The following is a 288,358-nucleotide window of genomic DNA, read 5'->3' on the forward strand; positions in this document are numbered from 1 at the left end:
AATAACCACAGACCTGGCTTTGAATGCATAGACAGTAAAATAACATAACCATCAGTTCCAGTTTCTTCTCCTGAGACATATGTTTAAAAAAGATGGCAAAATAGTCACTTGGTTGCTTGTGTGAAATTCACAGTGTTTTCCCTGCAACATAGAGAATTTTTTTGCTTCATATTTGCAATGAATGTATAAAAAAATTAAATTAAAATGAGCATTAACTAAGGCTCTTTAAGGAACTATTGTTTCAGAGCTGCACTAGCTCAGCCCTGATAAGAAAATACATCTCTGTGTGCCATCAACCCTTCAGATTTAAATATAAACCACACCCCATTGATCTCTGTTCTCATAGCAACATTTGCAATTCCTTTACAGACTGTAACAACCCATGACAATCTTCTTAGTCAACCAACTTCATCGGGCAGTTTCTTTCCTTCAGCTTGTTCTGTAAAAGTCACAGTTATTCTGCAACCCATATAAGTATGATCCTAAGAGGAGAGAGAGAGAGAGAGAGAGAGAGAAACAGCAAGGAATAGCCTTATGATTTCTACTGCCTAGCAGAGAGGGAAAGCTTTCAGAAGAGCAGGCCCAGGATAGGAACCATGCGGTGCTGCTACATCTGCCATTAGCAAATGGGTGTGCCTGAAATCTATTAGATGGATTAGAGATGGAAATACGGAGGCTGCCTGTGAATGGATATTGCTTTCTGTGGCAATAGCCATGAGTCATTTTGTTGCTTGGCTTGGATGGGTTCAAGGGCAAATTGAGGAGAGGGAAACAGTCCTAAAAAGGCCCCGGCCCACCCGGCCCCCGAAGGAGGAAAGACTTCACCCAGCCAGCCATGACATAAGCAGGATGTGCCTGATATTGCTCCTTGAACTAAATAGGTTACACAAGCAGTTGGGCTGGGCCCACATCTCTCACTGTGGCCAAATCAGAGCAGGTCAGGGGTGCATCCCTTGCTGTGGTGAGGGCATGGACAGCCCTGCACAGGGCAAGGTGAGTTTGAACTAGGCATCTCCTTTTCTGTGGCTCCAGATCACAGTGGTGGGCAGGGCACTCACCTCCACCACTTTCGTGAGTCTGGGGTGGCCCCAGAGGGGGAGGGGTGGCCCCTAGGCTGTAGTGGCCCCTGTAGGGGGCCAGGCCATTGGCCCACTGAGATTTTGCCTGGTTAGCTTTATGACTAGTCCATCTAGGGTTGCCAATTCCAGGTTGGGAAATTCTTGGAGATTTGGGGGGTAGAGCCTGGGTAGGGACATGTCTGGAGAAGGGAGGGACTTCAGTGTTGTATAATTCCATAAAGTCCACCCTCCAAAGCAGCCATTATCTCCAAAGGAACTGATCTCTGTCATCTGGAGAACACACGTAATTTCAGGAGATCTTCAGGCCCCACCTGAGGGTTGGCATCGCTACATCCACTGTTGGTGGGGTTGGTATGATGAAGCAAACCAAGGAATGGTTGGGGCTGCAGATACCCATTAACACTCAGTTGAGGTGACAGGCTTTGTGTGGGTTGTAAGGCCTGACACCATTTCATATTGTCCTACAGTGATCTCTGAATGGCAGGTATTTGGGGAAGATATCTAGATATAGAATGATTTATACTTCAGAGCAAACAAGCTCCTGTAAGCAGAACACTACTTCATGCAACATATGATAATTTCACTTCACAAAGCCCACTTTCCACATCTAGCCTAAAGAGTTCTGCTGAGGATGAAGAAGAACATATAAAGAACACCAGCTCTTGTTGTACTGTTCTAACTAGAGCTGCTGACTAGGGTTGCCAACTCTCGACTTGGAAATTCCTGGAGATCTGGGGGTGGAGCCTAGGAAGGGCAAGGTTTGGGAAGTGGAAGAACCTCAGTAGAGTATGGTGCCATAAAGTCCACCCTCCAAAGCAGCCATTTTATCCAGGGGAACTGATATCTGAAGTCTGGAGAAAAGTTCTAATTCTAGAATTTCCAGGCCCCACCTGGAGCTTGGCAACTTTAGAACTGATCCAAACACTCATTTAGTTTCATTTTGGCTTTAGGTGTGTTTTTGACAGCTCCTTCAAAAGTTTGCTTATTTTTCTTCCAAGTACAGGACACTAGAAGGAAGAGTACAAAACACCCTGAAAGGCTGGTATTGAATTGTCAGAAAACTGTGTTATCTCTGACATAGCCCAAACATCACAATATCTGAGTCCATTCTTAATGGTTCGTGCAATTTTTAAAAAGTTATTCTGACATAAAACTTATGACAACCAATGTGACTGGGAACAGCCTCACTCCTTGGTCTGCTTTCAGACTTGTGAGCTTTACAGACATAGAGTTTATTAACTTTTGCTCAGTTGTGCTTGGAAGGTTGTCTCTTAGTCAGACAAACTCAAGGATTGAACAGCTTCTTGTTTCTAAGGCTTGGGAACTTCCCTGAACTGTTGCCTCACAACTTTAGCCCAGGATTATACAGTTCCCTGGCACTTCAACAGTCATTGGGGGGCGGGATGGTGGTATTGTTCTGTCTGAGTTGATTCATTTTCCAAGATTTTTTGCACAATTTGCTCAACATCTTGATGATAAATTTTCTGTAACTGAGCATTCAAATTTAGACATGAAACACACACAAAACTCAGCTCAGCTGTAGCTTAATCTGAACACTATTTTTTCCCCTGGCTCCATCTCACCCATTATATAGTACTTGAATTTTCCAGCTTATCCTTGGAATGCTCTTGTGCATTAGTGACAAGTGGGAAATCACAATATCGGGAAAAGGTGCTCATCAACATCATAACAAATGAGAATGAGGAATAGTGAATTGAATGCTTAGCCTCAAAGGAGACTGTTAATCACAATCTGTTAATTTCCCTGCAACAAATCAATAGATGAGATGAAGATGGTGAAACTATTTTATGCATTTAGAAAACAATTTGCAATCTGCTTCTTAGAATATTTCCATCTATGCAGAACTACATGCAAGTTAAATACTGACTTCGTATGTCTGGGGAAAATATAGTATTTTTAAAAAAAACTTAGGGAAAACATGGAAAATAAATTCATTTTGGTTACTCAGCATATCAGTCTATCTATTGATCTCACTGACCTCTATACATTACCAGCAAGAATATGTGTACACAAATTTATACATATACACACAATATTGTATGCATATGTATAAATCAAATATTTATAAAACACATATGCAAGTATGTATGAACTCTGGATATATACACTACTTAGGCAAAACACATATATATAACACATATTATATATATATGATTGTTTGTGGCATAGTCAAGAAAGTTTTTTACTTTATTAATAAGCCTGATTGTCGTATTTTCTCAGTGTTGAATGTTTAGCTGAAGCTGTATGACAACTATGTACACAATAAAACTTTCTCTCCCTCTTTGAATCTATTTCTTTTTTTTAATCTTCTTGCCATTTTTCTATATGTACACTCAACGTGAATGAATAAATGCAAATGTTGCTTTGATAGTAGTTAACACCTTTCCTACAATGATGGCAGCTTTTATTCACTAAAGTCCACATTTGCAGTACAGGCCAAGCTTTATCCACACTGTACAGAACACTGGCTGTATAGAACATTTGGTCCTTTAACACAGACATATGGTTATGCTATAGCACACTATATCGTAACACAGTATTTTTAATGACTCGACTATGCTTTTCCAGTAAGGAAACATACCAAAAAACCCCATCTGGTCAAATTATACATTTCTTTTGGTATACAGTCCTGCCACACTCATACAATATACATGGCTACTTTCAAAATAAGACCATCTCAAGACAATCTCAAAAAAGTGTATCGTTAGATAAAATGGTGTTTTTAAATTAAGATTTTGAGAAATGACTATGAATTGAAACATAGGAATCTGAACAGATGTGCCTCTTAATGATCTCTGACATTTAACATTTTTATTTTATACTTTTATCACATATTGGAAATGAACTTGAATGATGCTTTTAAGTAAACATGCAGACAAATAAAATAAATAAATAAATAAATAAATAAATAAATAAATAACGTTAGGCCTTGAAAATAATGGACAATGTGCAACATTTTTTTGCTCTCTTTTCCCCAGCCATCACTGATATAATCTTCAAACTTCATTTCATATTACTCATAATTGGTCATTAAAAAAATTACTGGTCAAAGCTTATTTAGCAACTAATATATATGGCTTTAGAGTTACATTGTTATATTTATTGTTCACCAACTTTTTGTCAATGACATCAGACAGTCCAACTCCATCACTTTTTAACATTAACTATTTTAGTTTGTTTTTGAAAAAGGTCAATACCTATGCAAACTACTGAGGGAAAAAGAAAGTGCCTTACTCAATAGGAAATGCAAGCAACAGGTACATTAACTAATAAGGATAAACTTAGCCAAATAATAATAATAATAACAACATTCAATTTATATACCGCCCTTCAGGATGACTTAACACCCACTCAGAGTGGTTTACAAAGTATGCCATTATTATCCCCACAACAAAACACCTTGTGAGGTGGGTGGGGCTGAGAGAGATCTGAGAAGCTGTGACTGACCCAAGGTCACCCAGCGGGCTTCAAGTGGAGGAGTGAGGAATCAAACCTGGCTCTCCAGATTAGAGTCCTGCGCTCTTAACCACTACACCAAACTGGGGCCATTTTCACACTGTCTATAAATAGCGAGAGAATCACAAAAGGCTGCCAGCTTCCTCTCGCGATTTTTAACACCATCCAATTACAAAACACCATAAATCACTGTTTTGTGGAGTTTTGTAAACAGATGGTGTCAGAAATCGCGCGAGAAAGCCGGCAGCCTTCCGTGAGTCTCACACTATTTATAGACAGTGTGAAAATGGCCTGGCTCTCAAACTGTTCTTCCTTCTTCCATTTTCTCACAGGGTTAACCCACATCAACCCTGTTTTATAAATAAATGCTTATGTTCATAAATAAAATGACAATAACAAAACACTGGTGTCCTTTTAAAATTTTGTGTTATTAAAAATCTCAATTTTTTGCAGCACCCTTAACCTCAGAGGGAGAAAAGGGTTTGATCTGATCTCATCATTAGGTATTTATAATAAAAAATAACTAGACATGTAAATGTAAAACCATCCACATCTACTTGAAAAATAGTATCTATTCTATGAGCTTGTCTTCTTCGGTTTATCAGCCATGCTGTATACACATAATGTCAGCCTTAAATTAAAAACATTTGATGGCTAGGAATATACCCATTTGATCAACCAGAAACTGGTGCTGAACTCAGGATCTTAATGATTTGTCAAATCATCAATACACAGTGAAATTTTCTATTCTCTAGTATCTTCTTGGGTATCTTCATATTATTGGACTAGCCCATTGCATCTGTAACAATGTAAACATGTAAGAATGCAGCTAAAACCCTCCCCTACAACTAAATATAGGTTTTCCTTCATGGGTTTGGGTACAATGAGATGAACAGCTGTTTTCAGCACAAAGGGTTTTAATAGACAGATGATGCTGAGTTTGGTTGGCACAGCGGGATGAAAAGGGGATTAATAAAGAGAAAAAAAGAAGGGGGTGCTGTTAAAACAGCATCATATAAGATAAGCTTCCCTCCATATCTATGGTTCTTCTCTCTCATCAAAGCCCTCATTTTTAGGAAATGGCCCTTAAAATTACAGCACGGTTAAGTTCACCCCAGCTCTTGCTAGCATTGCCAAAGGCTTACTAGAGAAGATATGCAGCAGTAGCATCACAAATCCCTCTGGTGAAACAAGTGTGTGTGGGGTGGGGGGGCGTTCCTGGTTGAACATATTGTTATGATATTCTGTGCAATGTTGGCAACACATGTTGCTCTTCAAAACAGACCACATTAACATATCTATCAATGCAAAAATGCCAACACTTACTTAGAAGTCCCTTTTCTCTTCTGAACATTTCCCAGTAGAAATCACTTCCCCCTTCCCTAAATAATTTCATTACATTTTAAAGTGGTATGTTGGATGCCATCTGATCCTATAATTTCTCCATACAGTGCATTATACAATATGCTTATTTGTTTCCCTCTGGCTTGATCTCAGCTAGAAAAAAAGAAGTTTCCCATAGAGAATGCCAGTCTTCTGCTTTCCACCCAGATGCCAAAGCAAATGAAGTAGAGGTGAATCCATAGAAGCTCCGGATATCCGTACATAAGTCACAAAGTCAATTTTTCCCTTTTTTATCCAGATCAAAGGCATGAATACAAGGCATTGTTATTTGTGATGGGCAAAACTGAGTGTCTTGATATAATAGATCAGGTTTTTAAGGCCTTTGTCTATGCAGAGTTGTAATAATGCAGAAGCCAGATTGAATATAAATTGAGGAAAAAATAGAGAAACAGAAAGTATGAGGGACATTAGAGATACATTTCAGTAATGTTAATACTGTGTCTACACAGGGAGAAATGCACACAGCTTGCCCTTTGAAAGTGTCTCCATTTCCTTGTCTTTAATACTGTCAGAGGTAAGAACACATTTTAATGGAGTTTAGTGGCGATTGAACACATTCGTTCATACACTCCATAAGAGGAAGTGCTGGGAGTTGCTAGCCTAGAATATCCAGATAGACTGGAGAGGCCTTGGCCAAGTTCTGAAGGAGGGAGTGGATTTCTTTGATGTTAAGCCTCATATGAGGCTCCCGCTGCCAGCAACCTAGCATCAGATCATACACTTCCTTTGGGCATGTACGAGGTCGCTGCAGGACCCGGCCTTGAGTGATGCACTCGATTACCTGGAGAAAGAAAGAAGACAGCCAATGGATTTATTCTCCTATTGAGGGTTCAGTCAGAGTTAGTCAATAAATTCTGAGACAGCCACCTACTTCTGAGTTTATATTTGACTAACACTTCAGCTTCCTTTCCCCTACAAAACAGAAGTAAATGTCTAGACACAAATGGGTGGGAGTTTCTCTGAATTATAATCTATGCTTGAGAAGGTTAACCATCACAGCCAGTCTCTGGGCCTTAATAGATATTTTACACACCTCATTGTTTGAGAGCTGATACCATGGCTGTTTGCCGTATGTAAAGATTTCCCATAAAACGACTCCAAGGCTCCAGACATCACTTTCAGTGGTGAATTTTCTGTACATGATACTTTCAGGAGGCATCCAACGAATGGGTAACATGGTATGTCCACCAACCTATATGAAAGAATTGTAAAGAATTTAGATATCTTCTTGGAGAAGAATTGTGCATGAAAGGGGATATTATATTTTCTGTCTTGTTTTTTGGAATGCTACAGTATAAGAACTTAATTTGCACATCTTTTCTCATTATCTCACCTGCAACCCTCATTATATTCATCAGCAGCGTGAAATTATCTGAGTTCATGTATGAGTAGTTTGCTATCTTCCTTTGCTGTGATTAGTATCAAGGGAGCCTAGCAGTTCAACCTAAGGTTCATGGAGGATTTTCTTCCAGTTGTGTGTCAGAGTTTAATTATGGTGTAGACCACACATCAAATTCAGAGCATGCAATTACATTGACTCGTGGTGCTAATGATTTACTCGTGTAAAGCATTCCTGTATTCACTTACAGATGTCCAGAAAAGTTTGTTGTCAACTATGACTCACTGCTGATTTTACTAAAGTGCTAAGGTAGATGGTCAACAGTGGAGTTCAAAACAAAGTTACACCTTTCTAAATCCATTGGAGTAAATGGGCTTAGAAATGTGTGACATTTTTAGGCTTACACTGCAAATTACCTTTAGTCCTGTTTACAGAGGATGGACCAAATAATATGTTTAAGTAATTTGCTGACTTAGAAACTACCGATTACTTCCTGAATAGAATACATGAATATGGCAACAAACCGCAGAAAGTGGGGCACCACAGCACAAGTGTCCATGTCCAATAAGGAGCCATAATCTTACACACCAATGTGTTGTTTTTCCCTTTATTTTTATTTATACTTGCTTTATTTAAATTGGTTCTGGCATATTATAGCAACTACTAGAAGCCTGCAGCCAAAGAACTGACCAATTAGTTCAAATCATTAGGTGAAATATCCATTCCAGACATACACAGAGAGCTTCTTGGCGTCAATGCCTTTTCAGGGTTGCCAAGTCATAATGTTGCAGTGGCAGCAGAAGCCATAACTAGCAGAATTCTTTTTTCTGGCAGACCTACAGGATCTAGACTCAAGGCATGAGTGACCCAATCTCCTCATTCATTACTTTCACACATCTGGGATCCAACACATCAAACTGACCCCTACTGTTCTGTTACATTCTTAAGAGTTTAGGAATCGTGAAGAGCTTCCAGAACACTTGAAGAATTAGTATGCATCTGTGCCAGAGATAGGATGCATTTTTTAAAAAATCCCTGAATTATTATGAACAGTCTATGGCTGAGGTAAGTTTGGAAAATACAGTGTTAATAATATATTAGTAAAATGCATAACACACAAACAAAGATTCGGTTTCTGACCTTTGCTCTAAGATGAGCTGATAAGGCAAACAGCTCCCCTCTACTGCATTTACTCAGTGGGAGAATAATCATTCATTAGAAAGTAAAACACATTAGACCCTTATAAATACGTGGCTACACACCAGACCAAAGGGCAAGTGCCATTAAAATGTTATTAGTTGTTAGAGGCTTTTGGTTCATTAAATATTAAGTGGCCCTTAAATCTATTCATCATATGGTATCTACCACTGCTTTGATTCAGCAGGGGTTTTTATGATACAGTCTTTTAAAAATTAATGAAAGCTGTGGTTGTAAAATATGTTCCCATCTTTTATTATAGTTTTACTATGATTTAAGTTTTCTACTGTTATTACAAGAAATGTAAAAGTTTATAAGGAAAAAATGCCTTTCCTTCCCTTACTAGCTTCCCTATAGTTAGATATTGTAGAACAATAACATAAATATAGTAGTTTCAGGTAGGTAGCCATGTCAGTCTGCAGTAGACAAGCAGGATTTGAGTCTGGTAGCAGCTTAGAGACCAGCAACATTTTCAGGGTATAAACTTTTGAAAGTCAAAGCTTCTTCAGATAAATATAGTAGCAACATTTGATATTACATATAAATACTTACATACACACACTGTCTGTATCTCAAAAGATACTTGGACCTGTGATTGCCTCACTCACAGGGATATCAAAGTAACCATGTATACATTTGTTCTAAGTTCAGTTTTTATGATAGGTTTGCTAAGAAACAATGCCCCAAAAGTCTAAGAAGTGCCCAGACTTGCTAACACTTAGTATATTTATATATCTCATGCAAAAATATGTACCAGGCAGCTGTTGTTGTTTGCAGCTCCCCATTGAGAGGACACACAATGGCAAATACAGACAATGTATGAAACTGCCCTTTGAGAGATTAAGCTCAAAAACAGTCACTTCCCTGAGCAATCTACATGAAGGCTGCACATCTAGTTCACTCTTAATCTTATTGATTTAAGACATTAAGCATGATAAACTTTTTGTGCAGGCCTTTTGGAAATGGAATGTCCACATTTCAATTACTATTAATCAATTATTGCTGTTTGGGTGCATCTGCAATATGGGCATTAAAAAGACAAGTCCATTATATGATGTAGAGGTAGGAAATGAGAAGAGATAAGCAGGTTGCTATGATTTCTGCAATACCCACCTTCTCGGTCCAGTGACAGCGGTTGACATTGACACTGGATGATAAGGTGGTAAAGGAACAGAAAACCTCCATTCCTGCTGCTATCCTGTTGATTGGGTGACACAGTTTCAATAATATTTGAAGAATCAGCTGCTATCAATCACTAATTTCTTTGAAGCACATCATTTAAGTTTAGCCTTCTACCCCACTAAATTTACACAGATGATACAGTTTTGTGGTGGCTTGGAGGCCTTTTTTCACTTTTGGCATCTGAAGGAGTACTTCCATCAAGTCTCGGAACAGAATATGGATGGACAAGCAGCATCTTCACAGCACAAAAATTCACAATCTCTTGCTGAACAACTGCCATCTCTTCAGCTTTCCAATAGACAACATGCTTACCACCAATTGCCACCAACCCGATGCTACAGGAAGAAAGACCCCGATGGTCGCAATGCCACAGTAGATCTACACAGAATGCTTTTGCTGCTGAGCCCAAATTGACGTGATCAAGAAACATCATCTCCTACAACACAACCTCACCCATCCTGAAAGCAACGCTATAAACAGCCTCAGAAATAATCCAGCCATGATGATTAAAGAAGCTGACAAAGGAGGAGCAGTTGTCATCACGGACAAATCTGACTGCATCCAAGAGGCTTAAAGTCAACTACCCAATACAGCATTCTACAAACGACTAACCTCAGACCCCACTCAGGAATAACAAAGAGAACTGAACAGGATTTTGAAGGAATTATCCCCCTAAAACACAGGAACAAATCTATATGGACAGACCACTGGAACCTTGACCAGGTGCTTTCTTTCTACTGCCCAAAATACACAAGCCTGGCAGCCCAGGATATCCTAGTCTCAGGCATAGGGACCATCACCAGGCCCTACACCATCAATGCCTCCTTTTAAGTGCAAGACACTACACACTTCCTAAGAAAAGTACAATTATCTGTCGATCTTCCAGGTAGTGCTATTTTGGCCACTATGGGTATTGAGTCTCAACATACCAACATCTCCCACAAAGATGGACAACAAGCCGTTAGGAACACCATAAATGGCAACACCACAGCTGACCTCGCTAAAAAGCCCTCCCAGTTTGTTCTCACTCACAAATACTTCAGATTTGGTAAAGATTTATTCCTTCAAATCAACGGCACAGCCATGAGCATTCACATTGCACAACAATACACCAACTTTTCATGGCTGACTTGCAACAACGCTTTCTCAGCTTCCAATCGCTAATACCTGTTCTGTACTTTTTACTGATGACATTTTCATCATCTGGACACATGGGAAAGACACACCAGAGGAATTTCATCAGGCCTACAACAACTTCCACCCTACCATCAACCTGACCATGAATCAATCCACATAGGAAGTTCATTTTCTAGACACTACTATACAAATACATGACAGATGCTTAAGAACCACCTTATCCCAGAAACCTACCAATTGACAAACATATCTACATGCCCCCAGTCACCATCCTAAACACACTAAACAATCCAGTCACCATCCTAAACACACTAAACAATCCAGTCACCATCCTAAACACACCAAACAATCCACAGAGCCAAGCTCTATGTTACAACTAGACATGGGCCCAATCCAAAAAAAAATTCCGATTCAGCCGTTCGTGGATCTGGGCTGCTGCCGAACGCAGGCCACCGATTCTAAACGATCAACTCTCGTTTCCGGTCCGCAATTGGGAATCGAGGAGGCTAGCACCCAGGGCAACCGTAGTCAGGCTCTTGCGCGCGTGCACTCCTGAGTCGCCCCCGCCCATGCAGCAAGCTGGCTGTCCCGGTGTGCTGCGGAGTTGGCGGCAGCGCGAGTGGCTCAGAGGCTGCCCGCGCTGTTCACCTGCCCCGCAAGACAAGGGGCGGCCGGCTTGTCCGCGCGCCCCTTGTCCTGGGGAAAGGCGAACGGCGCGGGCGGCCTCCCAGACACCCGCACTGCCTTTTGCCTTTCCCCAGGACAAGGGGTGGCCGGCTTGTCCACGCGCCCCTTGTCCTGGGGAAAGGTGAACGGCGCAGGCGGCCTCCCAGCCACCCGCACTGCCTTTTGCCTTTCCCCAGGACAAGGGGCGGCCGGCTTGCCCACGCGCCCCTTGTCCTGGGGAAAGGCGAATGGCGCAGGCGGCCTCCCAGCTACCCGCACTGCCTTTTGCCTTTCCCCAGGACAAGGGGTGGCCGGCTTGCCCACGCGCCCCTTGTCCTGGGGAAAGGCAAACGGCGCAGGCCGCCTCCCAGCCTCCCGCACTGCCTTTTGCCTTTCCTTTGTGCCCACCCCCTTCCCCCTCCCTCCCCTGGGTTGCTGCTCTGTGGTTGGAAGGAAGCCTGCTAATCAAGGAAAGCTGGCCTTCCATTCGTGTTTCGAGGGCGACAGAAGGAGGGCAAACACAGCTCATTTCCCTGACTCCGTTGCCCCGGGAATAAATTACTAGCGCCAGAGTGTCTGCAATCCCGAACAGAAACTGACCCATCCAATCAAGTTCCGAACAAGCAAACTCCCGACCGCTGGATCGGTTGCCATGGACAGAACCGATTAGCTGAGTCACGATGGCGAAAACACCAAAATCGGGGTTTCTTTGAAATCGTAATTCAGATCGTGCCCATCTCTAGTTATAACCACATCTGTTCCAATCCCTCTGATAGAGATTCTCACCTGCAGACAACAAACATTTTGGAATTAGAATACCCACCTGATATAGTAAAGAAACAGACTGACAAAGCCTGAATGATACCAAGGGATAATCTGCAACAAGATAGGCCCAACCAAAACAACAATAGGATGCCACTAGAGGTCACAAAAAGCTCACAGTTCAAAATAGTTCAATATATCATCAAGGAGTTGCAACTGATGCTAGACAATGATACTCTTCACTCACAAGCATTAGGAGACAAACCTTTTCTTGCCCACAGATAGCCCCCTAACTTTAAACAAATTCTTACTCATAATAATGTACTTGCAAACACTGATATGGACTCTGGGACATGAGCCTGCAATAAACCAAGATGCCACCTCTGTCCCAATATTTACTCTGACAGCACCAGAGATACCAGACATTTTCACACAGGTGTGTAACACTCCAGAAAATTGCGCAAAACTCACGGCATGAAGCATCTTCCTAGCACAATTTCCTGACATGATCCCCTTTAATGGTGCGATGACGTCAGAAATTAAATGGGATCATGCTGGGAAATTGTGCTAGGATTGGGTTGCCATCCCCCCACCTGGGGCGGGGATCCCTCGATCCCCCTCCCCCCCCGCACCCACTTACCTGGCCAGTGGGGGGAGTGCGCTCCCAGGGGCACCCCCTTCCCAGGTGGTGTGGCGCACCCCCTTCTCAGGTGGTGTGGCACGCCCCTGGGTGCGGGGCGTGCTCCCACGCCGCGAGAACAGGCAGCAGCAGGGACAGAGAGAGAGCAGGTGGCAAGAGCAGGCTGCTCTCACTGTTGCTGCTGCAGCCGCCACGGTCTGCTCTCTTGCTATGGCTACTGCCACTCCTGTCCCTGCTGGTGCTGGCTGCACAGGGGTGGCAGCGGTGGTGAGGAGAGAGCAGGCCCTGGCCACCACAGCTCGCTCTCTTGCTGCGGCTGTGGCCACCCCTGTGCAGCCGGTGCTAGAAGGGGTAAGGGGTGCGGTGGCAGAGCGAGAGAGAGAGCTCTGCCCCTCCCCAGCGTGCATGACATCATCACGTGGGGCGCCCTTTGACCCTGTGTGATGACGTCACTCCCGGAAGTGCCATCATCACGCATGCTGGGAGCAGTGACAGGGTAGAAGCCAGTGTCCCAGTCTCCCGCTGGGAAACTTGAGGGACCTGGCAACCCTATGCTAGGAAGATGCTTCATGCTGTGAGTTTTGTGTGATTTTCCAGAGGGTTAGGGTGTGTGAAAACGGCCACCATCTCAAGTTCATTCACTTGTTCATCTTCCAATGTTATATATGTTATCAAATGTCAGCAATGCCTTTCTGTTCTCTACATTGGATAAACAAGTCAGTCCCTATCTAAAAGATGGGGACATAAATCTGACATTAGAAATCACAACACTCAAAAACTAGTGGGAGAACATTTTAATCTTCCAGGACGTTCCATTGCTGACCTAAAAGTGGCTATCCTCAAACAGAGAAATGGCAAGGGGAGATTTCCACTTGAGTTTGCTGAAATGAAGTTCATTCACAAATTCAAAACAGTGGAAACCCCACCCCCTCCCGCCAGTGCTGAATAGAAACTTAGGATTCTGATATTACTACAGATGCTAATTTCTGCTCTAATCAAACTGCACTGTACCATTGTACTTTACATCCTGACATCTTCCTTTGCTACACCCTCCCAACTATCCTAGCTGCATTGTACCTTTACATCCTAATGCCCTCCCTTGTAACACCCCACCTTCCTTTGTAAGATAGAAAGACTCAGAGATCTCCATTCCTACTTGTATCTGAAGAAGGGAGTTCTAACTCCTAAAAGCTTATACTCTGAAAAACTTGTTGGTCTCTAAGGTGCCACTGGACTCAAATCTTGCTGTTCTACTGTAGACCAACATGGCTACCCACCTAAAACTAGCCTTGATCTTTCTGAATACAGTGGCTAAAGAATGAACTTCAAAGGACTTTGGAGAACATCCAGTTTCTGTTACAGGATAATAGTGGCCTCTCTAGTTCTTAGCCTAAGCTATATCAGAGGAAGTTATACACCCATAAATTAGCTATGGTTATATTATTTCATACATAAAAAATTGAGTCAGAATGGTAAACAATAACACTATCAAATCCGATACCCTAAACCTTTAAAGTAAGTTCATAGGATCTTCAATGGCCAAAACACAGTCACCACTTTAATTTGTAAGATACATGGATTGGAAAAAGGTAGGAGTCTTGATAATTCCGACAGAAGGCAGGAAGGACACTCTAATTTACAATCCCCTTCCACCCTCTGCCTAGATTATCAAGACTCCTACCTAGGGCTACCAGGTCCACTTAGCCTCCCACTGGGAGGTGGGGGACCTGGCAGTTACCTTCCTGCTGGGCACATGATGCTCCTCCCAGGAAGTAACATCATTACACTGGCATGGGAGTGCGTGCACACGCTTTGCAGTGGGTGGATCTGGGCCTCAAATGGGCCAAATTAGACCCATTTGGGGTGAAAATCAGCCTGCTGCAAAGCGCAGGAGCATTCTTGGGGTGTTGTGATACTGTCACTCCCGGGAGTAACATAGTTGCGCTGCCACGAGAGTGTGCCCAAGAGGCCTGTTCCCATGCCTTCCTGCACCGCTGGACAGGTAAGTGGAAGCAGAGGGGGGGACAGAGGGTGAAAGCAGGGGATCCCTGCCCCCACCGAGGGAATGGTATCCCTACTCCTACCGAAGGGAGCTCTGACTCTCGAAAACTCATACCCTGGAAATGTAGTTGTTCTTTAAGGGTGCTACTGGACCCAATCTAGTTCTTTTACTACAGCCCAACACAGCTACCCACCTGAAACTAGTTTAATTCAGTATTTCATACTGAAGTCATACTCTAGCTATTCTTTTCTGCTTCCTTGTTAGTTATGTAACAACATGATTTTCTCAAGAATTTATAGCTTCTTTCATATTACAGGATTTTTATTCTTCATTACTGATAAATATTCAAATATCACAGTATCCTCCCACCTTCGTGTCTTCTAATTAGAAGAGACTAAAGAAATATTCTGTTTCCTCAGAATAACAACTGGTTTTGTAATCATTGCTATATTTTCTGATTCGGAAAGTAGAAAAGGAAAAAAAGATAATATTTAAGCTAAAGGTACACATACAGAAGCACACATCCGGTGTCCCTTATCAGCTCTTAACTCCCTGTTATAAGGCACATTCATGTTGGTATAATAGCTACCTGTCATTCAGCTCTGCATGCCACTTGTTAAAAATAAGAATTTGTTCTCTTCCCATTCATTTCCACTCTGCTGCTGCAATGGCACAAAGTACCGCCTGCTTTTGTGGGAGCACACTTGAAAGACAGCTATGGTATTGCATACTAATTGACATACTTTAATGACTCCTCTCTCACACTTTCCACCCTCCCCTCTCCTGAATTACCAGTTCGTAGCACATGAGGTTTGCTACCATGGAAACTAAGTCTCCAAATGCGCAAAACCTACTACATCAACATTTTGAGCATACTGCTAGTGAATTGCGAAGATATGATAGGCTAAAGGAAAAGCACAAGGAGAGGTATTACATTTGCAGACAAGCGGCTAGAATTCTAACAGATCTATTATTACCAACAGATAAAACTCTTGCCCATCTATTCCATTTACAGACCATACTGAACTAATGAAATATTTACGACACACACCAGAGTTCACTACATGGAAAACTGTCAGACCAAAAATGTACCAACTTATTTGCTTCATATTCTTCCACTAAGGCAGAAACTCCTTTAAAGCCAGATGTTTACTTGTATCTGTAACAATTTAATGATTCATCAAATTATTTAGAATTAAGGTCATCTTGCTACTGCTAACAAATTTACACAATGAAAATGTCAGTCTGTGGAAATGACCTATGAGGTCATTCTAATTTTTGTTTAACCAGAACCATAAAATCAGGATAAAAGGAGAACTAGCCATGCTGGTAGACTGGACTCTGGATAGATTCTGAGCTTGAGCTATTTGCCAGAGCAACTGTTCTGAACTCTGGTCAATCATCCTTAGCTCAGTTTCTTGGTACAATTTGTAAAACACAGAGGAGGAATAAAAGTGTTTGAAATAATAATCTAGGTCATATGTAAGGTTTTACATGCTCAGGCAGACAAGTATATCAGAGTGGAGCGGTGGACCACAGGACTTGCTCAGCTTTCTAGTGTTTTGCTGATTTCTGCATCTAATAGTAAACTGTCTAGCCCTTGTGTGGATAAAGAAAGCATCACAACCAAACTAAGCAAGCAGTCATATTTTTCTCTAAATTCACTGGGGTGAGGAGGGGAAACTAGGGCTGCCAGTCCCCTGTTGGGGGCAGGGGATCCCCTGCTCCCAGCCTCTATCTCCACCACTCACCTGGCTAGCGGGGGGAAAGGACTCGGGGAATGGGTCCAGGAGGCTTATTGCTTCCTGGGCCAGTGCATAGCAGGTGCAATGATGTTACTTCTGAAGGTGATGTAATCTCACCTGCTGGGAGCTTGCATACACTTTGTGCGTGAGAAGGTCACACAGGTAAGTGCCAGCCCCCCCGCAGCCTGAAGGCATAGGTGTAAACTATGGGGGGGAGCTGAGGGGCTCGAGCCCCCCAGATTTGGCTGGAGGGGGCTGAGCCCCCCCCCCAGGCAGCCAGTGAACTACATGGGGGCTGAGGGGCTCAAGCCCCCTCAGATCTCACATGAGGGACTCAGTTACAATGGCAGATGAAGCACAGGATTGTCCACCCTTCCTGTTATATATCATATTATAATTTCTATGATTCTTTGGGGCTTTGTTCCTGTTTTTTGTTTGTATGTATTAGTGTGTTCATTAAGAATTTATAATTTTAAAAAGGTATTGCAGTTTATATAAACAATTTACAAATAAATGTTACAGAAGAATTAAGAGACTCTGATAGAAGATACATGATTTTGAAAATCAGGCTCCTGGAAGGTAAGATTTACACACTAGCAACAATATATTCACCAAACAATGCAAGAGAAAGTTTTTATGAAAATGTTTTCCAATCCATTTTCAATTTTCAAGAAGATAATGATCTTCAGAGACAAGAATGGGGTAACGGATCTAAAAAAAGATAGGTGAAAAAAAACCCAAAGAAGGCAAACTTCCCCAAAATGTGTTTAATTATACTGTAATGTTACAATTGGAAGGTGCTTGTAGGATCAAAAATCTGAATATTGGAGACTATACTTTCTTTTCTGACAGAGACCAAACACATTCAAGGATTGATATGTGCTGGATATAAAAAACCTGAGATTTATATTGTTTGTTATACTCTGTTTACTCTTTTCCTTTTCCTTTTGATATAACTATAGTTGTGCTATCATTTTTATTTTGTTTTTTCTGTTTTGCTTATATTTATAAAAATAAATTTTATATCAAAAAAGAATTTATACACTGCTTTAAAATACCTATGTCTATTGCCCACACTAATTAGCTTAATCCTTAACCTTGGCTGGCTCTACCCATTTTCAATGTAGCAACAGTCAGATTGCAAGGCCTCTGTTGGACATAAGTGCAATATAATTGCTTGGCTACAGTTTACATTTGGGGAATGTTAGATGACTCCACTTCTAAAGCTGTTCCATTCCTCAGGTTTCAGAGGGGGAGAAACCAGAGAGTTAGAAAGATAGACAGGTCAGAGCATCTGTTTCCTGTTTATTCCTTTACTGCCCTTTGATGTGTAGATTACTACTCTCAGGACTAGAGATGGGCACGAACAGCAATACAAACAAAAAAAAGCCATGAACAGCCCAATCTGCTGTTCGTGAACAAGCTGTTCATGAGGCCCCATTCTAAACGAACAGGTGGTTGTTGCAAGCCTCGTATGTTGCATTCATCAGCTGTTCCTCAAGCCAGACAGTCTGGCACCTGCAATCAATTCCCTTGGCAACGTAGGCAGGGATTGTCTGAACTCCTGCTGTTGCCCTGGAAACCCCAATCTAAGCCCAATTTAGTTTGATAGGCAGGTCTTCCAAGTGTGAAGCTCCAAATTTGTTACAAGGGAGCAAATACCAGGGGGAGGGGGACTCCCAGCTCTGGCTTTCTTTGCAGACAGTGGAGAGTTAGAGACAGCTGTTGTTGGCATTTTGATAGAGAGACAGGGCGAGTGCATTGGAGCTTGAATTTTCTTTGTGTGTGGTGGGATAGAGATCTACCTCTTCAGGTTCCAGGGCTGCTGCCAGGCTCTGGGGCCAAGCTATTATTTATTATTGGTACCTTTCCTGTTGCCTTCTCAGGTCAAGTTTCTAGGAGTGGTGCGGTAGGGATCTTGACCAAACTTGGATGATTCCAAAATATAAGGGAAAACCTCCTATTAACTAGAGAAAGCACAAGGAGCCTAGGCTTTTTTGCCTCCTTGAGCCTAGGCTCCTTCTGCTTTCCAAACTTGGATGATGGCTGGAGGAGAGCCTGCTGGCCCCCATGAACAGCCAACCACGAACATGTTTGTGAACAGGGTCATGTTTGTGGTTGTTCGTGAGTCCCTGTTCGTGGAGGGCAACAAACATCATGTTCGGGTTTTTTTTTTCTGTTTGTACCCATCTCTACTCAGGACTTCCTCCTCAGGAACAGATCAGTAGATAGGAATCTATCTTTTCACTTTCCTATCAAAGTATGGAGTTTCTATAATAAAGAACTCTGACTTCTTTTTCAAAACTAAAACTTCTCTAAAACTACTTCCTTTTTAAAACTTTCACACACCAGCCAGCACGCTCCAACCACCCATCTTCATGTTTTCTTTGCAATCAATGCTACTCTGTTAAGGACCAGTTTCTATTCCTTTTAACAGGGAAAAAAGTGAGAATCTATTTTACTTTCCAGTAATGTTATCGTTACATTTTATTTTGGAAATGGAACACTGGGAAAGGGTAGGCCTTATGTTTCCTTGTTGAAATAGCTTTGTTTGTTTTTTTGTTTGTTGCTTTTTTGCTGGGTGTGGGAGAATAGTTTTTTCATGGTAATGTGTCTGTGTGTGTCAGCCACTTCTAAGCTCCTCTTTCAATTTCCATTCCATATTTGAATGGAGAGGTGGTATTGCAGAAAAGGACAAGTCCTAAAAATGAGTGCAGTCTCTCTGAAGCAATGGGAAATGGAATATGCATGAACAAGATTGGAGGAGCGGGGGATGCAGATCAGAGGCCTTTTAAAAATTTCCTTTTGCCCTGTGTGCAGCCTGGAGAGAACATTGGCGAGGAATGTGCACTCTGTACATGTTCATGCTCTGCATTTCTCTGGTACCCACAATGGTGTGGTACAGTTTCAAAGGGGTGACCAATTAGCTAACGGTTAGAGAAGAAAAAAATAGTTGAGTAGCACTTCCAAAGTTACAGCAATGTATTGCTATAGGATTTGGGGATTCTTTTGATTAAAGTTGTATTTCAGCTGTCTGAAGATTTGTTGAAGCCAAATGTGTTTTGCAAGTTGAACCTAAAGAGCGGAAATTAATAATCCACAGGAATGCAGTCATTTCCTATAAACTTAATTATGTGATTTTGTTAATAATGTGTTCTGAATGTCTTTTAAGGTGGAGTTTTTAAGCAGTGTTTTAAGAAAGCAAGGTATATAAAATCCTAGATAGTATAACTGAGTTTTCTTTGAAGTCATAACTAACACTGTTCTGAATTGCCTCAAAATGTGCTTGTACTCACTTATAGGATATGAGTTTGAAGTGAGAAGATGGAGTTTGCTACTATTTTGCACTCTGTACATTGCTCAGAAATCGAGTGCACGGCAACTGTTTTGTATTCTGCCCTGGTTCAGACTTCAACCATGCATTTGCCAAATGAAGGTATTTGCAATGCCATAATTTAGTAAATTTCTGTACTAAGTCACCCTTATGAATAAGGCAGAATCAAGACTCCTGTAAATGAACATTCAGGAAAACTTTAAAAATGTTCCCCTACAGGCTCATCTGTGTTGCCTTTCTTAGTGTCAAATTTGTGATCATTAGTTTGTCCTATACACATGGTATGTATAGTTACAGATCTTAAAATGACTATCATGAAAGTGAATTTCAAAAACAGGACACAGCAAGAGATCGCTGAGATACCACTATAACCACTGGCCAACCCCCACATTTTCCTAGGTTTGGCCCAGCCCAGGGGCATTGTTAGGGGGGTCCCCATGGGTGCCTGGGTCCCCCCAAATTTGTGGGGAGTCACTCCCTAAATCTCCCATGGCCCTGCCTCCATAGATGGTGGCAATGGAAGCCCCTCCCTATGATGTCATAGGCTCCTCCCTGTGACGTCACTTGCATAGCAATACCTCTGGCCCAGCCCCAGCCCCGCCCCCAGGAAATTAGAAAGTCTACACCCCTGCCTGGAGGTTAAGGGGACCTGGTAACCCTAGAGGGGATGCAAATATAGCCTGATGAAAACTGAGTACATTCCAGGAAGAATGGAATTAAATATCACTTAAAAAGGGAGAAGGGTGGTCAGAAAGGAAAAATCAGCCTGCTCAAGCTCCTGAGAGCTTAAAGAACCCTGAAGAGGGAGATGTTTGTTGGGTTGGACTTCTAAATTCTTCACAGCCCCCATTTTGTTAACATATGTTGACATCTTGCTTTTAATGAACATATGTTGACATCTTACTTTTAATGAACATATGTTGACATCTTACTTTTAATGAACCTAATAATAAGTTGCCCTGACCTGAATAGCCCAGGCAAGCCTGATCTCATCAGATCTTGGAAGCTAAGCAGGGTTAGCCATGGTTAGTAGTTGGATGGGAGACCTCCAGGTTTGCAGAGGCAGGCAAAGGCAAATCACCTCTGTTAGTCTCTTACCATGAAAACCCCACCAAGGATCACCATAAGTCAGCTATGATTTGACGGCGCTCTCCACTCTCAATAATAAGTTGCTTAATAACATAGCTCCTCTAGATTGGACTTTCTTTTGCATTCACAGCAAAAATACTTGAGGTCCTCCCAGGTCTACCAAAAGTACATAAGCATAGTTCTGTGGATAACAGCAGATGCTGAATTAGCTTCATGAGCTCCTAAAACAAATCTGATTATTATAGCACAAAGGTATCAACATTGGATACAAACTACACATCACTGCTGTTGCAGTTTCCATGTATTGAACAGCAGTCATGTTTGCTAGATTGTACGCAATGCATTGAAAAAGGAACAGAACAGCAACATTAAATGTTAGCCTAGCTAGACAGAATTTTTTTCTGTATCATCTAAATGTGAAAATTAGTAACAATATTCCACATTGCAGCAGAAGCTAATAGTGTCCAAAATGTAAGACAACTTATGCATTCTCAAGGGCCACTCTTTTCTCTAGATAGTGAGGAAAAGTTAAGCATTTAAGCCAACACAATTCAAAGCAAGCTGAATGAATAGTAAACATCAAGAATAAAATTAATAAAATATATTCAAAAGCTTAGCAGGAAAACCTTCGGAGTACTAATATAAAAACAATCTCTACTTTATAGGGAAAGTGTATCAGTTATACTTTTCTCATGTTTTAATGGAACAGCATATGTTAACTTCAAAATATGTTCCAAAATATGTGCCAAAATGAGTTCTGGTGTGATAATGTCTAGGTGTGCTTCTCATTCAGTTATAACATTTTTTCACGTAACCAATGTATTGTGAAGTTGTAAGTTACAAACATGCACAGGTATAAAACTGACCAATACAGATAACCAAGTAGAAGTTCATTAGTAAACAAGTTGTATAACTTGAGACCAACATAAATCTATAACCCAGAATTCAAACCACCAAAGAATTACCAGAGATTACGCAAGTTTAAGAGAACCACAAAGAATGTATATAAAGACCTGGATTTGGGTAAAGGTGGAGAAGACACAGGGTGAAGCTCAGTCAGATTCCATAAGATACATCTTAAACAGTCAACAGGGTCCATCTTGGTCTAGTCAACCAAGCTATAAAATTCTAAGTCTGGTAGTTAGTTATGTTGTAATGATAAGATAGGTCTGAGTCTGTGTAACGAGACTTTATTAAGAAAGTACATGTGAACCATTAAGTGTACTGTGAGTAATAAAACAATGCATTGCATCTGATGGTCTTGTTCTATCTCAGAGTGTTCTAAGGGATAAAAAATCCCCAAGGTAGTAAAAACTCTGTTGGGTTCCCCTAGTAAATTAAATTCAGCAGGCATGTTGTAGGAAAGAGTTTGGTTAGAAAAAGACCATGCAACACATTGTTGTATATATCTGCTTATAAACTGAACTCCATGTTGATGTTCAAGATCAATAATGGTGTGCTTCCGGATATACACAAGTCAAAAATATACCCCAAATTAGCCATTTTGGTTCAGCTCAAGTAGATCCAAACCAAACCAAACAAAAATACTCTCAGAATTCTGGGAGCAACAAAAAGTTATCTTTTGGAATTTTGGAAGAGTTTCAATGAGGGGGAAAGATGACTAGACCTCCCCAAGCCTAATGGCCCTTTAACTTTTTAAACATAAAAACAGGAAGGAAAGCATGACTTACAATTAGGGTTGCTAGGCCACACTCAGCAGCCCCTGAGAGAAATTGGGGACAGGGCCTGGTGTGCCCATTATACCAGAACTTTGATGTCACTTCTGATGAAAACTGGAGTGATGTCTTTAGACTCTAGCATTTATAAAAACATTATGGTTTTACCACAGAGCATTTGTAAAACACTACAACATCCACCATGTCACATCTGATTTTTACTGGAAGTTATGTCAGTACACTGGTGCTATGCTGGCACATGCTACTCCCTCCCATTTCCTCCTGCTGCTGCCTGAAGCACCAGTGGACAATAATACAGGAGACCTGGCATCCCTGCTTACCAGGCTGGCCAGCATTGACTGGGGGGTGGCTCTCTGCTGGCATGGGGTGGTGACAGATTGTTGGACTAGGATCCAGGGAGACCCAGTTTTGAATCCCTGCTTCTACCATGGAAGCTCGCTGGGTGACCTTGGGCCTGTCACAGACTCTCAGCCTGGCCTACCTCACAATTGTTGTGGGAGAATGAAGGAGTGGAGAACAACATTCTAAGCCACTTTGAGTTCCCAGCTGGGAAGAAAAGTGGGATATAAATACACAAATGCAAAAGCAAATGCATGCTGGCTTTTCCTTCTGTTGGTGGCAGTCAGTGGAACTTGCTGGGCCCAACAGCTGGTACTCTTCCCCCTTTTAAACAAAGGAAATCTCCTGGTCCTGATTTCTTTTTTACTCCCCTAATTGCTCCAAACAAAATCTATGACATTCGTAAGCAAAGTTAGAAGAAGGAATTGGATGGGTCCAAATCGTGAGGACAGAGCCTACCTGTGCACATTTTATCCCAACTTAATTATTTCAAGCACTGTGCTGAACTAGGGTTGCCAGGTGCCTGCCTGTTTGCCCCTCTGCCTGGCAACTGCTGATGATTGGAGGAGGCAATCTGTCCAGTGATCACCTGCTACTTGCAAGGCATCCCAGGCAAATGGGTGTGCATGCCTCGACACCCCACCAAGATGACATCACTTCAGGGTTATGTTGTCACATGGGGGGATGGGACATGTCATCAAGGTGGGGCATAGAGGAGCATGTGAGGGGATACAAAGGTAACCTCTGCACCCCCACCATCCTGATTTCCCACTGAACATATGAAGAGAGTGGAAGGGAAGCTAGCAGGTACAAGCAGGCGCAATCCTGTCCCCGTGATTGCATGTGTTAACTATACTTCTCTGTAATGTGTGCACAATCCTATATTATAGAAGTCATACATATGTTAGGTTTAAATGATATAAGGCTTATATCACTTAAGGCTCCAGAAGCGGAGATACCAGAGGGCTGTGAGAAAATCCATCCCCTCTGGAACGATCTCCGATGGCTCTGGCGTCTCCCCTTCCAGAGTCTTTGCCCTGCCGAGGCTTGGTTAATTCAAAATTTTAAGCAGCGAGGCAGCAGGGTAAAAATTCTGGAAGGGGAGACAGTCTGGCATGCCACACGCGGCAGAAGGCTGTGAGAGAATCCATCCTGGAGTGATCTCTGCTGGCTCTGTCATTTAAAACTACACTTCCCGGCTCACAATATGTCTCAAGAACACATGTCAAAAGTCTTGTGAAGAGAGACTTGAAATGCCTTGAACAAATGGATCCCTGGAAATACTGATTGTAAAAATAGGATGCAGAAGAATACGCTAGTTTTCAGAGAAGGTATACATTTTCCTGAAGCGGAGCAAAACTCAGCTCTTGAAATTTATCTCCTCCTGAGACTAGATCACTGGCAGTTCATACCAGCAATGCCTCTTTATGTTTTCATACATTTCAGGCAATGTTGTAGGAGCTGCTGTTGACCTATAAGATCAAAACTATTTGATGGGCCCACTAGACTGCATCTATCAACCTAATGCAAAATTAAGAGCGCACACTCCAACCAAACTCCAGCCTCAAAACAATGAAGGAAAATAGAGATGAGGCTAGTCTAAGATTTCTTGACCTCCATTCACTGATATGAAATATTTATGCTATTGGATGCAAGAGTAATATGGGTGAATTATTATTTAAATTTGCTATTTCTTACATTCATATTGTGATATTTTATGACCCAGGCTCCCCAAGAATAGGTACATCCTGTGTGGTACACACATTTTTCAAAAAGTTAAAAACCTATTTCTTTAGCAGACAGTGCAATGGACCTTGGAGACAAGTGGCAATAAACAAGAGGAATTCAGGGAATGATATCAGACATTTCAGTTTGCATTTCAGGGTCATGGGAGTGTTTTTGCTTTCCAGAAAAAATAGTCATATTTGATCTTTAAGTAGTTTTCTCCTAATAACTGTAATTTAATCTGCCCATGCCCAGCATCTATAAGACTCTAGGCAGTTCCTCTGCAGAAGGCAGAGGAGCATCTCTATGTAATTAAAATTACAGCTGCAAAGGAACTCTTCGTGAAGCTTTCAAATCTTGATGCCAAAAACAACATCTCTAGTTGGAAGGGCAGACCCCCCACGTTCCATGAGAGAGGAAAGTAAAACTTACAGTGCATGGTAATAATAAAACTCCTGTCCCAAGACTGGTATGGAGATTAAGAGGGGTCACTCGAGTCTTTCCTCTGCTGCCAGTCCTATGCAGGGGTTTTCTAACTCACTGTTATATGCTACCATTTCCCCCCCCCCCCCTACATTTATATTTTCTGTAATAGTTCTACAGGCTCATATTATAAGTGGAAGATAACTACTTCACTGGAACTAGAGGTGCATTCAGATTTAACTAATCAAAAACTCGCACTGAAAATCCTCAGTTCATTGATGTAATGATTATCATCAGTCCAAACTGGAAAACTAATGTGCCAGCAAATCTTTGCAGATCTTCTTATTTATCTCTTATTGTGAGGTACCCATGTGGGTCTCAAATAGGGTTGTTTTGAGCCCCTCTTATTTCTAAAACAGGGGATGGAGGGGGGTCACCAAGCAGGCGGAAAGCCCTGATCCTGTTTTCTCTCTCTCACGCTCTGAAGGCCCTGATGACACACTTCTAATTGAAAATCGGAAGCTACGGGGTCTCAGTGGGGCCAAAATTGGCCAATTTGGCACCGCTTAGACCATGTAGCTTCCATTTTTCAATGGGAAGCCTGTCATCGGGGCCTCTAGAGTCTGCATGTGATCCATTTCACTACATGCTCCAGGGGCTCCTTGCCTGCTTCCCTGCTCCCCCATCTGCCACCAGCCAGGTGTGAAGGGGTTAAAGGAGGCAGTGGGGATTCCCTACCCCAAAGGGGGTCCTATGACCTAAGAACTTGGGCCACAGGGTCTGCTGCAGGCCCTTTCCATACAACCTCCATAAACCATTTTGGCTGCTGGTTGCTAGTGGATTTTTTGTGCCATTTCAAACAGAACAGTTTGGCTGCCAGTTGCTAAGAGTTTTTAAAATCTTTTTGCACAAAGCCATTTGTGTCCTGCAATGAAGAGCTGAGCTGTTTTTTTGAAACCCCCTTTCTCCTGTTCTCAAGTGTTTATTTACTGTATTTATACCCCATCTTTTTCCCCAATGGGGACTCAAAGTAGCTTAAGTATTTCTCTTCTCCTCCATTTTATCCTAACAACAATTCTGGCATTTAGGTGAGGCTGAGAGAGTATGACTGGCCCAAGGTCGCACAGCAAGCTTCATGGCAGAGTGGAGATTTGAAACTGGTTCTCCTGGATCCTCTAACCATTACACCACGCTGGCTGTCTCTGCACTTTTTATTCACTGGAGTTCACTCTTTAATACATCTGCAGCGTTTCTATCAGAGCTGCTTTTCTCTTTTCCCACCCAGTACCAGCATGTTCTTCCCTTCCATCCTTGGGAACAGATAATGATTTTTGTTATAGTGCCACAGTGGTGAACATTGGTACTGCACTTATGGCGTGGTATCAACATATTTGTGCATTAATGCTACAGCACTAAAGTTAAAACCATTTTAAAAAAGCAGTGCTGGACTGCCAGAAAAAGCCATGCTGTTCGAAACAGCCACAGCAGTTTACATTTGCTTCACATAGGGTTCATAAATGGGTGTAAATGCTGTTTGAAACTGCCATCCCTACATTGCTTTACATCGAGTCAGGACAGCAACAGATAACAACCTGCTTAAAATGGAAATATGAAAAGGCACTTACATAAAAGAAAAAGAAGATCTGGAGCCAGTCATCTGAGTTCTGGTTGCTCCCTGGGGAGGCTGCTTTTGGCTGGCTTGCATCCTCTCTCTCTGGCAGCAGCCTCATCCCTGCTCTTCCTCTCTGGCCTGGGTAAAGTGCCCCCTTTTATCTCTCTGCCTCATCCCCAGCCCCACCTCCCCAGTCCTGCCCTCTGTGGCCAGGGATTGCAGCACCCTACCCATGACCTTCCCTCTCCAGCGCCATTCATCCTGAGGCCTGGCTGTCTGGCCTATGGGGGAGGGGGTGTCATGGCCGCCCCATCATGGCCACCCTCTTGGCAGTGGCAGCGAGAATGGCCAAGGTGCAGGCTCCCCTCGTCATGGTGTTCCATACTGCTCCATGGGAAAGCCCAAAATTCAGGCAGGGTGATGGCTCTGTTCTCAAGCCCACCTCTAAGCTTGCTCAGGCCAACTTGCTAGTTGCCTGGTTAGGTGGCTGAGGCACCATTGGTGCATTGGGGTCCCTGAGCAATGCCCCTGCCTCACTGAAGAGCCATCGATGGTGACTGCCTCCATCCCCGGGTAAGTGGGAGAGAGGGCTGGTGCCTCAGCAGAGACCTTCTTGATTTGGGAGCAATGCAGGGCTGAATCTGGGGCCTCAGGAGTGCTGTCCCCGGACACCCTGGTTTAGAGATAGCTTGTTCAGTGTGGACTACTTTGTCAGTTGTGAGCAGACCTGGCCCAGACTGAGTTTAAGCTTGTTCCCACCTCCTAGTTTACTTAGTGCCTACCTGGATACTGGCTCTTGCCTATGATTATACTTTTTGCCTCTGGCCCTCAAACTCACATCTGATCCCTCAAAACACTCACACACACACAGATTTTGACCTCTTGTACTTTCTGTTCTTGTACTGTTCTGCTCTAGTATCCTGACAGATATTCTGAGACCTGACTGTCTATTATTGAGTTAACAGAGATCTGAGAGAGAGGAAGTCTCACTCAGCAGCTGTGTAACTGGTAGGAACATTTACTGATCAGCAGAGTTAAGCTGACCTTGCTACTGTAGTAGTAGTCTGTGCTGATAACTCTATCTTTTCTGCTCACAAACCCTTAATGGCCTTGGCTACACATACTTGCAGGACCTCCTCTCCAGTTATGCTCTGCCATGACAGCTTCACTCATTCAAGCAAGACCTTCTGAAGGTATAACTTTGCAAATAGGTACGATTGGCAATTACATATTTGCATGTATTCTCTGGAGTGGCTCCCATTTTGTGGAACAGCCTGTCAGGAAGGCTCCCACTCTTCTATCATTCTGCAGAATGTGTAAAACAGAAATGATCATTTTAATACAGGGGTTAGAACTATAATAGAATGGAAGAGTTCTGCAGGGTGCTTTTAAAATGAAATAGGATTTTGCGTGTGTGAAGTGCCATCAAGTCACAGCTGAATTATGGCAACCTTGTAGCGTTTTCAAGACAAGAGATGAACAGAGGTGGTTTGCCATTGCCTGCCTCTGCAGATCAACCTTGGATTTCCTTGGTGGTCTTCCATCCAAGTACTAATTGAAACAACCGTGCCTAGCTTCTGAAATCTGATGAGATCAGGCAAGCCTGGACTATCAAGGTCAGGGCAAAACAAGACTGTAATCTGTTTAATGATTAATATAGGTGTCATCTTGCTTTTACTACATTGCCTTCTACCTTTGTAATTTCACATTTTGCATTGTTTATTGTATACCTTGCCTTAGACAGTATGTTGTTTACATTGTTTCTAATTGTCAATCTAGTCCCATTGCATTGTTCCTTTGTTATCTTATGGTATCTTATTGCATTGTATATTCTGTACTCCACCTTGAGTCTCAGCAAGAAAGATGGACTATAAAAACAGTAAATAAACTGGTGAAGGCTTTTGTTCTCTATAAGTAGTAGCTACTGTTTTCTTGATATTGTCTCCCTGGTGCTGTAACTCCGAGACACAATAATAAATGTTTTGCTTGTGAATCTTTTCTCCCATGAGTCTGAAATTTGGCAGGCAGGATTTCATGGATATAATCCCTGAGAATGTCACCTCAGTGGGATGGAAAAGAAAATTTATAGCCAGAAACATGTTAACCATTGAAACCAATGAGAATGAAAAATAACAGAATAACCAAAACTTTCTCTTAAAAAAATGAAGCAAAACAATGAGTGCACACGCACATTGCTAATTGGAACCAGAGCTGGCCTCTCTTGGCCTGCTGAAAACCAACACTACCAACAAGAAGAATGAAAAGTGAAACTACATAAAATCCCTAAGGGATTGTCTCCAAATTTCTGCACACTTCAGCTAGGGAACATCTCTAAATCCACCCTTTGCCCCAAAGCCAAATGGCCTTGCAATTTGACAGTGTAAAGCATATGCTGTATTCCGGCTACTGATTTCTTTCAAGGCTTAACTCCCTTTATGCAAAATAACATTAAAGACAAACTACATATTACATGCAAAGATACGTAATAAACATTAAGGAAGCACAGGACTTGCAAAGATGTGGGTAACTTAGCTTGTATGTGAGGCACGTGGAAAGCAAACACATTACAGTTTTGATATGAAGTTTCCTTTCTATGCGAGGAGCTGATTCAGATTATAGATCCCTATGTGGTTTTATTAGTTTGTTAATTTTGCTGCACCAAAGTAGCAGAATGTTTATGATATTTAGCTTACCTGGTTTCATACTTCTCATGTTTCATGTTCCTATTATGTGTGTCACACAGCTTTGGACATTCCTTTTGCATCTTTTCATGTCCGCAACTGGACATCCTTTCAGTTTTAATTCAGTCCCATCGTTAAGAATAGCACTATTCGTACTTGTCCTTGGCTCTTCCCCAGTAGCCAACTGAGTGCTATCCAACCTGGGGGGCCCGTCTTCCAGCACTATATCTTTTTTCATTTTGGATTGTCTCATCACAGGGTTTTCAAGGTAAGAGATTAGCAGAAGTGGTTTACCATTGCCTTCTTCTCTTGGATACACACCTTAACATGGTGAGGGGGTTTGAGTGTGTTAGTGAAGCTGAAAGCAACACTATCAGGAGAAGCACAGGTTTGATCAAGAGTCTAAACTCCTGGAAGAGTCACTCAAGGTGGAATGGTCAAAGCTGAGACGCCAGACTGAGATGCATCCACCCCCTTCAGAATCAATGGTCACATCAGCAGAAGAGAATTGAATGTTCCAATGGTGATGTGAATGGAGGAATTCTTGAAGGCTAGCTACTGGGCAGCAGCAGTAGTGGAAAGTGATACTGGCGGAGGATCTTTCACAGACAACGGCAGTGTTACTTCTAACCCTGGTTAGTACGGCGAAACAGAAGAAGTCTAAGGCAATTGAAATAAATAGGCTTAGACTGCAGTAACTCTGCATAGGATTTCCCTGTTTAGCTTTTTGCTAAAGTGTTTTTTTAACCTTAAGCTTGAAAAGCAGGAGGGGAACTGAGAGAAAACAGTTGTCAGCTTAGAAAGCTGACCCCCCTTTTTTTCCTGCCTCAGGTATTTATAAGCCTGAGTATGGTTGGGGCTGCTAGCCCTTGGGCATGAGTTGATTTTAGCTTGTGGTTTACAGTCTGTGGCCTCGGCCAATTGGATTGATCTAGTGGACATCAGCCCAGGATGTCTTGTCGACTTTTCTGTTCATACTATCTTAGTAAATTTATTTAAGGTAGTTTTGTAAGTCACTTTGAGTACCTGCTGAGGAGAAAAGTGGAATAAAAATATATTAAATTAATAAGTGGGGCACAGCTTGTCCGTGCCAGCAACAGCTGCTACAAATACGTGATAAGAGTTGCTACTCTATGTTATCCCATTCAGATTGGGCTGAAAGATTCTTCAGCATTCAGGGGAGCATATTACAAACCACACCCCCAGGCTGTACCAAAGTTTTGTGCTGCAGTTGGTCCTGTACAAAGAGCCGGTCAGGCTTAGAAGATTCCCTTCTCCATTTTATGTCCTCCTTTATCACTAAAGCATCCATTTAATCAGGACAGTGAATCCTCTCTTTGCAGCTCATTTGTTTTGGAATATTGTATATAGGAATTCTTTCTGATAAATGGGTTAAGAATGATTTTTAAAACATTGAAAGTAGGCTAAAAATAAAGTCAGACTCTTCAGTAGTTCTGGCACCCACTCCACAGCCCCTGAAAACTCCTTTCTCATTCTCTACATCCCAGCGTGACGCAATGGCCAAACTGGGGTGTGACGTAGGAGCAGGACAGAAAAGCAAATGTGGAGAAGGAGCTAATTTCATTTGAGTACCAGTTGCCAAAATAGCATCTAATAAAAAGCCTTCATACTGTGACAGTTCAATACAAACACCCACATGGATGCCTTGGCAAGCTGTTTGACTCGTCACAAATTCTCTCTTGCTTTTTCCTGTGTGAGACCTCAGCATAACTCGCCCACACAGGTATGCAGCTGCGTAGTGACAGCTGAGACCTGCAGGTGCCTGGGATTGCCATTTCAGAAGTGAGAGAAAGGCAACTTGTCTCTGGCTTCAGGCATTTGCACTGTTGTGCTTCCATTGGCAGCTCAAGCCCCAATAATTATTTAAAGAAAAATAACAATCCTGCTGTCATACATTAACTCTCCTTAATGAATAGGCATTTTGTACTAGAAATAGGCAAAGTGAGATCACTCTCTGGGCTTATTACACTGCCTTTATCTTTAACAAACAGTTAAGAGAGTCAAAAGGAAACCTCCAAAATGCAGAAGCCAGAAAACAAGATACTGAATAGTTCAAACAAGAAGGGCTGAGCTCAAATTCTAAGAAATGGTTATCATATTGTGCCAAAATCAACGCCATTCTCCTGAGTGGAGGTAACTGCCATTTACATTGGAGAATCTGAGATAAAGATCTACCAAAAATTTATAGTATTTGAAAACATATTATTAAAGTGTAATCGTGAGGCCAAAACAAAACAATTTTACTGTGCGTGTGTGTGCGCGCACGTGTGTGTGTGTGTGTGTGTGTGTGAGAGAGAGAGAGAGAGAGAGAGAGAGAGAGAGAGAGAGAGATTACTCACCAATACTAAGCAGCACCAGCATTTTGAGGGGAGTTTGTGGAAATCAGTGAGACCATATAAATAAGTACTGGCACCTTTTTAATAAACAAAACAAAAAAGCACTGCATGTATCTTTTAAAGTCCACCTTCCAGGCAAACAATTAAAGAATCAGACAAGGGGGTGAAAAACAAACAAAAAAGACTTCCGCGGCACTTACTTAATATACAATGGATAACTTCATACAGGTCAATGGGAAGATCAAGAAAGAAACTAGAATTTCATTTTGTATGTGTTAGTGTTAGTGTTGCATTCTGTCAAATGTTTTATTATTTAGCTACAAGATTTTAATTCAAAAGAAAAGACTACAGGGTTCATAGTGCTAAAGGAAGCTGAATTTTCAATGAATTTCTTCTAATATATGCACACGAATATTTGCTTAATTACATTTACTTTATATTTAAATAGATCTACTTGTCAATAAGAAATCTCTATTCTATTTGGAGGAATTACATGTTAGATGTGGTTTCACAATTGTTTTTCCAGATGGCTTTCTTTTATATGCAAAACAGTTGCCTGATGATTTCCAATCCAGCAGAGGACTGGGAGGGGACTGTTTAACACTTTCCTTGCTGGATGTTTGTCAGCTAAAAATGCCCCCCCCCCCCACTTTTCTTCCAGCAATCAGTGAAAAGATGACGGGTCACATCTTTTTTCCTTTGGGAATAAAAGTAGCTTAGCTGCAGGTGGTAGGGGAGAAAATGGGGTTATTCACTCTTAAATGTTTTATGCTGAAGATCGCTTTTTCAATTTTTTTAATGACCCTGAAATAAACAAATCCTGTGATAGACTGTATAAATTGGTAGCCAAATGAAAGAAGATAGTATAGACAGAAATTAATCCTTGTATGCATTGTATTATTTTAAGAGGTTTGATCAGTTTTGAATGGCTTTGATTTAACTGGCATACTGAATTTGTTACATGCCCTGAATACAAGTAGGAATTTTAATTTTTTTTGCATATTATGCATATTATAGCATGCTATATAATATACTGCATAGTATTATATATTTTATATATTAATGTACACTACTATATTTATTATGGATATGTCTAAATAATTTCACTTTGTAAAGCACAGTCTTGGCCAGTGATATGTTTCATACGGAAACAACCATTGAAATTAGGATAGCAATTGAATTGCTTGACAGTGACTCAAAGAGGATTTGATCATCTGAATTTTATCATCTTGCCTCTATTGATACAAAAGATAAATTGTTTCTTATGAAGACTAGAACAGAAATGGCCTCTAACACCTACTAACACTGAGGCTTTGCCATATATCTGTTGTCTGCACAGGATTTCAGTGTAGACAGCAACAATGTTTTACTTCCCCAATAAGGAATATGAAGTACAAGGGAAAAAAATTAACTCTGTAGGTAAGAGACAGACTGGAGGATTGGTAAACTGCATATTTTCCCAATTTTCTTAATGCTTCTTAAAGACTGAATATTACCAAGTTCATGTTGAGCTAATTGAAAGTCATTAAAATAGCTTTCACCACTTCATTTGGGAAGAGGAAATTTGGGATAATGCCTCAAGGATGAAGAAGAAATAAAAGAAAAAAACTGCTAAGATGCTTAATATACTTTTATTGAATAAGGAAGTCTGCAAAGCAATTATCGAAACTCAGACTGTACATCGTGAACCTTATAAGAAACAGCTTGAGGATGAAGAATCAGGATGTGAAGACATTGGTCTAACTGAGACATTGTCTTCTTCTGTGCAAAATATCCCAGCCAGAGTTTGAAGATCCAAGTTTTGGGGCGGAAAACTCCTGTAATCCAAATGTTGGTCATTCAGATTGGAAAACATTGCAGAGACATGAGCAATGCATGGCTTGGGGAATACATTTGCTGGAGAACAGCCTCTGACCAACTTTAGATGAAGTAAAGGGTGAAAATAATTCTAGAGTCTCCTATCAGGAATGACCATAACTCTCCTTATTCAAAGGAATTTTGTATTTAAAAAGTACAATGAAGAGAGAGGCGAAAGAGCAGGGGCCCCACGTACTTTCTTAAACCACTTGGTGGGCACCAGCAAAGGTGTTGGTGGGTGCCATTGTGCCCAGAGGCACCATGTTAGAGATTGGAGATTGACATCTTGCATTCAAATAGATAGAAGTCCGGCCAGAGAGATATTTTACTGGCAGATGATACAAGTAGGGAGAAAAAAGGCAGAAGTGTTAATACTGGATTAATAGGAAAGCTAAAAGTGGAAAAGGCTGCTGAACTCGTAAACAAAACTTATTCTCCACTGGAATTGATTTCTGAAGTGCTAAAAAAACTTAGTGGTTGCCAATCATCTGATAAAACATGTACAAGTTACTCAACAAAAGACCAGAATCCAAAGACAGAAGCTGCCATGTTGGAGGAAAACCGTATCAATCATTATGGTTTCCTTAGATGAACTCATAGTGACCAGAAGTCTAATTTTACACCTGAATTAATTATTGAATTTAGTAAATTAACTGGCTTTGAGGGAACATTATGGGGTAATTTAATTGTACTCCTTTGGATATACTATGAACTATGGAAGAACATAAGGAAATACATTGGCTCATCATGCAAGATAAGAAATTATATGTCTTAAAAGTAGTTACTACTTTGGACATTTTGCTTATCCCACAACCTGGTGAAGGTGAGTTTGCTTAGCTTGTGTTCAGTGTTAGTATTCCCAAACATGAATTAAAGTAATTTTAAGAAATCAAGAACAGTTGATATAAACATGTAAATACTAAGTTATTATGAGTCCAATAAATTTTAAAATATTCATTAATGTACAATAAATAAAACAAAATATTAACAAAACATTAAATTTACCTATTGTCAGTCATGAGATTAAAAAAAAGGATGCAAGGCAGGATTCAATTGGAGAGCTCCCATTTTTTATGTTTGGAAGGCAATGTAGGCCATACCAGTTTTGGATTCAGATCAAGAGTTCAATATACAGTGACAGAAATATGTAAACTGCCGGAGATACAGATTATATTATTCTTATGATCTTGCTGATAAAGATAAAAGCATTAACAAGCAATGAACAAAAGTGGGAGGCTAAAATCACATCAGGAACAAGAAACCATAAGGGTAGCAGCAGCAGATTGAGAGTAATAATAAATTATATGTAGTTCTAGAACAATTTGAAAGCATTTCAAAATGAATCTTGCACAGGGATCTGTTTAGATAGTAAGGATGTATTCTTCTCTAGAACTTACTCAGGTTACATTCTCAAAACAGAATCCTATATGTAACATCAAGAATTTAATCCAAACCAACGATTAATTTTGGTAAAGAAGTATGTCCAGAGAGAGATCAGCAAAAAAGCTTATTAGAGCTGGTCCCTACTGATGTCAGTGTAGAATTTGAATTGATCCAAACAAATCCAAAATTTACGTTCTTGACTTCACAACCACCAACGCCAGCTCATATTGTCTGACTATATTTACATATGTAATTTTGAGAGTATGCAAACTGGCAGTGGTATAAAGTAAGCACAATGAAAGACCTGTGAAGGCATTGTGCTTCCTTAGATTTTCCTTGTTTTATTTTAGAAAAAGTTCATGCCAACTTGGTCTCACTTGATCAATATCAGTTTGAATGCCTGTATTGTAGATTCTGCACATTAACCATACAAATTTAAACACAGTCCCACTTAAATCTTAATATGATTTGTGAACTTGCTGTGTGTTGAATTCTAATTGATTTCATTGAAGGAAGTATAATGTATATTGGATTCCGAGTTTGTTGCAGACCAACCAAACTTTGAAGATGAAGAAAAGACAAATAATGGAAACTTTTAGACAGTGGAAACACTGGATTGCCAAATTGTATCTGAGTCAAGATTAACTGGGAGGACTAGGAAATTTAGAGGGGGTAGAGGAATAATAGATTGATTACTGAGTTCTGAAGTTAGATGAACATCTAACTGTTCATCTGGCACTGAATCTCAAAAGTCTAGTTGTAACTCAATTCATATAGCATTGACTGAGGAGCAGGATGTTGTTTACTGAATGTCCCAAGCCACTTATTGCATTGACCTATACTGTGTAATCTGCTTTAAGTCTCAATAAAAAGGCAGATTATATACAGCATAAAACAAACAAACCAAAAAAAACACACTTAGTCCTGAACATGAGTGATACAATGCAAAAAAGGCATTTGGCAAAGTTGGGTGGGAAGAGAAGATGGCCCTCCCGGCACGCAGACCAGGCTGCTAGGGGGCTGCATTTGCTAGCCCGGAAGGGGAAAAGGCAGCTTGCCTTTCCCGGGCATACGGGGCTTTGCCGGGGGTGGAGCCAAGTGGAGATTACTGGCTCCACTCGCCCGGCCTCTCAGTTGCCGTTTGAAGCTTGGCCCACCCACGTCTCCCTATGTGCAGTGCAGGATTAGCCGGTCGCTGTTTATCGGGGCTAGGTAGGAATTTTTTCTTCTCCCCTAATTGGCTTTGAGGGGGAGTTGTTTTTCACCTACCTTGCACTGTAGGGATTGTTTTGTTAATTGGGTGGTGAGTGTTGTTCATAGTTTGGCCATTGGTAGGGTGGGATTAAATGTGCGGGCCAGTGACCCCCCTGGCACATTCCCATTAGGTGGGAACTGGGGTCTGTCAGGAGCGGCTGGTGAGGCTGTACGGCTGCTCAACACAAGGAAAAAAGGAAGTATGCCAAAATGCTTCAACACAGGTATATTACCTATACAATGTGCAATACTAGTAACTTCAAAATTAATACAACAGTGAAAGTAAATCCAGTGCACAAACAGGGAGAGAGGAAAAGTCCCAATATATAATGTCCAAAAATATTTCTTCAAAACTTGCTCACGTCGCCGGGAGATACCGATGCCAACGGGATCCAGAGGTAACTGGTTGATGGCATCCAAGGTTGAAAATAAAGGGGTGGCAACGAGCTACACCGGTCTTATTTCGTTCCGCTCGTTTCAGAGCGGGTCCTTCATCAGGCCACCAACATCAATAACCAGGCGAAATCGTGTCAACACCCATATACACAAATCAAATTCAATTACAGCTTCAATGCAAATGACCTTTATTTTCAACCTTGGATGCCATCAACCAGTTACCTCTGGATCCCGTTGGCATCGGTATCTCCCGGTGACGTGAGCAAGTTTTGAAGAAATATTTTTGGACATTATATATTGGGACTTTTCCTCTCTCCCCGTTTGTGCACTGGATTTACTTTCACTGTTGTATTAATTTTGAAGTTACTAGTATTGCACATTGTATAGGTAATATACCTGTGTTGAAGCATTTTGGCATACTTCCTTTTTTCCTTGTGTTGAGCAGTGTGTTGAGGAAGTATTTTCTCCCCTCCTTTCCCTTCGAGGCTGTACGGCTGCCAGCTGTGAGGGCAGACTGCCTGATGGGGACCCTGGACAAGGCCACCCCCAGGCTCCACAGCTGTGGGGGTTGGAGCTTTAGAGGGGGAACCACTTACCTGGCTGCCGGGTCCCAGCCATCCATTGGATGGAATACCCCTGGGGCAGTGGGGGCTCACCCAGGCAGGTCAAGGCGGAGGTCCATGTGGACCCTAGGGCTTGACCTGTACCACAGATAGATCCCTTGCCACAATATGACAGGTTGTGTTACATTCCAGTTAATAAAAGTGGCCCTTTATTTACACCCAAACCTGGTGTCTGCCTTTTACTTTGACTGAGGGGGCAAACTGTGGTTGGGAAATGCAGAGTTCAAGGTGCATGCCCCCCCCCCGCCGCTAATTTAACCATTCCAGGATATAAACTGTTGGGAATTCTGCTCCCTTCAGATTAAGAAGTCTTTAGATTTGTGTCATAAATTAGAATCAGAGGAAGTATTTACATGTTTCCCTTTTCCCCATTTATCTGATGCTCAGCTGCCCTGAATATTAGGTGCATCCTAGAGGGCAAACAGTGCCATACACTCCAGACCATATTTTCAAAGTCTTACTTCTTATTATTGTGAAATTTGAAAACTACCTTCCTGCAGGGGTCCCTGTTTCCCAGTTGATAGGCACTCAACCATCAAGTTCATTATCTGAAAGAATGATGGATGACAGATGAGGCACAAACAAAAGACAAAACTTAATTTAAAGTTCAACTTTGTAGATCCTGTTAGCAAAATGTTTCGGGAAATTATGATCAAACTGCTATTACTATATTTCAGAGATTGCCAACTAGAGGTGTACACTGAGAAAATTTCTATTTCAGTTCTGGATCCAAACAAACACCATGCCACTGTTGGTTTGTTCTAGGTGGGCCCATGCCAGTTCGGAACTAATTTGTTTCGGATTTTCCATTAGCATGAATTTTAGCCTGTTGTGTGCATGAAAGGTGGGTGTTAGCTGTTCTTTTCAAGAGGAGTTAGGGAAACAAGACTCTTTGGAAGCTGTTTTTGCACTTAATGGCATCAAAATCATTCAGAACACAGTTCTCCCTCTAAATCATTGACCCACCAAGTTTGAATAGACACACAACAACATGGTTAGGTGTTTAAAGACCCCAAAGAATGCTTGGGGAAAGGGATCAAGGCCAGTGTTGGGTGGCTGCACGTACACACACTGTTCTTTTCATGGAGTTGGGGAAACAAGTATTTATTCATGCTTAGCCAAAAACTGCAATTTTTTAAACCAACCATTAGTTCCCCCTTCTAGTCCAAAATCCCATTGATCCAACAATGAGTTTCTCCTCAAGTACAAAACACATACAACAATGGGTGTCAAAGAAGGCAAGTGTCAGTGGGTTCACACCATGTTGGGAAGCTGCCAAAATGGTGGCAGCAGACCAGCGCCTAAGCAGGAGAGCTCTCTCCCTTATCGAGCAGCACAGTTCAGTGAAATTAAAAAAACCTTTCCTGCTTTGTGATAGTGCCAATACATTACCTTTGTGTCCTGCTGTTGCTTGTTGACGCCATGTTTTCTCTGCACTTTATAGGCTCATTCCCATGATGAGAAGTGATTCCTTTCTTTCAAAGCTCAGGAGGAGCCACCTGCCAGAATCGATGCAGATGGATCTGTCCGAGCTCCGTCCTCAATTCTGATCTTTGAACTCCAGAACCAAAAAGCCTAGAAAGAGCATTGTATAGCTCTTCCGGGCTTTAAAATAAAGTGAAGTGTTTCCAACAAAGGCCTTCACCTCACCATCAGATTTCTTGTCACAATGGAGAGAACTGCTGGATCTGTGACTCTTAACTTGACTCCCTCTGCCTCTGAGCACCTGTTGTTCTTTGAAATTTACTGTTTTTGACCAGAGTAGACCGTGCATACCACATTAACCATGATCTTTTGCATTTGGCCCTCAATCTATCTTGACTTGACACTGGGCCATAATGTTGTTTCACGTTACCCTAAATATACTAGCAGAGAAATTGGGGGTGGGGGGGATTGCCATGTTGTCAACATGGGAGTCAGTGTTATGTTTCACTCATAACCTCCTACACCAGTGATTCCTCTCCTTCCTAAAACAGTCCACCACGGTGAGACTGGGAGTGATTCTTTGGTTTTGTTAATGGGATGAGATAACCCTCCCCCCTATTTTTTACCAATAAGGGTGGGAGACCCGGCAGATCGCCCGGTCTCTCTTTTCTAACTAAAATGGTTAACTCGGGGTTGAAGGATGAAGGACAAGAAATTAAACTAAAGCCAAAGTCACAGTCTCTATAAAAAAAATGAATGCAGACAAGTCTTAGCAGACCAGGGGTTCCATGTGGAATATTGATCTGGAAAGACTTGGCTGTGGGTGTGCGACTGTGCACAGTGCCTGATACCTCCACGTCATTTAATGCTGCGTTAACAGTTTTCATCAGAAGACCCCAGAAAAGACAGAAGTGTTCCTAGGCAGGGTGAAGTTCCTCCTCCAGCTACTTGACCCATTATTTTTGGAGGACTTCTTTAGTGACAGTGCTAGCACCTAAGCGAAGGACAGCAGCAGCAGAAGGCCACAGAATGAGCAACCTGGTCCTACTCCACACATGCCTGGGTTCTCCTTGATGCAGCTCACTTTTAATTATTATTTATTATTTCCCATTTTCAGTACAATCTGCATAACATGTGTCTTTGTTGTAGCCAGGGATTCACAGACTGGAGAAGACCCCTCCCTCCTCACACCTATGTGGTTGTTTGTCAGCCTTTCCTTCCATGATGTGTGTCCGAAGTCGGCCCCAACCGCTCTGGACTTGGCGGTGACCCCCACCAACCGCCAGCCACACCTGGAGCCCTGTCACATCCCCAATGCTGAGCCCAGAGCCTGCTGCCTCCCCTGGCCCCAGCCCCCTTACCCAGCCCAGGGGGAACATGGGGCGCGCTTGGGGAGAGGAGGAAGAAAAATGCCACAGGCCAGAGGAGGCAGGAAGACACTGCGGGCCAGCTGAGCTGTGTGGCAGAGCAGCAGGAGAGGCCCACCAAACAGCTGATCTGTGCAGTTACCACCAAGCACTGTCACAGCACAGGAGCTGCTGCAGGGTGCCGTCAGGGCTGATGGAGGCAGGGTTGCCCAAGCAAGTGCCGAGGATGGGCTGAGCCCAGGTGGGGCAGCAGTGGGGATGCCTGGTTGGGAAAGCAGAGTCAGGGGAGGGCTGGAACAAGTTCTCCATTAGGTACCAACCCGGGGAGGCGGGAGAGTTCCCCAGTGATGGGCAGAACCTGGTCCATCCCCGGGAGGGCACTGCCGGTGCAGGTAGTGGATTGGAGGAACAGGGGGCAGATTGGCTACCCCGGGGAGGGGGTGGGCTGGAAGGGCACTATAAAGGGAGGGCTCTCAGTGAGACTGAGGAGGAGATGGCTGGCATGACTACAGAGCAAGGGTGGAGGAAGTTCACGACACAGCAGGCAGGAGGAGGAACAAGGTGGCACAACCCCCTCCTCTGCCTATTCTGAGGCTGAGGGAGACCCTCCCGCCACTACGCCCAGGAAGACGGCTGAGGGAGGGACCGGTGGGTCGAATGATGCAGGAACTCACAGTGTATAAAAGTGCACAGAAAGGGATTGGCAAGGTGATGCCAACAGCACCATGCCATCTACAGCTCCCTTCCCTGGAGGAAAGCAAGCCCTTTGAGAATCGATTCCTATGATAATGAGCCACTCAGTGCCAATGCCCAGGAGATGCTGAAGACAAAAAACTCTCATGCTCAGTGATCATATTCCACTTCCCACAATGGAGTTATGCTATGTGAGGGATGTTTCTTCGCTTGGGATCTGATAGGATGGTTTGTTGCTGTTAAGAAAAATGCTGCCACCTGTCACTGCCTGGCCAGTGCCTGCCTGCCTGCACTGCTACTGCATGGAAAGAACTGAATGAAACACACAATCTTTTTGGAAGGGGGGAGTCATTACAGCTTCATTTCCCAAATTAGTTTCACCATTCTGGAAGCAACTTTAATGAGCTGGGCCAGTGATTTACAGATGTATTTTTGGCTCGTTTGTTTTGCATAACTCTAGTACCAATCTTTGTTATTATACTTTTTCTAGTTACCACAAAAGTATGTTGTGATTCTTCACAATTTAGAGGCTAACTAGATGAGATACCGGGAAAATTCATGATCAGTTTCCCACAAGTTTTAAATAGAAATAGCAGCTGTGTGGACCCTTGATTTGGACTGGGTTTATATGGGAGTTTCCTCCCCCGCCACTCCTAATCAGTTTTGCTTAGGCTATTATTAGCCTTGGAAGTACAAAATGGGTGTTTCCTCTCTTGTAAGTAGGGTTGCTAGGTCTTTCTGGCAACCAATGGGAGGGAGTGGTGATACTCACCTGGACTTCCCTTTCATGTGCATGATGATGTCACTTCCAGAAATGATATTACTGCGCAGAGCTGTGCGCAGTTCTGTGGGTGCAGGCACACTTTGTGTCTGTGCATATTCCTTTAGAATTCATCCCAAATACTGCGTTTCATGCATGAAACACATTCCCATGCTCCATGCGATAATGTCCCTTGCAGAAGTAACATCTTTGTGCACGGGAGTCAGGAGCACACATGCCCTTTTGCTTAGGCTGCCTGCTGGTGGTGGACAATTGCCGGGTGGCCTGCCTCCTCCAAAGGGAGGTAGAGGGACAAACAACCAGGAGCTTGCCCACCAATCGTGGGCATTTGGTAACCCTTTTTGCAAGGCTAATTGCACCATGAGACAAGGGTGGTGGTTTTGATTTGTGAAACCCTACAGCAGTGGAAGAGTTCAATTCCATGCAGGCCACACCCTGCATGGCCCCAGTTTGAGTTGAGGGTCTGTCTGGCTGCCAATTTTATTTTCAAATGCTGAGAAGAACCAACCACAGATTCCCCACCATCTCATTTAGTTAGACCTTTTGTGGAAAGAGGAACAGTACAGAAAACAGTGTGTAAGCAAAATCAAGCTATACAGAAAATATAAATTTGGTCTATAGAAACTTTTTTTTTAAGTCAGGCTTTGTCTTCTGATTTCTTCAGTCAGTTAGTAACGCCTGTCTTATTTTGGGACTGCTGCATAAATAAATGTATAAAGCAGCAATGACAAGCAGGGAGCTCCAATTTAATTCTATGTAGAAGGAGCTAACATATAGGAAAACTATTGTTGCTAATTCTATTTGTAAAACATGTTAACGAGTTACCTAATTTGAGTGCCAGATAAAGACGGGAAAACTCTCTTCTTGGGAGAATAGAAGTGTGAACAGTGAAAACCCAAAGATTTCAGTAAGGGGGGGCAGTATGCTAATAAGCATGAAATTTAAACATTTTAAGGTAAAGATTAGTATTATAAACAGGCTGTAACTCTGCAGAATATCAAAAGAACGTTTTAGAACATAAGTTCTGTTTGGCCTTTATCCAAACTGGGGAGAGGAAAACCACTACACGCCCTTTATCTCTTGAGACTCAGGTAGCCTGGCTTGCGGTGGGAAGGAACCCTGTCATCTCATTACATGTTGGCTTTACTGCACTGGATAATTAAAGTACTTTCCCATCCTGTCTGTACTATGATTCCAGGCAGGCTCTAAACAAACAAACAAACAATGCCTGTGTAGCTAACACCATGCTGCAGCGCAACATGCCAATTATCCAAAGGTTATCTCTCTCCACAGTCATCCCTGCAGCATCTCTTAATAGCTGAGCTGCCACTGTGCAGAATATCATTAACAATCTGACGGAGCACAAGAGTTGTGGGCCTCTTTTCACTGTAAACAGGCAAACGACATACAATAATCATGAATGCAAATGAAAACCTCAACAAATCAGGGCAGGCATCATGGAGTGCCAGGTTCTAACACATTAATAAAGATGATTATGTCGACATCAGTAGCTGCCACATTCTTTTTCCACTGTGCATGGCAAAGCTAGAGGTGTACAGACAGGCAAATGAACAGCTGATAGAACAGTCAGCAGCAGAATATGCAATTAAATAGTACAATGCAGGAGCTCACTGTATGTTCTAGTTTCTTTTATAGTAGGAGTAATTGTTGATTCAAAGCCACATTGCCAAAATGGCAGTTTCTACACTTGGGCCCAGGCTGACATCTGACCTTGTATGGCACAGCCTTATCCTGCATATCAGGCTGCCATCACGCAACACCTTTGGTCTGGGAAAGGGTCATCAAGGTTACAGGGGAACTGAGGCTTTGGCTCAGCTTGTCAAGGCTTCCTGCTACTCTGCCAACCTGGGGATGCTTCACTGTAACAGTTCACTAAGGACATCAGTAGTCTGTTAGTTTCAGGTTGTGTTGCCAACAGATTGGGAAATTACTGGGTATTTTTGGGTGCAGCCTGAGGTCAGTTTGGTGAACAGAGGGACCTTAGCAGGGTATAATGAATAACAACAACATTTGATTTATACACCGCCCTTCAGGACAACTTAATGCCCACTCAGAGTGGTTCACAAAGTGTGTTGTTGTTATCCTCACAACAATTACCCTGTGAGGTGGGTGGGACTAAGAGAGCTCTGAGAAGCTGTAACTGACTCAAGGTCACCCAGCTAGCTTCAAGCGGAGGAGTAAGGAATCAAACCCAGTTCTCCAGAGTCCACCCTCCAAGGCAGCCATTTTCTCCAGGGGAGCTGATCTCTTTAGTCTGGAGAGCAATAGTAATTACAGGAGATTTACAGGCCCCACCTGGAGAGTGGTAACCCCAGTTTCAGGGAAGGGAAGAATTTTTGCTTGTTATAAAAGTCACTGCTATAAGACCCACAACTGTTTGGCCTTCTTCATCAAACCGAGAGTTTTCTTGTGATCATTTGAGGACTTTGGTTTCACAACTGGCCCTTTTGTTTTAGGAAGGTGATAGGCCTTTGGATTAAGCAGGCTGACACTTTGAAGTAGTCACCAAAGAGGCGATGGTTACTTTAAAATGTCAAAACCCATTTAATTCAAAGGTGGTAGTAGGGGCTTTGGATTCCCCAAACCAGTCCAACAGCTGGAATGGGGTTCAGCTACATTAGATCTCTGTCCACCATCATTTTTGCTCTTGAATTTACTAGCAGTTGGTCTGGGCAACTTAAGGTGAATGGTTAATAGAGAAATGGCTTGTTTATTCAATTCATTCTATTTCAGCTCTCTTTTTCCCCTCCCCATTTCCATTGTGCACAACTGGATTGCCAGGTCCACTGGGGGCCAAACTGGGGGACAGGGGCAGTGAATGGGAGGGTAGTGGGTACTTACCCCAAACCAAAGTGTTTGAGGCCAATTTTTTAGAGAATCAGCACAACCTGCCCCTTCTGCATGGAGCCAGAAATGACATCTTTTTCTGGTGTGACAGGTGGGCGTTCACATGCACTTCACACATGTGCCTCAAGCTTGCCTCCAGTCTTTCCAAGTACCTCTTCCCCCAAGTGGCCAGGTGAGTGGTGGCAGTCTGCAGAGGCTGGAGGAGGCTGGGGGCTGAGGGGGGTCTGGCAAAGTTGACAATAATCTCTGACTACCTATTTATTTTTATTTATTTATTTATTCAATTTATATACCGCCCATCCCCAGGGGCTCTACAAGAGATGGTTCCAAACTTCATGGAACCCCTTCCATATCATCTTGTCTGCTCAGGAACCCATTCATATTTGCAATGGAAATGGACCCCCTGTGTATTATGAAAGATCCTGGGGCTTGTTAAGTTTCATAATTGCTATTCATAAATTGTGGTTGTATCATCGAAATTGCCTAGTGATCCTAGATATGTAACTTTACATTTCAAGAAAATTTGCTTTTGGCAAATTTGTCTACTATTATTGAGCTTTCCCATGTGAAAACTCAATAACAGTCTGAAAACCACTAGCTTACTTCCAGGATTTTACTAGACTACAGCTTTACTGGGAATCATCTTGAATAGCATGTCTAGGATTGACATAAAAGATGTGCTGGTTTGGAGTATAGAAAGTCAGAGCTGATTTCCTTTCTGTCTTCCAGTCACCAAATCTGAAAAATCTGGAGCACTCTAATTACCTCTAAGTGGTTACTGAGAGAAAGAGGATGCCGGAACGGAGTAGGCTTGCCACCCCCCTGCTCAGGGCAAGAGAACCCACACCTGCCAGCCCCTGGCCCCACTCAGCTGGCATGGTGAGGCATGCCACTCAGCTGGCATGGTAGTAGAGGAGCTGCAGGCACACTGAAGCTGTTTAATAAAAATGGCCTCCAAAGGGGCAATTTTATGGAACTGAATTTCCTGCAACTCACAGCTCCCCCATCATGCCCGAAAATGTCATTTTCCAGCACTGGTGGGGGGGGGGGGCACATTGAAGCCCAGTTCAGTAAAAATCACCCATTTGGAAACGATTTTTACTGAACTGGGCTTCAGTGTGCCCTGCAGATCCTCCGTTGTGCTCATCTTCCAGAGTGATGGGGGAGCTTCAGGTTGCACTGAAGCTCGGTTCAGTAAAAATCACCTGTTGGAAAGGGATTTTTACTGAACTGCGCACCCCATGTTTCTTCCATCGAGTTGGAAAATGACATCATTTTCTGGCATGATGGGGGAGCTCGGGAGCACAAAAGTGTTTTGGAAGCACACAGGAAATAAGTACCCCCACTGCCCCCAGCCCCCTTTACTCCTGCTTGGGCCCCTGGCAACCCCAGAATGGATGGACTATTGGCCAGATCCAGTAGGCTCTTCTTATGTTCATATGTTAACTATCCGTTCAGTTATTGTTTCTCTGAACACCAAACCTCAAGCAGGACCTCACATAAAATCCACATGCTGAAGAAACAATGGACAGAAACTGTTGACATTTTGCAGATTTAAACCAATTAATGACAATACTTTTCTATAGCAAAATCACATAGTTGTACACCAATCTCTTATCTCTAGTCTATGTTCAGTCCTTTGATGTGGCATCATTTTTTATATTGTAAATTTCCAGAGGACAATATATGACAGAAATCTACTTCAGATGTCTACTAATTGCTAGGCTTGGATCACTGACGGAAGAAACAGACCATGCAAACCAAAATAAAAAGAGTTCTCTGCACTTAATTAAAACAGCTGGGTGAAAACCAATACTGTCCTTGTGTGTAACTTCCTTTGCCTTGCCACTAACCATATTTAACAATTCACTTCTGAATGTAACAGTCCCTCTCAAACAATGGTGCTGCTCAAAATAGTTTCTGCCGTTTTATAGATTCACTCACTAAATAAAGAATGAGCTAGCAAGGAGAGTTATACACCCTGACCATAATGCCCTGTGAATATGACCTTTAATTTATACATGATCAAAACCAACTGCCCAAACAAGGCATTACAATAACCACAGCAACTTGCCTCATTAAAGAAGTAACAATAAACGTTCTGTTTAAATAGATGTTTTTATCTTTGGCTAAGTCCTTTGTAAATTTTACAAATTGGCTCATAAGCAATGACTTAACTTTTGCTCTTTCATGAGTTCATAATCCAGACCAATACATGAGAATCAAATTATGTCATTACAGGAAAGTAGACATTATGAGACTGGAAAAGGCAGCAAATACTTGCAGTGTGTAACCCATTACAAGGAAAAACTATTTATTGTGATCTGTGATGTATCCCTTTAACCAAACTTTCCCCTCAAATAAGAAAGATCTGGGGTCTCCTTTAACTTGGGGTACAATATTGTAGATGCATATTTTATGCGGGCTTCATAAAACCAGACTTCATAAGATCAAGCTAAGCATGCCTTAGAAGGGGCCATGGCTCAGTGGCAAAGCAAATGTTGAAGGTCCCAGGGTTAGTCCCTGACACAAAAAAGGAAGCAAGTTGGGAAGAATTCTTCTCTGCCTGAGACTCTAGGGAGCCACTGCAAATCAGAATAGATGATTACTGAGCTTAGTGGATTAAGGGTCTGACTCATGGTCCAAAGAACATAAAACGTAAGAAAAGTCCTACAGGATCAGACCAAAAGTCCATCTAGTCCAGCAGTCTGTTTCTCACAGTAGCCAACTAGAAGCCTTCAAAAAACCCACAAGCAAAGAAGAAAAGCAACTGCCTATACCTGCTGTTTTCCCTCTGGTGTTCACTGAAGTTTCATTTAGCCATCTTGGCTAGGAGCCATTAATATCCTCCACGAATTTATCTACTCTCTTGTTCAAGGCATCTAAGCCCTCTTGTGGTAGTAAAATCCATAAGTATATTGTGCATTTTGTGATGAAGTACCTCCTTCAGTCTGTCATACATCTACAGACCAGCAGGACAGATACATTTTTTCACAGTGTTCAACAGAGAATATTCTGCTACAAGGTGTAATAAGAGTACTAAGTTGGATAACCACAAGCCAAGAATCTCTTTCTCAGGTTGCCATCCTGCCAAGTAGCCTTCAGGCATCAGAAGAATCTTCAAGGAAAAAAATGACAAGAATAATCCAGCTTTGTATATAGGACACTGGTGTGCTTTATCAGATACTGTTCTATAAGGTCAAAATACTATATGAGACAGTGGTGAGCCAGCTACTCTAGAGAAATGCACAAGCAAATTCCCTCGATATCTTCCCTCTTAATATTTCCTCCTCTGTAGATTCATAACAGAAGAAAGTTTGCATTGTAAATATGCCATGAATATCTGCAACAAGATGGCAGATCAAAGCCATTGATATTAAAAGAAACAAATTTCTTACCCTGTAATAATCTGTGCTGTATACATCTCTTGACATTCCAAAATCTCCAATTTTCACCAACAAGTTTTCACCAACTAGACAATTCCGAGTGGCGAGGTCACGGTGCACAAAGTGCTGTGATGCCAAGTAAACCATACCAGCTGCGATTTGCTGGGCAATATGCAACATCTGTGACTGGGTCAGCTCAGCTAGACGATTACCTTCAGCCATCAGAACTGCATCAGGTCCATGTGCCCTGCATTGAACACATGAAAATATAAGCAGATCCAATTATACATTTCCTAAAGATTGGACATAGCTTCAGAAGAACTGAAAGAGTTAATGAGATCTCTAAATGGCCAATGGTGCAATCCTAAATAGAGTTATACCAGCCTAAGCCCACTGAAAGCAATGTGCTTAGACTGGAGTAACTCTGCTTAGGATTGCACTGTTAGTATACCAAATACACCTTGCAGGAGCAGAACTCCATGGAGCAACCGCAGCAAAACATGCGGAACAGTCCCAATATAACTCCCTATGTGGGAAGGCTCATTATTAGCTCCAAGGGCTTCACTACATCTCCAAGAGGTGGGAACTCCCCCTTGGAAGGGAGGGCGGCTGAAGTAACCACAACAGCACCACATGCACACCTTTGAGACCAACTTGATCTTTGGTGCTCCTGTGAAATATGACACATGACTGTCCTGGTGTCTCTTTGGTTTAATGCAGGCAGCCATCTGCCAAGGGAAGAGGCTGGGGTGGACTGCATTCATGGTGCAGCACCAACTATTTGCTCACACCAACCTCTGTAGTGACCAGGGAGTATCAAGCTTCTATGGGGTTGCCAACTCCCTTGCTCTAACCTGGCTTCTGCACCATTCCAAACTGCTTGTCAGTTGTCTAACCATCATTGTTGCTCCTCTCTACTTGTGATTCTGCACTCTGTCAGTGCAGCATTCGAAGGCGCAGGTGCCTTTCTGATATAAGAGAACTGGCAACACCATTCATCTGCCTTGCTTTTGGTATTCTTGATAATGTTTAATAAATGTGAGGATTGTTTCATAGTTGACTTTCAGGTTTTGGTAGATAAGGATTGGTTCCCAACACCCTGTCCTTCAGAAGAAAAAATAATCTTAAAAATGGGACAATACTTCAGCCTTCGTGTGGATCTTTCATAGCAGGGCTGGCATCGGCACATAGTGAGGTGAGGCACCTGCCAGGGCCCATGGCTTCTGGTGGGGCCCACTGCTGCTGAATGCCTCTCATCTGATGCTTGTACTCACACTCTTCCACTGTTTGCTTGCAAGTGCTTTGTCATTTCTGCTTCCAGCTACATATACTGTTTAACCCTGCTGGAGAAGGGCATGTGGGTGGGGCGCAAAGCCTCAGCATTCCTTCTAGCTGCACCCACCACCCAGTACCATTGGGAAAGGGCATGCAGGCAGTGTGGGCAGCTGTGCCTGCAGGTGGTGGGAGAGCTAGTAAGAGGGAAAAGGGAGGACATGCACGCAGGTAAGGGCATGTGGATGGGAGGGCAAGAAGGGGAGCCTAGTGCTCTGTAAAGGGAGGCCTGAGCACTCTCTGCCTAGGGCTCCACAAAACCTGAAACCAGCTATTTCATAGCTTTTAACAGCCCAGTCTCCAGTTTTGGACTGCTATGCCTATGTCTACAAATGAAAATGTGTTTCTAATCTATGCCACTATTACTGATGCCCATTATTGAAGTTCAAGTGGCAGGTGTGGTACATGTTGTGGAAGCTGACTTGGGGCTAAAGGACTGTACACAAGGGTGGTGTTCATGTTATTAGACATGAGGTTCATTGATTCCTTTTGTTTGTTTCAGGTCACTTTCAACTGATTCTTCCAAATTTTGTAAGTTCTGCCAGCTATAGAACTGTTTCAATTAGAGGGCATGTATAACAACATTTCTACATAACCAAAACAAATGACACCAACCTGATTCACCAAACTACTGCTGAAGAGCCTGTGTAGTGTAGTGGCTAGAGTGACAGACTAGGATCTGGGTGACCCGGGTTTGAGTCCCTGCTCTGTCACAGAACTTGATGGGTGACTTTGGGCCACTCAAAAACTCTCAGCCTAATTTACACTGTGGGGTTTGTTGTGAGGGAAAAAATGGAGGAGCAGAGAATGATGTAAGCTGCTTTGGGTCCCCACTGGGGGGAAAGGCAAGGTACAAATGAAGTTTTAAAAAAACTGTCACCATTTCCTTTCATTATATCTTGAGTGTACATGAAATGTATGTTTCATATTTGGGGCAGTTCCTCAATACAAGCCCTAACACAAACTTGATAAGAATTGCAAGTATTGTCATAAAGCCCCTGTTTGCTTTTAACTTTAGTCTGCAGGACAGTTATTGCCTTTTTGATCATCTGGAAGGAGTGTTCAGGACAACTTGGTTCCTCTTCTTTGTTGCTGAATCACAGGGCTCTAGACAAAAGCTACAACGGAAGCATATTTAAAGTAGGTAGCACTGCAGGATCTGAGTCCAGAGCTACTTTAGAAACCAACAAGAGTTTTATAAACTTTTGAGAGTCAGAGATCCCTTCTTCAAGTTCAAAGACAGATTAGGGTGGGATAAACTGAGGGGTCTGATTACACATGAGCTAAATGCAAGGTGGGTTGGACGAAACCTCACCCCAACTCCCATTTAACATTTGATTGCACTCACCAAAATGGTGGGTGGATGGGCTTTGTCAGTCCCTGCTTTCCACCCAACATACTTTTGCAGATAGAAGAGGGCTGTGTGTGTAGGGTGTGTGTGTGTGTGTGTAATTTTCATCTTACTGCCAGAGATACTTGTCTCCTGGGCAGACACATGTCTCCAAGTGAGTCCCTTCTCACTTGAGCTGTGTGGCAAGTGTTGGGACGACAAATTAGCCTTAACTACATTGACCTTTTGCAGGCAATCCAGAAATTTGCCATCAAGACAAAACTCTGACCAGAAAACACCAATATAGTGACTGTCGCTAAGTTTGCAAACTTAGCAAATTAGCATAAATTTACTTCTAAATTCTGTATTTTGTGTCTAGAAAATCATGGATTTTTTAAAAAAGAAACTTGAACAGCAAAGGAAAAGGAAAGATGCCACACAGGATGTTGCTCATCAATTAGATAAAAAATTGAAATCCAAAAAGAGGAGCAGGCAGGTTTGCAGGGTTGACACCTCCCTGTTATTACTGGGTACTAAGCTGCAAAAATTTCACATTTTACGATCTTTTAATCATAGGAGCTTGAAAACATTTTGAAAATAAAAGCGGAGAATTGTTATAATTTTGAGAGCAGCACATGGACGGTCTTGCTGTGGGCTGGGGACTCCCACACACATGCATTTCAAGGGACCACCATGTAGCCAGATGTCCAGGCAAAGAGAACACTGCTCCAGATGCAGATGCGATGACGTGCTGAATTAAACATGCCAACTGCAATACAGCATCATTTCATGGCGGACAGGTGGTGCAAGCCCTTTTGCTACCATGTAGGGTGATGGCAATTCCCTGTTAATAACTCACTGCCAGATAGTTAAGGTTGTGCCAATGCAGCTTAAGGGTCCGTTGTGGCTGAAACGCCTCTGAGAAGGCACAGTGCTCTGTTATTCCATTCATTGCTCTGCATCTATAAACTGTTGTTTTTGTGAAAAAAACAATTTTGCCCCACCTTGTTGGGCAGGTACGACAAAAGGCTCAGCTTATTATTGGGATGCTGTTGCAGCAGTCACCACATATATAGGTGGTCTGTTAAATTATGAATCTCTGACTAAAATCCGTAAGAACCATTTCCATCAAAATTGGAAATAGGCTTTTCTTTTTAGTTTGCATAGAACCACCCAACCCTGCAGGTGTGACTGCAACACTGATTCTGCTGCCTTGGTGCCTCTGTTCCTCCCCTCGCCCTAATGTGGCACATTGGGAGGCTTCTGACCTTCAGCTCCTGTCCTGCAATTTGACACTGTGCTGCAGGAAGCAAACACTGAAGGACACTGAGGAGAGGGGGGGCTTTAGCAGTGAAAGCTTATTTTTGATCGGTGGCCTTGGGGGGCGCTGCAGGGTAAGAAATCAATGTTCCTTCAGCTACTGATTACAAGCAGCCTTTCATTTGCATCACAAGCTGTGAAAGACTGCAGAAGATTGTCGCTGAGTCTGTTTTAATACAATAATTCTGTGTTCTAAATACAAAAAATAAGTCAACAGAACCAAAACAAGGACTCTGCTGTCTTGGTTCACTTCCCTATTAGAATGTGAGAGGCAGCACCAGATAAAGAGAAGGCCTCCAATGCTGCTGAATGGCTGCAGTGATTATTAATTTTTAATGTGTGCATTCAATTGTAGGAGGCTTTCGCTTTTCCCTAATTCACCACATACCTATTTGCATGTGTCTTTAAATATCACTGATATCTTTTTTTAAAAAGGTTGCCAGGTACTCTGGCTTGAGATGAAAACTCCTCAAACACAATGGGATGTGCTTCCAAGTAAACATGCATTAGATCAGGGTACGGGCAAAGACATTCTCCCTGTGGAAATGGATGTGTGCCCTTTTAGAATCAATGGATTCTCTCCGAGCACGGTGGGGCTGCCTAAGACCCATTTCATAGGATTTAAGCAGCCTCACCTCTCCATGAGGGACTCTTGAAAGAGGAAGCATTTCGCTGCAGAGGAGACCTGGTTGTGGTTTATATCCCCCATCCACAATTTTATGAGTCAAAAGTTCTTACAATTGAAGTAATTTATTATATTCATGTCTTGCCACTCTGCAGTGCACACAAGTAGTTCCTGACAGTACTTCAAACACAACATATAAAACAACAGACATTGAAAGACCTGCCCTGAAGTAGACAAAAGTACATCATTAAAATCCACAGGCCACAATAAAAAAAACACATTTGTAGCAATAAACTGATAATAATCAACAATTAAAGGCAATCTGATCACAGTAAGCGTGACACTCAACAATAATAGGAAACCAGACATCATAAAGGCATACAACAGTTTTTACAAGGCAAGGTGAGAATATCCTTCCTGATCATGCAGCAACAGGCAATGCCTTGTCAGGATGAATTCTCTGGAACTACTTTGATAGGGAAAGGAAAAAGATAGCAGCTAAACCAAAGGTGATATGCTTAAGAACCTGATAGAATATTAGATTTGGAAGGGAAAAAAACACTTATAATTTTCCAGTATTTGGCAATCTGGAAAGTTAAATATTCTTTAAAATTTAACCAAATGACAGATGTTTTGGCATCTCCTGGAGGAAGACATCCTTTTTAACACCACATAGTCCATACAACTTGTTCACAGATGATCCCACAAGTGAGGGACAGACAATTTCGAATCACAAGATTTATCAGAGCCTGAGAATGTGTTCCATTTGGATCAAATGTTTTCACTTGGATATAGCCATATGATCTTTCACTGCAGTTTGGCTTTCCTAATGTCAGCTAAAAAGCATTTCATAAACAAAACAAGCTCTTGCTTTCTAATGGCCTCTTGGAGGTTGGAAATCTGTCCCATTCCCAGCATGACTGCTAAATCTGACTACTGGTCAACTGATCAGGCTTCAGTTAAAAATTCACAATGCAATCCTATAGAGAATTAATCCTGCCTAAAGTCACTAGAAACAGTGGGCTTAAACTGGAGTAATTCTGTATAGGATTGCACTGTTGATCTGAATCTGTGAGGATATGAAATATGCTACTGTTTTTAAAAGAAAGTTTAGATTGTCCAGAGTTTGTGAAGGCTATCAGCTACAGGCATAACTGCCACACATATTAGCATCCCATATTTCTCAATAAGCATTTTTACAAAATAATTTGATATACAATGTGTGCAGGGAACTGGGATTGTCTTTACATGCTCTGCCTCCCCCAGTCTCCACACTGATCTTATGCACAGATCTCATATATATATAAGCAGTATGCATGTAGGCTTCGTATGCACAACCAAGTATCCAGCAAAAATGGGGATGCAGTTTGTTAGGATACAAATAATTGGCCTATGTATTAATGGCATGCAAATATCTAGATTGTATTCAGAAGACCCTGTGACCACATGGATATTGGGGGCATGATGCCGCTACTCTCCTCATAGCAAAGATTGCATGTTGAGTGCTCTAGACTTTGGGAGCAATCCTAAACAGTATGTCACATTTTATTCATAGCAGCTTACCTGCAGAAAAGTGCTCTTGGGATTGCAGCCTTTGATTTGTAGGTCTTCTGTTGTTTTTAAGCTAATGATAGTCAACTTTCGCAACCCCCACACATATTACAGGACACTGACATGCTTGAGAATACAAAGAATACAATATCCGCTCTATATTCTTGCAAACAGAACCATTTTGTGAACCCACCTGAGGAATTTGTTGAGGTCTCCGTGCTTCATGTATTCGAAGACCATGATGAGAGGATCCCCCTCCACACACACCCCATAGAACTTCACAATGTGCTCATGCTGTAAATTGGTCAGCAGTTCTGCCTCTCGATGGAAATCTTTGCGGGCATTGTCGCTAGCGTCTTTTAGTGTCTACAAACGAAAAGGAAGAAAGAATGAAACAAAACAAAGAGAAAGTTAATATGCCTTTCACAAACTTCACACTTTTTCATCTTAAGTAAAAAAATTTGCAGTTTTAAACATTGTGTGCTATGGTGTTTTGTCTGCTACAATTCCTAATATAATTCCTAATTATTCCTAATTTCACCCCCCCCCCCTTTTTTCCCCTTAGATGCTTGTTTTCTGCTGGGAAGAAAAAAAATCTCTTCTAGAGACAGTGGATGCCCCCCCCCCCCGCCGCCCGTTGCTGTCCTCTCTAATGAATCCCCTTCTATAGTAAACTTTCTTCAAAAATTCCGGAGAGCACTGCATTTAGCAGTCTTGTACTTCAGTGGCAGCCCCAGCATCAGGGCTGAAAGCACAGTCTGTGTTACAAAACTGAATGAATTTGCAAGGGACAGCTGTGCTATGACCATATCTCTGTGCCAGTTATAGTTCTATCTGGGCAGTAAAAGGGACCTAGTAAAAGCACACTTTTACAACACTGACCTTCCCCCCCCCAATAAAATGTCCTTTGGAGGAGATGGGGGTGGGCTGAGCTGCCCTGTTGTTCAAGTTTTTGCGGGGAGACCTACATACTGATACATTTAGTCTAAAAAGATGGCAAAATGAATGTGTGCTTTTGATTTCTGTGAACCAGATGATTTGTGTGATGGAACTGTTGCTGTGGTAACGATACATTGGTCTGTCAAACAGCCAAATGCATAATGCAGATAGGTTATTGATGTCTGAGAAATATGGCGCTAAACCATCTTTGCAACATCCCCTAATAGCTTTTGTCCTGGATATAGCTACTCCCATTGCCAAAATGCTGCTGGCTCCCTTTGTCTCTATCTCCCACATCCTTTCCTTTTTGCCTTTTCTAAACATAACGTATGTATTCTTGTAGACTCCATGAGCTAGAACAGCTTCCTCCGTTCAGTGGGCTACTTTCTTTTCTTTTCAGTCCCCCCACCAGGGTAGTAAAAACAAAAAGTTTGTAAAGCCATCTTAACCAAAATGATCCCAAATAGATCAGAGATATCCTGCAGTGAGAAAAACTCACATCTTTATGATCAGAATTATCATCTCCACAGAAAAGCTGTTGCTCACCAGTTTACAATATGATCTTTAACCTGTACTCTTAGCCTGTACTCTATCCATGACATTCCAGCCAAGAAAAAAAAACCCATCAGTGTAGATTCTTAGAATTCTATAGCTCTGGCCCAAAACAAAGAAGCAGAGAGGTGCTAGAACACTCATGGGGTTCTGCAGCCATTCAAAAGTTTGTACATGCATAAAAGTACTGGCTCCGTTTCCACCTTCATAGGTTCAGCCAAAAACCTTCAAAGAGCCCAACACACAAAGGTCCTTTGCATGACTGGGCACATTGCAGAGATCCCATCCATATACACTTGTATATGCTAGGGTTCTCTGCAGCAGTTCTGTTAAAGCATGGATGGCACTTTTTTGCACATACTCTATACATGTTCTTCATATTTACAAAAGGTGAATCCACATCTCTCTGGATATTGTCCTCTTGTTGCACTCTAGCAACCATTTGCCACTAGATTGCCTTGCCCACACAGGATAATCCAGTTATGAATTATTGCTATTGCACAAGAAGAGTTAACTAGCCCATGATGAGTGGATGCAGCCCAGGAAAATCTTTAATTTTTGATCCTGTCCCTGTTTTATATATATTTCTGTTTGGGGCCTGAGTCATTAAAATGTTAGTGTGAATTGTTAGAGTAATTCTTTGGGTTCAGCTGTCTCCCTGGGGTCTCCCATCCTTTCCTTTTTGCCTTTCCTAAACAAGGCCTATGTATTCTTCCCGACTACTCTCTGAGCTAGAACACTTAAATCTCTCAGAGGCAAACAAGCCACAATATGGGAGATCTATAATAAGGCTTTCTCGTAGTTCTTTTTTTTAATTAGTGGCATTAAGGGGCTGCTTTCAAGACTGTGGAAGGGTTGCTGAGGGAGGGGGCAGATAACACTTTCCACACAGCCTTTAAATCATCCCCCCCTCCCCACTGAAGCAGCAATGAATTCTGCAGAGAGTAAAAAGAGAGGCGCAAGTACCTTTTCCCCTATCTGAGCTAACTGCAGCGCCTTCTCTCTCCACAAAGCCAACTGCCGCTTCAGAGGGGTGATTTTAATCCTGTTAGAGGATTGGGGGGGTGAGGATTGGACACTATTTCATCCAGCAATCCCCCCTTTGGAATATGGATTTGGACATTATGAAAGTACTATGAAACAAGGGATTGGTATAATTATTTATAGAATTTTAAGGGATTTTGATACCACCTCCTGGGGAATTTTCCCAAGATAGCTTACAAAATATCATAATAAAACACAAACATTAAAAGTTATAAATTAAAACCCAGCATTAAGTAACTCCACCTAATATGTACAAATACATAGAATACATATCCACAGATGCACTGAGTGAAAATCCATTCTGAAATCTGCAGCATATTATCAGAAAGATGTGGAATTTGATACACAAAAACTAGAGAATAAATGCAGAATGGATGACATTTGTCCAGCTCTGATTACAACTGTGACCCTATCTGCATCTGTGAAATGCTGGAAGATATGCAGTAATAATCAACAGCAAGTAATTTTCCCTCAGTCTTGCGTTAAGTCTGCAAATCATTTAAATCTCAATTAAATTCTTTGGTACAGAAGCTGAATTCAGAATAATCACACACAATCAACCTCCCTCCAAACAAACTGTAAGTAAAAATAAACTCGAGTCAACAATTTTTTCCTCACACACCTCTCTCTCTCTCTCAACATTTGTATGTGTGTGGTGGTTCCTTTATATAAAAAATGACTGGAGGAGGGGTATACCATTACCTCTAAATTTATTTACTGATGCAAATGAGAATATTTGCCAACCCCTCTCCTCTGGAAAACATTTTGAGTTTTAGTCTTCCCATAGGGCACAACAGCAGCTATTTCCTAAAAGGCATACACAATGCTCTTCTGGGTTGCCCAGCAACCAGCAAAAATGCATTTTAAAGATCCAATGCATGAAAAAGAAAATGTGACAATACCTCGACATTAAGTGAGATGATGGTGCTTTCCTCTGGGCCAACAGGCTCTGTTCTCTGCCTAAAATTCTTCTAAAATCTGACTGGTGAAGGAGAGTCAATATTCTTAGAATAACAAATAATGAAAAGCTAAAGGAACCACACTCAAAAAGTAGCACTTGATCACCATGGCCCAGGTATGCAACCTTTTTGGCTATATTAGTGCCCAACCATGAACTATAAGAAACAAGAGAGTGGCTTTGAACATGAGCACAGAGCCTTGATATCCCTCCTGAAGAGACTGGACTAGAACTGAAGTTATAGAGAAGAGCTTCCATTGGAAATAGTAACCTCCTGACTAGTGGGACATGTATCATTTGTGGTCTTACCTTCTAAAACATTTATAATTTAAACAATTCAACAGCACTAACTGCAACTATTTAGTAAAAACAGAGATGTGTTGGTGTGGGTTTTTTTTTACCTTCACTGCAACCAAGATTTTATCCTGCTCAGAACACAGGTTATAACACTCAGCCAAGAAGACTTTACCAAAAGCTCCTTCTCCTAGTTCTCTTTTTAGAACAATATTGTGTCTCTTGATGTGCTGGACAACTGTAAAACAAAGATAAAGTCAGGATGAGCAAGGAATTCCCAAGTACCACCGTTTGGTGTCTAAGCAAAAGACCAGTTTGTAGAAAAGGGTATGCAGTATAGTCATTGCCATTTCTGTTGTGACAACTCCGGTGTTTCAATTTAGCAGGGCTTTTTTTCTGGGGAACGAGGTGGTGGAACTCAAGACCACACAACGACATCACTTTGGGTCAGCTGAAACAAGGGGGGAGTTTTTTAAAGTTTAAATTACCCTTGGCGAAAATGGTCACATGGCCGGTGGCCCCGCCCCCTGATCTCCAGACAGGGGGGAGTTTAGATTGCCCTCCGCGCTGCTTGATGGCGCGGAGGGCAATCTAAACTCCCCTCTGCCTGGAGATCAGGGGGTGGGGCCACTGGCCATGTGACCATTTTTAAGAGGTGCCTGAACTCTGTTCCACTGCATTCCTGCTGAAAAAAAGCCCTGCAATTTAGTAATTAAGCAGTGAGAAGCCGACCTGGTAAAACTTCTCTGTCAGTGCTGGAGTGACAGGAAGGTAGTACAAGGAGAACCATCATTTGCTATTTAAGGCATAGAACTGCCATTCAGGGACAAATTCTGGCATTTGTGTATCATGCAGGTGATGAGCAATCAAATAACCAAAGTGGCATCTGTTAATCTTTTAAGTCTCTTCAACAGCAACTAAGAAGAGGAAAAAGTAATAGAAAATAGAACCAAGTGAGCAAGTATGTTCATTTTAGTGGCTGCTTTCAAGGCTGAAGGCTTCAGCTTCCCATTTGCATAGGTGTGATAAAGCATGAAGAATTATAGAATTGATACGGATTCAAGGGGACATCTCGGTCAACCCTCTGCTTTGCCATAGAACATTCTATACTGATATATAAAGAAGGAGGTTCCACAGTGTTTCCAGGCACTTGTTTTATTTCACTGTACACAATGCTTAGAAAATTTGCTAGAGTTTTGTAGAGATGTTTAGGAACTGCTGCGCACCAGTGACCTGAGTGGAATAAGACAAGAGTATAGAAACTTTGCAAGCATACACCAGCAAAGTCAGATGGGGCTGTTCCTGCTGTCCTGTTACCCTACATGATTCTACTGCATCTGCAGGACGAGAATGATCCATAACATACAGATGAGGCTTCATCGGTGCACTTAATGTGCTTTTCCTACATGCTGAACTTATTCCTGATTTTCTTAGCAGAAAAATCACAAGTGCTGAAATTGGTTTGGGCATGATTCTTCGCACGTCAGCCCTCTCTGCATTTTTACGGTTGTGAAGTTGGTTTATTTTCTTCTTCATGTGCCTTACATAATCAGGATTTTCATGTAAGGATGCTGTTGTCATCAGTGGTATCATTGGTGACATCACAACACACACACCACTTTTTATTTTTGAGCATGCTTGTATGACTATATCAATATAAGGGCAGGATTATTTTTAAAAAAAATTAAAAAATGAACACACTGCCAGTCTTTGCAGGGGAACACAAAAATGGGAGCAATTCTGCCATCTGTACCTAAGCTTCCCCTGCCGTAGTCCAAACTGAAGAACCCCCTCCTCGATCTGACCTAGATCTAGGAGGCGGAGGCTGGCACTGTCAGGGCAAACTGACCTCTGTTGAGATGGAGCCTGGAGCAGCAGCGCCTATGTGCTTTTCAAACTGTGCTGCTCTTTCTGGTGCCAGAAGTGTCCACACCCTTCCTATGGGCCATCAAGGATTTTTTTTTGCATTTTTTAAAAAAATCTTAAATTTCATATCAATATTTTGGCCAACCATTGTATAACAGGTGCGGCAGGCTCTCTGAATTCCCAACTTTCATTTTTTAAAAAGTAAGTCTATAGTGCCTTCCCTTGAGGAGATATGAAAAAGGCTATCTTCACAATGAAAAGAGCTAGAGACTTACTTTTTAAAAATGAAAGCTAAGGATTCAGAGAACCTGATGTGCCTACTAATAAAATGATAAGGTGATGTGAAACTGACCATTAAAAAAAAATATAAAAAAATATAATCGGGGGTGGGGGGAGGCAAGGAGGGAGTGGTTCAACAACAACAAATGACCAATCATCGAAAAGTGGGCAGAATGAACAAAACCAGAAGAAACATTACGCACAAGAAAAAAATTGACCCAAAATTGACTTCCAGAAAAAGATTGGAGTAAAAGGGGTATCAAAAGAACCAGGGAAAAAAACAGGAAAAAACAAAACAAGCAAACAAAAAAGCAAACTCTAAAGGCAAAAAAAGTGTACGGAAGTTGGAGGACAAACCAAAGCAGTATGGGGCCACAACCAACCAAAAAGCCCCATGTGGAAAAAACCTCTGTTAGAGAAGGCATGTGTGGCTGGATGGTAGAGCATGTGATTTGCATGCAGAAGTTTCTAGCTTCAAACCTTGGCATCTCCAGCTAAAAGATCTGAAGCACAGGGAAAGACCTTCTCTGCCTAACACTCAAACAGCTGTTGCGAGTCAGAACTGATGGAACTCTGCATTCTATAGACCTAGGTGAACCAATGGTCTGATTTGGTATAAGGCAGCTTCCTAATTTTTTTCATAATTTGCAATCCATTAATTAATATATTGGCAAAATAAAACTATGGCTGTGGCAGAGAAGGATGATGAAGTCAAGTTTCTTATTTCTACACTAAAGGAACACAAGAGCCCTGAACAGTAAGAAATGAATGCACATCATGGTCCAGGGATACTGCAGCAGCGACTCCAACCCTGACCTACCTGCATGTATTGGAAGGTCTGAGCAATACTACTGTGGTTCAGGTGACTGGGAGCTCTGCTTTTTTGAGAATTCTATTCATGCAGATAGAACTCTACATGCATACTCTAGCACAATGGATGGGTGTAGGTAAACAGCAGAGCTCACTGCTGTGATGTCACTTTGCTCACCACACACATTCATGTCACACACGCTGAACATGTGAAAAGAGGAATACCCTTGTAATACATGACTGTACGTGTGCCTGTATGTATGGAAGCACCAGAGTTCTGTGACTGCAACAGGGAGTTTCTTAGTGCACTAATTCGAGTTCAGTTCCCATTATTCTGGCCGTGGAGGGAGAGAGCCATGGCAATTAAACTGGTTGTGTGTGTGTGTGTGTGTGTGTGTGTGTGTGTGTGTGTGTGTGTGTGTGTGTGAGAGAGAGAGAGAGAGAGAGAGAGAGAGAGAGAGAGAGAGCTGTAGTGTGGAGAGGCTCCAACAATCCCTTCAAAATACCTAAACAGGTTAAAATTTGATGAAGTGAAAGCAGCTGTGTTGGTTTGCATCGTCTGTGCTTTTCAGCAACAATAGCTGAAAGAAAGAAAATGAAATGGGAGCATGGACTGGGTTTGAAATGTTTGGGAGGGAGAACCTTCATCTTTGATAGGGTCAGGGCCATCAATTACCCTGAGACATCTCTGATCATCAGAGTTGAGTGAGCCATGCAGAAAATGATTCTGAACTCTGCTGTTTCAAGAAATACATTAAAAGGAGGGTAAACTCTGAAAAACAGACCATGGTTTGTCTCTTGTCACTTCCGTTTTTTATTTCTTTAACAGCTGCTCTCCTTTATTACACTGCACAGTAAAGAAAGGAGGGGGAAATTCACAGAACCTGAGAAGATAAAGTATGTCCTCCTCTTTTAATTAAATCCAACATACTCTGTGGCTCTCATCATTTGCTCCTCTTAAATTAAACTGCCACTTACTCTGTCTGCTTCATGCAACAACTGGGATAAAGAAGATATTTCATTCTAGCAAATATGATTTACTCTCTTCCTCTGAGGTACAAGGGTGGGGGAGGGAGAGAGAGAAATAAGACAAGACAGAGCAATATTGCCAAAGGAGCCTGACTACCAAAGCCACTGGCTGCTGATAAGACCGCAGTCTTGGATCCTTACACATGTCCTTTTACTCCTAGGCTTTTGTTCAGGGAGGGTTTCTCTCTTTCTCTCTGTCCTTTTGTAAGTAAATAGAAATAAAAACTGATATTGTGTTTAAGATACTGAAACAAACTCACAGCTAGCAGACGATATAGCTAGCCTAGCAGTAATATTGCTACCTGTTGAGGACAGGTGTTTGGATATGAGATTTTGTGGCAGGGATCTACCTGAAGCTTAGTGCACAGGGCAACTGGCCAGCTTTTGAATGTGAGGCTAAACCTGGTGGCCTCACAGTAAGACAAATCCCATCCTTGCTATGATGCTACTGTGCCACCTGCACCTATGAGTACATTCTAACGCTTTCCCTCTCTGAGCTGATAATTACTAGGTTCTGAGCCAAGCAGCTGTCATGAAGGAAAAGGAGCTGCCCAAACACTTCCGCAGCACAATGTATGCAAGTTCATTGGCTGATTTATCACACTATAATGAACTTGCTCACAGCCTCCCATAGCATGGGAAGCAGAGGAAGATGGGCACAGGCTTGAACATTTTGTTCTGATGCATCTGAAAGGAGGGGTAAACAATCAGGAGAATTCTTATACACATTTGTGTCCCCCCCCCTCCATCTCCACACACTGTCCACTGTTGCTTGAAAAGTGGGCACCAGGCAAGCATCCAAGGCTGGTTGGTATTCACAGGAGGGCACAGTTCCAATCTTCCGGCAGATGCAAGAGCTGTTGAATAAGGGCATGCGCGGATAATGGGCAATTAAAAAAAACAGGAAAGGAAAGGTCAGGAATGGTCAGAACAAATTTCATTCAGCCGTCCCTTACCCTGTGAGATAGGTTAGGCTGAGAGACTGTGACTGACACAAGGTCACCCAGGAAAGTTGGGCAAGGACATGAAGCTGGCTCTCTTTCTTCTCAGTTCATCAGTTTAGCTTCTGTACATCATTCTGGCTTTCAGGTTGTGTGCACATGTGCAGAAGGATCAGTATATTGGGATACTAATCCAAGTACATCTCTGAGCTCTTTTGAAAAGCACACACTATAGGCAGTTGAGAAGATGACACCCCCACTAATCAAATTGGGATCGTGGAGGGATTTCTGCAAGTATACTTCAATGCACACAGGCCTGGGTGCATAAGGGAGTGCTTCACAGGGTTAGGCTTCAATCCCACTTGGGAACAAAGTGCCCTCATGGTGTTCTATGCCTGCAGCAGAAGCCCGCCATACAGTCTGAGAACCTAGGTTTTAAGAGTAACCTTGCCATACTAAACAGTGTTAAACCCTTTGTAAGGTGGCACTGCAAGTGCTGTCTATAAAAGCAGACTGAATTAGCATCTTGGACTAAGTAGAAACCCCTGACACTGCAGTGCTAACTAGAACACATGTATAAATATTTTATTAGAAATGCCACCACAAATCATGCTTGCCTCTCTCTTTTGCTACTTACTTCTATCAGAATTTTCCATTTTTGGATGGAATTGAACATATGCTGGGAATTGGATGGAATTGAACATAAGCTTCTTCAGGGAAGCTACATGTGCATTTTCCTCTCCTATTTTTTAATCTTCATTATTATCAAGTACTTTCATGCTTTTATTCTACATGCAACAAACTCACTTTTGGACTGCATGCGTATTCATACAGGCATGTACAATACTCAACTGCTAATCACTTCAGTCAGTTCACACATTCAAATTCTGGCCTTCAAGAGTAAATCATTTCAAATGCTTAGTCTGAGATACTAACAACTAGACATGGGCATGAACCAAAAAGAAAATGAACCATGAGGTTCGTGGTTTGTGGGTTTTCACGAACCAGGAACTGGCATATAACTGGGGCCAGTAACAAACCAGTTCGTGGTTCATGGGGTTTAAATGCCCCTTTCTGGTCACTTAGCAGCAGCAGGGAAAGGGGCATTTAACAGTTTAAAGGGCCCTTTCCTGCCTTGCAAGCAGTAGGTCCCTTTAAACTATCAGCTGGCAGGCGGCAGGGGGGATTCCCCCTTGCTGCCTGCCAGCTGATAGTTTAAAGGGACCAGCTGGTGGCCTTTTAACTGCCCAAACCGCACCCCCGCCCCCGCCCCCGCCCCAGCCCAGCAGTGTTCTTCCTCTCCTCCTGCGAGGGGCAGCAAGGACCTTTTCGGCTTCCTTTGCCGCCCTGCGGGCCTCCTCCTCTGCTCTGCGGGCCCACAGAGGGATGGAGGAGGCCAAAAACAGCCTTGCAAAAACGGCCTTCTCCATCCCTTCGTGGGCCTCCTCCGCTGCTCTGTCAGTAATCAGTTCGTGGAAGTTCGTGCATCAGTACATGTACAGCCTCCAGCTAGGGTTGCCAGCCTCCAGGTAGTGGCTAGAGATCTCCTGGAATTACAACTGATCTCCAGGCCACAGAGATCAGTTCCCCTGGAGAAAATGGCTGCTTTGGGGGCCGGACTCTATGGTATTATACCATGCCGAGGTCCTTTCCCTCCCCAAACCCTGCTTTCTCCAGGATGCACCCCCCAACTCTCCAGGAATTTCCCAACTTGGAACTGGCAGCCCTAGGCTATGTAGACAATATGTATGACTACTATATATTTTACATATTTTGAAATCAATGGACTTAGACTGGAGTAACTTTGCTTAGGATTTCACTGTTAATTTATGTTTTCTTGAAAGGAGAAGGAACTTCAGGTTTCTAAAAGAAATGATTCAGAATTCTTAGAGGGGCAACCCAATCCTATGCAAATTGCATTGGAAGACCTATTGACTTCCATGGAACTTACACCCAGGTAAGTATACATAGTTTTAAATGCACTTAGATGTATGAACTCACAATACAAACTCCTTCCTCAAGATGGTGACAAATTAAGAGGAAATTATCATGAAGAAGATTGGATGCAATTGTAAGTCAACCTTATGACTTCCAATTGTAAGTCAATAGCCATGGAAGGAGCTATTTGTCCCAAAGAGGGGTGCCACATGCTGCAGTCAATATACATAGAGCCCCACAGTGGGGCAAACAGAGCCCTCTTGTAGGAAAATGGTGCAGGGGGGAAAGCTTAAGCCCGTCCTCCACCACTGCTGCACTCACAAGTAGATATGGACACAAACTTAAATATGACTCAAATTTCACGACGAATCGGGCCGTTTCATGCTTCACAAAAACATGATTCATGGGGCCATGTTTTTCATGAAATCCACAACTTTTTTTGGATGATTCATAAGCTTTGTGGTTGATTCATAATGCCAGACGGGCTGGTGCCAATCTATTGATTCCCTAGGCAACGGAGGCCAGGAAAGTCTGCAGACCTTTCATTGCCCTGGAAACCCCAATCTTAGCCCTCAAAACTCTGATAGGCAGCTCTCCCTGCCAACTGGAGATCTCCCAGTTTGCCCTATACAGCAAGGGGCAGGGGATTAGGCAACTGTGGAGATGGGCCCTTCTGTAGCCACGAGAACACCAAGCTCTTCCCTCTAAACCCTGATGGCCAGGTCTGTCTGCCAACCACCAGAGAGCTCCTGTTCTGCTCTATTTGAGCATTTCTTATTTAAGGCACAGCTTTCTCTGCCTTGTGGTTCAGTTCCAGTAGACAGAGGGAGAGGGAGGAATTGTTGCTGGAATTGGGAGAGTAGATTTGGGAGCTTTGGGGAAGAGAGAGTGGAGCGGAGAGTTTTTGGGAAGCATTTGGCTTTTTGGGAAGAGAGGGAGAGTGAATTTGGGAGCTTGCTGGGAAGGTCTTTGGGGTGAGGGTACCTTTTCCCCTCCAAGTTTCAACCTAACACCCCCTACCCTCAGGCCTGTGTCTGGCTCTGGGGCCTAGCTTGAATGAGGCCTCCCTTATTTATTCTTTGCTTGTCTTTCTTTGGCATTTCTGGGTGAAGGGGGGTGTTGAAATGCCCCTGGTTCTAACGAATCAAGAAACTAACAAATCGTTTTGTGAAATGAGTCAATTTTGTGAAAATTAGTGATTCGTGATTCATGAAACATGATGAAACTCAAACCTCTCATTTTGGGTTTTTTCCATTTCATGCCCGTGTCTACTCCCAAGCCAAATTGGGCCCTGGAATTATTGGGAAATCCTTGGTGTTACATGTCACTGCAAGTTGAGTTGGGGGACCCCCAATCTGACTTGTATTAAGTGTATCATCTAGTTAGACTGAAAACTGTCATAACTTCTTTCTCTGAATAATAAATCTGATAGATATTTGTCAAGGATTCCTTTGTAGATCAGGAAGCCAGACTAGATAACTAGTGGAAGATCCTTTTCATTCACTATTTTCATGCTAAGGTTCCAAATCACATTTCTATTACATAATCTAATATTCTTCCAACTCGCATATTGTTCTACTATTTAAAAAATCTTCTCAGTGGGGTTTCATCTTTTTCTTTCATTCAAATTGCTACAGATAGTTATCTTAAGAAAATTCTTATCACAGAAAGTAAAGTGCTTAAGTACCTCTGTACTCAGGAAAGAACTCTGGCCTACTTAAAAGGATGTGGCTTGATTTTTAAGAAAGGAACAGATAACAGCTAAAATCTAAATTCAGAACACCAGTGAATACTGGTGAAATATTGTTTCAAAATCTGAACAATTTGTGGACTTCTAGAAAGACAGTCAGATCCACATTTGACAGATGTTAGGAAGAGAATAATCAAAACATATAGCCATCAAACTAGCCATGAGGAGAAGGGGCAGGAACAGGTACTCTTTTGAGAGGTGTTGGCAACCAGACTCACCTGGGGGCCAGGTTGCTGCTGCGGGCGGGGAGAAGGACAGGGCATCGCAGCCGCCCTATCTGTTGCTCGTACGGCATCCCCTGGGCGAGCGTGGGGCCCAATCATTTTAAAATTCCAGGCCTGCTATCAGGGGCGGCTGGGAGGGAGTGGGTGAGGAGCAGGGCCTGGCATCGGACCTCAGGGAGGCAGTTCTCCCTCTGGTCCAGCAGCTGAGTATTTATCAACTGCCTGCCCCACTCCTCCGCACTTCACTGATGGCTGTGAAATCCCACGCACCTCTCCTTGTGGTTATGTCGGTTCCTGTCACAACTTGGTATGGCAGTTTGTCATTGGATCAGATCCCTTTTCGGTGGAGGCAGGGCCTGCGTGCCCAGCCTCCCCATTGAGAGGATTCCCTTATGGAATCTTAGGAGTGAGTTATGGAGGTGCATGCCTAGCTTGGGGACTGCCGGGGCATACTCACTCCCAGGTGGCAGGGGAATCATACAGGGGTGTACACCCATATGATCTCCCCCTTAATGTCACTCCTGGGGTCCCCCCCTCAGTGGTGGTCTGGAAGGGGTGAGGGTCATCAGCTGGCAGGCGGGTCAGCTTATGTTTTGGGACCCAATCCACATGCATCACCAATGCTCCTCCATGCTGTATTTCAATAAAGTTGTGGCCCATTTTCACTCCAGTTAATGTGTGGGCTTGGGTCTGTCGCTGTGCCTCCTCCTCTCCTCACCTTTAGCCATAGGCTGCAATCATCTGTGCTTAAAAAGCATAAAAATATGCTTGAAATCATGTGGAAAATGTGGTAGGTTGAGCTGCATTTTGCCTGACCCAGCCCAACTGAAATGTTCAACGTCTGTCAGTAACTTCCACACACTAGTTCTCTAATGACAGTTCTGTCACTAACACTTGTCATGTTCCTGCAGCACTAAGATAATGATTGTGCCAACAGTGTTACTAATAATGGAATATCTTTGGCTCCCTCTCTTTGAAGGACCTTCCCTAAGTTTCAGTGAAATGTCCATGAAGGATTAAGTTTATGTTAGGTTCTGGCCACATGGACATGATAAAAATCATTTTAAGGGACTGCTCCACCAATTGTTAACATGTCTATTGATCAATAGAGAAGAAGGAAGAAAATGGTGAGTAGGGAATTAGAAATAGATGAAAAGGGAAAATTGTATACAAGAGAGAGGTTAAAAAACACAGCAATAGAGGAATCCTGGCAACACATCAAGAAACTGTCCAAAAAGATGAGAACATTTGTGCCATATACTTATGAAAGTATTAGAGGGTGCCCTGCTGATTATCTGTAATTTTTTTAACCTTGGCATATTGCTCATGCAGAGAGAGCACAGGATTTCCAATATTAATAGGTGACACTTTTGGTTACCAAAGCAGCTCAATGAACCTCAAACATTTGATGTTCAAAGAGCAAGTATATCCCACAGGATTAAATAAAAGTGTGTTTGGCCCAATACGGTCCTCCAACATTTATAACTCTAAAACAATTATTACCAAACTACAAACTTACAAAATAATCAACAGATGGTATTTAACTCCAAAAAAATTATCTCAGATCTCGTCTTCATCTTCACCTAAATGTTGGAAAAGTTGTGGAGAGAAAGGGAACTTTTCTCATTGCTGGTGGAGATGCCCTTATATAGAAAATTTTTGGAAAGAAGTCCTTAAAGAAATCCAACAAATAACAAGTTATGACATCCCGCTGTCACCAGAAATCATCTTTTTAGATCAATAGGACAACTGTCAGGTGAACATCCCCACAACAAGATCTTATAGCTACCTTATTAGTGGCTGCAAAGAGTGCAATAGCAGCTCTTTGGAAATCAAAAACCATACCATCAATTGATAACTGGTATGCAAAAATTTGGGACCACTTCATTTCAGAACAACTAAATGATAAAGTTTATCAAGCAGATCATTTTCCAAACACTACAAATTTTATAGAGAAATGGTTTCCATTTTTTGAGTATCTTGAAATTAATAGTTCCCAACCAGGTTTAAAGTTTTTTCATATGTATGCAAATGTGTAAGTTATCATTACATTTCTGCTATATACTGTTATATTATGCAAATAATATTTGTTATGTATTTCTTAATATATTCTCTCTCTGTAAGCTGTACTTTACAATTTGTAACTTCTTGCAATTCACTGTATCGTATACAAGCTCATTGTAATCTGTAATTTACAATCTGCAACTTCTTGTATGTCATTGTATTGTATACTAACTCAATAAAAATATTGTTAATTGTTTAAAAAATGTGTTTGGCAAAGAGGAAGTCAGATTAATTCTAGCTCCCATATCCTGCCAAAACTGTACCACTTTTGACCATCATCAAAACATTTGAAACAACATATGAAACAAGTTCGCATTGAGTTTGTGACAATGCAACTGGCAATATTATCATGAAATCCTAGTTGATGTAATTTAGCTGGGCACCAATACTAAAATCATATAGCATAATAGATATTCTTGGTGGATAAATCAGAGGCATAAACTGTTGGTAGTTCATTTGATACACTGAAGATCAGCTTGTCATTGACTCTTTTAAAATTGGAATGCAGTCCAAATTCCGCTGGCTGCAGATAATATCTATATTTGGGTTTAGCATGATTTGTCTGAGCATATATCAAAAGAAAGCCCTTATTGAAGCCAGCTTTTTGTTAAACTGTTAAGGGCTGGGAATCTTTTAGTGTACCTGGTTCATTAAACAATGCCCATCCCATTCTGCAAAATTAATTCAGTTCCTGGTACTTGCCCATCTAAATCCCATTATGTTTAATAAGGCTTTCTCCCAGTTTAAAGGGTGCACCCTTAATTGATTAACAGCACACATTTCCCATAATTCTGGGATTCTCGTGATCAGCTTCCATTCACCTTCCCTTGTTTGTTGGCATGTTTTCCCCTAACAATCCTTCCCTCTTGTGCATCACATGCCTTTTCAATGGTCAAAAAGGAGCTCCTACTTCCTTTTTCACCAGCTGAAAAGCAGTAGTGGGTTGGATCCAAACTACTGGACATCACTTTCATAATTTAGTGGAATTTCAAAAGCACTGTGATGTAGCTTTTGGATACATGTATGGCAAGTTATTCTGTTTTAATAAAACATGTCAGAAGGTCTGTTGGAAGGTCTGCCTTTGAAAACAGTTCAGAAACTTCTCTTTGTTTAAAATGTCACAACCAGACTACTGTTGAGCGTTGATTACAGGGATCATATCACCTCTGTGCAGAACATTTACACTGGGCACTGTTTACCCAGGGCTTTTTTTTCTGGGAAAAGAGGTGGTGGAACTCAGTGGGTTGCCCTCGGAGAAAAGGGTCACATGGCTGGTGGCCCCGCCCCCTGATCTCCAGACAGAGGGGAGTTTAGATTGCCGCTCAGCGGCACGGAGGTCAATCTCAACTACCTTCAGTCTGGAGATCAGGGGGCGGGGCCACCAGTCATGTGACCATTTTCAAGAGGTTCCGAACTTGGTTCCCCCGTGTTCCTGCTGAAAGAAAGCCCTGTGTTTACCCATCTGTTTCTGGGAGGGTTCCCAGGTGCATACCAGTGGCAGGCAAACTCCCAGGGGTTTGTCACCTTGCCAGCCAACCTGTCAGTGGTCAGCAGGAGATGGCAAGCTCCTGGAAGTTGCCCACCTCTGGCAGGTACCTCAGGAATGCATGCTGCGTGCATGCTCCCAACAGGTGTGATGACATCATATCCAGAAGTGGCGTTGTTGCATCGACCGCAGAAGTGTTCCTGCGCTTCGTTTGGAGCTGATTTGGGCCCCAAACAGGCCGAATCGGCCCTGCATGGAGTGTGGGGTATTGTCACTTACAGTGGTAATGTCATCGCACAAGTGCCAGAGTGCGTGCTGCCAGCAAGAGGTAAGTGCCAGGTCCCCCCTCCTGGCAGGAGGGTATAGGGACCTGGCAACCCTAGTTTCCGGGCACAATTCAAAGTGCTGGTTCTTACCATTAAGGGAAGGTACCTAAAGGCCCATCTCCCCCCATACTGTCCAGCCCACCATTTAAGATCTGTCCCTGCTTCAGAGGTGAGGCAGTGACTAGAGACAGAGCGTTTTCTGTGGTGGCACCTTGCCTCTGGAATAGCCTCTCTCTTGAGGCTCACCTGGTGCCTGCTTTCCTTTCTTGGCACTAGGCTAAAACACATCTTTTTATCCAGGCTTTTAATTAAACATTTATCTTACCAGCCTTTTAGAGATCTGCTTCTGTTTTATGGACAGTTTTATGCTGTTTAAGGATAATGCCTGTGTTTTAATGGTTTGTGTTTTAATACTGTGGTTCTTAATTGTAAGCTATTTCAAGCAGGTCTCTGAAAAGGAGGCATAGAAATATTCTAACTAAATAAATAGATAGTAGATAACTAACTGACCAAAATAAAAATAAATAAATAAATAAATATGGAAGCTCCTACCCATGTCTCAGTGATAAATGTTTATTTGCTATTCGATGCCCAAAGCTCTTGGGGAACAGGATATGCTACAAATTAGACTATTAATCACCTCTCTCATTGTATACAGCTACTTAGCTCAACATGAGAAGCAGATCATCATAATAGCTGTTCTTACAAGGCAAAAGAGACTACTTCTGTCATAAAAGCCCACAGGCTAGCAGGTAAACCTCTTGATACAAAGCATGCATAAGCTTGGAGAAGTTAATGGAATTTTTCTTATGCAATGGGGCTTTCCTTCCTCCCTTTCCCACTACAAAGTCACTCCACAGAATTGGGGCAACTCAGTCCTAATAGTGATATGACACAGGAAGTTGTATCTGGAAGTGGGGGATCAGTAGAAAGAAGCCCCTTCCCCCCTACACACACACATGGGGGGTGGGAGAGAGAGAGAGCCTTTCAGATACACACAGGGGGACTCTCTAGATCCAAGCCATTAAGTTGTAAACTGGAAGTATTTAGTTCAAGGGTTATTTGTCTGCAGTGAGAAAGATAAGTTTCTGATTACATCTGTTCTTTAAAAAAGAGGAAAGGCTGAGAAGATTAAATTAGAAAAGGGAGAAGTAACACACACTTTAGATATAAGTAGCAAGAGTATGAGTAAGCTGCTCAAGTTCAAAAGAAGGGAAAGTCTCCAGACCTCAGTTAATTTGTAGCGTTAATCAGATTTCCTCCCATTTTCCCACTTAAACGTTTTAGGTACTGTTAATTTAGATTCATCAATCTTAAACAGCCTAGAGGAGCTGCTTAGTAACTGGCCAAACATCTGCTTGGAAAAAATGCTGCTTAGTGGGTCTGTCGGCCACTCTGTTAAAATCTCTAATTCAGCAAGCAAAGGGCCAGTGCCCTGCATCTGACACGATACCCTAGCTGGTTGTTTCAGCTTTGATCTTCTTTTATATCAAGCACACTTCCTCTGTGGCCTTTTTAACTTGTTTATTTAGTCTGGGGTTTAAAAAGACAGAAACTGTTTTGGCTCAGCATCGCAGCTTCATGATGAGAAAGGTCTAGCCATTTATGGCTGCTTTGCATCCTTTGTAACTAGAGATCCAACCACTTCAGAAGTGTGTGCTTCTTTGAAAAGTTTGCTTTCTGAACTAATATATGGCACTGTATGGTGGCTACAGATATTGGCTTGGATCCTACCATTTTCCATTTGATCTCACTGAATTCCCCTCTTCACTAGAGCTTCTGTCCCATTTGGCTTTTGTCCACGTGGATCTCAAGTTTCCTGCCATAGCCTATTCAGCAGTCATCAAGGAACTCCTACTTTCACCAGCTGAAATGTGGTAGTGAATTGGATCCCAAGTACTGTGAGCTGAATTAAATTTGCAGTGAGACTTTCCTCCCCCCCCCTCCCATGGCAGCCCACTGAGCCCACTACATTTCTGCTGAGGTGAGGGAGCTCTCATGAACAGAATGGGGTGCGTGAAGTGTATGTTAGGAGTGGGGAGTCAACAATCATAACTCCCTTCTTTGCCAGTGGAAGTGCTGCTATGGCAGCAGAATCCAACACATTAGCTGTTAGAGATAGAAGTAATAGAGAGTTAGTGTACTTAAATCCTACATGACCAGTTAGACAGTTGCTCTCTTACCCAAAAGAGTAAGTGGGGTGAAAGGAATCAGACCTCTGCATTTCTCATATGTTGCATTAATTCACATGCAGAAAGAAAGAGAGAAAGAACACTGGCGTTCACTAGGGTGTTCACCCAAAAAATATTCGGGTTTCCCGCTTTGGGTTTACCTGAAACAGGCAAAAGGCTTTGGAAAAACCTGAAATCCGAAATGGCATGTTGCTTTGGATTGGGGTTTCTAAGTCACTTCACTATGCTCTGTAAAGATTCGGAGCATACTGAAGTGACGGGAGGGGGGAGGCCCACCTGTACCCTTAAACTCCCACTTCCACCCTTAAATCCCCATCCCCCACCCCCACCCCAATTACCTGGCCAGGTGGAAGGCTGGAGTTGACGCCGTGCTGGCCAGTGGAGAAGGCCTTCTCTGCCGCTGCTGCTGCCTGCTGGTGCAGCCATGTGAGCAGAAAGCCTTCCCTGCCACCGCCGCTGTGCAGCAACGGCCAGCACGGCCAGCTGGCCGACAGAGAGGGCCACAGCCACCGCTGCCATGCAGCCACAGCCAGCACAGCCAGCTGGCTAGCAGAGAGGGCTGCTGCCACCACCAGAGGCCAGCAAGGAGGTGGGAGAGCCACCTCCTCCAGCATGGTGCCAGGTAACTGGGGGTGGGGGGTAAGGGTAGGGAATGTTTAAAGGGCCCTTTCCTGCTGCCCTTTAAACTTAACCCCAGGCCCCCGAAACTTCCCGAAGCATTACAAATGCATTGGGAAGCTTTGATTCGGAAATACTGAAGCTTTCTGAATCGGGCCCGATTCGGATATTTTACCTGAATCAGATACCCGAAGTACACACCCCTAGCGTTCACCAATTATTGATCAGTTCTTTCAGCTGCAATTAATATATGAGGCTCGAGCTCCTGTCAATAACCCATCTAAAATTTTCTATGGACCGAATAAGTGAAAGAACAATATTGTTAAGCTATAATTTCATAGTATAAGTAGGGCGGGGGGGAACCCTACCATGATAATACAAGATATTAAGTAAGTGTAAGACACACTGTAAAACACTAAAACACACAATAAAATAGGTACAGCACATAATGTACAATGCAATCCTAAGCACAGTTACTCCAGTCTAAGGCCATTGAAGTAAATGGGCTTAGAATGGAGTAATTCTGTTTAAGATAGCACTGTAATTATATTAAGTTCTGTGGATTGAACATGGATACAAAGTTGTTCAAAAACGAATCGGCGTAAAGGGCTATTTCTTAATACTTCTTAATATATAGTTTATATATTTTGTGTATTGTCAGCATTTTAATTTTTTTAATAGTCATTTTAATTATCACTATAAATATATTGTGTTGGATACAGCGCAGTTTCCACTTGTGCTATTGCACAATAGGAAATGCAAGGGAAAAATCCACAGTACTAGCGCTAAATCAAACTTATTGTATCTCAACTTGCATTTTCACCTGAACAAAATGTGCAACCAATTTCTGCACACTATAATATATAAGAAGGAAAGCACTAGGTGCTGCACAAGATCTTGCACAATGCAAATGTGCTGTTCATTTGAATTTCCGCTCGCTTATTTCTGGATTCAATCCAATTTGTTTTTCTAATGAAACTGTGTCAATACAATGGTGATGTTTTGCTCCTGTAATGATTGGTTTCCTGATACTTTTTTGGAGGGGGAAGATTTATTTAATCTTTAGTTTTGTTCTTGCTCATCTTTTCCACCCCCTTTTTTTGGCTACAGTTGCACTACTAGGTATCACTAAAAGCAGGTCAGGAAGGACCAGGGCCATTTCCACACACGTTGAAGAATGCACTTTCAATGCACTTTAGCAATCCTTTGGAAGTGGATTTTTTGTTCCACGCATGGGCTATTTCCACATGTTGTTAAAGCAACAGGCTACTTACTCAACGCTGGTGGGTTTTTTTTACAGATTCCAATTGCCTCCGATTTCAAAGTGGAAGCAGGCAGTTTGTCTTCCGTCTGATCACCGTCCTTGACCCGGCACAAGAAAGAACGGGAAATCCCAGTCACAGAAAAGACGCTGATCAGACGAAAGACAAACTGCCTGCTTCCGCTTTGAAATTGGAGGCATCTGGAATCTGTGAAAAAAAACACCAGCGTTCAGTAAATAGCCCATCTCTTTAACAGCATGTGGAAACGGCCATGGAAAAGCAGTTCCAAATGTTCACTAAAGAGTATTGAAAGTGGATTATCCAATGTGTGTGGAAGCAGCCCATAACCTCTTTTTTCTGGCCTGCTTGAATCCCCTTTCAGACCATTTGCCTGAAGCAGTAAAAGACAAAGATCTACCTTTAACAACTCATCATGTGATGACAAATTGTGTATTCAGGCTGTAAAGGGAAAGCTGCAACTTTCATGTGAATAGTGCTATGTGTGAACTAACCTATACCACATCTAGAGAGCCAATATGATTAGAACAGTGATCTCCATTGTGGTGCCCACGGGTACCATGCTGCCCATCAACATGTTTCCTAGCATCCATTTTCTTCATTACCAAAATACCTCTTTTCCAGGAATAACCAGTGCACGACCAAATACAAATTGCTGTGATTTATGTGATAAATGTTAAAATTCACACACTGCGTGCTGACAATCCCACACAAATTAAGAGATATACTAGTGAATAGTTACAGTGACACAAAATTCATCTAGGATTGACAGAATTCACCAAATATGAAGTCAACATTCACAAATTTTGGACAGTCCCTGAGACATATTACAGTAAAAATAGGTTTTGTATGAGCTAAAAGAGGTTTCTTGTTTGAGACCACAGGCAAAAGTACCAGTAAAATTTTAAAACTGTGTTTTAAGCTACCATAGAAAAAACATAAAACCATAAAAACCATAGGAAAAAACCAAAGTATTTTAATAAGGCATTTTCATTTGTAATGTATCAAACATAATGCATTTCTAACATACGTTTCACTTGTAAAACAATAAACTTAAAACTGCTTATTAATTTGGATGGTTTATTAATTTGGATAGCTACTATATTGGCATAAATTAACAATTTAAGCATCTGTCTCATCCAACAGACTTTTGATTACTTCATTAAATTATCTGATCTTTGAAGTATCCCATGCTATTAGTTTAACAGCCTTGTATATTATCATAGAAATCCGAGGCAAATTTACTAGCCTAATAGGAGAAAGCATGCTTCAGCTCATACTATCAATAACTGGAGTGGAAAAACACCTTGCCTATTTGTTTAGGATCAAGAAACCTCAAATGAAACACTTCTGCTTTCTACACTTCTTTCTAAACAAAGTTAACTAAATCGTTGTCCAGAATTATATACCAGTCTTGTCCAGTTGTAAGCAGTCGGCCCGGCCTCTGCCATGTTTGATAGCTATTTAATAAGCTACCTGTGATATAAGTACAGGGCTCATGTGGAGGGGGAATGCACCGGAATGCCATTCCGGTAGTTCTCCCAACAGTCAGGTGGCCCCGAACACCTGACTTTGAAAAATTTGGGGCTGTTTAGGCCTCGATTGGGGAATTCCCAGGGGGAATTCCAGCTAGCAGTTGCTGAGTCCCACCTGGGAGATTCAGGCATGAATGGAATGCCGAATGTAAATGCAGAGTGCCTAGAGGTGATTAGTTTACTTTCAGCTCCAGGTGGAGCCAAAGCAAGAAAGGTCTTGCTGTGTCATCCCACTTAGCACATTTCTTTCCCTCCTTCTGTGACGAAATCCCTAGCCCAAGATTGAGGAGAAATCAATTAGCACCCATAAGTTTTTGTAATTCATTCCTGGGAAAAGGTACGTTCCCCAACTAAATTAATCAACTCAGCTCCAGACATTAATTTGCAAACATTCCTTTATAATTCAACAGGAGAGCAAACCCTTGCTCTTTTGTCCCACTCCGGCAGCACCAATCAAGAGGCAATCAAACCTTTGTTACTCCCAGGAACTGACCGTTGGGGTCTTTGTTCCAATGGCTGGGAGGGCTCTCCAGCCTCAGGGTATGTTTTGCCCTATAAGATCCCTGACTTTTGCCCCATTCAAATTGCGCAACACACGCTTACTGGATCGAAGCGCTGTTCCCTAGGGGTTACTTCTCTAAGTCTCTCTCTTTCTCCTGGCCGAGAACGCAGGACGTTTGAAGCTGCTCTCTTGCTCCGTGGGCCATGCTGTCCTTCTGATTGGTAAATATACTTCCCCCTCTCTCACTCTATTCCACCTTCGGCCCAGCTTCCTAGGACTCTGTGTGTGTGTAACCATTTTATTATTTGCTCTTGCATGTGTATGCATTTCCTCTTTTAATAAAATATTACTCTTTGAACTTCAAAGCACCAGCCTCGTCTGCCATCTTGGGCAAGGGATTCTGTAAAAATTGGTGAAGATCCCATCATTACCCCTCTTTCATAGCCATCTTCCTTGCCACTAATTGCCCCACATTCTCTTACTTGCAAGGAGACCAATTCCAGTAACACAGTAACCTTGATTTTGTTGTAATGTTACTTATTTACTGGTTACTTTAGATATGTGACATACACTGCTGTAGTCTGGTAGTTCTTGTCTATATGTTTAGCAGAATGTAGCAGCAGAATTCTGAGGTGGTAGGGTGGGCTGCATTACCTAAGCCTGCAGGTGAGTAATACTATTTTTTAATGTTCCCCAATGTTAAAAACTCTCTGGAAGAAAACAGAAATTCTAACTCCGTCTATTTCCTCTTGAGCTTGTTTCCTATAGTTATGGTGGTTTTCACGTAGGGGGTATTAAACATGTGAGCCCCATCTACAATCTTCAGCAGTATAGTCTACTCTTCCTTCTCAAGATTTTATGACTTCATTCTGCTGCATGTATGAATTAGACCTCAGTCAAGGGACCTGTGTTTAAAATGTCATTCTAATGAGCAATCACTGGGAGATTTATGGCCAGATATCTCTGTTCAATTTAATCCACAAACATGATGTTTGTGAAGACAGAAATGGCCAAAATTCTATTTACACTGAAGGTGAAAATATACATTTTATTATTATTGCCTACTAGGCCCACCACCCTTTCCACTTACAACAGTGGCAACTTTTTCTAGTGGTGGTGAGGGTGGAGGCTCCTGTCCAGCCAGCAGCAGTCTCTTGTTATTTCGGACCCTGCTGCATTTACTTCCAGTCAGACCATAAGCGCCATAGGACCAGGGCCTGATGCCAGTGGGCTGGCTTTCTCACAACAGATTTTTACCGCATCCATAACATTCATTTCTGTCTCTCCCTTTTAATTATAGCACCTCTGCAGACAGGTCTATTTTGCAAGTGACTAAGAATGAGGTGAAACTAGGAAAATCCTGGTTCAAATCTTGCCTTCTCCACACATTTACTATGTGGTCTCAGGCAAGCTACCCCCATCTGATGTCTGAAGGATATAAAGATTACACCAAGATGTTGTGTGTGAAGTGTTTGCATACAGTATGTAAATGCCAAGTATTATTAGTATATTACTTTGGAGTTTTAAAGAGTGTCAATAAACAAACCAAGAGTGATTGGGTAGAAAATATACACTCAGGTTTCCAAAATGTTTTTGATGAAATCTCTTTCTGAAGGTTCCCAAACAGAGTTAGCAATTGTGGAATAATAGGAAAAATGTTTTTACTAATCATTATTTTGTTAAACAAAAGGAAGCTGAAGGATAGGGATAAACATAATGTTTTCATGATGCAAGGAAGTAAGCAGTAGGTTCCTTCAAAGGTCTGTATAGGGGCCAGTACAATTCATACATTATTTGGAAGCAGCGTTGAGCAGTATAGCCACATTATTCAAGATGATTAAAACTTAATTGAACAGGGAAGAACTCCATTAAGTGTGAGAATGAGCAACAAAATGACACATGATATAATGCAAGGGTGTGTAATGGGATACATATTGGAGAATCCACCCCCACACACATACACACACTTCACTTATATACTGGTGAGATTTGAATCTTTACAGAAATCTATAGTATGAATCTTGTGTTTCGATCTTGTCATACCTTCTCAAACGTGTAAACAAAGAATAATGCTCAAGAAATTGAAGCAGAAAAGACTCCTGTGTTTGGAGCTATTTAGTTTTGAAAGAAGATAACTAAAAGGGACATGATAGAAATTTATAAAAATTATAGATACTGTGGAGAAATACACAGGGGAAATCTCTCTGTCCTCTTTGTATCTTTCAAAACAGTAAAACTAATCAAACTAATAAAATATTAAACTAATAAAACATTAAATGAATGTTTGATAGATTTAGGATACACAAAAGCAAGTATTCATTTTATAGAATTTGCAGCTACAATATGCAACTTTAAGATTTTTAGATAGATTATAGAAAACAGATCCATAATGGCAGTTGCTTATAATAGCTAAATAGAATCTCCATATTCAGAGGCAGTACGCTGAGAGCAGCTCCCTTGCCAAACAAGAAGCAGGCCTCAGTGAGGCTCGGGTAGTATATAATGCATGTTGAGGTTTGTAAAATGAAATAGTTGCCTGCATGAACAAGAACTTCATGTGTGGATTACTAATTCAAATGGCTTGCTGAATTATCTCACACAGTGATCTCATTTGGAGCCGTTATCTGCCTATAGGTTGTCATTCTACTGTGCCAGATTGAAACAATTCTTTAGAACTAGTGATGGCATTCTTTTAATTACCAACTGTCATGTCAACAAAAGGGTTGTTGAGTCAACAACTGCTCCCCCCCCCCCCCCGCCCCAGCAAATCTCTGGAACTCTTGCCAGAGGCAAGGAACATCATGCAAGTACAAACACTTGATTAATGACATGATCACTTGATAATGAATTGGAGAGAAGATAATGTTTGACTAATGGATGAATAATTCTGTTATGTGCTTGGATTTACCTGTACTGTTCTTCCCTTAAGATTTACGAGAGATTTTAACACCAATATAAAAATTAACATACATGAATTCATTAGGAGTTGTAAATGAAATAGGCTCTTGTGTTTGTATGCATTTAAATTGTAGCCTGAGATCCTTATATAATTGTGCCTTCATTTGTTATAAGATAAAAATTGAAACTGAAATATCTGGATCTTTTACAACGGATGTTTCTTTTATGCCTTGCACTGAATGCAATGTAAAGAAGCTATTTCATGCAAGGAAACAGGTCTGAGTATATGGAAAGAAGGACATGCAATCTTTAGCACAGAACCAGTCACACCAAATTGGCTATGATCTAGAATTTTCTTATGACCAACTGCATGACTTAAACTTACAGTCAATGTGACACATAGTTAAATAGTAAATGGAAAGGTAACATCTAATCTAATGTCAATGAAGTTTCTGGATTTCAGGCCATAGATAATAACAGCCATTGGAGAAAAGAGCAAGAGTTCAGTAGCACCTATAGGAGTGCCGTTCCCCTTACTGGGGCGGGGGATCCCCTGCTCCCCCCTTCCCCACTTACTTGGCTGGTGGGGGGTACACTTCCTGGGGCACCCCCGAGTGGCATGGCACACCCCCGGGTGGCACAATGTGCGTCCGCGCCCACCGCAGGCCGATTCACACCCTGCAGCAGGCCCAATTCAGGCAAAATCGCAGCCTACAGCAGGCTGATACAGCCTCCTGGTGAGCATGGGAGCACTCACAGGCTGCCCCTTGACCCGCACAATGACGTCGCTTCCTGGAAGTGACGTCATCGTGCAAGCTGGGAGCACACACACGTGCTGCACGCATGTGTGAACAGCGAGCCAGGAAACACAGTGTGGTACGTGCCAAGTCCCTGATCTACCGCCAGGGAGTTGGGGGACCTGGTAACCCTAAGCATCTATAAGACTCACAAAATTTGTGGTAGGATATGGTGAGTCACAGCTCACTTCTTCAGATATGTGCTATATCCCTTTCCCACATCCTGTTGGATGCTGCTGTTGACAGAAAGAACTTCATTTCCCGAGCTGGTGGCACAAGTAGCACCAGGTTGAGTGGAAGAAGTGGCTAATACCACTGTATGCTAAATGTGCTTGATTTGGCAAGTGGTATGCTCATTTGGACCAAGTTTCAAGTGGACTCTAGGAATTCCACATATTATGCACTGCAAATCCGAGTTTGCTTCTTCGTGTGCAACACAGAGCTGCAATCAATCCTACCTGAATCAGGTGATTGAATCAGGATGATACATACATTTGTTATATTTGCACTTCATAATTCTGTGTGGAAAACATGAAAATATGCAATTTGAAGACCAATCTTGCTGGCCATAACAGAACATTGGACAAGGCTGATCTTTGGTCTGATCCAACTTCTTATTGCCATATGAGCCTTGATGATCAGGATCCTTTTTCACTTACTCTCTTCCACTTCATTGGGACTTAATTGTATATGATGCAGTATATTCTTTTCTAGCCTTTTTCTTGTTTCATGTTGGATGACCACAAAATGATAGTTTTATGAAGTGAAAGATAAACTGTGACTTCTATTTGTGATTTTTAAATTATTTAATATGCCAAAGGCCTGTTAGGTTGGCATGTGAGACTGGAAAGGCTGCTTGTTTGTGAGAGCTCTAGTTTCTGCCTCTACTGCATTCCAGGTTTGTGTCCCCCACTTGCCTTGCCAGGGATACTACGTGTCTGGTCAAAGTCTCTGTAAGCAGCACTGCCAACATCACCATCATTAATGCAAGTGAGTGCTCATCTTGCTTCATTACAGCAGCATAGCAATGCTGGTAGTAGTGGACTGAATCATAGAATCATAGAGTTGGAAGGGGTCTTACAGACCATCTAGTCCAACCCCCTCAAAGAGACTGACTTACCAGGAAAATTCATGTGAGCCACCAATATGGAAAGATGCTGGTGACTAGAATAAAGCAAGCTGAGCCCCAGTGGTAGTGGCAGCAGGCTGCAAGGCTCAAAGCAGCAGCAGCATGGAAAGGGCAACAGGTAGACTATGACCACTGGCTCCTGGGCCATTACGACAGTGCAATCCAGTCCAAAACACTAGCTTCAGGGATTAGTTAGAGAATATGTTCACTAGAGTGCACTGACAATTAGTTATTGTTGTCAAATCTTGCCTTGAGTTGAGATGTTCAGGAGTAAGTATTTGAAATAAATAAATAAATAAACGACTGTGAGTTATGTAGATATTGCCACTGTTCAAAACTAAACACAAATGGACAAAAGAAATGCAAGCCAAAAAAAGCCCGCAAGTCAGTGTCAGGGAACACCATGATTCAAAGAAATGTTTTGAAATGTTCTTCCTTGCCCATTCAAGTTGTTATATTCATGTTCAGTCACCAGATCACTTCCCTCTCACATCATACTGGCTCGTTTTACGTGTCAAAGCATTGTTTTCTGTTGTGCTCTGATGTTTGCAGCCCTGAAATTTCAAAACATTCAAAGGCTCTTACTCCAGTGTGCTGGCTTCAGTTAAATGATCTTCAGGTGCATTTTAATATTGCTATTCTGCACTGATTTTAAGTTATAAATAGCTATGAAACATTTTCATTGTCTTCCCCCTCCCCCTCTGTGCTTCACTTTTGTAACATTAACGGCTAGTGAATTTCGTGAGTGAAAACAGAGGACAAATTTTAGAAAAGTCATGGTATGAATGAAAGGTGAGAAGGTCTAGGGCATATGCTACCTCTTATCAAAACAGGTAAAACAAATGGAAGTTGTAGATGGAAAGTTTAGAGCAGGGATAGCCCTCAGCTGTATGAGGTTGCAAATTCTACAAATGAGTTCAAGAGAGAAGAGTATTTTTTAATATATTGCCATCCATCCCAGCATCTGCAGATTACTTCACTGCAATGTCATAGCCTGATTTCTAACTGCAATGACTGGAAATTAAAGGTCACTCCAAGGTGAAATGCACACAGGCTGTCTCTTATATAGTGAAGCACTTTTACACACAATGATCTCATATCAAAAATTGCTTTTCCATCCCAGAGCTGTGAGCTTCCTTGCTTGTTACAACTATAATTGTCAGTTAGCTGGCTACTTGTAGATTTGACTGCAGACAGGTATATGTGTTTTGGAGTGTAACTACATATTATATGTAGTTCTGTAATACTTTTGACCAACTTTTTAAAATGCATCCATTTTTCCCACTGAAAATTGCCCCATGCCTAAGTTGGTCATGGCCCTTGTAGGGGAAACTTTAATAGGATCACATACATTACATGTAGCTATGGGCTGAAACCAAAGCTTGAAGACTTTTGTGATTCAAGATGAGATATGTACTTCAAAAAGATAGATATTAATTTCATTGTGGTATTTCAGAAAGGACATGATTATCATTTTCCTGAAATGCTGGAAGTACTGATACTGTTTTAGGTCATTTTTTCCATTTTTTTTGTTTGAGAATATTAAGTACCAGGTCCAGACGGCATGTCTATGGCCACTGTTTTTGGCAGGTGGTAGGCCTGGAGTCCGGATTCCAGATGACCTCCACTGTTTTCAATGTGCATGTGAGAGTTTATACAAAAGCGTATAAATGTTTCCAAGCATGAATTTTATTTTATGTGAAACAGTTCTTTAAAAAAAGTCAAAGAGAAGAAGCAGACACACAGAACAGTGTAATGATTTACTAACACTGCATAGATTTTCTCACTAGAACATTTAAATTATCTAGGGCATAATAAAACATTTTCATGACAATGCAGCCTTTTATATTTTTCTCTCTAAATTTGCATGGTTTGTGATATTTATGAATTAAATTACAATATTTTGAAAACAGCGGCGGTAGATCTGGCATCTGCAGTCCAGATACCAGGTCTGCGGCCCATTGAAAGCAGTGGAACTCAAAAGCTGAAACAAGCCATTTTTCAGGTTATGGCTTTCAGAATCTTGAAAATTTGAGGAGTGCCTGCCTTCTGCCATTTCGAGTATCTCCAAACTGATCTGAAACAGCAATCTGGGGATAATTTTGGCTCAGAAATATCTGAATGCACACAGTTTAACAATCACAGATTCAAATGACTGAAACTTGAATGCTGGACTGTATTCAATAAATCCATCACTATAAGCCTGTAACTCCACCACTCTGACACACAAGCACCTCTTACATTGAAAACCCACTAATATCAGCTACACCATCTTGGGCTCATTCTCTTGTAGATAATCCAATTTAATATATATCACTATATGTCAACAATGCCCTTCTACTGTCTACATTGGACAAACGTGTTGGTCCTATGTGAGAGAATCAACAAAACCAAATCTGACTTACGAAATCATAACATTCAGAAACTAGTTGGGGAACATTATAATCTTCCTAGACATACTGTTGCAGATATGACAATCACTGTTCTATCCCCCTCCCAAACCCTTTAAACAACAACAACAATAATAACAACATTCGATTTGTATACTGCCCTTCAGGACAACTTAATGCCCACTCAGAGTGGTTTACAAAGTATGCTATTATTACCCCACAAAAATCACCCTGTGAGGTGGGTGGCGCTGAGAGAGCTCCAGAGAGCTGTGACTCGCCCAAGGTCACCCAGATGGCTTCAAGTGGAGGAGTGGGGAATCAAACCCGGCTCTCCAGATTAGAGTCCCGTGCTCTTAACCACTACACCAAACTGTCTCTCAAAATGGAAAATATAGTACAGAACAGCTGAATTAAAAACTAAACACTACCTCCACCCTCGCTTTAAAAAAATTGATGGATTTCCTTACTCATTATAATTTCTAATAACCCAACAGGACCCCCTTTCAGAAACTTTAATTGGCTCTTCTTAACATCTTGTAACACACTATAAGCCTTTACTGATCTCAGTTCATTTTCTTATGCTTCAGGATGCTTCTTCCTCCATTAGTTGTTTATTCTATGTAATTACACTTTTGTTTATCTGTACCTTAAAAGAGAACGGCCAGAACCTCTGACTTCTCTCATCATCCATTGTGTATAACAACTTATCCATTCCAGTCCAATACACAGAGACTCACACCTGAAAGATTTATAACAGGATTCACACTAAGCCCCTCTCTACCCCCTTCCACCTCCCATTCTGTAAATTTCCATATAAAAGTGTGGACTAGTATCATCTTCCATGTAATTAAATAATCTGAAGAAGTGAGCTCTGGCTCACAAAAGCTCATGCTGAACTAAATATCGTTAGTCATTAAAGTGCCACTTGACTTCTGTCCTATATGCAATAAGGACTATCTTGGAAGGCTGACCAGACTGGAAGTGAAGGTGTCAACATTGGATAATACACCACAATGTTTAGTTTTATTTTCAAAAGGAACAGTTCTACAAAAATGCTAGAATATAATTATCCTGGATAAAATGCATAAAATGGTATCTTACTGATATTGTATTACCTTTTGTAACCAAATCAAGATTTGTTTTCAGGATCTGAATAAACTGGACACCCCAGATTTGGAGTACACTCAAACACTGACCACACTTGCATCAGAATAAGGTTGTAAAATGGATCGTAACAACTTAGATTTTAGCTACTACTTTGAATGTTCTTCCACTTAAAATACTTGCTATAAGTAAAACAAACTAACACATCAAAGAGAAAAGTTCTAGACCAGTTCTCTCATTTGCTAGTTTTCTTTTTATGAGGATATTTTTTAACACAGTGAAGCATTAAGAATTTGATTTCCCATTTTTGAAATGGTACATGCCATTAAAAACTCGACCATTTCATTCTCACCTCATTCACCTATATGTTTTGGTCCAGCTGTATCAGCAGAAATACTATGGGCTTAACCTTAAAATCTATGAGAGAAATTGGCAAACTAAACTTACTGGAAAAAATACATCTGTACCACAGTTCGACCTTCATTGTCTGACAGTATTAAGAATCACTAAAATACTCAGTTTGAACTATATTTCAGCCTCCAGAGTTTGATATGTGTTCATTATATGCCTGAAAGAAGTCACTGATGAATAGGCATAGAAAAGCACATTTTATTAACAACTTAGCTCTTAGACACAATCTGAAAGAACAGAAAAGGTTACAGAAATATATATAAATATCTTTTACTTACATGTGTCAGGCTTGAGTTGACTGTTTGTGATTCCAAAATACTGAGGATTTTCAATTACCGGAATCTTCGTCATTCCAATAATTACTGCATCTGGACCACCCTCAGAAGAAGATGGAGTGTTACTCCCATTAGAGATGTGATGGAGAGGACTTGCTGAATCGTCGTCATTGCTGATAACTGAAGAAGGACCTAAAGTTAGAAACAAAGATTCCCCTGTAACTTGACATAGTTCTCCCCTCCCTCTGCTATCACCTTGGCACTCATCGCTTTGACTAAAATCTATCTTACTGTAATGTGCCAAGAGTCTCAAACTGGGACTTCTCATGGATACACTTACTGACTTACTTCCACTGAAGTAGCACATTTGCTAAAGGAATTATAGGTTGAACTGTGTTGCCCAAAGGTTTTAACAATACAAGACATACCCGCTCATTCAGCACCTAAGCAGGTCTTCCAGGGAACCAATGCAGCTCCACCTGGCTCTACAAAGACTTAGCTCAGGTCCAGCTTGTCAGTCTGAGTAACCTATTTTCTGGTGAGATGGATCTACCTGATTGTGACCTTATTCTCTAAGCTTCTTCACACTAGCAGCTGCCTATGGAATTTGACCATTCGCTTACCTTGGACAACAATGTTTACATCCGGCCCATCTGCTCATTAGCTGCTGCCTCTAGAATTTGGCCCATTCCTGTCTTAGATCACATCATTGTCTCTGGGGGCCTTGATCTTGTTACTAGTTTGGACACTGAACCTAAGTGAACCAATGTTTACTCTTAGAGCAACAGGTGGGGATACAGTGCAAATATTTAGGTTAATTCTCCAATCCAAAGTATATTGCCTTTGGATATCATGAAATTTAGGTGCAATGGAATGGAGTGGAATGGAGGGAAAGAGAAAGCTCAAGTGTCACATGTTTGCTGATTCCAGATCAGTTTCATATCTCCCCATTGGTAGAGGATTCAGCAGTTCCATTCCTAATAATACAGAACAGTATTATGAAAAGGAAGAATGGGTACTTATACTTCCTGTTGCTCCCCATATTTCATCTGTAAGGCCACTACGTACATAATTCCAAGAGCTGAAAGACACAGGTATGTTATTCCTAAAATACCCAGTATCAAGCCCAACTTATTGTCTTCCTGTGATGGCAAGGCCTTTGCTTATTTCAATCACTAATTTGTTTAAACATTAATGGGTTAATCAGAGGCTGGAGTGAGCACAAATGGAAAAGAACCTTTGAATAATTAAAGCCCCTATAATAAAGCCGCTTCTTGAGTGTTTTGAGATTATGTGGATAAGATGTATGCTTCTATAAGATGGCAGAAAAAATTCGAAAGGGGGAGAGAGGGAATAATTGCTCCCTGCAGTATCCTTAATAAGACATTTGTTAGTATAGAACTTGCTGAATTTCAAGAACAGGGTGCTGCAAAGCCAGCAGACAAATATAAATTTAACTTGACAGAAACATAGTTCTTTAGATTTTAATATTACAGTTTAGTGTGAAAGGTCATGTCCATTTTATTATTATAGCTCAGTAAGCTCTGATAGATATATAATTTAATAGTGGTACTTTAAAGTGTTCTGCAGCTTCAAGCAATCTCTTACAAGTACAAGAAAGAGAACCACTTCATCATGTGCTTGTTGCTAGCATGTAGACATTGGACAGAAGTGCACACTTAGCATTGGGAAAATGACGATAAGTGAATAACAGTAATATACTGTATGTTGGGGACCACATCCACTTTGCATGGTGCAAAAATAGCACACACAGCCCACATCTGAAGAAGTTATTTGAAGTGAGCTGCGACTCACAAAAGCTCATACCCTATCACACATTTTGTTAGTCTTACAGGTGCTACTGGACTCTTGCTCTTTTCTACTGCTACAGACAAACACAGCAGCCAACATCTGTATAATAGGACAGTTTGTCTTTGTAAGATCAAAAATACCATAATGTGTTAATTTCTGTTCCAGGACAGTTTGAACTTTGCTGTTTGGGTTTGTTTGTTATATCAATCTAAAGTTACCATATGGGATTCTAGATTTTTTATTAGAGATGGGCATGAAATGGGGGGAAAACGAAATGAGATTTTCGCGTTTTGTCACGTTCCACAAATTACCAACTTCCATAAAATTGTCCCATTTTGCAATATGATTCGTTAGTTTTGTGATTTGTCAGAACACAGGGCACTTCAGTGGCCCTCTTCTTACCCAGAGATGCCAAACTCGCAGGCAGACTTCAGCAGGATCTCTTCCACCCACCTCCCAGTTTGGCCAAAATGTTGACCGAAACCCACAAAGTTGGGCCCCAGAGCCAGGCAGTGGCCCTGAAATTGGGCTTGGGGGGAGGGCCCCAAAACCACCACCCAGACATCTGCCCAGGTGGGAGAGGTGCACAAAATAAAACCAAAGGAAACAACAAGAGTGTGAGCCCTCTGCTCAAAAAAGCAGAGAAAGAATTAAGAAGAAACAAAGAAAAGCAAAGAAAAAATAAGAGTGGCCTCAGTCAAGCTAGGTCCCAGAGCCAGACAAAGGCCTGAGACCAGGGTGGGGTAGGGTGGAGGAAAAATGGTACCCTCACCCAAAGACGGTTCCCAGCAAGGACAAGTGAGGAAAATAAGAAAGAGGTTTTTCAGTCTCTTTTGAAGCAGCAGCAAATCCAGCCAAAAGCTCCCAACTCCACTCTCTCTCACTCCAAATCCCAATGACAGATCCTCCCTCTCTGTCTGTCTCTCTCTCCTCACTATATAGGGCAGAATGGAAGCTCTCCAGTTGGCAAGGAGAGCTACCTGTCAAGGTTATGTGAGCTAAGATTGGAGTTTCCAATGGCAACAAAAGGTCTGCTGAGATTTCGGGCCTATGTTGCCTACGGAATCAATGGATCAACGCCAGCCTGTCTGGCATCATGAATTGTTCACAAATCAAACGAATTGGGCCAAAAAGTCATGAATTTTATGAAAACCATGGCCCCACAAAACGCATTTTTGCAAAACATGAATCAGCCCGATTCGTCATAAAATTTGATTCATATTTCGATTTGTGCCCATGTCTTTATATATCAGCCAGTGATCATGATATTTGAATTATATATCATTAAAGTATTTCTTTATCTGAAAAGCAATGACTTGCACTAATGATTTTGTTTGAAGCTGTGCAAGTGTATGTGTATATCTGTGAGAACAGACACTGAAGCAGATATTTTACTTCTCCCTCTTCATTACAATGTCTGGTATATTTATTATATCACAGCACAATTCTCTGCAAGGACAAGTGGACCAGAATTCAGGTGCTCCACACCTGATCTGGCAACACAGCTGAGAACATGTCACTGGAATACCGAAAGAACTCTAGAAGATATCTATCTTATAACAGTGCAACTGTCACAACTTCTCCAGCAAATCCTGCAAACTGCAGTTATACTGGCAATAAAAAGGCAAAAGACTGCAGCTATTCATCCTGATCCAAAGACACCTAATACATATGGATGCACATGGAAATCATGCATCAGAAGGGCTTTCCCATTGACTTTAATGTTGGGTATAGTTCCATGCACCTAGAACAATGGCCTCAGCATTGAAGTCAAAGAAGAAAGGTGTTCATTTGGAAGCCATGCATGTAAACTGGGTACGTACTGTTCTTTGAATCAAAGCTATAATAAGCAGCAAAGCAAACTAATTAAAGGGGGAAATACTGAAATAAGAAAAAGCACCGGATCTCAGAATTTTATAAGAAGATCTTATATTCCCAACAAAGCAATAAAGAAGGAGGTTAGTGATAGTTTTCCGATTTTGCAATACTTATTTTTCTTTCTTTGGTTTTTGTCATGCAATTAACAGATGGCAAGTTTTTGTGTGTCAGGAGACAGCTAAATTTACACTTATTTAAATACCTAGTTTTCATGGTCCCTTGATAAATGTGAACAAACGGGTGTACAAAGTGTTTTAATGTTTGCTTATCTGACAGACTGGCTATTAGACAAAAAGCTACATCCCATTTCCTTAATGCACTGCCAAAATTACATTACACTCAAAGCCTAATGCTATGGAGCCAACACTTAATTGAACAACTAAATGTATGTATGAGGTTTCAAGAATGCAAAATAATGTTCAGAAGGGAATTGGACAATGTTCACTTAAATTTGGCAAGGTTTCTCTGCTTCTGCTGTCTCTTCCAAAACACAAGACAAAGGGTAATTTCCACACAAATGCCTGTGTGCTGCCCTACCTTGTTTAAACAGGCTCACCTCATTACTTGTTGAAAGCGGAAGAATCATTTGCTGATACCTATTAATCTGTTTTCCAGAAATCTATTTTGGATTTCAATCAAAAGTTGTAAAAGAACATTTAAAAAAAAACTGGAGGGAAACACAAATTACTAATAGCGAATAGTCATCACGTAGAGAGGTCAAATAGAGTGTTGTATTTTTCTAAATAAAAGTAACAAAGGTTTCCTTGCAAACAGAAAAGTTCTGCTTTGTGTTCTCATGTGAATTCATTTTAAGAATGTATTCCTTATCTTGAAAAGATAGGAAGTGAAGTTAGATAAGAAACAGGAATCTGCCTTGGAGATAAGAGGGGGGGAAACCAGGAGAAAATAAATTTTACTATACCGTACTGCTCTCTCTCTCTCTCTCTCTCTCTCTCTCATATGTACAGAGAGTTTCTGAGTTGTGCAAGGCAGCACATGTGCTTTTCACTATGCCCATATAATTGCCAACATGAAGTCAAGGCAGGAGATTTAAGAATAGTAATTATGTTAGTTTCTGTTTGTCAAAAATGCACAGATTGTGACTGGCCCTTGTGTGGGTGTGGAAGCTGTGGCAGTGGGAGTGTCTTTTACTGCACACAGCATGGAAGTACCAGAAGCATTCACATATCCATGCCCCCACAATATCCTCACTCCCACTCACATTGCCACCCTGAGGAGCCATCTGTAGCATCATGGATAGAGTACTCCAATGCAGCCACACAAACGAGGTAGGATTTTGCTTTGCCGCGACATCTGAAAATCAGCACTCACCACTTGCCACCACATGGAATAAATCCAAAACTGAAAATCCAGCATAATTATATTCCATTTCTGACACATTTACCACTGGTTGTTGTGGGTTTTCCGGGCTGTATTGCCGTGGTCTTGGCATTGTAGTTCCTGACGTTTCGCCAGCAGCTGTGGCTGGCATCTTCAAGATGCCAGCCACAGCTGCTGGCGAAACGTCAGGAACTACAATGCCAAGACCACGGCAATACAGCCCGGAAAACCCACAACAACCATCGTTCTCCGGCCGTGAAAGCCTTCGACAATACATTTACCACTGCTTAACCAAAAATGGAGAGTAATTCTAATGTTATTCAGTCAGGCTTACCTCCAGGAAAGTGTCCTTAGGAATGAAGCCTTAGGCTGCTACCAGTGCCATCCTAAGCAGAGACACACACTTTTAAGCCCATTTCAGACAATGGGCTTAGAAGGGTGTAATTAGGCATAGATTTATGCTGTAGGATTACATTTTCCATCTCTCTTAAAAACGTTATTGTTTAAATAAAATAATAAAGGACTTCATTTCATTATAGGTTAAGACTGAGAAGCATCCTCACATCTACATGGTTCTGCTCTGTTTCTAACTTCAGGTTTCAGTTGACACAAAGCTGATATCACATCTTAATTATCTTCCTGAACTTTAAATGGAGCTTCGCTCTTGCACGCTTCTCACAACTGATGTAGCAGATGAGCTCTTGTAAAACATATCTTACCAACTGCATTGCCAGTAACTTTGTTTAAGAATCCTTATTGAAACTGTAGCACTTTGGAGCAAAATGAAAAGAACAAATGGAAACCAGGAAGCCAGACTTAAATTCCCAAGTGACCAGCTCCCATCACAGATAATGATTGCACAGGTCAGGGCAGACCTATAGATATCAAATCAATTTCCCCCATTTGAGCTTCTCACATTCCTCCAACCCTATTCCTTAAATTCTTACATGCACTTTCTACACCCAGGCCGACAAGTCTACCTATTTTTTAGTTTGCCGTACAGCTCTTGCTAGCCCATGTATTATCCCTCACATTGCACTTATATCATTGAGATACATCTCATGAGAATTCCTGGGGCCAGATTATTTAAAACTTGCATTAGCTATGCAAGAGCTTCAGTTTGGCCTATCCTATTTTCCAATATTTACAAAATAGAACAGAAGAGTGTTTTCTCCCACCTAGCAGTCACATAACGCCACTGTAGATTGCATATGCAACATTTTGCTTAGGTCACATATTGTAACTTGATTTTTTTCTAGAAGTCTGGACATTTTGGCTGTTCATTCTCCGCATCAATGTCTCCTGTACACATCAGGTGTATTATTTCCTTCCCTCTTCCATTTACAGGGGGGATCATTTCCAGAGGGACAGTATGTCACCAAAAAGATTTTTTTAAATAAATAGTATAGAACTTTTAGATTACTAAAAATTACTAGAAACAGCTCTGTCACATGTACGCATGGCTGGAAATTACACCCATGGGAAGAACAACACTCTGTATTCCCCTTCCATGTTTAGCAGATGCTGTGCTCAGACAATAGGAGAAGGTGTTTGCTTTCCTGTCCTGCTTCTGAGCTTCTTAGTGGCTACTGCCCAGAGTGCTGTTGAGGACTGAGGGCTCTGCCTCTGAACTCACCTGGACCATGGAGGTTCCCAGATGAGCAGCACACGCCCCCTGATATCAGGAGCAAGTCTGCTGAGCCCCCAGAAGAAATCCTGCCTGAGAGCAGGTGAGAAAGGGCCGGGGATGCCAAAGCACAGGGATTCGTGGCTGGGATGTTCACCATGCCAGCTAGACCCTCCATGCAGTCCAGAGGGGAGGTAGGGCTCTGCCCCCATGTCCTACCCACCAGTAACCTCACAGATGAGGCCAGCAGCATCCCCACTGTTTTTACGCTGGAGTTCCTGTAAAATATCAGGCCAGGGAAGAACACAGGAATGGAAGGCTTGGGCTAGGAACCCAACCACACCCAACAAGACCACAGGCCCTTTCATGGGGCTTAAATGAGCCCAGGCCTGCCCTGCCCATAGAAAATACTTTAAAAGACAGGAAGCATGATAGCCAAGAAAGAAGAGTCAGGCCTCTACCTCACAGTCAAAGGAGAGGTGTGGAAGAGAGGGGGGTGAGGGTGAGACAGAAGGCCCCTTGTCCCCAATGGCTGAGGCTTTGTCTGCAGCCTGCTGCTAAAGAATGCTGGAGGAGACTCACCAGAGTGGATACTAGAAACCTTTGGATTGCTACAATGTGACAGTTTTTATAGGTAGGCACTTCATTTTACATAAAAGGTGAGGTTCTCAACATTCAAGAATGGCTTTTAAAATAATTTTCAAGCAGTTCCAGTTGAAGACATACAGCCGTAGCATTGTAATCTTAAGGGGAAAAACACATCCTATTATTTTGCAATCAAATAAGGTAATGCATTTTCACACAACACTTCCGTGGATTCACATCATCCTTTCTTGGTGTTTGCCTCTGGGTCTTTTCTCATTGCACATCATTTCTAAATTCCCCATGGTACTCTGTGCTTTGGCAGAACCTCAGATACTTGACTGCCATTGTAAGTACTTTACCTCTACACATGTCAACATATGGAAAGAAACCCAAAATCTCTGATGTCAAGATGACTAACCAGAGCATGTTAAGACAAGAGGATGGATGTACTATGAACTTAACCAAATGCACTTATCTATCAAGGCAGTGGATCATAGGATAAAGCCATTGTTTCCAGAACTACACAAATACTTCCCCTCAAATACAATTTAAATTTTAAAAACAAATCTATTTACACTAACATATAACTGAACATGAAGAACAGTTTGCCTGCATGATTCAGAGGGTTGATGAAATGTTAAATATTTTCTCCTTTTAAGCATTCCGGCGTTCTGCCTGGGCCAAGGGCATTTGCGGTACTAGAAGTAGAGGATTCCCTCTTGATTAGTTCCCTGTGCACAAAGTTCAAGTTCAAGAACTGATGTGTAGATTTTGCTTCCTCAACTGAACTGAGATCCAAACTCAAGGGCACAGTTCATGAACCCTGCTGGAATGAAACACCTCCTTATTCGTCTTTCATTTCACTGGTCAGGTCATTGTCATGTTACACCTTCTTGTTTGACAGGGAAATCAATTGCTCTAGGGTTTAAGAGAACTACTTTGAGTTACCTTGTAGTTTGACATAGATGAAGAGGAAATACACTCGAGTGGCTGTTTTAGTGTTCTTCATGCAGAATAACGCTAGCAGCAAGTAATGGAAAGGGTAATGAAACAGCTATTTTCCGGGTACTAAATAATCAATAATGCAAAGTGCCAAAGAGTCACTCATTTAATTTAAATACACATTTAATATACAGGTTCCACATTCTAAGTGTTGTTCATATCAAATGCAATGACTTCTTAGCAAAAGAAAAACTAGCAATTTCCACAGAAATTAATGTATGCTTATTTTAGCAATTCACATTTTATTATTACACTAACAATGAAGGACCTTACAGCTGCATGTTTGATGCTAGATTTTTCTTCCAGCAGGCTGCTGCAGAGAAAGGATTTCTGATCTAAGGCCTTCTTAAGAATTTACTTTCTTTTCTAACTAAGGTGGGTTCCACAAGAGCCAAATGTAGAAAAATTACCATTTGTACATGCAGTTGTAATGGGTGTTCCAGATGATATCCCATCACCAACCCATTGGTCTCTTGTTCTTTCCCTGTTACAGTCCCTTTTTTTAAAGGAGAAATTTGTTAGCTTTTGTGTGGAATATAAGCTCAAATCTTTGTGTCGTGCAGAAGGATTTTGTGCTATGATTTCTCCATGTTCTCAGGATGACCTGTTTTTGCACATGTTGTCAACCTCTGAATTGTTCACTATGGTGGCCAATAGCCACCACCAGTTTGATAGTGGTACTTTTACACTAATGAGATTTTGTACTATTTCTATTTCTACTGTTAGGTAATATTCCTAGTGTCATGATGTAATAGGACTAGGCAGCTCAAACTAAAAAAAATGCTAGAGAGGTATATCAGAACCAACATCAGTAAATATGGGGGGAACTGGATTCATAATCATAATCATAACAGAACTCCCAGTTTAGCCTGGAAAATCTGGAAAATTCCCATGATCCTTTGTCATTGTTTAGTTTGCAGTTAAAACCTATTACAATCTTGAATGAAAGGAAGTACAGACACAGGTCATTAACAGAATGGGACCTGTGAGATTTTTTTGTATGTGATATAAATATGTGAGCATTAGGTCAAATGTGACATATGCTTGTCTGTATTATTATATATGTTCCTTCTTAAAACAGATACATGTGGGGAAAATAATACATTCAGCCACAATTCCCAATACAAAAGTTCTCACAGGAATTGTTCCAGTCCATAGCCTTGCAGTGGTCCTCAATTCAATAGTGCAAAAAGTTGTCAAGATGAGGCAGTCGCTGGGGGTGGTTTCCCCCCTTGCTTCAGTATTTAAAAGATCCTGATATTGCCTATCGTATCTTATATACTAATAGCCGAGAGGCCCTGATCTGAGGATACTTAAATCTAGAGATTGGGTCATGAGCAAACAAGACAGATCTTCCTACATCCCTGAAAAAAACCCATTTTCAGAAAAACCTGAAATCTAAAATGATAAAAAGAAGCACCTGTACCTTTAACCAGATGCTCTCAGTGGCTGTTGCTAGGCAACCATAACAGTTTAGCCAGTATTCCAGGCTTGGTTTGTGTCAGGAAAATACGGGGGGGGGGTAGGGCCCTTTTCAGGGCTGTTTTGGCCTTTAAAGGAGAACTTATTACAGTCAAGTCTAGAAACAACCACTTGGTGACTTGATACCACATGACTTGCTTGACTCATCCAGGCCCAGCTGCTTGGTATTGTTCAAGAGCAGTCCCCCCTACAAAAGCCAGTGTAGTAGAATTTCAGAGTAGGATCTGGATGACCCAGGTTGAAATCACCACTCTGCTGTGGAAACTTTCTGGGTTACTTTGAGCGACTCCACACTCTCAGCCTAACCTACCTCTCAGGATTCTTGTGAGGATAATATGGAAGCAAGGAGAGTGATGTAAATCTGCTTGTGCCCCCATTGTGGAAAAATACAGTATATAAATAGGGTGAATTAAGAAATATAGATGAAGATGGATGCAGATAAAAGTTGTTTCGTGGATTTGAAGGACAGAGGGATGTAGGGAAAGGTGAGCATATGGAGGCTGCCAGGAAGAGGGAAAGAGGAAATAATTTGGGGAAATGAAGTACTCTACAGAAGTCCTTACAGGTTCCCAACCATGCAACTGGACCTGGCTCAGCCAGCACCATGCAACAGGCCCATAGGGGAAGAGACTGCAAGGGGAGGGGAAAAGGTGAAGACAGGGGAGCAGGCAAAGGTGGGTGGGAAGGAGAAAAGAAAGCAGCAAAAGGAAAGAAGTGGTAGGGAAGGATAAAATAAGATCTTCCCCACATGTCCTTGCAGGTCCCCACTTGTTTGTTTCGAGTAGCCCTTAGTCATGAGATGTTTTGAACTGCAGCTGGTGTAGTCCACTTGATGACTTAAGTTATTTGCCTGGAAAAAAGTTACATCATTGCCATCTGAAAAATGTGTGGTCTTCCTTATTGCTTGCTCCATATAATTTAAAGAGACCTGTAAAGACTATTATATATAGGGATGCTTGAACATCTGTTGTTTGGCTCATATCCTGTTCACCAGTGGCAATCAAGCAGCTGATTAATTAATGGGCTGTTTGGTTCTTCACACCCTGTTTGCAGCTACAGGTTACTTTCAGCTACTAGCTCCCACCTTGGCTTCTGACCTCCTGCTGGGGAAAATTTGGTCTGTAAGCAGCAAGTTTGGTTTGGGGTAAGAGTCAGGATAGAGAATCATCTTTTTCTCCTCTCCCTTTTGCAATAGGTAGCTTAGTAGCCAATTATTTTTGGTCTCCAACCTCACTGTGTAGACATTTGGACAAGGGGGAGGTGGAGCAGAAGCTTTGAAGCACTATGACTTGGCTTCTGACTCCTCCCCAAAATTTCCTGGATCTCTGCACAACCAGGCTAGGATACTGGGATGTGCTGGGAGATCAGAACCTCTCTGCTGACTTCCTGATCATCTGGGAGTCAACTTTTGACCAATAGGTGGCTACAGACTTGTTCAGTAGCTTTTTGAGTTTAGTCTCTTGGCTACTACACTATAGTTCTTACATAAGGAGGTAATTACCCAACTACTTTAGTCATCCATGTACAGTGTGATCCTTTGTTTCTTTGAGAAGCTCATTCCTCAAAAGAAAATTTGACCTCATGGGAAACAACACTTCTGCATTCATAATCCCCAATATATCTCACACCTACTCCAATATTCCTAGTTCAATATTCATCTGCACATCTGTAAACTCTGAAGATTAGGAACTGAAAAAATCTGCAGGATCTTTACCTACCAGAATACTGCTCTGCAAAGTTCATTCTTGCAGCCAGGAACTGTTCTCCATATGTTAATGTAAAGAACAGATAAGCCTGCTTCAGGTGTGTGATGGAACATGCACTAGGAAACCTCTCTCACCCTCCCTGCCTTCTCACAAATTTAGGAGAACACCTCATATAAGTAATTTTGTTCCAATAATTCCTTAAATAACAATGGGATCTCGGCTGCCTCTTATTGTTATTCAGGGACTAAACATATGAAACAACTTTATACTAAGTCAGACTATTCCCATGTAAGCCTATGCATATTTACTCACTGGCAAGACGTACTGGATCCAATGGAGCTTATTCCCTAGTAAGTGTGTTTTGAATTGCACTGCAGCCTTAGTCTAGTTGTCTCAATATTGTCCATCTCAGTGGCTCTCCAAGATATCGACAGATTTTTTTCATGGTTGAGCTACCTGAGATGCCAAGATTTGAAGTGGGGGCTATTGGTAAGCAAAGCATGTGCTGGACCACTGAGTTACCCCCACCCCCCTTTGTGTGAAACAATCCACACATGATCTATAAGCGCACATCTAATTACTGAATTTCCTCTGTCTCTCCTTAAAAATGGTATGAATCGATCCTAAGCGGGTATCTTCTTGTCATGAAAAAAGGTGTAAGGAATCTGTAATCAAAAAGTTGTCACTTGTCAGTCGGAGTCAATGAGGTGGCATAATTTTTCAAAGGCATTTGAGATCTCTGAAAATCCTTATGGCAATGGAATAATCCAGCCGTATCGCTGCCACAATTTGCTGCAGATACTCCTTGTACCTCTTACAGGTACAAGGAACTGGGCAGGGTGGTGGTGGTAAATTATTTAAAAAAATAATAATTGTATGTTGCAATCCTGTGCCTGCTTACACAGATGGCCTCATTGGCCTCATTGCTCAAAATGTAATTTATTTTCAAGTAAATGCATTAAACTATTCATCTGTTAGATCCTAGTTAGGAATTAACACCTAAATTTCATTAAATTACTACATCTGTGTAACTATATTCTATACAGTATAGTCTTCTAGGAAAACTTCTAATATTTCAATGCAAGTTAAAAAGAAAAAAATGTGATCTGCAAAGCAATTCTAAGAAGTGTTACATCTTTCTAAATTCACTAAAATCAGGGGGTTTAGAAGGGTGTAACTCTACTCAGGATTGCACTGTCACAGCTCTTAGATTAGGGAAGGCTACCAGCCATATAAATAAGAGATTTTTTTACCAAGCAACACATTCTGTTTTAACAGTAGATACATAGATTTATTCCTGAATTGTATTTAAGTACTGAAAAGCTGGCACTCACTTGGAAAGGAAAACAACTCTAAATGAATACTTTCCCCAAAGAAAGATTCATAGTATTTTTTTAAAATCCTAAAATCCTTTTCATACAACTGAAGGCATAATATTTCCTAAGGGTAAACTCAAGAATGTATTAAAAAGAAAAATAATGACTTCAGTAAAGTACACTAAAGAAGAGAATATTATTTAGTTTGAATGAAATACATAAAACTGCCTGCCAAGCTGTTACATCTGAGAAATGTTCTAGGAATCCATAAAAAGGATTTACTTGATTTATTTTCTTCTAGGCAAACAGGAGCTTGAATCACTTACATCTGCATTTCAGATAGGGTTTTAAATATAATACATTACTGTAAAAAAAGGTGAAGGAAAAGTCTTTTTAAGTGTCTAATTGCAGACAAGTGAATGTTCTTTGAAAAATCACATTTATATTTTGAGAGAAGGAACAGAGACCACTGGATTAGCCATCAGCTCCTTCATTTTTTGCAAGCTATGATTGACTCCACAGATTTGCAGATAGTTCCATCTGATTTCCACTGAGGTGGCTGTATGTGAGATCTGGACCTAAATTAATCTCTCCACAACACAAATCTAACATAAAGGAACAAAGTAGGGATCCCATTCCCCCAGTGGGGACGGGAGATCTCCTGCTTTCACCCTCTGACCCCTACCACCACTCACTTGGCCGGTGGAGGGGGAAGGCACAGGAATGGGCCTGGATCTGCATGCTTCCATCCAGATCCAGCAGTCTATACTGTATGTTCAATGTGTGCACATGGAGTTGTGGGATAATGGCTGCAGAGCTGATCTTACCAATTAAGTGAACAGGAATGCAAGCCTTGCATTCCATTTACACAATACATACAGGGCTCTGCATTGTGGTGAATTGGACTTAGACTGGAGTAACTCTGCTTAGGTTCCTCTTGGAGAAAAGCACATTTTCATAGGGGGATGCACGGAGCTATATGTGAAATTGTACAAGTAGGTCCAAGAACATTCTGCTCACGTGAGGCGTTATCATAAATAACGTTAAAGAAGCTGGCAGGACTTGGGAAGAAAATGAGGCACGGAAGATCTAGGATTAGAAGGTCCAGGGGGGTGGTTGGGAGATGTTGATATGGTTTATTATGAGCTTATTGAATGATTCTCAGACCAGGCATTTCTTTCTGGATGGTGAAGTTCTTCTAAAATGTTTTCAGTAAGCACTGATGGGCACATGATGCAACAACATCAGCTATCATGTCAGATACAAGAAAAAGTTCTTTATGGCCAAATAAGGCTGATTGGTAAGGTGCTCAGGGAGCTTCTGTTCTCCCAGAACGAATACACATAACTTAAATAACAGTACATGAATAATGTAGTCTGCACCTGACAAGTTAATAGAACTACATGATATCCAAGGGAAACAAATGACATGACTATACAAATAGCAAAAAAGGGCAATATTGAGACATAATTGTTTTAGCACTCAGAGATTGTTTTCTCTTTTCATCAGAAAACTGAGACAATAGTGGTTGACCACCATCCAATGGCTTTCAAATCCTATCCTCCATCACCCCCACTCCCAAGCGTTTCATTCCATTTTTTACTCTTAAAACCACATTTTTATATTATGGCTAAACTGGAGCAGGTCTAGTTCTCTGAGATGTTTTATGCACAAGGATCTTAAACTTGGATGTAGTAATATTATGGTGGGATTTTACAGTTGATAGTGTATACGTGACATAATAGGGCTGATGGCAATGCTAACAACTTGCAGTGGTACAACTGTGTAAAATGACAAACAACAAATTGTGCATATTATATATATATATTCCCATTATATTGTAAATGTCCTTGCAAATGGGAATGCCCATTTGCAAGGACATAGTTGAACAGGCTAGCTCCAGAAATCAGGGTTCTTATTTCAATTGAGCAATGGGCTTTACTGGTGCTATAAGCTCAGGGTTGATGAATTCTATCAGCAAGTCAAACTGAGGCCTGATTCATACCTGGAGAACAATGAGGTGGTAGAGCCATGTGTCAATAACTGTACTGCCTCACTTCACACTGCACAGGGTGAATCCCAGCTATGGTAATTCCTTTGCATGGAAAATTCAATTGAGCAAAGAAGGAAAAAAGATTCCACACCTCTTTCCTTGCTGTGCTGGCTATTTGTAGGAAGTTTTTTACACAGTGTACTATTCCAATACATAATCCTCCATGATCCTGCACCTACAGCCCATCCTGCCACCTCGTTACTCTTCGAGCCAAGCTACAAGTGACGCCTGACACAGGTTGGACACTTGTCAGCTTCCCTCAAGTTTTGATGGGAATTGAAGTTTACAGAGTGGCAGTCTATGAGAGGGAGAACATGCAGTCAGGAGGGGAGTGCAGGCATTGGGCTCTCGCCGGGCGCCCCCCTTCTCCTTCTCTGGGTGTGTGTGGGGCTTCTGTAAACTTCAATTAAATGGAGAGCCAAGCTGTAAGACCATGACACCTACATTTCCCATCAAAACTTGAGGGAAGCTGACAAGTGTCCAACCTGTGTCAGGCGTCACTTGTAGCTTGGCTCTTCATCTCACTCATCATTCCCTTCTCTCACACAAGTGGGTTGAGCAGCCCACCAGTTTTGTTGTTCATTTCTGGCTTCAGTGGAAAGCCCCAGTAATGATTCAATGCACATGGGCAGGAGGACTTCTGTTTCCTCCTCACTATACTGATCTTTCTAGAAAATCTGCATAACGCAAGAAAACCCTACCCTTCCCTTGGCATCTCCTGACCTGCAATTGGACAGATTAGAAACTACAGAAAAAGATTCACCATCTCTGATATCACCTGGGACCCTGTGCAAACGAGGAACATTAGCATAGTCAGCTTGAGGATCCACTTACATGACTCTGGGCCCCAGCATTTTTTTAAAGTCAGCAGAGCTCCAATACTGGACAAGCTACACCCTCACCGAATTAAAAGGGAACATCATCTTCTTAACTAGAAGAGGCCATGTTTTTTCTGTAATGGTGCCTCAATTGAAGAATCTTCTCTCCTTAAATATTTGTCTGGAGTCTGGCCTTTAAGACTTTAGGCATTAAAATCTTTTTTTTGTTTGGCCAAGCCTTCAGTTAATATAGTTGGCATTTGTTTTAGACAGCTCCTGCTGAAAGTTTTATTGCTGAATCTATTTTATTGTTCTTTACTCTCACTGAAATTGTTCATGATTCATTTTTATGCTGCTATTTTTGTTGTATTTTAGTTGTTTAGTAATATTGTCATCGATTTTGTCATATTTTATGTGAAGTGTGGATAATAAATATAAATAAATGAATACGAATGGTGATATGCAAAAGCCAGGTTCTCTGGAAAATAATGTATTTTTTGTTTGACAAAGGCTCTTTGTTTTAAGAAATTGATAAGCAAAAACAATTGCAGTAATTTTATCTATTTCTTGCATGTAGTAAAATGATTTCTTATATTGTCTTAACAATATATAAAATTAAAGTGATAACATTGCTATCAGTCTGTCTGTCTGTCACATTTTCATCCTGCTCTTTCTTTGAAGCAGTTCATGGTTCTTCCATCTTCCACTTTATCCTCAGAACTGTGTGAGGTAGGTTAGGCTGAATGAGTGACTGGTTCAGCCTGGTTCAAACCATCTTAAGTCTTACCATGGCAACCTTGGGACTTACCCATCATCACCAAATTGTTACACAAAACTATTGAGATGCACACATTTCTTTCTTTACAATCTATTTTCTTTTACTTGGCTTTGGAAATGAAGTTACTTTTATTTATCTGAACATGCCATTCATTATAAAATTTTCATGAACATAAAGTTCATCATGAATTCATAGCAATAAACCTTTTTAAAGCTTCGTCTCTGGGTCTTTAATCCAGCTCCTTATATCTCAAGAGAGCTCAGGTCCCAACCAACACTTTTTATTTCCACTCACACAGAGCTTCAGGTGTTCTCTACTTTACCCAAGTTTTTAGCTCAAGAACACCTTCATTTTGTTTTTGCATGACCTTTAAATTGCTGCCTCATTGACTCCCTCAAAAGGTTTTTGTTGCCACCAAAAGTTTTTGTCTTAGACATCTTTGTTTAAACTGATAATATGGGAAGGTTTGTTATAGACAGAAGTTTGACAGAATGGTCAGCACATGGGGATAGTTGTGAGGGAAAAAGGAGCTCTTTCTTGGTTAAACAAGGGTAGAATCTTACTATATAACTGAGTAAGCGTGTTTCAGACGACTCACTTTATATCCTGGTGCACCACCAGAGGGTGCTGCCACAGAGGAAAGCCCAGGTAACTCACCATATCGCTCCAGAAAACATACTGTGCTGGGAAGCCCAGGCCGGGAACAGGAGCGGAGCAGGTGGCAATGCCCCCCCCCGTGCCTTAACCCAGCTGCTATTAGGTGGGGAGCAGGTGGCAATGCCCACCCCCACCTTAACCCAGCTGGTATTAGTAGTGGAGCAGATGGCAGTGCCCACCCCCTGCCTTAACCCAGATGGTATTAGCAGAAGAACAGGTGTGAATGCCCGCCCCCAGCATTAACCCAGTTGATATTAGGAGTGGAGCAGGTGGCAATACCCACCCCCTTCAGCCAGCTGGGATCAGGAGCAGAGCAGGTGGTAATGCCCACTCTCTGCCTTAACCAGCTGTTATTAGGAGCAAAGCAGGTGGCAATGACATCCCCCCCCACCTTAACCCAGCTGATATCAGGAGCAGAGCAGGTGGCAATGCCCTCCCCCATTCACCCAGCTGGGATCAGCAGACCGGGTGGCTATGCCCACTCTCCACCTTAACACAGCCGGTATTAGGAGCGGAGCAGGTTGCAATGTCTACCTCCCCCTCCCACCTTAACACAGCCAGTAATAGGAGCGGAGAAGGTGGCAATGGCCACCCCCACCTTAATTCAGCTGGTATTAGGAGCAGAGCAGGTGGCAATGCCTGCACCCCGCCTTAACCCACTGGTATTAGGAGTGGAGCAGGTGGCAATGCCCACCCCCACCTTAACGCAGCAGATATTAGGAACATAACAGGTGGCAATGCCCACCCCTGCCTTAACCCAGCTGGTATTAGAAGCAGAGCAGATGGCAATGCCCACCCCATCTTAACCTAGGTGGTACTACGAGCAGAGAAGGTAGCAATGCCCGCCCCCTTCAGCCAGCTGGGATCAGGAGTGCAGCAGGTAGTAATGCCCGCCCCTGCATTAACCCAGCTGGTATTAGGAGCGGAGGCGGTGGCAATGCCCACCCCCTTAATCCAGCTGGTATTAGGAGTGAAGCTGGTGGCAATGTCCACCACCACCTTATCACAACTGGCATTAGGAGTAGAGAAGGTGGCAATGCCCACCCCCCTTAACGCAGCTGGGAGCAGGAGCGGAGCAGGTGGCAATGCCCACCCCTGGTATTAGGAGCAGAACAGCTGGTATTAGGAGTAGAACAGGTGGCAATGCCCACCCCCAACTTAACCCAGTTGGTATTAGTAGTGCAGCAGGTAGCAATGCCTGCCCCCCTTCAGCCAGCTGGCATCAGGAGTGGAGAAGATGGCAATGACCGCACCCTGCCTTAACCCAGCTGGTATTAGGAGCAGAACAGGTGTGAATGCCTGCCCTCAGCATTAACCCAGCTGATATTAGGAGTAGAGCAGTTGGCAATACCCACCCCCCTTCAGCCTGCTGGGATCAGGAGCAGAGCAGGTGGTAATGCCCACTCTCTGCCTTAACCAGCTGTTATTAGGAGTGAAGCAGATGGCAATGCTGCCCCCCCACCTTAACCCAGCTGATATTAGGAGCAGAGCAGGTGGCAATGCCCTCCCCCATTCACCCAGCTGGGATCAGGAGCAGAGCAGGTGGCTATGCCCACTATGCCCACTCTCCACCTTAACACAGCCGGTATTAGGAGCGGAGCAGGTGGCAATTCCCGCCCTCCCCCACCGCCGCCTTAACCCAGCCGTTATTAGGAGCGATCCAATACACAAACTATACACAGGGGAAAAAATAAGTCACCTGAAAAATTAGTATGCACAAATGCAATTCTTTTATAAATATTTTCACATAATTAAAGATGCAAAAACCATTAAGATTGGTGCTCATTACACATAATAGAAGAAACAAACAGCTCAGTCCACAGCGTTCTTAAAGGTAGAGTCTCTAATTTCCGTGTTAATTTCACTTAAGACGCTGAAAATATTGACAAATAACCACTTCTGGAATTGACCCTCTATGTCCAGGAATGGAAACAATTTGTCACAAGCTGTCCTCCACTGACCAGAAAAAATCAACAGTCAAGGTAAGTATGTTGAATAGTGACCCTCAAATGGTCCTTTTTGAATTGTATTTTCTCTTTCTTTGCAGGTTGGTGGAACTACGAAGATGTAAAGGGTGCCCCGAAGGGGTCCCCCTGCCCTACAAGTCGGCTTGTTTTGTGTTCTATCCACTTCCTCAGGGGCCAGATGTTTCTCCACCAAAGGAACACTTGTAGGGCAGGGGGACCCCTTCGGGGGACCCTTTACATCTTCGTAGTTCCACCAACCTGCAAAGAAAGAGAAAATACAATTCAAAAAGGACCATTTGAGGGTCACTATTCAACATACTTACCTTGACTGTTGATTTTTTCTGGTCAGTGGAGGACAGCTTGTGACAAATTGTTTCCATTCCTGGACATAGAGGGTCAATTCCAGAAGTGGTTATTTGTCAATATTTTCAGCGTCTTAAGTGAAATTAACACGGAAATTAGAGACTCTACCTTTAAGAACGCTGTGGACTGAGCTGTTTGTTTCTTCTATTATGTGTAATGAGCACCAATCTTAATGGTTTTTTCATCTTTAATTATGTGAAATTATTTATAAAAGAATTGCTTTTGTACATACTGATTTTTCAGGTGACTTATTTTTTTCCCTGTGTATAGTTTGTGTATTGGAACGGTTATTACTGGGGAAAGCCTTTTGTGTTTTGTTGCTTGGTATTAGGAGCGAAGGTGGCAATGTCCACCCCCACCTTATCACAACTGGCATTAGGAGTAGAGCAGGTGGCAATGCCCACCCCCTTAAGCCAGCTGGGATCAGGAGCGGAGCAGGTGGCAATAACCACCCCTGCCTTAACACAGCTGGTATTAGGAGAAGGTGGCAATGCTCGCCTCCCTTCAACCAGCTGCGATCAGGAGTGGGGAAGGTGGCTATGCCCACTCTTTGCCTTAACCCAGCTGGTATTAGGAGCAGAGCAGGTGCCAATGCCCACCCCCCTTCACCCAGGTATGATCAGGAGCAGAGCAGATGGCAAAGCCCACACCCTTCACCCAGATGGGATCAGTAGTGGAGCAGGTGCCAATGCCCACCCAGCGCCTTCAGCTGGGTGGGATCAGGCACAGAGCAGGAGGCAGTTCCCTTCTTCCCTTCACCCAGCCCGGTTAAGAAGTGGAGCAGGCGGCAATTCCCGCCCCCTTCAACCTACTGGAATAAGGCAATGAGCAGGCGACAACGCCCACCCCATCTTCACCCTGTCAGAATCAGATGCCAAGCAAGCAGCAATCTCCACCCCCCTTCAAAGTGCCGGATCAGGAGCAGAGAAGGTGGCCCGCACCCCCTTCACCCAGTTGGGATCAGGAGCGGATCACGTAGTAAAGCCCACTGCGCCTTTGCCTGTCAGGATCAGGTGAGGAGCAGAAGATAATGCCTTCTCCTCCCTTCACCCAGCAGGGAACAGGTGGCAATACCCACCCCCCATCACCCAGCTGGGATCAGGTTTGGAGCAGGCAGCAATGCCTGCCCCCCTTCACTCAGCTGTAATCAGGCACAGAGTAGATGGCAATGCCCGCTTTCCCTTCACCTGCCTGGGATCAGGAGCAGAGCAGGTGGCAATGTCTGCCCCACTTTACCCAGGCTGTACCAGGTGTGCAGCAGGCAGCAAAGCCCACCACCTCTTCACATTGCTGAGATCAGGTGTGGAGCAGGTGGCAATGCCCAGCCCCTCCTTCACCAGCTGGGATCAGTGACGGAGGAAGAGGAAATGCCTGCCTGCCTGCACTCACCTTTCTAGAGCCCGTTGTATTTTTTCCCACAACAGGCTTTGTTTCTAGTTCATTTATAAGAACATAAGCCTGATGGTTGCAGAGTATTGGTCTCAAATAGTGTTTAAGCTTGGTGGTTACACAAATAAAGGTATATTCTTCTTAAAGAAATATTCACAGACTCAATCATACAGACTAATTTCCCCCGCATCTTCACTAACAGAAGCACTGGCCCCAGACTTACTGAGGGCCCCAATTTGCAGGCCATGGGGTGTAGGGTGTGGTGTAAGGTGGCCATTTCTTTGGGGCCCAGGTGGCTCCCAATAGCCTCATAAAGGTTGCATGGGAACCACTAATTTCAAATTGCCTGGCTGGCCAATCAGCAGCTTGCTTTCTGGGGCCAGCCCTGCTGGCGTGTGAGCAGTTAGCCCAGCCTCCGCCATTTTAAGAGTTGCTTATGATATAAAAATCATTAAGACCCTTGAATCTGATGCACCTTCATTTGCATTAGCAAGCCAGCTGGCTGACCAAAGCACTGCTGGATCCCTCCCAGGAGAATGAGTCATGCATGGAATACGTACGCAAAGCTGAGTGATTGGGCATGATTGGTTCCTGCCTCCCCATGCTGTGGAATGTGCCATCTTGACAATAAAGGTACCAAACTCCCTTCTTCCCCTTGATTAAATCCTACTCTGAAACTGAGGGCCAGCAATCAGCTCTGATAAGTTTGTAGTTCTTCCTGGGAACATTTAATCAAAACTCTAAATTCATTAACTAAGCTCCAGGAACATTTGATTAACAGCTGTTTCTTTGTAAGTCACCAAGAGCAACCAATCTAATTCCTTTGTTATGCCCTGGCAGTGCCAATCAAGATACTCGAACCTTTGGTCCATCCCAGGAAACAACCATTAAGGTCTTTGTCCTAACGGCTGAAGTCACTCTCCAGCTTTAGGGCACACTTAGCCCTATAAGAACCCTAGATCTGCCCCAATCAAATCAAGCAGTGTGGTGGGTGCCTACTTTGGATCTTAGCACTGCTCCCTCAGAGTCTTTCTCTCTGAGCCTTCTTCCCTGGCCGAAGAGGCAGGATGTTTGAACCCCACTTCCTCTGTGGACTACACTATTCCTCTGATGGTAACTATATCCCAAATCCCTCACTCTATTTCAACCTCTGGCTAATTTCCTAGGACTCTGGTGTGCTTATGTGAACCGTTTGTCTCTTTTGTGGGTTTTCCCCCTGGTTCGTTTTACTCCTTGGCTGCTTGTGGGTTTTCCCCACAGTTTTCCACACAGCCCCTTGTGGGTTTTCCCCTCACTCCTTGTGGGTTTTCCCCACAGTTCGTTTCACTCCATGGCTGCTTTTATAAACTTGTCATAACTTTAGTGGGTGGTGGTTTTGGTAGTGGGCACAGATCCTGCTTGCACTGTGTGCCTGCATGCACTGTTTCCCATATCTGGGGATCTCTTTAAGGAATTTTGGAGGTGATATATGGCAGGGACAAGCCCAGCATGGGGACTGTCAAGGTTTGCTCCTGTGTGACAAGGGATCGACACAGAGATTTATTCCCGTATGGAATCCCACTTACTGTCATCCTGCAGTCCCTCAGCATGTGAGATGAGGGGGATCATCAACTGGCTGGGAGATGGTTCAGCTGATGCTTGGATCTGCACCCCATGCTGCACCAAGGCTCCATAAACTGTAATCAATAAAGCTGTGGTCTTTTAACGCCACCTGGTGCTTCTTTGTCTTCTGCCGCCTTGCCTCATGCTGATCATTCAATAAACTCTCTTCTCATGCATAGACATAAATTCACTCAGGTTTTTCCACACAGCTTGCCTGACCTAGATAGAGTCGTATCTTTCTCAGATATACACCGACTGACCCAGGCGAACACACAATTTGCCTGACTTAGACATAATTAGGCTCTCAGGCTTCTACAGAGGTTTCCTGATTTAGCCAGAATCCTTTCTCTGAGTACCCAAAGACTGACTGAACCAGAATCTCCTGGCTGGTTTTTTCAAAACCACACAGACACAGACTCTCTTAGGCTCAACACAGTTTGCCTAACTCAACTAGAATGAATACTTTCTCTCAGCACACTGACTAAAAATTGCAGTTCACTCTGCTCCTCAGGGTACAGCTACCATCCAATCAGTGCAGACTCCATTCACCTATCCAGTCCCCCTCCTCCTTTCCCAGAAGGCCACATTAAAACCCACATTAACAAGCAGTAATAAATCCAAATTAAATACTTTACATGCAAAAACATTACAATTACCAACTTTACATATAAAGTTCTTATACATTTATGGGATTAATACAAACAGAAAATATACTACAGTAAGAGCAAAATATCTCTGGATACAGTGAGGATTTTAGAGTGAGAGTTTTACCCACAAAAGACCACACTGGTGCCGCATATTTATCAGGAATGCAAGACACAGTAATAGAGAATTATAAAACTTTATTGTCCTGTTAAAAATAAGTTCAACAATTACAATCTGGTCATATCTTCAACACTGTGATTTGAAAAAAAAAGAGAGTTTGTCATTTACAAGAAATATTGTATTTAGGGCAAAGAATACCTAAAGATTCAGAGAGTTGATGGGTTACAGCAACTGGTATTTTCTTGTTACTCAAATAGAAAATCACTGATAAAAGAAGCAATGCACATTGTAGTAGCTATATTAAAACTTTGATTAGATTTAATTAAATTGGATTTAATTAAACTGAAAACAATACATGTGAAATGAACTATGGGTATTTGGTTCTATATCCTAAGCAATGAAATACTGAACAAATCAGGATCAGTTCACTCTAGATGTAGGATACATCCTACAATTCCTCTAATGTAACACATATGAACTGTGTTGTATGAATAACATATTAATTTTGCTTTCAACATTTTAATGAAAGTTTGCAATTCAGATTCATTGGGAAATAAGTCATACGTATAGCTTAAAATGCACAATTTGCTCACGGGAGTATCTGGGCATATGGATTGCTTGCAAATACCATCCCATATCTGGAAAATTTAACCTGCGATTGGTATTCAACTTTGTTCCATTGGCTTGAATCCATGAGCCGTTTCCTTTAGACATACCACACTGATTTTGTAGCATGAGTCTTGGGTAAATGCTTTGGAGATTTTAATCACTGGATCACTACGATCATGGACGTTAGCCATCATTTATAAAGAACTTGAAAAATTAATCCTTTTCAGAAGGTAGTAATTATTTCACTAATGTCAGTTGCAGCTTTACTGTATCATCTTATATAGAGTCACTCCACTATAAGCCCATTTAAATCAATAGTTTTAGAGTGGAGTAACTCTGAAAGGATTAGAGTAAACAGCATAGTCTTAGAAATGTAGGGGACAGCAAATAAGGTTTCCATTTTTCAAAGTTCATACAAAAGTAATTATATAACCAAACTAGAAGCCTTCATTAAAAAATTTCATACTAGGGAGAACAAGCTTTGAAAAGTTTACTTTATGAATATATTTTTTAATCTATATTTTAAGTGTTGGGGTCTTTTCCCTTGAAAAAGTCCTATTTTAGATATATAATCAGCAGGATTCTTCTGTTTTCATTTTTAAATGTTTGTGGAAAACATTTAAAGTTTTATATCCTAAATCTAATGGATGCATTCAGGCCTAATAAAGAACTGTTTAATCCTGGTTTGCAGGCAAGAAACAAGGCATAGCTAATTCCGAATGCCAGGTCTTCAACTAACAAGAGGAGACGGAGGGAGCACACAAGCCAAGCTTCTCAGACTCATTCCTGGAATGTAAAATTAGGGTTTGTGTCAAGAAACTGCCTTTTCCTAGTTGGCCATTTTAAGTTTTTTTATTCAGGTTTCTAGGTCTGTTTGATCACTGAGAGTCGTCTCTAAAACAGTGCAGTTAGCATAACTTGCAGTTTTCAGACGTGGAACTGCATCATATAGGTGCAAAATGACATCATAGCACCAAGGCCAGGCCAGAAGAGAGCCTTGCACCTACGCTGCATCATCCTCAAAGCATTGACTGGTTAATTAAGATCAGACCATGTTGCTAGTTAGACCATAAAAGGTCTTCATTCTAGTCGGTTCCCCACTCTATGTAGCCATCAGTGGACTGCTTGTTGCTACTTGTGTTGTTGTGCTCTGGATTCGTCAGCCAGGAAGGTTTCAGACCAGAGCTTTGGACTAAAGAGTTTTGCTTAGGACCTTGTGCTTCCGGCCTGACAAGGGAACATCAGCGTTAGAGGACCAAAAGCCTGTCCTGTGTTTTAGGTTAGCCATTTGGCTTTTGTTATTTTCTTCTCCTGTTTGTGCACTTTTATGTTTGTATCCTTTACACTCTTTTCAATAAACTCTGTTCATTATACTGCTGTTATTCAGAGTTTAGTGGTTCAATTTGAGTCTAGTACTTTGGCCCATTTTGGTCACAGTTACCCAAATAGTGGCTTTGTGGAACTCAAATATGCAGGGTTCCTACCCTGCAGGGTTGACTTCTTGTTTAATATCTAGTATGGCTGGGAACTTGTCTCTCAGTTTCATGGCTGAGAGTTTAGTTAAGAGAAACTTGTGGCATGATACCCTGGGTAGTAAGGTTTCACTGCCCAGTTTGAGTGTGTTGAGGCTCATCTCCCACTCAGGCCGTTTGTGGATACAGGGGGGCCTTAGTCTGCACAGTTAATGTGTCAGTTTCACTCTGTCATTTGTTAAGAACTGTTTCTTTCACTCACTAAAAAATGAAAATGATTCAAGGCTTGAGCTACATATCCTAGTTGGATGGTCATTTTGCATCAGAAAATCAAATTGTAACATGATCAAATGAAAGCAACACATATGAATAATTAGTAGAAACCTTATGGCTAGTTAACCCCTTTAAATTGCTTTTTCTGTGATTTTGTTAATGTTAAAATTAACAAAAGTGAGAATAACTTTTCTACAGATACACAGGACAAAAAAAGATTTTAGACTCTCCACATGAGAATATATCTTGTTTAAAGTGACACAGTTGTTTTTATTAACCAGAACAAAGTCTATGATTAAGTGTAGCTAAAAACTATTTATCTTGTTCTGGCTATTGCTACTGAATTCAGTGAAGGATGAGAAAACTGTGCATCGGTGAACAATTCAACAATGAATATACCTGAAGCTATTTAACTGTCATTGCCCGATAAGATAGGAGCTTCACATTACAGTCAAAGGCTTTTCACTGTCACTTTAAAGAGTTTTAATATCTGTTCTGATTCCCATGTTTGCAGGAGTTCCACACTTGCAAGGTAGACATGGGTTGCAGAACTGATTTTTGTCCACAGTATCCCCGATTTCCCCCCTGCGGACATATCATGATTTTACTTTGAAGCTGCTACCGAGTTGCGTCTGGTCCAATGTCAGTGGGAACTCTATACTCCCCTTCTGCTTCTCTTCTCCCCCTTCTCCTTTTGCCAGGGAGCTGATTGGTCTGTGTGGAATTAACCACTCCCACCCTCCTCAGTTCTCTGAACTTCTTTTCCGCCATTTTTATCAGTAAAGTGAGGTAAGGGTCATAAGGCTGCTTCTCCATTGGCTTCCTTCCTCCCGGGGTATGAAAGCACTCTCTTATATTTTTTTCCAAAGCCAGAAATGATTCTTAATTTTGCTGCTTATTCCCTGCTGGCTTTAAAAGCCAGGTAAGGGTTAAATGGCTACGTTCCCCTTCCTCCCAATGTCCTCCCCTTCCCCTTCCTCCCAATGCAGGGTGGGTTGTCTGCCCCCGGCGCCACCAGGGAGGGGGCGCCATGAGCAGGGGCGGGCTGCCAGAGGGCGCAGGCAGCAACTCAGGCAGCCTTGCAGCCCCCCGCGCTGCCTTTCGCCTGCCCCGCAGGACAGGGGGCGGACGGCTTGCCGCGCACCCCCTGTCCTACAGGGCAGGCAAAAGGCAGCGCAGGGGGCTGTGGGGCCGCCCGCGCTGCCTTTTGCCTGCCCAGCAGGGCAGGGGGTGTGCGGAAAGCTGGCCGGCCCGTCCTGCAGGGCAGGCGAATGTCGTGGGCAGCCTCGCAGCCCACCCGCGCTGCTTTTGCCTGCCCTATAGGGCAGGGGGTGCCCGGCAAGCCGGCTGCCCCATCCTGCAGGGCCGGCAAATGGCGCGGGCAGCCTCGCAGACCCCTGCGTTGCTTTTGCCTGCCCTGTAGGGCAGGGGGTGCGCGGCAAGCCGGTCGCCCCATCCTGCGCGGCAGGCAAAAGCAGCACGGAGAGCTGCGAGGCCGCCCGCGCCATTCGCCTGCAGGGAGGCGAATGATGCGGCGGCTTCCCAGACCCTCACGCTGCCTCTGCTCCGCCCCGCGTGATGACGTCACCGAAGTGACGTCATCACGCAGTGCGAGAGCGCGCGCGCACACAAAGCAGCCCGGCGAAGGTTGCCCTGGGCGTGGGTAACCCTAGATCTGCTGCTGGTTCCAACATTGCAACGTTACTACCCAAGCTGAAAGTTTTAAAGAAGTGTGACGTGAATTGCAAAACCCTGAAAGCCTGAAACTGCACCGAGGCTTCAAATCCCGTTTAAAATGAAAAACAAGTCGTCAAATTGAAATTGCCTCAGACAGAGTGGAATGTGGGAGTGCCATGCCAAAGCCATTGTGATCGAAGTGAATGCTCATAAATTGTGATTTAAACTGTAAGTGTGAAAGGGTCCTTAGCCTCTCATCAGTTACAGGCTGGATCTCACGTGATAACTGTTTACTACCATGCTGATCATGTGTTTTCTTCCATATCACAACAAATGATAGGGGGAAAAAGGTTTTACAATGGTGTGCTGGAAATTCCCTGACTGTGCACAGCGCTCCTGCGCATGAATGGTGGAGAGATTTAAAGTACAGCTTTGTGACAGCTATGTTTAAATCAACTCTGGCTCTCTTAATTCTCATTTTGAGACAAATTACAGGATAAATTGTATTTAAATGTCAATAGGTGTATATACTTCTGTTATAGTCTTTGGTGTTACAAAAATCTAAACCAGACTTTCCATAGAAAGATACTTTTATTTATTCCAGGGGTTATTTATTGCATAGTAAAATGCAATAAAACCATTTTAGTATTGGACATTCACTCTTGATAGCCCATGTTTTTTTCTTGGTGTGATCCTCCTTCTGGTTTAAATGCATTAAAACATGTTCTTTGTAAATGAACATTTCCACAGGTTAAAATCACCAGTTTGACAGGCAGGGTAATTTATAGTATTACAAACATACTTTCAACATTTTGTTCAATTCTGTTTTATCTGTTCTCATTCTGGAAAGAAAATAAACTAGCCTTTTATTATTAAAGCACTGCTCCTACCAAAACAAAAGTAGGAAATAACCATGTGCTGTAATCCATAAAACTCTGTGAGTAACTATAGCAAGAACAGTATGTTTGGTGGTTTATGCATAGTACAAAAATACACAAAGAATACCCAACATGGTTTGTGGGCATATATACAATGGTGGTGCATAAATCAGCCCTGCTTTATTAAAATAAATGCCTTACTTATATAGAATCCAAAATATTGTCAGTATATGGAAAATTATTCAACAGTCAAATCTGCAGCTATACCTTAAAGCTGAATTGCAAAGTATTAGAGAAAGTCTGTTTAAGATCCCAAACCTGCATTTGCACCTGGAAGCTTCAGTTCTTTGAAATAATAAAAATTTAAGGATATTTTGCAGTTTGACTCCCAGCAGCCCAACTGCTGAGCTTGAGTTAAGTCTATGTCCTATGACCCATTGATCTTATTTAAACAGATGAGATTATTCACTTTTACCCCTCCAATATAGCACTGAATTATACATTTACTTAACTTAGATTTTACAAATTCATATGCCTAGGGAAAGGATTATGTAATCTATTCAAAAAATTAACTATATTTACCGTGGGAATAGCGTGCTTTTTGTGATACTGGAATTAGATAAAGATAAAATTGCTTTTATTACTCAAGCAGAAGGGAGGGGGATCTCCAGTTTTCTGCGACTCCCCCTTCAGCACAATTCCAGAGTATTCTGCAGTCCTCAGTAATGGAGGGGGGACTGGGGCTACAACAGGAAATATATGGGAAGTTCTGTTCCACTCACAATTCTTAGGGATCACATACATTTCTTTAATAACTTGCATTTCATTATTCCTAAGTTTAACTTGGTACTAACATAGAATTAGTTTGATTCCTATCAAGATGCAAGTGAAAAAGGACATAGAGGAGCAATTTGACATAAAGTGCTTCTTCATATGGTACTTTCTTGTTTACAATCCCTTTTTTCCTTTAATGAAATCTTTTGTTCTACTGTATGGGAAATTTACTCAGTTTTTATTTATAATTGAGCTTTATGACATAGGCAGAAATTCTGCACAATTTAAAAAAGAAACGAAGTTTACTAATTTTGCACTCTCCAAATTATTCAAGCACACCCAACAGTTTTACCTCATAAAAGAGAAATATGCATGAAATGTGAAAAACTGAGGGTGCTTCCTGAGGGCCCTGGAGACTGGTGTCACAGTAGTATGTATGAAAGGAACAGGGTAACCAACCACAGTACATGTTTCTGTAGAGCCCAGCAAGAGCAGTGACTACCACTGCTGAATTTAAGGTCTCCAAGTCTAGCTATTAAACTTATCTGAATTGCACACATAGCAATTCAATAAATCTAACACTAACAGTAGTAAAAAACCCAAATATTTAAAATCATACGGTATTTTACTCAGCCGCATTCATTTACTTTTATATAGTTTTGTAACAAACCCACACCTTTAGAACAAGAAATACTGAGCTATGAATATGACATGGCATATTTATAAATGTTGACAACTATACTTTAAAAGTTATTTTGATGGGTGATATTTTATTTATTGCTTATAAATTCTCCAAAGAAACTAGTGGGAGGTTCCATTATGAGAAATACTAGCATGAGGAAGGTCTGCTGAAATACTTTTTGTTACATCTTTAGGATCTTGGTATCCTCCAAACTTGCCAAGACTCAATTTTTAAAAGAGCCATGGTCCCACTGAAGTCCAGGATGAAACCATTCAAAGGCTGAATTCTAATAATTGTCAGAATGATGTCTAATGTTTTAGCCTTTTTAGTACACAAAATATCTGCAGTTCATCTTTAATAAATATTATCTTAAAATTAATTTTCTTTCCAGCTATTTTCAAAAAGACAAACTAAAATAATGTAACAGAATTTTGCTGAAATGTCACTTTGTGAGCAGAATCATTGCAACAGAATACAAAAGCTTATTTTTGTGCTTTCTTGAGTTTTTATAGTTGCACTGATGTTGCCAAAATTGTGCATACTTCTAGAGCCCTCCAGACAAAACCGTTATCTGCAAGAGAGTTCCAAGGAATGTAGCAACTGACAGCACAACAAACATGTCCATTGCATGCAGTATATAGCTTCAATAAACATCCTCAATAGCCCCCTCTCTCTTTTTTTCCTTATTTCATTTACCCATCCAGTGGGATCTTATGAAACAAAACAGAACCTAAAAAAAACAGAACAAACATATGAGAAATCATGCTCAGAACAGTTAAATAAAAATTAACAGAACGAATCAAACATAAATATTTAAGAATAAAATAAACATGGAATGCATTTTAAAAACATGCCAAAAGCATAAGAAAAAACTAGGAGTGACTTAAGAAATTTATCATTTGATATAATTTCTATGTATTTTAAAGTATTTAATGAGTGCTAAATGAATAGATACATAACTGATAAAAACATGAAAGCATTCAGAACTGGAAGTAAAGCAATATAATTGGCACTAACATAGCATGGGAGGAGAGGAAGCACACTCACTGAGTGCAGGACTCCAACCACCATCAGAAGAGCATAAACTTATCTCAGTGTATACATTCAATGCAAAGCAGTGCTCCAATAACAAACAGTGAATAGTCCAGGACCCTTCTCAGATAAGCTGTGGTGTTATTTGGGTCTTCCACACGTATACTCTACTGTTCAGAGGACCAGTTTGTACAATTCTTCCCTTAAAAAGGAAAGTACTATTGCACACTGTGTGTTCGGACATTGAGTGTGGAGGGTTCATTTCACACAATAGGCTATGTGCACAGTGGAGGCGTACTGTAAACACTAGGCTGTAATGGGAAGATGAATTAGATCACAATATACTCTACTTATACATGCGTATTCTAGTGAACAGTGTATGAACTTTAATGTAGTTTGTCAACAGGTTGTATAACAACACAGATGTTTCTTTTATCTTTGACAATCAATTAAAAGCAGTGGACAGCATTTCTTTAATGGGCAAATGGTTCTTTAATTGCTAGAATGAACCAATCATGACCTGCTCACCTAACTTTCTTGTCACCTTGTATCTTACACCTGTGACATGGCATCACTTTTTGGCTTGATAAAATGTCACGATTGAAAATCTAAAGAATTAGCTAAATCTAAACACAATCAGATTTTTATATTGTTGTCATGTGTAAAAGATTTCAGATGTTTCTATTTATAGCATATGCTAATTAGTATAAAAGATACAACCTAGATAGGAGAGTTTTGATAAAAGATATCTCATGAAAATCTAGGTGAGAAATATATTTGTATGCATATTTACTGAAAATTCAATGCATTTCATAGTAGGTCTGATTTTAAATAATCCTTGTTCCATGTACTTGTTCATTACTTAAATGTTTTATTTTAATAATCCTTTATATTTTAGCATCTTGCTTAATTAAAAAGCTTTTATTCCAATAAAGAATAAACTTTAAACTCTAAAATAAGTCTCTGTGTGCCTTGATAACAAAACAAGGAGAAACGATACAAATTATTTATAGTATATTTTTCAAAGGCCATCCATACGGTACGTTCTTGCCCTTTTTCCACTTGAGGTGTGTGTTTTGCTGAGTCGTTCTGACAACTCATCCTCCACACACACTCCTTACAAGTGCTTACCTTGTGCTGTGAGGTCACAGGACAGCCTCCAAAGAGTACCTAACAAAAGCAGTTTTGGAGGGGAGGTCGGGCATTTCCATCATCATAGCCTGAAATCGCCCACTTTCCTTTCAATTTTTTTTTTATACTTGGCATATGTGCAATTGCATTCAGCTCATTTTGCAAGGAGGCTTCTGCAGCTGAACTGAAAGGGGAAACACTTTGGGGAGAAACTGGGTGGAAATGAGCATTCATATGCCAAAGAATGGGGAAAAGCTTCCCTGTCAACCCGCAGCAGAAAAAATACTAGAGAAAATATGTTCCCAGTAAACATGTAGAAAAGGAGGTAACGAAACAGTATGCTTACGTTTTGCGAACGCAGACATGAGGAAGCCTAAAGAAAAGCCGCCAGAGTTCCGTGGGTGGGCCGTGTCTATAAGGGCATGTGGAAACGGCCATAGATAGATCTCTGTTTTTAAGCCTCATTATCTAAAGCTTTCAGAGCTGTTTAGAGTTGAGATCTAAACCTCAGAACAAGACAGTTTGGAAGCTTTGATGTGGCACAGATAGAACAGTCCATTGTAAGACCTTAATGCTATTGCCATGTTATCCTGTCCTGAACATGAGAGTCATGGGCAAAGTTTCCTCTGTAACATGTCCTTTGCTAAACTGTGTATTTGTGACATCTGATGAATGATATATGATATTCATGAAGTTTCACCACAGAACTGACTTTTGTGCAGCAACTGTATACAGTGTGAAGTACTCCCTCCCTCTCTTTTAGCGTCTACATTTATCAGTAATATAGATTCCGGATCTTTGAAGAGGTAAACAGCAATTACTTCATTTGCATTCCATTTGATTGCTAATTTAACACCTGAGGCAACAGCATTATCTCCTGCCTCCTGATAGATAATGACATATTAGCAAAAACAAACAAGTTTATTAGGTGCTATTTCATGTTTCCAAGAGGTCTTGCCTAAATTCCTCTTTGCTGAAACAATCCCTATAGGTTGGAATGAAAAGCCAACAAAAACAAAGAGAGAGAAAAGGATTTGGCTAAAGCACACATAAATTATAATCCCAGAGCAAGCGTAATCAATTTAATAATGCCAGGATTCTGTAATGGGGCGTTCTCCCAAACTGCCTGAAGGAAAAGCTTTAGGATATTAAGAAGATTAAATGCATACAGTAAAATTTACTTGTAATGACAATTATAGTAACTATGGCTGTAGAATACAATATTAGCTTTATTTTATTAACTCTTAAATGTATTACATAAGGAAAAGTGGCATTCTGATCTACCCAACAAGATATTTCCATCTTGCCAGGAACAACAGATGTAATATTACAACTAGAGATGGGCACAATCCGCATTACGATCGAAAAAAACCCACGATAATGGTGATCGCGCAATCGTGACCCAGAGGATCGTGCTCGTCCATGGCCAGCGATCCAGTGATCGGGAGGGGCCTGAATCGGTGCGATCGGGCTCGGATCGGGGCTCCAGACACTCAGGCGCCAGTGATCTATTCCCCTGGCAACGGAGCCAGGGGAATGCCTGAGCTCTGTTTGCCCTCCTTCTGTCACCCTGGAAACCCGAATGGAAGCCCAGCTTTCCTTGATCAGCAGGGCTTCCTTCCAACCACGGAGCAGCAAAGCAGTCACAAGTTGGGAGAAGTCACCCAGGGGAGGGGGAAGGGGGTGCTCTGTAGCCATGGACACTCCAATCTCATCCCTGCAAACCCTGATAGGCAGCTCTGACGGCCAAACACAGACGGCCAAACACAAACACAGATGCTGCCGGCATCACCCACCGTTCCTGTATCGCTGGGAACAGCGTGGCGCCCCTCCGCTTTTGCCTCCACGATCCACGGATCGGGAATGGGAGATGCTCGGTGTGGATCGTTAATTCAGGATCGTTGCTGGTGCTGATCCACAATCAGCTGGATCGTTAATTTTTTTTGGATCGTGCCCATCTCTAATTACAACTTCCACCACATAGCCTCCTGAACGTCTTTGATAATATATACTTCAAAGTTTGAAGTATATATTATATATGAGCGTATTCACACCCACACTTTTGGATATGGAAATTATGTAGTGCAACAAGTATGAATTGTCAATGAGCCATGGCTCAGTGATAGAATATTGACTTAGCGTGCAAAAGATCACAGGTTCAAGCCCTGCTATCTCAGTTTAAGGCAACTTCATGTTTTCATGTGGCATGATGATTGGCTTTGGGAAAGTTGTGGCATAGATCAAGACTGTAATTGAGCATCTCTTGGAAAAATCTGAGAAACTAGCTGAATAAGGACAGGACAAATCACAATCTTGACATGACTTAGAGCGCTATTGGAATCAATCTCTTTACATTGGTCACTATATCAAAGTGGTTGTTGTACACACAAGTGGTGAAAGTAACAGCCCTCATCTTTTTGTGGCCCCATTTTTCCCTCTAGGGATGCATGGATGAATTGGAGATATTAAATCTGAAATCTTCTTCTTAATCTAGTTAAAATGCACTCAATTTCTGTATCCAACTATGTTTACAAATGTGTCTCAAATATAGTAGTGTTACTCGATACTCCATGCTTCTGAGGGTATTTTAAAGAAGATATATATAAATTTTGACTTTTATACAGCTTGAAACCAATTTACTGTAACATGACATGTATCTGTGGCCCATTTATATTAAGAATGATTTACTGGGAGAGAAATTGAAAAACTGTTGAGTATAACGGGGAAAAAAAGATGCAGCAATATTATCTATCAAATTTTTAAGATTCTGATTTCAAGCAGAAAATGAAATGCAATCATTCATGCCTTAATTTTTAGTTGTTACTTGGAATTCTGCTGTTATAATTCAAAGTGGTACTGTCAATCTTTTTAAATTTGAAAGCAAGGAGAGGTTCGCACCTGGGTTTCTGGAAATTCTCCCTATTTTATCATCCGAACAGTAACATGAAATAGCAGCTAAAATAATTTGAAGTCTTTCAGTCAGGATTTAATGTGGAATTATAGTTGGGAATATTATATTTGTGTCTATCTATCTATCTATCTATCTATCTATCTAAAGACAAGTGTCCTGACTGACTCATCAATACCCAGCCCAAAGCCCTTGACCAAGAAGTGTGAAATTTGGGGAGGACGTTCCTTTTGTGGTGTAGAGGCTCACTAAGAAGGGATATTAAGAAATTTGCCCCTTAAGGAGGTAGAAAGGGGTAAAATGTGTTTTCCCATAGGGATACAGCTTCCCTGTGTGGCTGGCAGGCTGCTCCCCCCCCACCACCACTAACTGCCACTCTTCCCTGAGGTCATTTGCATATACGGCCTTGATTGGTCATCTCTCCAACATTCTAAAGAGTATATACTTGCTATTGGGAGTCACTGAATGTGTCCTGAGGTAAAAATATACCTCCCAGTCTAGGGTTGTCAATCTCCCTGTGGGGCCTGGCTTTCCTGTGTGGCTGGGAGGCTGACAGGTCAGCTGTGGAACTCTATGTTCTAAGGTAAAAATCAGGCAAAGGAAATTGCAGAAAGTTGAAGAAAGACAGTTCAAGACTCCTGAATAGGGATTTTATTTAAAAAGTCAACATGACAACTGAGTTTTTAAACGTTCATTGGGAGATGGTGCATGACCTTTCTAGAGACTATTTCAATGCAAACCTCTCACATGAACCTGCCGAAGTGCCCACCACACCATCCTTCTCTCAGTCCAACTCCACCTCACACCTTTCACAGCCATCACCTCTTACTGCCCCCAAGAAGCCTCCTGGAAGATGTTGGGCAAGATATACCGATGCTAAAAGGAGGAAGCAACTTAGAGATGAATGAAACACAACTTAACTCCCTCAAAGGGACAGAAATGGAGTACAGATCTGTGGACTCAGTGGTGCAAATGGATGATGCTGTCCACTACCCTGTGGAGTTCCTCAACATGCTCAACCCTCCTGGCTTCCCAGCCCACAAGCTTCTCCTCAAAGTGAGGGCTCCAGTGATGCTGGTCCAGAACTGCAGCTCACGCAAACTCTGCAATGGCACCAGACTACGAGTGAAATCCCTCCACAGGAACATCACTGAGGCCACATTGTTCATTAGCAGTGCTCGGGGGGAGTCGGTGTTCATACCACGCATACCATTCATACCATCAGATAACCTCTTCAAGTTTAAGAAACTGCAATTCCCCCTCAAGGTCTGCTTTGCTATGACGATCAACAAGTCCCGGGGCAGATACTGAAGGTGGCAGGAATTGACTTGAGGGAGGACTGCTTCTCACATGGGCAGTTCTATGTGGCCTGCCGAAGAGTGAGCTCACTCAGCAGCCTGGTGATCTTGAAGGGAAAATCACCAATGAGATCTACAAAGAGGTCCTTCAGTAGAAAAAAAAGGTTGTACGTATTTTTCACTTTATTTATTGCACTACAATCTTTTCCTTTTAAAAGTCTCTTCAATGTTACATTTCGAAATTCACTTCATCAGTTTTAGGCATCAACATGCTTCACTTTATTCAAACATTTTTGTGAAGCATATAAAAGAGCAAATGTATTTAAGACAACTCACTTCCTATCCTGGTGCACCTCCAGAGGGTGATGCTATGATGGCAAACACAGGCAGGGATCAGGAGCAGAGCAAGGGGCAATGCCCACCACCTGCCTTCACCCGGCAGGGATCAGGAGCGGAGGAGGAGGCAATGCCCACCCCGCCCCCACCTTCACCCGGGGAGGAACAGGAGTGGAAAAGGTGGAAATGCCCGCCCCCCTGATCAGGAGTGGAGCAGGTGGCAATGCCTGCCCCCCTGCCTTCACCCGGCCAGGATCAGGAGCTGAGAAGGTGGCAATGCACACCCACTCCCACCTTCACCTAGCCAAGATCAGGAGTGGAAAAGGTGGAAATACCCACCCCCAATCATGAGCAGAGCAGGTGGCAATGCTTGCCCCCTGCCTTCACCCGGCCAGGATCAGGAGCGGAGAAGGTGGCAATGCCCACCCCCGCCTTCACCTGGCCGGGATCAGGCACAGAACAGGTGGCAATGCAAGCCTCCGCATTCCTCTGGCCAGCACCAGGCACAAAGCAGGTGGCAATGTAAGCCCCCGCCTTCACCTGGCCAGGAACAGGAGTGGAGAAGGTGGCAATGCCTGCTCCTCCACCTTCACTCGACCAGGATCAGAAGCAGAGCAGGTAGATATGCCTGCACCGCCTTCACCCAGCCAGGATCAGGAGTGGAGCAGGTGGCAATGCCTGCCTGCTGCCTTCACAGAGCAGGGATCAGGAATGGAGCAGCTGGCAATGTGTACCACCCAACTTCACCCGACCGAGATCAGGACCGGAACAGGTGGCAATGCCCTCCCCCTGTCTTCACCCAGCAGGGATCAGCAGCAGAGCAGGTGGCAATGCCCGCCCCTGGCTTCATGCAGCCAGGTTCAGGAGTAGGTGACAATGCCCACCTCCTGCCTTCAGCTGGCCGGGATCACGAGCAGAGCATGTTGCGATGCCTGCCCTCCTCCTTCACCTGGCAGGGATCAGGAGCAGATCAGGAGGCAATGCCCGCTCCCCCGCATTCACCTGGCCAGGATCAGGCAAGGAACAGGAGTTAATGCCTGCCCCCACCTTCATATGCTCGGGATCAGAAGTGGAGTAGGTGGCAATGCCCGCCCCCACCTTCACCCAGCTGTGAACAGGAGCAGAGAAGGTGGCAGTGCCCACCCTCCACCTACACCTGATAAGGATCAGGAATGGAGCATGAGGCAATGTCTTCCCCCCTGCCTTCACTCGGCTGGGATCAAGAGCGAAGCAGGTGGCAATTCCTTTCCCCCACCTTCACATAGCCAGGATTAGGAGCAGAGCAGGTTGCAATGCCTGCTTCACCTGGCTTGGATCAGGAGTGGAGCAGTTGGCAATGCCCACCCCCTGCATTCACCTGACCAGGATCAGGAGTGGAGCAGGTGGCAATTCCCACCCCCTGCCATCATCTCGCCAGGATCAGCAGCGAAGGAGATGGCAATATCCACCCCCTGCCTTCACCTGGCCAGGATCAGGCACAGAGGAGGATGCAACGCCCACCTGCCCCCTCCCCTTTCTAGAGCCTGTTGTATTTTTCCCCACAATGGGCTTTGCTGCTAGTCTGTTATAATAGTGAAATATGGCCCCAGATACATCATTCAGATAACTAGTTTCTGGGAATGGTAAAAAATTCGGGTTTCCCGCTTCATTGAAACATTTGTGGCATCCATATTTTTAACTACCATAATGTTAGCATGAGCTGAAAGGATCACTGACGTAATATCATAAATAAATGCATAATTGCAGAATGAAGCACCACCCTGCTCTACTGATATAAACATAACAAACAAAATATATCCTGAATGTATGTCTGAGGGGAAGACTTTATACAAACTGGATGCATAGGCCTAGCCTAAACATAAGGTAGAATTCTAATTTGTAGCTTCAGACATTTTCTAATGACTACATTCCCTTTTGCAGATGAATTAATCAATTTACAAAGAGGTTAAGTGAATTACCAAACAAGGTCACATATTCTATCAATGGCTGAAGTGAGTGGAACACAGAGTCAAGCTACAAGTGACAAAGTTCACATGAAGCTCACTTGATTGGCACCGCAAGCTTAGATGGGAAGTGTAGTCAGAGACTCTCTCCTTCCCGTAGCAGCTGCTGCAGTGGCGAAGCTTCAGCCGCCCTTTATATGCCCAGTGCCTACACATGTGGCCTGGCTTGGGGGAAGTGGTAGCAGCGGAGGCAGGAGCACAGTAGCACCTTCTGGATAGGCTGCGGCGAGGAAGAAGCAGCGGAGGGCAGCGCATGCCCCTCCTCCTGCAGCCCGCTGGAGCTGCGCAGGGACAGAGTGCAGTTGCTGGGTGCCTCCTGACATGGGAGCAGAGCACAGCGTTGCATCCACCTGGCTCCATCCTCGCCCTACCGCGCTGCTGCTCTCTCCACCCGGCAGCAGGTGTGTCTGTCCACTTGTGCGCACGGGAGCCCTGGCTCCTGCAAGCAAGGAGGGAAGGCAGGCAGGCAGGAAGGAATAAGCAGCCACCACTGCAGCCCGGCCACCAGCCAGCCAGGCTTCTGTGCCATGGCTCAGCCTCCTCGCAGAGCCCGCCCCCCCCCCCCCAGCGCCCATGAGCAGGCGGAGGAGAGGAGCCAAGCAGCTGGAGCTTCACAGCCGCCGCTGTTGCTATGGAAAGGAGTCTCCGACTACATTTCCCAAGTAAATTTGTGTGGACACGCCATGTGAATGGTGTTACTTCTAGCTTGACTCACAGGCTCCTGACTCCCATCATAATCTTTCTTGAAGTGCCTCAGATACATGATCCTTGCTAACCACATGCTCTAATAATGACAGATAACTTACTATAACAACAAAATAGTCACTGTCAAATTTTGGTTTTCAGTCCTACATGGAAATATGCAGGGGGGGGGGGTTTGCCGGAACGCGCTGGAACGGTGTTCCGGCACCTCTCCAAAGAGATCATATGGTGGTGGCCCCGCCCCATCTCTAGACAGAGATCAGTTCCCCTGGAGGTAATGGTCACCCGTTTTACAAGGTAAGCCTGCTCCTGCAAGGGGGGGGAAGCACACATGACAGGAGGGTGGGGGAACAGCATGCTGGCCCATGCCAGACACCTCCCCCCTCCACCTTGTTGGGGAGGTGGGTTGGGACCTCCACCTCTGGCCAGCCTTAGCTCAGCTGAGCAGCGCGTGCGCCAGCCCCTGCCACTGCCTTGCAGCGGTCCGTGACACGTTCGCTTGCCTGGCAGGCTGGCCTCCCCTGCTAGAGCGGGATGAGGTGTTGGGCCACAGCTCAGCTGAGCAGCGTGCACCAGGGCCGCAGTGCACTCACTCACTTGCCCAGCTGGCCTTCCTGTAACTGAGGTACAGGGCGTGGAGGTGAGCTGGCGCAAATCGTAGGGAGCACTCCAGGAGGGCCCGCACGCATGCATGATGACATTACTTCCCAGAAGTGATGTCATCATGTGGACTCAGGAGTGGCCGCACGCAAGGCACGCACACACACATAATAGGGGATGCCAACTCCAGCCAGGAGTTACCCAGGAGATAGTTCCCCCACCTATTTCTACAGGAAAAAAGTCCTGTGTAAATCAATGTGATTTATAAGTGCATAAAAATGTATGCTAAGCCCAAATGTAAGCTAAATTCAACTCTTGTCATCTGATAAACATTCATTTCATCCCTGACAACTATGCTTAACAACAGCAGTGCTACATCAATGCTCCATCTATCCTGTTTCACACACTAATGAATCTGATGCCCCCGGAAGTTCTTCGAGTAGAGTATGGAGGTCAAAGTGCCTCCTCATACAATCAAGGGATTTAATACTCAATATATACAGAATCATAATTTGTCTTCAGCCATCTGTATGAGATTTTAGAAGCAACTGAGTAGAACTGTAATTATTGCCTGTTGTAGGCAGCACTAGTTTAAATCTTTATTCATTTGAATTACTTTCTTCCATGTTCTTAAAGAGAATTTAAAGAGAGTAAAGGGTTTAAAACTACATTCACTTTACTAGACGAACCTTCTAAAATGCATTGTGATAGTTAAAAGAATTGAGGGAGGATATTAAGCATTAATATTTAACACTATGCATATCAAACAACAAAAAATGTAAGATTAATAGCCCATACTCTGCCTCTGGCGACTACCAGTTTCCATACACTAGCTTACAGTGGGTTTCCCTGTAATAGGCTATTTTAAGGCTATGTTACAATGTTCCCTGTCACTATCTTGCAGTCAGAGGACAAAAATGGAAATTTAAATTGCATTCTGCATTTTAATCTATGATTTATTATGTGTTCTCAAAGGGAGGGTCATTAGTATCACATCTCCCTGTGCAATGACCAATATGCATTTCCTTCTGCCAGTGCTGAAACCTGCTAGTACAGTTCCTTGCTTTTTACTCACTAGTGAGAACCAAGAACATTAAAATTACAACTCAAGTAACTTCCTTTCAAAAAGATATTTTGACAAGTTTTGCACTAGTAGCTTATAACTTACTCAAAAATTGGGGCAAAGGGAGGGGGAAGAGAGTAAGTTCTAAATAACTGAAGAACCCATACTTTTAGATTCTACAGAAGTTTGTACAATTCTGCACAGATCTGTGCCCATCTTGAATTGAGAAGGGGGGGGATTAAAGCTATGTGAGGTCTTTATGCTGGCAGCACCTCCTTTGAGTTTTTCAGGACAAGGTATGCCATCATAACACATATGGCCACCCAGGAAGGAAGTCCCATTGGCAAGTCCTTTTGAATAGTAAGATTCCCATTACCTTGGCTTTTGACATCTTCAGAGAACTTTATGACAACTATATGACATTTCAGCTTCTGCAAATATATATTATAGTAAATATAGACTCTGTAGCTTCTAAATATCATCCTACATCAGCCATTTGGTGAAGAATTGGAAAACCATTGTTTTAATAAGGTATGAAAAGTGAAGACAATGAACTGAACAAAATTTCTTAAGGACAGCTCATCCTGCGGCTGTTGTCAGCAATCACAAAATAAATGAAATACCAAATATTTCTCCCACATACTAACCATTTACAAATTCCATTCAGGAAATCATGTCTACAAATTCAGCCATTTTCTTAAAAGAAATTAGAGTTGCGCTATGAAGAATAGTATGTTATGGGGGGCTAACTGCTATGTCTACCAGGGAGTATCAGTAGAAACTAAACCAAGGCAATCTTATTTAGTGGAATGGAAGATTTAAATCATCACTTACCGTGAAGCTTCCTTTCTCGGTGGTCCGAGAGTGGGACTGTCCCACTCGGTGGTCTGGGAGTGGCACTGTCTGGGATAGCTCCTCCTCTCCAAAGAAGGGTTGGTTGTTTCAATTGATCCCGGGGGGGAGGGGCTTATCCTTGGCTTGCCAGTTTGTTTCTAAGCCATGTGCCATGTGTTTGAGATGTCATAGTTGAATTTCTGCCCCTCCGCTTCTTACTGTACTTAATAGTCTTAACTGGAACACTAAGAAATATTAACTATATACACATACACATGTATTCCTTCTAATTCACCCAACATGTCTTGCTTTGTCCTTAACATAAATGGTCTGGCTACCTTCAGTATTTTCCCTATTCTTGACTCTTTGGGTGGGTAGGACTGTTCCACTCCAGGACCACTGAGAAAGGAAGCTTCACGGTACATAATGATTTAAATCTTCCATTCTTCAATGGTCCAAGGGAGTGAGACAGTCCTGCACTGTCTGGGACGTATAAAAGCAGTGTACCTCAGGGTGGGTCTTGATTCCAACCATCTTACAGAGCATGCTGTAGCACCCTCCTTCCAAATGCAACTTCTGCTGATGCTATCTTGTCTATCCTATAGTGCTTGGTAAAGGAATGTACTGACTTCCATGTTGCTGCTTTGCATATCAATTCCAAAGAGGGAAAGGAACGATATACTGCCGAAGTGGCTGCTCCCCTGAGCGAATGTGCTGTGATGCCTGTCAGTGGTTCTAATTGTCTGGCCTTATAAGCCATGATGATACACTCTCTAATCCATTTACTTATTGTGGATGTAGATACCTATTGTCCCAGAGAGCACTGATACAAACATGCTCTCTGATTTGCGTATTAGTTTTGTTCTAACCATGTAGTAACTCAGAGCCCTTCTTACGTCTAAGCAATGCCGTTCCTTTTCCCTCCTGTGTTTTGGGTTAGTGCAAAAGGATGGCAAAACTATGGCTTCTGCCTTATGGTATGTGGAATTTATCTTAGGTATAAATGAGGGATCTGGCCCTAGTACTACCTTATCATTATGGAATATACAGAATTCCCGGTCTACCAATAAAGCCCTTATTTCAGTTACCCTTCTTGCCGAGGTGATGCCTACCAAGAAGATGTTCTTGAGCGTCAGCTCCTTTAATGGGCATGACGCTATGGGTTCGAATGGCTCCTTTGTAAGTGCTGATAGTACTACATTAAGATTCCACGTAGGGAACCTGTTTATCTGAGGAGGATTTATCAAGGCCACTCCTCTAAGGAACCTTTTTATGTGTGGATGTTGATGATCCCTTTCTTACTCCTCTTATGACAGAGATTGTTGCTACCTGTCATTTTAATATGCTAGTACTGAGCCCCTTATCTAGCCCATCCTGGATAAACAGTAGTATCCCTTCCACTGATGTTTTTAGGGGTTTAGTCACTTTATTCCCACACCAGTCTTGGAATGTCTGCCATGTGTTGTCATAGCTCTTGTTGGTTGAGCATTTTCTGGATGCCCGCATGGTGTGGATCACTCCCTCTTTCAACTGGTAGCCCTCAATTTCCAGGCTGTGAGACTTAGAGCTGCTTGGTTTGATTCCTTATTTTCCCTTGCATCACTAGGTCCTTCCTCCATGGTAGATGCCATGGTTCCAGAACTGATAACCTCCTCAGTTCTTGAAACCACGCTGTCCTTGGCCAGAAGGGGGCTATCAGGATTAGATATGGGCACGAACCAAAAAAAAAACCCCGAACCATGAGGTTCGTGGATTTTCACGAACCAGAAACCATGAACTGGCCCGGAACTAGGGCCAGTTACGAACCAGTTCGTGGTTCATGGGGTTTAAATACCCCTTTCCGGCTGCTTAGCAATGGCAGGGAAAGGAACTTTTAACGGTTTAAAGGTCCCTTTCCTGCCTTGCAAGTGGCAGGTCCCTTGAAACTATCAGCTGGCATGTGGGGGGGGGCAGGGCCCTTTAAACTGCCCAAACCCCAGCCCCCCAACCCCAGCCCCTTACTTACCTTCCCCTGTGGCATGCGGCGTCCTCCCTCTCCTCCCGCGAGGGGCAGGAAGGCTGCCGTGGCCATTTGAGGGGTGGCAAGGCCGTTTTCAGCCTCCTCTGCCACCTCTGTGGGCCTGCGCAGGGGTGGAGGAGGCCAAAAATGGCCTTGCCCCCCCTCACAGGAGGAGGGAGAGGAGGCTGCAGGCCACTGGAGTCATCAAGGTAAGTGTGGGGCTGGGGCTGGGGTTTGTGGGCCGTTTAAAGGGCCCTGCTGCTTGCACGCGGCATATCCCTTTAAACTATCAGCTGGCCCCATCGCTTGCAAGCTGCAGAGAAAAGTTTAAATGGCCATTTCCTTGGGGAAATGGCCATTTAAACTGTCCCTTTCCCAATACAACCCAAACGAACCAGAACCAGTAACCAGTTCGTGGAAGTTCATAGAAAGGAGCTTCCACGAACCAGCCTGGTTCGTGCATTTTTTGGGTCGTAATTGGATTCATGCCCATCTCTAATCAGGATCACTTCTGCCTGTTGCCCCACCACTTTCTGTAACGCCTTATTTAACAGTTGTATCAGTGGGAAGGCATATAGCAGTTCTCAGGGCCAGTCCATATTCAAAGCATCTGTCCCAATGGCCTGTTTGTCTTTTCTTCTTGAGAAAATTTTTTTTACTTGACAGTTCTGTGTATTTGTGAAGAGATCCACCTCTGGTGTGCTGAATCTTCTGCCCACTTGTTTGAATATCTCTTTGTTGAGGGACCATTCTGCTTGATCTATGGTACTTCTGCTTAGCCAGTCCATTATGTTTTCCTGTCCTGCAATATGCATTGCTTTTATTGATTTTACGTTCTTCTCTACCCAGTTCATGATCAAGGTTGCTTCGTGATTCAGGGACTTGAACCTGGTTCCCCCTTGCCTATTTATATATGACTTCGCAGTCCTGTTGTCCATCTGCACCATGACATGCTTTCCCAACAGTAAGTTTTGGAATTCCTGAAGGCCTTTCCTGATGGCCCTTAACTCCAGTAAGTTTATGCTCTTGGTTCTTTTTCTATCCACTTTCCTTGGGCTATCCTTTTCTGGGTGTGCATTCCCCAACCTCTCAGGCTCACATCTAAGGTCATTATAATTCTCTTCAGTTCCCTAGGTGACATGCCCCCCCTTGGAATCTTGTCGGGTCTATTGAGGGATGGTGGTATCCATACCTTCTTTTGATGTTTGTGTGTAATGAAGGGCAATAGGAACCTCTGCAATGGCCGTGTATGGAATCTTGATCATTGTAAAATATCCTGGCACGACACGATCATCCCCTGAAGTTGTGCTAGTCGTATTACTTCCATCCTTCTTCTCTGTCGTGTCTCCTTTATTATGGATTTAATCTTCTCTTGTCTCTCTTGTGATATGAAGACTTTGACTGTCGCCGTATCTATTGTGACCCCTAGGTGTGTAATTTTCTGCACTGGCGTGAGACTGCTCTTCTCCCTGTTGATCACAAATCCATGTGCTTCCAGGCATTATGTCATCACTACATCCAGACCTGCTGTCAGGAATTCCGTCTTAACAAAATATCATTGAGATAGGGGGAAAGGGACATCCCCCTATAGTCTCAAATACACAATTAGTGTCACAAATATCTTTGTGAACACTCTTGGAGATGATTTCAGTCCAAAGAGAAGGGCCTTGTATTGGTAGTGATTTCCGTTGTATGAGAAGCGGAGATACTTCTGGTGTGTTTCCTTTATGGGAACATGCAAGTAGGCCTCGGATAGGTCTATGGAGGCTAGGTAGTCCCCTTTTTGAATAGACCCTACAATAGCCTTCATCGTTTCCATCCTGAATTTGCAAGTCTTGAAGTAAAGATTCAGCCATTGTAGGTCCAGGATGGCTCAGACATCCCCATTCTTCTTTGGCATGATGAAAAACACTGAATAAATGCCTCTTTTTGTGTATTGTGAGGGAACCGGTTCTATAGCCTTTATTTCTAATAGGTGTTGAATGGCTTTCTTTATCAGGTGTTTTTGTTTCACTGGGTTTCTTGGGAGGTGGATGAAGCATCTTGGTGGTAAAGAGTTGAACATCAAGAAGTATCCTGAAGTTATGGTGTCCAGAACCCATTTGCCTGTGATTTTCTTATGCCACATTGTTGCGTAATCTTATAAGTGGCCCCCAATTTGTACGATCCTTGTGCGATGGTTGTAGTCATGCTTAATTTCCTTTCTTCTGTCCCTTGGTTTGTAGGCCTTTCCAAAATGAGAAGGATCTCTTCTCTGTTTGGTTTCTGTGTTGTCAGCATCCTTTGAACACTCTGGATACGCTTGAGCGAGGGGGTCGCTTGGGGTCCCCAAAAGGACTGCAGGTTGTGCCTGTTTTTTTATTCTCTCCTTTTTGATGGTAGGACCTTTTTCTTCTCTTTATCCTCCACCAAGTACTTATTTAGGGCCTCTCCAAATAGTCTGGCTCCTGTAAAGGGTATAGCTGCTACCTTGGATCGAGCAGATGGGTCTACATCCTAGTTACTCAGCCAAGTGTTGCATCTTGCCATTGAAACCCATGGCTCTGGACGACATCTGGAAAGTATCTAGGGTGGTGTCAGCTGCAAAGGCTGTAACCAGGGCTATTTTTAAAATCTGGTCTTTAAATTCTGCCCGCTGCTGCCAGGTCTGAGGCCCACATATAGTCTGCTTTAGCAAATTGAGTGGGGAAAGGCTGGGTCTGTTTCCACCTTCCCTGTGGATGTTAAAGGGATTTCCAATACCTAATACTTTTGGGAGCAATCAGGAGTAGACCTCCTGTGGGAAGAGTCTTGCTTGTATAGGGCCTGTTGTTTCCTCCTAATCTGATAATTCCCCTTCTTCATTAGTAGAAGAGATATCTGAGATCTCAGTCATCTTGGGGGTCCTCTGAGAGGCTAGAATTCCCCTGGTTCCAATTTTCCTCCACCCTCCTTCTTTTAGGTTTACTGGGAGGAAGGGATTTCTCAGGCCTTTTATTCTTAGAGCCTTTCTGTCTGTTGCCTCCTTTGGTTACTGCACCCTGTTCCTTGATTTCCTTAACAAACTCCTTGAATCCCTTCCTCATTTCTGCTTTAAGCCAAGAGAGAAGGTTTGACTTGGCATCCTGGTTGCTAAGGTACGGTTCATTAGTCATCTGGCTTTCCCTATCTAGGAATTGCAGTGACTGGTTGGAAGCAGGGGAGTTTGGTAGATCTAGTTTGCACAGGGCTCCCTCTGCTGCTCTAGAGACCTCTAGACCCACCTTTGGTGTGAAATACAAAAGCCAAAAGAGGCTTTTACCCGCCTGCAAGAATACAAAGAGAAGGCGGAGTTTAACATCCCTTACTACCAATAATGGTCCCAGAGGGGGAGGGAAGAGGCTGCAAATTTGGCTTCTGGACTTTCCCCTACTCACAGGGAGTCTCCAGTTTTGGCACCCTTTACAGGACTGCTTACCGGAGATCAATGATCAGCATGCTGCTGCCTTCCCTCGTGCTGCTGCAGTCGTGTAAGCAGGCTGAGCTCCTGTACGTCGACTGTGCCTTGGCGTCACTCTTGCCCGCTGGAGAGGACTCAACTGCAATCCCAGCACTGTTCATCTGGTTGGGGTTAGGAGTTCTCCTGCCCGAGGATCAGTGAGAAAAAACTCTGCAGGAGTCTTCACAGAGGCCAGGGCCTAGGAGAACCTAGGGACATCGGCTCCGTCGCTCGCACTGGCACCTTCTGTGGCCGTAGGAGGGGGCTGGGGGAAAATTCCTTCCTTTTCCCCATGAGCGCCAAAGGTCTGTGCCTCATAGCTGTTGATTTTCTTCGTCCTTGTTTGCCCAGGATCGCTGCTCTCAAGGAGTAGAGTCTACTGATGTCCTGCTTGGCCGCAGGCCAAAAAAACTGGCAGGCCAAGGACAAGCTCCTCCCTTCTGGGATCAATTGAAACAACTGACCCTGCTTCGGAGAGAAGGAGCTATCCCAGACAGTGCAGGACTGTCCCGTTCCCATGGACATCTGGAGAAGTTCTATTCTTTGAGTGTTGCTCCTTTTACTTTAAAAAATATTATTATTATTCATAGTCTGCCTTTCTCTAAGGTGGATTACACAGTGCAAGTGAAATACAACATAATCAACAGCTAGGATATTCACTGAGCAAAGCACAGTAATGAACAGCAGTTAGGAGACGTTCAGTGGAAAAAGATACAATAGGGTACGATAGCTGAAAATTTGAAAACAAGCAAAAAGCCAAGCACAGAGATGAAATCTTTTTGAAAGAAAACATAACTAATTTGCATGGCATGTTTAGCAATGTGGAAACTCCCAACTAGGTGCATGTCTACATCAGCAGACAGTACTCAACAGCTTAGTGTATAGTCTCTATCCCTACCAAGACATCTCTCTCAGCTACATCATATGACACAGCCCTATAATCTGGGTAGAAAACCCTCCTGAATAATTATGTTTTCCATAGTTTGCAGAAAGCTAGGAGAGTGGGAGCTTTCCTGACCTCCTAAGGTAGGCCATTCTGTAAGGTGGGGGGCTACCACAGAGAAAGCACATGTGCTGGCAGCTGTTGATTTTGCCCAACTGTACATTGGTATCTGTAGAAGGTCCTGACCAGATGAACAAAGCTGCCGTGGCGGAACATAGGGTGAGAGGCAGTTGCACAGACGTGAAAGGCCAAGGTGATGAAGGGCTTTGAATGTGATAGTCATGACCTTGAACTGAGCCTGGTAACTGACAGGAAGCCAATAGAGTGACTACAGAATGGGGGTGATACGCATGCTCCATCTAGCTCCTGAGAGTAAGCGAGCTGCAGCGTTCTGCACCAGCTGAAGTCTCTGAGTTGACTTTGAGGGGAGGCCTATGTAGAATACACTACAATAGTCTCAATGTTATTGTGCCATGAATCCCAGTGGCCAAATTGGCCATGTCAAGGTAGGTGGTCATTGTCTGGGCTAATCTGTATAGGGAGTAGGCCTTTTTTGCAGCTGTATTTATTTGCTTTTCTAGCAGCAGATCTGGTTCTAGTATAACTCCTAGGCTCTTAAATTGAGTCAGTCAACTGAACCTCATTCAAGATCAGAAGAACAATGTCCTTCAAGATCTCTGCTCTTCCAACCAAAATCACTTCCATCTCGTCTCAGTTCAATTTCAATTTGTTTGCTTTCCATCAAGAATGGCAGCTGTCAAGCAGTAACTCTCTCTCTCTACTGCATCATCAGGGGATTTGGAGATATAGTGCCCAGGATCCTCTTCTCCTCCTCTGCACCCCCCACCCCAGCTCCCCACTCACACCTGTCTACTCACCCAAGTCCCCCCAAGCACCCTTATACTACAGTTCAACAGTGTTTCCAGACTGAGCCTCAGAGTCCTGAAAAATCTAGAGATTGCCATGAAATATAATTAATACAGCTTTTGTGATTAACTCCCACCCCTGAACTGCTCTTTGGATTTAAAACAGATCTACAGGTATTCTGATTGCTGGGGGGGGGGTCATCAGATTGTTTTCAGTTTTTCCCCCTAGAGTCCTATGGGGCGTACTCTGAAATTCAAGGGACCCAGTAAAGCGCAGCCATGTTTTAGAACACAGAAAGAAAAAAAAGTAGAAAGAAGCCTCATCAAAATTAATCCATTCAGTGCTGAAAACACTATTTGCACTTCTCTGCAGCACAGTAATAACACAATAAAAGACCTTCAAACCCAGCCTTTTTTGTACCCCCCCAAAAAGTTTTTTAGTATTCCAGCAGACAAGTTTCCAAGTGGTTTCTACTACTTTTTTGTTTCTGTGTTGCAACACAGCTGCCCTTTCCCCAGAACCTTGAGGTCACTGAATTGTGCAACCATGGGACTTTTAAAAAATTCTTCTTGAAGTTCATGAAATTTGAAGTGAAATGTCAGGAATAAAGAAAAAACAAATCCTAATCAGGATGGAAAAATCTTCAGATTGTGGGATGAACTGGGTTTAAATGGTTTAAAATCCAGATCAACATACAAAATTCAATTTAGAAGGGCAACTTGTGGCCAGGCACTTTTTAACTACTTAAACGGAGAAAATGGTTTGGTAGACATATATCCCCTTGGCTTTGCTATGTGGAAACCTGTACTGTAGCAGTGCCATGTGCCTTTGAAAACATCATAGAAACTGTTAGTGTCAATAGGTTTTTAACAGCTGCTTCTTTCTGAGTATCTCATTTATTTGTCTTTTCCACATCCCATTATCTATACAAAGATTGGAGGAAGGGCACTAAAAAACCCACCAAACACCTCTACTAGGTCTCAGAAGCTTATATATTATCCCTCTTCTATATTAAATGTTGACTATCAAATGATGGATCTAGTTTAATTCTTCCTTATTCCTACTTCTATATCAATTAGCAGTAATTGTTGCCCCTGCATCCTTCTGTCTCATCTCAAATGTTGGGAGCCAATACAGTTAAAACCACAATCAAAAGTGTTCCTTATCCTCCACTTGTTGCACCTACAAAGTATGTATGAATGTAACAATCAATGAAATATATGAGACCATACAATGCAAGAATGTCAAAGAAATGTTTCACACCAAGACTACTACTATGATGGAATCATTTCATAGCATAGCCATCTTAAAAAGAAAAAATGCATCATCATTTTTGTCTGTTTCATGAGCTATGAGACTGTACAGCTGATGGTCTCACCTTCATTATCGCAGTCTTGCAATGACAGCCACATTTGATCTACCAGACCACCTTGTTTTAATTGAACTGCAACGAGATGCACTGGCATTAATGCAATAGAAAAAGGATGTTGATCAAGCTCAAGACATCTCAAGATCATTTTACACAGGTCATTGTTCATATAAGCACATGCTGCAGTTTAACAGTTCCTCAATTGGGGAGGTCACCAAAGAAACGGAGCAAAATTTTTCTGGCTGAGCTCTCAGATTCAGATTTTTTGGCAAAAGGATGTTGGATTTGTTAATAAAATGTTGAGTTGTAATATACCTTTTGAATCTAAGCGACTCTGTTATGATATTTACAGGAGTCTGTTGCAGGATCGGATGTGGAGTTGAATTTATTTATTGCTGCTAAATGATTGCATCACCATATGATTAGTTCTATTTGGGAGATCATTTTAACAAAACTAACAAATTATCAAAGAGCCCAGATATTCTATTATGCAGATAATTTGTTGAACATTGGGTCATTTTTATTATACTTTGGAATGATAAGAAACAGAATTTATCAATTGATTGTTTTATACCTTTGTGATGTATTTTAAGAAAGAGAAAGAAAGAAAGAAAGAAAGAAAGAAAGAAAGAAAGAAAGAAAGAAAGAAAGAAAGAAAGAAAGAAAGAAAGAAAGAAAGAACCAGAGATACACAGAAAGAACACCCAAGTTGCTTGTTTCTAAGAACCTTAGCAGACAGGCCCCATCCTCCTATTCTGAGGAGCATCTAGCACAGAAAAACTGGAAGGTTTCTGGAGAATTCTTTGATCATGATCCACACACTGGGAGAAAAAGAGTGGGAAATGCAGACAATGAAAATAAACTGTGTGAGGAAAGAAAAGGCATTCTGGCACTTGACCCTCAAAAATGCCTGGGAAGCACCTCCATATTTGCCTCTGAGCAAATATTGTGACAATGGAGGACTTCCACCTGAAAACATATCACATTGTACGCAAGGTGAATGGAGAGGAGTGAAAGAGTTACTGACTTTAGACAACAGCAATAATTTTGAGTTAACTGAATAAAACTACTCCATAGTCTTGTAGGTATATTCTATAAAAATATCATTAACCTGTCTTCCTTTCCCATTTACTGATTGTAGTCAGATCCAAAAAGCTACTTTGGGTATATATGAGGACTTGGACATGCCATGAAACAAATAGCTCTCAAAACTCCCCTCATTTTCAAAAGAGATTTGCTAAGCAACACTATGAGATGCCATTTTTGGAAGTATAAGGTCAAAGCCCCCTTGGAAACACAGTAGTAGCAGCACTGTTCTTTAGATCCAGGTTAGTATTTGCAAGGTTCATCTTCTTTGGTTTTAACTCTGGATTTAGATAGGAAATGCATTTGTACATTTTTAGTTCTACATGAATGCTAACAGAATTCGAAATAGGATTGAAATATTCAGCATTCATTACCTTGCACTTCAGGGGACCCAGAAGTAGGTCAGTAAGTCAGGGTAAAAAATAATGGCTGGAGCATTCTGCTTTTCGTCTCTCCAGCTTCTTTGATGGTGTTAAGCTCAGCATTTGACTATTCATTGCTCAGAAAGAGGAAGCAGAGAAAAAACCAGCCCCCATTTTTTTTAAAGCATGTACAGTATACTAATGACATTGAAATTAAAATAGTTTTAGTAGAAGTAGTATAGAATTAGGTAGGTATTCCTTTTCATATAGAGAGGAAGTTGTGAATGATTTGAAGGTTTCTTTTTTAAAAAAATACCCCCCCCCCCAAAAGTACTTTAGAAGCACATTTTCTAATCTAATTGCAGCTGGGAAAATGTGCAAAATGAAGCACACAGACTTGGATTCAGAATACAGGAAGCAAAGACATTACTAGATTTTACTCAGAGGATAGTTCTCAGTGCCTAGTTTTATTTCCTTCATGATGTCATTAAGGTGGAATTTAGGCAGCATGTTAGAACATGCCATTGTACATTTGGCCACTGTCTGCATTAATGGATAGAATACAGTACGTGAGCTGGTAGTTCACAAACATCAGCCACAGAAACTATATAAAACTCAGTATCAGTCCTGAATCTACACAGCAATATATTGTTCCCCAATTGGGTTGCTACTTGCTAGTTATATACAAAAAAACACAAGACACTGATTGAATGCATGAGAGGGGGGTGGGGTATTTGGAGTGGGCTCACTGTGCTGGGTAAAGTTCAGTGTGACTTGTCCCCCCTGTGCTATTTATGTGATGACCCTGCTCCTGAAGTGGTTATTTGTCTAAGTAGTGAAAATTGATGATACATCAGTGAGCCAAATGGCATTTTAAGAGGGGAACTGCACAGGGGGGAGAGAAAAAACCATCTCCCTCAGTTTGCCATGCCCTTTAAAGGATATGCCCACATTTTAATGGGTACGAACTACTGGATACACAATGTTGAAACACCTTCTCTGGCTGCCTATTTGCTTCTATGCTCAGTTCAGATTTTTTTTAACTTTTATGACCTGGGATCTATGTTAAGGGATTGACTTAGAAAAGTAAAACTCTGTTTAGGATTGCACTGTGAGTCTATGAAATTACTTCAGCCCAATAGCTGTTAGTAGGTGTGCTGTCTCCCCCTTCAACATTTGCTATAAAGACGTGTGCCTCTTTGGTGGTTGCTGCCCTTCTGTGAAATAGTCTTTTGTGAGAGATCTTTTGGTCACCTTTAGGAAAGCACACAATTTTTGTTTGTTTATTTCAGAGGGCTTTTTCAGGTTATTTATTGGCTCTGTCTTCTGGACTTAAATGGTCAGTGTTGTTCTACAGTGCTGATATTGTTTATTGCTGATTATATTATAATTATATAATTTATACTAATTGCTGTGAACAGCTCTGAACCTGTGGAAAGCATGGAATAAACTTTTTTTTAAAATTAAAATTGTAGTCCAAATCTGATTAAAGTCCCATGGGTACTTTTAAAATAAATTTAAAGAGGTGGGATATCCAGTCATAGATCTCCAATATCTCATGCAGCTTGGCCTTTCGTGTACTTGGTTATATATCTGATGATCAGACAGATCATTTGTGCAGTACAGTACTCTAATGTAAATCATATTAACAGCCAATGTAGAGCTTGTAGAAAAATAGAAAACACAATAGAAATAGATTATCTATTACTAGCATTTTATGAACAGCACCAAATCAATATATATTCATGAAACCTACTTAAACCGAAAGTATAACCATACAAGCATGAATAAAATGAAGGATATTTCTCTGACTGACAAGCGCTTATTTGGATCTGTCTTATTTAACAGTCATGATTAATTATAATATTATAGCATAAAGCCAAAGGCAATATGGTCATTCCTAAAAGACTCTGTATTATATCAAATTCTAAATCACTCTAGATTAGGTATGCTTTTGTCATTATTTGAAAGCATTCCCCCTTGCCTAAAGATGTATTCTTCTTGAAACAATTTATTATTCTTCTCAGATATGAGTCAGTCTCCTAAGCACATAAATTGCTAAGCTTTGTATCATACTTGTACCATTGAAAAAACAAACTCACTGTATCTAGTCTTCTATTTTTCAAATTATAAAATTAACAGTGCAATCCTAAAACAGAATTACACCTTTCTAAAACCACTGACTTCAATGGACTTAGAAGAACGTAATTCTGTTTAGGTTTCCATAGAGATCTCCCGCATAATAGAAAATTTCTCGCTTCTATATCATATATAATCAGTACGTATTGTCTGACAGTTTTTACTGAAAGCCTCTACACACTTGCTCATTTGATCTGCACCTAAAAGAATCCTGTCATTTTGAAAATCACAGAGTATAGGTAATTAATATATGGTTCAAGTTAACAAGAATTGTTAATGAACTTTAAATTCAAATAGAGTTCTCCCAGCAACCTGACCAATATCTGCCCTGCCTTTCTATGACATCATGCAGAAGTCATATGTGATACCTGCTCCAGAACAGGATGAGAAGACAGGCCTTGGAGATTGTAGCTGGACAGACCGCCCCCCCCCATCTCATGCAAGAGAGGACTGAGTGGACAGTCTATTTGAAAAACAACAACTTGCTTTTGACCAGGCTCTGATTGACATATTTTAGATCTAGAATACCTCATGCTTCCCCTTTTTTTGAGACAGTGAAAAACACAAAGATTCCATTCCTCCTTTCTGGGGCAGAAGCTGGTTAGATGAACCTCATCTCCAGTAGATGAAGCTATATTGAGTTTTGGAAGGACTACTGATTAGAGAGCTTAGAAGACATTGTCTCTTAGAATACTGGTAAATTCAAATGAATAGTTCATGGACAACAATACAAATATATCATCTGTGAGATGATGGACAGTTGGCAATTTCAGGTTGAATGAGAGAAGGTTACATGGAACTTGGCTTCTTGCCAAGGCAATGAGAAATAGATTAAGGATTCTACTGTCTATGATAATTTCTTCTGGGGAACTCCCAAAGAATTTGTGGCTAGGAAAAAAGTATGCTAGATTTGCCTTAGATTTAGTTCCATACTCTAGCAGTGGATCATCTTGCAATCATACTGGAGGCCAAAGGCCATTTTGAAAGAGACCTTCTGGAGATTGTTCTCAATATCTTCATCAAGTCAGTTCACGTCCAAGGTTACACCAACCTATGTGAAGACAGCTCTGGTGAGAAGTTATGGATGAAATCTTGACGGCATTAGCTGAGGACTCAAAACTTTTGCATAAGGTGGCTTCAGCTGTGTGTGTGTATGTGTGTCTGAGAGAAACCTGCTATGGGGATACCACTTTAAGCATAACTAGGAGCCTCTGGGAGCAATGGTGCATTTTGGATTGAGATGTGGGTATAGAAGGGTTGGAGGCAGGTAATTGTCAGTCCTTGATAGTTTAATGAACCTGGAGGGTTTCCCACAGTCTTGGCCAGAAGCTTGAGAAAATGTGTTCTGTGGCAAAGTCTATTGTGGGCTTATTATAATGCAGTCATCTCCAAAAAGCTTTTCTTCCTTTCTGGCATGCAAAGAAGCCTCTGAATTCTAAAAACAGCAGAACTCAGAAAGCTCAGTGAAGGACCCAGAATTTCTTTAAGAGCCACTCCAATTACTTTCTTTTCTGTAAAAATATTGTCTGAGATGCTGGTCTAGGAGAACTGTTCAGTTCGAGAGAATGGGATGTCTTGCTTATCAAATAAGCACCATAGGTCCTGTTCCTGGATCATTCATGGGTCATCATGAGGCCCTTCTGCTTCCTTGACCTGTTAAGAATCCTGCAACACAGCCTCTCTCTTTAAAAAGGATAACAGGGTAAGATCCACAGCTGTGAGAATGGCTCAGTTACCACGGTAAAACAAAAGTCCAGTGACAACTCCCCACATTTGTGTTTATAAGGGGAAGAAGACTGGTATCAGAGGAACTCCTATCCTACTTTTGCCTCAGGAATAGGAATGAGAACTTTTAAAACTGTACCACCTTATGGGGGACATTGACTGATTCTGTCATGGTGTGTCTATGCAGCCCTTACTGGGTGGGAAGAGTACAAAGCCTGTATCAGGAGCTGCCTATTGCAGCAAGAGGTGGCAATCAGCTGTGCTGGAGAAGCTATCTCTGCAAAGGCAGCCCGAGTGTGAGGACTCTGGTCACCCTGGCTAAGAAAGGGTGGACCAAAAGCAGAGGAGGGAAGGCACAGATTGCCAGATCGAGCCATCTCTAACTCTTTCCACAATACTCACTCGTTCTTTATTTTTGTGGGCCCAAAATGAAAATGCTAAGACTGGCTGAATATGCTTTCCACAGCAAATGCTGGAAGCCATCTCGGGAGTGAAGAGAAAGATCTCTTCTAGTCCGAAAGAGGACATTGATTTCCTAGCTCCAGAAGTCACTGCTAGCAGCCTTTCTCTCCCTCTTGACTGGGTGGGGGCGGGGAGGCAATAATTAGTTCAAATAAGGAGGCATCTACCTGCTAACTGAAATTCAAATACTTCCATATTTTTCTGTACCCACTGTTTACCAAGTAAAATCTATGTACAAGACAATCTTCATGCTCATCATTCCAGAATTAAATGCTTCCTACACGGCCAGTGGTATGGAATTGCACAGGAAAGAGAGAAAGAGGAAAGACCGTGTGTGTACAGACTGAGGGGGGGGGGGGTCCTTAGTGATGACCTTGACAGAGAAGTATTGATCATGATTTGTCTTGTGATTAGAAAGAAGGGAACTGTACACCAACCCTACTGAATTATTAATGAACTCAATGGTATGCTTTAAACTTCACCTCCACGAGCAATGAAGTGAAAGCTTTCCCCAGATTTCACCCAAATATCCACATGCAGATCATTCCTAACTTAACACATTAATTTTTAAAAATTAGTTTCCAAATTGAAAAGTTTATGATAATTTTTCTAAGAAGATAATTATTTCTTGAATATGAAAATTATTTTACATTTGTAAAAGCAACAATGGCTGAATAAAAGAGGTGATGCTTGTCCTATGGATAACATTTCATCATATATACCATTTGTGAATGATTAACAACCTAGTTAACTCAGAGAAATTTGAACAAATTAAGCCTAAGCACATTATATAAATTGCTCTAGTCTCAAGGCAGTTTATACATAAAATTAAAATACAAAATACGATAAAACCCCACATAACCCCTACAGCCTGCTCACTTTGTCAGGAATGGGAACTAAGACAGAAAGCTCCAGTTGATACCAGGTGACCTGCCATAAACAGAGCAACAGCTAGCAGGAGGCAACCCTGAAGACATATCCTTTAGATGTGTGGGTCCTAGGCCATGAAGAGGTTTATAGGTCATAACTAGCACCTTAAATTGCACATGGAAACAAACTGGCATTTTAAAATGGGCAAGTTACATTCCCATCGACAGTAATGGGGCTGCAACATTCTGAACCAGCTGCAGTTCCCCAGTTGTCTTCAAGGACAGCCCAACAAGAACACATTACAGCAATCCAGCCTTGAGGTTTACAAGCACATGGATCAGTGTGGCCAGGTTAGCTGAGGCTAAGAAATGAGAGAAGTGGCAATTTTAAATGCAGGTGACCAAAAGCACTCTTGGTCATCATGACCTGCTTTTCAAACATGGGCTGGGTCCACGCTCTTAACGTCCTCTCAACTGCACTCTATCCACCAAAAGTGGATCCTGTTCCTCTAAAACATCAGGTCTTTCTGACCACTGTTACCTCTAATTATTTGTAAAAATGCTACTGAAAGCAACTGAAGGAATCACAAAATCATAGAGTTGGAAAGGTTTTTACAGACCATTTAGTCCAACCCCCTGCCCAGTTCAGGTACAGCCTGGAGTCTAAAGATTCTGGGAAAGGTGGAAAACCTCTTAGAGGCAAATAAAGCATCCCATAACTACCTTGAGAACATAGTATTTCTCACTGCGTGTTGGCAGGTCCTAGTGCTTAGTGCTTGCTTTTACAGCTTAGTAATACTTTTTATCCTGCTTTGGAACTCAATCTATTATAGACCGGATATGACACAGAAAGATGTTGCTAAAACCTTAGGGTTTCTCCTGGCATAAGTAATCTACTAAATAGCTATTCTGATTCACTATGGCTCCATCAGATGCCAAATTACCACAGGTTATCCACAAATAAGCATTTGAGAGAGAGATTTAATGTAACCTTTGCCCAAGGACAATACTATGCTATTGACAATGGCAAAAATTAGCACACTTGGTATCAAATTCATGCCTTTCCTACAGTAACTTGAAACTATTAGCCAATGCAACAAAATCACTGCTTCCACTGTTAATGAGTCAGAGTCTTTCAGCAACTAGAAGGTGAACTGTATTTGTAACACTAACAGGCTGGGCAGCTAGAAGTGAATACCTTTATTTTAAATGCACACAGAAGAAAAGAATGAGAAAGGTTAAATCAGAATTTAAAAACAGATTTAAAAAAATGTTATAAAAAATGGCAGCCATACTCATTGAAGAAATGTATGTTGTGTAATGGCATACACCACAGAAAGCACCACTGGATCACAGATGTTCAAGAAACAAGAGAGGCAACCAGGATTTTTTTTTTTAATCTTCATTTATACCCCACCTTCTGCCCAATGGGCACCCAAAGTGGATTACATTGCTCTCTCCTCCATTTTATCCTCACAACAACTGTGTGGGGTTGGTTAGTCTGAGATGTGCGGCTGGCCCTCAAAGTCACCCAGCAAGCAGGGACAGTGCCAACTGGGGGAAAGGTGCTGCAATGACAACTAATATACACTGGAAAGGGCGAGATGTTGGATAACCAGTGAAAGGTCAGGCATGGGAAAAGTAGAGAGAGGAACTGGCAGGACAGCATAGGACCAAGCACACTTGGCCAAAATATTTGCTTTGTTAATTCTGCTTTGTTAATTCTTTATTAAGTAGAATTAAGCAGAATAATGCTTTGTTAATTCTGCATTAAGCAACTACAGAAATGTTTTTTTTTTTAAAAAAAAGAGTAAAATGCTTATCAATATGATGAACTGGGGGATATATGGTAAGGCCTGAAAGTGTCCCTAGGGAGTGCAGTGAAACCCAATTTCATATATGATAGCTCTGAAAACTATGATAACAAAGCATTCAACATTAGAATGTGAAGAAATAGGCAGTCTTTTGGTGGATGTTTCTCAATAAGTAATCTAAATAATTCCATTTAGAATAAGGTCGTTCATTTTCATGAACTACCACTTCTCAGGCCATACATAGGTGAAGAAATTATTTTTGCTGTAATATGGACACTGTAATGATGGAGACAAAGGGGAGATGAAAGAGATTGATTCCACTTGAACAGAGCATTCATAATGTTCATCTAGTGTTTTATTGGACCCAGTTTTTGGTAAGCTGCCTGCTCCCTTATTCTCATGAGGCTCTTTGATGCACCAGTTGCTAGAAGGGATGTCTGTCAACTGACTCTAATGCAGGATTTGGAATTTATATACTAAATGAAGGGAGCTGCTAATGCATTCATTGGCACAGCACTAACCCAAGAGGATATCATTCCTGATGTGGAGTCCTGAAGGGACCTTAACTTCTGTATATGCATGCTACTTTGGGCATATACTTGCTTCTCTGCCTTCTCTGCCTCTCTCTTTTTAGGACAATCCCTGTTCTTGAAATCAGGTGAACAAGAACGAACAAAGCATTAGGACATCATGCAATACCTTCCATTACATCATGCAATGAGAGTAAGCCAAACAGCATAATATTGAAGTAACTCATTCTTAGGTTACAGAACAAAGTGCTCCAAAATCTCTGTCCAACTTTCCAAGAATTCTCAAACCACATGAAAGAACTAGTGAAAAGTCTCGTGAGTATAGTACCACAAAAATTCTCTCCAGCAACTCTGATCCATTGTTCCATGTAAGGACACTTGAAGTTCCTGAATGCAAATATTTTCCCATTCACTCAATGTCCAGAGAAGCTTCATTTGCAGAATCACATGAGTTTGCATAATATCATCCACAGTGATATGAATGTGGAAGTCCTCACATACGTTAAAAACATGCATAACATGCATGCACACTGGGACTCTGACCTGCACACACTTCAAGAGTAGCATTAGGGTGTCTGAGCAAGTATAACTAAGAGCCAAACTAAACATGATAGCAAACCCATGTAGTGACACGGAACCCATAGTGGCCACAAGTTCATTGTCACATTTAGCGTGCCCCTAAGCATATATGAACTTAAATGATAATTTGTTCTGATTATGTAATTTACTGAGGTACAAACGAATTTTGCTCCTAACACCAGAAAGATTATCTAGACTTCTATTTGTCTGAGCTGACATTCCTATGTATTCTCCCCTTCTTGCCACCTTCACAAAATATTGGTAATAATGGGGGAAGAAGAAGGAAAACAGCAAATTGCTTACCTGTAACTGGTATTCTTTGAGTGGTCATCTGTGCAGTCACACTCATGGAAATCAAGCATCAAAGATTCAATTCAAGAGAAGCTTCTAGAGCTAAGCTAAAAAGAAGTTTTTGGTACTAGCCCTGCCCTCTAAGTGCACAAGATAGCAACAAGCATGCTCAAAGAAGGTGGAACTGAGCTTTCTGCTCGGTTCTTCTTCCCTAGACACAGCATGTAGAAGCACCTGTTGCAGGGGTGGGTTGTGTGACTCAAAGGACTTCAGTTATAGGTAAGCCGGCATCACACTGATGAGATAAATGTAGCAACCTGACATACCTGAAGGCAGAAACAGGCAAGTCTCACTGGAACAATTTTTTCAACACAGCTCAACTGAAACCTGCATCCTTTGAGTCTTGAACATCCAGTGCATAGCAATGTACAAAGGCTGTAACCAGGTTGTGGCTTTGCAGACATCTGAGAAAGAATGCCTTGTACAGAAGCCACAGAACTTGCCATCATCCTAGAAGAATGACATGTAGGAAGTTCCAGCAACAGCTGTTTTGCCAATTGGTAACAGTGCGAGATACAAGAAGATATCCACATGCTTATCATTGAGTGGAGACCTTGAGAATGTTTTTCTTGTCACTGTGGTATGAAGAGATGAGAGTTCTCATGAAAGGATGACAGTCTGTTTAGGAAGAAGGCTAGGGGCCAACACACATATGGACTCTTGCTCCTTTGGAAAAAAGGATTTTTGAATACCAGCATTACTATAAATTGATTGGGATAGAAGGAGCTAAGCACCTTGAGAGAAAGGTGGGATTGGGATGCAAAGTTACCTTCTTGAGTGAAACTGGAGATATGGAGGATCAGCCCAAAGGACACGCAGTTCATTTGCATGATGAAGAGACGTGATAACTAGGAGAAAAACTGTTTTCAGCTACAATAAATGAAGGTTACAGGGAGCCAATGGCCAAAATGGATATTTAATCAACCAAGTCAAAACTAATTGAAGATTCCATAATGGAGGGGCCTTCAGAACTGAACTAAAGCCTCATTAAACCTTTGCAAAACCGATCAGTGACGGGTTGAGAGAAGACAGAAGAACCTGTAAGAGTAGGAGGGTGTACAGAAATTGCTGCCAAATGTACACACAGGGAGGAGGTAGCTAGTCTCTCAGCTCACAAGGTAGTAGTCCAGGATGGTCCAAGACTGAGTGGATTGGCGGATCTGTACGAGCAGAAGCACTTCTACTTGGTGGTGTAGCAGTGTCTCCTGAAAGGTTTCTAGAGTTCAGCAAGACACGATATAGGGATGCTGTCCTGCACTCTGCAGGCTTGGCTAGCTAGACTTGGAAGCACAGACTGAAGCCTGGAGCTGAAGGCAGGGCACTTAAAGCACAGAGCTTGTGTCTAGTGTGCCTACTCTGACCAAGGGCTCTCAGGACTGAGATTGACTGTAGTAGGATTGGTTTTGTTCCTTAGGAGAAGAGTTATAGTAAAAGTATTCCTTAGAGTCTTCCCTTGGAGGGTGCCAACATGTGGGTGATGATGCAGCATGAACCAAAGTGTCTTCTACCTAGCCCTCAGACTAACTAGTTGACATACTGTACTGTGGGAGAATGTAGTATGACAGGAGGTGTATGAGTTGAGAGGACAGCTGAAATAAGCACAGTGGAAGTGTACTTAAGTGGGGCTGCTGATTCCCATTAGCGTTATGCACAGAGACCATAAAGAAAAATGCTTGTTTTCTGAATCTATATATTTTGGTACCTCAAGAAAAAGCAATGCAGAGGAGAACCTTTTCAACCATAGAAGTGTCAAGGAGAAATAGATAAGACCAGAGAATTTACAATGCCATTACTATGAAATCCAGTGTTTTGGGGAAAACAGTACTGGCTCATTGTACTAAATTACACCTGCAAATGAATGCAAACTACATGTAATACTCGGTTAAGTGTAATTTGAACCTAATGTTTTTCTCTTTTTACAAAATGGAGATGTGCAGAGTGCCCATGCCAGGGGGTATTAATACTTTTCCATGATCCAAATGAGGTCTGTCCAGGGTGGCATCTATTTTTTAACCTCTGGAATAAAATGGAAATTTTTATTTGATTACTCAAAATAATAATAACAACATTCAATTTACATACCGCCCTTCAGGACACCTTAACATCCACTCAGAGCGGTTTACAAAGTATGTTGTTATTATTCCCACAACAACCACCCTGTGAAGTGGGTGGGGTTGAGAGAGCTCTAGAAGAGCTGTGACTGACCCAAGGTCACCCAGCTGGCCTCAAGTGGAGGAGTGAGGAATCAAACCCAGTTTTCCTGATTAGAGTCGCAGCACTCTTAACCACTACACCAAACTGGCTCATGAGATTGCATGTATGGAACCGGGCCTTGATAATTATGCTTGGCCTTGGCAATGGATGCTGCAATTTACAAAGGAAGAGTACATGGGAGGTAAGGACTTCTCTCTTGTGGTTTTTCTATTGGACTCATTCCTTTCAAATGGCTTTTTGTTCTTATGTTTTCCCCTTAGGAACAAAAAGCCACTTGAAAGGAATGACTTCCCTCCTTCATTTAGGAAGGCAGGAACAGCTTAGGGAGCAAGTGATTTTAAGAGATCTACCAGAGTAAAAGGAGTTAGGAAGCCCTTTTTGTGTAGTTTTCTCTTGGGCTGAAGGCCCCACAACTACATTTTTAAATATGAAAAACTTTGGAGACATAATGATTGAGCATCATGTGTAGTTTGGCCATTAGTATTTTTTTTTCAAATGCCAAGTTATTTTTTCAGATGGAATAACAAACCATGATATAAAACTCTCTTTTTTCAAAATATTTTATATACTTTGCATCCATAAGAATGTTGCAGAAGGATGAAAACCTATAGACTTTTTATTTTTAAAACAATATAAGTACACAATACTCCTCAAAAAGTAAATTAAAATAAAGCAATACGTTTTTGGCTGAAGCTCTTTGGTTGCAAAATAACATACACAAAAATAACACTCATTCTCTACTACAAACACTAGTAAAATCACCTGATGGAAGCTTGCCAGAGTCATCTACTGAAACATGGGTCTAAAATTCCAACTAAGTTCCTCAGAAGATGCATTTCTAATCTCTTCAATGGAAGAATCAGCAAATAGTAGTGAAAATACTGTGCCAGAAGACACCTGGCGGTAATCTGGTTATCAAGGAACAGGAAAGTAGGTAAACTCCGCAAGCTAGAGTCTGGTGTCCACTCTCCACTGTGATGGGCACATTGAGCTTCCATGTTTGCATTTCCTTTTTAGTTAACTTGACAGAATACTTCTGCATATGTGGGGGAGGAAGCAAGGAAGACCCTGCTAGCTGGAAAGCAGCAGCTGAATAAGATCTCGCTGAGTTTGTTCACTTCTACTCACGGGTATTTAATTCCAGGAAATTTCCAGGGATGCCAGTGGAAGGGCTCTTAACCTGAATATTATAACTTAGATCTGAGTGGAACATCTGGCAGAAGGAAAGGGGAAGGACTTGATCTTTACTCCGAAGCTTCCCCCCTCCTGTTTCTGTTGGGTTTTTTTTGTATTTTAAGATATTTTGTGTCCTCGTGGAAGAGAAAAGCAGGATATATAGGGCTAGATCAAACCAGCTTTTCTATTGCTAAAAATGGTAGGAAGGGACCCTTTAGCCACCCAACAGACACATACCCATATGTATAAATAAAAATGCAAAAGTAGAGAGCCAAAGCTCAAGGAGGCACACAAAAAGGTTACAATCAAACAACTGTTACCATTGACCAGTTTTATGTCTCAGTGTAATAACCAGAACAGTCCAGTTGCTGCCTATGCTGAGAGTGGGGAGGGAGTGCTGCGCCGCCCCCACCAACCCTGAGATGGAAAAGACCGGTCCGAATGACCTGACAGACACCGATGTTGGGGTAAAACAGGCCACAACTTTATTAACATAACAAAGGAGCATTGGCGCCGCATGAGGGTCAGATCCCAGATAGAATCGGCTGGCCCGCCTGCCAGCCGAAGAACCCAAGGAGTGGCCTTATCGGGGAGTCACCTGGGTGTACACCCCTGAGTGGCCTCCCCAGCCACCTGGGAGTGAGTTTTCCTAGCTGCCCCCCGAGCTGGGCATGCTCCTCCGAACTCACCCCCAAGATTCCTTATGGGAATCCCCTAAGGGGGGGGCCTGGGCGCGCAGGCCCTGGCCCCCCCAAACGAGATCTGACCCGATGCCAACCGCCTACAAAGTTGTGACGAAGAAGAGTTATAAGAACAGGGAGCGGTGGGTGGGTGCAAGAACTCCGCCGACGACTGAGCGAGGCGGGGCCGGCCGCAGGCTTTTATGCCGTGGGGCCGGACCAGAGGGAGAACCGCAGCCGCGGTTCCCCCTCGGCCACACCCCGGGCGCCCGTGATTGGGCGGCCGGGGTTTGAATCTATTGGTCGGCCTCGCCCCGGGACACCCGGGCGAGCCCAGCAGCATGGCGGCCGCAACGCTTCCCCCCCCCGCAGCGCCGGCACCAACCAGGCCCCAGGTAAGTCTGAGGCCATCGCTTGCTGCCTATGCCCGTGATTGGGCGGCCGGGGTTTGAATCCATTGGCCGGCCTCGCCCCGGGACACCCGGGCGAGCCCAGCAGCATGGCGGCCGCAACGCTTCCCCCCCCCCCCCCCGCAGTGCCGGCACCAACCAGGCCCCAGGTAAGTCTGAGGCCATCGCTTCAATAACAAAGTCCCATACACCAAGCTATCATATATTTTTTCTATTCCTTTGGTATCCAAGGTGCCTGTAGTGGAGCACACACAATTCTTTCAATCGATAGTTAATGGAAGCCGCTTGTTCTCCTGCAGGGGAAGAGCAGAGGCGGCATTTCCACCCTGATGGCTACGAGCTTCGCCGGCCCCGTCTCCTTAAGCTCGTTTCGAGAACAGTCTTCTTCCGGCCAATAATTAGTTCTTTCCAATAAACAGTATTCCAACTTCCGTCTCCAGTGTAGTCAATATCAATGGGGTTAATGCCAATAACCAGAACCAGACTGTTCTGGTTATTACACTGAGACATAAAACTGGTCAATTGTAACAGTTGTTTGATTGTAACCTTTTTGTGTGCCTCCTTGAGCTTTGGCTCTCTGCTTTAGGAGGTTTCTCCCTTGGTTTTTGTTCTAGATAAAAATGCAAACAAGTGACTATATGGTAAGATGAGGCAGTATTAACTAAGAGGACATATATGAGAAACATGTAAGGAATCTAGGAACAGGTAAGCCCCACTTTCCTTTACTATTGCTTTCCTCTTTATTTTATTTACTTAAAATATTTATATGCCAACTTTCTACCGAAACAAGGTCCCCAAGGTGATGACTCTCTTCTCCTCTTGATCGCTGTCTCTGCCTCCCCATCCTAGAGTTGTGCATTCTGATATTCCTGAGCTGAAATTAAACCCAAAATAAGCTCAAGGACATTCAAAATGACCCAAAACATTCCTGAAACTGGGAGAGTAAGAAGTTTAAAGGGCCATTATTTTGAATGAGCAGTAGATGCCCCCACAGTCTGGAGGACAGGTCTAATGCCTCTGCAAAATAATGGGTCTCCAGGGACGACGTCTACCACTCTCCAGAGACCAGGTCTACCACCCATTATTTTCAGCATCCCTCAGCTGTTTGCTGTGCATCAGCCCTTTAAATTTTAGAGGCCATTAGTTTCAAATGGGAGTAGACCTGGCCTTTAAAGTTCAAAGTCGTTTGAAAATAATGGCCCTTGTGGCATAGATCAGCTGAGGGCCAGGGTGCAAATCTTCTCTGTCCCTCCCTTCCTACTACTACTGCCGTCTCTGCTTTGGGGGACGGGGCACAAAAATTTTATTTTAATTCAGGTCGTTTTTTTACGGCATGATTTTAAAGTGCTAAAATTTATAAGCTGGAAAACTGTGCCCAAAACTGACTCCAGAACAGCAATAACACTCAAAATTTCAGCATAACAAAAATCATACCATTTTAACAAACCTGACCTGGAATTAAAGCAAAATTTTTGAACTGCACACCCCTACCCCCATCATATCATAGGGAAGCAAGTTTTATAGGATAACAACTCTTAAAAATTGAATGGATTTAATCAAAAGTAACAATTCAGGATACCAGCAAGTGAGAGGCAGGGTGTTGAATAATTTAACTAGGCAAAAATTAAGATTCTCAGAGAACAAACAATATACAGGAATTCTGCATGTATAGTTCTGATATCTAAGTAATATACACTGTGTTTTACTGTGGATCATTACTAGCTCTATTGAAGGAACTAACATTTATTATGGCATAGGTTCCAAGGACTAGAGCCTGTTTCATCAGATGCATTAGAGTGGCCCTAACTGGAATATTCTACACACCTAGGGAGGGGTAGGAGAGAGAAACAGTGGGGCTAAAAGGTACCAGTGAAATCTTTATGCAAAGGGCATATGTATATAAGATAAGCTCAAAGACCATTCAAACCAATTATACGTGACAATAACACATTTCTTCTAAACTTGCTAAACAAATTTAACATTAGTATGGGAGGAAACCACTATTACGAATAAAGCCTAAACAGATATAATCAAGCTTCCTGATAAATTCAGGATTCTCTTTGAAGTTCTTTTGCTGAATAATGGTGACTTGCAGGCCAGTAGGTGACTGTCCTAGAGGACAGAAGGGTGCTCTCACTGGCTTCTGGATCTTGCCATGTTTAGATGCAAGCTAAAGTCATCAAAACATATCACTGATAGCCCTTGTGCACAGAGTTTCCAATACAGCTAGCAGACCTGTCCTAAAGGAAACAAACCAGCCCTTAATCCAAAACAGCAACTTGTCAACTGTAACAGCCAGGCTATGTAATAGGGACACCAATCAGGAACTAAAGCCCTGTAAGAAACCAAAGTATCAACTCTGTCCCTATATCCACTCAGATCTCACTACTGCACACCTAATGATGTCAGCAATACCGTAAGGGGCTCATTCATACGCTCATCTTCCAATGCAGTGTATGACATCAAATTCCAACAATGCCCTTCTGCTGTCTAAGGAGGACACAGTCAGTCTCCATACAAAACAATAACTAGACACAAATCTGACATAAATGAGAACGTTTTAGGATCTAGTACAAAAACAATTCATTAACTCACTATATTCTGCTGCTGACTAGAAAGTCACAATTATTCAACAAAAGAACTTCAAGGGAAGACTGCAATGCGAAACTTCTGAATTAGAATGTATCAGGAAGCCTGATACTACCATTTAGGCCAGAACCACAAGAACGGTTTCCTCTCAAATTACAGATGTTAAATGTTAGAATCTTTTCTGTATGTCCACACTCACACGTATATGTCAAATGAGCACACTCTGTGTAAACTTGATGAAGAGAACTGTGCTCCACAAAAGCAACTGGACTTTTGACAGTGAGAAGAATGTGATGGAAAGAAATGATGGATTTGAACCAGCTGGAAATTCTAGCAACATGGTGAGGCTTTTGGCATGTTTCCTTAAGGATTGTATTAAGAGTCTGATGAAGTGTGGACTTCAGCATTGGGGAGAGGGGATGTGAAGGAAAATCTGCTGACTCTCCATGGATGGATCAAATAGAGGTATTGGTTCAGGCTTCTAAGTTTCCACAGGCCCAGTTCTAGCTTAACATCCTGGGAGCAGAATGTCTGGCTCAGCTAATTAACTGCACCTGTAAGCTGTTGCCGAGAGAGGGGGCCCTTAAGAAACAAGGGAGTCTTATCTCAGTTCCCGCCTAGGAACGCTGATTGACAGCACCTCTGATTGGCTAGGAATCTGAGAGGGGGAGGTTGGCTCCTCTCAGCCCTCAGATTGCTCCAGGCTACTTTTCCATCGGCATGAGGGAGATTTTTGCTCTATGCCATGCCTGACGACCAGACCTGCCTGGTATAGTTTAAGGAGTATGTTAGTGAGTATAAGCCTCAAGTTTTCCTCAGAGAAATGCTAAGTTAGCCAGCTTTATGTTTTAGTTAGTCAGCTATAGTTACAATAGACAAGCTTTTATTGTTTTAAATGCCCTTTGCTTGTGCCTTAGTAGAGTGGTTCCTGCTACTTGCATACATTCTTCTGAAGTAATAAACACCTTTTATGTAAGCCTTGTGTCTGTGAGTGTCTGACCAAGTGTGTGCAGAGTCCCCCAGGTTGGAAAAGAACCCGGAGACCGGTGAGTCTCAACAGGAGGGGTAAGGGCTATTCTTCCAGGAGGCCTGCTAGGGGTTTGAGTGGCTGTAAGCAGCACTTGAAATGGCAGGCGGGAGGTAGCCCCTTGGACCCCTATCCCTGGATATATATCTACTTCCTGTAGATTGTGGCTATCTTCACTACTGAATCCTAAGCTGTTTATGACTCATTAAAGCCACCACTTCCATTGCGTAAAGTATTAAAGTGCCAGTGATGAATACATCAGAATCTCCTAGTCATATACTGGAGAATTTGAGATTGGATTATAATAATGCTTACAGCTAGACAGCAGTTATTCTTTTATCTGTGGTCTGGTGTACACATAATGCTCCGTGCTATCGTCCTGTTCATGGTTAGGAGATCATAAACATGCCAAATACTAGCAGATTCTTCCTCCTCTCCTTGTAGAAGTGAATTCTCCTTTCTTTTTCCGGTGTTAACCATGGTTTTCCTAACCATGATTATCTTGTATCACATTCTGCACATCATTTTTAATCATGAATGGAAAACGAGGTGTGTAGTTGATCATGGATATAAATGTGTATTATAGTTAGCTCTGAAAAGGAAAGGGAGAGGGGAATTTGCATGCAAGAGAGGGTAGTGACGAAAGCACGAGAGCTTAGAGTGGACCTGATCTCCTAACCGTAATTAAAATAACGGGCAGTGTTCAATCTGTCCTGATCCTTTTCTAGTTTTGTTACATAGGATGGATACTCAAAATTTTGTCAATATATATTAAGAAAGGTATTGGATATATCATTCCTATCTACCTGTTGTACTTCTATTTTGTCATGAAAAGAGGCTGAGCTCTATTTTGCTAAGCTTCCTCTTTACAGAACTGCACAAAATCTGTTTCTCATCTACCCATGATTCTATTGAGGAAGATGATAGTTGGTTGTTGTGGATTTTCCGGGCTGTATAGCTGTGGTCTTGGCATTGTAGTTCCTGACGTTTCGCCAGTAGCTGTGACTGGCATCTTCAGAGGTGTAGCACCAAAAGACAGTGTGGAAAAGATGTTGACAGGTAATTTATATCTACTCAGGAAGGTGGGGTTGGGCTGAGTCATCCTGTAATAGTTTCCCAGGGTGTGGAATGCTCATGGAGGGAGGCTTCACTGTATCCTGAGGAGGTTCTTTTGCATATGGATTGGTGCTTGATATGCTAATCTTCTCTGCAGGGCTATTGTCGGGTATAGAGTATTTTGTTAGCCTGGTGTTTTTCAGGACTGGAAACCATGCTCTATTCATTCTTAAAGTCTCTTCTTTCCTGTTGAAATTGTGCTTATGCTTATGAATTTCAATGGCTTCCCTGTGCAATCTGACAAAGTAGTTGTAAGTGTTGTCCAGTATTTTAGTGTCCTGGAATAGGATACTGTGTCCTGTTTGAGTTAGGCTATGTTCAGCCACTGCTGATTTTTCCTGATGGCCAAGTCTGCAGTGTCTTTCGTGTTCTTTTATTCTTGTCTAGATGCTACGTTGTGTGGTCCCTATGTAAACTTGTCCACAGCTGCAGGGTATGCGGTATACTCCTGCAGAGGTGAGGGGGAAAAACAGTCTCCCACAGGAAAAGTATTTTTGCCATATATCAAAGGAATCACTGATCAGATGGGAAAGCTTATGAAAAAGCACAACCTTCAAGCAGTATTCAGACCCACCAGAAAAATACAACAGATGCTACAATCAGCAAAAGACAGTAGAGACCCCCTCACCTCAGGAACTACTATGCCAAGACCACGGCTATACAGCCCAGAAAATCAACAACAACCATCGTTCTCTGGCCATGAAAGCCTTCGACAATACAAGATGATAGTTATCAGTGCATGGTGTAAATAACAAAGAAGTGGGAGAGAGGTGGAAGAGATTGCTCTCACATTTTAAAACCCTACATGGTTTGTCTTATTAAACATTATATATAACTGCTTAAGCTAGCTTATACCCTGAAAATCTTGTTGGGTCTCTAAGATGCCACTGGTCTCAAATCCTGCTACCTATGCTAGACGTTGAAGAAAGTAGCATTAACCTTTAGCACTGAGAGTAAAAATAACCCAGAAATAAGTTTTCTCAAAGTAGCTGCCATATTTGCTTTTTTTTAAAGATTGTGGCCTGAACTATTTGTTTTTTTCCTTTTTAAAAAAGATGCTAGGCCCCAGCCCCACAGCTGAAGGGAAAGCAAATCAGGTTGGGCTAATACATACACAGAATATATCCCGTCAGGCCAGAAAAACACACCACTTTTTATAAAACCACAGTCTAAAGTTTAGACCTTAAAAGGAAAGCTTACTTTAATAAGACTGTGGTAATTAATGGAATACTGGTAAGCAAAGCAAAGCACTTCATCTCATTCATCAGCTGATCTCATTTTTCTAGAAACCTTATTTAGCACAAGGAATCCAAATCTCAGGAAATATGAATTAACTTAAAACAGTACATAAGACAAGCAGAAAATTACTAGGCCTACCTAGTTAACTGCCAGAAAGAAAGAATTTCACTTTCAAGTAATTGTAATGGGAAACTACAGTCAAGACAGGAGTTGGAAATTTTAGAAACCACAGTTTGTAGTTCAAATAAAACCTTGGAATTGTTCATATTCCCGTATTTTATAATATAATGGGAAGAAAAAAACCACTCAGCATCAGATGCACAGATTTTAAAGTGAGATGTCTGGGTAGACAATTACTCAACTCAATCAGCTCAGGAATGTGCCCATCTCCAGATAAAGCACAAATTGCATAAAACTGATTTGAATCACAAGTAACCAAACTGAACTGAAAAGCCTAAGTTTTGTATCATTCTAGCTAAATTCTCCTCACTTGTTGTTTTAATGAAGCTATTCACAAAGATTTTCCTGAAGAAAGTACACTCAAGCAGACAGATCTTAGTTTATAGTGCTGTATTATTATGCTTTAGTGCTAAATAAAAGGCAAGCTGTGTTGGCAACGACTCACCTTTTATCCTGGTGCAGGCGCAAAGAGGGGCCTGCGGGTGCACCTGCGCTGGCCTCTGAGGGGCCATGGAGGCGGCAGGGAGGCCTGGCACCATGGCACAGCCCTCCTAAGTTCTTGCAGCAGCTGCAGAAGTGGTGGAAAGGCCCGGTATGGTGGCATGGCAGCCCTCCCAAGGCTCCGCAGCTAGAGCCTCTTGTATATATTTCATACAACAGGCTCTGCTGCTAGTTCCAACATAAATGAAGCAGAGGAGGAAATTACACATTAAAATGTCCCAATTACGTAAAGTACCCTCCACATTTTTGACTTTGATAGCAGCAAATTTAGGTACTAGGGTGTCAGAAACAAATTTCGTCAGTTCAGAATTCCCAGTCTATGAGCCAAGCCTAAAAGTTATCTTGCCTATTTAATAACAAGCTCAGCACCCGCCTAAGATAGTTGCCTTCACTGCTAATCCAGTCCTTCCATTCTTACTCAAGCTTACATGAAGACAGTCGCAACAGAGAAGGCTACCACCTGGGCATCCATTATACCAAAGACTGATATCACAGCAGTGTTTCATGATAGCTGGAAGATGTGTTTCCACATTTAGTGTTTAGTGTAGTCTTAAACAGAGCTACACCCTGAATTCCACTGACATCAATGAGCTTACAAGCACTGTTTCACTGTACGTATCTCAAGGATCCTGGAACTGGTACGCTGTTGTGACCATGCCATTATCCTTGGGAAGTTGTCCAGCAGTTCTGTAGCAGCAGTCTCAGGTATCACAAAGGTCTATCATAAATTTGTTCATAAATCATCTGGAACTGGGGGAGGGGGGGGTGAGCAATATAGTGGCCAAGTTTGCAGATGCCACATAATTATTCAGAATGGTGAAAACCAAGACTGACTATGAAGTGCTCTAGGAGGATCTCCAGAAATTGGATGACTGGGCAACAATGTGGCAAATGAAGTTCAATGTCGTTAAGTGTAAGGTGATGCACACTGGAACAAATAATCCCAATTTTAAGTATATGCTAATGGTTCATAACTTGCTGAGACTGAGAGGGAATGACACCTTGCTGTTGCAGTGGATTGCTCAATGAGAATGTCAACTCAATGTGCAGCAGCAGTGAAAAGCCAAAGTCTATGGGGATTATTAGGAAAGGGATTGAAAATGGAATAGCCAATACTCTAATGCTCCTTGTTGGGGAATACTGTGCAGCCTTGTTTGGAATACTGTGTGCAGTTCTGGTCACCATATCACAAAAAGGTCATTGCAGAAATAGTACAGAAGAGCGCAACCAACATGATTAAGAGGTCAGAGCACCTTTCCTATGAGGAAAGGCTGATGAGCCTGGGACTTTTCAGTTTGGGAAAGAGATGACTGGTGAGTGTGTGTGGCATAATAGAGGTTTATAAAATTATGCACAAGGTAGAGAGAGTGGACAGAGAGAAGTCCAGCAAAACAGAAGGGAACAATGATCAAACTTACATTTAATTTTTATAAAACTCATTAATTAATAAATGGCCTAGGACACGTTTCTGGAACTGTTTTATTAAATATATAATACCACAAATCTATTTAATTCTTCAGCTGTTATTTTTTCCTACCCTAATCATGGCTGCTGTATTTTAATTAATAATTACAATTTTTCTTGACCAATAGTCTGTACAGTATTACCCATTTCCCTCCATATATTGTATATTAACTACTTATTTGGGAAATTCTATTGTATTATTAGTAACAAGTATCTAATCATGCAATTCTTATAATGGAATGATTTTTTTTTGCAAGGGTCAACAGTGATTTCTGCCAATCTCCCCTCCCACTGTAGAAACTTACTTTGCCCTTTATCTTTTCCCTAAGAATCCATTGATCCACACAGGAACAAAATTTCAGGGGGCTCAGTGGGCTACAGAAGGAGGGGGTGAGTGGGAAAGTTCTGCCCCATGAAATCCACAGGTGGTTGGATACATTTTATTATTAATAATTTCTAATTTAACCGTCACCTTTTCCAATAATGATAAATAATATGGCTTTACATGTCAATAACACTACTTTTATACAATGAAAGCATTTAATAACATTGATCTTTATTATTATCTTCATACCCTATCAAAAGCTGAAAAGCTAAGCAAGAGCAAATAATATAATCCCAAATAATATAATTTGTAAATGAAAAACACCTACACTGCTGTAAGACTGGAAGGTATCTGGAAGATGGGTTCCTTTAAGAAGCCCTGCATATGTCTCAATACAAATTGCTTAAAGGAACATACTCTGCCCTTTATTACAGGCTTATAAATTGTTCAGCCTAATAAACATTGTACATTATTCAGATGTATGAAATGTAGCAAAACTCCATAGGGCATGTTTTCTCATGGTATCATTCAAAGCATTTTCAAGATGTCTTATAATCATTAGGGGTGTACAGCAGGGAAATATTCAGCTTTCCCACTTTGAGTTCACCCGAAGCAGGAAAACGATCTGGAATAACCCAAAACCCGAAGTGGTTCAGGTTGTAGGAAATCGCTTTGGTATGCTTCGAAATGATTCGGGGCATACTGAACTGAGATTCCCACCTCCCCTGAGCCTCCCTTCCCCCAACCCCACTTACCTTCCAAAGGCTGGAGCAGGCCTTCTGCTGTCACCGCTGCGGCCAGCAGGGCAGTGGGGAAGGCTGCAGCCGGTGCCTCCATTGCCTTTGCTGCCACTTTGGCGTCTGCAGTGGTCAGCAGGGCGGTAGCGAATGCCGGCGCCTGTGCCACCACTTCAGCCTCTGCAGTGGCTGGCAGGGCAGCAGTGAATTGCTTTGGGAAGCTTTGATTCAGTATTTCCGAATCAGGGACATCATACTGGCCCTGATTCGGAAATACCGAAACTTGACAAATTGGGCCTGGTTCTGGGTTTTTTTCCAAACCGGGAACCCGAAGCGCACACCCCTAATAATCATCCTTAAAATGTACTATAAACACTGCAATTTTTTAAAAGTCATTATTGAACTAGAAATATTGAAGAAGGGACACTTAGGAAACTACACTTACCTTTTAAAACTGATTTAAAAGTTATCTCTTGCTTTTATCTCTAAATGGCACCCAAAGGGGGTTATCACATTTTCTCATCTCTTCCACCATATGCTCACTACAACTTTGTAAGGTAGGTTAGACTGAGAGATCACGATAGACTCAAGGTTATGTGGTGAGCTTCCCTGACAGCAGGGTTTCTAAACTACTTGTCCCAGACCTCAGTCCAATTTCTAACCACTACATAACACTGGCTTAAAGGACCCCGTACAGTGGTAACTATGTCCAAACCATGATTCTGAAACTCTTTTCACTACCAGATCAATTCCTTCACCACCATGTACCTTGCCCCACACTCAGAGAAGGATCTTGTTTACTTTGGTATTTTTATATAAGCTAAAATGAGGGAGCTTGGAAAAAATGTCCCGAGCAAAACATCTCTTCTTATTTTGTGAGGGTCAAGGAGAGGGGGGATAATGTAAAGTATGCAAATGTTTGTTGAACTATGAATTTTTTTAAAAATCCTTAGTTTTAGCCATCTCTACAAAATATAACTGAGGCAAGAGCTATGAAACAGAATGCAGACCACTGACTCTACCCCATCATTTTTCCTCACATAGTTTTGAGTTCTGGTTTTATAGTAACTTTTGTATCTTTGAACCAATTGAAAAAGAAACTCCTGAGCAATGGCAAATCTGAAACAGGGCCTTTTCAGCTGTGGCAACATAGATTGTGGAATGCCCTATCTCCTGATCTCTCTCCTGGTACTAGATCTGTTGACTTTCTAGTAGTAGGTGAAACCATATTTGTTTACTCAGGCTTTACGTTGGTTCCTCGTTAGTTAAGTAGTTATTTTGGTTTTTATTTTGTGGTTTAGTTATTTTGGTTTTTATTTTGTAGTCCCCCCCTCCCTTACTGATGTTTGCTCTTTTATAATTTTTTTTTATATATTTGGGTTGATACAGATTTATTGTATATGCTCCTCAGGCACTGTTAGTTTGCTTCTCTCATGCTTTTGAACGTCACCTGAAATGCTGCTCTGTAATATGAACTACTTTTGATGCTGTTATTAAGTTGTAAGTATGGGATTTTAAAAAAAACTTGTATAGTATTGTTTTTATATTGATTTAGGTTTAAGACACTCCAAAGCCTTAGGGCTCACAAAGAAACACACACACAAATACATAAACGTCATTGTTTGGTGGCTATCAAGCAAACATTTTGATTTTTTGTGGCTCACCCGCTCCACCAATATTTTTTCAATAAAAAGTGTTTTTTCCCCCTCACACTGAGGTCCTGCCGCATCACTTTCAACTTTTGATGTGTAATTCTGACCTATCTGGCAAAATCAAGTTTCCTTTGATAGGTGAAGAAGAAATGGATATTCTTCTACACTGAACATGCTTGTCATATATTAAGGAAGGACCCATCAAGTCTGATAGGTTGAGTACACCGAAATGTACTTTGCAGGACTGCAAAAACTGTTTGTGTGCTCTGAACACAAAGACACACTGCATCCTTCTTGTAGTTTGTATCCCTGCTCCTGTGATGTCTCCATATGCAGCACTTTACTTTTCCTGCAGGAGCAAATGGCTATCATTCTCTTATATGGAAAAGAGTAAAACGGCTTAACCAGGACAAATTAAGGTAAGAGTATAACCTTCCCCTTACCTCTGATGAACTCAGTTTGTTTGAAATCAGTTTTTTCTCCATCCCCACAACTCTTACTAACTATAGGCCATATTTTTGTTTCCAAACTGAGCCTGATATTTGTAAATCCCACTCTCAGTACTATTTCTTTCTTATATGACAGAAATTTTGGAATGTTTTCTAAAAATATGCATATTTAAAAGCCTAGAATGTCTTGAAATTACACCCCAATGGCCGTGAGATAGGCTGGGATATGCAGACCATAGAGTGGAAATAGTTGTAAGCCTGTGTGGATGAGTCAGGGCAACGGGATCTCCAAGCCCCTTAAGTTCTCTTAATTTACTGAGACAAAATGATTCAGCACAATAAGTGTTGAAAATAAGCATGTCAGATCCCGATCTGAAATTTCATTTAGGGCACCACCAGCACAAAATAGTTAACTGTACGGTGTCTTGAATTATAATGTAAACAAACTATAATAATATCAAAGTCCTTTCATCAGAGACATAAAAGCCAAGGGTCTTCTCCTTTTGTTGAGATTTATTCATAAAAACATTTTCAATCTACTGAGTTAATGGGTCTAAGACATGCTGCCCATTATCCCTGAATTCACATTAGTTCCAGTGAGTCTATCAAGCTCTGGATTAGAAAGCTCTGTCTGCCCATCCCAGCATGTATTTGATACAGGGTACTGAAATACACTTGTGATCAGCAATGTAACCCAGAGTAATATATCCCTTTCTTACCTTTCATTCCAAACTTTGAATGTCTTCCAAATTTGAGAATAATGAGCATAATGACTAAGCCAGTGCACACTAATGCGGCAGTCCCCACTACAACATAAACCTAAGAAAAAAAAACAAAGTACATTAAATGGGATATTGCAATTTAAAGATCAGAATAACTCAAAGAATATTGGAAATTTACAATTTATATCTGTAACACTCCAGCGCAAACAAGGACAAGGAAGCCCTTGCTGGGGGTAGCAGTAGTACATAGAGAATACAGAGAATTTAGCTACTTTCTCTTAATCTTTACCTTAATGAGGAAGAAGTGATATCTCTAATGGTATGTCTGTCATTAACAAAATACTACTAGTGGGTCTTTGTATAGAGAACTGTGATTCAACTCAAGAACCAGTTCTAGTATAACTATAAGAATATAGTATGCAGTATAATTATCTCACTAGTTAATTTACTAGAACCATTTGACTAATGTTGTGCTTTTTTTAAAGTAAAAGAAGCCAAAATCTTTCAAGCTGTAAATGAAAATTGCGCTGATGTAACTTGGGAGCCACAGTTAAGTAATGTCAGTGTAATAGTAACTATGTGAATAAAATTATGCAAATTACACTCGGTGTAAAATTCACCAGCTCTTTGAAAAAAACAATTACTCCACATTACACAAATCCTAGCTAAAAGCCCTGGAGTGCCATCAATGTGGTGTCATGTTACAAGCTAACATACCACAAACTCATCAGATCCCTAGTCAGGAAGTCTGCTGAGACTGCGAGCCAAGAAACCATGTATATACTTACAGTGATGCTATCTTCATTGTCTTTGTTGGAAACACCCGTAGAAGTAACTGAATTACTATTATTTGTAGTGTCCTCAAAGTCATTGGTCGTGGTCCCGTAATCCTCTAGAAGAAAGATTGTATTTTTTATTTACTTCCTTGAATGCAGCTTTGTCTACACTAAAAGCATTAAACACAGGAAATATATGTTTGCAATAACTTCAAAAAGCATTGTTAATCTGTATAGGATTTGTTTGCAAGGAACCAGATAACCTTATTTGCTCTTCAACCAATGTTCAATGATTTTAAAAGTTGCATTTTTTTAAAGAAGAAAATTGATATATGCTGTAATACTAAAAACACTAAAAGAGAAGCTTCTATTGTGTATTTATATAGTGCCATCCTCTTTTGCATTGCTCTAAATGTAGATTTTCATGATTAGTAGTTTTGCTTTACGTTGTTTTAAAGAGAAACATGGGGAACATTAGCAAATAGAGTTTTACTTTTAAGACTTAATTTCAGCTGTGAATAATATTGTAAGAGGTTAAGAAAAGGTTTGATGGGAGTTTGGCTGATGTGAAGAAAAAAGAGGTGGCACTTCATAGATACTCTGAGGGGGCACTCTAGCTATAAAAGTAAGGAAAGGGTAATGATTGCTTTACTGTCAGCTAAGGGATGCATTTCCCAGTGAAAAATACAGATCTTTAAAATCTCAGATTTGTGATTGTCATGTTTTAAGAATCTTGCAAAATTTCACTTCTATGGGTTTTTTTGTGTGTGAAAACATAATAAAAGAAACAAAATGTTTTGGAAATGTTGCCTAACTGAAAATATTCAAAAGTGCAGAGGAAATTGCCTTCTGGTCAACACGTCATGCTTCTGAGGAGAAAGTTTAAATTTAATAGCCTATATCAAACAAATGAAGATGTTTCTTATGTGAGCATGGTGATTTCCACAGTCCTGCTGCAGCCCACTGAGACCCTTGAAATTTTGTTTCTGGCTGTCAACAGAATCTCAGGAATAGCATAAAAGGCAAAGAGGGAAGTGGAAATCGCCAGCACTTCAGAAGTAAACATAAGTGCTGCTCTTAAGTCTTCTGAATGTAAGTAATCAAAAATATATAAAAGTACTTTTTAATGTGAGTTGAAGTACATGAGCATATTGCACCTTCCAGGAGTTTCACTCTTTCATAAAGAACAAATACTGATACTCATAATGGAGTACACAGAGCACACAAAGATATTTTAGTATGGTATCATTTCACAACAAATCTGTTAGTCATATTTTAGTTCAAACATTTATTTTGTATAAAGTACAATGTTTGAACTCTTCATGGCAGTAGAATATCCTGTTCTGGGTGCTCAGAGAACAGTTTTTAAGTATTCATTTATTTCAGTCCTCCAAGTGCCTTCATTTTAGATATATCTGTAGTCAATAATATATGTTTCTCTATGTGTCACATACAATGCTTGTTCAGTGTATTACTTTTAGAACTGCCACAGTTCTGGGGCCTATGAAGCCAAAACTATAGGCAAACGCCATCTTGAATCACACCAGGGAATGATGAAAGGAATTAAGTGCAATAAAATGCCATCTCATGATCTGATCACCAGGCCCCATGACAAACTGTCATATCTCTTCATCAAAAACTTGTCTTGAGACTCCATAAGTTCTCCCTACACTCAAACTAAAAAGAACCTGGCATTGCACTCCACTCTGAGAATATCCAGAATATTTCGTATCAGACCAGAAAAAGCCAGCAAGTCAACCACTGTGACTCTAGAAAACACACTTCAGGATCAGGCAACCAATGAATCTCTCTCCCTCTCCCTCCCTTTTCTTCTCTCCCCCAATCTGCTTCCCCCAAATCCTTACCCCAGCGATACCACTTATTTTCCATCACACAAAGCTCTCCTATGGAGACCCCTCTCTCCCCACCAGCAATCTTCCTCTTTCTTCCCTTTGCTTTTCACCAGTCTCTGGGCATAATACTGCCTATCTCTTTTCTTCCTAGTATCATTTTTGACTACCCAATCTGTCCCTTCCAAAGCTCCAAATGCCCCATTCTGCATCCCCTTTGTCTCTTTTCTTTTTTCACTCTGAGTATGATTCTCTCCAGTCTGTCTGGTCAGCCTGATTCCTTTTAGCACGCTTGCTAAAGAACCTTCTTCCTATAGTACCTTAGGGGACACTATAAATACATTCATGTGGGGAGAGGTTTCCCTTGAGACTAGTTGTGGGACTAGTTCAAGAAAGTGTGTACACACACACCGAACACCATTTTGGATTGGGAAAACAGCATGAGGAAGAACTTTCTCCTCCTCCCCACCACAGTCTTGAGCTGAGCTGAACTGCGGGGCTGCAGAAATGAATTTTTATGGGGAATCTACAGTTGGTGCCTGACTTCAAGCCCGCATGGTGGGCATATGTAATGTCTAGTCTGGCTCTGAATGAACCAGAATGCCTGCCAAGACACATAAGCTAAAAGAGGAGCACATGAAAACAATACATTATCTCAGCCAGCAGAACAGGCTTGCTGCGGAGACATTTTCCTTAAGCGTGAGAATCCTGTTGCACAGGCTTTAAGATGGCCTGACCAAAATGTCAAGGCCTGGAGTTTGTGCCACTCTCACTCTGTAGCATGGTTAGGGTTGCCCCTACTCTTCCAACAGGAAGGGGGACGTGGCACTTACCTGTAGGACATCCTTGCATGTGTGCTCTCAGCGTGGCGTGATGACATCACTTCTGGAAGTGACGTTCTTGTGCAGGCTCTGCATCAGGCTGATTTCAGCCCCAAACAAGCTGATTCTTTAAGAACTGGCCCGTTGCAAAGCCTGGGAGCATTCCCAGGGCTTGTGCAATAACATCACTCCTGGGAGTGACATCGTTGCACCATGCCAGGAACATGCCTGGGAGGCACCATTCCTGTGCCTTTCCCCCCACCAGCCAGGGGGCAGGGGGCAGAGGCTGGGAGCAGGGGATCCTCTGACCCTGAGACCAGCAACTCTAAGCATAGCAGTTAAGTGGCTGGGCTTTGAATGTGTACTCTAGTAGTCTGACTCCCATAATTGCCATGTGCTCAGTAGGTGGCATTAAATAAGCCACTCCTTTTAGCCTCAGTTCCTCAGATGTATTGTAACAGGGACAGTAAGAACTCTAACTTTCTGAATTACAGAGTAAAGGCAGGCACTGCACTTCATACTCAAATGTTGCCCAGTTGCATGATGTTTGAGGGATAAAGGCTCCATCTCCTACCTCTGTTAGTGTAAGATAGCATGCAGGGTGTACATAAAACAAAGTTTTATTGGTACTTTAAAGGTATTATTGCAATGTGATGCTGAAGAATCAAGAAAAACATTGATACATTAGCAATGACTGGAGTCTCTTCTACTTTCATTAGCATTAAAGACCATGCAATTTGAGAGTGCAATAGAATAATCTGATTATATGGGTTTAAAACCAATGCCTAACACTAGAAATAAATATCAAACAGGGTGTTCAGTGCAAACATAAAAGCATAGAAGATTAACACTGTACCATAAGTTCATATTTTTCCTTTGTAATGAGCGTACCTACACAATTTTCTGTGCTTCATAGAATTTATTTTTATGCTTTGTAGAGAAAATGCTGTAATGAGCTCTAAACTTAGGAACAGAGCAAGCAAAAAATTAAATTATAAAATGATAAAGAAGATAGAAATCAATCTTTTCTCTTATTAATTTTAATTCAATCAAACTGATTATATAGAACTACTTTTATAATCCACTCCTACCAATTAATTAACCACATGATAAATCCAAAGACTGCAATTTATTTACAATTAGTAATCTCATACTTCCTGAAACATACAGAACTGCTTAGACCGCTCTGAAATAGACTGAATATGAGGTAGAAGTCCTAGAGTAGTTACCAGAGTAAGCCCTTTCAGGTAGTTATGTGCAATTGGCAGTTTTCTAATGCTATTAACTTTGACAACCCAGAGAAGGAAAAAGGGAAGGGAAGAAGCTGCTCCTATATTTTCATACCATGGATGCCATGGTACTACTTATTTTATTTTACTTCATTTTTACTCTGCCTTTTCTCCCAATGGGGACTCAAAGCACTTAGATAATTCTCCTCATCTCCATTTTATCCTCACAACAACCCTGTGAGGTAGATTAGTCTATGAGCCCAAGGTCACCCAGCAATATTCCATGTAAGAGCAGGGAACTGAACCTAGTCATCACCTTACACTGGCTCTATTTTTGTGATACCACAAAAATATAACATCTGTATATATCTCTGAACATGTATCACAGAAAATCTTTTTGTTAAAAACATATAAATAGCTAAACAAACTATTTGCCACATTCAATCATTTCAATAAATGATTTACAATTAGATAGCCAACATATTTTCACTTCTGTGATACTGAATAAATTCACCTTAAGGCCTACAATGCATTATGAATCCTGTCATCTCTACATGTTCAGCAAACTAGATTTTTCTGCTTTTATCTAAAATCTGATGCTTCTGTAGTCTTTTGTTAAACGGATTCATCCTAACAATGTAACCACTGGGATTTCAGTGTTTGATGATTGCAAAAGTAAGCTAGCAAATGGAAAAAAATAATTATCTGAAACTTCTCTGAAGAGATCCATAAGAAGGCAAGAGATGTAACACTAGCTGGGTTAAAGGAGGGAGAAAGAATCATTCTGCAATCTGCAGCTGTCGCTTTACCAAGCACAGGCTATGAAATTTCATGTTTCCTCCCCACCCTTCCTCTTGGATCTGTCACATGCAAGTTTTCTTTGTTCCTTCACCAAAGTTAATCATTTTTAAACAGAGAGATTTAAAAGATTTAAAAATTTAAATCACTGGTATAAAACATTTATTATTTATATTTTTCCTAAATAAATGGACATTGGAGTTTGTCACCTTGATACTCACTGTGGTATAGTAGTTAGAATGCTGGACTAGATGAAGGAAGGGAGAATCAAATCCCTGCAGCCCTGAAACCTGCCCCCTATATTTTTATTCATCTTTCAACTAATTTGATAATTCTAATATAGATGTAATAACTTGGAATAAAGTCAAATTTATACATAATTGATATTGGCTTATAAATATTAATATTTAGGCAACTTCACTCAAGTTAAGTGTGTACTGATCAGTATGGAACCAAATCTTGAATATAATAATAACTGTGCTTATACTCAAACATTATGGAAACACAGTTTAAGAAAGATTTTTGTATTCCAGCAAAGACAGTACTTCTATTATTTTTAGCAAGAAGGGAAAGATTGGAAGGAAAGTATTTGCCAGCTGAAAAACCTTTTTCAAGTGTTTGCTGTTCTTTTACAAAGAAGGTAAGAAGGCCAGAAGGGAAGGGAAGATCAGAAGGATCATCTTTGCCAGCTGTAACATCTTTCCAAGTGTTTGCTTTTCCCTTCCTGTTGCAGGTATAAAGTTTGGGTAAGGTCAAGTATGAGTTCTTGGCCCTTTGGCTCTTAGCTCATGGCTCACAGCCTGTGCCTTTGCACAGTCAGCCACTGAATCCAGCCCAAGACAAAGGGTCAAACTACACAAGGGGTTAGGCTCCTTGGATAAACTATTTATCTATTTATTTATTTGCTTTCCCCGCAAGTGGGCTCAGAGTAGATAAACAGCATAAAAATACATATAATAAAAACGTACAATAAAAGCTAGTGAAAAAACAGTTTGTGCTATTTGGCCCTTAGTTTGCTGTGTTGTTTGTTTTTGTTTATTGTGTCCCTGGTCCGAGGCTCAGCCCCTGGACTCACCGGGAAAAAAAGACGGGAGGCAACCAGGAGACAGCAGCATGGCGGACCAAGGCAGTGTCCCGGCCACAGGTCCAGAGAGCTCAAGGGAGGCAGCGCAGCCCCAGCCAGCAGGGAGTGAAGGGGAAACGAAGCCGGCTGGAGCAGCCAACCAGGCACACGTGGATTTGCATGTAGTTGTACTTCATTCTGCCTATTTGAACACTAAAAGCGCTGGAGAAAAAAAGCTAGAAAAGCTCCGCAGGCTGGGGCGGAGAGAAGGGAGAGGGAAAGCAGAGTGCTTCCGAGTGCCTCTTCCTCTAGCAGAGGCTCAAGGCAACTTTCCAAGACAAACTTGGCAGAAGTGGCCTCCTGCCACCTCCGCAGCTGCTGTAGGGCTTGGGAGGGCAAGGTGGTCCCACAGAGGTAATGGCAAGGCCTGGTCAAGAGGCGCAGCCTGGGAGACCACTTGCCACCAGTAGGGGGCCCGCCAAATCTATTTTCTAGAGCCCATTGTATTTGTTCACACAATGGGCTCTGTTGCTAGTATTGTTATAATTTCAACCAACCGTTTAATTTATAATAATGGGCATAATTTTAAGGTTAGAATTGGTAGGAGTGTGCACCCCTCCCCCCAAAAATCAGTAAATCTGATTTTTTTTTTTACCCAATCTGAGAAAAAAAATCAAAATTCTCTGAATTCTGAATTGATTCTCTAATTCAGTTTGGCTATTTCTGAAAAATTCAGTAAAATTCAGCCATTGTTTCCTCAGGGGAAATCATTCTGGGGACTATCTGGTGGGCTGGGTGGGTCATTTTTCAACCAAACTTCATCAAATTTGGCAGGATCCTACTCTGTCTGTCCTCCAGAATTTTACTGAATTTTTAATGAAAATTCAGTAAAAATTTGGAATATTCAGATTTCACTGTATCAGCCAAAATTCGGTATTTTAATCTGAATTCTGAGCTAAACTGCATACTCCTAGTAATTGGTGAGCTCTGGAGGAATTAAACTTTGTTCCTGAGACAGTTTGCCATTTAACAACAAACTATGATTTATATTTTGATACAGAAGTCATTTACTCTGAGCACGCAAGCAGGAAAGCTGCATGCATGCACAAGACCCAGTTTCAGGGATGTTTAAAACTTCACTAGTCTTGCGTTTGCCAGGTGAACATACCTTTTTTAAATGCCATGATCAGATGCAAGTCAAGACCCAGATTTCTTTGCCTTGGCACCATACAAATCAAGAAGTTGCCAAACAAGTTTTGTGACTGCCCTGTTGATTCTCACTTCAGAAGCTCTCCGCTGCACCCCTCCTGAGATACTACAATGTTTCCCAGGGCTGGAGATTGGAATTCAATTCTCAAACAATGAGGGACACAGCTGATCAGGGATATTGTCCTCTCTTTTCTGCAGAGTGCCAGTGAAATTTGGGGTCGGGCAGAAGGGTGAATCTTAGCTAGTTAGGGCACCAGTTGAAGGGCAGTTTCTGATCCCTCCCTCAACTTCTTCATGTGTTCCTTGCCAGGCTGGGACACAACAAGAAGCTTCCTGTTTGTGCTGAACAGGCAGCCAAGCAAAACAGTCAATAAACTGGCTCCCTGATCATAAAGGGTAATCAGAATGTGAACTAGTAGGAGCGCAAGCACCCACTGATGTTTATGTAATATCAAACAATGGTTTGTGCATTATATCTGAAACATACCTAAGAACTTGAAAATAAAAAACTTCCACAACACTCCTGTAATAAAGTGTTTGTTTTTTCTAGCCAGAAGCTACAGGAACAGTGACACATTCTCCTGATAAACTCCCAACTATGTCATGACACGACACCACTGATCTCTGAGCAACACCTGAGCACAGCATATTCCCACCATCAACGGAGAGTAGTATTTTATAGGGTTTATGGGATGGGAAAAGCTGGATGAGCATATTTTAAGCGAGCGTACTCTTAGATACTAATTTATCATAAAAACAAATACAACAGCACTTTCTGTGAAAGAATAATTGCATGCTGAAATATCTTTCACTTAAATACATGAGACTTAAAATTGTATTAAACACTGATTGGATTATGACTTTAATGAACATATGCAATGTTGTTAAAATAGAATGAAACTTAAGCATAATTGAGCATAAAAGTCCATCTTTCATTTGTCTCATTCATTTAAGCAGTCGTAACGTTTGTATATATATAAAATGGAAAATAAAAATATACCAGGTCCCATATAACCGATATGGTCATAGAATGGACTACCTAAACAGCAAAAAGAAAAAAAGAGGTTATAGTTATAGCACAGAAAGTGGTATTTTGCAGTTAAGTATCATGAGCCTTTAAACAAGTGATGTTATATTGAATTAAGTCCTAAGTTTGATGTAATTTATATTTACTATACTTTACTTCTTACTGATTTTACAACCTAGGTCATAAACAGCAAACCCTCATCCCATGGGAGGAGAACCTAAAAGTTAGTTGTCATGTAATTTAACAACAGCTGCCCAAAATTTCACCACACACAGTCGTTTAATAATTTATATTTAATGGACTTCTTAATAGTTTCCAGAGATATATAAAATTCTTGTATTTCTTTCCATTCAGACTCTGACCAACGAAGTCTACCCTATTCCAAGTAAGTACATCATGCTTTACTGTTGAATTCATCTTTGTGGAAAATAAGAATAATAACAACACAGCATACATCTTGTGTCTTTGGAATATCCAAAAATTAATAATCAATATTCATAACATCCAGAATTCATTCTTCAGCTTGACTAAACAAATTCATACCAATGAGTTTTTTTATTATAATAACCTGCACCTCAACTTTTTGTAAGAAAAAAAAAGCTCTAGGACTCTCAGAGAAAAAGATAATCTGAATAGCACCAATCCATTTAACTTCACGTCATATTCTTTTAACTAGCCCACATGTAGTGCCAATCAGAGCAGGGCCCAGGAGGGCTATTTGACTTGGGCCTCAAGCTCAAAAGATGCCTCAGATTTAAATGTTTGTTAATTTTTTGCCATTTGATAAGTTTCACAGTTTATGACTCAGTCATTTTTTTTTTGGTGCCTTGTTTTATTTTTGTATGTGTGTTTGTGGGTTTTTATTGTAGCTGAAGGCCTCAAAAGCTCAAAGTGGCTTGGGCATTTCTGGGCTTTTGAGAGTGTCTGCCCACGAGCTGAATTTTCAAAGAAAGCAAAAGAGCCTAGGCATACAAAACCAAGAAACAGTCAATGTGCAATGGTTGTTTTTATAAATCAATGGAAACTACTATTCCTCTAATGCAATCCGAAAATATTAAGATAATTTAAAAAGACTGGCCCTGCCTCCATACATTTAAATGAGAAAAATCCACAAAGTTTTAAATATGCCTGCACCTTTCTCAATTAAGATAAGGTACATATGTAGTATCCTGCTTCATTGCCTCCTTACTACTTTACCAGCAAAATGCCTTTTATTATGGGTTGCATACAAGGCCCATATATTTTCAGGCACCTGTTAGGAAGACTTCTGTGAGCTTGCTTGTGGTGCCTACCTGTAAAGTCTGTCACATCTGTGCCTGGGAACCAGAAGTCCACCAAGTTCTGCTCTGTGGAGGAAGACCTCTGTGAGCTTGCTTGTGAGATGCTGTGGTGCCTACCTGTAAGATCTGTCCCACCTGGCCTTGGAAAGGGGCTTGACCCCACAAACTTTTTCAAAAACCATCAGTTCAAGATTCCCTCTGTGCCTACCTGGAAGACCCCTTTGAGCTTGCTTAAGAGGTTCCATGGTGCTTTCCTGCACCATCTTTGAAAGTGTTGTGGACCTGCAACTTTTTAGAAAGTGACAGCCAAAGACAGTTGCTGAACTATGTAACTTTGTAAGTCGTGGAATATATACCTTTAGGGAGAGTGAAACTCCATCAAGGGCAGAGAATACCTACCCCCCCTTTGCCTCATCTCCATTTCCTCAAAAACCTGCATGAAAGAGTTTGCTGCCATCTGTTGGCTTACATCTCTTTCTCAGATCCCTTCTGTGTCATGAACTCAACAAGAGCGATCAATACCAAAGTACTCTCCCATCTGACCTAGTGCCCAATTCCTTTAGCTAAATACTTCTAATCAGGCTCTCTGACTTGATAGTATGTGGCACTGAATTGTGTCAAATAGACAAAGTACTGTCACTGGCTATTTAATGTACATATATTTGTAACATTAAGTAAGCTGCCTCCTCTAAAGGGTAACCTGAAACAAGTGAAATTTTGCTTTGTTCTCCCAATCCATTATCACAGCAGAATGACTGCTAGCAAATGACGCATTATGTGGTCCTAGACAGAATTCTAGTGCACACTATTAGCTCTACTGCTTTTAAGATGAACTCATGTATTATTAATCTTAGGGATCTCGTATGATGATGATTCCTTATTATATTTAATAACTGATAGATACATTCATGTTACAGCTTTTGTTTAATTTTGTTTCTGTCCTGAAAGTATATAACTAAATGTGATCACAGAATCAGATGGAAGCTCTTCATTAGTCTTGAGTCTAAAGACTTGCTGACAACTGTACACCATATATGTAAAAAAAAATTGCAAGACACTTTAGATTTTGTCACATGATATCTAGTTACCCCAAGGCCAGTTCAGTCCCACTGCATTCCACACTAGCACAAACAAACTTCTATTTGCCCTCCTCTGGGTATCAGGCAATTGACCTCAGTTGCTCCAAGACACAAACAAGCTTTATTCTGACTTTTAAAGGCTTGGCCTTCACTGAATAAGCTAAGCCATGTCTTCCCGAAGCCCAGAACCTTGTTAGGTGTTTGAACCATCAGAAATGAAGCACTGTCTATGTAGAGTGTGGTTTGTCCAAAAAATGTTGTCCAGCCCATTACATTTCCTTGCCAGCAACACTTTAAGCCCATTTGTACTAAAGTTAAGGATATTTCATTGGGAAAAGGTTATGTGAGATAATGAGAGGATGTTGCTTAGCAGCCAAAAATATTGCTTCATCTAGAATGGATTACTAGGACAAATGTATGAAGTTATCTTCTGGCATTCTAACATGTAGGAGGTCCAATTCTTTCCCACAGGCTGCAGCACCTGCTTACTACTGTCCCTAGGACAGATCAAACATTTTTTTGCAAACATTTTTCTTGCTATATCCTCTCTAAATTTGTAACATAATTTCCCCTTCCTACTTATAATTTTTTCCAAAAGATAACAGCCTTCTTCGGGGACTCTCTGCTGAACTAGCTGTCTAGTTTTCTTCAGCAAAGCAAGTACCCGTTTAGGTCAATTTGCTAGGTATGATTATGCTTGTTCATATCATCAGCAGACTTGTTGTACCACTTGGCAAGTCATGAGGAATGAAGGAAAAGTATAATCCAACCATGAAGACCTAGGATGAGTTACTGACATGTTGAGATCTAGAGGATGCCCTGCCAGCACTATAATATATAGCAAAATTAGAGTTGCCAACTCTGATTTGAGAACTTCCTGGAGTTTTGGAGGCAGTACTTGAGAAGGATGGAGTTTGGGAAGGGGCAGGGAGCTCAGCAGGGATGTGATGCCAAAGAGTTCCCCCCCAAAACTGATATTTCCTCCAGAGAAACTCGCCTCAGTAGTCTGAAGATCAGTTATTAATCTGGGCGAACTCCTGGCCCCACCTCGAAGTTGGCAAACTTAAAAAGTATAATAATGTGTATGTTGTCTTGCTCATCACAGAAGCAAAAAAACTCCAAACCTACACATTAGAGTTTCTTATGGTTTTCAATTTTGTTATGTTTTTTAGTTAAAGAAAATGATGAAGCAATTGGCCAACAAGATATTGCTGCTTTTAAAAAAATAAAATAACAAATAGATCAAATAAAATGAGCTCTTATAAGTTGAAAATATCTGAGTATAGGACAGCTAAAACAAAAATACTACAATATACTGAGGCATTTTTGCTAAAGTCATGGGATCTATTTATTAGAAATATAGCACACAGTTCATCCTCCCACTGTATAGCTCCATACTTAAAGAAGGCCATAGAGAAGGAATGAATGGCACTTTCACTGCAGCCTTTTCTGTCGTAAATAATGAGAGAAGCACGGAGGGAGGCTGGCTGGCTGGCTGGCTGGCTGGCTGGCTGGCAAGCACCTGCTGCATGGGGACCCCTCCCCCACCCCTCTCCTCTCCAGAGCCCTAGGTAGCAAGTTAAGAAAAGAATTAGATAACAGTATGTTCAAGTGCAGGACAATACTTTGTATCATCTGCATCCCAGAAATAATGACCTGCAGGTGGCATTTATGGAATCAGTATCTGTTACTTCATACTCACGGGGGGGGGGGGACTGGCAGCCCACCCCCACCCACCCCAAAAAACTTTCCATTAATTTTGGAGTAAAAGTGAAGCAAGGAAATGCTATACGAAACAGTTATGGTCACACCCTCAAGTTGGCCATCAAGTCATAGCCAACTTACAGCAACCCTGTTGGGTTTTCAAGGCAAGAGACAATGAGGTAGACTGACATTGCCTGCCTCTGCATAGTAAACTTTAGACTCCCTTGGTAGTCTCCCACCCAAGTAGTAACCAGAGAGGACCCTGCTTAGCTTCTGAGATCTAATGTGATCAGGCTATCCAGATCAAGGCATGGCTTTCCATAGACAGTATTAAATCTTTAACTTTTCAATGCCATATGAAGTACCTTTATTATGATTTTGGTCATTTGATAGCAGTAATGGATGTCCAATCACTGGCTTAATGACATTGGCCAAAACCAACCTATCATCTTCTACCCTGAGAAAACGCCTTTATTAAATTTGCATGTCCTTGTTTTTTAGTATTTAAAAGATCATACTTTATACCCTAAACACCCCTTAACCGAGTTCCACTAAAAAGCTGAATGCCACCCACCAAATGATCTTAAATTGAGTAGCATCATTAAACAAACTGAAAGGGCACAGAAACAGTAGACAATTAATGCTTCAATGATTTTATAGTAAAATTATACTTACTACCTCCAGGATCTTCCATAAAATGAGCAGAAATGCTTGCTTCATCTTTTCCATATTGATTCTGTGCCACCAAGGTATAATCTCCATTGTTCACATGAGTAGGGTTATCCAACTGAAGGCAGCCATGGTATTCAGTCTGATTGATAACATGTATTTTAGTCCAGATATAGTCCGATTCATTCAGTTTTACTCCATCGTGCAACCATGTTAGAGTAGGTTGTGGGTTCCCTCGAACACTGAATGGAATACACCAGTGGTGGTCTGGATATGGCAATTCAAGAAATGTGATATTTGGTGCAACTATATTGAAACAGTAAAAGTAACATTAGTATCCTGTGAATTTTTCTCTATGCATATTAATCAGTATGTTTTAAATAATTTAAGATTAAGAAACTGATATAAACTTGTCTTATATTTCATACGTCTAATTAATAAAAGATTTCTCAAAAACAAAAAGATATTTCATGCTATGGCTTATTCTTTCTTTTTCACTATTCCCTGACATTAACTTGCTTATATCCTTTGATTACCAAGTGCTTCCTTCCTATCATCTTCATGACTATGTTTATTCTATCTAAACTATTAATACATCTGGCATTTACTTAATTTCTCTTTTGAATCTACTGAATGTTATTTCTAACGTTCTAATTGTTCAAAACAGAACACAAAATAATCACAAAAAAACTTAACTTGAAGAATATTCTTTCTTAAACTTTATTTATGCACGAACCCTGAAATATATTGTCTGTAGAACACTTTTCTCTTGCTCTTACAGAAAAAGAAACCTAATTGTCCACCATAAACTAGGAAACTGAACTAGATTAGAAAGCTAAAGTTTCAGTGAAAGCCACTTACGTAGCGATGGCACTAATTTCAAATATCTTGCTAAGTAACCTCACATACACCTTGAACTCAGGAAACCTTTTAAAAATTTCCAGGGAAGGTTTTTTGTTGGTAAGTCAGTACAGAGATAGCTTTAACTATTATATGCTACACAGAGCAGAACCACAAGTGACAAAAGGCACAGATTGGACACTTGTCAGCGTCCCTCAAGTTTTGATGGGAAATGTAGGCAGCTTGGAGGAATGTTGGACAAGTGACAGTTGAAAAGTCCATTGGACAGCAGTCAGAGAGTGAAGCTGTGAGACCAGGATGCCTACATTTCCCATCAAAACTTGAGGGAAGCTGACAAGTGTCCAATCTGTGCCTTTTGTCACTTGTGGTTCTGCTCTAAGAAAGGGGGGCGGGGAGGACTTATCCTCTGTTCAGTCCACGCAAATATGCACTATATAAATAATGTGTCACTTTGGGGAAGGGTCATTAATAAGTATTAAATCAGTGCTCCCCACTGATACCATTTAGCTATCATTATTAGCTAAAACTGTACACAAGACTATTTACGTACAGAACACTGTGAGATCAACAGAAATTTGGTCTTCGCCCACATTATTTTCTGCTACACAAGAAATCAGCGCTCCACTGTCATTGGATGAGACATTCTTTATGGTAAGAGAAGCTGGGTTCTTATTTGTATCAATCTAGAACAAGAATAGCAAGGAAAAAAAGGGTTAGAATGGAGTTCTTATCGACTCCCACAGAATGAGCATTTGCTTGTTGAGAATGCTAAGAAATGTATTAAAATGTATTTAATTTATACAATCTTCTCAGTCCTTCTGGGGTCACAAGGAAGCTGGCAGTCATCTAAAAAGGGGATGGGGGTGGAGAATTATAATTAAAAGACCAAGGTTTCAATCTAGCAGAAGTGTTCTTAGAAGCAGCCAACATAGCTGATCATTGTTTTTCTTCCCCTTCCCCAAGTAGCTTGCCATTTGTCCCAAACTCTCTGAGGACTGGGAGAACATCACAAGCAAAATGAGCCACAGGATGGGCTCCTGCATCTGCTGGGGCAATCAGGTAAAACCACCTCTTGTATCCCTCCTCTGCTGATATAAGCCACAAGCAGAAGAAAGGGAAAGAGTGGATTTTCCTAGTTCCCCATCATTGCTGCAGTTCACCATCATGAGCTTCATTTTGCATGCAAGACACTCCTCAGAGAAGAGCTGTGGGTAGGGTTGCCAGCCCGAGGGAACTCGCAGGTGCTTATCGGGGGGGGGGGGGGGGGCTTGCCAGCAACATCACTTTCAGCATGACCTGGAAGTGACATTATCACATAACAAACAATGTGAGAGCATCTCCTGTTGTGATTATATCACTTCTGTGTTGCACAGGAAGTGACATGAGGGCATCAACAATGGCCACTCATCTATTCCCCCAGGGAACAATGGGTGTTCATTTTTCTCCCTCTGCACAACTGAGCAGCAGTGGGGAGAACCAGTGGGGGGCAAGACATCTCCAGCTGAAGCAGGAGCCCAGACTTGCCTAGTTTTGGAGCAAAGTTCAGGCTTCTTGGGAAGGGTAAAGTATGGAAAGATCTGCTCTACCAACTCCTCCTGTGAACTCTTCCACTGTAAAGAATATCTAAATCTAAACCTACCAGCCTGGAATGGAATTCTATCAGTAGGCTGACACTGCAAAGAAGGCTTTTCCCTTTGTGATTGCCCACTTTACTTCTGAAGGTGGGGGCACACTGAGAAGGGCATGTCTGGAGAATGTTAATTATTGGACGGGAACTCGGGAGAAGGTAATCCGTTAAGTTTAGAGTTTTAAAGGCAATAACCAACATTACTGAACTGAGTTCAGGGGTAACCAGGAAACCAGTGAAGATCCTTTCACAATTGTTATGATGGTGCCTCTAGAGGAAACCCTTGATAGTAATTTGGCAGGTTTTTTACCTCTTGAAGCTTCTAAGCCTTTTTCAAATGTTGTCCCCATGTAAAGAACATTATAATAATCCAATATATTATCAGAACACAGATAACTGTGACCAAATCATGCCTTCTGAGGAAAAGCTGCAGCTGATGCACCAGCCTAATCTGAGCAAAGGCACTATGTGCCACTGAGGACATTTATCTGTAACTCAGGATCTAAATGCATTCTTTAGAGGGAGTGTGACCTCAATACAGAAAAACTGTCTCTTTATCTGTCCACCAATTTTATCATCAAGAATGGCACCTTGGTCTTGTTTTGACTATTTGAATGTATTAGTTCTCATCCATCCCATTATCATCTCCAAGCACAAATCCACAACATTGCATGCCTCACCTGACTCATACGAAAAGGAGAAATTGAGCTGAGTGTCTCACACATACTAACTACATCATACTCCCAATCCACAGGTGACTGCTCCCAAGGGCTTCATTTAGATGTTAAATAGGATGGAGGAAAGGATGAAACTCCTCGAGGTATCATGCCACAAATTCTAGTGTTGATCAGTCATCCACAGCAGTACCTTTCAGTAATGATCTGAGAGACGGGAGCAGAACTCACTGGAGTACAGTACCCCAACTTAGTCAGACAAACTAGAAAGATACCAACGGTTGATGGGTAGTATCACGGTCCACTGAAAGGGGCAGGAGAATCGACAGGGTTTACCCCACTGCAAAGGCTGTCCATCAGAATAGCCAAGGCAATCTCTATACCAAAACTAGGCCTAAAGCCAGTTGAAATGAGTCCACAGAATTGGTCTCATCCAGGTAAGCTTGTAGCACATTGCTCAAGAAGGAGACATTTGTCACACAGTGGTAGTTATTTAAATCAACTAGGTCTAAAGAAGGTTTCTTCAGGAAGGTCCTTACAACCATCACTTTCAAGGTAGTAGAAATGTTTCCCACCCTCAAAGAAGTCAAAGACAGAGACAAGACTGGCATACCCATCAAGCTCACCATTAAAAGCCAAGAGAGGCAAATGTCAAGAATTAATGAAGTACACCTCCAAGCATATTGTCTATGTCCTTCGGCCACAATAGTGTGAACTCATCCAAGCAAGTGCAACTGTGACTGTGTAGAGAACTCATTCCGACACAGAGTTGCAGAAACAGTTACATCCAGTTTATGACAGATAGGAGTGATTTTATCAGTAAACTGTGAACTTGCCAAAGTGAACTACAGAACTATCTGTGATAGAATTCCCAGAGGAAGGATGACTCAGATCCATCACAACGTGCAAGAGCTTTGTGTATATGAAACGTGGTGAAGAATTAAGTACGATTTACTACCATCTCAGAAACAGAATAGGAATGAAAATGTGCTGTAGCCAGTGTTTATGTTCATCATAAAATTTCTTCCGCTTGCACTCCACTTGTTCTCAGCTCCCCAGTAAACCAGCAAATCAAATGTACTGTACAGTCTGGGAGCAAACATCTCAGAGCAACCATGTCAACTGACAAAATCATCTGTGTATTCCAAATATTGACCAGGGATAGGAGCACTTGCCATGTTAGTGGGAAACTCCAAAGTGCTCTTAGAAATCTATTAGGACTCATCAAACATCAGGGGCAGATGTTCTTCATAGGCTTCTCACCTACACAGGCATTACAAGATACAAGAGCCTGAACCTCATCAGGTGACAGTTAATCCATGAAAAGGATTGAAAAACTCTTCATTGCACCATCTGACCTTAAATCAGAACAGAAAACCAGATCCAGTGTATGACATGTCACATGGGCAGGTGACCAGATGTATTGATACTGCTCCATTGCTCCCATGAAACCCTGAGCTATACCTATTAAGGAGTTGCTGGCATTGATGTTGAAATACCTGAGCATTAACAGCCTCAAAGACCACACTATCATGCCTAAAACCAGCTCAAGGTGCTTAGGCAAGACGATTGCTGGACCAAAGTGAAGAAGAGTACACCAACAACACCTCAGCTATTAAAAAGCCACCTAACACCAAGTACATACACTCAAAATTGAGGTTCTGTTGGTGGGGGTGACAGTATTCCAAGAGAACATTGTGACTTCACCTCACTTATGACCAAGACTTGGCTGCTGCTGCTGCACTGAGAATCCCAGAGGGACCAAGTGAGACAGATCTACCCTCCCCTGGTCACCTATGCAGGTCTCAGTAATGCATGCCAAGCCAATCCTGTCACGATAAACACAACAGATGCATTAGAACCCAGATGCAGTAGAACCCAGTGCAGGGCCACCTGAGGGATAACTTGATAAGCCTCTTGGAAGCAAGCACAGGTAATCTTTCCCAGATCCTATTCAGTCTTGCCTCCAAAGCTCCCTACCTAATAGGTGGCTGGCTATTTCAACTTAAATGTACAGAATTATTTTATTTAATATTAATAAAGTGCCTGTCAGTTTGAAGAGTGATATTTTCGTCTCTGGCTATGTATTCTCTTTTTCACTAGACAGACTTGCTTTCTGGGAAGCAGGCCAGGAACAAAGAGAAATGGAGATCTATTTGCAGACCAACTATGACCTTCCTTTTATTGGAGGCAATCAATCACTGTATACTCTGTGCGCAAAGATATATTACCATTCTCAAGCCATGGATACGCTGGACTTCTGGTATGTGTTCCCATACTATCTGATAGGAGAACGTACAACCATGGAATTTAAGAGGGACCAAAATATTTTAGTTTGAATTCTTATAGGCCCTAAAGAACTTTAAAATTTGGCCTATAGAATTGTAAAGTATAGGAGCTCAAAGACAGGGCAATAATTTCATAGTTTACACTTCTTTTCAGAAATTGACAGCTAATTATAGAATATTGGAAATGGTTCTTGAATACAAGATTCAAAACAATAAAAGCAAACATTCTTTAAAATCCATATTCCCTTAAATGCTTCCCTTCTCTTTACAATTAAAAAAAAATCCCAACTCTTTATGTCATCTTTTTTCTTTGTTAGTAAACTTATATTAGTAAACTTCCATGGGGAGAACTGCCATCTTCTGCAAAGGAACTGTTTTTAAGAGTCACCTCTATAGAATATTAAACTATACCTTATTTATTATTATCATCTCTTTGTCTCATTTCTGTGAAAACTTTGGGGCTGAAAAATTAAAATAATGATATACATCATTCTTTGAAGAATGGAGCTGGGAAACACATGAGCTGATGGATGTGGGGGTGCAAAAGCTTTTAGTATTTATTTACTTCATTTTTACGTTACTTTTAAATCTGTTTAAGGCACATCCCTTCATGCCTACTTCGGCCTCCAAGTGCCTCAACAAGATGGCATGGTCCACTGTACCAAAGGGGGCGCGTAAATCTAATAGTAGCAACAAAGAGGCATGGTGTCTGTCTACATTCAGTTGAAGGATATCAACTAAAGCTAGTAGGGCTATCTCCGTCCCATATCCCAGCCTGAAGTGAGACTGAAAAAGGTCTAGAGCAGATGAGCTATCCATGAAGATTTGGAATTGGTCTGGTATTGCTCTCTTAATCACTTCACTGAGAATGGGCAGATTAGAGCCTATCATGCCTTTCTCCCCAACAGGAACCCCAAGTGGTTTACATCGTTGTTCTCCATTTTATTCCCACAAAAACCCTGTGAGGCAATCTAGACTGAGTGTGACTAGCCCTAGGACACCCAGCAAGCTTCTATGGCAGAGTGGGGATTCAAACCTGGGTCTCCCAGATCTTAATCCAACACTCTAACCAGTACAGCAAGCTGGTCCCAATGGTACTTGCACCTAGCTTGTTACTGGCACTAAGAGTTTATTAAATAGAAGTCATGAACCCCACTGCATTTCTACTGGAGACCTCTTAAACCAATAGCTGAAATGACAGCCATTAAAAGCCTGCTAACAGTTTTATGAATGTTCTTTCTAGTGAACAAAAGTTTATGAATGTTATCAATTTTATACAAAAATACAGAGAAGTGTACAAAAGGAAAGAATCGTGAAGAAAAGAGCTAGAATTATTTGAATAATTATTTGAAAAGTGCATTTCCTGCCAGCAGGAACAGAGATGATCATACCTGGCAGGAAGGAATGGGAAGCCTTAAGCCCGTGAAATCGGCAAGTGGGTCTAAGTTGTGGGGGATGCCTCTTGTCTCATTGGGGCTTTATTTCTTTGCTGGCATCATACTAAGCTGTTAATCTAGGAGACATTCACAGTGGGAAGATCAAGGGTCTCTGATCCATTTGCAGAGTTTATAACGAAAGAGCCATACATGGGCCGCATCTTCCCATTCATAGCTAAATCAAGCTACAGGAAAATACACTTGGCAATTCAGATTTAATTCTACATTATCACGATGTAAGAAAGACATCATATAAGATGCAGGCACATAACTGGATCACTATTCTCCACCAATGGTATATAATCAAGGCAATCCTTAAGTAAAAGTAACATCTGGGCTCAAAGCAGAAATAAAAACAACGAGAAAAGTAATTTTTATGCCTCTAAGAAAAGTTACACTGGCTTTGCAGATTCCCATAGTTTAAGATAAAATTCTTACCTCATGTTTTGAAATAAGGTTATTGAAAATCCAAGATATAACTGGTGATGGAGTTCCTGTAGCATCGCAATACAATGTGACACTTCTTCCTTCAACAACAGTGAAGTTGTGTGTGCTCAGCCTGACTGAAGGCTTACCTTTGAAATAAGCAAGAGATACATATATGTGCTCTCTCTGTAACAAATATCATAGACTAGCATATTCTGCATCTCAGTCCCGTTATCCCAAAGTTATGCAGACAGTTTTGACCCACTAAAAACAAGCTCCATCCGTACTGTGACAATTTTCTCTGTTATTCTGTTGTGGCTGCAAATTGCATCTGCATTCACAGCAGCAATAGAATATCCCTATGGTAGTTTTTCCTGCATTTTCCTAGCCACCTTAAAAAGAATCAGTGATCATATCACTATAACAAGCTTTAATGATATGTAACTTAATTTTTTTTTATAAAAGCCCCCCAAAGCCACATAGGCTGGGGTGAAAAACCCTGCACTGAGGGGGGGGGGAGTGTACAAAAATGAACAACTTCCCATCCACAGAGTGTGCAAAGGTGCTTTGACTACTATAGCTTCAGAGTGTGGAACAGCAGTTGTGAGCAGGACTGGGGTGAAGAAAACCCTACCACCTATGCTCCTCCACTGAGAGCCAAACTAAAAGTGACATCTTACACAGGTTGGACACTAGTCGGCTTCCCTCAAGTTTTGATGGGAAATGTAGGCATCCTGGTCTTGCAGCTGTAATGGAGAGCCAAGCTGTAAAACCAGGGCGCCTACATTTCCCATCAAAACTTGAGGGAAGCCGACTAGTGTCCAACCTGTGTAAGACGTCACTTGTGGTTTGGCTCATAGCCTCACTTGCCCAGTACTTCCTTTCTCTTAACCACACTGAGGCATAGCTGTGAGACACTTGGATTTTTCTATATGATTATGTTTCACTATTGTACCATAATTAAGACACAGACTACTAAACATAATAGTTACAACAAAATGTTTTCCGAAACACTATATTTTCACTATTTTTAACAGTTTCACTAATTACCATCTGTGATTACACACCACAATGATTTATTTTTCAGTGAAATGATGATCATTCATCTGAGGTTACAACAATGCTAATAGCCCTTGATTTATCCCTGACAATATTAATCTAGCCCATAACCTCGGAGAATGGAGATCATTTAGAAAGCTGTTCTGAATCATAAGCACCAGCTGCAGAAGATGAACAGAAGCAAGTTCTTAAGTGGCTGTTCAGAAAAAGGAAAAGTGAGACTGATGTGTTTCCCATGTTTAATTCTCTTTCTGAAGTTATCTCTGTCAGAGTAGAGGCAGACTGGGCTTATACATAACAGGTTTTATGCATGTAAGTTCCTATGCAAATCTGAACATTAATGCAAGCAAGTCAGATACAGTATAGGAAATATGAGGCCGTTCAAAGGCACTCTATAGAGTGCAGACACGCCATTCTGGAATGTTCACTTGCAACAGATCCTTTCATTCTCTGCACTGTAAAATCAACTAATTCATATTTGAAAACTCAAGAAATACACACAATCAAAGAAAAATCAGGAGTGGAAAGACTGACAAAGTTTCTTTCTATGCATGCAAACCATATATATTCTTAAAGATCTGAAGATCTAGATGGAAGTCCATTGGAGCATTGATTCTGATTATAGGAGCAATATTGTCTTCAAGGATATATTAATTGTAATTGCATTTAATATTATTTCATTTCCTCTTTGTTGTCATAAACACTTGCAATCTGCTTCTATACATGTTTACTCAAAAGCAAATCCCATTGAAATTAATGGTGATCACTTTCCCAATGTATATGTTAACAACCCAAACGTATGTATATATATTCAGACAGAGGTCCAATGCCATTCAATGTAATTTATTTCCCATAATTTTATATGATGTATTTCACACTTTTAAAACAGTAAAAGCGAATAAATACTGCATATATTTCAATATTTTCCACAATTTCAGATTTCCCACCCCCCCACCACTTCAATATTTTCAGAATTTTTTCATCTCTAATTCCAATAAAATTTGAGAATGGCTGCTCTGATATTGCACATATCTCCCCTATCATGCAACTGAAGTTATACCTGCAAAACCACTCATCTTGGAAACATACTGTATCTTTCATTACAACCGTTTGACAACTGAAAATCTGAAGTCCAAATGCTAAAACCAACTTGACAGCGACAGTATATAGATTTTGAGAAATAATGTTGATGATATATAATAAACTAAACACACAGGAATATGGCTAAAAATAGATCTGAAGAAGGAACAGGAATAAAGTAGGTTTAGGGAATATCAGAAGCTGAGACTAATGGTCGAATCCACATTCACCCATAATCCGCATGTTTATCGGATATCTTCTGTTTGCCTCCAATCCGCGATTTTTTCCTCTTCGTTCACATTCCTGCTTCCAATCCATCTTTCTCGCGCGTCCCTCCAGTCACACGGCCGCTCGAAAACCGCTTTTTTGGGTGGGACCTTTTTTCCCCGCCCATTTTTTTTATTTTTTTGAGCGCACTTTTCCGTTATTTCGATCTTGCCTTATAAAGAAACATCATTGAAGATAATGATGCCTCTCTTTCCCCCACTGACAGCACTGATGGCTCTCTCCTGGTTTTTTTTTTTTTTTTTGGAAATTTGGAAGCATGTGGGAAGCTTTCGTGGGCATTTCCTATGCAGGACAGTTCAGTGCCTGAATTTTACTGAAGTTTCACTTCCTTGGAGTGTCATTATTTCAATATTTCATAATTTCGATATTACAGTAATATAAAATAAAAAAAATAAAAAACAGTTGAAAAGGAAGTTTCGCAAGTCCGTTCTGAGGATGGATTCACCCCAAAATGATTTTTCAACCTACCAGATTTGATTCAGAAACAGCATAATCAATAAATCCAATGCTATGAAGTCAAAACCAGTCTTTTGCAGACTACGGAGCACTTGCAAGTTGAATCAGCCAATAGGAACTCTCGGAACGGCTGGAGAGACAGGAAGGGGGGTGTTTTTTTAAAAAAGCGCGTAAATTGCGCATTGGCCCGTTCACAGCCACCGTGAAACTCCTGTTGAAAACCTGTGACCACATATTCGGGAGAAATGCGAATGAAATGCGTCTGTTTAATGAGGTAATGTGAACGGCACTCGGGATTGCGTGGGGAATGCAGGGAACATGCGACTTAGAATGAGTAATGTGGATTCGACCTAATGTCTGCTTTAAATAGAAATTTAATTTTCCTAAGGAAAAATAAAGGGAAAGAGAAACAACAACAAAAAACCATAAAGGTTGCTTACTTGTAACTGATATTCTTCAAGTGGTCATCTATGCAATTAGACAAAAGGGTTCTGTGCAGATGCAGAAGTGACTCCAGAGAAACTGGCACTCAAGTCCCTTCTTCCAAGGAGACCCTTGCATTCCTGCACATACCTTCACTGGAGGGGTGAGCACATTCCCACTCCCTCAGATCACAGTGTGCAGAACTCTCAGAAGTGAAGGGATAGGTAGAAGCCGGCACAGGGAAACCAAATGACCATTCAAAGAACATCAGCTGCAACCTTTTTTTCCTTTATGTTCTTAGTGACATTCCAGTTATGGAAAATTAGCATGCTTGGTAACTGAGAGGTAGGCGCTGGCATTATCTCATAGAAAAAAAGAGTGAAAAGTACAGACTAACCAAGTACTGAGTCATAATGTGCTCTGGTGTCAAAGGAATAGTGGGAGATTATTGTGGATGCAGCCACCCACATCACACTACAGATTTCTTTGAGAGATGAGCAGAAGAGGTTATTTTAATTCTTGAGGAATATGCATGTATTTTATTAATCCAAAGTAATCCATGGGCATTTGCACTAATTCATCGCTGTTTCAGATGTTTTACAACACATCCCATGTTCCCAACATAGCACAGTACAAAAACCTCTGCTTGATTTACTTGCGAAACATTCTGCCCCTTTTGGATACTGAAACATAACCCACATCCATTAACCTCCAGAATACAGACTTCCATAGCACAGTGGGCTGAGTTCCATGATGTATCAGTGGAAAGCACTGTTGGTCATAGGACCTTCCCACTTTTGCCTCCCCACACTTGTAACTCCAGGAAACTTAATTCTTGGAGTTGCAGATCCTCTGAGGATTAATAACTACACTGATGCAGTGAAGAGGGGGAATTTACTTCTATCATTAAGCTACTGCTTAGCTGCACCTTTGCATGACTCAGACAGGTTAGGATTTCCATACAAAGCCTTATGCACACTCTGCTAAACCAAAAATACTTCACATTTACAAGCAATTTTTCGGTTTTAATTACAGGTCAGTGCATTGCATATGAAAAGAATATATGCATGCAAGTTCCAGCTGCATTTAAGAGGATAAACATACAATCCCAGCAGAGTCACATCCTCCTAAAACTGGCTGACTTCAAATGATTTAGAAGGGTACATCTGTTTTAAGATTACACTGCAACAATATAATCCTGTTCAGAGTCTTTCCAATATAAATACATTGAAATCAATGGTCTTAGACTGAAGAAATTCTGCACAGGATTGTAGTGAAGGCTATGTGAGCAGGGCTTTTTTTTTTTTTTTTTGAGCCGGAACGCCCTGAAATGGCATTTTGGCACCTCTTTGAATACCCACAACTCGTGGGTATTTTTAAAATGCTCTGGTCATTTTGGGCCCGAAACGGCCAGGATCGGGCTGCTGCTGGGTGGGGGGAGAGTTCCTCCACCCAGCAGCAGCCCACTCCAGGCCATTTCAGGCCCGATCAGGGCCATTTTGGACCCAAAATAGCCAGGATTGGGCCCCAAACAGCCAAGATCGGGCTGTTGCCACCAGGGGAGGGTTCCCCTGCCCAGAAGCAGCCTGCTCCAGACCAATTTGGGCCTGATCTGGGCCGTTTTGGGCCTGTATCGGCCATTTGGGGGCTATTTTGAGCCCAAAATGGCCAGGATCGGGCCCAAAATGGGCAGGATTGGGCCGCTGCTGAGTGGAGGAGGGTTCCCTCACCCAGCAGTGGGCCATTCCAAGCCAATTTGGGCATGATCCGGGCCATTTCAGGCCCATTTAGGACAGGTAACAGCCAGGATCAGGCCCAAAATGGCCAGGATCGGGCCTGGAACACTCCCCTGCCCAGCAGCAGCCTGATCCTGGCCATTTTGGGCCCCTTTTGGCCATTTTGGGCCCAATTCGGGCCCAAAACTGCTAGGATTGGGCTGCTGCCTTGCAGGGGAGTTCTCTCCCATGGGGCAGCAGCTCGTTCCAGGCTGATCTGGGCCCAATCCGGGCCATTTCGGCCCAGTTTGGACCCTGAACGGCCAGGATTGGGCCTGAAACAGCCAGAATCGGGCCACTGCTGGGCAAGGAAGTGCTCTCTTGTGTAGCAGCAGCCCACTCCAGCCAATTTGGGCCCAATCTGGGCCATTTTGGGCCTGTTTTGGTCCAATATAGCCTGGATCTGGCCACTGCTGGGCAGTGGAGTGCACCCCTGCACAGCAGTGGCTCGTTCAGGGCTGATTTAGGCCTGATTTGGGCCAAATTTGGCTTGATCTAAGCCAAATCTGCCCCCCTGTGGCGCACGGGATCACTCCTGGGACAGCCACTGCCTGCATGCTGATGTCACTTCCTGAAGTGATGTCATTGCGCAGTCCTGGAAGCATGTACTGACAGGTGCAGCACTTCCTCCTGGGAGTTGCCCTGGGTAAGAGTTCCCCCATCTCTTTCACCAGAAAAAAAGCCCTGTCAGTCCTTAAGATTGTATCTTTTAAAATTAATTCTTTAATGGGTGTAATCACCACTGAAAAAAACTATGTAGGATTCTGAGTAGACCTGTTTTAGGACTGCTCTGTGAATCAACTAAACATAACCAACACAGAAATTGGGTTTCAAATGTGTAAATGCCATCTTTAAACACATATGGAGAAAGAGAAAGGGGAATAAAATATTTTTGGTTTGCTCATTTCTTAATGGAATATGCTCTTTAAGCATCTCTAGGCATGTTATATCATATCAAATAACCGCCAGGGCATGGCCGTAAACAGATTTACTTTCAGTACTGGCAAGAATTCTACAGTTCTTCAACAATGCCTCATTCTATTTCTGTTTTATAATTAAGGTATAGCTGTTTCATCATGCGCTTACAGGTATGGCAGTCTTTTTATATTGTTGGTTCTTTTGCATTGTAAAGCTTAATGGCTCCACAAGTCATTAGATAACTGATCTGTATTAATTATACCTTGTGAATATACTGGCCAAAAAGTTCAACCAAAACTGTATTTACTTAAAGTATCAGATAAATTTTATTCAGTAGAACTGAAGAACAGAACAATTTGCTTTGGAGGTCATGTTTTGTCGCCTAACAAGGTTTTGAAAAAAGCACAAAAAAGTATAATCATTAATATCATTTTCTTTCATATCCATACAGTAACACAATGTTAATTTCTATCAAAGAAATTGCAGATATTTTATATTATGCCAGTTGGCAAGATATATATCGTATGTTATTGAACGAAGTTTTATGATGTTATGTCCAGATCTAGCAATCTGTCAATACAGGTGACTTAACTCTTTTGTTTATTAATTCAACATTTGGATGCAATTGTTAGCCAATCAGCCAGGAAATTAAAGCATACTTCTGTATATAATTTCACTGGGTAGGAAACAATCAAAAGTAGTAAGATATTTGCTCCAGGCAAACTCTTGTGGCTCTATCAGATTGAAAGAGGCATTTATATACTTATTAATTACTTTTATATTTATGTTCTATCACAGAACATATCAAAGCAGAACACACAGGGATCCAGTCACTGACTAGGCCCGATTTCTTTTTAGGTTCAACATACACACCTTCAAACATAACTCTGGGAACAGTGGTATTTACTTTCAAGAAAATCTATGTGATATCCATCATGTCAAGTAAGAAGGGTCCAAATCAGTGAGAAGTTTTCTTATTCAAATAATTTTCAAATTTCAATGTGCTTCTTATTTTGATTTTTAATTTCTGAACTTTTACTCACCTATATTTTTGAACTTTCCATTTAATAAGAATGACAGCTGCATAACTGCATTGGCCTCTGTGGGAACCCGAGTACTGCTGTCCAGTTAGACTTTGCCATCTAGTGGTAAGCAAGAAGAATTGTATTTCCTGTCTGCCTCACCTATGTAACCCTGCCTACTCATCTGGATAGTATAATATTGCATGAGTCTTAGATGACCATAAAGTAAGCACTCTAGTTGGAAAAGCACTAGAAACAGTAATAATCATGATACTATCCCATAAGGATTTCCGTGTAGACGCTTGATTGTAAGTTGGTGCAGTGGTTAAGAGTGGGTGTTAAGTTGTCTTGAAGGGCAGTATATAAATCAAATGTTATGTTGTTGTTGTTCAGATTATTCTAAAACAACCGTTTGCACAGAACTGTGTTGACATGTAAGACTATATGGAAGACTATTAATGAATTTGGTTAACTTACGTCTGATGGCAGCTTAAAGACTAACAAATTTACTGTGGCAAAACGTTTTGTGAACAAGAGCCCACTTGGAATTTTATTCTGGAACATCAGAGAATGTTAAATACAGGTCCCATTCAAGTTCACAGCATGTGGAATATATTCCAGTCAGTTTTGCCAAAAAAGTCTTCAGATTAAAAAAATTATCTAAAATGTATTCATTATTTGAATTCAGTGTTTCTCACTTCTACAAACTAGGAACTTAATTTTTAAACAAGTTGTTTTCCAATAATTTAGATTAAAAATCAGTAGAAAAACAAGAGGAGACAGTAGTGGCACCTGCAATAATAGCTGGAGAAGCATTAGGATCACAGAGAGAGGGCAATCATAACACCAAGCAATTGCTCTGGTGATCACTTCTCTTACAGACAAGGTGCTCAAGTTCTACAGAGACTCACCAGTCACCACGGATGGCAAGAAGTAGCACCCAGTGGAATTGTTGAAGTATGAGATAAGGCTGAATATCCCTACGTTGTCCCCCAGGTCCTAAACAGGGAACAGCAGCAACATCTGTAACTGTGGCCGGAGCAGCAGTGGGATCATAGAGATGCAGGGAGGGAGAAGCCATACCAAGCAGCTGCCATGGCAACCATTATTACCAGCCTGAGTGCTACATGGCATGACACCAATGGGGATTGTCTCTTTACATTGCCAGTTTGGTTAGTAGCAAAGATATTTTTCCATTGTTTTGGGAAGCCTGAATGTGCTGGAGGTTTTGGAATAGGGGAGGAGGCATCTCCATTCCAGTCGTCCTAGACGCAGGGAGATATGGCAATGGAAGGTGAATAGCTAAGGGTAAGTCCAGGCAGAGAGTAGATTGTCTCTTTGGTCCCTTTTTTCAAATTCTTGCACTCTGATAGACATATTCTGCTCCTATCAAGTCTATTATATAACAGGTCAGTCAAAACTAAAACAACTCTGGGCCTGGTCCAAGACGAAAAGGGTCAGCCTGGTTTGTATCACCAAGATTTGGCAGGATGAGTTGGTAGGACTTGGCCTCTTACAACTATGCTCACTAGGTTCCTTAGTGGTTCAGCAGTCTAGGAGGGGGTGGCTGTGGTCTATTATGATGGAATTCCTTTTATTTAAGTGCTTTGTCAAGAGTCCAGATCTTAACTGTTTATAACTGGTGTTAGGTCCAAAGGATAGATTAGGGTGTACCACCCATGCCACTGCCCCACTGTATCTCCAAACTGGTCTTTGATCTGGGGTTGTTAAGATTCTTACTGCTCAATGATCTCACTACACATTCCAAGGGTCTACAAGTAGGAGGTGCTCAGAACTCCAGGGCCACCATGATATCCCCATGGCTGTTCCAGAACACCCTGTTGTGCACACATGAAGCAAGCCATACCCCTGAAGGAGTATTCTGTTCTGAGTAAATGCAGAATGGTTTGTAATGTTTTTCGTATTTGTTCCCTGGCAGGGGACCTTATATCCTCATAGATGGGACAGCCTATTAAAACAGCATGCCTATGGAAGCTGATGGAGCCAAATGGATTTCAAGTAGCCCTGGGGAGTTCCTGGTGGGCATTGCTAGCACGCCTGTCAGTGGTCTAGTTGATGCTTGAAATGTGTAGACGGCCTAAGCAGTTCACAGACTGCTCAAAAGGGTCCTTTCCTGGCTTGCAAACTCATTCAGCCTCTTGATATTCTGAAGTACTGAACACAGGTGGAGATAAACTCATGATGAATCCAAAGGAAGACAGGCACATTATTATGCTTACATAGTGTAGGTGGTGGCGACAGTGTATGTATACTACCACTATAACATCTGCAGATAGTTGTGAGTGAGCTTCTGAAACTGGCCCTTTATTAAGTTTTCCCCAAACAACCAGCAGCTCATCGTGACAAATTCACAAGGCATTTGCAAATAAAATAGCTTATATCCATTCCACCTTAGATTCCACAAATACGTCAGTTCAATGTCAGAAGGCACAGTCTGGTCGGGTTTTTTTTGATGTCTTTCAGATACTGAAGCTTGAGAACACTGACAAGATGTCAGACGCAATCTACCAGTTCCTTGCCTGACCCTTTCCCTTCATGGCTTTTACCAGCATGGTGAGAGTGTACAGCCAGATGGATCCAGGCAGTGGTTAATGCCACCTTGCAGGTGGGAATTCTGCTAGCTATTCTTAAAAATATGGCGATATAGCTTCCTTTGGGGGGAAAAAACCTCTCCTTGGATGTTGAAGATTTAAACAACTAATGGTTAACATTCCCTTTGGGGGCTAGGTGTTTCAGAGGGTAATGACCATTCACCTTCAATTGATTTGGCATAAAACCAAGTAAAATCCACTTCAGTCAGATTTTAGACGAAGTTTGGAATAACTTTTGTTGCCCTGATAGGTGACCTTCATAGGAATGTGACAGTGGAAGTGTCCCCGTGTTAGTTTTGCTGGACTTCTCAGTGGCTTTTAATACCTCTAACTACTTACCCTTCTGGATTGTTTGTCTGGGATGGGTACTGGGGTTATCATGCTCCACTGGTTCTGTTAATAACTGGCTAATCATTTCCAAAAAGTGGGACTTAAGACTTCTGTTCAGTACCATGACAGTGGTATCATGGGAATCTAGGACCAAGGTTCAATTCTTACCCTAATACTTTTTATTATCTACATAAAGCACTTGAAGAGGTCATCCAAAGACTCAGAGTTGTGATCAATACTTAGATGACATGCAACTCCATTCCATCTGAAATATGTAAGAATGATGTGCTGAATGTGTGTGGATGCAATAATTGATTAAATGGGGGCCAGAAGTTCAGTACTAATAAAACAGGTACTGTTGGTTGGTATTGATGATAATTGTGGAACTGGGAGACACTCTACTGAATGGGATGGCACTCCTTCTGAAAGAGCAGGCTCACAGGTTGGGGGTTCTGTTAGATCTAGATCTGCAGCTGAATGCTTTGAACTTATATATAGTATGTATTACATATAACACGCTTTGACAGGTCCATCACCTGCAACTGTTTCTGAAGAAGCAGACTGGCCACAGTGATCAACATTCTGGTGACTTCCACATTAGACTGACTTTGCAAGTGGTTCAGAAAGATCACTGGGACACTAAGCCAGCAGCAATATTACTAGATTGGGGGCTACAGACAGAATATAACACTGGTGCTTGAATGCTCCACTGGCTCCCTGTTTATTTCCAATTCAAGGGGGCACCCATAAAGCCTTACACAGCTTGGGACAAGGATGGCAGAGGGACTGCTTGTTCCCATACAGACCTGCCCAGGCACTGTTCTAGACCTCAGACCTTTCTTTATGTCACCTCAGCTTTATACACGAAGCAACAAGTCATAAGAGGCAGGGCCTTTTTGGCAACTGCCTCCATCAACTAAGTAATGCCTTTCCCCTCAATTGGCAGCCTTTATCAAACATTTTTCAGCATCAGGCTTTCTTGTTTCAGCTTGCTTTTAGTTAATCAGAATTACTGTTTTTCCCCCGTTAGTTAAACGTTCTTTGCCTCATTTGTTTGCGTCTTCCTTTAAGCTGCTGGAGGGGGTTTTGTGGTGGGGATTTTCAGTGGTTTTACAGTGTCATCTTTAAGCAGAATTACACCCTTCTAAGCTCACTGAAGGATTGCACTGTTAGTTATCTTCCTGTTTCTGCTGATTTTATATCTTTGTTGGTTATTTACAGGGCTGTGCCATTGGCCTGTTTTTAGTATGGTTTTATAGTATGGCACATTTTTGGTGTGACAGTATCTAAATATTTTAAATGAGTAATACAATAAATAAGGTTAGAATTCTGTTTCTGTATAAGTCACTGGCTAAATACTAGAGCTACATCCAATTCAAATTAATATAACATATTAGAATCCCACTAGAGGCCACATTGTTCTGAGAGCTGGGGTTGTGCCAGATCCAGAGACTCAGTTTAAAGATGTTCTAATTCAGATTCGCAATGGTATCAGTGTATGTCTCAAATAAGAGTTTTATGCAATTATATCAAACTGAACCTCAAAAAAAACCCCAACATTTAAAGGGACACTTATTTGCATTTTAGAGAGAGAAACAATCAACAACTGGCAAAGACTGATGAGGAAAACTAAGATCATCATGTCCATCTGTCCTTCTATATACCTATTTTTAAAAAATTATACCCTGCTTCTCAGTCCAACATTTCTTAGAGCAGCTCACAACCAACTAAAAAAAGTAAGTATCAACTCCCCCACAAAAAAGACAGCATACGCAAACAAAAATCATAGAGTAAGAGCAGTTAAAATGAAAATTAAAAACACTTCCACCAGTGCATATGAAAAACAGCAATAAAATTAACACAGATGAAAACAAGTAGAGGAGAAACAAAAACCAAGATATAAATTAACTAACCAGCAATGTTCGTATAAATAAGATAAGCCAAAAAGAAACCAACCCATTGAATGAAAGGCCTGGGGCAACAAACGCATCTTCACATGACACCAGAAGAATAAACGTGGCAACAGGTAGACAACTGGGGGGAAGGCATTCCACAGGTGGGGTGCCACAAATGAAAAAGTTGTGCTTCTTGTAATGCCCTGTAACTTGTTATATGGATGGCTGATGAAACAGAACTGGATGCCAGCATATGATGCCATCACATCCACCCATGTTAGGGGCTACTATCCACTTGACTAACCACAGCATCTCCTGTGCTTCAATCACCACCTCCTGACACCAGGTGATAAAGGCACCCATTTTCATCCATTTCAGTGGCATTCTGTAGCAGTAACTGGTCCTGCCAGCCAACTGCCACATGAACTGCTCCTGATACATCACCTCGTTACCCTCACTGTTAATGTTCTCCTTTTTAAAGAAACAATTTAGGTTTGAATAAATAATTTCCAGACTGAAATTAATGGGCTTAGACTGGAGTAACTCTGCTCTGGATTTCACTGAAAAGGTACTGATAGATACATAAAATGTCTCCATAATACAAAATATTTGCTTTATGCTAACTGACTGATTATCTTAACATTTTGAAATGAGATACAAAGTATTTTTCAGTTGTCCTTTTGTGGTCATATATATGTCCTCTAGTTACAGTTCCAAATTACCAATGGTCAATAGTCACCATTGAGTCAAATTGATCTACAGATACTTTACTCATGGATGATTATCTAAACTTCTTTTAATCACAATAATTAAACTGAACCATCATCCACGACAGACAGCACTGCCACGGGCAGCACTGCCACCACAGACAGCAATTCACTAAAATGGAAAGTATTTCACTGGGAAATAGAACTCTGTTCAGAAGTTAACTACATTTATCTGTTGTCCAAGAATCTTGAATTTACACCATTCATCAAGATGACTGTTTGGTATAGCTTCAGCAGATGTCTCCAGAGAATGATGCAGCATGTATCTGGCCTAGAATTAGATTCAAAAACCCCATCAATAGAATTAGATTCAAAAACCCCATCAATAGCAAACTTCTACATGGAACATTTTGAAAAAACAGCTCTAGAATCAGCACCCCACAAACCTAGTGTATGGTTCCGGTTTGTGGATGATACATTTATCATTTGGAGCCATGGGGAGGAAGAATTGATGGTGTTTTTGAATCATCTCAACAACATCCACCTGAACATACAATTCACAATGGAGAAAGAAATCGAGGGAAAACTCCCATTCCTGGATACCTTGGTCATCCGCAAAGCAAACTTTCAGTTAGGTCACAAGGTCTACAGGAAACCAACTCACACACTGATCGGTACTTACACAAAAATTCCAATCACCACCCCCGACAGAAAAGAGGCATAATGAAAACATTAGTGGATCGTGCAAGACAGGATATGTGAGCCGCACTTTCTCAATGAGGAAATTAATCATCTAAACCACGCACTTCAGGCAAATGGCTACTCCAGAAATGAAATCCGAAGAGCAATCAAACCCAGGATGAATCAAACCACCAAGGAAAAACAGTCTCCTACAGGAAAAGTGTTTTTGCCATATATCAAAGGAATTACTGATCAGATGGGAAAGCTTATGAAAAAGCATAACCTTCAAGCAGTATTCAGACCCACCCGAAAAATACAACAGATGCTACGATCAGCAAAAGACAGTAGAGACCCCCTCACCTCTGCAGGAGTATACCGTATACCCCGCAGCTGTGGACAAGTTTACATCGGGACCACAAAGCGTAGCATCCAGACAAGAATAAAAGAACATGAAAGACACTGCAGACTTGGACAACCTGAAAAATCAGCAGTGGCTGAACATAGCCTAACGCAAACAGGGCACAGTATCTTATTCCAGGACACCAAAATACTGGACAACATTTCCAACTACTTTGTCAGACTGCACAGGGAAGCCATTGAAATTCACAAGCATAAGCAAAACTTCAACAGGAAAGAAGAAACCTTAAGAATGAACAGAGCATGGGCTCCAGTTCTGAAAAACACCAGGCTAACAAAACATTCTATCCCCGACAATAGCCCTGCAGAGAAGATTAGCACATCAAGTACCAATCCATATGCAAAAGAACCTCCCCGGGATACAGTGAAGCCTCCCGCCATTAGCATTCCACACCCTGGGAAACTCTTACAGGATGACTCAGCTCAACCCCACCCCTCCTGAGTAGATACAAATGACCTACATCTTTTCCACACTGTGACACTGAGAGATCTCTGTCTTTTGGTGCTACACCTCTGAAGATGCCAGCCCCAGCTGCTGGCGAAACGTCAGGAACTACAATGCCAAGACCACGGCAATACAGCCCGGAAAACCCACAACAGCCATCGTTCTCCAGCCGTGAAAGCCTTCGAAAGTATACAGAGAAATGGGATTTCCACTTCTCCAGGAATCACCATGGATCCCCATCTTGTAAACCAACATAATTCTGGCCTTACAGTTAACAAACTAGCTTTTTCATAACAACTGAAATATATGACAAATTCTTTACACCTTTTTCTGATTATTATATTTGTTTCTTAAGAGTCCCAGGCGGATACTACCAGTTTTCTGCTGATGAAAGTGAAAAGAGGGGCTCCTTGGTGTTTAAAAGGCTATTCCAGGGATCCGAGAAGGCCCTGGCCCTGGTCAATGTCAGGCGGGCCTCCCTGGGACCAGGGACCCTTTGCAGATGTTTATCACTAGAACGAAGAGCCCTCTGGGATTAATATGGGGAGAGGAGGTCCCGCAGATACGCTGGTCCCAGTCCACATAGGGCTTTATAGGTTAATACCAAAACCTTGAACCTGACTTAGTACTCCACCGGTAACCAGTGCAGCTGACACAATACCAACATTATATGCTCAAGCATCGGTATTCTTGTGATGACCTGTGCCACCACATTCTGCACCAGCTGTAACCGCCAGATCAGGTTCAGGGGAAGCCCTGCATAGAGTGCATTACAGTAGTCTAACCTAGAGGTGACCATTGCCTGGGCCACTGTAGTTAAGTTGCAGGACGAAAGATAGGGGGCAAGTTCCTTGGGCTGTTGAAGGTGGAAAAAAGAGGACCTAGCAACCGCAGAGATCTGGGCCTCCACTGTCAAGGAGGAATCCAAGATCACCCCCAGACTCTTAACTCTCGGAGCCGGTGTAAGCACCACCCCATCGAGTGCGGGGAACCAGGGTCCCAAATTCACGTTTCCGCAACTCAAGTACAGGATCTCAGTCTTCACAGGGTTTAACTTCAGCCGACTTTGCCTCAACCATCCAGCCACGGCTTCAAAAGCACGCTCCAGGACATCCGGGGCCGATCCAGGCAAGCCGTCCATCAACAGATATAGCTGGGTGTCATCCTCATACTGGTGACACCCAAGCCCGAAACTTCACATCAACTGGGCGAGGGGGCGCATATGAGGGGGCGCATGGTGAAGTTATTGTGAGGAAGAAATCACATAACCACTTTCACCATGTGTCCAGCAGAGCAAGCTCACATATCATATCTGCAGGCTCTTAGGCCTGCAGATGTGGCTGAATATGCATAGTAAAGATGCAGTGGATGATTATAAGTATAGGCATGAGGTAGACTGCAGGTTCATTTTTTTAACTGTTATATCTGAAGAGCTCTTTATATAAATGCAGCCTGCTACTGTTCACAAATAATTATAGCCCCTGGAAAGGTATAGCCAGAAGCTTAGACATCTTCTGTACACAACATACATTCTCCCTTATTTTCAAGTTACCCTTCACTTTTTAAAAAAACTAAAATAGCTACATTTATGCTGTGAACACCCCTCAAAATTAGATTGTTTTACCATTTCACACATGTACTCCATATATATTTCAAATGTGTTTCACCTATAAAAGAACACTAAAAGATTGACATTGTTAATATTTTACTTTATCATCATTCTGAAGAAGTGAACTTCCACTATAAACTTCAGGTTGAGTTGCATCTAGCCTGTGATCATATCAACCATGAAAGTATCTGAGACAACATTATCAGCTATCACTATTCTTTGCTTCACTGGTCTACAGATGCAAATAACCTTACCAGCAAACCACAGTGGTCTCAGTTCATTACCCTACAAGAAATATGTTAGCAGCTCACCGTTAAATTTCCTTGCACTATCAATACTAATCTGCTATACAGTACTATGCAGAGAAATCTTACCAGTTAAAATACAAACCATCTGTCATAATAAATTACATAAGAACATAAGCATAAGAACATAAGCAAAGCCATGTTGGATCAGGCCAGTGGCCCATCCAGTCCAACATTCTGTCACACACAGTGGCTAGAAATCCAGTGCCATCTAAAGGACTGTCAGTGAGGCCAGGACACCAGAAGCCCTCCCACTGCCTTCCTTCCAGCACCAAGACAACAGAGCACCACCTCCCCACAAAGAGAATACCATCTATCTCCTGTGGCTAATAGCCACTGATGGACCTCTGCTCCATATATTTGTCCAGTCCCCTCTTGAAGCTGGCAATGCTTGTAGCTGCCACCACCTCCTGTGGCAACGAATTCCATGTGTTTATCACCCTTTGTGTAAAGTAGTATTTTCTTCTATCTGTTCTAACCCGACTGCTCAATAATTTCATAGAGTGCCCACGAGTTCTTGTATTGTGAGAAAGGGAGAAAAACACATCTTTCTCGACCTTCTCTAACCCGTGCATTATCTTGTAAACCTCTATCATGTCTCCCCTCAGTCGTCTTTTCTCCAGGCTAAAGAGCCCCAAGCGCCTCAATCTTTCCTCATAGGGAAAGTGTTCCAACCCTTTAATCATTTTAGTTGCCCTTCTCTGTACTTTTTCCAGTGCTATGATATCTTTTTTAAGGTGTGGCGACCAGAACTGTACACAGTACTCCAAATGAGGCCTCACCATCGATTTATACAGAGGCATTATGATACCGGCTGATTTGTTTTCAATCCCTTTCCTAATAACCCCTAGCATAGCATTAGCTTTTTTTATGGCAGTCGCACACTGTGCTGACGTTTTTAGTGAGTTATCTATCATGACTCCAAGATCTCTCTCTTGGTCAGTCTCCGCCAGTTCAGACCCCATCAACTTGTATTTATATTTTGGATTTTTGGTTCCAATGTGCATTACTTTGCACTTGGCTACATTGAACCTCATTTGCCACATGGATGCCCACTCTTCTAGCCTCGACAGATCCCTTTGGAGTGCCTCACAATCCTCTCTGGCTTTCACCACCCTGAACAATTTCGTGTCATCTGCAAATTTAGCCACTTCACTGCTTAATCCCAATTCCAAATTACCAAAGTGCTTTGACTTTCAACTTGACTTCTAAAAGTCATTAGTAGCTTGTCTTTTTGCAAGTTCACAGGTATACAGAAAAATGAAGTAATGAAAGGAAATTTCTTTGGTAGTAAAAATTTTTAAGAACTCAAGTCAAATCCTAAAGCATCAAACAAGAAGCTGGTGTTTCCTATCAACTGAGATATTTGTTTCTAGGACAAAATTGGGTCAAAACTCAAAAGTACTGCATTTTCCCAGAGCTGGAAGAAAAACTAGTGACATCATATTTATGATAGACTTTCATTAAAATCCTCCCACCTCAATTAAACCAGATTCCCGCCCCCCCCCCCCATATCTGCTTTTAAAGTAAGGACATTAAAATTAAAAGCATGGCTCTTTACGGTGTTTTTAATTTCGAGATAACTCTAAAAAAGGATGTTCAAAGCATGTTCCAGGCCTGTTTGGGCCTTTAAGAGAAGACTCATGGGTGAAGCCCAGCAGCTACCATTGGCAGGCCCCGGTGCTCACTACTATTCCACAGGAAAAAATACAGAGGAGAACACTGTGTGGTAACAAAGATAATAAATCAAAAGACCCACAACATTCATTCCCACCTTGGCTCATCCTGGGGTGTAGAGTCTAAGCAGAAAAGTCCCAGCAAGCCCCCGTGGTGTCAGGAGTTGCCATGTTGGCAGAGCCCTCAGCCTCATGGCTGTTGCCACTTTGAGCCACAGAGACGAGGGAAGGAGCAGAGCAGAGCCCCTAAAACACCACAGCTAACATAGGTTTAGGAGAGTGGGTGGGCAACCAGACAAAAGCACAAGCCAGCAGAGAGAGCAGCCACACCTCCATTTTGTCTCTCTCAGGGGCTGCTCCCCTCATGAAAGGACTGAGGCTCCCTTTGAGCAGGAACATCCTTCTGCACTCCCCTCATAAAGGGCCCAGAGAAAGTCCAAGAAGGAGCTACCTGGTGTCTCCAGTCCAGACATCTATAGAGAAGGTCAGGAAGAGAGGAGGACAGCTGTAGAGGCCCACAGAATGGGGCACTGGGTTACGCCAGAACTCAGCATGGTTGGACCCTATCCTCACAACTGCTTTGAATGAAGTTATGGGGTAGGGTAAAACACTTTTCAACATAAAATCCATCAATAAATTACAGTACACATCCAATTACACTGCACATGCATTATTTTGGACTACCCTTGAAGACAACATAGAACTATAGATGGTTTTTAGAATACAGGGGCCCAATTGCTGTTGGCTGACCATCTCCAAGACATTTTGCCTATTTTAAAACAGCTTCATTGGCTATCAGTTTATTTCCAAGTTCATTTCAAGGTGATTATGATCTTTAAAGTCTTTCATAGCCTGGGGCTCACATATATAAAAAGGCTGTCTCTCCCATATATCCCTGCGCACAATCTATGGTTTCAGCTTGCCACCTTCTGAGTGTTCCCTCACTTGGCATCAAAAAGAGCCTGTGCTTTTTGGTGGTTGCTCCCACTCAAAGGAACAGGAGATGATGTACCATCTTTGGAAACCTTTAGGTGGCATTGCAAGGCTTATTTTATTCACCAGTGCTTTTAGCAGAGTTTAAGTTGCAGGCATTTTATGTTTTTAATTATGGATAGTAAACCTAGAACCATAAAAAGGTGGGATATAAACATTTACAGAGCTTTTTTTTTTAAAAAAAGGAAATGTGCACTGGTATGAAGTGCAGGCACCTCTTGGGCATTCAGGACTTGGGCTGAGAGGGGAGAACATCATGATTACTGTCACCTCTTTTCTCAAGAATAAGAAGAGCACTGCATGCACACATACATACATAAAGATCAAAGATTTGACAGAAGCTTCATCATACTGTTGTACTGGTCAAACTGAGAGTGACAGTGCTTATTAAGGAACGTGGATGAGGCACAATTTTTCCTTCAAGGAAAAGAGCTCTAAGCACCTGCTTGCATGCTTTAGCATTAGAAGGTTCTGAACTATTCTTTGTATAAGCATAAAACATATATATGCGCCTGCATAAACACACATACAGAGATCATGGAGAATACTTAAAAGGCAACTGCTCGTCCAACCTTCTTTGACCGGAAATGGTAATTTACTAAAAAGTGAGGGGGGAGGGAGACCTCATCCAAGCAGTCTTGCAGTGAAAATACCTCAACAGCAAGAAAATGAGGAAGTGGAAATTAAACATGCAATTTTCAAGAAGCAACAGAGCTGAAGCCTGCAAAATATTAGGCTCAAAAATTTTAGGCTCAAAAATTTTCACAACTCGAAACAAGTTGCTCAGTGGTTTAGACAGCTGCAGATGATGAACGTTTCTACAATATAAACTACAAACAAGACAAGGTGTTTAACTACATAGTGCACATAAATACACAGATCACTAGTTTATTTGCTCAGGCAGATAATTATTGTATTCATATGGGCAGTTGTAATTTATTAACTTAATATTAATAAAAGATGACTGTCCATCTTCAACATAAAAATACATTTTAACTAGAGGTGGGCACGATCCAAAAAAAAAAAAATACCGATCAAGCTGATTGTGGATCCGCGCCGGCAACAACCCCAGATCACCAATCCACACCAATCAAGTCCCGTTTCTGATCTGGGATCGGGGAGGCCAAAGTGGAGGGGTGCCCCCCCCACACACTTAGAGCATGGGGGGGAGTTTTTAACCTGGCGACGAGCCACCTCCCCTCAGGGAGGGGACGTTTTCACACACACACACACACACACACACACACTTAGAGCAGGGGGGTAGTTTTTAACCCGGTGACAAGCCACCTCCCCTCAGGGAGGGGATGTTTTCACACACACACACGATTTTAAAAGCAAGCAGCCAGTCTTCCAAAAGCATATTTTAAACAGGAAGAAAGTAAAGCCAGGATCCACACGGATCCTTGCGGATCCTATGGTTTTTTCAATAGGAAAAACACAAATGAAACATCAAATCACATATCACAGCCAGGTTCACAGACTGAAATATAAAAAACACAGATCCAAAAATATTCATGAAAAAACATGAATCTGAGACACAGATCCTCATGAATTCATATGATTTTTACATTGAAACAAAACAAAAAGGCTGTCATATTTTAGATCTTTTGGTCCTGTTTGTGGCATTGGACATGGTCTGGGACATTATACTGGACTTTGGGTGGCCCCGTGTAAAAATCAAGAGGATCCATGAGGATCCATGCTTTTGAACCATGTTTTTGCGCCATGGCGCTGCCACAAAGCGGTGGATTAATGATTTTTTGGGTCCCATTTGTGGATATGAACATGATCGGGTTTTGTATGGTGGATTTTGGGTGGCTCCGTGTAAAAATCAAGAGGATCCATGAGGATCCATGCTTTTGAACCATGTTTTTGCACCGTGGCGCTGCCACAAAGCGGTGGATAACTGATTTTTTTTTTGCCCCTTTTGTGGCAATGGACATGATCTGGGGTTGTATGGTGGATTTTGGGTGGTCCCATGTAAAAACCTAGGGGATCCATGTGGATCCATGCTTTTGAACTGTATTTTAGCGCTATGGCAGTTCCACAAAGTAGTGGATGGCTGAATTTTTTGGTCCCATTTGTGGCAACAGACATGGTCTGTGATTGTGTGGTGGATTTTGGGTGGCCCCACTTAAAAATCAAGAGGATCCATGCAGATCCGTGCTTTTTAAGCATGTTTTTGTGCCGTGGCAGTGCCACGGATTAGTGGGTGCATGATTGTTTTGTTGCTGTCTGTAGACTAGGACATGGATCTATAATATGACAGCCTTTTTGTTTTGTTTCAATATAAAAATCATATGAATTCATGAGGATCCGTTTAAAAGCATCTGGATCCACCTTTTACCCACTCCCTTTTAAACACACACAAAGAGCCATGAATGAGATTTTCCCACAAAATAGTGTTTTAAAAGCAGGTTAAAAACAGAGAGTGACAGACAGAAAAACAGCCATTCCTTCTACAAAGCCCCGTTTTTTAAAAAGCAAAAAACATTTGGAGTGCCCATGGCTACGGAACACCCCCTTCCCCCTCTCTCCCCTCTCTTTTCCCAAATGGTGATGCGTTGCTGGCTGCTCCGTGGTTGGAAGGAAGCCCTGCTGATCAAGGAAAGCTGGGCTTCCATTCGTGTTTCCCGAACAGAAACCAATCGATGCAATCATGCCCCGAACAAGCAGACCACCGACCGCTGGATCAGTTGCCGTGGACGGCACCGATCAGCTGGGTCCCGATGGTGCAAATGCCATTATCAGGGTTTTTTTCAAATCGTAATGCCGATCGTGCCCATCTCTAATTTTAACCAAAAAAAGTTGTAGAATTGAAGCAATTGTGAAGCTCACTCAACCTGAAATTATCATTTTCAGTTTTACAAATATGCATACAATAATAGAACAGGATATAAACAGTTGCCATTGTGCTTATAGTAGAAAATAAAAGATACAGCACAGGAAAAAGCAGTATCTTTCAGTGAATTAAGTTTTTAAGTTATATCAACATTTTACGAAGCAAAATAGAAATTTTATTTAGTAAGAGACTCTGAAAAACCACTGGGACAAGAGATCTTCAAAAATGGATACCAAAAGTTCTGAAAATCATAGAATAGCTCAGGACAAAAATCCTGAAAACATTTCTTAAAGTTTTTAACATTCCATTAACTCAGTGGGATTTATGCAGCCTGCATGCAGAAGCAGAGCCTTTAAAATACCTCCAAAGTATAATATAAGAGTTTCACTGGCTGGGTTAATCTCTGGCTGGGTGATCCACCCAGAACTGTTCAGATACAAATTCTATTAAAATTAATGAGGCATAGCAAGTTGATTCTAGGTGGTTTGTTAGGGTTACCACCGGCAGAGCTCCAAAATAAGGAAATCATTGTGAAAAAGTAAGAAACGATCTATTATATGAGTTAGAATATTACCAGTACTTTAGTAGAATCAATTATTTTTGTAATATATTAAACTGTTTTTGCAGTAATGGCGCATCTTTTCTTTTCCATTATTTCTGAAATAAATACATAAAGACTAGTTCCTTGAAATAACCTGAAAAAACAGGTGGTAAACCTATGGGCTGTACCCAAAATATTTTAGAACTTCAAATATTTATGCCAATTATTCTACATTGAAAGTGAATTACCACAGTTTGGGACTGGCTTCTCCATCAGAGACACCCTCTGGTTGTAGTCATTCACACAGTAAAAATCTCGGATTTCTGTTTTTGGTATCTTGGTCTCTTGGAATATTTTGATCCACATAATGTCACAGGAACACTTGAATGGATTTCCTTCCAAAATCCTACAGCATTTGAGAAAAAACAGGAAATCTTTTTTAAAAAGTTAGTTAATGTAAGAAGTGACTAAAAACATGTATTTCTTTACACAGCCGTTCACAAGTTAAGCACTTAAATACGGATGTTTCGATTAAAGACATTTTAGCTGATTAATCATATTAATTTTAGTCAAGACATTGATTAAACAAATCCTCAGGCATTTACATATGAATAAAATGAATTAAAATATTTCTGAAGAAAAATATATATAGTTTTTAGATTATGCATACATATTGCAGAAAGCACCACCAGAAGAAACATTCTTTTCTTTGTGAGAAAGAAGAGGAGTGCATCTTCTTTGATAGCGGCTGCCACTCACAGTTTTCAGAAGTCCTTACATGGAAAATAATTATCAATTTTAAATAAAATCTGCTGCCCAATTAATCAAGGGCATCTTTTAGTAAATCTAAGGGGTTCAGATGATTAATATAACCAACTCATCAACTTAATATATACTCTATTGTTAAGTACTGAAATGGAGAAAGTAGATGCAACTCCAACGAATATATATTAATTTTGTCAGCAGTTTGACATTTATTACATTTTATTTCACTCTTCCTGCAGGGAACTCTCTGGACAGTGAACATAGTCTCTCCTCCCATTTTGTGCTAAACATAAAATATGCCAAGCAAAAAATTATCCTCAAGAGATACTTAATTACATTCAATACTATTTTTCTGAACTGAGAGAGTCAACAATATATGATCTGTAAGTTATTTTTGTCTAGAATAAATTTTACATGGTTTCTGTCTTCTGGGATTGTTAGCTCCCCCTTATGGTCAAAAACCTCAGAAATATGCTTCAAGTAACAGCTGCAAACATTTTGAAAAGTTTACTGTGAATCTGTGAATCTCTAAAAACAGGAAAAAAATGTTCAAAAAGCCACAGCCCAACACAAGTACAAAGATGCTGGAGTCGAATATAGCACAGTGTAGATGTCTAGATCAGGCATGGAACATTATCTGAGTGTCGCTCCTATAAACATAGCAGGAGTTAAGTCCAGCAGCACCTTGGAGACCAAAAAGATTTTCAGGGTGTGAGTTTTTGAGAGTCTCTTCTCCTCCATTTTGTGCTTCAGAATAAGGGAGCTTTGACTCTCAAAATCTTATACCCTAAAGATTTTGTTGGTCACTAAGGTGCCACTAGACTAAAATCCTGCTGTTCAACTGCAGACCAACACAGCTACCCAACTGAAACTTTCATAAAAGCAGACTGTACTTCATGCTGCCAGTTTTTTGGTATGCCATTTGACCCTCTGACATTTTGTGGAAAAAAATGATAACTTACAAATGTAATATTTGATTTGACCATGATGCTCACAGCCCTTTGGTAAAGCAGTTTCTAAAGAATGTTCATGTGAGTTCAGATGCTTCCAAACCCCTTAGCTTTAACTGGACAAAACCCAAAATAAACAGCCAGATCAAATTGACTATTCTAAATGTTTTACCAAGTTTCACAAACAGACAGGAAAAGTTCTTGAAGTCTGGGTCTGCACTGTGTTCCCTCCCGTGGTGTATAGGAGAGAGGATGAATCCCGTATGCACTTCTTACAAAACAGCCTACTGTCACATTTCTGGGTAAAAAGAACATTGTGTTCTCCTTTCTGCATCTCACTAATTTGCTTTTCATATACACAAAAGGAAGCAGTCTGTATAGCCCAGATTAGCCTGGTCTCTTCAGACCTTGGAAGCTAAGCAGGGTTGGTCATGATTAGTACTTCAATGGGAGACCACCAATGAAGACTAGGACTGCTATACAGCGGAAGGAAATAGCAAACTACCTTTGCTAATCTTTTGCTTTGAAAACCCCAAGAGGACATAAGTTAGTTCTGACTTATCTAATTATTATTATATACAAAAGGAAGCTAGAATAAGAACTCTACTCAATTTCTTCTTTAAAGACAGCACTACAACATACATTAAATATTGTTTAATTAACTTCTACGAGTGAAGGAAGCTATCACTAAAGACTATCTAGAGATGTCATTCTGTATTCTTGAAATTATGCATTTAATTTTTGGTACAGATCATCTGGCTATAGTTAGTGAATGGTCATGGATACTATACATACTATGCAATGTGCTCAATATTGTCTTTCATATAACTTGACACATACAAGAATAACAATGATCTCATGAACTCCAAATACAGTTCATAGGCTATACATTTTAATGCTCTTAAATTCAAACTATATACTACTAGGGACCACAATCTACATGTACTCTGATAAACTGTCCAATATAATACATTATTTAAACACAGCCTCAGATAATACAACATTTGTCCAGGAGATAAAATTTGTTGCAACTATCAAATGCGACAAATGTGGCAAATATGCTCATACGCAGACAAGCATAAACATTAAAGTAGACTCACAAATTACATGAACAGATACTCTATGCAATCCTCAAAATACAAACATAGATTATTGCATACACTCCAGGCACATTGATCAAAACATGCAAGCAAGGAAAAGATCAGGCAAACACCCTGTGGCAAACTATTTGCAAGGCTGGCTTAAATAATATGCAAGTCACTGCTATACAAGGCAATGTACACAGGACATTCTAAACTTCAGCTGATAGTTACAGAGAAAAAGAATGTCTAAAAGTTATCCTGATATCAGCACTCAGAACCTTAATATCTGCAAGATATTACAGCTAGTTAGGCAGCTTTTGCACTTGCATCATAACCAGTAAAAGAAGCTGGACCCAGGCCTAATCCAAGAGGATGGAACAAAAGACTTAAAGAAGGACCTGTCAGTTGCCTAGCAGTCAAAGTACTTCTATAGCACTTAATTTAGTCCCAGAAGGAAATTTAAGTGGACGTAAAGACGAAAGCAAAGATAAGGCACCTGTCGATTTCTCCTTACCCTATAGCAACATTACATTTGTATTTATGTTAATCAGCAGCTTTATGTGCATTTTTACAAGAATGTGGCAAATCTGTAACATTTTCATTCGGACTTTATAACATGGGTAAGTAAAGTTTCCTCTGCATTCAGTACACCAATAATCTGGGAGTGGGTGTTATGTGTACAGCGCAAGTTACACATATTCAGCTCCCATATCTTAGCATTACCCAAGCTCAGTGCTAGGGTTGCCAGCTCTAGGTTGGGAAATTCCTGGAGATTTTGGGGGTGGAGCCTGGGGAGGATGCAGTTTAGGCTGAGGAAAGTTCTCAGCAGTGTATAATGCCATACAGTCTACCTTCCAAAACGACCATTTTCTCCAGGGGAACTGATCCCTGTGGCCTGGAGATTAGTTGAAATTCTGGGAGATCTCCAGCCACTACCTGGAAGTTGGCAAGCGTATGTATCTTCTTCTCACCTCTTACTTCTGTAACGTTTTCTCCAGTTTACTGCTGTGCTTTTCAATAAACATATTCATCCTTATTTTTTTCAGTGACTTTCCATCTCCCTCTAGTCTGTAGACTTATCTTTATATTATCCAAATACCTCAAAATCAACAAATTTAATCTCTATAAAAATCAGTTATAATTTCTTAAAAGCCACAGCTTTTTAAAAGATCCCTCAACTAACTTCTACCAGGTTATAAAAGATAAACTGTTAATTTGATTACAGAGATGTCAAACAGCATAATAGGTTACATTATTTCTATTTGTCAGAGTCATTCCATATCCCAAGTTTATTATAGAGAGGAAACATATTTGGTCATTACAGTGTATTTGTCTACTGGGCCCTAGGGCATGGTCTGACTTTATGGCAACCATGCTGAAGCAGGCACGAACCGAAATACAAACAGAAGTTCATCACGAACCAGGCCGGTTTGTGAGAACTCATTTCTCATGAATTGTGACAAATTTTTGCCTGGTTTATTTGGTTTGTATTTTGGTTCGTCACTGCAGACAGTCTGGCACCAATCAGTTTCCTAAGCAACTGAGGGGATGGGCTCTCTACAGACCTTCTGCTGTCTCAGAAGTGACATTTTCATGAACCGAATGAACCAGTTCACGAACCGAGGCAAGTTCGTGGAAGTTCATGGTTCATGAAACACAACAAACCACAAACTGAATTTTCCTGGTTCATGCCCATCTCTAGAAATCACCTACGTAAGCTTCATTGTTCCAAGGAAGAAAAGTCAATACAGATAAGTCAGACAAACTCTATTATCAATACTATTTTGTTATTTATTTACTACATTTATATACTTTCTTTTTGCCAAACCACTTACTTTTAGGCTCAATTGAGACATAAGCAACATGGGTGCTTTCCATCTCTTTCTTTAATCCTTAACTAGTACATTTATCTGAATCCTGAACATATGCTAGCACAAACTTTTAAACCTTTTTAAAGTGCATATGCACTCTCTTGAAAACCAGAAGGAAAATTATAATTTCCTCATCATTAGGCATTTTATGACAACAGCATATATTAATATGAGCAGACAAAATAAGTATCACATCCATGCAATTAGTAAAAATAAAAGAAGGGTCTAATACACCTTAAAGACAAACATTTATGATAGCGTAAGCCTTTGTGGGATTGTTGTGTGGTTTGGTCCCTGTGCCAATGTTTCTGTTAGGTGGTGCTGTGCTGCTGGTGAGTAACCATTTGAAACCACGGGCTTGTATATAAGCAAGTAATAGCCTGTCACCTAAGGCCCCTGAGAGAGAAGTATGCACCACTTAACAGAGAATGGTAAAGAGACCCAGACTGCAGCAACCTCAGATGCCATCTCTATCCTCATTTGCACTGGGGCAGCACTATTATAGGATCTAATAATATCAGCCATAGCTTCAGTGGTTAACCCTTTATATATCTATCTATAAAAATCTTGCTGACTGATCATTCACTTCCTGACATAAGCTCAAGCCCATGAAAGTTAAGGCTACAATAAATTTATTAGATTTAAGTTGTTCTAAAAATCTAGTTTTTGCTGCAATAGACCAGCACCTCAATGGAATCTAAATAGCACAATCTTTATTACAGAGAAAATGAGCTAAAACAGTAGAATCAAAATATTTATCAAGAAACTGAATTTTTAAGGAAAAAGCAGATATAGTTTTAAAAGAAATGTTGCTTTTAAAATGTCAAAGTAATCCCAACTTGACTGAACAAGTATATATCAGCAAAAAAACCCTTCCAACTGTTCAATGATTGCCACATTATCAAAGAAACTGAATGCCATTCTCTTGATTATATTAAAATTATTACATCATGAAAATAATGGGGGGAAAATCCAACAGTTCTTCCTATCTTGGATACAAAAGTCTCCAAAAGTAGACACGTTCTACTTGAAGGCACATTTCACTGGCCTAAAATCTTGTTCATTCTGTTAAAGATGAGTAAAATTGTTTACCGAATAAAGGAGATTAGTTCAAGTATATGTTATATTAAAATACTTTGCCAGCATTGCAGCTAAGCCATTCATGAAAGTTAACATTAATTGACACAATTTTATCTGAGGGACAGCAGGAAATAAAATTAAATGGCAACATATTAAAATTATCCAGACATTTACAGTATAGTTCTTTTCTATTAACTGTAGTTAAATTGATACAAAATTCTCAATGTGTATAAAATGTCCTTGTGCTACATACTGTGTGAAACAGATGGAACAAGCCAATTGAAGCTAAGGTACAACATGAATGGTTGTGTCATGTGGTAAGAAAGGTTAGTGAGACTAAAATGAGAAGAAAATTTCTGAGCCTTCTCAGAAATATTTTTAGTGAAAGCATGGGATATAAGCTTTCTAATAAATTAAATAAATGAAATTCAAAGAGCCAGTAGAAGAAAACTAGGTTAATTAATACAAATCTTTTGGAGTAGCAGGATGTGGGTTATTATTATACTTACGGTTAAGCTATCCTCTGTATTTTATTAATAAGTACAATTCACTATGCCTTTACACAATCCACGTTAACAAGTTTTGTGAAGACACAGCAACTAACAACTGGCCTCTTCACAAGCAATTTTACAATTACCAAAGACTCATTAATTCTCATAAGGTAAACAGATCATGTGATTCAAAGCTTGCCCAAAGGTTTTGTGTACTCCTAATTGCCACTGAGACTCCTTGGAGTTTCAAATGCTTACTAACATGCAACAGGCGTTCCCAATGCAGAGGAAAAAAACCTTTATCAAATGCCCTTAAAGGTATACTGAGTTATGGGTACTTTGTAAAACACAGCTGGCACAAGGAAACCACTTAACTCTGTCCACCTAATGCTCTTACATGAAGCCAGGGTTGCCAACGGGCCTGGAAGAAAATGTCCTCTCTCTTTAGTAGAGACTTAATGGGATGTTATTTACCTCCATTCCATGGAAAGCTTTAATTGCTAATTTCTACATATTAATCTTCTATTAAAGGAACAGGGCATTTTTCTCCATGCCAGGTGGAAGCCCTAGTAGGAAACTGTTCCTTCCTGCTGTTCTTGTGGCCTCTACACTGACACCTGCTGATAGTCTTTAGGGGCGTGGAGACAAGAAACTTGATAGAGGCTGCACAGTCCTCTGAATTGGGGCTACCACCTTTAAAAATATACAGTAGTATGAAGCAAAATTTACCTTTTAAAGACATAATACTCTAAATATTCTCTCTCTAGTCTAGCCCAATTCCTGAAAAATTAATAATAACAACCGCCACCCCTTCCCTTTTACAAAACCTTTTTACTTACAGATCAGTCAAATTCAGGTGACGGAAAGGTTTTCTAGACAAACTTGAGAGCTTGTTTCTTGAGAAGTTTCTATAAAGAAGCAGAATATCATTATTAAATACAATGTTTTGACATTAAAAAGCAACTTCCACTTGGCCTTCAGGAAAGTTACTGGCTTTCTTTCAGTATTTTGGAAGGTGATGATGACCTAATTGTCCTCTATTCGAAGACATGATTAAACATAAAGGCAAACACTAATCACAATGTGCACCTCACTGCAGGTCTATTCATGTAAAGAAGAAAATGGTGAATTAAATGGTACTCCAAAGAAGTTCTCAGATGTTGACTACATGCTCAATTTATTCATAAGCAAAATATATGCTCCTCATATCTTCTTTGATCCTTCATTAAAGTCAGTACTTACCTAAACCCTGACCATATGCCAAACATTTTTATATTAAGTCTTTTAGATATCCTTTTAAAAATGCAGTGCAATATGCACCCACATGAAAGATCACAGGAAAAATTGCAAAATGCAATCATTAGACTTTCACATCAATTAAGCATTTACTGCTTCATATTGCAATGAACTTTAATGTCTTCTGCCACACTGAAGATCAGAAGCATTCTTACTCTAGACTATGTTCACACTGTGGGAGGCACACCTTCACTAAAGAAGTGGTGAAGTGGGCAAAAATAAAGGTTTGTGGAGCAGAAATTTGTTCTTTTTTTCCCAGTGGGACTGTGTGCCCATATATGGAAACAATGCAAGACTGTACTACCTGGCTCTTCTGTGTTCCTCATGAAATTTAACTTTGCATATGTTTAAACTAGTTTCTCTCCCAGTCTTAATAAAAGGAGATTGCACCATGGTCCATGAGAAAACTGCTTCACACTGTCCTATTGTTTTGAGTTTGCATTAATAACATTAACAAAACAACATGCTGTAAAAAAGGCAGCCTTTTAAAATATAAGGGGCATGTTTAAAAATAAAACCTATCAAACTTAGCCCAGTAAAATCAATTACTTTCTTTCAGTAATCTAGTATAGAACACCAGGCCATTGTTAGGAAATCATTTTCAGGTATTCAAGGTTTCATAAAATATGCAGTAAAACCAAGAACTGATCTTATTTGCTATGTAACAGAATACATTTTATAATATAGACATGACTAAGCATGTGTTCTCTGAGCGCATAATAAATTTGCTAAAATAAAGTATCTAAAATCTAACTGTTTTTCACTCTGCCAAGAAAATTCTTAAAGTCTGAGGATTTAAAAGGAACATTTATATTGTTCTTTTTAAAAAAAAATAAATGTTGGACAAGTTCACACTTTTTTTTCTCATAACTCTGTACTATCCACCAGGACAGAACTGTATGGAGGAAGTTAACGTATGAATTGGCAGAATATGGGTACTGCCAGTGGAACCCAGAAGAGCTTTCATACATATTCTTCAAACCACTTAATCAGTATGTTTCTGTTCAGCAGGACTACTCCAGAGTAATGGCCTTAGAACTTTAACCTCAAACAGCAGTCATCAAAGAGATTATCACAGCAGTTCATCTCATTTTCCCATCCATTATATTTATGTAATGCAGAGATTCTCAGTTATAACAAGTACCACTAATCAACACGACATTAGGATGTCCCAAATATAACAGAAGCAGATAATTCTCACTGTGGGATTCATGCTTGTACTGTGGCCTTTCTAACAATTTCATGTTGATCAAAGACCAGAACTATGTGGAACATAAAAATTTCCAAAATAATTTAGTCTGGTCCCTGGATTGCACCATCAGCCAACTAAACAAAAGGTAAAAGTAGTTACACTTTCTGCTACAAATTTTCACATCTCCATAAAGAAAATTTGCTCCATTACAATTTATTTCAAAGCAAAATTGTAGCTAAGTTAATAGTACTTTGCATATGTATAGCTATTACTAGAAAACCAAAAAAAATTACTTGTATCAATATTATTATTTAAAAATGCAATCCTAAACAGTCTAAGACAATGAGTTTAGACTGATTTAGGATTGTACTGTAAAAGTATAAAGATCTAATTTACAATTTAGTCCTGAAGAAAAGTTTCTTCTTCACTCCTTTTCTTGACCTACCATCAAATAACTTTGTTTCACATTTACACATTAAATAAACTAAGGAAACATAGAACAAATCAACTTAGACGTGCCTAGTTAGATATAGCAATAAAGGCAATAATTCATAAAGTCATACATTTTCAATTCAAATCTTAAAAATGTTAATGGATTGCTTGTCCATATGAAAAACAAAACAAAACCGGGCACTCAAAATACAAATTGTTTGGGGTGGGGGGATGACTCTAGGTGGCAATGGCATATATCCTATCGAACACATAACCTTCCTATGTTCATCTCCATTCCTACTGTTCCTTCTAGCCCCCAGAAAGATCACTCTCAGGATCATAGGTCCCACATTTAGGAACAGGTTGGAGAGAGTCGTAATGAAAAAGGACAAGGAGTTAAAATTGCTCCCCCTTCCTCTTATGCAAGCACAGCTCCACTAAGTCAATTTCATCACCTTGTACATCCTTACTCCAACCTACCAAGCCACATGGCTTTTCTTCCACACAAATCCCAGGAATGTTCTTTCTAGGAGTTGGAGATTTGTTAAATCACAAATCTATTCATTCTACCCATATTAAATCATGGGGAAACTCCATATTCTTCTTTGTGATCTTTGTACATCATAGTGATGGGCTTTGGGCCTGAGTGGAGCATCCATTTATAAACTTCCAGAGCTATTAAACATATAATTCCTCTCCTCAGGTGTACAGTCTTGACTGTGCATGGTGAAGGTGTGCGAGTGTGCTTTGCAATATGTTGACAGCAAGAAGCTCCCAGTAGCCGATATGAAGCTGTCTCTCCTGGGGGTGATCAAGCTAACTGATGGTACCACAATATGCACCCCCATCCTCACTCAGAAGCATCCATTGTGAGAGACGCTTGAGGTGCTGGTGATGTAAAGGGGATTCCATGGCCTAGTGACAAGGGTAAGTTCACCAGATGAGGTTTCCAAGCATTGCTAATGGAAAATGCAGAAGTTTTTTCCTGCAAGTCTCATAAAGGATGGAAGTTTTGGAGAGACCTCAGTCTCAGTCTGTGATGTAAGGACACCATGGAGACAAAAAAAAAAAAACAAGTAACATTAGAAGGAAAAGGAAACTCTTGGTGATTGGTGACTCTCTGCTGAGGGGGAACATCATGTGTCCAAGCTTGACCCCATGGCCCAAAGAGGTGTGTTGCTTGCCAGGGGTGAAGACCAAGGAGGTGAAGACCAACGATAAAAATAGAATAAAAATTAATATAAAACAATATACAAATAAAAATTAAAAAATAAAATAACATTTTTTAAAAGAGGATATCACAGACTGGATGGCCAAGCAAGTCAAACCAACAGACCATTACCCATTTGTGATGATCCATGTGGGAATAAATGAAATGGCCATGAACACCACTGAACAAATTAGGGCTGACTATGAAGTCCTCAGGAGGCAACTGAAAGGAACGGGGGTACAGATGGTATTCTCTTCAATCATGCCAGTCAGAGGAAAAGGAATGTAACCGGAACAGAAGATTGCGAAGGTGAACAACTGGCTGCGTTCATGGTGCCAGCAGGAGCAATATGGATTCTGGGACCATGGATAACATTTTCTTGAAGATGGCCTGCTTGCACACAATGGTCTTCACCTGTCAAGGACAGGGTTTGGAAGGGACCTGGGGAGATTCACTGGGAGGACTTTAAACTGACATTGTAGGGGAATGGAGGCAACTGGCATTGGAATTTCAAAGAAGGAGACTAAATAGCAAAGGCCTACATGCGAAGACCATATCAAAGGGGGGAACGGTGCAAGGTATCTCAATGCCCAAAGCTTGGGCAATAAGGAGGAATGACTTGATGTACTAATGTTTTTTACTCAGATAGGAAGGCTGTATTGTAGGGAGGGGATCTCAGATGATCCACTAATGAGTTAGGAACCATAGACCTCACCACTATGTTGTACTGGATTCCTACTAATGCTATGTCTTTGTGAACTTGTATCTATTTACCTTATGGCATTGTTTATGGAAATGTTCCTGATATTGACTGTACTTGGGGCTTTTTTTCTAGGAAAAACGGTGGTTGCCCTTGGGGAAAATGGTCACATGGCTGGTGGCCCTGCCCCCTGATCTCCAGACAGAGGGGAGTTTGAATTGCCCTCCACGCAGCTGGACGCAGAGGGCAATCTAAACTCCCCTCTGGCTAGAGATCAGGGGGCGGGGCCGCCAGCCACGTGACCATTTTCAAGAGGTTCCGGGACTCCGTTCCCCCGCGTTCCAGCTGAAAAAAAGCCCTGACTGTACTAATCTCACACAGTGTAATCTGCCTTGAGTCTCAGTGAAAAAGGCGGACTATAAATGTCATAAATAAAATAAAATAATTCAGAGGGAAAGACATGAGTTAGAAAGCATTACAGAGACTTGATAAGTGAATGAGTATGAGTTATTCAAGAAGAACAAGAAGAGTTGTAGAGGAGGTTGGATGGTGCTGTATGTAAGCAAAGGGCTTGATTGTCAGGAAGTACTGGAAGAATAGAGTGACAATCCAGTGGAAAGTGTCTAGGTGAAGATAAGGGAGGAAGGACAAGCAGTATTGTGGTTGTGATCTGCTACAAACTGCCTGACCAACGAGATGAGGTGGGTTCCACCTCATACAACGTCCTGGCCTGCCTGGTCGACAACTTCCTTTCTCAAATGTTGGAGGAAGCAATGAGGGGCTTGGCCATATTGGACTTGATATTAACCAATAAGAAAGAGTTGGTTGATGGGGAAAAGGTGGTGGGAACCTTAGGGAGAAGTGATCACATCTTCCTAGAATTCCTTTTGCTGTGTGGTATCAAGGGAGTTTGTAGCCAAATGTGCATGTTAGTTTTTAGTAGATTCATAAACTTAGAAGTATGATGAGAGTTATTCCATGGACAATAATGCTGGAGAGAAGTGAAGGATAGGCTATCCTAAAAGAAGAGCTCTTGCAAGCTCAAGCTATCTCTATTCCAGTGAGATGGAAATGTGGTAGAGGAGCTAAGAAGCCAATGTAGATGAACAGAGAGCTCTGTGATGAGCTAAGGAAGAAAAAGGAGATGTTCAAGAAATGGAGTGAAAACAATTTCACAGCCCTAATACCAAACACATAGGTTTCTGGATGGTCAATACAAATTTACCAACCATTGCATTCCCAAAGGGTGGCTCAGAGCCTGGTGGATCAGTTACACCTTGCCTGTTTAGCAAAATTGATGCAGTGAATGTCTATACTGCATGCTATTTTCTGAGGTACAGGAGACACCAATCATGTCCATCAATCAATGACAACTTTCCTCCACATTGCTGACACATTAAAAGTTGTCCTCTGTACCACATCCTCAGGGTATCACAGAGGTTAGGATTAAGACAGAAAAAGGATAAGAAAACTGGACTGAGAGAGGATAGAAAAGATACAAAAATTGAAAGAAGGTAAAGGAGAAAAAAATGACTGAGAAGAAAAAACTAGTAACAGAAAAGGTAGCACATTAGTACAAGCATCCAGGTGTCGATACTGTATCACTGCTTTACCTGAAATGCAAATTTGAATATGCATTCAAATGTGTATTCCTATCTACATTCTGTCTCAATCTATTTGCATATACCTTTTAACACATAACTAGAATGAGATGTATCTGTCACATATATACATTAGAAATCTGCAAGTGAATATAAAAATGTAACATGTGAAGCAACAGTCAGTAGAGTATGTAAATAACTGCTGTAAGCTCTTTAGCTTTTGGGTTATCTAAAGCTTTTTTTAAAAAATTAATTTTCTCATGTAACCAGAGTAATTCTTTCTTTCTTTCTTTCTTTCTTTCTTTCTTTTTCTTTCTTTCTTCCTTTCTTTCTTCCTTTCTTCCTTTCTTTCTTTCTTTCTTTCTGGTAAGAACCATGCCTATACACTTCTGCAAGTGGTTTAACTATGAAAAAACTTTGCCAGTTCTGAAGTCATAAAGTTAGTTTCACTTACATATACTGCAAGTTGGTATTTTTCAGGAAAGCATGACGTGAGACAAACTTCAAACCTGAATCCACCACAGTCCTGTAAAAATATGGAAGTTAGAATATTTTATAAACCTTTGTTCATTTATCCTTTTTAAATGAAGAAATGTAGCTCGAGGGGTTTCATTATAAAAAGTCTAAATTGTGAATTGTTGGTTCAGGAACTCAAGCACATCTATCAGCATTGTGGCTGTTAAACACTGTTACCCAACAGTGATATGTGTAAAACTGTGCACAGGACAGCAAGATACCTGCATTACTGCGTAAAGATACATAATTAATAAAAACAACTAAACATAATTAAACAATATACTCACAGATTTTTCAATCCTACATAAGGGCCAACATCTTGATCATTGATGCTTTCTAGCTTCCGCTGATTTGCAATATAACTATTTCAAAAGGGAAGAAAAAACAAGGAGAGAAGGTCTGATCAAAGAAGTCTGTTACTCTTATTGTAACCATTTCTTCTGCTTCAAGTTCTAAAGGTCATCCACAGTTTCACAAGGTTGGATTCTATCATAAGGAAGGAGAAGTTAACACTCATGGATCATCCCCATTTCCCTCTATCTCCAGCAGCCCTCTGGGTACCCTGAAAAATCTCTTATAAGATTCCCAAGGAATCCTAAAACGCCACGCAGCATGACAAAATGCCAGAGTAAGGGGAGGGGGGAATCGGGCAAAATTTCCCCCGCTAGCCTGCTCTGAGGCTTGCTCAAAAACATTTGGTCAATGGACAGATAAAATACTGTCAAATAATGATCAAGTTATTTTTAAATGGTCAACTTTATTAGACCAACGAAGTGCTTCAGCCATCTATGTATTTCGTTTTCATGCTAATTAAAACCCACAATTTGTTAATTCTTATTGTGAAACAAGTTAATATTAAAAAATGAGGTATGAATTATTATAATTGTGAACAATACTAAATAATGTTTCTAAAAATGTGAACAATTCACTTTTCTTTTACCTCTATCCCAGAATACCAGGGTCAGTCTACATTCATAATTTTGTTTTTAAAAATTATAGTAGAAATAAGGGAAAGCAGCAACTATTAAAAATCATTTTAAAGGCAATTGTTGCAAATTAACAATACAATAATGGCATGACAACACAGGAGTCCACCACCTAAACTATGGCATTATTAGCTTCATGGAATACTTGATAATGTTTAACCACAGTCAACTAACAGCTGACTAATCCAATAGAGATCAGAAGAGAAGTAGTCAATTGTAACTTTAAAGAGATAAATAAGAGAACACTGAAAGTGACTGACAAAGTCAAGTGGCAGGGGATAGCATAATCAAATTTTACTTCACAAAACTGATCTACACAAAAATTATTGCCTGTATGCTAATTTTAACCCAGATGAAATTTCTAGGCATCAAACCTTTTTCTTACACCCCTAATTCAGAGATTTATTGCAAAGAAGTCTGCCATCATTTATAAGCCTCTGACTGCCATGTTTCCCTCCCAAACACACACCTCAAATTCAATTTTAGTGGCAGATTCCTGAGCTGTATAAAGGTAAGCCACTGTTGGTACAGAAAGGCAGACTTGACACATGCTATGCAAATATCAGATGCATCATATAACAGCGACAGCACAGCAGGACATAAACAGAAAAGCAATATAAAAATAAATATAAAATAAAATAGAAATTACAATAGAGGTTTATGCACAAGTTCTCTCCCGAGGGCCATCCGCAGCAAACTCATATAAACCTTTAGTACTCATTAAGGGCCAGTGCAAAACGAATGAAACAACAGTATGGATTATTAGAATAAAACCCTTGATGCTCATCAGTTCACATTACTAAGGCTAGGAAAAGGATCTCACACTGATCATTTAAGTATGTTTACAAAACCAGGTCATTCTTTATGATAAATCAGTTATAACTGAATTTTTTTAACCTCAGCACTCACGTTTTTTAAAAGGTCCAAGCTCTTTTTAAAAAATCAAATTTACATAAGAGATTAAACAAAAAGTAAGTAGCATAAACAATATTAAGCCCATAAATCAACATAAGAAATAGTGAAAAATGTTAAGCTATTGTGAAAAGCTAACCTTATTCAGATCCAAATTATATTGCTGTTTACAGAAATTAATATAGGACAAACAAATTGATAAAAAGATTTCCCTTTTCTTACTGAGCAGTTGAACACAAATTCTGTTATTTTAGACACATCTTCAATTTTCCATACTTCCTATACACAGTTTTTAATAGAGGAATCTTCAGAAGAATGCTGAACAGTCCTCATGTCATTCACTCTTGTTTCAACATCGAATTTATACCTTAATTATATAAAACTTTAAAACAAATGAAGATCAGAACAAAGGACTGAATAAAAATATTCTTTTCCTGCACTGGTCTCTACTAGCTTTTTCGCTCCTTTATTATAGCTTCTTTGGATTAAACACCTGTTTCTCTTTTGCACTGAGGTCCATGAAATGGAAAGCGGCTCCTCCCTCCATCAAGTAATGCTAGAGCTCAATATAAGAAAGTTGAGAGAAGTATCATTGCCAGTCTCCCACTAGGGGTGGGGGATCCTGGCCCCAGCCCCGCTTATCCGGCTGGGGGTGAACACGCCTCCCCAGGTGCACTCACGGGTGGGTGTTATGCGTTCCTACGCTGTGCAGCAGTCCAATTCAGGCCTGTTTCAGGCTGAATTGGGCTCAATTTGGGCCGAATCAGACCCAATTTGGGCCATGGCAGAGCACAGGAGCGCTCCCTGCTTCCCAGCTTTGAATATAGGTTACCACAGCCTCCCCAAACCCACAACTTTATGGTTAAAAATATAACTCCTGAATAGGTCAACTCTTTCATCCATTCTGTTTAATATTTACATGTAACCTTTGACAGAGATAATCCAAAACATGTGTGTGTGTGGGAGGGGGATGTCATCAAATATGCTGATGACACCATGCTCTGTATTCCTCTAAGCCTCCAGACGCTGGTATCTATGTCCTAAATTGGTACATGCACCAAGAAACTGAGTTCAAATGGATGGCAGTAAACAAGCTGAAATTAAACCCAGATAAAGCAAAAATGATACTACTTGGTGGGGAGTGATGGTCTAGAAAAAAATAGTACAAACTGCAGCTGTTTGTTTATTGACTAACTCTGGCTGCTATCAGCATGTAATACCAGTGTTTAAACAGTTATATCAGTTGGGTATTTGCTCTGGGTTGCATTCAAGGTGATCATTAAGCTTTTCTTACCTAAGATCCTAACCTAAAAGGATTGCCTCTCCTGATATGAATGGCTGCACCAACTTAGATTGCCCAGTATTCTTTGCTGATGATTCCCCTCCCCACCTGCCATTTTGTCCACCAAGAGTTGGGCATTTTCCAGTGCAACAGCTCTCTGAAATAGCTTGCCTAAGGTCATATGATAGGTATCACGTTTGTTGTCTTTCAGGAGAAACTCTGAAACATTTGTTTACAAGGGGCATTGGTTAAGATAGGTGGTAATTAGTACTAGTCCTGTTGTTTAATTATGGTGAATGAATTTCTGTGGGTATTTCATTTAAGTACTTGTATGCCATTAAAGGTACTTGATTGATTGATTGATTGATTGATTGATTTCATTTAAGTACAATTCGTGGACTGGTGTGTGTGGGAATGAATGGATAGATAAACTTATAATTATTTAGGGGTTGTTTTTAGCAGCAGCGAGCCCTCTGAGGTAGGTAGGTTACAAATGATTTTAAATAAAGAAAGTTTAGTGCCAGTAATTAATGGCTGGTTAAGTGGCTGGAATGCAAATCAGCCCTCTGCTAGTTCAACTCCCACTACTGCCATGAACTCTGTAGGTGGCCTTGGGTAAGTCACTCCTCTCAGCCCCAGCTCCTAAGCACACTGTTACTATTATTGTTATTGTTGGTGATGATAATGACAACAACAACAACAACAACAAATTAGTCCTTAATAATGCTGGAACAATTATAAGATTTATGGTACAATCCTAAACAGAATTATATATTACTAGCCAAGTGGCCCTGATCTTTAATACATAAATCCAGAGATTGGAGCCATGAGTAGACAAGACAGATCTTCCTAGATGCCTGAAAAATGACCCAGTTTGGTCATTATCAGGAGCAAGGAATAGCATGAATATCCCTACATTCTGAGTCACTTCACTGTCTACTTACCACTTACCAGGCTGAATTCAAGGTACTGGCTATCAAAGTTCTTCACAGCCTTGGTCTGGCATATATACAGCACATCTGTGGCATATCTCTCCCTACGTTCCATCATCGCTGCTTCATCGGAACAGAGCCTTCTGCAGGTGCCACCTTGCACATGGGGAAAATCAACAGCTGCCTGTACACATGCATTCTCTGTGGTGGTCCCCACCCTATGGAATGGGCCTACATGAAGAGGTCAGGAAAGCTCCCACTCTCCTGGCTTTCTGCAAATGATGTAAAACTTAATCATTCAAGAGGGCTTTTTACTCAGACAGAAGAACTGTACGATAAAGGAAGTGTTATGTTTATGTTTATTGGTCTTAAAGAGATGCATCTGTAAAGAGATAGGGACCATAGACTTGAATACTATGTGCTGTGATGTTGCTTGGAGTATGATACTACTGGGTAGTTCTATGCTATTTAATATGTTAGTCTTAGAATTGCTTATGCTCTGTTTCAGCCTTTCTTCAACTTTGTATTGGATTTCTGCTGGTTTTAAATGTTGCAGATTTGCATTTATATATCCTATTATATTGTTTATTGAAATTCCCTTGAAACTGACTGTACTAACTTACAATGCGTAATCCACTTGCAGACTCAGTGAGAAAGGTGAGCTTTAACTACAATTAAATAAATAAACCCCAAATGATAAAGGGAGCACCTGTAGCTTTAACCAGATGCCTTCAGTAACTGCTGCTAGGCAACCATAATGGTTTAGCCAGCATTCCCAGCTTGGTTTCTGTCAGTAAAAGACAGGAGGACAGGGCAGCGCCCTTTCCAGGGTTCTTGGGCCTTTGAAGAAGGGCTGCTGTAGCAAGCAGCCTGGCCAAGAAGCAACCACCAAGCTCCTGGATACCACAAGACTTGCATAACTCACCCAGGCCTGGCTGCTTGCTACAGCAGTTCAACAGCAGCCCCCTCATAAAAGCTAGTGTAGTGTAGTGACTAGAGTTTCAGAGAAGAATTTGGGAGACTCAGGTTCGAATCACCACTCTGCTGTGGAAACTCACTAGGTGACTTTGAGTCAGTCACATGTTCTTATCCTAACCTAGCTCTCAAGGTTTTTATGAGAATAATATGGAAGAAAGAAGCATGATGTAAGCTGATTTGGTTTCGGTTTCCCGGCCATGTCGGACGCTCCTCTCCGCAGGTCCGGGAGAAAACGTCCGAGCAGCCTGACCAGGCGGTTGACCCGCGAGGGTTAACCCCCAGGACACCCAGTGAGGGAGTCAGGGTCTGGGACGCCGCGGGAAGAACCCCCTGAAAGTAATGCAGGGGGTAAATTGCCCGTTTGCTCCAACGGAGGCCGGCAGACTTGCGCAGCACATCACGTGCTGCCGGGCCACGGAGAACAGCAAAGAGCAGAACTAGGCAAAAGCCTGTAAGTAAGCGAATCCCTTCTGTTACTACAAGCGTATGTGAAGGATTGGTGGGATCTGAAGGCTCGGGTTTCTCCCCCCTCACTGAGTTTCAGAACTTGGTCGGCGATCTCCCCCCCCCCCCTAAAATGGCGACGAAAAAGCAGAGTCCCGCTTTGGGCAAGTCAATCTCGGCTGCCCTGCAGGGAAAAGGAGAGTCTCTTGAGGATCTGGTGAAGCAGTCGGTGATTGAAGCCATAAAGCCCTTTGTTGACAAGCTAAATGAAACGGATCAAAGGGTTGGCTTAATTGAGAGCGAAGTGAAAACCATTAAGGAAACAGCGGGGGGGGGCAGAGAAGTCTGCTCGGGAAAATGCGTCACTCGTGAGGGCAACAAACAAAGAACTAAAGCTGGTGGAGAAACAGCTGATCGGGCTACAAGTGGAATGAGCACAAACAATTTTGCGTCTCCAGAACATGAAAGAGGAGGAAAATGAGAATTTAAAGGATCTGGTCTCGGAACTTTTGGCGACACCCGCGAGGGCAACTAAAGAAGAGTTAAAAAGCGCCATTTTGGAAGTCCGTTGGGCTTCTTCAAAATATGCAATGAAGCGTCAGCTGTCTCACGAGATCATCACTGACTTCTCATCTAAGAGGATTCGGGACACTATCCTATATAATTCATACAATGCGGATCTGGACTTTCTGGGTAATAAGGTTAAGATATTGAAGGACGTTCCATTTTTAGCTCGGAAAAGAAGATTTAAATACAAAGGGTTTGCAGCTCTTCTGAGGAAACGTGGAATAAAGTTCAAATGGTTATTTCCGGAAGGTATCTGGTTTAGTTACAAAGACCAAGCTTACAAGATAACATCAGAAGATCAGCTAAGGGACTTTGAGGGTCAGCATCAAGAGTTCCAGCAAGATGCTAAACAAGAGGAAAAGGATTCCAAGTTTGAAGGGGGAGGGGAGGAGGCAACGAGCACGGCGACTGCAGCTGTTCAGAGAGAACTGCGTCCGAGGCCCAGGGGGGGGGGAGGAAGACCTAATCTTGATTATAATCTGTATTTTGCAGGGTCTACCAATCTAACAGTATTTTACAAAGTTTTGATTTTAAACAATGGCAGTATGAAGGGAAAGCATTATTTGTAGATGTAGTGTCTGTGTTGTTATGTGCTGTTTTTTTTCTCTCCTTCCCTCTGCCCCCCTTTTTTCCTTTTGTATTGTTAGTAATTAAAATAAAAAAAATAAAGAAGCATGATGTAAGCTGTGAAGAAAAGCAATATAAAAAAGTAAATTAATAAATATAGCTAAAGATGGGGAGCAGATAAATGGAAAGTTGTTTAGTGGGTTTAAAGGAGAGAAGGATGTAGGGAAATGTGAGCATATGGAAGCTTCCAAGAGAAGAGAAAGAAGAAATAGTGTGGGGATGACAGGGAAAAATGAAGTAACCCCCCACAAGTCCTTGCAGATGCAAAAGGGCCCAACTCAGCCAGCACCACGCAAGTGGGCCATAGGGAAGAGGTTGCTGGGGAGGGAAGGGTGAAAACTGAAGACAGAGGTGCAGAGTCAGGTGGGTGTGAAAGAGAAAAGAAAGCAGGAATGTGGGAGAATCTATGCGAGGCAGGGAGGGGAAAAAGAGATGCCTCCCACAAGTCCTTCCAGGTTCCCCACTTATATCCTTTTTAAGAGCTAAACTACAAGAGACTAATTACACAAGGACACACACATGAAGGGAGTCACAATGTTAGCCAGGAAGCCGAGTTTTAAAAGACAGACCAGAAGGCCTTGTCAATTTTCGTCTCTACAGAGCCAGCAAAGATTGCTCCTCAGGGGGTTTATTTATCTCCTCTTCACCTCCCAAAGGCTCTGTCAGTTTCACCTCCCCTTCTAGAAGGCGAAGAGGAAACAAACCCTCAGAGAAACAATCTTTGTGGCTCTATAGAGAGGGGAAATTGACAGAGCCTTCCAATCTGTCTTTTAAAACTCAGCTTCCCAGCTAACATTGCGAGTCCCTTCCTTCATGTGAGCATCCTCGTGTAATTCATCTCTTGTAGTTTAGCTCTGAGCCCACTCCTTTCAGTGAACTTAGAAGGGAGTACCTCTGCTTAGGACTGCATGTTAACATTCTAAAGCATACTACCTAAACAATTTGATAGCAAAAAACCATACTGGTTTCACATGACTGGAATATGTTGCTTGGTCTCTTTTAATCTAGACTCAGGATCAAAAAGAAATTGTATAGTTTTTGCACTTACGGTTTAAACCACCATTTATTAGCATTCCCCGCAATCGCAATGGGTTTGGCATGGCACCCCCACATTCCACACTGTCCAAGGCAGTTTAGATTTGGCATCTTGTTTTTCATTTTAGACAGGCTTTGAAGCCTCGGTGCAGTTTTGGGCTCTCAGGGCTTTGCAATTCACTTCACACTTTTAAAAAAAAATTGAGCAGGTATAGTAATGTTGCAATGTTGGAACCCATTCCCTCCACCCCTATATTTGCTGATTGGGCTGTCCTGTGCCCACTGGAGAGGCAACTGTTGGAGGAGTTCTGGGGGAAAGTTTGTACTTTTTGTGTTTGTTCCGCTCTCATTTTTTTTAAAGCCAAGCCAGGAGAGGGTTAAAATGTTGCTGCTTCATCCCCTCCTGGCAACTTCCCTGCCACTTTATTTCCAAAGTGCTGTGCAAAATGCTTGGGGTTTTCTTCTCTTTGGCAAAGCCCAAAACATACCTGGGAGGGAAGGAAAAACAGCCATTTAATCCTTTCCTGGCTTTTAAAGCCAGCAGGAATGTGCAGTAACATTACAAGGTTACAACCCATTCTTGCCTTTGAGGGGGAAAGTGTGTGCATACCTCAAGGGAGGAAGGGGAAAGCAGCCATTTAACCCTTTCCTGGCTTTTAAAGCCAGCAGGGAATAAGCAGCTATGTTAGGAATCGTTCCTAGCTTTGAAAAAGAAGTAAGAGAGTGCTTGCATACCCGGGAGGAAGGAAGCCAACAGAGAAGCAGCCTTATGACCTTTACCTCACTTTACTGATAAAAATGGCGGAAAAGGTGTTCAGAGAACTGAGGAGGGTGGGAGTGGTTAATTCCACACAGTTCAATCAGCTCCCGGGGAAAAGGAGAAGGGGGAGAAGAGAAGCAGAAGGGGAGCACAGAGTTTGCACTGACATTAATCGGGCCAAACGTGACTTGGCAGAGGCTTCAAAATAAAATCACAGTATGTCAGCACGGGGGGAAATTGGGGATACTCCAGACAAACATCAGACTGTGTCCCTTGACTACCTTGCAAGTGCGAAACTCCTGCAAACATGGGAAACAGAGCAGATACTGAAACGCTTTAAAGTCCCAGTGTGGAAAGGACCTAGATGTGTGGGTAATAAAAACAAGAGTGGATAAGGTTTTATTCATGCTTACTGTCAGAAGCAAGGAAAGAATTCTTTCCAGATAGATTGACAAGTTACCATTTAGAGTTAAATTTGCTCCTCCCCATAGCAAGGCTCACTTGTATGACTAAGGGGGCACACCCTTCTCACCCCACTAAGTTCAATGGACTTAGAAGGGTGTAACTCTCCTTAGGGTTACACTGTAAAACTGCTTTGCAGGCACTGCAGTATGAAATTTATGGTCTCAACTCCACCCTGCCTTGCATACTTTTTTATGAACACACTCCTAAGTCAGAACGAGGTTTGAAGCAAAACCTCTTATCTGACCAAAGACTATTTTTATCTCATTTGCAACTACTCAACCTTGATGTTACTTATCAAACATTAATATTCCCAAAAGCTCTGACTTTACCATGTCTTTATGAGACCAGTTTTGAGAAATGTAGTGTGCTTTCCTGCTTTCAGAAATAGCTTTCCTTTTATGTAACAGAATAGTTTTTATAACTTACAAGAAAATCACTCTGAATGGATAATTGAGGTCATATGATCAGTCTTGATGTTCCTTTTATATGCCATAACAAATGTCAACAACCCTAATATCCCAAGCTATTTAACTACTAGATCATTTCACATCAATTATTTTATCCTTCAGGACAAGCTTCAACAATCCAAAATGACAACTGTGACTAAATATCTTTTCTTCATCACTGAGTATCAGCATGCAGTAGGTATTTCCAGGTTTCTACTTTCCTCTCCACTTTCCAGTCAACACTGCTTGTAAAATAGTGCTTGTACACAGACACCTGGAGGGACTTTTGGAGGGGTCGGATTAAGAAATGGCCTCTATCCTTTGATAAAGATACCAAAAACCGAGCAGAGTTAAAAGTTGAGAACATGGTGTCCCCCAAACCAACACCCACACCAACAGTATTCCTTTTCATATCCTTGCTCCTTTGATCTGTTAGTTTTAAGAAAGGGAGGAAGACGGGAACTAACAAACGGTCTGGACAGTGGCTAGGTAAAATACCACCTGTGAATCCTATGTATGTTGCCTTGAGTTCTATGAACAAAGTGTGATATAAATGTAGTAAATAATAAAGAAAATAAGACAATGGAGGTTTTAATAACATGTTTTCATAGTGCAGTAAAACTTTATAGTGATCACTTTTGGCCTGGTTCCTTCACTGTGTTCTGAATTTAAAAGAGCCACAAAAACTGTGATGGGTTACTATGATAAACTGAGGAAACAGATACCACTATGGCAACTATAAATCATGACACTGAGTAGTGAGAAAGGGGGGAGGGAGGATAAATAGACTGATTAGAGAAGGAGTGATAAATGACTGCACCCAATTTATTATTTATAAGGCTTCACAAAATGGAACCAGTATGGAAGACAGCAAGTACCAGCCACTCATGCCATATTTTTCAATATTACTTGAATACAAGGAATTAATATGTATTCTGCTAAATACTTCTACTGTGCACAACTGAAACAAACAGAAATTATGCAAAATTGGTATGAGCAGATTACTTTCAAAGATACAAAACAGTATTTGTATGCATCATAATTCTTGAATGCTAAAATCTAATTTTCATAAGTCATTAGTATTAGGCACTGAGGCTTACTTTCTCCCCAAAAAGCAAATGGCATTCATGAAACAGAAACCCTGAGACATCACTAACATTGGAACAAAACACAAAACTACATCCCACACCTCAGACACTGATGAAGTCAGAGAAAAGGCCTGCAGGAGCATCTGTCTGCAGCTACCTGAGCAGGAGTCACTGGAAGCCACTGACTTGCATGGGAGAAGGTAGGAGAGAACTGTGAGTACAGCACTGTGAGGGAACGAAGGCCATGAATCTTTATGTTTGCTTGTACAGAGACCCCTCCCCCCACCCCCAAAGCATATAAAGATCACACCAAAAGCCCAGTGTAACCAAAACATACCAAATGCATTCATACAAATGCATATACTGAAATACTTATTTCCCCTAAATAAAATACCCAAGTAAAGACATTCCCCCACCCGCTCTCATGTGTTCACAATTTCTAAAGATTTTACATTTCTGTACTGGGCATTAATCTTTCTAAAACTAATTTATGACAAATACAGCCATGAGCAGAAGTTGTTCCTGCTTAGCCCATGTATTTTGGAAAAGAATATCAACAAATTCATGAACATGTGCTAATTTGTTTTGATGGGGATAGTCCAAGTAAGAAATTACTTTTAAAACTTGAAGCATGGCATGTTTATCATTTTTCCCCATGCTTGAAAAAATTTATTAACCAGAACGATGTCTACATAATTTATCTGATAAGATCCATGTTTTCTATGTTATACCATGCAATTTAAACCTGCAAGGACACAAAAGCCATCTATGCACTACCATGAACTACTATTTCAAAAAATGAGTAATATGGGCAGTTTGGTTCAGATTCTACTGTCAGAAAATCCCACTTGTGGGAAACATTTCCAAATATACAATCCCTACTGTCCCAGGTCTCAGAAAAAAAAAGTTATCAGTGCAACTGAATTCTTCCTGCTGGGATTTTTTTTTTTAAAGTAAGTGAATGAATCAAAGTTTCAGGTGAATTTTCACTCATGTTGGCTATTGGGACAGGATGTACCCTTGAGAGTAACACAGAAGAACAGGCCTCCTGCTGGGACAATAATTTTATAGAAGAGTAAATGTCAGCAGTTATAGCTTCTCTTATCCTGCTTGACAAGTTGCATCTACTAAAATCTCCTTTTATGCAACTGTTAAAGATATAACAGACTTATCTTTCCTTTCACATAATCATTCTAGAAAACAGAAGCAGGAAACTAAATATATATGCTTAGAGAACTGTGAATTGCACGCTGTGAGTTGTAGTTAAATGTGAGCCATGAATAGACGGAAGTACGTGTAATATTCCCAAAAATGTTGTGGGTTGGGGTTTTTTTTGGGGGGGGGGGATAAAATATTGATCAATTGAAATATACACAATTGTATTAAGCCTAAATTACATTTACTATCTTAAGAAGATTAAAATGTGTTTTTAATAACTCAGCAGAGCACACAATACAGTACTATTTGCTAGTATTGCTAGTAAGCATGGTGTAGTTGTTAAGGCTATGATATGGAATAATGGGTTTGAAATTGCTCCTCTGCCATAGAAGTAGGGTTGCCAGCCTCCAGGTAGTGGCTGGAGATCTCCTGGAATTACAACTGGTCTCCAGGCCACAGAGATCAGTTCACCTGGAGAAAATGGCTACTTTTGGGGGGTGGACTCTATGGAATTATGCCATGTCAGGGTCCTTTTCCTCCCCAAACCCCGCTTTCTCCAGGTTTCACCCCCAGATCTCCAGGAATTTCCCAACTTGGAGCTGGCAACCCTACATGGAAGCTTGCTGGGTGATCTGGAGGCCATCACAGTCTCTAAGCCAAACCTCACAGGACTGCTGTTATAGGGATAAAGTAGAGGAGGGGAGAATGATACGACTTTGGGTCCCCAACTCAGAAGAAAAATGTGATATATATGGAATAAAAATAATATTTTATTTTATTACAGATTTTAGAGATGGAGCTGCTACATTCCTTGGTACCTAAAAATACTTTTTGAGAAACTAGTTCTTGACTCCTTTTCTCATTTTAAAAATACATTTATTTATTTATTTATTTATTTATTTATTTATTTATTTATTTATTTATTTATTTATTTATTTATTTATTTATATTTTTAAGCATTTCTATGCTGCCTTTCACCCAAACAGGGCCCCTCAAAAGGCGGTGAACAACATGTTAAAACATTAAAACAACATTTAAAATAAGGCACATATAAAACATTTAAACAATTCAGTAAAAACATATAGACATACAACACACATAACACAACCAAGGAGGAGAGCCAATAAGAGTTAGTGAGGGGGTGCCAAATGAAACAAAATAATCTTCACCTAGTGGCAGAAGATAATGATAGAGGGAGACAGACAAATCTCCTTCCTGAGAAGGGAGTTTCAAAGTTTTGGCACTATGACCAAGAAGGCCCTTTCTCAGGTTGCCACCCATCTAGCCTCAGAATGCAGGGGCAACCAAATCAGGGCCTTCCCCTATGAGCAGCATGGATTGGTAGATTCATATGGGAGAAGGCACTCTTTTGGGTATGCTGGCCCCAAGCTATAGAGGGTTTTAAATGTCAATACCAACACCTTTAATTGCATCTGGAAGCAAACTGGGAGACAACGTCGTTGGAATAAGACTGGAGTGATATGGTCCCTACAACCCACTCCAGTCCATTCTGCCTGAAGTATTCTGTACCAATTGTTGTTTCCCAAAAATCTTCAAAAGAAGCCCCACGCAGAGCATATTGCAGTAATCTAATCTAGATGTTACCAGGGCAACACTACAGTGGCAAAATCTTTCCCACCCAGGAAGAATGGCAGCTGATTCACTAGCTGAAGCTGATTAAAGGTGCCTCTGGCCACTGCTGCCACCTGTTTATCCAACAGGAGGCCCAGGTCCAGAAGCACCCTGAAGCTATGAACCTGATCCTTTTGGGGAACTGCAATCTCAGCCACGACAGATCAAATCCCAGGTCAAACTTCCCACCCACCATTAGCACCTCCATTTTGCAAGATTATGTTTCAGTTTGTTAGCCCTCATCCATTCCAAAACTGTCTCCAGGCACCTGTTCAGTTTCCACAGCCTCCCCAGGATATGTATCATCCACATATTGAAAGCAACTCAACCTAAATCTCTGGATGACCTCTCCCAGCAGCTTTACACAGATGTTGAAAAGAACAGGGAGCAAGACAGAACCTTGCAGGACTCTGCAGTCTAGAGAACAAGGGACAGAACAGCAGCCTACCAGCACCATACTCTGAAACCTACCATCAAGGTAGGATTGTAACCACCACAAAACAGTGCCTCCTAGTGCCAAGCCAACCCCAAAAGGCAGTCTAGAAGGATACCCTGACTGATGGTATCAAAAGCTACCAAGAGGTCCAGGAGAATTAACAGGGCACCCCCCCATCCATCTCTTATCCAATTATCTTGCTCAAAAATGGTAAAGTGAAACTGTAGTTATTCTACTCTCCTGGGTTCAGAGAAGGGTTTTTTTAGGACTGGGCACACCACTGCTTCTTCAAGGCAAGGGCAACCACCCCCTCTTTCAGGGAGGCATTTAATGTCTGCTGGATCCAGTCTGCCACCCCACCCCCCCCACCCCCCAAAGATTTAAGCAGCAAGAGAGTCAGACAAGGAGGTAGTATGTCTCAAACAGCCAAGAATCCTGTCCACATCCTCACACTGGACAAGGGGAAAGGTATTCCATACATCAGACCACGACCAACCACTAAGTGGAAAGAAATTTTTCCTTTTGAAATATTTGAAAGAATGTGACCATTCACATCATTAATACCTGCAGAAATACTAAAAGTAGCATGAAGTATAGGTACTCTTCTCTCATTTAAAATTTCAACACATAGTCCTAATGAAAGCCATTTGTAGATCCCAGATTCAATCTATGTACATTCAGTCTACAGTCTGCACAGATGCTACATACATACAAAATTCAACATACAATCAAGATTCTCCATGCAATTAAGAGCAAGGACAGGACATAAAGCACTGCACTTGGGAGCACTGCCACAGTGGGGCCAGAATCTGGCTCTGACACTGGGATATCCACAGTGCAATCCTAAGAGTTACACCCTTCTACGCCCAATGACATCAATAGACTTAGAAGGGTATAACTTCTAAGACTACTTAGGATAGCACTGCCAGTCCTAATGAAAGGAATCCCCTGGAAGGTGCAATTCACGGGTCATCTTCCCACTTTTCTCTCCAATGGAATCCCAAAGTGGCTTACAACATCCTCCTCCTTTCCTCCTTTATCTCTGCCCCCCTCATCTGTCGTTATGACAGGCACTCTGCCAGTACCATAATAATGAATACAGCTTAAGTATCCCTAGGATCAGAGATCGCACACCTACGTCATAGAGGTACAAGATGACACACATTTATTTCAAAAGCATCAATCTTTCTTTTGCACAATAAAGAACAATCCTAGACAATCTGTCTGAACTAGTACTAGTGTAATACAGTCATAATCCATGTTCCAGAAACAGAATCAATTGAACAATAACTACGGAAACTAAAATTAACAGAGCATTACTAACACAGATTCTTCAACATCCCTGAAACCCACAAACTACCCATCCACGCTACTCCATAATAACCGTACCTCCAAGTTAGCCATGCCAACAAGGCACAAATCAACAAATAGCGATGACCAGATCATTATGGATAACTTCACCTTATCATCCACACATCCCCAGAGAAGCAGGGAAAAAACACACAGTAAAATTCAATAGAAGAAACTGTACTTTTCTGAATGAGTGAAATTATTTTAAAACAATTTTATTTGGGGTATGTGTTCCCAACCTAACTTTCACTAGGTAATTCACACAGCCAAAGCAAGTTCCATACTGGGAACTCAATTTCTAAGCACTTGGTGACCAAATATGCTAAGGACCACTGTGCAAGTGGAAAAGGAATCCAAATCCTGCCCTATATACCTGTAAACCGAGCTCCCACTCCCAGCCACTGTGACAGAATTAATTACAGTGCAATCCTAAACAGAGTTACTCCAGTCTAAGCCCACTGATTTGAATGAGCTTAGACTGGTGTAACTCTTCTTAGGATTGCACTGCTAAAGTTAGATCAGGAATCCCAGACTCAATCCATGTACTTAGGGCATGCTAAAATTGTATAGGTGGAGCAGTTTCCAGAACTTTCTCTTTAAATTTTGGTATTAGAGGCAGGCACAAACCAAAATACGAACCAAAGTTCGTCACAAACCGGGCCAGTTCATGGTTCACGAACCAACAGTTTGTGGGAGCTCATTTCTCACAAACCGTGATGAATTTTAGCCTGGTTCATTTTGTTCGTATTCGATTAGTCACTGCAGATAGCCTGGCACCAAACATTTCCTAGGCAAAGGGGGGATGGGCTCTCTGCAGACCTTCTGCTGACCCAGAAGCGACATTTTCATGTACCGAACGAACCGGTTCGCAAACTGGGGCAAGTTCGTGAAAGTTCATGGTTCGTGAAACACGACGAACCATGAACTGCACCGTTTGAAATTTTCTGCACCATTTGAAATTTTCCCAGTTCATGTCCATCTCTATTCGGTATATTAATAATTTTGCTTCCAGAAAACTAACAATGCCATTCTCAATCATGTTCTCTGGAGAAGTGACACAGACATTTTCTAACTATCAAATAATACGCAAAGTATTCTCCAGTCCAAGCCCACTGATTTCTAACTTCAACAGACCTAGAAGTCTGCAATTCAGTTTAGGATTGCACTGTTATACTTTGAAATTCCATAGGTTAAGTAGTACAATTTAATTTGCTATGTAATAAATGATATTTTCTATGTTGCTGAAGACGTAAAATAAGTCTGACAAGAAAATAATACATATATTTCCATTTTCTCCCAAATGTCTATTTTCCCCAGAAAATAGGGCTTTCCCCAATGATGTCAAAATTCCCAGGAATTTTACATCTATCATCCCATTCCACTTCCTGTAAGAGAACTAAGTGCACCTAATTTATTTTCAAATTTATAACTTTTTTTTATTAACCAAAGAGGTTATAAGCACTAACATTTCTTAAATATCTTTAAACAATAGTACAACTGGCAGCCAGAATTGGAGAGACAAAAGTATCTCCACAAATTTTCTTTAAAATATCTAAAAACAGAATCTGGGCTTTCTTCAAGAGAGTTCTGTAATACTGGAACTACAACAAAACAGCTATGCCCAGCGTTACCATCAGCCTAGCCTCTGATGGAGCCAAGCCTCCCCAGACCATACCACAAGATGGGGGAACTAATACATCCTCTAAGGTGATGATCCCATGCTAGGATAATTATTCTGGCAGAAGGAGCACTCTTCACCAGAAAAAGGCATCTTGCTCATAACCTCGACCTAACTGTACCCTCAAACTGCTCATATGGGCCTTGCATTTAAGGGGAAAATATTCTCATGGGTATCAAACCACTCCTTCCTAGATCAAGAGAGCTAGTAAGCATCAACAACTCCGTCTTGTATGCAGTAGAAGTCTACCATTGCTCTTGTTACCATGCTATTTTGTGCCAGAAATTCTATGTTTCAGCAGAAAAACCCACCACAATCCAATTAAAATATCAAATACTGAAAGAAACAATCAAAGCCATCATCTGAATCAAAGTGTTTATTTAAAAAAAACTAGTATATATGTATTGCACTGAGTGCATAATTTTAGTTTGCAACCCCAGCCGGAAGGAAGAGACAGACACAGGCTTGGAATAAAGGGCCGTTTATTAAAATGACCATAAAGGTAATGCACGGCAAGAGCTAACTAAGCGGTACAGGTCAAGCCCTGGGGTCAGCACACTGACCACCACCTTGCCTGTCTGGGCGAGCCCCAATGCCCCGGGTGTAGGCCATCTCAGGAATGGCTGCAACCCGGCCAGCTAGGCCATAGGATCCCCACTCAAGCACCTGTTGCGCCCCAGCCATCTAGCATGAGGTTAGGCCTTGTGCCAGGGGATCCCCTCAGGCGTCTGCCCCCTGACGGTAGCTGCCACAAGCATACCGCCCTAATGACAGACCCTGTTCCCCAACCTTGAGGAATGCCACAGGGGCTCACCGGCCCGCACCCTATTCCCAAAATCTCCTGCCAACTACTAACGAAACAGCGCAACCCAACAATAACTCAGAACACTGCAATTAGTGCAAGGTAGACGAAACCCCCCCCCCTTCCCAAAAGCCAATCAGGGAAAAGAGGGAAAAATTCCTACCTGGCTCTGAACCCAGCAGCCGGCTATTCCTGCACTAAAAACAGGGTGAGGTGGGTGGGCCGAGCACTCGAAGAGACTGCAGCTGGGGAGAGCGGAGCCGCCTGGATCAGGCTCTTTGCTCCGCCCCCCGCTAAGCCCAGGATGCCTGGGAAGGGAGCCCGTCTCCTTTCCTCCAGGGCGGGGCCGCAAAGGACGGCTCCCAGCTTGAGCGGCATTCTGCCGCGCTGGGAGAGCCGCATTCTCAAAATGAGTATCTGTTACAGAAATATGGCAAATACAAGGACAGCCCTAATGATTCCCATTAAAATTAAATAGTATTAAATTCAATTGGTTGTATGTAGTTCTCTCACAGAAGAAGCACCCATGATGCAAAAGTGATGTCATACATGCAAACCATTTCATCATTGTGAGATCCCAACAACAATTCTAAAGCTCTACACACAGTAAATGTGTGGGCTGTTTAACTGAACAGGTTCCTCTCACCCAATTTTTGCCCTCTCTCCAGGACAACTGTGTAAGAAAGATCCAGGAATTAATCCTGACTCCTGTTCAAAGTTTTTATACTTATAACACAGCATGGGATACTTCCACAGGGAAATAGTTCTCATACCTCTTGTAGCAAGGTTAGTTGCAATATTAATCATGAACTTTGTGGAACATCTTACCTGAAGAGGCTCAGACAGCACCATCCTTGCCTCTCTTTAAGCAGTCATGTAAGATTACAAAGCTTTTGGCTGAAGAAGCTTTAGGAGCCTGTACATAGACTGGAAAGTTGTATTTATTTAAACCAATTTGCTTGATTTTCAACTGCTGCTTTGTTTTGTTTCTTAATTTTGTTGCATTTTTGCTGTTCAGCATTATACTTGTCTCTTAAATCCCTGGAGAAAAGGTGGGTTATATAAAGTTAAGTAAATAATAATTCCTTCAATAAATAGTGACGTATGATGGACCCAGAAGAAAAGAATAAGATTTAGGTATCTTCGAATTTCTTGCTTCTAGAGAATAATGTTATTTCAAAGCTAACTTCTGAAACACAGTTGTGTATTCTGTGCCCATGAAGCAGTAAAAATATAGAAATGCCCTCCTTCCCTGCTATTTTTACGCAGGGAATCGACTTGGAGGGAAAGGCAGGAGCCCTTCCTTCCCCCTCTGTCACATTCTAAGGCCATTTGGGCTCTGCTTTATTTTTTAACAGCCATTCCCCACAGCTGCTGTGCAGAACCTGATTTGGGTCTGGGAAACCCAGACCTCATACCTTAAGAACCTGCATGTCTAGAGAGACCCACCACCATCACTCATCTGTCCAAATAATGTTGCCTTAGCAAGTTTTCCTTCCTGGACAGTTTTCTACTCGCTTTAGGATAACTTTAGAACAATTAACTACCCTATAAAAAGTTGCAAGCAATTTATCATGTGGACATGTAAACGGTTCTGGGATCCAACTGTATACACAATCTGTGCATCATCCTCCAACACACAACTTTAATGTCAACTGTTTCTCTATCATGACATAGTTGTGGACTTGTTCAGATATTATTTATTGGGGACAAACAGAACTTGGTAAGAGTCTCAGAGTTATGTCTTCCCTGGCCTTTCATGAAAAGGAGGACCCCTTCCATGGTCCAGACTACACTGCACAGAAAAACAGCAGAAGCGGACCTTGACTCCATATTCCAAAATCACAAGAAGGACCATAGTTTCAACAGAACATTCTGTGCAAATTAACAGAAACCATTACATTAAAAAGGCAAATAAGATCTTTTATATTAAAAAGGCAAATCTTGTATACTCTCTTCGGCTGTATTACACATGCACGATAATGTGCAAAACATGGAAGAGACCCAAGATACTAACAGGACAAAGCTTCACAGGAATGAAAGGAGAATCTCTCTCTGCACCAGCTTACAAATCTTGCTAAATAATTTACTCTTTAAATTGTACAATGTGCCTTATTTATTAGCAAGTCTGAAGTGGTTTGTATAACCACATTAGAAATTAGTTTTGTGGTTTCTGATATACACACATACACAATCTGTTCTTTCAATGCTATAGTAGAAGAGTTGAAAAGTTGCCTACTTTTTTGTTGGCACATTATGCATCCTTAAATAGAGCAATTAATTTCAAACTCTGCTTGCCTGAATAGTCGTAAATCACCACACTAATGGCTTGACAGACGAACTAGTAAAGTCAGCTACAACATACTGACACCTATAATGAACCTGTTTTTAATACAAGTAGATGCTATATTTTAGTACAAGTTAAAATATTCACAAAAATCTTAAAACACAGACTCTCTCTGCCTTATTTCAGCTCTAAAAATTCTACCCTGAAAAAAGTGCCTCTAAGATTGTCTCCCCTCCTCTTCTCTGACTCAGACTTTTTCCTTGAATGATCAAGTAGATTAAATTCCATTACGGAGTAATAATCTTTGCAAATGTCTACACATAACAAAAGCTTTTCAAATCCACATCAGGACCCCATATCTCATCTTATGTTCATTAAAGCAAGCGAGTTTATGGAAAATCTATTATGGGAAGAAAAAAGTGTGACTGTGCACGACATCCTTTCTGTAATGGATTCTATTTACCTAAACTAAAACCAAATTTAACTAATAGTCGTTTTTACTCAGTGAGTTCTAGGTTAACCTACGTAAAACTTTCAAAGGATTATTGTAAGGTTGGAGAAATACATCTTAACTTTTAGCATTCATCCTGTGGTGGATCACGGAATCTGCATATTTATAATTTATCCACTCTCAACATTTCAGCTGGCCTTAAAGCTCCTCCCCCACTCCTCCACCTGTGGGTGGCTACCCCATCCTCACCCTTCTGTCTTCCCTGCCTTCAACTATACCGCCACACACACTGCAAAAAACCATGTCAATGCTAAGTTTTACATAATAGTAGAGCTGTGGCTTTCAAAAGCTTATGCTACAGGGGAGTTGGTTAGTCTTAAAGGTGCTACTGGACTCTTTACTATTTTGCTACTACAGACTAACACGGCTACTCCTCTGGATCTAAGTTTTATATAGCATCCATGTTTTTTAAAAGCCTAATTCTATTGCACTGAACACTTCAACTGATTCCAGAAACCAAATCTCAAGTTTCCTCCAATGCACTCAACAGTTGCTTACATTCTAAATTATCGTATTGCATTGCATCCAATACAACATGGCAGTCTTTTTTTTAAAAAAGAAGTAATAAAAAAGTGTAATCAAAAAGGTCCACGATTCTTCCCTTTTATACATGCTTAGGATATGAAAAACTCTACAGGTTTCCAATTCTAGTATGAATGACAAGAAATTGATAGTAAGATTTCTTTAAGGCAGGCTGCATAAAAGAAATAAGGCCTATTAGTTTTATAGGTTATTAAATTACAAAGCAACATACCACATGGGAAGCATTCAATTGTGTTTACATTTTGCAAAAGCAACACAGTTGTTTAATTAAGGTAGAGTTGCCACATAGACATTGTACAAACAGCTAAAGCAATTGGCTGTTTAATTAACACCAAACATTAATGAATGGTCTTGGCCTGCTCATCCTCTAACGTTAAGGCCCATTTCAGCGCTTTGTATCTTAATTTTTTGCAGTGAGATCTCTTGGAAAATTAACCAAATTTCTATGAGAAACTTAGTATCCTAATGATAGAATGGTTCATACTAGCAAGGTACCAAAACGAAGTGGTGGTGGTAGCTAGAGGGGATAAAGATTACTGTTTACAAGTATCTAAAGAGCAAAGGGAAAATAAATCTTGCTTTATCAGTGCATTTACAATGCATTTCATTTTAAATTTGAGAAACATAGTTCAGAAGAATATTAGTGGATAACTGTTAATAAAGATGATTGATAGCATTTATGACAACATTTGAAGCTAAAGCAATGTCACTGATTTGGGTAAAATAATTAAAACAAACAGTTTCTTAATCTATTTGGCAAAGTCAAAGGGACTGTCCACTTCTTTCTGCCATAAGCAGGCATAACAAATTCTGCAGAAGAACTATCATAAACTGCAAAAAGATAGTCATCATAAACAGAAAATTTGCTTACAGCATAGCTGCTCTGAACAGACTTTTTAGTTCCAAAACTACAAGTACAAAACTATAGTTACAAAACTATAAATCTTTTATGACTGCAACCTTGCATACTATCCTGTAAAATCCTTTAAAGAACAATGCAGCAAAGACAGGTGATTGAATAAGCGGTTTTTTAAAAATCTCTGGCCTTTACATCCGCACTCAAATATCCTCAGCTACCTATTCCGGTGACAATAGGCCTTGAATGACAAAACTATACTGTAATTCAAATGAGAAATCAGTTGCCATGAGATAAAATGAAGTATCTAAAAACAGTTACTATTGTCCAGAGAATGTAATTTTTAAACTAGACTAATTTTGTTAAATTCTTAGAAACTATAATGTAATGTATAGTTACTCAAACTTTTGAACCTGAGCCCTTATCCTACCCTAATTTATGATCACCACCTCAACCTACTACCCTCTCTTTTTTCTGCAAATTAACATGTATAGATTTTTTTAATGCAGTTGAATGCATAATCTATTGTTTAGGGTACTAACCTGTATACTCTAACAGAAGAGGAATAGAACTTCTTTTATCCCCTTTTAAAGACAAATAGGGGAAGGCATTATTACAATAAAGCAACAGCTTTTTTAAAAGCTTCTCTAATTTAATTGGGCTGATGGGGCAATAGGGGTCATTCCATAAATCTAAAGTAGATTAATGAGGGTTCATAATGGCATTCAACACATCCAGGCAGGTGACAGAGAGAATGTTCCGCCAGTCTTATCCCGCCCTGGAACGATGCCCCCCCCCCCCATCCTGGGCGCCAAGGGATGCTCAGAACCTAGGATGTATTCTGTCTTTGAAGGAGTGGAAGTAATTCTTTTTTCCCAGCAATTACCATCATTGTCTCCTCTTTCATACACCTTATAGAAATGATGCTGACAAAATGTGCAGGCCGTAATGTTAAGAAAACATGAAAACTGGTAAAATATGTAAGAAGGAAATCAATTACGTCTAACTTCCTTGTAAGTGTTACGTTGTTAGTATAAATGTCCCTATTTACTTTATTTTTTCTTTATTTAGAGATCTGCAGCAGCTAGTGAAATACTGATAAGGAGCAATAATGTGCAGGTTACTCTACCAAAGTGTAACAGCAGAATTGTAACAGAACACCAGCCTTGTACTAAACCGACACCAATCTACATGCTTTATTGCTTTATCATCTATTTATTCCCAGGAAATTGGACTGCGGGCAATTAAGATTTATAAGCTAAATGGTCTCAAAATTATATCTCAGAGAAAGTCAAATCTAAATTAGATCAGCCCAGGCTTTTAGGCTTGCAGCTATGTGCCTTTTGAGCAAGTGCATTGCTATACAGAGACCATCTCCTCTTACACATCCTTTCCAAAACATCCTTAGACAGTTTCCTTAAGCAAAATTTCCTTCAGGAGAATCTCTTTGCTTATTTGTAGAAAGATTCCTCCCCCTCAACATACAAAAATGGACTAGAAATATTTTGGTAGCACTGGAAAACTTGCTTGAAGGGATGCCAAAGACAGCTATGATGCTAAAAACATCTGCAGATCACATCAGAGGTAAACATCTTAGAATGCAGGAGTGTTTTCTCCAATATTAATAATAAGCACCATAAGCTCAGTGCATAGACACATATTAGCTGTTCTTGTTTCACTGTCCTTCTGTGGGCTGAGTTGTTGTTCTCTAGCTACATAGCTAGCCACAGTACAAGAAAACTAATTAAAAATGTAAGTAGATAAAAATAGATACGATGGGTCTGAATTATCATTATTTTATACTACTTTTTATTAAGTCATCGTGAAGGTTAAAATAAAGGCATGCACCTATAACGTGGGCTAGGACTGAGATTTTTTTTAAGAGCCTAACAAACGGGATGCATCTGATCTCTACATGTTTTATCACATAAATCTGGAATAACCAAAAAGTTAGGCATGACCTCCTTGCACATTACACGTACACCCAAACAGACCCACCAGGGCTGCTAACATAAGGCATGACATCTAGGATCGTATTTAGCCCCGGGAACAGCGAGGCAAGCGAGCCCTCCTCCCCGCCGCCCCCACCCCCGCCGTCCAGGCGCTGCTCACTTACATGTCGGTGACTTTCTCCCGCTCGCTCCTCTTGCCGAGCACCGGGAAGGACCCGAGGGGCACGGCAGGGTCGCTGCACCAGATCCGCTCGGGGCTGCACGTGCACGCGGTGGGGCAGGCCGAGGCCAGCAGCCCCCGCCAGGCGCCCAGCACCAGCCAGCAGACGCTCCAGAAGCGGGTCCCGGAGGCCGCCGGCCGAGGGGGGCCCTGCAGCGGCCGCCACCACCGCGTCCTCGGCCAGGCCCCCATGCCGCTGCGGGTGCCGCGCCGCCCTCTCCCGCCTGGCCGAACGCGCTTAATCCAGCTCGGGCGGCGGCGGCGGCGGCGGCGGCGGCGGCGAGCCCGTCAGCTACCAAGCCAGTCACTCGCGCATCCTCTCCTCCGCGCGCGGGGCAGGCCGCCTCCTCGCCTCTCTCCCCTCAGGCGGCGGCGGCGGCTTCGTCCCCCCTCCTGGCGGAGCCGGTGCCGGGAGAGCCTTGAGGGAAAGAGCAAGAGACGCCGTGAGCGCCGGACCCGCCTGGCACGCGCCCTCACCTCTTCCCGCCGCCGCCGCCGCCGCCGCGGCTCCCTCGCCCAGCCAGGTGGCCGCGACTCCTACCTGGCGTGGACCCTCGCTGGCCCAGCCGCGGGAAGGGGAAGGGGAAAGGCCGGGCAGAGGGATGGGGCGGGCTGGGGGCTCGCCTCCCGGTCGCCTCTAGTCCCCTCTCTCACGCCGTCCTCTCCGCTGCCTCTCGCGGCTGATAATAAAGCTCCGGCCCCGGAGCCAGGGGCTGCCACCGGCAAAGTGACGCGCGGCTGACGCAAGGAGGGGTAGAAACTCCGGGGGGGAAATATCCCCGCCTGAAAGCCAGGAGGAGGGAGGGCTGCTCCGGCTCGGGTCCCACCCGAGTCACGCAGGAATCCGTCCACAAGCAGCCGGGCACACGCGCTCGCGCACCAGCAGAAGCCGCCGCGCGTCGCCAGCCGCCCAAACCCTCGTTGGCTGTTCCGCCCGCCGGCCCTTCTCCGCCGGCCAGCCACAGGCGCGCTGGAGCGCTCACACGCGCACCGTCCTCTCCCCTGCCTCCCGCCGCCCTCCCTCGAAAGACGTGACCGGAATAGAAAACCTGGCTGGGAGCGAGCGCCGAAGATCAGCGCTCCGAGCGCGGCTTTCCGCGCATCCTCGCGCCTTCTCTCCCCAGCCCTTGCTGCAACTTCGCAGGTCCCCGGCTGGGGCAGCGTGCTGTGATGAAACGGGGGCGAGAGCTGCAAAATCCAACCTAGGGGGCAATTGATTCGATCTCAGTCGGAACGCTAAAGCTTCTGGAAAGGAGGGGGAATGGTTGCAGGCGTCTGCAGCCCTACACCATCACAGCGCGCTCCTCCTATCATATGTAAGCAAGTAACACACACACACACACACGTATGAACGTGGACAGAGATGGAGGGGCAAAGCTTTTGCTAATGAGTAAAAATGATATTCTCCTTTATCACTGTATAATAAAACGTAATCGTTTTTAATACTCGGGCACGTGATGAATGGCTAGCATTAAAACGCCTTGTCGGGGAATTTGTCTTTTCATTAGTGGCTGCTCCATAGGTTGCACCCCCTCCCCGTTTCTCCTCCGCAGTAATTTAAAAAGGAGCAGGAGAATCCTCCGCAGTGCTCTCAGCCTTCATCGAGCTTTGGTGCCACCCCGTGGATGAAAACTGAAGTGCTTGCGGGAGTGAAAAACACGGCGCCGAGCAGCCTGCTTAGGCAAGGGCTTCTTCAGCCGTCTCCCTGAACTGGACGGAGGGAACATCGGTGGATCGTAGGCCCAAAGTACTAAGACGCTGTCAAGGCCAACTTAGAATAGACGTTGGAACTGGCACCCCTACTGGAGATCCATGATGGGATCTACCCTCTTTTTACATTTAGCAGTGAGGAAGGGGATTAAAACTGGATCGGGACCACAATGTCTTTCCGGCATCATTTCCCTGTGGTAATTTCCCCGGGGGGGGGGGGGGGAGAAAATATGGGTAGGGAAAGATACACGGTGGGAGAAACGGATTGTGATCGCCTTCAGAACCACTTAAGCGTTTCTCTGCTTTTAGGTGGTATTGTGAAAAGCTCAAAAGACATTCAATCTCCAGCTTGCAATCTGCTCACCAATCTTGAAAACTATCAGTTCTTCAGTAGAATAAACGTGTAACCGTTTTAAATGTTTAGGGATGCAGCTGTACCAAACAACTAGGAAAATTCTCACTAGAAGGCAAAGGTTTATGTAGAGGGGAGGAATGGGAAGCCTTAGATGGAGGCAGTGTTTGTCTGCCCAAAACACTGACTGAGGTACATTTTTCACATGGATAAGAGGTGTCTTGCTGCTAACTGCCGTCTCATTTTTAAGGTATGTCCTTGAAGAGAGAGGTTATAGTTCACCAGATGATTCAACTAGTACAGATAAACATACAACCAATCCTGGTGCAATATTTTTTCTCCACAGAGGAATATACGTGAAAATTATACCGAAGGGTTGCATCACATTACATTTTTTCTTCACTGATCTTTGACTGATCCAATGCTACCAGTAAGGTACAACAGTTTGAGTCCTGGAAAGATACATTGTCCCAAACAACAGAAATATTGCCTTTGGTCCCCTACATCAGTTACACACACACGCAGGCATCCAAAGAATTGTTTTAGCCATTCACAGGGGCTTGAGTGTACTGAAGGGAATTTTGTCTCATAGCAGACCACCGTACCATATACCTTTTTGTGAAATACTGGGATGCCCAAATTACATATTACTTAGAGTGACTTGCTCTAAGGTCCTAAGGGCCTGTTGAAAATGTTTAGATTTGGAAACAACATGGCATACTTTGAAGTGTACTACCAATGTCAGCAACAGATCTTCATGACCAGGAATCCACTAATAATGTGTCTGGGCTTGGTAGTAAGGTATTATTTTCTGCTAGCCCTTCATAAAGTTCAGTCTCATCACAATATTGCCTATAACAGAAAGATAATTGACAGCAAGATACATTTCTACAAATTACACCTGCAGGATGCTGCCACCCTGCTAATACACAGAAAAGTTAAGTGTTTTCACATTCAGCTGAACACAATATCCAAATCTATTGTTAATATGAAAGACTATTCATATGTCCAAATAATAAATCACTTTTTGCTTACTACCAATGGTTTTGATTTCAAATTTATTTTTCCTGCTGCTCATATACTAAATCATTCTATGTGTGGTTTAGTTTGCTACTCTAATACCGGATATATTCACAGTATAAATTAAATTTCATAAATATATGCCAAATATTTTATGATAAAGTTGTTAATCATTTGTTTTATGCTGTTAGACTAGTAAATATTGCATTTTTCTCTGATTTCCCAAAAGGTACAGATGAAACAATGGCAAGGTTCAATCTAATCTGGTAAATTAGAAAATTGCTAGTTTTTTTCAAGAAAAAATTAAAATCTCTACTGGCATAAAATCTTCTCTTGCAGAAAAGGAAATTACAGCTTTTCAAATTAGGGACATCAACTTCCTTATTGAGAAGTTCACTCTAAGCTTGTTTCTGGTCTGATTTAGGATTTTTTTTTAAACTAACAAAGGTTTTTTTATGTCCATGTGTATTCCTTGAAAACTTTACACTCAAATACCAGTCATTTATAGCTTCCTGTGTTCTAAAATGTTCAAAGGATGGTCCATTTATAGAAACCATCATTAACCAGTCCTAAGCAGAATTACACTGTAACATAGCCCTTGACCCCCATTAATATTAGTCACGTGTGAATCTAAAAAAATACTATTTGGCTTACACAAACTGGAGGCATGGGGCAGCACTCTCTAAAGACTCTCCAGACATAAAAATATCAGGAGTGTGGGAATAAATGACTCCAAGAATATTTGACCATAGAACACGGGGCAGGGGTGGGAGGTGGGGGATGGATTTCCTTCCCATCAAAAGAAGGTCTATTGATCAAAGGAATGAATTGATAAAAGGCATTCCCTACATGGAAACAGCATTACATCCCAGGCACAACAAAAATACATGAATCAAAAGTTCTTTTTAAACTACAGTTCCTCACTCCTTGTTGGCCGTACAGCATGGCCCAGGTTTTGCAAGATAAATGATGAAAGCCTGGGAAATTTCTTTGACAAATGTAATAAGCAACCCAGGAAAGACCATGTGATCATCTCCCAGATAACATCAGCATATCCTTGTAAATCATAACACCTACCTCAGGTATATCATCCATGCAGTTCTGGTCCAATGGCAGAACGCACCCCAATATTGGGCAAATAGCAACTCTTCCCCCTCAGCATGAAGGTAAATTCAAATGTATAAGAAGAGCTTCCCAAGACCTATCCTTTGTCATTAGCTTCCATACAGAACCATCTTATGATCACCATGAATAGATCAGACCCTTCCTTTTCAATACAAGCAGAGTGTATTTTCTCTCATTTTGCTTTCATTCCCAAATTTAATCTTTTGCATCTTTCTTCTCAGTTCTCATTTAGTTCTTCTTCCCATTAATAGTGAAATTTTTTTTAGGTATTTGGCTTAAAGTAACACACGGCTATACATTAGGATTGTGCAAACAGACTGATTGAGATACAACTGCCTACTGTCTCAGATCGCCTTGCTTATTCTCTAGTCTGTATCTTGTTAGCATCATAAAGTTTCTTGCTGGTTAAGTGCTTTGTCTCTCTCCCATCCTTTCCTTGTCCAAGATTTACTTTGCCAAAACGGGAATTGTGTGTATTCCAATTTTACCCCGGGTCTTCTGTATTGTCTGTTCACATGTAAGGGATGCTCTGACATGACAGGCCTGGCGTGGGAACTGATTTGGGTAACAACACCCATCCAAGTCCATTGAAGATAACAGTCTTAGAAGGATGTAAATGCTTAGGATGGCACTGTCTTTCCAACTCCTGAACTGCGTCTGTGTTCTGAATTTTTTTTTGTTCATACAGCTAAATCTCCTCTCCCAGGATACTGCTGAATCAGAAAAAACAGCCACTACAGAAAGCAGCTTTAACGCAGAAAAGAAAAAAAACATTCCTGATTTGCTAGAGCTTTCTCAAGCAGTTTCTCTAAATTTTGCCCCTGATCTAAAACTTTAAATTCATACCGCTCAATTTTTATTTTTATCAGTTTTGATGCCTGCTGGTCTTCTGCAATGTGCTTTTGAACATATGTAGTAAGGATATCTGGTTCTTCTTTTTCTTATTTATGAAAATCTTCATTAGTTTGCCTAGAAAATGTGTCAACAATTGACACGAGAAATTGCCATTTGCAATCATCCTTTTTCAGATTCAGAATTTTCTAGATTTATCTGTAAACAATCGAATGGCCTGATGAAGGTCTTTATTTCTTAAGTTTTCAAGTAGAGTTTTTTCCTCCACCTGAGCTACGATTGACCTCAGATCTTGTGCTGATTTGTAAAGCATTTGAATAACCATTAGATTTTCTTTTTGAAAAATTACAGATACTGTTTTAAAAATTCCAAGGAATTAAATCAAGAGACTGTCTGTCTTGATGAAACTGTGTAATTTCAATCACAAGTAGTCCTTTCACAGTATCTTTGTGCCAATCCAGAAATGTCTTCTAAATTCAAAACAACAAACCCCCCTTTATTTGCTAATGCTTCCAGAGCACCCACCTTAGCAGCAAAATATTGGAATTCCTTTATTTTAATTTCCAGTGCTTCACAAACTGTGCTCCATTCTCTTTTTCTATTAGGTGAATGACTATAAAATTACACAGTTTCTCAAAATGATGTCTATATCCAAAAAGTATTTAAATGTTTAATACATTGCTTTTGTAAAACACAGTGTTTGGATACCAGGCTATCCGCTCCTTCCATCATTTTTGCAACTAGCCCATTTCTGAGCCAACTATCACAGCAGCACCATCTGTCCCAATTTCAACTAGCTATATTCCACTTTGCCAATCCAGATTTAATCTTTCCATTTTTTTCAACCAAACCTTTTGTAACCATGTGGTATGTCCTGTAATATGGGAAATAGAGATATATATTTATTTCCTTTACTTAAACCCTGCCTTTCTCCCTAATGGGGACCCAACACAACTGACGTCATTCTCCTCTCTTCCGTTTTATCCTCAGAACAACTCTGTGAAGTAAATTAGGCTGAGTGAGAGTGGCCTGCCCAAGGTCACCCAGCAAGCTTCCATGGCAGAGTGGGGGATTCGAACCTGGGCCTCCCAGATCCTAGTCCAATACTCTAACCACAATGCCACCCTGGCTCTCACCTTCTTTAATTTATGTGACAAATCACATAAATAGCAAATTCCTCTGTAGTTGCCTTATCTGTGGAACATCTAAGAAGATCCTTACTTGATTACATTTGTTGATTGTTAGTGCCAGCTCATTTCTCAGTAAAGTTGTTATGTGGCAGATAAATTCCCTGCATCTCATACCCTGATCACTTATTTCTGTATCAGATTTGTTTAGCAAACAACTAGTTCCTTGAGACCTATAAATAGTTTGTTATTCTTAGGAAGATAATAGGATACATTGAAAAAAGCACTCCAACAGCTTGAACGTTTCATCCCTTTTCTTCATGCACTGTGCAAATGGAGCACTTGCAGGATTTGATAGGGCAGATGTTTCGTCAAAAATTGAAGGGCTTGAAACACACACATCACATTTTGTAATTTCAAGCTTGAGTTTAACCATGGAAACTCATCTGGTGATAAGTTTTTTAAACTGCTTTGGCCTGTGCTAGGCTTACTCAAGATAGAGCTTTTTAACTGGTTTGAACTGTTAGAAGTACTGCATTCAGAACATGTTGTGGCGTACATGGTTATGCTCATGCCATGACTCCTTACAGGGACAAGACAGATCTGCAATACTTCTTCAACTTTTTTTTTTGGTTAAAAATGAGTCTCTACTTCTCTGTTTACACATTTTGTAATTCTTACTATCTTGCTCACTGCCTTTCATACAACACTCACTATCTTGCTTGCTATTCACTATACTTGTTCTCTTCAGTCTTCCCAGATGCATGAACATACACAATTACTTTTAATTGCAATTGATTTTGTAAGTTTTGGACAGTTTTCCCCTTTCCCATTTTTTCCAGCAAATTTTTGAGACAAGCTCAAAATGTACAAGTACAGATTCTGATAAAGAAAATGCTTTCACAATATTTTAATATATTTGGGTGTTGACTTCAAGCCACTTCATGCTGCTGCCCTGCCCTCTCGCTGTTGCTCTGCCTCTGCTGCCTGCTTTTCTCCTCCAAGTGGGCCATCCTGCTTCCACCCTGAGCTCCGAAAGAGCCTTTCAAGCCACTGCCAGCCACCTTTTAAACTCCACACCACAGCCTGTCCAGCTTCAGCAACCTTCCCTGCTTCAGTTTGGAGATTCTCTGGTTTGACATTGTGGTTCTCTGGTTCAGCATTGGTTCCCTTGCTGTAGTTTATTTCTGCAGGGCTTTGCTGGGATTGGCTTTGGGCCAAGGGTTGCCTTTGATTAAGGTTTCTTGCAGTGACGTCATTGCGCTAGCTGCTGGCATGCTCCCGCGCTTTGCATGGCCCATTTGGGGTGAAAATTAGTCCCAGCAAAGCATGGGAGCATGCCTACAGCTGGCATGATGGTATCACTCTGGGAAGTGACATTATCACACCCCACCAGAAGTGCACCCAGTGTGTGCTTTCCTGGGTGGCCTGCTGATGGCAGGTGATCGCTGGTGGGGGGGGGTTGCCTCCTCCCACCAACCACCGGTCACAATGTGATTGAATCGGCATTAAAATATCAGGATTGCCAAATGCTGCACCCAATAAGAGGCAGGTAAAGGCCTGAAATAGCAGCAGGAAGGGAGGGTGATTGTCAGGTCTCTTCCTCCCTTCTGTGGCTAGCCAGAGAGAGAATGGCAGTTGGTGTTAGATGGTGTTAGATGAGCTGACAGTTGGTGCTAACAGAATGAGGGGTTGAAAGTTGGAGCAAACTGAAGAGTTAGGGAGTTGGACCTGCCATCTGACCAGACAGGGTCAGACTGAAAGCCTTTATGAAGCACTTTTAGTTCAAGTACTAACGTGGGCCAGCCACGCCTAAATTTTATGGAGACGAAAGAGATCTGGGAACTTGTAGTTGGCCCAGGAAGTGAGTAGAAAGGAGTCTCCTCTTCAGCCAAAGGAACAGGGTTATAGCTTGGATATAAGTATAACTATTGCCCAGTATCTGGTTTTAACTCAGTGGATTAACCTGAGGTCTTCAGTAGAAAGGAGGAAGTGCTGTGGGTGATAAATTGGAGCACCTAATCTGTGAAGGGGTGAAAAAGGAGGAACTGTACTTCAAAGAAATCAGGTCTGATAACACCAACCTCTCTCATCTAAGTCAGTCAACATAAACTCAACCAGACCAAGTGTTTTGCACCTCATGAAAGTGAAGTAATCTGTGTAAAAGCCATCTACTTACTGAAACTTTTAAGTACCTGCCTACACTTCTACCTATCCATTCTATGTTATCTTTTAAACTTCAGTAAGCCTAGTGTGCCAGTTTCATTTCTAAGGGAAACGTAAATCCCTATTTTTCCCTCTACTTAAACTTGGCTGGGTAACATGACAACGTATATGTTCCTTAATGGTGGGACAATAAAGAAAGAGTTACAGACACAAACACACTACTGAATGTTTCTCAGCCCAGGAAACATTTTTGTGTGCTTTGGGAGGAAAATTTTACCTCAATGTAGGAGAAGGACAGTACCAGCTAGAGAAAGCAAAGGATTTGTGTCACACATACATACACTCAGCCTAAGCCACTTCACAGGGTTGTTTTGAGGATAAAATGGAGGAGAAGAGAATGATGTAAGAGAGCAAGTACAATATAATGCATAACATGTCAGGCTGAAGAGACCCACATTCAAACACCAACTTATGCATGATTCCCAGTTGGGTGGCTTGGGCCAGTTGTTCTATGTCAGCTTGGTCTACCTAACTGGGTTCTTCTAAAGGTGAAATGGAAGAGGAGATTCCTGAAGAGGCAGCATATAGATTTTCTAAATAAACAGGAGTCATGTACATTGTCCTCAGCTCATTGGGAGAAAGGTGCTACAAAAATGTGATTATCTAGAACATTTTTCCTACCTAGTTTGGTGTAGTGAGAGCAAGTTTGGTGTAGTGGTTAACAGCACGGGACTCTAATCTGGACTGGAGTTTGATTCCCCACTCCTCCACTTGAAGCCAACTGGGTGACCTTGGGTCAGGCACAGCTTCTAGGAGCTCTCTCAGGCCCACCCACCTCACAGGGTGTTTGTTGTGGGGATAATAATAACATACTTTGTAAACCGCTCTGGTGGGCGTTAAGTTGTCCTGAAGGGCAGTATATAAATTAAATGTTATTACCCATTTTCAAGGAGCTCATGGTAGCGTTTGTGCAGTTTTCCTTTCTCCATTTTATCCCTGTAGAGACCAACAGAGATGTGGTGGAGAGTTGAACTTGTGTCTCCCACAGCCTAGTCTGCTGTACTGACCACTACATCCCTCTGACTCCCCATATATAAACTGGGCTGTGCAGGCCATGCTTTATAGACTAAAGGCTAATCCATTTACTGTGTGATCAGTATAGCACAGAGGAGGAGGGGTTTTTTGTTATAAAGAAAACATGAGTATCACAGATTTTTTTTTCTGATAGATACTCCATAAGATACGGTAAAACAGGACTTTTTGGCATGGGACAAAATTATTATGGACCTTGCGTGGTTTAAGAACTACCTGAGTGAGTGGTATCATATGGATTCTAGGGCAGTGATTGTTCTTTAATTGGCTATTACAGACACCTTTTGGCTGACATTACCAAAACAAGAGGAGAATTGTTTGACCAGGGGTGGGGTACATTTTCTTTATTCATAGACACTTACATAAACACATGAAAGCAGCCTGGTCTGACAGTAATTTTACACCATGAAAAACTAACAGTATTTTGAGGCTCAGTACAATTTTCTTCAGGAATAATGGCAGCATTCTGCCCCTTGCTCCTCAACACACACTTATTACATTGCTCAAGTACCAGTCCTGAAATGGAAAGGGATGGAAAGCTACCTCGATGAAGGTAAGTGCCTTGTAGCAGGAGAAGCAGGCTACTTGGTGCTTCCTACTTTTCCTGAGGGAGAAAACAAAGTGTTTCCCCTCAGGATAAATATTGATTAGACTTAAAGCTTTTCTAGTGGGGCATTTATGCTTACAAAAAAGGATATGGTTTCTTGTGTTCACTGCTTTGAAAGGATGACATGAGTAGTTCTGCTGCCCAACAGGAAGAGTACTCACCTGGGAAAGAAGTTTAGAAGAAGTGAAAGTGTCTCTTCTGGGCAGAGAATGCTTCACATTTTATGGGCTTTCATAATGGATGCAGAAGAATATGTTTCCATTGTCGTCAGTGATATTATGGACACTGTCCAATAGGCATCCTTGATGATCACAGAATCGCCTTACACACATCAAGCCTACTAACAATAGAGGCACGGGCAGGAGAAGCAATGAGATGTAACCGGAAATCTTCAATGCTGGTCTGAGTTCAGGGGAAACAAGATTGGAAGTAAGATCTTGAGGAAAGATACCTGTTTTCTTTTTAGCCAAAATTTAAAAGATATTTTCATTAATGAGAACAACATAATAATCTGGATACAGCTTAAATTACTCCATATTTTGTCACGTAATATAGTGAGCATTGTAAAAAGCTCTTCAATGTGCCTTTTAAAGTACTTTTTTTTGTAGAGACGCTGCATGTATTTTCCTGTTAAGTTAAATCAGAGGGGTTCTCAACTGACTTTGGACTTAATTAGAAATAATAGGAAATCATATTACAATAGGTGTGTTTAAACATTTGATGCTAACAGCAGGGTTTTTTTTAACTTTTAAAAGGTTATTTGTGGAATAGGAACATTGCTTGAAAGATGAAAAACTTGGACTTTATAATGGCAATAAAATTGAGTTTTTTGCACCCCTGGAATTTATTTCCACTACTGCTGATTTCTTACTTGCAATAAGGGAACAACTGCCTTGCTCGGGTCTGCATTCAGAGAGGGAGCTGTTGCTCACTGACAGAGCATATGCCCTGCAAGCTAAAGGTTCCAGGTTCAATTCACAGCACTGCAAGTTAAAAAGGATCAGTTAGAAGGTAATGGGAAGGTAATGTGAAACCTGAGACCCTGGACAACAACTGCAAGCCAGAGTAGACAATACTCACTTTGAGAGACCCCGGCCTGGGCTAACCCAGAGCTAGGTGCCAGAAGCTGGCACTGGCAGAACAAACTGACTTCTGTTTAGGAATGTGCGATCTGGGTTCAGCAACCATCTTAAAAGCTGGATTTATGCTGATCCAGCATAAACAAGCTCCACCAAATCACATCAGAGCCCTGGATCGGCTCTAGGGACCCAAACTTGCTGGGCCAGATTATCCAGCCGTAGGCAGCTGCCACAGGCAGCTGCAACAGAGGTGAAGCAGCAGTGAGTGAGAGGGCAGCAGTGGTAAGAGGGTAGTGGCTTGATGGAGGCAAGCTCCATGCTGCATCAGGAGAATAGGGTGAGGCTGATGGAGTGAGGAAGGAGGCAGCTGGCAGAGTGAATTCTGATCCCATCCTGCCCTACCACCCCCACCCACGCTCCAAAAGAGCCCTTCAGTATGCTGATACTGCTGGCCACCTTTTAAACTCAGAGGCTCAGCAAGCCTCCCTCCTCCCCCCCCCTTACATCAGTAAAGAGATTCTCCTTGGGATTCTCTGATTTAACAATAAGCTTGCAAGGGAGTTTTAATGTCATACCAGAGGATCCTAGGCAAGGGATAGTAGCTACAGAGTTTAATGGCCTTGGACATGTTTCCTCCATAGGAACCAATGGAGAATGGCTGGGGGCAGCTTGTTCAGGAGCTCACAGAGTTGGATCCAGGGTCCAATCCTCCTGAAATCTGAGGGAGCCTTTAAGTGGACTGTGCAAATTTGGTGGAGTTTACTTTAAAAATGCTCCCCAGCTTCCCATACATTTTTCCCATAGGGAATAATGGCCAAATAAATCCAGGATTCTCTAAACTAGATCAGAGAATCTGACCAAGATTTCAGGGATACTCAGACCCAGATTACCTGGATTTTTTTTTTTTTGGTACACACCCTACCTCCCTTGGCACAGTGCCTAGAGCAGTAGTGGCTACGTACTTTTCAAACTACGCTGCTTTTTCTGGTGCCAGAATGCCCACTTCTGGGCCACCAGGGCTTTTGCAATTTTTTTTAAAAAAATCATCTGTTCCATATCAATATATCAACCTAATGTTATCATAATAGGTGCAGTAGGTTCTCTGAATTCCCAGCTTTCATTTTTTAAAGACGTCTCTAGCCCCTTCCTTTACTGAGATATCTGCACATGGGAAGTGGCTGGAGACTTACTTCTTTTAAAAAATGGAAGCAGGGAATTCAGAGAACCCGCTGCACCAATTATTTCATTAGTAGATCAATATGAAATTAACATTTTTTAAAAAAGATTGAAAACAAAATCAGGAGGGCAAGAAGGAAGGCAGGGGAACGAGTTATTCAACAATGATGAATATGAACAATGATGAACATGCAGTCATCAAAAAGTGGATTGGATGTGGGTGGGAATGGGCAAGGCAAACAAAATCAAAAGAAACATTATGCACACACAAAAAGCCAACTCAAAACCAGCTTCCAGAAAAAGATCAGGGTAAAAGTGGTCTTTAAAAAAAAACGGCAAAAACCAAGAAACAAACAAAAACCCAAAGTGAAAAAAATGCATGCAGAAATCAGTGAATAAACTGAAGCAGTGTGGGGCCAGAACCCATGGAAAAGCCCTGTGCAGAAAACTCCAAAGATTATTCTATCATTTTATGTGAGCTTTGAGTAAAGGGGAATTTATGATAACCTTTCCAGAAGACCTGAAAGGTATTTGAAATATAAAATTCAAATCATCCAGGTAATTTGATCATAAATCATCTATCATGAAATTCAGGTTGCAGCAATGAAATACATATTTCAGTATTAAAATATGCTCTCCACCCCTCCTAGTTCCTGCACAATGAAAGAGGAAGACAACCTTGTGTCTGAAGTTCAATATAAAATACTAAGTAGTATGATACTTTTGAACTAGAAAGAGTTTTGATGTAATCTAGCCAAGGTGAAATTCTGTCTATTCAATGGGAAAAACTTGTGCTTATCACTCCCTCTGAAACCAATGTGACGTAAAAGTGATTAACTTTGTCCTGTTTCTCAGGATCAGACCTCCTGGTGTTTTTTCTTTTTAATGGAATACATCCACAGGGGCTGCCTTTGGAGCAAGGTTGCTGGGGGGGGGGGTGTCCATCTTTTTGTCCTGCACTGTTTTCGTAATCAAAAGGATGCTCTTCAGAGTGTTTCCTTATCCAGCTAGCACACCTGCTCCAATCAAACTGGCAGCCCCCCGCAGATGCAATTCATTAAAAACCAAAACTTCAGGCGATCCAGTTATTGGTCTCCTGAGTAACATGTAGTTTGGACTTCAATGAAGTCTGGACTGTACTACTTCAGAAGTGAGTGTTTGCACAGTGGAATATTTATCCATATTAAAAATTCCTCCATATAGAAAAATACAGTGTCAGGTGGCAGTAGGCTACATCCCTTCTCCCCGACATCATCTTTTTTTAATATGGAAATAATTTCTCTGTGGAGGAATATCCCATCAAGTGAGCTGACCAGCACTAGTGGTATAGCCCAGACATGTTGTGACCTCAATTACTCCAAATAAACATTTATTTTTAATTTAGGATTTTTTAAAATTCACCCCCACCTTTCAACCTATATACTTAGTATCAGATAACTATCAGAACCTGAATTGCTGATGATGAAGCATTAATGCAAAATGAGTTTGTTCTTAATGTCTGTTTTCTGGTAATCTGGAGCTTACTAGAAACTCCATCTCTGGGGATAGTTAAACGAAGGTAGGCAAAGCTCTCAAGCTTATGTTGTAAGAATAATCCTTCACAGACAATGATCAAGCTAAATCATCTTATATGCATTTTCAGCCTCTTTATTCCTGAGCCCATGAACCTGGGCTGTTTAACAGAGAAGTTCAAATACTCCTTGATGTCAATGTAGTCATTTCATATTGATTAATCAGATCATGCTTAATAATGTTAGACAAGCTAATGTTCATACAATCAATGTAAAATAAGATGGAGAAAGCGATCCATCTCATCTCTATTCCTAAGTACTGAAAAGTCTGTAATTAGAATAGGCAGGTGGGCAAAGAGAGAGCACATATATTGCAAGGCCCCCTCATGGGGCACAGCCTCCTAAAACCACTTTTCTTAGAGAAAAAATCCCTCAAGGCACCATTACATACATTTGCATGTAACATGCAATTTGTCCTTTACTGTTTCCTACGGAGGTGAATTGCAGTCATTCACTTTTAGGAGAGAAAGTAAAGGGGTGCACTTTGGGACACTGTTGAGTCTGGGACTAAACCTTCACCAACTTTTGGCATTTCGATGTATTGTCGAAGGCTTTCACGGCCGGAGAACGATGGTTGTTGTGGGTTTTCCGGGCTGTATTGCCGTGGTCTTGGCATTGTAGTTCCTGACGTTTCGCCAGCAGCTGTGGCTGGCATCTTCAGAGGTGTAGCACCAAAAGACAGAGATCTCTCAGTGTCACAGTGTGGAAAAGATGTAGGTCATTTGTATCTACTCAGGAGGGGTGGGGTTATTTTGTATCCCCCACTCACAACCCCACTCAGCTCAACCCCACCCCTCCTGAGTAGATACAAATGACCTACATCTTTTCCACACTGTGACACTGAGAGATCTCTGTCTTTTGGTGCTACACCTCTGAAGATGCCAGCCACAGCTGCTGGCGAAACGTCAGGAACTACAATGCCAAGACCACGGCAATACAGCCCGGAAAACCCACAACAACCATTTTGGCATTTCATTAGAAACATGAGGATAAGCTTACCTATTCTGCTTTCAGTATGCCCCTCAGTCCAGATGTACAGGTCACACCCAGGAAGCTTCTCTCTACACAATACTTTTGACACATGTTCATCACGTGTCAGGAGAAGCAATGTTAGCTGGGAATCATAGTTTTAAATGACAGAGGCAGCAGAGATCACTCCGGAGGGGACAGGTTCACAGCCCTCCACTGCCTCTGGCATCTCCACTACTGGAGCATTTGACCTGCCAAGCCTTGGTTAATTCAACGTTTTAAGCAGCAAGGCAGCAGGGTAAAAGCTCTGGAAGGGAAGACAGTCCGGAATGCCAGAGGTGGTGGAGGGCTGTGAGAGAATCCAGCCCATCCAGAGTGATCTCTGCTGGCTTTGTCTTTCAAAACTACACTTCTCAGCTAACATTGCATCTCCTGACATCTGATGGACACGCGCCCAAGTGTAGAGAGACTCTGAGTTTTGTTTCCCAAAGTGAGAGAGCAAACAGCTTCAGCATGCAACACAAGTCAAAAGTGAGGCCCTCCCAGAGAATGCCTTGAAGGGGAGAAGAATTAGCTTTCTTTATAGCTTACCCCTTCATTTTCATAGCTATAACCTAGATACCATTTGTCAATCTGGCTTCCACATGACAATGTCCCTCCAACCACCAGCCCCCAACAAGGGTGAGTGGGGGCAGAGTTTGCTGCCAACTTGCAGAGGGAACTTAGTGGGCATTGCAGGGCCAAAGGCATGCAGGCACATGACATGAGAGGCGGGCAAGTAAAGGGTACACAATTGACTGGTGTGACATCACCAGTCAATCACCATTACAGGCGGTGGTGCGCGCCTGTAATCCCAGCCTAAGCACGGGAGGCTGAGGCCGGCAGATCGCTTGAGCTCGGGAGTTCGAGACCACAGCTGTATAATGTCAGTGGACGTCTGTTGCTGGTGTGACATTGATAGTCTAATTGGCCATGAACAAACTGCTCTCTTCAGCGTAACTCTCCATTTAAAAACTGAAGAGTAGCAGCAATATACATGCCTTACAGGATTTCTGAGCCTATTTGTCTCATAGAACAAGATTACAAAATGGGGGCTGAGCTGATGAGCAATAAACATTAATAAATGAACACTGAAAGTTTGTGAACTGGTGATCTTTCTCTAAGAAAGGGCACAAGGACATGATGAACCTCAACCCTATGTAGAGGTACTCCAATCTAATTAGGGCCAGGGCTTTTTTTGTGGCAGTACTCACCAGAACTAAATACCAGCTCCTTTGGTGTGGGGAGGGCTCTTCCAAGTCCTGGGGTGGGAACTGCTGGAAATCAGTGCCACTAACACTTAAGAAAAAGGAACTGGTTAGGGATAAACTACATAACTCATCTCTTAAAAAAATGGGCCTGGATTTCCCTGGACCCGACTCAGTTTCTTCACGGCCACATAGCAGCTGCAGGGAATGTGATTTTTAAATCCGGTGGGGGCAGCTTGGGACTGTGGTATGAATGGGGGAGATTTGTTTGTGCTGTTTTCCTGAGCCAAAACCATCCCAGTGGGAACTTATCTGCATATCTTTCGAGTTGCACATGTACCAAATACTCCAGTATGGCCCCCCAGCCTGAAATTTAATGGGCTTAGACTGGAGTAACTCTGCACAGGATTGCACTGCAATCTATTACTTCTTGTAGAAGATGGGGGCAGGGGGGATGTATCCTGCATCACTGGTTAGCCATAAAACCGTACAAGCAACTGAAAATATTGTACTATTAAAGGAGTACTGCAAAATCACTTTGGATCCCTGTTGGGGAGAAAGGTGGGGTATAAATATAGTGATAAATAAATAAAATCAACCAGTGTAGGTGAGCATTGTAGCTTTATTCCCCTTACACCAAATCTGGTATATGATAGCCAGAACTGCAACTAATCCACTTTTCCCATCACTTCATCTCCTTGCTGGGAAAAATTGCCTCTGTTTTTTGTGGCTATCATGCAGTTTTCAAAGTCAGGAAAAACAATGTCAGTTTTAAAAAGTAGCTCTTGTAGCAGGTTGTATGGGATCACTGAAAAACCAGAACAGTTATCACCAGTCACCAGAGACTCACCAAGAGCAATATATCCTGAAAAGCAGATTTCCTGGTGGTTAAAAGGCTAAAAGCTTTGTTAAACATCAGTGTCCATGGTCATTGATTGTCAATTCAAATATTCTTTTAAGGTTAACCATTGATGCAGGGCACATTTTTCCTTCAGTAGACTGTCAAATTATTAATTGTCATAATAGGCCAATATAGTTTTTAATCACTCAATGTCAGACTCTGATCTAGTGAAGAGGGAATTCTGGTCACAACTAGACATGGGCACAAACAGCAATACGAATGAAAAAACCCCACGAACAGGCCGGTCAGCTGTTCGTGAACGGGCTGTTCGTGAGGCACCATTCCAGTCGAACAGGTGGTCGTCACAAGCTTCATTTGCTGTGTTCAGCCGCTGTTCGAGAAGCCAGACACTCAGGCGCCTTCAATCAACTCCCCTGGCAACGGCAAGGACTGAACTCTGTCTGAATTCCTTTTGGCTTTCCTTCTGGCTTTAACCCTTCAGCTTCCAGCGGACAGTCCAGTTTTTGCCACTCAGAAGAGAAATAGCAATCTCTCTGAAACTTTGGGGGACTTCAGAGGACAGTGAGGACTATGTCCCCTGCAAATTTGGTGCATATTGGACATTAGGAAGGTCAGTTTTGTAACCCTTGAAAGTAGCTTCCAACTGCAGTACAATTTTTGCCACTATGAAGAGAAAATGACAGCAAAGGGTACGGCGCCGGCTCTCCCAGTGCGAGAGGGACGGAGATAATCTCTCTGTCCCTCTGGCACCAGGAAAGAGCAGCCCCATGGTGCCAGCTCTGCCCACCCGGCAGTAGCAGCCCGGCGGTGCTGGGGTGGGGCAGGGGGGTGGGGGTGGGGGTTGTGAGGTTTTTAAAGGGCCCTGCCCCTTGCACATGGCAGGAAAGGGCCCTTTAAACAATCAGCTGGCAGGCGGCAAGGGGGAATCCCCCCCTGCCACCTGCCAGCTGATAGTTTAAAGGGATCTTTAAAGGGCCACCAACTTGAACACCAAACATGTTCATTAAGGGGACATGTTTGGTTCTGTTCATTGTTTGTTGTTCGTGGATGGCAACGAACAATGAACAGGGTGTTCAGAATTTTTTTCCTGTTCGTGCCCATGTCTAGTCACACCAGAGATATAGTACCAGAAGATACACCATGTGGCAATTGTGAAGTAAGTCCTATGAAACTTAGGGAGACTTATTAAACTTGCTTAAACTTGTGCTTCCAGTGAAGCAAACTAGCAAAGCCTGCAATCCTATACACATTTAATATGGAGTAAGACTTCTTGTGAGGGGACTTGCTTCCCAGAAAACATGCATAGGTTTGGGAAGGATATCTCTGTTTGTTTAGAGTTTGTGTCTGGGATCCCTGCTGATTAGTAGTAGGCAGGCATGGAATGAACTTTGGGCCATGGGAAGATTAGGTTATAATATCTGTGAAGATGGAGGGAATGAAAAAGTGGCAAGTAGAACCAGACAGATTACAGCAGTAACCAGCGGCAAGTAAGTAAAAGAGCAAAGATTGTTCTTTTTCAAAAAAGTGGCTGTTTTTGAAACTGAGGGGATTTTTCAAAGCAGTTTGTGATATGGCTTTTAAAATCTTCTGGGCATGCCTAAATCTATGGTTGTACCTATATCTTTCTGTTCTGGTGACAAGATATGTTTAGAGATCAGGGTTTTATATCAATAAAGACATGGTCTTTTTCCAGATTTAAATAAACATTTTACATGCGCAAGGCCACAGTTTTTCAGTGGCATAGCAAAACTCTGTAGCTGTGCTCTGCCAAGCATTGCTGATGACTGGCATACTACATGAAGATGGCTGATAATAAGAACACTTCACTTTTATATATAGTACTTGCACTGTTCAATGTACTTCGTGTACATCATAATCCCTTCAATGTCCATTAATATTCCCATGTTGCAGAAGGATGGGGTGAGGTCTAGACAGTGTGTGTCTTAGGCTGCACCTACACATTACAAAGTTCTCGTATTTGTATGAGAACACCACAAGGACTTTGCATTACATATACAATAGGAGTTTCTTGCCTCCTAGACACACACGAGCTATTTTCTGTTTGCAATGGCAACCACAGCGCACAAGGAGAAACAAATCATCCCCTTTGTTTACAGTGAAGCCAATAGCTGTTCCATGGGGCAATCTGCAGGTGCAAAAACAGTGGGGTGAGGGAGGATAAAGCTGCTTTTCCCTGTCTGCGATGTTCTAGATGGAGCCTTACTTAAGGCCACCTAGTGGGTTTGTGGCAGATGAGAGGTTTGAGTCACACAGCTCATTCTCTTAGCTGCTGAGCTACACCATCAGTCAGGGAAAATCTTCAATATGAAAGCAATTTTGTTTGTACCGGCCCTGCTACAAACACGCTGAGTTTTCCACAGAATTTTTTTCCATTTTATGGGATCTGAAATGAACTGTTTCCATATGAGAAAACGCCTTCCATGAATCTCTCAGCTCTGGTTTAAAGTACCATCACATAAAGAAATATTTTCTTTATATTATATTAGGTGTGTTCCTTGCTACCATTACTATCTGTGCTACCATACCAGAATACATCATATATAAATAATGGGGCACTTGAAAGGACTTGTGGTTCAATTATTAATAGATTATTACTGTCAATAAACAAGGTTATAAATTTTATTTTCTTACATTAAGTTATGTCCATTAGATTCCTTTTCCCAAGTGTATAGTCCCATATTCCCCCAGCCTACATAACATATTTATGGAGTTCAGAATGGCTGTAGTCATACTGTTTAAAGAGAGCAGAGCAAGCAAGAGGTTTAAAGCCGAGCATTCTACTCTGTCAAAATATCCAGGATTCTTTGTTAGTGCCTTTTCCACGGTAATCCATGAGAAAAATCATAAATCAAAAGAAGAATAGCATTTTGACATGCAAGGATGTAAGCAAAGTGACACCCATGAAGACAGTTAGGATTGTTATTGTATTTTCAATTAACTTCTGACTCCAGGATATTCGAGATGACATTTTGATATTTCAAAACACTCCTTTAAAAAGATGAAATGATTCACTGACTATGCATCCTATTTCTCTTTGAATACTGGTGTCTGTTCAATCAGAGGCAAAATCTAATTTTCAAAAAGTTAAAGCCCCTGCATTTCTGATACAGCGGACTCATGAGCACTGGAACGAGCGCTTACTTACCTCCAGGAAACCCTTTTGGATGTCTATTGGTATGGATAGCACTACTGAGCATATATGCACAGACCTGTTCATGAGCACTAAATTTTTGTGATTTTTCAGGATAATGTTATAATGAAATTCACAGAAGTGTGTTTGTTCTTTTAATATTAGAACAAGAGAAATTAAGCTTAAAAGAAAACCACATTCTAGTCATGAAAATCAATCAAATGATATGTACAAAAACTGAAATTTGAACAGTGATGAAAAATTACAATGGGAAAAATCTTGGTAGAAGTCACCGGAACAACTCATATGAGTAGGCACTGTCCAGGGAAAAGAAAGTGGCCTTAAATCATTCAAAACCAGCAAAGGCTTTAATAGGGCACTAACAGGCCCAGTGGGACTGATCAATGTTTTTGTGGCTTGCCACATCTAATGTTTTCTTGGAGCCAATTTTTTTAACACAAAAAAGAAAATGTTAGAAGTTAAACTATCAGCAGCAAGCAACCCGTGTCAGTAGATTCCACAACTGAATTTTCAGCTATGCAAAAATGCTTTGTATTCTTCATAAAGTACTACATCTGTCACCCACCAGAGACAGTTGTACTTTCTTCCATTGATTTTAGTGAGGTTCAGATCCATAATACTCAAAAGCAGCCAGCTTTAAAAATAAGAGGCAATGTTTAAAATAATGACAATACTAGGATGCACCTTTATGCTTAACACTTGAAAATTGTTCTCCACTTCTACATTTTTTCTCCTACATACTTTTGAAAGTATTCCTATTAACTTAAAGCCTCTGTGACAGGAAAGAATGAAAACAGCAGGACATCTGTAATGGTTGATTAAAGTTGTCTTTGAATAGGGAAAAGTTGCCGAAATCCTCCCAGTCCCAGTTATTTTTATTTTAAACACTGCTTCTCTCTGTATGGTGTGGTTCCCCTCCCCTGGCTAGAAGCTCAGCAGCTGAGTTTTCTGCTTACAAATTGGACTCCTACACAAAGCTGACATCATCATTAATTAATGAGAAGTCACTGCTGATATTGCAGAGGTAAAGCATTAGAGGAGATTTCTATGGAGGGCACGCCCTTCTTGCAAAAACCGTATCATGGATTTCTTGGCTCTGACACAAATTGTTAGCTTCAGAGGAATAAATATTATAGATGTGTATTGTGAACTGTTGAAATAAAACATTTCATTCCCAAGGAAATTTTCTTTGTATGAGCCACTGATATTTTTAAATTTGTGTCCCATCTTTCTTCTATAAGGGAGATCAAGCCATCATATGTAGGGTTTCCAGGTCTCTCATTCAAGTACTGATCAGAAGAATACATGTATCGCTTTAGCGAAGTGGCTGCATAATGCAACAGGGAACCTAAAAGCTAAATGCTAAATTTATATACTATACCAAACTAACTGCACCATTTTAGCTAACCTGCTATGCACATCAGAAAGCCAGTGTGGTGCACTGGTTAGAGTACTGGACTATGATCTGGAAAACCGAGGTTCAAATCCCTATGCTATGGGAGCTTTCTGGGTAACCTTGGGTCCGTTGCAACCTAACCTACCTCACAGGATTGGTGTGAGGATGATGCATCCCCATAGGGGCAAAATGTAGGGTACAAATGAAGACAATAAATAATCTTCATCTGATGGCATTACCAGGGCTGGCGCATCCATGGAGGCGGGTCCGGCAGCTGCCTCGAGCGCTGAGGCGCTGGAGGGGGCACCAGGGGTGGGGGTGAGTGCTGCAGAGCTGGCGGCGGCAGCACTGGCGGCTGAGCAGGAGGTCTGGGAAGCCACCCATGCACCACTCCGGCTGCCTGCCATGCCTGGCCCACAGCTGCTGTGCCGGGCCAGGAGCGCATGCTGGTGGCAGCAGCATGGGGCAGTCTAAGAGGGCAGCCTCCCAGCCCTCCCACTTAGTTGCCCCGTGCTGCCGCCACCTGCACACAGCTGTGGGCCAGGCGCAGCAGGCAGCCGGGATGGCACGGGGCAACTGAACAGGAGGGCTGGGAGACCACCTGCACACCATCCCAGCTGCCTACCGTGCCAATGGGGCTGGCTCGCAGTGGCATACTGCGTGATGCCATCACGCGCAGTGGCATCATCACACAGTCCAAGTGCACGCGCAGTTTGTATGCAAGACTAAAACAAAGTTATTTTGGTTTCCCTTTAATACATGTAGACTGTTAATACTTGATTTTCAAATAAATTAACCTATTTCACTTCACCACTAGTACACATTTCATTGCAAGGAAGAAACAAAGCAGCTCATCCATGAAATAATATATACATTCAACCTATGTTTGTTCAGTAGTCCTAATAAATGGTATTACATGGATTTTATTTCAAGTAATGGCAAGTTTCATGGACCAATATGGCTGTACAACTTTTTCTACTTCAAAGATACCAAATTTTACCCCGAAAAGAAAGGATATTGTCAACAGAATAAAAAAAAGACCTGAAGAGTTCTGGTGAGCTCAAAAGTTTGCAGAATGTTTTGTGTCAGTTTGGTGGATCTTAATAAAAGGTATTACATGGGTTTTTTTTCTTGGTTTTGGCCATAGCAAGGCTGGCTCAACCATACCTTGTACCAGGTACTATTGATACCTGGTTCTCTGCTTATATTTCTAAAGCACATGATATGTTTATTACATCTTTCTTCTTTCCAAAAAAATGAAATTCAAAGTGGATAATACAATCCATTAAATATTGCAAAGTGCAGGTTACATATACCATAAAAACTGTCAGACTGTGGCTAAATAAGGCACTCACTACAGGGTTCCCTTTAGAAGCAAACACAAGTCCATTGTTTAGAAAAGGAAACTTTACTGCAGAAAAGGTCCATTATAGTCCACTGTCCTGAATAGGAGAATCAGGATGGTACATGATCATTGTTACCAATGAAGAGCAAGCATAAGATACAGGGTGACAATACCCATCTGGATCAGCCTCCCCCCACAGTTCTCAAAACAACATCTCTCAGTCCTGGGAAGCTGCTCTCCTTCAAGGCCAATGCTTGGTAGAACGGTGTTAGACAAAACAGTCTCCTCCGGTGGGAATGCTGCATGGGAACTGGTGCACCTGGGAAGAGAACACTCAAACACTAGAAGCATTAGAAAATGGAGTCAGTACAGTTTAGATATACACTGGACCTGACAAAAACAAGACAGAATCAAGACAGAAAATTAAATCATAAAGATCAAACTGCCTAAACTGGTATTGGCCCCAAACAAAGAAGAAATCCCGGAGGACTCTGAACAAAATTATACAATCTTCTAAATACTCGCTTTTATAATTTTATAAAGTGCCAATGGTGCAAAAGTGTCTAAAGTCTATCAATAGAATTATTACAAAGTATTTAAGAACATTACAACATACTAATGTATCCAAACGGTGGGCGAAATATACAATAATCCTGAATGTCAGTTCATTTATAAGTAGTCCATTCACGTCGGAGCAGAAGCACTCTAACCAACGAATCAGAAATAACGCTGAAGCTGCAGAAAACTTTATAGAAAATGTGAAGTGGCGGAGCTGTGGAGCTGTAGATTACCTCACCAAAGCTGTGAAGCTACACAGCATGGCTACTCACAGCTCCACAGGAAGGCGGCCTGGTCTCCCCCCCCCCAGCGGCCCTGGCCTGCGCCACCTGGTGGAGGTGGCAGCAGAGGTGCTACACTCAGTCAGGGTAGGCCACAGAGACCACCCCCATATATATGTTGTAGCCCAGAACCCAATTGTCAAAGGTCTGCTCAGCCAGGAGTTCCCTGTCGACCCTCTTGCGCCTTCTGCTGCAGCCACATTCCCCAGTCGTCCTGCTCGCCTGCAGCAACTGGAACAGGTCCACATAGTACCCATTCAAGATGCGCTCCCTGATCTTGCGTGGCAAGTGGTACCTGATAAGTGCATCCCTGGGGCCCACTGGAGGGGGGGTCTGCTCCCACATGGCTGCTGCCTGTTTCCAATGCCTGCACTTGTGTGCCCATCCAGGCAACCCCAGTGCCAAGGCCGCAGCCTCCCAGTAGCCCCACGCCTGCCTTTCCCAGTCCCTGTCTGAGAACGAATCACCTTCAGATGCCCCCGATGAACTGCTGCTTGGGTCCTCCTTCTTGGCTGCTGCCACTTCCGTCTGCCTTCCTGATCGTGATCAGCCACCTCTTCAAGCTCCTCGCCATTTGCTCGCATGGATGTCACTCGCCCTATTTTGTCCAGCTGAAGTTGAGTGCTGGCGGCGGGCTCCCCAGGCCCAGTGCCTCCCCTACAGCCTGGGCTGCCGCTGGCTCAACTGCCAGTGCTGTTTGTCCGCTCCTGCCACCTATCAGCAAGGTGATGGTCTCGGGGAGGCCCTGAACTGACCGCTGGAGGCCCTGAGAGAAGCTCTGCAGCACTGCCTGAACTGCTTCCTCTTGACCCTGGGCCTCGCGGGATGGCCTGCCCCACCCCCAGGGCGGGGGTGCTCACATGTGGCTGCGTGCCCAAGGGTGCTCTGCCCATGGCCTGTGGGGGCCCCAGATGTGCTCTTGGGAGTGGAGCCAGGGCGGGGCGCTGCCGTGGTGGCCTTGCACTTGCCTGCTGTCATGCCTGCCCAGAGAAGCAAAATGCCTGCCGTTGCGCAGCCAGCTACTGTGAGTGAAATGGAGGTGGGGTTGGGAGCCATTGTCCCCTAGTGGTCTGCCTTAGCCTGCTGCCTGGCCCTCCTGGCCCTACCTCCGCCACTGGCCCTGCCAATTGCTAAGTGCCCTCTCCCGTGCTGGTGCAGTGTAAGGTTGCAGTTCTGTGTGTTGATTTACAATTTTTTAAAACAAGTTTTCTGTGAGATGCTCAAGGCACCGGACCAGCCAGTCTCTGCCGCTGCATGGGGGGCAACCCACGGGCACTGCCCTCTGCTGCTTCCTGCCCCATGATCCTACCCTCAGCCGCCCCTGTGCGCTGCTGCCTATCCTGGGGGGGTGAGTGGCAGCCCACGGCAGTGGCACAACTCCTGTTGTTTGCCCCCATGTGCAGCCATGTGAGAGAGGCCTTGCTCCCCCCAGGCCCACCCACGCCTGCCGCCAAGCCCACTCCATCCACCTGCAGCCGGTCCTCATGAGCATGCCAGCGGCAGCACAAAGCTGCAGTGTGGCATGGCTGCCCAAATGGCCATTGCAGCAGCTGGAAAGGCCCGAGCCCTCCCCCATCCACCCACTGCTGGGGCAGAGCCCTGGCATGACCCCGCTGGGCCACCACAGGGAGAACTGGGGCCCACAGCATGAGGCCAGCTCAGGCCCTCAGGGGGTCCCATGCACAAGGCAGGCACACGGAGGCCCCAGGGCCACAGCACAAGGCCAGCCCGAGGCAGCAGGGGAGCGGCAGAAGCCACAGCACAGTGTGACCACCAGGGCCAGCACATGGGGCGAGTGCACAGAGGCCCAGGGTTGCAGCACAGCCCTGCTGCGTCACTGTGGGGAACATCAGCAGCCCACAGTACGAGACCAGGCCAGGGCCCGCCCAAGAGACAGTGGCAGCTGCCAAGCCAAGGTGGCAGCCCGGCCCAGCCGCTGCCTGCGGGGGGTGGACGAGCAAAGCGAAGTGTGCCAACCTGCCCCCACCCCGAGGCAGGAGTAGGCCAGGCATGTGACCTGCTGCACCAGGCCCACAGAGCCCAGGCCCCCTGCACCAGGCCTCCCCACACCCGGGCAGCCGGCACACCAGGCCTCCCAGCACATAGGCCGCCAGGCCTCCCCGCACCAGGCAGACAGGCAGGCAACCAGGCATCCTGGTGCCTGCCTGGTACTGACCTGAAAAAGACTTCTGCTCCTGATGTTGGGCTCACTGGAATGGCGCTGGCCACACCATCCTCCTGGCAGAGGATGTTGGATCACGCCACTTCCTTTGAAGCCATGCCTCCACTTCTGGCACTTGGTGCCTACCATGCCCGCAGGTGAGTCTGCGAGCTTCCCTTATGAAGCTATAGTGTTTAATATGAGGCTTGACCCAGGTAATAGGGAAGAAGTCATTCTTGCACAATTTGAATTTTTTTAAAAAAAAAATTAAGAGCCAGTGTGGTGTAGTTCCTAGAGTGGCAGACTAGGATCTGAGCAACCCCGATTTGATTCCCCACTCTGCTATGGAAACTTGCTGGGTGACCTTGGGGCAGTCACAAACTCTTAGCCTAACCCATCTAAACAAGGTTGTTGTTAGAGGGAAATGGAGGAGAGGAAAATGAAATAAGCCCCTTTGGGTCCCCATTGAGAAGACAGGCAGGATATAAATAAATAAATAAAGTGAAGAAGAAAAGGGCTGGGCAACAATTTACAGTGTGTTCCACATGTTATGCACTGCCATTTAAAAGAGATAAAAATTATAAAAGAAAGAAATAAAGGACATAAGTACCAACATAATGACAGTATTGCAGAATTGCAAGACAAGTGATAAACAAGATCACCATCTCCCAGAAAGAGCAGGTTTCCCCTTGAGAGTACTCCTGAATCCTCAAAACAGTTGGCTAGGATTCTTTTTCTTTTAATTGCACTTAATTTGTCTTGCATATCTTTTCTTGAAAAATACATACCAGTTCAAGTTTGGGTAAATTTGGTAAGTCTTGGTATGCTTGAATTAAGTAGTCGATGGTGTTGCCTACCATTTGGCACAGGACACAAAATTTCTGTACTCTTGCAGTGTCTGCCTATTCCAGACATAAATCAAGATGCAGTAATAATTTACTAAGCATACTTGGAGGGAACATTAACATTTTGAGATATGCAGATGACACCACATTACTAGCAGTAAATGATAAAGAGTTGAAATGAAGGTTAAAGGAGAAAGTGCCAAGGCAGGAGGATTACAGCTGAACATCGAACAGACAAAAGTAATGACTACTGAGTAACTACACAACTTTAAGGTTGTATATTCCGTGGCTTAATCATCAGCCAAAAGGGAGGCTGCAACCAAGAAATCGGGAGGAGACTGAGACTTGGAAAGGCAGCCCTGAAGGAATGGGAAAAGATCCTTATGGATGAGAAAGTGTCACTGTGGACCAAGATCAGGATCATTCATACTATGGTGTAATGCTTTGCTTAGTTTTTACTAGCTTTTTAACCTTGTATAACCTTTGCCTTTGGACTTTTAGTTACCTGAAACCTTTACCTTGGGAGGGCTCTGGTCACAAATTCAGCACTCCTTTTTTTCACTCATGCAGAGTTTCAGGTGCTCTATACCATACCTAAGCTTATACCTCAAGAACACCTTCCCTTTGGGGTATGAATTCCACTGATAACCCCACCTGTGGCATTTTGCCCTGTATGTGACTTACTATGTTGCTGCTTTTCGAATGGTTTTCGCTACCACCAAATGCTTTTGCCTTAGATCTCTTCCATTTAATTATATTTTAGGAAGGCATGTTGGTAATGTGATAGAACAGACCGCATGTGAGAGTGGTTGTGAGATAAAAAAGGATCTTTTTTGCTTTCTTAAACAAAAGTGGAATTTATTTATAAGAACATAAAGTGTAATGGTTGCAGAGTTTTGATAAGTGTATTGGTTTCAGAATAATTGGTTAGCTTGGTGGTTTCAAAACTAGTTATCTCTTCTTAAAGGTATATTCACAAAGTCACACAGTCTAATTTTCCACACAGATCTTCACTAGGAGACTAAACTCTCGTCTCCACACAGACATAGATTCACTGAGGCTAGATAAGATCATCTCTCTCTCAAACTTTAATATCTTCACTGCTATTGGATATGGTTTTATGGTTTTAAATTGTATTCCATACTTTGTACTGTATTATTGATTTTATACTGTATTTACTGTACTATATTTACTATCATTACTAGCAACCAAGAGAAAATGGCCTCCGGAGGGTTGCCCTGCTGCACCAGACCTTTCCAGGCCTCTAGAGGGCCATGCTGCTACACGAAGCTTTCCCACCACTGCATCACGCCTTCCCGTCACCGTGCTGGGCCTTCTTGTCAGTGCACTGGGCCTTCCTGTCACTGCACTGGGCCTTCCCAGGCCTCCAGAGGGCTGTCTTGCTTTGCTGGGCCTTCCCACCACTGTGCCAGGCCTTCCTGGGCCTCTGGAGGGTCGCGCTGCCACAGAGGTCCTTCCCACCACCACAGCAGCCTCCTCGGGGCCTCTGGAGGACTTTGCTGCCATGCCAGGCCTTCCTGCCACCATGCCAGGCCTTATCAGGCCTCCAGAGGCCCCGTGGAGGCTGCTGTGGCAGTGGAAAGGACCAGTGGCAGCGGAAAGGCAAGCTGTGTTGCCAACAATTCACTTCTTATCCCCACAGAGTGCACCTGTGCAGGGATAAAAAGTGAGTTGTTGGCAGCATGGCTTTCCTTTATTTATGAGAGATAGTTTAACAATGTTGTAACTTGTTACCCACCCTGAGCCCATTCACAGAGAGGGATTGTTAGAAATTAAATTAAATATACATAGACTGATCCAGGCTCACACTCAGTTTGCCTGATTTAGCCAGATTAATCCTTTCTCTGAGACACTCAAAAATTGACTTAACCAGAATCTCCTGGCTAGTTAACTTTCTTTCAGAAACACACAGATATGGACTCTCTCAGGTTTCATCCAGTTTGCCAGACTCAGAGCAGAACCACAAGTGACAAAAGGCACAGATTGGACACTTGTCTGCTTCCCTCAAGTTTTGATGGGAAATGTAGGCATCCTGGTCTCACAGCTTCTCTCTCTGACTGCTGTCCAATGGACTTTTCAACTGTCACTTGTCCAACATTCCGCCAAGCTGCCTACATTTCCCATCAAAACTTGAGGGAAGCAGACAAGTGTCCAATCTGTGCCTTTTGTCACTTGTGGTTCTGCTCTATCTAGAATGAACACTTTCTCACAGCACACTGACTAAAAATTGCAGTTCACTCCAGTCCCTAAGTTTCTGAGAAATACTGAATTATATTCAAAGTCTAAAACAAATCAACTAGAGATCTAAAGAAGACATGAAAATTGATCTGTGGTCATTTTTTTGTGTAACTTCACCAAAACACATCATAATTGGTAAACCAACAGATGATGCTAAGTAGGAAAAAATGTCTTAATTACAAAATGTTCTCAAAAAGAACAGATGTAAGCATTATGACAAGGGGGTAGGATTTATTTGCTTTTTCCTTCTCTGTTCCTTTATCTTCTACTTCAATGTATAGTTTCCTTTGTAAGTAATAGCCTGTATTACCAACATTCATACATAGAGAAATTAATCACTTCTCACCTTTAAATCCCTGATTAACTTTTATGAAACATACTGCCGGCTTCCAGACATAATTGGATTCCAGGTTAGGTTATTCAAGTTCAATAAAATCACTTGTTTTCTATAGCTGTCATTATTGCTGAGCCTGGAAAAACATGCACAATGTCATCCCATGGAGAGTTATTCCAGCCAAAGCCCAAACAGTTGAGACCAGTGTAACTCTGCATAGGTGTGTGCTATCAGTCACCACTCTGATTTATTTTAAGTAGTATGCTTACACATTCATATTTGCTCCATATGTGTTCTACATTCATGGTAGTTTATTCTTTTACAAACCTAACTCCATTGAGTGAATGGCCCATACCCATGTTTCACAAGGACAGTTTGCTCTTGATGAACTTTCCTTTTACAATAATTATTAAATAGTGGGTTCAGACTTGAGGTAAATCAACTTTACAATACCATCGTTTGCATAACCCATCTACAATGTAACTTATTTACAGCTCAGTGATTGGTCTTTATCTTGTCACCCTGATTGGCTGCTATCCGTAATTAGTAACCAATGATAGCATAGCCTTGAGTTCTCTTGCAAGCTAGAGTTCGACCAATACATTACACTTTATCTGTGCCTGTTCAGTTTCACTTTTCTTACCATGAACAGTTTTTATAACAACTGACAGAGTTGCTATGTATTACTTTGCAAAATTTACAGATGTTCTTTGAACACCAATAATCTTCAAATAACCATAATGTAATGTGACTATAAAACACACACATGCCAAAAATTAGCAGTTTCAGAACTAACCAGATAAATAAGAAATGTCCAGAAAAATAATCAAGGCAATCTGAACTGGGAATTGGTAAAGTTCTCCGAGCCCGACCTTTTACCGAAGTAAAATGCTGATAAACTTCTGCATGTAAATATTGGAAAAGTTCATTTACAGGGTGCTGAAAATGCGAAAGGGTTTTTTTGTTTGTTTAAAGAGCAGATGCTGCACAGAAAAAGAAATCAAAAGCATCTGTGACTCCTGATAAAATATTTAAACCAATGTGTGAAACATTCACAGTTTATTTTTACACAAGATCTAGATGATTCAACAAAGCTTTGCTCTGGGTAAACTTTTATTCTTGTTAAAAATTTAAAAGACAGGCATTTAATGTCCTTGGCATTAACTTAAATTATGGTAGGCCCATAAAACAACAGGAGAGATACTATTACAAGCAGACAAGTAATAAAAAAGAGACAGTCAAAGAGATGCTAACAGTGAAGACATTCATTTCCCTTCAATATAACTTATGCATTTGGATATTACTGTTTTAACCAAATGTGAGGAAAAATCTGTGATGTTTTTAAATATGAAAAAAGAGTTTGACATTGTTTTTTGAAATTTGATTTAAGGCCCAGTGCAATAAGCAGCATAGTCCTATCCGTGTTTATTTGGAAGTATGTCCTTCTGATTTCAATGGGATAGGGCCAAACAGCTGAGCCACTGGGAGATACATGAACATATCTTCCCATAAACTTTTAAAGGGCCATTACAGTCACATGAGACCCTGATCTGGACCAAGGTCAGGGCACTGCAGGTATTTTTCTGCATGATATTACTAATGGAAAGCAACCACGCTCATATTAGTCCTTTTTTTCTTTTAAAGGGCTAGCAGCAGCAGAGCAAGATCAATTTCAATTCAAATGCATACCGTTTGGAAGAGTTAACCCCCCCCCTCTCTCCTCACACCACAGCCCAATTCAAATTGGAGCTGCATACAGCTGCAATTGCCCTTTAAAATTTGCTGGGAGTATCTGACTTTTAATCTCTTAGGGACAAACTACATGTTATAGCAGCCATATGGTGCAGCCAAGGGTTCGACCCATAGTTGTCCATGCAACTATTTTGCAGAAGAATTTGACCATTTAAAAAATGCCATGAGGGCCTGTGTCATGGAGAGACGAGACAATCTTGTTCCTTCCACCTGTGCCTTTTCAGGTACCAAGATAGCCATGGGGAGCTGTTTAGCCACTTGAAAAGTGTGGGGGGGGGGGAGGCAAGATCACCTGGCCTTCTCCACGCTATGACTTTTTTCAAAAACACTTGACTTAAAAAAAAACACGTGTAGTTTGGCCCTTAATGTGTTGTATGCTTTGACCCTAATCCCCAAATGTTCATTGCCTATTTCATATTGTTCCTTTCCCTCCTTCTGATTCATGATTCCATTGCAATACCTTTTTTCAAGCTACTTCCTACTAGGTTGGATCCAATTTTCCCCCACGATGGCATGCTCCTCCCTCATGCTGTTTCTGGAGGCTCCCTGTCCCACAGGAATAGCCTTTTGGGGTACAGTTTTGGGCTGCAGCAGGAGAAAAGAGGTGGTGAAGTTTTGCTCCATCCACTGGCAGTAATTCCTTTTGTGAGCTGAGATTTTGTATGCCAGCCAACCCACATATATACACTTCTATTTTAACCTCTATTGCCCACTTTCCACTTTTCCCACACAACTTCCCAGTTCTCAGTTCCTCTTTGAAGTCAGGGAACAACTTTAAGATCAGTTACTTCAGCGTAATTCCTCAAGCACTATTTCAGTTACCTTCAGTGCTGTACTCTACTCCAAGAATTGCACCCAGTCTTTGATTGATGTCTTAGTATTGCTTTATAACAATATGTCAAGTTCAGGGATTCTGAAAAATCACACACGGCCACTGAGACTATATAACCAGATAGTCATTCCATCTGAAATATTTCCAAGCAACCATTCAGATGCTTCTGTTTTTTATGGATAGGGGAATTCACAGGTATGTGCTTCTGCCATTTTCCTAACACTCAAAATCCATTATTTGGTTGAAGGAAAATATAGTTCTTCTCACAACAAGTGCAGCCTGTGCTAATGTGATCATCCATTGTGTGGTGTGTGACTGTGTGGATGTCACTGATATTTTTTATGCATTGCCTGTGATAGTCATAGGATGATGTGCTTTGGGAGCTTTATGCTCCTGCATCAATGGGGGCAGTGGTATGTGACACTGGCAAAGAACTTCTTCCGACTTTGCTGTGCAGCTTCATCACTTTCATCGCTGGAGCCTGTGTGATGGAAGTAAAACTGCCAAAGTACTTAGTGGCTTTATAGGGAAAAAGCCTACAACCCAGCTCATGTGGAAGCATATAGTAAAGTCTAGAAAAATGTTATCTCTGCTCTATTTTCAGCAAAAAAAAAAAACCTTCTTCAGAGTTTATCTTGAGACTTTAGACAGAGAAGCTGCCAAGACAATGTAATTTGACAGTAGAAATGAAACTGACAAAAGTTTTAGAACAGGAAATTAACAATACTCTCCCTCTGTCAAGAAACTGACTTGTCCCAGTCTGTTTCTCGCTTTAGTTCAGGCTTTGGGTCTGATAGACATCATGACTCTGAGTTGCAGAGCTGGGATTGGACTACGCAGGTGCAATGAGCTCATAACTTCAAGTTCTTGCTCCTACATTGCATCATTCTAGTGAAGGAGCTTGGGTGAAAGTACATGCACTTGTCCTTGATTGGCTAATTGAGATCAGGCCAGTTGGGATAAAACAAGGTTCCTCATTCAAGCTTGCACTTCTATTTCCCCCTTGACTCTGAAGGATTTTCTGCTATCTGCATTTTTGCTCTGGATCAGGCTTGGTGCCAGCCCAGGATTTCTGTCTTTGGATTTCAAGACTTTGGAACCCTTTAGATTCTTGTTTTAGCCTGAAAGGTAACCTCAGGCTGGAAGACTGAAAGTCTGTTTAAGTGTGTGAGGGTAGACTAACTAGTTTTGTTGTTTTTCTCTCTGCTTGCACATTTCTATGTCCGTTCCTTTTTGCACTTCCGTTAATAAACCCCATTGTGTATATCTTTGTGTGTTCCTTAGGGATTTGAAAGCTTCAGTCTGCCCATTGGTGCAGAGTGGTAAGCTGCAGTACTGCAGCCCAAGCTCTGCTCACGACCTGAGTTCAATCCTGGCAGAAGCCAGGTTCAAATAGCTGGCTCAAGGTTGACTCAGCCTTCTATCCTTCCGAGGTCGGTAAAATGAGTGCCCAGTTTCCTGGGGGTAAAGTGTAGATGATTGGGGAAGGCAATGGCAAACCACCCTGTAAAAAGTCTGCCAAGAAAACATCATGATGCGACATCCCCCCATGGGTCAGTAATGACTCGGTGCTTGCACAGGAGACTACCTTTACCTAAATAATTCTTTTAGAACTCAGTCTGCAGGTGTCCTACTCTGCAGGGCTGCCTTCTTGGTTAAAACCATGTAGGGCTGAGGAACTTGATTCCATAACTGAGGGTTTAGTCAGAGAGGCCATTTTGAGTGTTTTACTCTTGACCTCCCACTTAGGGCAGCTTGCAGATACAGCCATCTTTGACATCCTCTGGAGACATCCTCTGGAGAATACAAGTAGCCTTCTTTTCAAAGAGGATATATCAGCAAGACCTTTTCACATCAAGACATTTTCCCCACTTTCATTTAAATACCATGGGTATTAAATGTATGCTACTGCATAATATGAGGTGGCACTGCAGGATAATGTGGATAAACTCAGTTAAAATGATTCTTTACAGGGGTTACAGTACACCCCCTCCAATCTACAGATCTTGGGAGGGAACAAATTGTTTGGAATTTTTGCCATTCCCTTCTCCCCAGTTGTAATGGCTTCTAACAGCCAATGGAGGACAACTGTATTATACTGCTTAGCTTACATGGAAGATAAAATCCCAGATCCTGCATTTTCCCCGCAGGCCACTTAAAAAGTAGCACACAGCAAACAGGAATCAAACCTAACACCGGAGAGTTGGCTGATGGTCATCAGGCAAAGGGTTTCATGGAATGTATGCCTGGGATCTGTATATCATATGCATATTATATTATAATACATCTACATCACTGGTACTCAGTCCATGCCTCATGGAGAGTCACATTCACAATTTCCATCAATCAAAACAGCCACATTTACTTCCACCCCTGGCATGAGGCCTGCACTTCATGGAGGCTCTCTGCTTACCCATTCTTCTGGCAGGAACTGTTTCAAGGTGGAAACCAGCTGCCAGCTACAAGCCCCCACCAGACAAGGACCTTGCCCAATTTCCTGAAACATAGGGCATATGCCAGACTGGAGAATAGTGCTCAAAAGAGCCACATGTGGCATGTCAAAGAGTGGATCCTGACCACTGAGGATGGCTGACTTATATATATAAAGTGGCCTTGCATGGAGTATTATTTTTCTTTACTTGCTTACTTGCTATGAGCCTGTTTACCACCTTGGATCATTCTAGGGTCTCCTTTTGAGTTGTCCATTCAGCCACAACACAGATTATCTTCTTTTTTTTTAATGGCAACGCCAGCAGTATGAAATGTCTCCCTCAAGGAGGCCTGGAGGACTCTCTATGCAGTCGCCTTCCATCGGAAATATAAAGCCATTCTGTACTTCATTTCATAAGTGGGGACTGTGTTGAAAACTGGTCTATAAATATTGTAAATGGACCTAATGTTAAAAGGTATATGCCTTTCTTTGGATTGTACAAGAATACCACATCATGGGACAAGACTATCTGACAAATCGTTGCTTGCTGTTATCAGAAACTGGTCATCTTTGACAGGGACACCATTGGCATACTCTGAAGTGAGGCAGCTGCCAAGGGCTAGGGCTTTGGATGGTATCTACTGCTGCTGCCCCTACTCCATCATGGCCCTCCTACCACCTGTGTTCCCAGTTGCTGCCCAGGACTTCTGGGGAAAGGTATGTAGGTGGTACATGGTGGCGGCACTCCAGGCAGCTACCGTGCTCCTAGCCACACATATGGCCTTGTGCCACTTCGTGAAATGCATGCAGGTGGTGCATGTAGCTGGGCAGGCAGGCGATGAGAGGGCTTGCAAATGAGTGGACAAAGAATGCACAAGTTGGTGGGATGAGGGGCACACAGGCAGGTGGGTGGGAATGGGTGGTGTAAGCAGGGGGGCTGATAGCAGGCATGGGGGAGGGGCTGTCCTAAGCACTGCTCTTTGAAATTCTACTCAGTCAGCTTTTCAGCTTATTAACGCCAGTACTGATTGTAAAGCCTAAACCTGCTTAAGTGTGCACCCATGAAAATTCTTCCCAGTTCACTGAAGCACAGACACTCTAATCCTTTGCATTATGGCAGAAATAAACACTAATTGTTCATTGCTTAGTTGATTTCAACAGCATTTTAAATCTTTGGCTACTAGAGCCCAGAATGGAAATTATGTAAGAATTCTTGGTTTCTAATTTTTTGCCCAGTAGGTAATATTGCTGGACAGAAAAACTATACTAAGTGCTAAAATCTACTGCAGAACTGTGTGAATAAATCAATTGATTTGGATTTGTTTTCCAAGGAAGCAATTTCCTGCATTTTATTTATTTTAAACATTTTTATGCCACCCAGTTTAGTGTTCCCAAAGTGGCTTCAAAGTCCCCAAGATGGGGAATTTAAAGAATTGGGATGAGAGACCACCTTACCAGTATCCATTATACTGCACTTAAATTCACTGAAGGAAGAAAACTGTGTTTTAGTTTATTCTATACAAAATTTGCAATAAATATGGGGAAAGTATATCCTTAGTTGCTAAGTAAACAAAATATCTCTAGTTGGCAATGACGCCTAAATTTCCTTTGCCTGTCCTGTGGTTCTTGCATGCTTTCTTCAGAGTCATAATGATTCTTTGCTTATTGTACATTTATGTTTAACATGCAATCTTTGTATCTTCTAAGCCTCCAACTAGGCAGACTGCTCAAATAATTGTTCCACACTGGGGGGGAAATACAACATAATCACAGTCTTCTTCCAAATATTTTGTTAGACTTGACCTTACATTCTCAAAGTTATTTATATAGTTCTATAGCCAGTTCCCATCTGAATAAGCATAACTTTTAATTAAGATGAATTCCTATATCATTTTGAGTGTCGTGTAATGTTCTTTCATCATCCTAAAAATTAAACAGTACAGGGCAGAACATGTAGTATGAAGAAAGAGGCTAAATAGAAACACATTTAGGCTGATCATCAGGATTTGAGTGTGGCCATAGATGTGACACACCTAGAAAAAAACCAGCCAACTTATCTGTATTGGGGCAAAATTCTTTAGATTGTTGGCTGAGAACTCTATAAGAGTAGCACCAGCATAAGCACCAGAAACTTGTGCTGGCATCACTTGATAGTATCCTATGCCATCTCAGCAGGTAACTGATATTTTAAAAAGGAGCCTCAAGGAGCTAAAAACATAGCAACGGCACTGGTACCTATAGCAACACCACTCACAACCACCAATCATGAAGCAGCACATGACAACACACCACATCAGCCATATACGGGAGTGTTCAACTAACACATACTGGCATGTCTCCCTGATGACGCCTTGCCTCCACCCATACACAACAAGGAAAGCAGCAGGGCTGTGGTAAGACCAGCAGAAGGCCATACAGACATTACACTTGGAGGGGGATCAAATTCCTTCCTGTTTATCCATTTAATGGAACAGCAGATATGGAAGGTGTTTATTTATTTCGAAACCCTTCAATGGATTTTGAAAGTATAATTAAGGATGCCATTCCCGTGCTGGGGGCAGGGAGTCCTCAACCCCTGCGCACACACCCCACCACCACTCACTTAATGATGCAGAAGATACGGGTTCTTTTCAGGGACCAATTCGCTAAAATTTTCCCTTAAACTTAGCGTTCGGGGCTGATTTTTAACGAATCAGCCCCCAAGGAAACCTGTAGCTTCCGTATCATACTGGAGAATTATGTCATTTTCCAGCACGATGGTGGGTGCATGCACGATGGGTGGGTGCATGCACAAGCATATGTTTGTGGGGGTAACTACCCACTGCCCCCATGCCCCTGCACCCCTCCCCCCCTTTGACCCTAGGAGACCTGGCAACCTTGGGTGTAATTCAGGTTGCCAGCTCCCAGTTGGGAAATTCCTGGAGATTTGGGGGTGAAGCCTGGAGAGGGCAAGATTTGGGAAGGGAGGGACCTCAGTGTGTTATAATGCCATAGATCCCACCCTCTAAAGCAACCATTTTCTTCAGGAGGACTGATCTCTGTCATCTGGAAATCTGTTATAATTCCATGAGATTACGAGGTCCTACCTAGAGGTTTGCAATCCTAGGAGTAACTCTGTTTATGTTTGCACAGTTAGAGTGCAATCCTAAACAGGTCCATTTGAACGCGAGTCCCACCTTATTCAGTGCACCTTACTTCCAGAAACATGTACTTAGGATTGCAGCCTTGACACCTTAACAGTGTTCAAAGTGTTTTATATACAATGTTTAAGTAATCATAATAACCATTCTATAAAGTAGGCCATTGATGAAGACTGCAGTTTCATTGAGTAGTACAAAAGAAATTCTAGGATGGGGCAAGATTCATAGCACATATTAGTGCTATGGCTATATTCAAAATATGATTTAAAAATCAGTTGATTAGTAATTGTTTTAAAAGTCTCATAATAAGAGATAAAAGGAACTCCTGAGAAATAATCACTGAACGAAAGTGGGGCAGCTCCGTAAACTGAACTCCTGGCATTGTCAAGAGTAAAATATAAAGCCATACTACACAATCCACATCCCAGCTAAAATGAAACACGCACATTCAACAACCTAAACTGCAGTACAATTCATACATACTTGAAAGTAAGTCCTGCTTTGGGATGTTCAATTTAAAAATTCAGGTTTCTTTCTATAGTTTTTCTGCACTCAGGACAAAACAATGGTCAACCTTTTCCCCCAGTCACGTTAATTAAGTATTATTGCTGTTAAAACTGGGTTTTCATTTGTTGCAAAATATATTGATGGGGGGGGGGGGCGGTTTGCAGTGCTGCTGCGAATTCCATTGACTTTTCCCACCAGTAGTACCCAAGCCCTTTCCATTGCAACCAATCCATATGTGAGTGCTTATTCTCCTCCAAGGCAGAAAAACAAACTCAAAACAACTTGCAGATTAATTTAACTTCTCCCAACAACATTTCAGCAAACTATTGCACCTGCTCATCCAAGCGTTCATTCAGTTCACATTACTGGATTATTTCCCAGATTGATCTCATGACTCAAAGATTATTAAAGATACCTACTAAATGACACATGCTGGGTGCTCTTACCAGTAATTTACTCTGTAAGGAATGTAAAGCACAGCCTTTTAAAAAAAAATTAGACTCATGTCAAAGGGTTCCTTCAACAATGCTATTCACTGTTGGCAAGTTACAGCCTGATATTCAACTCACTTAAGCAGAAGTGCTTAGATTTATATCACAGTAAAATAAAGGCATCTTGGAACTTTCCTTAAAGGCACACATAGCAAGGATACAACAAATTGTACACAAGTTAAGCTTTTCATCTGACACCCTGTTCCGTGTGTCCCCACAGTCAGAAATGGCTGAACATTAGAGACAGAGCCCTTTCCGTTGTGGCACTCTGGAACTCCTCCGCAGAGGTTCACCTCCCACCAAATCTCCAGTGTTTCAGGCACAAAGCAAAATGTTTTTATTCATGCAAATATTTGTATTTTCAGTCTCACACCATGTGTTTTGTTTGTTTTGCTTAAATCTCCCATCTCTTTTTGCCTTCGCTGATACATGAATTGTTTGTAATTGTACTACTGTTTTTATTAGCCAGTATTCAGATCTGTACTGTTCACCTGCTATGTCCTGTTTTATTTTGATCAACTTTTGTGTAATTGATTTTTGGTATGTTTTAAACTGCCCTGAACATGTTTTCATGGAAAGCGCAGAGTACAAATATGTCAAATAAATCAGTGAAGCCAAATTTAGCACAAACAACAACACATTCCAGAGGCTCCTAAACTGAAACGAAGACCAACTTAGTACTGCTAAAGCCATTTCACTAGCACTTCCTTAAGCAATGTCTAAATAAACACTTCCCACATGTGTGTTGGGAAAGGGGGAGTAAGACGCAAACAAACTGAACTTTATTATGATGTCTATGGGCACATCTGCAGAGAGGTTCCTTCGGAATCAGACACACTTACACAGTATACCCAATCCACAGATCCACTCTTGACCTCTGCCAGTATACACAAGCAGCAGAGACAAGTGTGGATGGCCTCAGGTTGCACCTTCCTTCATAGCAGACTTCCCATTGCCTGAGATGAGGTATCCTGGGGAAAAGGTACTTGTAGGTCTCGTGAGTATTGCTTTATTGTACAGGAAATAAACACTCATTAACAGACACCTTTCCCCTCTTAGGATTTTGGTTGCAAGAAAGCCAAACTTTGCTAGCATTCAAAATTCAGCATCCTGTTCCTATTTTTATTTTTAAAGTTCATGAGACAACCCAAAGAGGTTACACAACAAACAACATCATCATTACAAGTACACAATAAATAAGCAGCATAAAGTTCACAATAAAACCACAGCAGTAAACCATAGTATTAAGACATGAAGGGAAAAAACATAGCATAAATTATAATTTATTGATTTAGGGCACTTTTATATCCCTCTTTCCTACAAGGAGCTCAGGGGCAGTATACATTTCTCTAGTCTTCCATTTTTTTCCCTCACAACACTGTGAGATAGGTTAGATTGAGAGAAAATGGTGGACCAAAGGACTCTCAGTAACATTCATGGCAGGAAGGATTTGAACCTAAGGTCTGTTTCCAATGACCAAAACAATAAAAAACATGTGGCAAGGCACAGTTGTGAAGAGGTTGGAAAGACAGAGCCATGCAAGGCCACCAAGACGGGATCACTAAGAGGACAAAATTCGGAGGCTTCTGCTCCCTGGAGGTCTAAGGAAATGGATAAGGCATCTGGTTTGTTCTCAAATTATGCTGGGTTGGGTCCAAGTAGAATCAAGGGCTCGGAAGGAAGCTTCATCTGGGAACTTTTGCTGGATCTTGGCGACTCTGCAAGTCTACAAACAAGGCAGCAATCCCATATGCACTTCCTCAAGAGTAAGCCCCACTAAAGGAATTGTTTGGAAGTAGACATAGAAATTTGTTGTACATCTTTACAGTTAGTTGTAGACCCCCACATCCCCCCCTCTCCAATACTGTAGTACATTTTTATAAAGAACAAGGAATGGTTATACTCATGGTAAGCAGCATGCCTTTACCCACAGCAATAGTGCTACTTTAGCATTATTTTTAGTGCTAACAGGAATTTGAACATTTTTTCCCATCAGCTGGAAGGGTCATGACTCTCCCATGACCTTACTACTTTTCTCTACAGCACCCAACTAAAGAAATATGATTTAAAAGCAACAAATATGAATGGCCTGTATATGCTGAGGGGTGTGTGTGTGGAAATCAACTGCATAGTAGGGAAACAAAATAAAACAATTACAACAGAGGGAGGATAGAGGACCTCTGATATGGACAACTTCCATAAACGTCTGCTTATGCTGAGAATATGTGATACCTCTGACTTGTAAGAACTTTGAAGAATTTTTCATAAGATAGAGGTATTAAAGCACTGACAACAAGAAGGCAATGCTATTGCTGCTGATTTTTTAAAATCATGGCATATAAACCTTGTAACCTCTACAAGATTTCAGCACATGGGTACTGAAAACTAAGCTATATTACACATTGCCACATGGTACGATGTTTATGTCAGTGACAATTCTGCCTCACCAAACTGGGTACTGTGAACAATCACTTTCAAGTCATATCATGAGTTCATCACACAAATGGCTTGCCCAGAGTTGTGTCCCCATAATTCCATTTTTAAAGATGCTACAGTGCTACAAATGCATCAAGAAAACAATCAAACGTCCTAATCAATAACAATCAATAGGTACAATTAATACATATAAATACAAATATATAAGCTGAAATATCTGATGGAATAGCTGATGGAATAGCTTCTGGGTGTTTCTCAAGGACAACAGTCGCTTAGGTCCGCAACTGATACATAACCCTTCCTTGAAAAAGATGAGATAGATGATGCCAAAATAAAGTGCAGGAGAGATCTTCACATAATCATTCTAGGCATGCTGTTTTCCTTCTTCAAACAGACGTCCACGTAGCACTGTAGCACCTTTAAAAATTTAAAATATACAAAAATCTTATTTATTGTATGGTTAAGAAATCCAGTACCAGGAGTTTTTTGAACAATAGTATTGAGAGTTACTTCTTGGTTTCACCCTTTGGTAGACCCCTAATTCCATGTCAAGTGGGCCCCTATACAATCAGGTCTAAGAGTCATTCAATACATTATGAAGAAAGAGGTGATAGAATTTTACACTGTTCTACTTTGCCTTGTAGCAGAGGTTTCACAATGGTTAATTTTCCCCTATGTATAATACTGCTTCCAAGTAGTTAAACTGGCACATGAAAGTGAAGGCATTTCACAAAAATACTTTTTCTTAATGTGTCAGTTTCGAGTCGAGGGGGAGAATTTGTGGTTTTGCCAACCTCCAGGTGGTGTCCGGAGATCTGAAATTACAATTGATCTCCAGATGGCAGGTATTAGTTCCCCTGGAGGAAATGGCTGCTTTGGGGGTGGGGTGGACTCTATGACATTAGACTCCACGGAAGTCCCTCTCCCCCACACCCACCCCTCCCTAAACTCCACTCCCAAATCTCCAGGAATTTCACAATCCAGAGTTGGCAGACCTAAGCATTTGCATCAGTTCCTATGGACAACTGGCTACTTTAGAGGGTGGGCATTGTAGCATTATACTACTGAGGTCCGTTCCTTTCCCAGGCTCCCCCCAAATATTCAAGAATTTTCTAACCCAGAGTTGGCAACCATAGTTCCACCTGCAATGTGAAGTGGTAGAGTCTGATATGTCATTCTGTGATGTGTAGGAACAACCAATAAAGTTGAGCACAGCTGAAAAAGTAAGGTCTTGCGTTGCTACAGTACAAGAAAGAAAGGGATTGTTTGGTGAAAAACTGACATAGTTTTCCTGATCCCTTCCTGCCACAACCTCTACTGAAGTTTATGGAACTTTGCCACTGACTATGCAGAGGCTTTTTCTCACCCAGTATCTCTGTTACCCGTTGATTGAGTTAAAGAGTTCCACAAAGTTATGTTGTGGAAACACACTATGGACAGAATTAGATTACATAGGTATTTTCATTGTCTTGAGGATTTTCCCCTATACCCCAAGAAAAGATCCCCTGCTCTCTGACAAAGAGACCATGAAAAGACAATTTACTATGCACCAGTTAATTTGAACAAGATTGCTCATACAGTTAACAATTGTATTTTCCATTCAAGCTGTTTAAAATTAACAGTATGGTTCCTAACTCTGCTACTACTGGATCACTTTCCTCATATACCTTTAGCAAGAATTGAAAACATAATTAGGACAATGAATAACTGCACTGCACTGAATTTGGCATTTTGTAAATTGCAATATTCTGATTGATTCTGGAGTGCAGACAGTTAATGCACAGCAATCCTTCACATTCATTAAAAACAATATCTCAATTTCTTTCTGACAAGATCTCATATATTACATTGCCTAATACAGAGTCATCTATAATGCACTATGCAGTCACCATAACCATAAAGTTTGAACATTTGCAGTTACAATGAGTAATTGGCTAGTACCAACTAACAATAGTAAATCACAACTGGGAGAGACAGATTTCCTTTCTAATCTCAGTTGTCATCAATGCCTATTAACAAATTACTCAACTGCTCAGAAAACCTGAGTATTTGCCTCAAAGGGACATCTAAGGAAGCAATATACATTTCAGAACATTTCAAATAAGCATGAAAGTAAACACGTTCTCACTAGAACCCAAGTCATTTTCCACCAGCACAGAACACAGAGACTGTGGTCATCTAAGATCCTTCTTATGTATTATAAATGAGGACCCACAAGAAACTTGTAGGGAGGGGGTATCCCTTTCTCCCAGCCATTCCTTCCTCACCTCTTCCCCCTTTTCTGACACTCTATCTTTATCTCCCCAGCCCTTCTTTGTTACTCTTCCTCTTTCTCTTTTCTCTCCTTCTTCCCACAAGACTGGACAAGGGGTTGGCTTGCTCACTTTCCACTTCCCACTTCCATGAGTGCCTTCCTTCTGGGCCATTCTCCCCTCCAATGTTCTGGCTGCCCAAGCCACATGGACCCCACCAATGCTATACTTACATGCCCAGCAGACAAGTCGTATGCCTCACATTGCTGTGGTGGCAAAAGAGGGACATTGGCCGGGGGGGGGGGGGGTCATGATGCGGGTGAGGTAGATCTTTTTATATTAAATTAGCCTGTGATTCAGCTTTTTGAATCCAGGGGGGGGGGCGGGAACTGGCAGGAGAGAGGGCAGGACGAATTAAAACACCATTCCCTCTACCTGACACCTCTCCTTGAGATGTCTGGGTAACTGACATCCTTGGAATAAATCATGGTATGGCTTTAGCTTTTTGGTACTATCATAAAACTGACTTCATGGCCTACATGCAACTACATGACCAGGGGGCAGTTTAGCCATGGAGGAAGAGAGTATAAAAGGGCTTGGCAGTCCTTTAAGTGATACTTCAGTGGCTCAGAAGGGAATGGAGAACAGAGGGTCCAGAAGGATGGGCTTACATGCTCTTTCCCCAAGCATGGAACATCTGTCCAAGCAGGGGACCTTTTAGGTACTATTTGGACTCTCAACATGGTAATTAGACACTGACAGCTTTCTGTTCTTTCCTTTCCTTTACCTAGCTGCAAACCTAGTATGAGGCAACTTCCTATACTCTGTGTGTTCTCTGTATTTTATACTCTCTGTAGTTCAATAAAGACCTCTCTTTGGTTAAGTTGCGTCAACTCAGGGACCTTCTACATGGGCCATTGCTAGTATTCTGTAGATGCTCAGAGGCTCATTAGCTTCCCAAATAGCTGGTGAAGGGTCAAGCCTATTTAGTTTGGATGGTGGCATACTATCAGGAAGACGCAATGATCGAAAAGGAGGAGGAAACCCCTGCCCCGTTGTTGATCATGATGGGAGGATCTCCCTAGTTTGGAGAAAAATCTCCCTTCAGTCAATGTGGCCCTGATCTGCAGGTTTAAGTATCCATAGGTTTGGCCATATTGAGAATTAGATACTGTTAGTTAAACCCTGTTAATCCTAGCGGATGTTTTTATTTATACAATGAAGATACTATACGGGTCAAATCCATTTACTAATCCAATTTCACTATTTGATTTCAATTACAGGTTGATGACACTCACATTCAGAAATATTGGACACTTCACTCCAGATTATAACATCCAGAAAGAAGTTTGTGTGAGTGCAGTTACCATATGAAGAGATCCATGGTTTGCTTTATAAGTTTACACCATACCACACAATATATGAGATAACAGCATCTGGTCGGAATTGACACATATTCGTTTCTGGATGTGTGGGTTTGTTTTTTGTAAAAGTGTGTATTATTGATCACTGAGGAAGACCCTTGAGGCCCAAACGTGTATGGTCTTCTGTGGGTCATTTGACATGTTCATCAACTGTGTTTGGAAAGTATTATAGCTTATATGAAGCTTGCTCTGACTCTGAATGCAGCTTGACATCCTGGTCTTCTATTTTTAACTTTACTATTGTGTACACTACATAATAAATATTTATTCTGAATATATTTTATCTGCTGTAGCTTGCCCCGTTTATTTTATCTGCTGTAGTTTGATCCTCTTCAGGATATTTTGGGTTGAGTTTTTGTTTTCTCCCCCTTTTTTCTTTGTTCATTTATACAATGCCACTGATGTGCATTTCACTTCACAAAGTGGCATAAAAATAACTGACCCTTTTCCTAAGAAATTCCAACACTGGGCAGAGTGATTGACAACAGAGGAGTGGGAGGAGGCCACAGGCCAGGATGGCAGGGGAAGGACATGAATAAATGGAGCTACATTTACTTTGCAAGATAGCTACACTTACACAATACTTTGCAAGATAGAGCTCAAAGGAGATAGAAGATTCTATTTGGTAAGCATTTGTAAACCACCCTTATTGCTAAGACACTTACATGAATCCAGTCCAAGTAGCCCTCTAAGGAGATGAGCACAACAGAATTCACTGATTTAGTACTTACCCCAGACAGTGTTAAGACTGCACCTGCAAGGTATTTGCATGGTGAGTACCAACCTATAGCAAGATGAGTCAGCAACACAAGGATCATGGATAGACGGTTGAAGGATTCAGCAACCCAGGACCCAGGCTCTGTGTCATCCCCTAACCACTCTCCATGCTGTTACAGTGTGCTTAGGTGACCAGGTGAGTGCTTGGGAAGCCAGTCAATGATAGAAAGAGCTTTTGGGGAGCAGAAGCCTCACATTATTATCACAGAAATGAAAGATCAAATTTCCAAAAGGCAACAATTTCTACTGACATAGTTCCATAAGTCAAAAAGAGTCCAGTAGCACCTTTAAGACTAACCAACTTTATTGTAGCATAAGCTTTCGAGAATCACAGTTCTCTTCGTCAGATGCATGGAGGGCAAGAAGAAACTGGCCAGATATATAGGTGGAGAGGGGAGGGAGGGGTAGATGCAAACAGTATGCTCTCATGTGCCAACAATGTCCATCTGCTCTGTACATTGGACAAACCAGCCAACCTCTGCGCAAAAGAATAAATGGACACAAATCTGACATTAAAAATGGCAACATCCAGAAACCAGTGGGAGAACACTTCAATCTACCAGGACATTCCATCAAGGACTTAAAGGTCACTGTAGTTCAACAGAAACCTTTCAAAAACAAAATCCAACGGGAAGCTGCTGAATTGGAATTCATATGTAAATTTGACTCAGCCAGGCTGGGATTGAATAGAGACTATGAATGGTTATCTCATTATCAGAAGTAACTGACTTCCTTAACAGAAGCAAACTGATCTCCATATCAGAAGCTACTGTTTACATCTACTCCGCCCTCCCCTCTCCACCTATATATCTGACCAGTTTCTTCTTGCCC

The 288,358-nt window shown here is 41.7% G+C and overlaps 1 protein-coding gene across 1 annotated transcript; it reads right to left on the reverse strand.

The window, feature by feature from the left end:
• Positions 1-5,939: 5,939 nt before the first annotated feature.
• NTRK2 (neurotrophic receptor tyrosine kinase 2) lies at positions 5,940-242,371 on the reverse strand. The gene is made up of 19 exons (XM_054987587.1): positions 242,124-242,371; positions 218,520-218,594; positions 218,171-218,242; positions 212,125-212,193; positions 205,295-205,452; positions 182,985-183,121; positions 177,072-177,204; positions 175,670-175,966; positions 172,221-172,274; positions 170,902-170,940; positions 162,944-163,047; positions 162,153-162,252; positions 135,767-135,832; positions 85,713-85,901; positions 57,973-58,103; positions 54,272-54,444; positions 47,933-48,167; positions 6,994-7,152; positions 5,940-6,741 (listed from the first exon to the last, which is right to left on the reverse strand). Exons 1-19 carry the CDS (start codon positions 242,369-242,371, stop codon positions 6,556-6,558), a joined length of 2,625 nt encoding a protein of 874 aa, XP_054843562.1. The 3' UTR covers positions 5,940-6,555.
• Between the last annotated feature and the right edge of the window lie 45,987 nt (positions 242,372-288,358).

Source organism: Eublepharis macularius, chromosome 8 (genome assembly GCF_028583425.1).
Source record: "Eublepharis macularius isolate TG4126 chromosome 8, MPM_Emac_v1.0, whole genome shotgun sequence".
Classification (NCBI taxonomy): domain Eukaryota; kingdom Metazoa; phylum Chordata; class Lepidosauria; order Squamata; family Eublepharidae; genus Eublepharis; species Eublepharis macularius.

Coding starts and splice junctions, on each gene's coding strand:
- NTRK2 (XM_054987587.1), bottom strand. CDS start 242,371: ATGGGGGCCTGGCCGAGGACGCGGTGGTGGCGGCCGCTGCAGGGCCCC. Junction 183,122..205,294: donor GAAGCCAGTCCCAAACTGTG/GTAATTCACTTT, acceptor CTTATTTCAAAG/GTAAGCCTTCAGTCAGGCTG. Junction 170,941..172,220: donor AGATGTGACAGACTTTACAG/GTAGGCACCACA, acceptor TTTGCTGTTTAG/GTAGTCCATTCTATGACCAT.